General features: G+C 42.8%; 6 protein-coding genes across 10 annotated transcripts in view; 3 read left to right on the forward strand and 3 right to left on the reverse strand.

The window, feature by feature from the left end:
• Positions 1-41,101: 41,101 nt before the first annotated feature.
• Positions 41,102-49,347, reverse strand: stx6 (syntaxin 6). Of its 2 annotated transcripts, XR_012179824.1 has the most exons (9): positions 49,146-49,335; positions 47,382-47,551; positions 47,207-47,301; positions 46,961-47,020; positions 46,643-46,771; positions 46,393-46,499; positions 45,948-46,042; positions 44,908-45,755; positions 41,703-43,106 (listed from the first exon to the last, which is right to left on the reverse strand). XR_012179824.1 is itself a non-coding variant. In XM_073476137.1 (8 exons), exons 1-8 carry the CDS (start codon positions 49,178-49,180, stop codon positions 43,030-43,032), a joined length of 768 nt encoding a protein of 255 aa, XP_073332238.1. In that variant the 5' UTR covers positions 49,181-49,347; the 3' UTR covers positions 41,102-43,029. The 2 variants fall into 2 exon arrangements, 1 of the variants encoding a protein (XP_073332238.1); XM_073476137.1 differs by lacking the exon at positions 44,908-45,755 and having other exon boundaries at positions 41,102-43,106; positions 49,146-49,347.
• Positions 49,348-51,739: 2,392 nt separating this feature from the next.
• On the forward strand, positions 51,740-58,056 carry LOC141004930 (ELAV-like protein 1). Of its 2 annotated transcripts, XM_073476643.1 has the most exons (8): positions 51,740-51,899; positions 52,467-52,528; positions 52,614-52,682; positions 52,799-52,964; positions 55,940-56,043; positions 56,510-56,663; positions 56,774-56,999; positions 57,130-58,056. In XM_073476643.1, exons 2-8 carry the CDS (start codon positions 52,493-52,495, stop codon positions 57,446-57,448), a joined length of 1,074 nt encoding a protein of 357 aa, XP_073332744.1. In that variant the 5' UTR covers positions 51,740-51,899; positions 52,467-52,492; the 3' UTR covers positions 57,449-58,056. The 2 variants fall into 2 exon arrangements, with proteins under 2 accessions (XP_073332744.1, XP_073332745.1); XM_073476644.1 differs by lacking the exons at positions 51,740-51,899; positions 52,467-52,528; positions 52,614-52,682; positions 55,940-56,043 and having other exon boundaries at positions 52,875-52,964.
• A 5,038-nt stretch (positions 58,057-63,094) lies between these two features.
• On the forward strand, positions 63,095-89,675 carry wdr18 (WD repeat domain 18). The gene is made up of 10 exons (XM_073477319.1): positions 63,095-63,324; positions 65,239-65,349; positions 65,523-65,656; positions 69,606-69,747; positions 72,865-73,008; positions 74,185-74,249; positions 74,328-74,452; positions 87,206-87,369; positions 87,644-87,712; positions 89,365-89,675. Exons 1-10 carry the CDS (start codon positions 63,115-63,117, stop codon positions 89,491-89,493), a joined length of 1,293 nt encoding a protein of 430 aa, XP_073333420.1. The 5' UTR covers positions 63,095-63,114; the 3' UTR covers positions 89,494-89,675.
• A 41,502-nt stretch (positions 89,676-131,177) lies between these two features.
• On the forward strand, positions 131,178-232,113 carry grin3bb (glutamate receptor, ionotropic, N-methyl-D-aspartate 3Bb). The gene is made up of 9 exons (XM_073477288.1): positions 131,178-131,696; positions 203,961-204,610; positions 220,718-221,810; positions 223,109-223,254; positions 224,239-224,354; positions 226,076-226,227; positions 228,878-229,042; positions 231,002-231,069; positions 231,158-232,113. Exons 1-9 carry the CDS (start codon positions 131,178-131,180, stop codon positions 231,972-231,974), a joined length of 3,726 nt encoding a protein of 1,241 aa, XP_073333389.1. The 3' UTR covers positions 231,975-232,113.
• Positions 232,114-259,071: 26,958 nt separating this feature from the next.
• LOC141005131 (uncharacterized) lies at positions 259,072-267,071 on the reverse strand. The gene is made up of 11 exons (XM_073476893.1): positions 267,019-267,071; positions 266,114-266,795; positions 265,736-265,976; positions 265,317-265,396; positions 265,169-265,212; positions 264,517-264,719; positions 263,643-263,893; positions 262,354-262,476; positions 261,806-261,992; positions 261,462-261,488; positions 259,072-260,204 (listed from the first exon to the last, which is right to left on the reverse strand). Exons 2-11 carry the CDS (start codon positions 266,732-266,734, stop codon positions 259,939-259,941), a joined length of 2,043 nt encoding a protein of 680 aa, XP_073332994.1. The 5' UTR covers positions 266,735-266,795; positions 267,019-267,071; the 3' UTR covers positions 259,072-259,938.
• A 4,404-nt stretch (positions 267,072-271,475) lies between these two features.
• The window catches only part of tmem259 (transmembrane protein 259), a 36,784-nt gene continuing 22,490 nt past the window's right edge, over positions 271,476-285,769 (reverse strand). For 2 of the 3 annotated variants that reach the window (XM_073476258.1, XM_073476259.1), the window contains exons 5-12: positions 285,759-285,769; positions 285,487-285,609; positions 284,897-284,997; positions 284,533-284,590; positions 283,838-283,921; positions 280,492-280,624; positions 274,420-274,519; positions 271,476-274,156 (exon numbers count right to left, since the gene is read on the reverse strand). The exon at positions 285,759-285,769 is cut by the window's right edge and continues 100 nt beyond it. In XM_073476258.1, the coding sequence (XP_073332359.1) occupies positions 273,434-274,156; positions 274,420-274,519; positions 280,492-280,624; positions 283,838-283,921; positions 284,533-284,590; positions 284,897-284,997; positions 285,487-285,609; positions 285,759-285,769 (1,333 nt within the window). In that variant the 3' untranslated portion in view covers positions 271,476-273,433. Of the gene's footprint in view, positions 274,157-274,419; positions 274,520-280,487; positions 280,625-283,837; positions 283,922-284,532; positions 284,591-284,896; positions 284,998-285,486; positions 285,610-285,758 lie in introns of those variants that run through there. The other variant, XM_073476260.1, reaches the window with a different exon arrangement.

Below are 285,769 nucleotides of genomic sequence, written 5' to 3' on the forward strand. Positions count from 1 at the left end.
ACTTGTAGCCCTAACCCTAACCCTAGCCCCATTGTGGCAATTTACTCTGGTCCTAGACGTTTTCCTAACCCTAATCTTTGTCCCCCAAACCCCTAATTAAACAAACCCCAATTGTTCCAGTGGAAGATCCTCATAAGCAAAGTAATTCCCACTGAGGTACTGGTTTTTAATTATAGGATGAGTCACCAGGAGGACGGGTAGGAAGGGATCAGTTTAAACTAATTTAATTAATAAATAAGGGAAATATATTTAATTGGAAAAAGGGTTTAAAACAAATTGGATTTGGCACAAGGAAAAGGAAAAAGGGATAAGGGTTTATACACATAAATAATTGGAGTCAAAGGCAAATGGGTTAAAAACATAATTTATTTAAAAACACAATTGGCACAATTTATTAACAATTCATAGGGTTAAAAACAAGTTAAAAAACCTAAATCATGGTTACTTAAAAACAATTATACTTACCACCTGAAAAAGAAAAAACAAGGACAATACTTACCTGACCTGTGGAAAGAAGAAGAAAAAAGTTAAGAGGGAGAGTATAAAAGGGGAAGAAGGGAAGAGAAAGCTCAGTTTGGCTTAAGCAACAGAAGGAACAACATCTCCTCAAAGAAGCACAATTAGTCCACTTACCTGTGTGTCTGGGCCTGAAGAAGACCCAATTCGTGGTCGAAACGTAGCCCCCTGCAGGCACACAAGAGAAATGATATCAGAAACATTAAAAGCCAAAACTCAAAAAAGAGAAAATATATAAAAATAGAAAAACCAAAAAACCAAAAAGAGTTTAATATAAGTCCAACTTAGGAGTTTTATTTTTATTTTATGGGAAATATCCTCGCAAGAGCGCTTTTAGTTGTTTGTTAGTTGCACAAGAGCAAGAGGGATCAGGGGATGGGTCAATCCATGTGGATGGAGCGTGCATTTCCTGGACTCAGTTCCAGTTTTTTCCCCACACCTAACCCTAACCCTAACCCTAACCCCCTTTCCTAACCCTACCCTCCATGCTCTAACCCTTCCCTTTCCCTAACCCTAACCCTTCCCTTTCCCTAACCCTAACCACTCCCCCTTCTTATCCCTCCCCTTTTCCAAACCCTAGCCCAAACAGGGACCAATTTATGGGTATTTGGGATACAATTATAAATACTTAATTATAAATACTTAATTATTCTTAATTAAAAAATAAATGTAATACATACAGTAAATATAACATTAGGGATAGGGACAGGGTATGGGGGAGAATAAATATATGATGGTTAAAAAATTCTAATTCATGTTAGTAGTGGGCAAAAGTATAATTTATGATTAATATTGAAATTATTTAAAATTATTAAAAATTATAAATTAAATTAATATAACTCCATGGATGATTAGAGGACAATTGGGAGAACACATTAGTAGTGGTTAAAACATTTTAATTCATATATATAGTGGGCAAAAACATAAATATTAAAATTAATAATTTCATAAATATGATTCCATGGATGGGTAGGGGACATTTGGGGGAACACATAAATATAATTTATTTGAGGATAGGTTAATTAGGGAGTGGCACAGAGAGGAAAAACTAAGTGCAAAAAAAGTACATTACCGAATTGAATTAGAAACACCAAATTTTAACTGAAGCAAACAGAGCCTATATAAAGGAGGAGCACCACAGGAGAGCTCAGTTGCTCACTGGGTTATTGCACAGGACGCATCACTTGCCAGCCAGACCTACAGTTATAGTTTTTTGTGTGTCAGAGAGGCCTGAGGAAGACCGCGTCAACGGTCGAAACGTTGCCGCCCAGGACACACCTTCCTTTGTTGTTTATTTTAATTTAAAAAATCAATTTCTTATAAAACTATATTTGTGTATTTTTTTTGGTTTGTTATTTTTATAGAAAAGAAACTAATTTAGAAAAGAAACTAAAACGAGGTGCTCAGAGAGCCGGATGGCGGAGCACCGGGACGACTGGAGCCTGGTCCGGAGGGATGGGCGACGCCGGCCGGCGCGCTACCCGGATGAGGACGAAAGAGATGGGTGGACGGAGAGAGCCCCACCAGTTTCTGACTGGAGGAGGGATGAAGTCCCAGCCCCGAGATGGGGACGTGATAGATTCTCCTCCTCCGACAGGAGACAGGATTTTTCCCCCTCCCCTAACCACTTCTCTTTCCCTAACCCTAACCCTAACCCCTTCCCTAACCCTAACCACTTCCCTTTCCCCAACCCTAACCCTTTCCCCCTTCCCTAACCCTAACCACTTCCCCTTCCCTAACCCTAACCACTCCTCTTTCCCAATTCCTATAAGATGTAAGGGATTAATTAATACATTAATTCATAATATTAAAAACATAATTAATAAATACAATAAATATAATTTCTTTACTACAATTAATAATCCTACTTATTATACATAGTTTTAAAATTTTAAACACATAGGGGAATGGTTGACAAGGGAATTTATATTTGCCACAAAAATATACAACAATTTAAACAATACTTACCTTAAATAAATTATAACAATTAATATTAAATACTTACCTTTAATTAATTACAACAATTCATAAATATAAATATACTTACCTTAAAAAAAACCAATTTATAATATACTTACCTTCTTTAGACCTAAAAAACAATTCACAGTTAAGCTTAACTAAAAAATTATACAAGACAAACAGAGGGTATAAAAAGGGAAGAGCTTCAGCAGGAGCTCATTACTCACCTGAACTCCGAGCTGAGCACATGTTTTCCAGCTGTCCGAGAAAATAGAGAAAAAGTATTAGTTATTTGTGTGTCATTGGCCTGAAGAAGACCCGGAGAGGGTCGAAACGTTGGCGACACACCTTCCTTATTTGTTTAATATTAAAATAGATTTTTATTTTATTATTTTTTTTCTAAAAAACAATTATTGGACACTCACCTGATGAGTGAACTCAATGATGACTGGACCCTGGTCCAACGGGGTGGTCGACGCCGGCCGGCGCGCCAACCGTATCAGGCTGAGAGAGGAGGGTGGACGGAGAGAGCAGCCCCCGTTTCCTTTCGGAGACGGGATGATTTCCCAGTCTCCAGAGGCTGGAGACGGGATCAGTTCCCCGCCCCTAACCCTAACCCTAACCCCCCCAACCCTAACCCTAACCCTAACCCAGATTATGGATGATTCCACATTCCACATTCTCGCTAGTGAAAAGGTTAGACTTGGGGCAGCTTCCAGATTATGGATCATTCCACATTCCACATTCCCGCCAGTGGGATATGGGGCAGCTTCCAGATTATGGACAGTTGGAACTTGGAAGTGCGTTTTTTGGAAGCATTCCATATTCTCGCCTATTAGTATACAAATTGGAAGCGGGAGTTGAAATGTGGAATCTTCCACATTCTCACCTGTTGCCGGAGGTCAAGTTTTTAACTTCCTGTGTCAACAGGAAGTCAGCCTATTCAGCAGGAAAATACGAGCTAGGCAGACGCACACACGACACGCTCCTCCTCAGCGCATAGAAAGACGGTGCAGGTACGTCAACATGGGTCACCCCTACATGTGTTAGTCACCCTGTCCCCTTTGGACACTAAATATGTGGTGTAGATATTTGTTTTGCTTTGACTTTTGCCAGCGTTTGAAACGATGCTAACTAGGGGGCTAATGCTAGTGCAATAGATAGGAATTTGGAAGCAGATTGCGTGCTTCCACATTCACACCTAATCCCATTCATTTTTTCCCCCCCAGGAAGCACATCTAATCGTGACTAGTTTTGACGTGAGATGGTAAGTGGACACAGATGACCAAATTCTTTGTACTCAAGTTTGATGCAGCTTTTCATGTTTTGACACCTCTCTTCTCTTTACACTGCTCCCACCCAGTCGGACCAACAACAACCTTCCGGCCCTACAGAGGGAGCCGATGGTCCACCTGAGTACTCTGTCACCGATCCCACTCCGCTGCGCCCCACTCCGCTGCGCCCCATGAGCCCGACTCCCACTGATGAAGCCGAGCTGTCTTTGGCTTCTTCCCAGCCAATTGGAAGTGAGGCTAAGAAGGCCTTGCAGAAGTCCAACAAGGAGGTGGGGGCAGAAAAAAATCCAGCTGAGAAATAACCCCTGTACATTCCATCCTGTTGGAGCCAGTTCGTTGCCACTGTTGGATCCTGCCTTACGACACTTGATTTATTGTACAGCATGTCATGTACTTTCACTTTAGGTTCAGTGATAACAATTTGTCCCAAGTGGGGAGAAACATTTAGGCACCAAGCACAGGGAAGGCTCTGAAGGAGCCATGTTTCGCTCTTGTGTGTACCTGTATGGCTGTTTATGCTTGCCCATATTTTTTGGTTAACATAGGGATAAGGACCAAGCTCAAGGCCTGTGTTGATGACAATGGCAAATAAAAATTTTTGTAAAAGGTATGTGACTTGTCCTCTTGAATGCGGGGAAAGGGAAGGGAATTTAAATGCAGTTTCCAGAAACTCGATACTTCCAAATGATGAAGTAGGGACTTTGGAAGCCTTCCATATTCTCGCTATTTGTCCGTAATTTGGAAGGGGTTAGATTTGGGGCAGCTTCCAGATTATGGACAGCGGGAATTTGGAAGCCTTCCATATTCTCGCTATTTGTCCGTAATTTGGAAGCCTTCCATATTCTCGCTATTTGTCCATAATTTGGAAGCCTTCCATATTCTCGCTTGTTTGCATGTAATGTGGAAGCCTTCCACATTCTCGCTTGTTTGCATGTAATGTGGAAGCCTTCCACATTCTCGCTTGTTTGCATGTAATGTGGAAGCCTTCCACATTCTCGCTTGTTTGCATGTAATTTGGAAGCCTTCCACATTCTGTGGAAGGTGGAATCATCCATAATCTGGAAGCTGCCCCAAGTCTAACCTTTTCACTAGCGAGAATGTGGAATGTGGAATCATCCATAATCTGGAAGCTGACCCAAGTCTAACCTTTTCACTGGCGAGAATGTGGAATGTGGAATGTTCCATAATCTGGAAGCTGCCCCCCCTCCCAGAGCAACAACAACTGGAGCCAACACATTCATGCCTTTAACAAAAAATGTTTTTAATTTTTTTAACAGAACAGAACAGAAGAAGAACAGGCCTCTTCTTGACCCAAAACAAACAGAAATTACACATAGGTGCTGTACATGATTAACTAAAAATAAATAATATATTTTTTACATAATGTACAAAACAAAAATAATTTAACTAACAAAATAGTTTAACTAACCAAAGTAGCCATGGCAACCAAACCCTTAATTACTGTGTTCCCCAAAGAGGTCAAGTGAGCAGAACAGCTGGATGGACTCATCCTCAACTCTTGTGCTTGAGATCTGCGGTTGGAACAGGGAGGAGGGCGGAGAAGCGGGCAGAGAAGCGGGCCCAGCAGCAGCTGGCTCAGAACAGGGCGGAGAAGCGGGCCCAGCAGCAGCTGGCTCAGAACAGGGCGGAGAAGCGGGCCCAGCAGCAGCTGGCTCAGAACAGGGCGGAGAAGCGGGCCCAGCAGCAGCTGAAGAGAGCGCACCGTCCGGCACACCGTCCGGCACACCGTCCGGCGCACCGCCACTCGGAGTTCCCTCGGTGGTCCCCGGCTGAGAAGAAGCATTCTGTGGCATGTTGAGGGTAAAGCTCCATTTATCCTCATATTGTTGGGTTATGAGGGGATCCAGCCTTTCAATAGTCACCTGAATTCGTTTTCGTTTGGCAGCCGAGGGGGAGAAGAGCCTCTTCTTCCGTCGACTGTTTACCATTACCTCCTCCTCTGAAGACAGCGAGGTGGAGTCCGGCCTGTCATCATAGACAGGCTCCTCTTCATCCTCGCTGTCTTCAGAGGAGAGGGAATAGGAGGACTCTTCCTCCAGGGGCTTGGGCTTGGCTCTGGCTTTATGTCTCTCCTTTAACAGGGCTTTCATGCGAAGTTTTCTGTTCTGGTAAGCCACGTCCTTGGTCGGAAGGGAGACATAAAACTTTGCTGCTGTTGATGGGTCATGGCACATTGAGAGGGCAACCTTTCTCCTCTCCGTCTCAGACAGGTGCCTCTCGGCCTGAGTGGAGACGCTGCTGCGGATCATATTAAAACTGATCGGCCCCTGGAGCCCTGCGTCCTTCCAGGCCACGTGGAGAAAGTTTGTCGGCTTGCTGATGCTGCGCCCGAGGTACGTGTGAAAAATGTTTTTGCTGGTCTTTCCCTTGGTACAGCAGTAGCCATCATAGAGCCTCTTCAGCCAACTAAACTCTTTGGCGTTGAGCACCAGCGATGCCTGGCCGAAGGTCTTGGCAGTCTTGTGCTCATTCACCTGTGAGAAGGAAGGAAGGAAGGCAGAAAGGATCCGCTGTCAAAGACCTCCCGATTTGTATACTAATTGCCTACAATTTGGAATGCTTCCAAAATATGGACTTCCAAGTCCGGACTGTCCATAATCTGGAAGCTTCCCCAAGTCTAACCTCTCCCACTGGCGGGAATGTGGAATGTGGAATGTTCCATAATCTGGAAGCTGCCCCAAGTCTAACCTCTCCCACTGGCGGGAATGTGGAATGTTCCATAATCTGGAAGCTGCACCAAGTCTAACCTCTCCCACTGGCGGGAATGTGGAGGGATGGATCCCCCCCCCTCACACTACTCACCAGGACCTGGTATCGACTGCCATCCATCCAGACGTCCGCATTAGCCACATGCTCCTTAAGCATGCTTGTGAGCACCACCGATCTGTGGCCGCTGATTATGCAGAGATAACCCATCAGGTAGCCCATCAACATGGAATGGTCACTGTCTGTAAATTTGTCACTGGCCAAGACATCTACAAACGCTCACACACACACACACACACAAAACATCAGCAAAAAGGTAGGTTCAAAACATGTGCACTGCCGCTGAGGTCCACTTACCCAGCAGCTGCTGGATTCTTTTCTTGGCAGTGCTTAGGAAACTAAGCTCTTGCTCTGAGTCCAGCTGGGTGACTGCGGAGACAGGAGGAGGATTAGCCCCTGCCAAAAGTGGTACGGTTCTTTGGTTTTGAAAGGAATTTTGAAGGTCCCAAAAAAATGAAAACATAACTCACTAGTCTTTGTCAACTTGACCTTCTGCTGGCGAATCACCACATCCCTGTGGATCTCTGACTGGAGACTCTTAAGCTCGTACAGGACCCTGCCGATGTCCTCTCTCTTGAGCTTACTCTGCTTCAGGAAGGCGTGCTCCACGTGTCTATACAAGTTGACCACATTGATCAACATGTTTTTGACGGTGGTGGGCATATAGCCCTTATTCTTCAAGTAAGTTGGATAGCTGCGGGAAGAGGCAGGGAGGCACATGGTGAGCGGTGAAAGAGAGAGAGAGAGAGAGACAGAGAGCAGTGACACCTTGCAAAGGAGGAGGAACCCATACAAACTTACTTCCTCAGCTTGTCCATGCGGGCTAAAAAACGCAAGTCATCCCTAGTCGAACTTTCAGGCATTCCGCCCACCATGTAAGCGCAAAAGCGGACACAGTGACTGGCAACCTGCTTTGCATTGTCGACGTCTTTCCGACCCGTCCGTGACCCCAGCTTAAATGTCCTGTAGTCGTCGATGACCCGTTCTACAGTGGGAGGGGACAAAAACCAAACAAAAACAACAAATCATGTAATCATCCAAATCATGCACTTCCAATTTGTATACTAATAGGCGAGAATATGGAACGCTTCCAAAAGGTGCACTTCCAAATCCAAACTGTCCATAATCTGGAAGCTGCCCCAAGTCTAACCCCTTCCAAATTATGGACAACTGGCGAGAATATGGAATGCTTCCAAAAGGTGCACTTCCAAATCCAGACTGTCCATAATCTGGAAGCTACCCCAAGTCTAACCTTTCCCACTGGCGGGAATGTGGAATCATCCATAATCTGGAAGCTGCCCCAAGTCTAACCTCTTCCAAGTTATGGACAACTAGCGAGAAAATGGAATGCTTCCAAAAGGTGCACTTCCAAATCCAGACTGTCCATAATCTGGAAGCTACCCCAAGTCTAACCTTTCCCACTGGCGGGAATGTGGAATGTGGAATCATCCATAATCTGGAAGCTGCCCCAAGTCTAACCTCTTCCAAGTTATGGACAACTAGCGAGAAAATGGAATGCTTCCAGATTACGGACATTCATATCCGGACTGTCCATAATCTGGAAGCTGCCCCAAGTCTAACCCCACCCCACCAAAACAAACAAACAAACAAACAAACAAACAAACACACCACCTACCGCACAGAGTCCCTTTCCTGGGAAACTTGTGCAATTGCTCTCCCTTTTGGGCCGATTTGGGCGTCATCTGCAGACACTTCTGCACGGGAGTGCGATGCTGCCCCCCTGATTCCGCAGGCGACTCTTCCGCCACCGATGCCACCGCCGCCGAGGCTGCCCCTGCCCTGCATGCCATGGCGGCCGCCATGGCTGCTGCCGCTTCCTTCTTGGCCATTGCCACTTCACGTTCCAGTGCTGCCAACCGACTGAGGATTTTAGCGCACCTGCAGGGCCGCTCATTGCTGTTCTCATCAGTCTGCTGGAGTTGAAAAGTAGACCACCGCTCCTCCTCATCCCCCTCCAGCGTCTCTACCTCTCCCTCCTGCTCCTCCTCCTCCTCCACCGCCCACTCTGCTGCCACCTCCTCCAACATCGTCCACTCTGCCGGCACCGCCTCCGCCTCTTCCTCCTCCGCCTCCGCCTCCGCCTCCTCCTCCTCCTCCTCCTCCTCCGCCTCCGCCTCCGCCTCCGCCTCCTTGCCACCGTTGCTTTGGGCAGCGGGAGCAGAGTGAGCTCGCGGTGTTCTCTTTTTGGGAGTTGGGGGAGGGACCAGCTGTCCAGAAGAGTCGGGGGCATCTGGAGGCATCTCGCCATCCTTGATGAGCAGGGACAGTGCACTCAACACAGAGTTTTTGCTAATGTCTGTGGGGGTGGGACTCAAAGTCCTCGGGGACACGCAGAGATCCATTGGTCCATTGTCCTCTGGAGAACAAAACAAGAAAAGCACACGCATGATTTTGGGACACTGCCGTCACCCTGTACCCCACCCGGGAGGGAAGGCAGACAGGCCTTACCTGGCTCGCTGAGAGTCCCAAGTGTGGAGACCATGGGCAGGTAGGGACCGATGGAGCGAAGCTTGGCAAATTCCTTCGCGACAGCCACCCTCTTCGCCTGCGTCTGTAGAGGTTCTCGTTCCTGTTAAAAATGGTCAGATGTCAATTGGCTGCTCTTCACCTCGTAAGAGCTTTCACCTGTTGGCACAGGCGCCCACCCAGACCAACCATACGCATACACTTACAGCGGGAGATGAGATTTTGTGCGCGTCCAGGAGATGCTTGTCAAGGCGCACCAGCTTTTCCTTCATACAGATGGGGCAGTCCAATGGATCTGTTGTTCTGCAGCAAAGGCAAAAAGGTCATTATTCCCAAACATCCAATTTGTATGCTAATAGGCGAGAATATGGAAGGCTTCCACATTACATGCAAACAAGCGAGAATGTGGAAGGCTTCCACATTACATGCAAACAAGCGAGAATGTGGAAGGCTTCCACATTACATGCAAACAAGCGAGAATGTGGAAGGCTTCCACATTACATGCAAACAAGCGAGAATGTGGAAGGCTTCCAAATTACATGCAAACAAGCGAGAATGTGGAAGGCTTCCAAATTACATGCAAACAAGCGAGAATGTGGAAGGCTTCCACATTTCAACTCCCGCTTCCAATTTGTATACTAATAGGCGAGAATATGGAATGCTTCCAAAAAACGCACTTCCAAGTTCCAACTGTCCATAATCTGGAAGCTGCCCCATATCCCACTGGCGGGAATGTGGAAGGTGGAATCATCCATAATCTGGAAGCTGCCCCATATCCCACTGGCGGGAATGTGGAAGGTGGAATGTTCCGTAATCTGGAAGCTGCCCCAAATCTAACCCCTTCCAAATTACATGCAAACAAGCGAGAATGTGGAAGGCTTCCAAATTACATGCAAACAAGCGAGAATGTGGAAGGCTTCCACATTTCAACTCCCGCTTCCACATTACATGCAAACAAGCGAGAATATGGAAGGCTTCCAAATTACGGACAAATAGCGAAAATATGGAAGGCTTCCAAATTCCCACTGTCCATAATCTGGAAGCTGCCCCAAATCTAACCCCTTCCAAATTACGGACAAATAGCGAGAATATGGAATGCTTCCAAATTACGGACAAATAGCGAGAATATGGAATGTTTCCAAGTGACATGCCATCTTACCGTGCATTCCCATATTTCAGAAGGAGCCCAAACTCCGTACTGTTGGGAACCGTGTGAGCAGACTCAAGGTGTTGCTTAAGCCTCGTATAGCTGCGGTAGCACAGCGCGCACAGCTTTGTTGGTGGAGGCTGCATGCAAAGGATGGAAAACAATCAGACAACTAAGCAGCATGTGTCTTCTAAAACAAATTAATAGTAACGCTGGGGTATACTTACCATCTCCGTCAGAATAGAAAGAATACAGGCGACCTCGTCCCTGAAAAACAAAAGACTGTCCACAATGTGGAAGCACACACTGTCCAAAATGTGGAAGGAGACCATGCGCTTCCAAATTCCTATCTATTGCACTAGCATTAGCTCGCTAGCTAAATTGCAAAATGCTCGGAAAACAACCTTCATAACGCTACCTAACAGGCAAAAAACACAACCTGCGTCAATAGGCACACTACATAACACTACTACAAAAATACACCAATTTCTACAACACAAATGGCCACTTACCTGTCTATTCACCAAAATACGACACCAGCGAGCTCCAGACTTTCACCTGCCTCCTCAGTCCACCGTCTGCAGCAAACTTCCTGTTCACAGAGGAAGTGTCATGTGGTGGGCGGGAGACAATGGCTTAATAGAAGCAATGTGGAAGATTCCACATTCGCACCGTTCATGTTAATTCAAATTTGAATAGTAACAGGTGAGAATATGGAATCCTTCCAAAAAACGCACTTCCAAGTTCCCACTGTCCATAATCTGGAAGCTGCCCCAAATCTAACCCCTTCCAAATTACGGACAAATAGCGAGAATATGGAAGGCTTCCAAAGTCCCTACTTCATCAGTGGGATATGGGGCAGCTTCCAGATTATGGATGATTCCACATTCCACATTCTCGCTAGTGAAAAGGTTAGACTTGGGGCAGCTTCCAGATTATGGATGATTCCACCTTCCACATTCCCGCCAGTGGGATATGGGGCAGCTTCCAGATTATGGACAGTGGGAACTTGGAAGTGCGTTTTTTGGAAGCATTCCATATTCTCGCCTATTAGTATACAAATACACTGGCGGGAATGTGGAAGGTGGAATCATCCATAATCTGGAAGCTGCCCCAAGTCTAACCTTTTCACTAGCGAGAATGTGGAATGTGGAATGTGGAATCATCCATAATCTGGAAGCTGCCCCATATCCCACTGGCGGGAATGTGGAATGTGGAATGTTCCGTAATCTGGAAGCTGCCCCAAATCTAACCCCTTCCAAATCACACACAACCAGCCAAGAGCACTGTTCTTGTTTCCAAGTGAACTTTATTCCATCACAACAGGTCAACAACAGGTCAACAACCAACACAGGCCCTGACATCACATCACATCACATCACATCACATTGACATCAGGATTGTCTTAAACTGTCCAACGTGCGGCCGGTCTTGCGGCGCGTCGGGGGACTCGCGTCCTCCGCGACCTCATTGGAGGTCTCTGACTCCGGATGCCGCCGCCGAAAGTGCCGTACGGTGAGGCACAAGATGGAAGCGGCAAGCGCGAGCGCGACCAGGCCCCCCGCCGCGGCTCCTGCGATCTCTGCCGCTGACGGAGGACGCGTTAGGTTCAGATCCAGGAGGCACTCCTCCATCCCGACGCGATTCGTCGCGGTGCATATGTATGTCCCGTGGTCGCGCTCCGTGGCGTTGGGGACGGTGAGCGTGCCCGCCACTTTGTCCATCACCGCCGAGTTGGGCATCAGCTCCCAGGGCGGATGTCGTGACCAGTGGTAATTGATGGGTGCCGCACCTTCCTGGGACCCGCAACGCAGCACTTTGGTTCGGCCCCTCTCCGTGTAATCGCACCTGGGCTTCGACGGCGGCTTGAGCACTCTGAGGACCGTATAGACGCTCCTGATGCCCGGAACCTTCTTCACCTGGCAGTAGTAAATGCCCGTGTCTTTGGTAGTCAGCAGCAAAAGGTTAACGGCAGCATCTCCTTTCGCGGGGTCCTCGGCGTCAAAGTAGACTCTGCCCTTAAGAGGCTCGTAGAGGCTGTCGTAGATATGCCCGGCCGTATACAGCAGGAACTCGGCCTTTTCCAGCGGGTGGCGTATGGACTTCACGCTCCATTCGATCTCCAATTTTCCTGCGTCCTCCGGGCCGGGGGTGAAGAAGCAGGCCAACTTCACCTTCTCGCCCTCGGCCTTCTCCAAAATCTTGCCGGTGCTGGTCTTGATCTCCATTGCTCTAGCTGTCAGTGCCAGGACGACGAGTCGGACTACGAGCCTTTCCATGGCGGCATCCGACAGATGGATGACAAACGCTTCCTGGGGAGAGAAATGAAAAATGAGTGGGAATAGGTGAGAATGTGGAAGCAGGCGATCTGCTTCCAAATTCCTATCTATTGCGCTAGCATTAGCCCGCTAGTTAGCATCGTTTCGACCGCTGGCGAAAAAACAAGTCAAAACCACACAAGTAGGCGCAACCTACTACTGCTAACTACTTCGCAGGACTTTGCGGTGTTCTGGGTACCGACGTTCACTCACCTACGACTTATAGTCGCTCCGGACCGTTGACGATGCCGTCGAGGGCCGCGCTCTCTCTGAATGCAGCCGCCGTGCTTCTTCTCACAGGAAGTTCTACTGCTGACCTTTGGTAAAAGGCGGGAACTCGGAAGACTGCTTCCGGTTTGTGCACTAATAGGCGAGAATATGGAACGCTTCCAAAAGGCGCACTTCCAAGTTCCGACTGTCCATAATCTGGAAGCTGCCCCAAATCTAACCCCTTCCAAATTACGGATAGCGAGAATATGGAATGCTTCCAAAAGACGCATGTCCGACAAGTTGCGACTGTCCATAATTTGGAAGATGCAACTAGCGAGAATATGGAATGCACTGTCCATATTCTGGAAGCTGCCCTAAGTCTAACCCCCCGCACCCCCAAGCGTCCTAGCGGCTCAGGCTTCGGATATGTGACAGACCCCCTCCGGACCTCTCCGCCACCGTACCCCGCGCCTCTCTGCGCCCTTCCCCGGCCGAGCTACGGCCCCGTAAGAGGCCGGGATTTTCACACTTTGGCGCCCCCTAGCTCGGCCGGGGAGCGGCCTAGAGACTCGGTTCTGACAGGACGACGCTCCCCTTGACCCTGCCTTTCCGTAGACGCCTGGCTCGCCGCTCTCAGGTGAGATTAAATCTTTCACTTTTCTGCCCATCCCCCACCCTTTGCTGCTTGGCCTCAGAAAGGCTTTTCTGCAGTCTGCTGAGCAGCTGGGAGAGAGCTCGGGCGAACCGATGCTGAAGGCCTGAAACTACTCGGATTCCAGTCTAACACAGCATCGGCGGAAGCCACAGCGTGTTGCCGTCTGCCTTCATCGCTTGGGGTCGTTTGGGGTCGTTTGGGGTCGTTTGGGGTCGTTTGAGGTCAAAGGTCAAAATCAATGGTAAATGGTTGAAATATGGTGGCCTTCCACAATCCTATCAGTTTACATGTATTTTAGGGTTAGGGTTATCACACCTCTCCTCACATCCCTCATCTCATCTCCACCTGCACATCACACCTGTAATGAGCCCCCTGTTCTGCCTTTCTAAGGCTTCAGGGGGACACTCCTATGGCGGGCCGCCCACCCCCCTCACATCCCTCAGGTCATCTCCACCTGCACATCACACCTCTCATCTCACCTCCACCTGCACATCACACCTCTCCTCACATCCCTCATGTCATCTCCACCTGCACATCACACCTCTCTTCTCATCTCCACCTGCACATCACACCTCTCCTCACACCTCTCATCTCACCTTCACCTGCACATCACACCTCTCCTCACACCTCTCATCTCATCTCCACCTGCACATCACACCTCTCCTCACACCTCTCATCTCATCCCCACCTGCACATCACACCTCTCATCTCACCTCCACCTGCACATCACACCTCCCCTCCCATCCCTCATCTCATCTCCACCTGCACATCACACCTCTCATCTCACCTCCACCTGCACATCACACCTCTCCTCACACCTCTCATCTGACCTCCACCTGCACATCACACCTCTCCTCACATCCCTCATCTCACCTCCACCTGCACATCACACCTCTCCTCACACCTCTCATCTCACCTCCACCTGCACATCACACCTCTCCTCACACCTCTCATCTCATCTCCACCTTCACATAACACCTCTCCTCACATCCCTCATGTCATCTCCACCTGCACATCACACCTCTCCTCACATCCCTCATCTCACCTCCACCTGCACATCACACCTCTCCTCACATCCCTCATCTCACCTCCACCTGCACATCACACCTCTCATCTCATCCCCACCTGCACATCACACCTCTCATCTCACCTCCACCTGCACATCACACCTCTCATCTCATCCCCACCTGCACATCACACCTCTCATCTCACCTCCACCTGCACATCACACCTCTCCCCCGGCTCTCGGACCCCGCCGAGCGGCGCCCCCTAGCCCGCGCGCCCACCGAACAGCGCCCGCTGCAATCCCTTCCAAAACCCCATCCGCGCGCATTCACCCGCCAGTACCCGGGAATCCCTTCCAAAAACCGCCTGCCACCGCTTTCAATGCACCTCCATTCAAAGCCCTCTCATAGCCTGTCCAATGGCGCCCCCTCCGGTGCAACTTTTTCAGCACCCAGATTCTCACCTATTTGAATGTAAATCGAAAATCGCTTCCACTTTGTATTCACATTGAATGGAGGTCTCCTAACCCTAACCCTAACCCGGGGAGAGTCATCGAGATATATTCCCTTTACCTAACCCCTAACCCTAACCCTAACGGACGAAGGGTTTATAAACATAAATAATTGGAGTCAAAGGCAAATGGGTTCAAAACAATTTATTTAAAACACAATTGGAACACTTCATTGACATTCATAGGGTTAAAAACAAGTACAAAACCTAATTCATGCTCACCTAAAAACAATTATACTTACCACCTGAAAAGGAAAACAAGGTTAATACTTACCTGACATGTGGAAAGAAAAAGAAAAACAGTTAAGAGGTTATTTCCAATCCACTCAGAATGGCTTGAAACGTGCTCCTGAACAATTTCTGGAAAAACAATTTTGTTAGGGTTACACTTGGAAAAAAATCACTAAATTTCAAGAAAATTTCTATTTTTCTTATAGGTATATATAGACTCCAAATGGCCTGAAACGTGCTCCTAAGCATGTTCTGGGGAACGTTTTTTCAAAAACACTTAGGCGGATTTCACCACTTCCCATTGACTTGAATGGGAAACTTCTAACGCTCATAACTCCGGAACCGAAGGTGCTAGAAATTTGGAAACAAGATCTGTCAGATGGTTTGTGAGGGCGCTGAAGACGCCAGTCTTGGTCCCGAGTCTCTACGACCTTCCGTTCCCAATATACGGAAAATCGAAACCGGAAGTGACGTAGCTCCGAAACGGAAGCTCGTACAGACTCGGGGATGGCACCGTTGGAAAGCCCATGCCGAGTCATGGAGGGGTAGAACTTGGTTTCAAGTCTCTACGACATTCCTATCAAAAGTTATTAACAAATACATTCTTGTCAGGGGGTGACTCCGGTGGTTTTCATCCCTATAACCCTAACCCTAACCCTAACCCTAACCCCCCCCTAACCCTAACCCTAACCCCTAACCCTAACCCTTGGATACAGTGGTTTTCTTTGTGCCTTCCTATGCTAGCAAAGCTAAAAGCATAGCGACTAAAGTCTATTTTAAACCCACAGATAGACACGCTTTATTACATAAAAAGAGCTTCCACCCTAAACACACTTTCAGAGGTCTTATCAAATCACAGTTAATCCGTTTTCACCGTATTTGTACTTACCCCGATGATGTGGAGGAAGCTACCAATACCTTATTCCAGGCGCTCACTCCGAGAGGTTACTCTCACAGATTCCTGCGGGAAATCAAAGCCGTAGTTAAACATACCTTTAACAGCTTAACGGGCTTCGGGAGGAGGATGGATAGCCCCCCGCTGGTTCCTATGGTGGTGACTTTCTCTCATCATCTGCATCGTTTTACTTCCTCGGTGAAGACCAACTTTATGCATGCCCAACGTAACTGCATTCCTCTTAACAATTTGAAAACCATCACGGCGTACAGACGCAACAGGAACCTTAAAGATATATTAGTTCATACCGCACTCGACAAGAAACGCCCTGTTAACGACCCCTTTTGGCTTTCGTCTATCCCGTTTTTGTTTAATAAACCTTCAGGTAAAGGTCTGCCGATACCACGCAAAATTGCCCCGAGTGAGAAAAATGTTATATATGCCATTCAATGTCAACATTGTGGCAAAGTATATATTGGGGAGACGGGCAGGATGTTGAAACTACGCATAGCAGAGCACCTGTACCACATTAGGAATTCCTGTAAATTAAATCAGTTGTATATACATTTTATTACTCACGGCATCCACCATCTTAAATATACGGGCCTAGAAGCAAACAACCTGTGGAGCAAATTACAACGTAAACGCAAAGAGAGCATTTATATCTCTCTATTGGCTTCTATTGTACCTTTGGGTTTGAATGAGAAATACTAGAAATATCTAGAATCCATTCCTGGTTTTCTTCTTTTCTCCTGCTGCTGTAGGGTTAAGTCCACTGTGGATGACCTGCCTTGACCTTTTGGGAGACGAGCTGGGCCTCTGAGCTATTTTTGTAGTTTTTGTCTTGTGTTAAATTTTTTTTATGTTTTCTTCTATGATTTCATTTATATTTTGGCACTTATTCTTTCTTTAGAGGTGTTTTGATTGCTTTTGAAGGCACTTATTGGTTGTTGTGTGGTTTTTTTGTAATTCTTTATAAGTTTTTATTACACCTTTGAGCACTTATTCTACTTTATGTATCTTGTTAGCACTTTATTTGACCTTAAGCACTTACTTGTTTTCTTTTGTCCTCGTTTTGTCCAATCTCAGGCCTTTGGCTTGATCTCCCCAGGTCTCACACAGAGTCTCCCCCCTCCCCTTTTCTTTCCTAAGTCATACAGGATACCACAGCTGAGGGTGACCTTTTTGGTCCTTCCGGGGGTTTCTGAGGAGGAGCACGCCGCCGTATTATTTCTCAATTTTTCCTTATTTATTGCATATATTTATTAAAACATTTATTTATCTTTCTTTACTCCGTGGAGTATGATTTTTTATTGTTTGACTTCGAGCGCGGGCCTCTCCTTAACCTCTCTGCTTTATGTTCCAGACTATCCACTCCACCTGTGCTGGTTTTCCTGTTTTATCTCATTTCCTTTCCCTTCCCTTACCATAACCTTAACCTAACTTTATATAATTTCAACCATCCCTTGTCCCTTTTTATCCTATCCCTCTGACCTAACCATAACCTGAGCTGCTAATTTGTCTCACCTCAACCATTTCCTTTTTTTCCCTTTTTTCTTATCTTCTTCCCCTCTTTTACTTTATCCTAATCATAACCTCTTTTTTTACCTTGCCTAATCTTAACCATTACTTTCCCCTTTCTTTCATCCTCCAACTTTTTCTTTTTCCGACCGGTTTGGATTCTCAATGCTCCTTTAACTCAATATAAATTTTATGATGGTGTGTACATACATTCGTGTTGCTCAGACCTTTTATCTGTTAGTTGAACAATTTGCACTCTCGAGTTGTAGTCATTAGCCTCCTTGTTCTTATTAGGTTTACTTTCTTCTTTTCACACATATCTTATTATATTCCCAGAGAATTTAGTTTATTGATACTCTACTTATACAATTGACAAATGAAACAGCCTGTGCCCGGAGTTCTCTTCTTTAGATTGCTCTCCTTTTCTTCCCCTACCTAACCCTAGGCTGGAGACGGGATGAGTTTCCCGCCCCTAACCCTAACCCCCTAACCCTAACCCTAACCCTAATTATTAACCCTCTAGGCGCCAGAGTTTATTTAGGAAAATATTCTGTTTGGATTTTAAGATTTCAAAAGGCTGTAGCTTGGAAGTGGTGAGAGATAAATCCATAGTGTAAATGAGAAAAATATTCATAATGACCTAAAGTTTGTGATGGGAGTAAATTTAATCATCTAATTTGCATATTGTGACGTCACCAGGTGACTGAAAGGTGACTCAGTAAAACTGATTTTTTAACATATTTACACAGAAAAAAAAATTTATATTGTTATCTCATCCTCAAAATAAAGGAACAGGAGTTTGATTGGAGTAAATTTACTAATCTAATTTGTATATCACCAGGTAAAATTCAGTAAAACGGAATTCTGAACATATTTACACAGTAGATTTTTTTTCATTTCATTTTTTCATAGATTTCTTTCATCCTCTCATCCTCAGAGTAAATGAACAGGAATCTGATACGAGTAAATCTCCTAATCTAACTTGTAAACAGGAAAGAAAACTCGCCGTGATCAGTGTGTGTTGCTTGTGTGACAGTGTGTGACAGTGTGTGCAGCTGCAGCATCGTCTGCACACTTCTGCCACCGCTCCACGGCTCTCTCCTCTCCCACTCTGCTGTTTAGCCGCTGCCGCTTTTAATATATATCCTGTACAAATTTGCCTTGTTTTATAAATCGCCTTTTTTAACATGTTGCCTATTTTAACCTCGATCTCCTCTGAGGGCTGCAATCCGACAGCTCCCCCTCCTCGCAGAATCTCCATCCCTCTCCCCTCCCTTGTCACACTCACACATTACCCACACCAACACAGTAACACTTACTACCTCTCCAATTTCTACCTACACGACCTTTGTTTGGCTTATCCTCCACTTACACATACTACAAGAACACGTGACATCTTACAAACATACACACACACACGTGTCTTTATTTAGAAACATATACATATACATCCACAACACAACATACATTACTATAATACTAACACATTCGATATCATATATGTCTCTCCTGCCTCGTTCCTTCCTCTTTTTTTCTCTCTCTCCCCATTCACGTCTTCCCCCTCTCTCTCTAAGCAACAACTCCATTTATATGATGCCCTTAAATATCACCATGCTCCACACACTTGCTACCAAAGCCGTGGCACACAATGTAGCACATCGGCTGGCACTGTGGGTAGACCAGCTCCTGGCTGACACTTGTCACCAATCTAAAGACACAATTATGACAAGAGAAAAACAATATCAGCTGACACAAGTCTTCCCTTATTTTCCCCGCCCTTACTCCATCATTTATACCCACCACTGCTCTCTCAGGCAGCCTGGATGGTCTTTCCATCATCCTCGTTGGTGAATGACTACACCACCATGCCTGCCAAACAGGAAACCTGGGTTCTCGGCCCCTTCGGCCCCTGTCACCACACACATATACACAAACACACATTATTTAGGAGTAGACGGCACCTTGTCCTTCCCTGCTGCCCGTGCACAAAAACCTCCCCAGGAAACATAACATCATTATCCCCTCACCTAACCCTAACCCCCTAACCCTTTCTCCTCCTTTTTTTTCCACAATTTCTTTTAGATAATTGTCTATGGTTTTGTTTACTTCAGGTCCACTAATTTATTTCCCCTAACCCTAACCCTAAACCTAACCAATCTGGCCATAACCATAACCAACCCTCCTTTAATAATGCCTGTCTGCCTGCAAGTCAGTCTGTCTGTCTGTCTGTCTTACTGCCTGCCTGTCTGTCTGTGTCAGTGTGTGAATTTGTTTCTTTTTGGAGGAATAGCTAATCACAGTTTATTTGCTCATGGTCCTTCAGCTCCTCTGCCATACTAAGTTTTCAAGAAATTGCACCTGCATGTTGTGATACCATTTAACAAAGACAAAACATGCTACAGGATGTTACCAACATAATTTTTTCAAAAAGTTAACCTTTGCCATTCAATGCTGGCACAACAGAAACACCAATCGTGAAAATATCACACAAAACATCCAGAACTACCCCAGCAAGCATGCCTACAGCCGGTGGCTACGGCCTGCAGCGAATGCGGTGCCGCTACAGCCTGCGGCACTTGTGGTGCCCGACTCCACACCTCCGGAAGGGGAGGTCGCGCGGACTCGGGCCTGGCGCCGTTGGAAAGCCGCTCCTCACTTTTGGGGGGGTGCACCTGCCTCCCATCCCTCTGGCACCTTCCTGTCAAAAGATATTCACCAAAAACGGCGTGCACCCGGGTGCACTCCTGCTAAAACCTCTTATCCTACAGCTATCGGCTACGGCCTGCAGCACAGGTGAAGCGAGACCTGAGTAGACAAGCTACAGCACCTATGCTGCCTCGTCTGCCTGTCTTTGCCCCCCTGCACAGAGTGCCACACTTAGGTTTTGCCTGTGAAAGACTGCTACGTCCTGCAGCACGGGCGATGCTCCCAAACGCTAACCCTGATTCCCATTTGACCTTTGACCTTAACCGGCCTCTGATTGGCCACCTCAATTCGTATTGCCTCATTCTAACCGCTCTGTCTGTCTGCATGTCTTACTGCCTGCCTGCCTGTCTGTCTGTCTGTCTGTGTCAGTGTGTGAATTTGTTTCTTTTTGGAGAAATAGCTAATCACAGTTTATTTGCTAACCCTAACCGCGTGCACCCGGGTGCACTCCTGCTAAAACTTCTTATCCTAACCCCCTAACCCTAACCACTAACCCTAACCCTGGCCGCCCCATTGTCTCGGACTGCGGCAGCATCACCTACAATATCTCCCAATACATACACCACTTCTTAGGCCCACTCTTCTCCCTGCACCCCAGCTACTTAAAGGACACCTAGCATTTCCTAGACACTATACACCCCATTACCGTCCCGTCAAACTCACTACTATTTACAATCCATATCGACAGCCTCTATACCAACATCAACACCACCATGGGCATGCGCGCAGTCCACAATGTCTTCACCCGTCACCCCGACTCTGCCAGACCCAACACAGAAATACTCCAACTTCTCGAGATCTGCTTAACCCACAACGACTTTACCTTCGACAATCAGTGGTTTCTTCAGACGGAAGGGACCGCAATGGGCCACCGCTATGCCCCATCCTATGCCAATATTTACATGAATGAATGGGAACGTGAAGCTTTAGCTAAATGCCCACTCCAACCCTGCGTCTACTTTCGCTACCTCGATGACATCAACTGCGCATGGCCACACAGCAAACACGATTTCCTCAGATTCACACAAATCCTCAATGATCACCACCTCTCCATAAAAATCAAACACACACTCCACCCCAACTCCATGAACTTTCTCGACACCACAATCCGATTTTCGCCTGTCTCCGCCACTCATAAATCCTTTATATCCGCCGTTTATTTCAAAGCTACGGACACCCACGCATTACTACATAAAGCTAGTTACCACCCGCACCACACCTTTAAAGGAATCATCAAATCCCAGATTCTACGCTTTTATCGCATCTGTTCCCATGAATCCCACCTCCACGCAGCCATATCTATACTGTTTCAGAGTCTCCGCAAACAAAACTATTCATCCCGTTTCCTACGTCACATCAAACGCTCCACACTGTCTACACTCACCCCCGCCCGCACACCTTCCACCTCGTCCGCACCACTTCCAACCCTGCAACCGAGGCACCAGCCGGCAAACGACCCACAAGAGAATCACTCCCCCCTCTCCCCCAACCAACAACCCAAACTCACTCCGCTCATCACCACCTTCTCCCACAGACAAATCAGACTACACCGGCTACTGAAAGAAAATTTCACCCGTGCCCGCGTGACACACACTCCGCTACAAAACTATTCAATCATCTCCGCTCTACGTAAGAATCCCAGCCTCCGCAACATATTAGTCAAAGCCGCCTTCTCCACCCAACCACCGGCGCGCACCCAACATCATTCTAGACTACACCCCCAAAAATTCATTATTAACTCCCACAGCAAGCGCGGCGCACCCATAACACAGTCTCTCTACCTCATCACACCCAATATCGTTTATGCCATCACCTGTAGGTCGTGCGGACTGCTGTACGTCGGGGAAACTGGCAAACCCCTGCTGGTCAGGCTCAAACAACATCTGGCCCTGATCAGCAGGGGAAATCCTCAAACCAACCTCACACGCCATTTTCACCTTCACACAGTGGACCACCTCATCATCACAGGCCTGGAATCCGACCCCAGCTGGACCACCGGACAGCGAAAGCGAGCAGAGCACAATTGGATGTCCAAACTTGACACACTAGCACCCCACAGGCTCAATTAAATGCCCCTCCCACCCACCCTCAACTGGCTTGATCATACTTAACTTACCCACACACACACACATACACATACACACACACACACACACTCACACACACGCACACACATAAAACACACACACACACACATACATACACATACACATACACACCGCATTCTGTGTGCTTCCTCCTCCCCCCCCCCCACCCCCCTCTACCCCTCTTTTTTTTATAATAATCACAAAATATTTTTCACAACAAAAAAATCCCTTGTAATAAAAACCTAAAAACAAGAGAATAAAAAGATGTCAAATACCCGGTCTCGGAACATTTCTTCTTTTATCCTTTCTCTAAGTGTTTTGTATCTTTTATCATGTATTATCTCCTGTTAATGTTTTCTTGTTATAATCTTGTTACTACATCTCCTTGCACTTTTTCTTATTTGTTTTAATATTAATCCTTGCCATGGTTTGATGTTTTGCATGTTTACATGCAATTTGCACTTATTACCCGCACTTTACTTTCAATTATTACAATATCCCTTGTTTTTATCTTTTCCTTCTTTTATTATAATATTTCGTTTTATCATGATTCCTTGCATGGGTACATACATGTTTGCACTTATTATTTGCACTTTATTTCTATGTATATTAACTTTGTCCTATTCTACTGTCCTTTACTCTACCCATTTATGCGTTATATCCAATTACATTTATAATACGTATTTCTGATTACTTATGTGGCCCATATTTTTACGCCTTTTATCTTATCCTATTAATTTCCCCAATGCATAATTTACACATCACTCTTTGTACAATATAAGATGGAGCCCACCGCGACGAGGGGACGGTTGGATTTCCCTCAGAGGATGATCGCCCCAAGTATGCTTCCCCTTTACAAAATATTTTTACTCACCTCTTGTGTGCTTTTTGTATATATTCTGTACAGTGTTCCCTTCATTATATAAATCGTTTTTTAACATGTTGCCACTTTAACTACGATCTCCTCTGAGGGCTGCAATCTGACAACTCCCCCTCCCCACCGAGACTCCATCTCCTTCCCCTCCCTCGCCACACTCATATATTACCCACATCAACACAATAGCACTTATTATCTCTCCAATTTATGCCATACATGGCCTTTATTTGCTTTCTCTCATGCTTATACATGCTATACAAGTACACGTGACATCATATAAACATATATATATACACACGTGTCTTTATGTACAAATATGTGCATATGCATCCACAATACAATATACATTGATATAATACAAACATATTCGGCTTCATATGTCTCTCCTGTTTCTTATACTCTTCTTTCTCTCCTCCTCCACCTCTCTTCCCTCCCTTTCTAAAAGCAACGACTCTATCTGTATGATGCCCCTAAATATTACCATGCTCCACACAGCTGCAACCAACCTTGTGGCACGTAACATGCCAGTCTGCACTGTGGATGACCCAGGTTTGTGACAAGCTCCTGGCTGACACACGTAACCAATCTAAATGATAAATTATGACAGGACAAAAGCACTGTCAGCCATACACAATCTTTTCTTATTTGCCCCTCCCTTCATTCCGTACTCGGTCTCAGGTTGGACTCTTTTGAGACAGTGGTGGAGAGGAGAACGCTGAAGAAACTTTTATCCATCATGGACAATGATCAGCACCCTCTCCATCACACAGTAGACAGACAGCGGAGTACCTTCTCTCACAGGCTGCTTCAGCTCCGCTGTCGAAGGGACAGATACAGGAAATCTTTCCTGCCACATGCCATCACACTGTATAATAACAACTAAAACTCTGGTCATAACATACAGTCTCTACGCACTTTATATGTTTTTTACACTGTTCTGCACCTCATCTGTTCACGGCACCTTATACTTTATGTTGCACTACCATTAATACTGCTTGTGTATACACCAACACTGCTCATTTATACATTTTTATACATATTTTCTGTATATATACATTTTTTATATTACATTTTATATTGTTATGTTAATATGTCTAGGTTGTTCTCTTTATTTCACTGTGTTGTCATTCGTCTCTGTGTGTAATGCTGCTGCTACACCTTAATTTCCCAGCTTGGGATCAATAAAGTATATCTATTCTATTCTATTCTATTCTATTCTATTCCTCCCTTATCCTACCAGTTTATACTCACAACTGTTTTCTCAGGCAGCCCGGATGGTCCTCCCATCATCCTCGTTGACAAATGAAGTTACCACCATGCCTGCCACACAGGAAACCTGTGTTCACGTCCCCATTCAGCACCTGTCACCACACATATACACACACATTATACAGAAGTAGACGGCATCTTGTCCTTCCCTGCTGCCCGTGCACAAAAACCTCCCCAGGAAACAAACAATCATTTATCTCCTCACCTAACCCCCTAACCATAACCCTAACCCTAACAAAGATTATTATTTTTTTGCATTATTACTTTTTAGCAGTGACAAAAATGACAAAACTCCAATGTTGCATGTGAGTGGCCAAAAATGCCCATTTATAACAACAACAGAACAACAACAGCATGTGCGTGTTTGTGTGTCAGAGAGAGAGAACGTTAAACAGTGTGTTTCAGTGTGTGTGTGTATGTGTGTGTGTGTGCATGCTCAAGGGCAGCAGGATGTGCAAACCACAGCAGAGTGGTCCTTGCAGACACACTTTCCACAGTTGGAGCAAGTGGTTGCCGTTCTTCTTCCTTGGGTGCACAGTTCACACCTTCTCCTACTTTTGTTGGCGGGCTCTGGGTCACACTCTGATTCACCCTCTTGTATCCCGGTAACAATGGCAGCAGCAGCTGCTGAGCGTGGGGGACATGGCCGTGTTGCACTGATCTGAGTGTAGCGGTAGAGGGGCATCGTAGCACGAAACATGGCCCGTCCTGACTTGGCATCCCACATGCCACGTGTTGCTTCATGTCTTGAGCGGTAGACGCCAGTCAGAATCAGAATCCCAATGTAGGCTCTCATCTCCACTTCATCCACATCCCTCCAATCCTCACACCTTCGCCTCCCATGCATGTTTGTGTGGGTGCACAGCAGCTGAATTATCTCCTCTGTTATAAACAGGTCAAAGGCAGACCTCTGGTTGCTGATGCGGGCAACTGCATACAGGGTGGGCCCTGGGGTGATACCAGTGCATACTGGATTATAGTGCAGGGTCTCTTCAGGAGTGGGAAACCACATAATTTTCCTATGACGAGACATCCACTCACCCGCCAGCTCCTCTGTCTCTGCCATCAGCTGCTAGGCATCCACCGCTGTGTCTGTATCGTCCTCTTCCCTTGAGGAAGAGGAATCAGGCACTGGCTGGTACTCCTCATCCGTGGTGTTGCTGTCATCCTCTGAGGAAGGTGTCCCCTCATCTTCAGGAGAGGACGTGTCCTCATCTTGGGCAGAAGATGTCTCCTCCTCAAGCGCAGAGCATTTCTCCCCATCTTCAAACTCAAGGACAGATTTATAAACAGTGTCAGACTTTGTTTTTGTTTCCCCCGAGGGCAGAGGTCAAGATGGCCTGTGATGCTTTTTTTTTTTGGAGAGCAGCTATTTGAGTATGTAAGGGCTATTGTGTAGTTGTGTGTGGCATTCTTTTATGAAAAGATCAAAGCTACAGGTCTTTTCAACCTGTGCATCAAAGCCAAGTTTGTCTTGGAAACTCAAAGCTCAATAGCCTGTCCCAAGAGAAATTCACTGAAACTTGGAGGTACGACACACTGTAATTTATGTCACTCTATCTTGCAAATACATATTCACAGGCACAATTTTTCTCATGCAAAAACGCACATCATTACCTGACATCCTTAAGATAACACCTATGTCAAAATTGTGTCATTCATTCGCTCCACTGGAGTGAAGTAAGCAATCATACGCCCCTAGTGGAAACTAAGAATATTACCTAAAATTGCTACCTTGGCCAAAAATGGACAAATGAAATAATCTGGTAGAAAGCATTAAAAACTAAAATTTTCAAGTGTTGTGTTTAGAATGAAAGCCATTTTACCTAAATTATATGATTTAATACTGTAAATCACAAGGATTTAAAAAATGTAGTTTTCATGGGTTTCAATTGGCCAGAAGTGTCCACGATAGAGCCATGAGGTACAATTGGGGATATACAGTATAATATTGACATATTTAAAGAGCAGGTTTTGAAAATTAAAAAATCAGAAAAAAATCCAGACCCTTGGGAAATATCATTCCATATGCATTAACACAGCTAAAATGGTCAACAAAAAGGAAGTGAGGTGGACACAAATGGCCAGCATAGAGTCCAGAGGGTTAAGCTGTACTATACTTTATATAAATTTTAATTTCATGATAAATATATCTAACCTAGAAAAACTAAAAACATTATTATATAAATACACCACGATCTAAAAAACCTAAACAAAGAAGATGGGGAAGGGGGAGTGGCCTATCTGTAGGGTGGAGAGTGCACCTCTGGGACCACGTAAGTGGAGCCGAGTTCTTTTCCCCTTACCTAACCCTAACCCTAACCCTACTTTAACTAACTCATTCTACAGATTTAACACCACAGACTTCACATTCACTAAGGATCATCTTCAGACCTTGAAGATGACAAGTTATCAAAAGCTTTCGCCTCTGTTGTACCTGGTGGGCGTGGCAGTGCCGTCCATGTTGATGCTTCGCCATAAAGCAGTAAGTCCTTATAACTTCAACATACAATTTCCCATCTACACCAAATTGCTCACACATGTAGAGGGGTTCGCCCTGAATACGTCTATGCATCAATACTGTGTCATATCTATAGCGCCCACTAACGCTGGGTCATGTGAACAACAACTTTCACCAGCCGGCAAACAACAACTTTTCACCGATCTTCAAATTTGCCGGACTCATAGGTCTCAGCGATTTAACCAGGAATTCATTTTGTTGAATTTCTCGCCCCAACGGGAAGTCAGCCATCTTGGAATGCGTGCAGCCATTTTCATTTTTCCGACATACAATTTCACATCTACACCAAATTCGTCACACATGTACAGGGTTTCGCCCTGAATACGACTATGTATCAATACTGCGTCATATCCATAGCAACATCCACTGGACACAGGAAGTCACTGAAAATGTCACTGTTGTGTTTTCAGTGACACGGATACCATTTAGGTGTCTGACGGCACCACAGCCCGATGTACGTGGGTCGAGGGCCCGTTCATCACTGCTTGCAGTTTTAATTTTGCTTGGTTCTGTTTGATTCTGTTGAGTTTGTCGGTTTCATGGCTCCAGAAATGTGTTTGCTGTTTTCCTTAAGCCGAACCCTCAAAAGGTCACCTGTGCCTCCTTCACCTGCCAGCTTGTCCATCACATATTTATTCTTCTTTCATGTGATTGGATGAGAATTTGTTTGAGCCAATGAGAAACAAGAATGTGATGCGTCGTTGGCCATCTTGTTTTTCCTTCAGGTTTTATTTTGCACTATTCTGAGATTGAGCACAGACAAAAAAAAGGCACACTCAACCACACATAACACACAATACACAACTCACAACTCACACACACACACACGGTAACACACATGCATGCACACACAGTAAGACACACACACACACACACACACACAGTGTGAGTGAGTGCTGATGTAAACAGTCTGTGGTCTCGTCAGGTTAATTAGTCCTGACGAGCTGCTCAGTTTAATCCTCCTTCCTCTGTCACACAGACCAATCAGACGTGCTGATGTCATCCTCTCCCCTCCCCCACACTGTGTGTGTGTGTGTGTTCAGCCTCTTTGTGTCAACCCGGTTGCCGCGGCAGCAGCAGTTTGAGGACAGAGCTTGTATGAAGCGTCGCTGCGTTCCTCTGAGAGCCGACCACAACCTGCTGACCCCCGACACACACACACTGTGAGTATACACACAGATGCACGCACGCAAACACACACACACACACACACACACACACATATAAATGTATCAGTAAAGTATTGATCATTGTTCTCCTGACGAATAAATCTGAGCTGTTATTTTCTGGTTCTGTTTAGATCCTCGGTCACTGTTCTGGTTCATTGGTTATTTATTGTTAAATGTTTTAAACTTTTTGAAATTGAACCAAAAACAAAGTTTTTCTTGAACCACACTCAGATTAATTGTCCTGATTAGTTAGTTTGTAGTTTTAATCTGTGAACTCTTTTTGTCTCTTTAAATGTTTGTTTTTTTATCTTGTGATGTAACTTGTGATGTGATGACACCGACCAATCACAGCACAGTCGAGACACTGTGGTGTGTTTACACACAGCTTGATGAACCTGTGTTGTCTCCTACACACCTGCAACACTTTGACTTTACTATCCTGCATGACAGGTGGACGTGAAAAGTGAGGTCACAGGAACAAACTGATGATGTCACACTGCTCAGCTGTGTAAACATCAATAAGCCTCATTAAATTAAAATGGTAAACAAGTAAACAATCAGCTTAACTTCTGAACCAGATTTCAAATGTGGCTGTAAAAAAGAGCCTGCACAGTTTGACCTGCAGAGCCACGAATAAAAACAATGTTACTGACTCCATCTCAGGAATCTGATCCCAGTCTTACTGTCTGGACTCTAACTGTGCTCCATTCAAAGGTCGGGGGTCAGGCTGCATCCTGTTGTCCAAGTGAGGACAGAGGTTGCAACCTCCTTATCAGGACACCTGAGTGACTTGTCCAGCAGCAAACCAGCTCTTGGGTCAACAAGGCGATGCCTCCCTGTGGCATCTCCAACTCGTCGTCTGCGATTTGAGGATGAGACGGAGACGGAGGCAGAGTCTCGGTACCTTGAGCGACAGAGGAGACGGGCGGGGCAACGAGGGACAGGTGTCCTGGTCTCCAAACCAGACCTGAAACTGTACGTCAATGGCAGGGCGGGGGCAGTGCCACAGGAGGCGGGGCCACAGGGGGTTCAAGATGTTGTTGATGGAGAGCAGAGAGGATGGACGCTGGCAGGGGGGATGGATCAGTTTTACTCCTGTGGGACAGTCTTAGGAGATGGAGTTAAACTGAACCTCCATCTACACCCATCTGTACCTGAAGACCGGGGGCGGAGTCTGCATAGGTCGCGCCTCAACTTGAGGACTGAGCCAATCAGAGAGACGTACATTGGTTCTGTCACACCTGGTGAGACAAGCAGGGGAGGGGCCAGAGATCAGCATCTTGCTAACAAGCAGGTGAGGAGGAGGATGAATGAGGTGGAAATTAATGGAAACCAGGTGAACCTCTCTCATGCCACACCCACCGCAGACATGCCAATCAACCCCTACGCCCCCACTCAGCCCTCAGATTTAGCCACGCCCAACTCCAAAGGTCCCTCCTTCTTGTGTCCTGCATCAACGATGATGTCACAGAGCATCAGGCTCAATGGCACAAAGTCAGAAAAGAATCTGAGCCACGAGGAGCGAGAGAGACGTGCAACATCCAGGCCCTACAGGGAGCTCCAGTCTGGGGCAGAGGTGAATGAAAGGAAGTCTTGTGTGGAGGAAAAAGGTGTGGAGCTCAGGATGAAGAACACCTCCTTCTTCTCCTCCTCCACCTCAGGGACAAAAGGTGAGAACATTTACAGACCTGAGACGACAGGTGAGAACATTTACATACAACGTAACTTCATGTAGACAGAAGTACATAGAAAGTACATTGTACAGATTCAGTGTCTTCATTTGGTGCTGATCACTGTATCACATAAAACAAAGTAATCACACTACAGTCTGGTGTCGGGGTGGAAGTCAACTAGTTGAGAAGTCAGATTACTTTTGTACTTTTGCCATCATGTCTGACGGGTCACAGCCTGTAAACAGACTGATGCTGTGTGTAAGTGTAAAACACTTCTATACATCCATCTTCTTCTTTTTCACAACAACATGTGTTGTATATAAATGTTAAATCCAGACAGAGTTAAACTCAACTAACAGGAGTCACCACATTATCTCCACAGTGGCGGTTCGCCAATTCTCCACCGTTGTTTGTTCACACAGAACCAAATAGCTCCAGCATAAAGACGTATGTAATTCATATAGCAAGCCGGCGCCACGGATCCAAAAGAGGTGTGACGGTACACGTCATGATGATGACGTCTGTGTTTTTTCAACGCATTTCCCCCGGTATCCTCATGTTAATCTAAACATGTACCAGCTGACTGTTTATAATCATATGATGCTGTTATAATGTGTTGTGATGAGATCCTGACCCAGCAAACATCCTGGAAAGTGACAAAGTTACGCTTTTCACTCTAAATTTCATAATTACATAATCACCATCACTCAAAAGGACGCTGTCTAACTCTGTCAGTCGTGGGGAGGGAGGCTGTTTTCTGGGGGAAAGTTCACTGAAGTCTTGGTCGGAAGAGCTGACCATCACAGACAGGAGGACAAACAGGAGGAAAGACAGGAGGACAAACAGGATGACAGATAGGAGGACAGACAGGATGACAGACAGGAGGAGAAACAGGATGACAGGTGGGAGGACAGACAGCAGGAAAGACAGGATGACAAACAGGATGACAGATAGGAGGAAAGACATGAGGACAGACAGGATGACAGACAGGAGGACAGACAAGAGGACAGATAGGAGGACAGACAGGATGACAGATAGGAGGAGAGACAGGATGACAAACAGGTGGAAAGACAGAATGACAGACACTTCTCCACGTATAACTGCAGCATTTTTTCCTCATAAGTTGCCAAAGACATGTCCAGTTACTATGTTACTGTTGTTTGGTCCTGTAATGCTGCTGTGTGGGACATTTCTCTTTATTTTGTTGAGTGAAGGATCTGTTTAGTTATCAGACTGTGAAGACCATCAGATCGACACGTCCCGCTCCGCGCCGCCGGCTTATCCATTCACACTGGTTCTATTTCGCCTCTGATTCTACCTCTGATACTACCTCTGACACTATCTCTACCTCTGATACTACCTCTGACTCTACCTCTGATACTACCTCTGACACTACCTCTGACTCTACCTCTGATTCTACCTCTGACACTACCTCTACCTCTGATACTACCTCTGACTCTACCTCTACCTCTGATACTACCTCTGACTCTACCTCTACCTCTGACTCTACCTCTGACACTACCTCTGATACTACCTCTGACTCTACCTCTACCTCTGACTCTACCTCTGACACTACCTCTGATACTACCTCTGACTCTACCTCTGACTCTACCTCTGACACTACCTCTGATTCTACCTCTGACTCTACCTCTGACTCTACCTCTACCTCTGACTCTACCTCTGATTCTACCTCTGACTCTACCTCTGACTCTACCTCTGACACTACCTCTGACACTACCTCTGACACTACCTCTGACTCTACCTCTGACACTACCTCTGATTCTACCTCTGACTCTACCTCTGACTCTACCTCTGACTCTACCTCTGACACTACCTCTGATTCTACCTCTGACTCTACCTCTGACTCTACCTCTACCTCTGACTCTACCTCTGACACTACCTCTGACTCTACCTCTACCTCTGACTCTACCTCTGACTCTACCTCTGACTCTACCTCTACCTCTGACTCTACCTCTGACTCTACCTCTGACTCTACCTCTACCTCTGACTCTACCTCTGACACTACCTCTGATTCTACCTCTGACACTACCTCTACCTCTGATACTACCTCTGACTCTACCTCTACCTCTGACACTACCTCTGACACTACCTCTACCTCTGACTCTACCTCTGACACTACCTCTGACTCTACCTCTGACACTACCTCTGACTCTACCTCTGACTCTACCTCTGATTCTACCTCTGACACTACCTCTACCTCTGACTCTACCTCTGACACTACCTCTACCTCTGACACTACCTCTGACTCTACCTCTGACTCTACCTCTGATTCTACCTCTGACACTACCTCTGACTCTACCTCTGACACTACCTCTGACACTACCTCTGACTCTACCTCTACCTCTGACTCTACCTCTGACTCTACCTCTACCTCTGACTCTACCTCTGACTCTACCTCTGACTCTACCTCTACCTCTGACACTACCTCTGATTCTACCTCTGACACTACCTCTACCTCTGACTCTACCTCTGACACTACCTCTACCTCTGACACTACCTCTGACTCTACCTCTGACTCTACCTCTGATTCTACCTCTGACACTACCTCTGACTCTACCTCTGACACTACCTCTGACACTACCTCTGACTCTACCTCTACCTCTGACTCTACCTCTGACTCTACCTCTGACTCTACCTCTACCTCTGACTCTACCTCTGACACTACCTCTGATTCTACCTCTGACTCTGATACTACCTCTGACACTACCTCTGATACTACCTCTGACACTACCTCTGATACTACCTCTGACACTACCTCTACCTCTGACTCTACCTCTGACTCTACCTCTGATACTACCTCTGACACTACCTCTACCTCTGACTCTACCTCTGACACTACCTCTGATTCTACCTCTGACACTACCTCTGATACTACCTCTGACACTACCTCTGATAACTTCCTGTGTCAACACTTCCTGTGTTCTTCTGATGATTCATCTGAATTTTTTGATAAAAAAACAAACATCTGGAAACACTAACATCTCGTCCTCTGATTGGTTTACAGCTGAGAGCCTAGCCCCACCCACTTCAGACAGCAATGACAAGGGACAGGTCAGGCATCCAATGAGAGCAGAGCTTCACAGCAATGACGCTTCACTTCCTGAACCGTGAGTTTAACGCCACCGCTGGAAGTCCAGACCCAACCCTGACCCCAACGCATGTAGACTGATGTGTCTGAGCATCACTACGTCTGTACTAAACAGTCCAGCTCATAATTTACACCATATTACATTAATTTTATGATTAATTAATACATTAAGCAACTTACAACAAGTTCATTCAAACCACTAAGAAGCAGGTTGGAGGGGTGACGCAAGTCTGCAACATCGGCCCCACCCTCTTCAATATCTATATTCACAGACTGGCATGATTATAAGAACAATCACCAGCACCTGGTCTCAGTCTTACTGAAGAGGGTCTTCATCAGAAACTGGACCTTCTCCATCAAAAATGCCATTACAGGAAGTCTGTGATCCACCTGCAGGTGGAGTCGCACAGGAAGTTGGTGGCAGCTTTGATCTCTAACACGCTGCATCTAGGTCTCTGGACACACAACACTGATCTGATATCAGTGATCTGGTCAGCGGCTGAGACTGAAAGAAGAGTTTTACAGCTGATACACACAAACAAAGTGGATTCATGTGGATGATAACTAATGTCCTTGGGTCTTCAGTCTCAGTGTGATCTGAGAATGAGTCATGTCTGTTTCCTTCAGTTTCATGAGAAGAGATGAATCCTCTCGTCTCTCTCTGCGACGTCTCCTCTCCACCGTCAGACTGAGCAGGACTCGAACTGGCAGCCTCGACCGCCTCAGCTCACAGCCCCGCCCCTCAGCACCTGACCCCGCCTCCTCGTGTCCCAGGAAGTCCTCAGGCCTGTTGAAGAAAACTCTGTCAGTCCAGGCACTGAGTGTGGTGAGAAGATCTCCTTCTTCTTCTTCTTCTTCTTCTTCTTCTTCTCCTCCTTCTCCTCTAACCTGTATCTTTAATGTCTGGCCAGCAGGGGTCGCCCTTCTTGCAACTGAGGAAGTCGTCATCAGTTCAGACTGTTGTGTCGGAGCAGAAGAAGAACAAGGCTCGTTCTGCTGACTACAGACCAGCTGCTGATCAGTAAAACACCACTTTTTGATTTTATTGTCTGTTTCCATAGAAACTCAGATCAGCCAATCAAAATGTAACCAATCTGCCTGTCCTCCTGTCTGTCTCTCTCCTCCTGTATGTCTCTCTCTTCCTCTCTGTGTCTCTCCTTTCTTGCAACTGTCTCTCTCTTCCTGTCTGTGTCTCTCCTCCTGTCTGTCTCTCTCTTCCTCTCTGTGTCTCTCCTCCTGTCTGTCTCTCCTCCTGTCTGTCTGTCTGTCTGTCTTCCTGTCTGTGTCTCTCCTCCTGTCTCTCTCTTCCTGTCTGTCTGTGTCTCTCCTACTGTCTCTCTCTTCCTCTCTGTGTCTCTCCTCCTGTCTGTCTCTCTCTCTTCCTGTCTGTCTGGCTCTCTCCTCCTATCTGTCTGTTTCTCTTCCTGTCTGTCTGTGTCTCTTCCTGTCTGTTTGTCTCCTCCTGTCTGCGTGTCAGGTTCCTGCAGCGCTGTCTCAGTCTCGAGGATGTTGGTTCTCCCAGTTCAGTCCGTTCAGTCGGTCGAGTTCTTCAGGTTTGTTCTGACGGAACAATTCTGTTGGAAATGAGTCGACCGAAGAGCCGAAAGTTCGGCTTCATAATCAGCAGAGGGAGAGGACGACCCGACTCTGGTACTGTACACTACTGTAAATACTACAAATACTACTGCAAATACTGCAAATACTACTGTAGCAGGAGAGGGAGAGGACAACCAGACTCTGGTAATGTACACCACTGTAAATACTACAAATACTACTGCAAATACTACTGTGGCAGGAGAGGGAGAGGACGACCCGACTCTGGTACTGTACACTACTGTAAATACTACTGTTAATACTACAAATACTACTGCAAATACTGCAAATACTACTGTAGCAGGAGAGGGAGAGGACGACCCAACTCTGGTACTGTACACTACTGCAAATACTCCTGTAAATACTACAAATACTACTGCAAAAACTGCAAATACTACTGTGGCAGGAGAGGGAGAGGACGACCCGACTCTGGTACTGTACACTACTGTAAATACTACTGTAAATACTACAAATACTACTGCAAATACTGCAAATACTACTGTAGCAGAAGAGGGAGAGGACGACCCGACTCTGGTACTGTACACTACTGCAAATACTCCTGTAAATACTACAAATACTACTGCAAAAACTGCAAATACTACTGTAGCAGGAGAGGGAGAGGACGACCCAACTCTGGTACTGTACACCAGGGGTTCCCAACCTTTTTTGTGCCAAGGACCGGCAGAAGCATAAAAAAAATTCACGGACCGGTTGGCAATTTATGTCAACTTTAATAAACATTGTAGAAAAAACAATGCATTTCAAAATGCTATCATTCTTTTACAGTGCTAAATGCACAATGGTTTCATATATTAACCCACCAACAGGTGGCGACAAACGCTTATTTTATGAAAATAACAGCCTATTTCAATGGTCAGACCGCTTCAAAATTAGACATTTCGGCCACTTTGAATTGCGAAAGACATTAACGTTATTTCAATAGGCAACTCACACAGTTATTTCAGCCTATCATTTCTAAAAGTAGCTAAATGTAGAGATCAGGCTTTACAAATTTTGTCAAATCTTAGACCAAACCACACAAGAAAATACCTGACCAGACCAACAAGAACAGAACAGTTTGTACGTGATCATAAACTGGTTATTGATTGACTGTATATTGATACAGTTCCTCTTTAGCTGTACAGAAGACTTGTCAGCTGTTCTTCCTGTGGTTCCATTAACAATATGCATCCAAAACATACAGTTCAAAACCAGGATACAATAAAACTAAACAAAAAATAGGACCACTTTACAAATATTAATGGCATCAACTTACTGAGTCTGTTTGCCGGCCACAAGAACATCATACCGGGGCATGATGGGAGACAGTGAGACGCGCAGGGTATTCCTCACATTCAGTCTGCTTCTAAGTCTGGTCTTAGTGGTGGTCATGGCAGAAAAACCGGCCTCACACAGATATGATGTTGGGAACGGGAGCAGCGTCTTCAGAGCGAGCGTGCTGATCTCGTTGTATTCTCCCGATGCTTTGATCCAGAAGGATGACAGTGATGTTGAATCAAAGAGTGTTTTCAGTCCTCCGTCATTCCTGAGCTCAATCAGCTGGTCATCTCGTTTTGATGGGAGCCGGTCTCGACCATCGTCATTGTGAAATGGATCACGCATCCATCCTTTGCCATTCTTCGGGTCCTTTGAAGATGGGAAATAGCGTGGCTGTGTATCAACTCGCCAAGTCCCGCTGGCTCTTCCGAAAAGCTGGACAAGTTGCTGAACATGTCAAAAACACCCTGGTTGACACGCCGTGCCCAGGTTGCCAGTTTGGCTTTGAATCCGGCGATTTTGTCTGCCAGCCTGAATGTATCAGCCATCCTCCCCTGCATCGCCAGATTTAATTCATTCAAGGACATGAACATGTCGCTCAAATATGCTAGTTTTGAGAGCCAGCTCTGGTCACTAAAGTGCTCTGCTAAAGGTGATTGTCTGTCGTGGAGGAATTTCTGTAACTGCTCCCTTAACTCGAACACTCTGGTTAACGCTTTTCCTTTTGACAGCCACCTAACCTCTGTATGTAGAAGAAGGCGCCTGTAATCAGCATCCATGTCCTCGCACAATAATTCAAACATCCGCGAATTCAAGGCATGGGCTTTGAAGTGGTTAATAACCCGTATTGTGTCGTTCAGGACTGTGTGGAGTTCAGGGGACATTTTCTTGCTTGCCAGCATCTCGCGGTGAATCATACAGTGAGTTGCCTCGCATTCCGCCACCACTTCTTTCAGCTTGGCAGTAAACCCCGACAACCGGCCCGTCATCGCGGCTGCCCCGTCAGTAAAGACCCCAACACAAAACGACCAGTCCAGTCTGCCTGCAGCGTATTCCTTCAACACTCTGAATATTTCTGAGCTGGTGGTTGAGCTCGGAAGTGAAAGACAACAGAGTAAATCTTCATGCACATCATCCTGATGCACATATCGGACGTACACCAACATTATTGCCTTATTTTCTACATGAGTGGATTCGTCCACTTGTATTGCATACCACGGAGATGCTTTTATTCTGTCCAGCAATTGTCCCTCAATATCCCCGGCAATATCATCGATTCTCCTGGCAACAGTATTGTTGGAAAGTGGAACCTTTCCCACCATGTCAGCCGCTTTTCCCCCCAAAAGTTCGAGACAGATGTCTTTTGCAGCGGGTAGTATTAGCTCCTCTCCTATTGTGAAGGGCTTTTTAGCTTTGGTAATCTGGTGAGCAACGAGATATGAAGCCCTCGTTGCAGCTAAGTTAGCTGATGCTGTGGCTTTTAAAACTTGCTTCTGCAAATCCAACTCACGTTTTTTCCTGTCAAAAAAATCCACTGGTTTATCTTTGTGAGAAGGATGCTTTGTAGCTAAGTGCCTTTGGAGTTTGGATGGCTTCATTGCTTCGTTGGCGAGCGTTTCTCCACATAAAACACACAATGGGTTTTGCGCCTCCGAATCGCCCGTTGCAACAAATCCATATTTTATATAGGAGATGTCATACTTGCGAGTGAAGCTCTGTTTGCTTTTTTTTTTTGGTAACATTTTCCACTTGTTCATCACTATTTCTTTTACTCGAACAACCCGCGAAGAAACGGCTCATGGAGGTTTGCTGAGGTCCACTCATCTATGCGTAGGCTAATGTTGCACCCTAACCTGCATACGGCACCTGTGCGTTGCTAATTAGTCCGGGCGGGTACCAGTGTAAGGAACTTATGATCCGCCAAGCCATCGCAGGGCCGCTCATAGACACCCGCGGCCGGCCGCGGGGGGGGGCGACCGCGGCCGGCCGAAATGGCTCATAATAATAAAAAATTATTATGAGCCATTTCATGGCCCGGTAGGAACAGCTCCGGGGACCTGGGTTTGGGAACCACTGCTGTACACTACTGCAAATACTGCACATACTACTGTAAATACTACAAATACTACTGCAAACACTACTGTAAATACTACAAATACTACTGTAGCAGGAGAGGGAGAGGACGAGCTGACTCTAGTACTGCAAATACTACTATAATTACTACTGTAAATACTACAAAAACTACTGTAAATACTACAAATACTACTGGAAACACTGCAAATACTAATGTAAATACTACAAATACTACTGTAGCAGGAGAGGGAGAGGACGACCTGACTCTAGTACTGCAAATACTACTATAATTACTACTGTAAATACTACAAATACTACTGTAAATACTACAGATACTACTGTAAATACTACTGTAAATACTGTAAATAATACTGTAGCAGGAGAGGAAGAGGACAACCTGACTCTGGTTCTGTAAACTACTGCGAATACTGTATTAATACTGTGTTAACGGTGTATTAACAGTAGTATAACGTGTGTTCTGTAGGTGTATTAATACTGTGTTAACGGTGTATTAACAGTAGTATAACGTGTGTTCTGTAGGTGTATTAATACTGTGTTAACGGTGTATTAACAGTAGTATAACATGTGTTCTGTAGGTGTATTAATAATGTGTTCACGGTGTATTAACAGTAGTATAACGTGTGTTCTATGGGTGTATTAATACTGTGTTAACGGTGTATTAACAGTAGTATAACGTGTGTTCTGTAGGTGTATACGTGGAGGACATGGTAGACAGCAGCACAGAGAAGTTGTATGCCGGCCTGCTGGCGGTTGGAGATGAGATCCTGGAGGTGAACGGAGAGAAGGTGGCCTGCCTCAGTCTGGACCAGGTGACCCACCTTCTGAGCCAGGACACTTCTGCCACAGTACGAGTGCTCCGACACTGGAGGACGCCTCCACGTTGACCACAACACTGACTGACTGCGACCACAGCCACCATCATGACCACAAGTCATCCTGAGAGTAGCTTCCTGAGCTTGAACTGAAACACGTGAACAAAGCAAAACAAACCTTCTGAACCACTGTCTGCTCTGAGCTGACCACAACATGACTGAGACAACAACCTGTGAGCGGCTGGTCCAACCAGGACCTCCAGAGGACCCACCTCCACCTCCACCTGGGAGGGCAGGGGTTGGACCGAGTGGTTGGCCCAAACAGGAGTTTAAAGTTATGACTTTACTATCACCTGAAAGTCATTTCATCTGCTGCTGTTTCTTTATATCTAATCAACATGAAAACAGGACATCAAATTCTCCACCTTGTGTTGTCACAGATGTACAGGTAGATGTAGATCCATACAGGTGAGGGAGGTCCACTGCAGTTTGCACTGATGTGATCAGAAGTGATCAAAGCGAGGCGTGCAGTAAAGTGATCAGCTGTGAAATGACTCTGGTAATATTTATTAGAGCTGCAGGTGTGATGAAGTTTGTTATGAAGTCCTTGAAGTTTTTCTTCTTTTGTAAAACTGAAACATAAAGTTTGGAAAACTTCTGAACAAAACTGCAGAACAGAACATTTGTTTTAAAATGCAGAATGAGCTCTGTGCTGCCTCTAGTGGCAGAAAACATCCACTGTAGCTTCAGGGGGCAGAAATGACTTCATTACAACTGTTGGACCAAAATAATGAGAAGATGATGACCAGCAGACTTCGTGTGTTTGAACACGTCAGCAGGTTGATCTTGTGACTCTGAGCTGCCGTCAGCTTTAACAAACAAGTCACATCATAGAAACCTAACATGCTGTTTAACGCAGTTATCAGTGTTGTACTCAGTTACTTGGTGTCGCATAAACTATTAGTATTTTAGGAAACTCTGCAGTATTTCTGTATTTTCATATGTTTGTTATATTTTCAGACAAATTAAAGAAACGATGAACTGAAGCTTCATGTCGCCTGTTTAATGGCTCTGAGGTGGAGGGATGAGGCAAAATATAAATAATAAGTTTATTTATTGTGTTTGTACATCTGTCACAATATCTAATGAGTCGACACGTATCGATCTGAGTGCCTGATTCAGGAAGCAGCTTTAAAATAAAACTCTGAGTTGACTGATTTTGAGATTTTAAGCTCAAGAGTTTTCGATTTCAGAACAGCTGAGTTTGTTCAGCCCGAGTTAAACATCAGTGATGTTCTGATAATCCATTGGAGCTGAAATATGAACTTTATACTGTTACATTTTATTCAGTATAATCCACATTCATCATTTAACAGATTTGGATTCTTTACTGGATGATTCTACCACCTGTTAGGCTGCATTCGATTTTTTAATGTATTTATTCATCTGTAATCTGACTGCAACAATATACAGGTGGAAGCAACTAAAGATGAAAATGTGGATCAAATAGGTCCGATATAGTTTACTTATTGACCTGTGATTGATTCTAAAGTCACAGTCCGACCCAATAATGATGATTCTGGTGATGTACTGTTGTAAACATGAGTAAGTTAAAACTGAGTGTAAATTTTCTACAACATCTATTTTACATTTAAAAATCTTGCTCAACAGAATTTATTTCAACAGTCACTGAAATTCTGTTTAAACACAGTAAGACAATGTTTATGCAGCTTATATCAAATATTACTACATTATATCAAAAACACGTTGATCGTTGATTATTGTCTGATGACAGTAAGAGTGAATCATTAAAGATCTCCGTCTTCACACTGATGACAGGTTGATCGTACAGTTGTCATGTTAAAGGTGTTCCTCAGGTAATGAACGATTATCTAACAAGGATATTAATGTTTCTAAACCTGTAAACTTGTTCTGATATGTGCTTTGAAATTAAACACACAGCTGCTTCAGGCTCAGCAGGAGGTGACAAGTCAGTTTATTATATTAATATAATTATCACTGTTACTGGTAACTCAGTCAGTTACTTTAGCATTTTAGTTACTTTAGTAACTGACCCTGAGTTTAAGTTACCTCTTTCTGTGTAACAAAAAAATGAGTTGACTGAACAAACTCAGTTTTCACTAACCTCCTCAGTCGATGTGCACAGAAACAAAAAGTGATCAGATGTTTGAACTGCAGAATATAAACTGTAGTTACAACATTTACAATGAAAACAGTCAAATCAAAGATGCTGAATAATGAGTAAAACCCAAAACACGTCACAGTATATCACAAATTCTCAATTAATAACTTCTATAATGCTTATCAATACTAAATATGGTGGTCTGACATGAAATGGTTTTAAAGATCAGTCGGATTTTCTTTTCTGAATCTGTTTATTGAAATAAGAATTACCTGCTGACACAAAAAAACATTATGTGGACAAAAAATAGAATAAAGACAGAAAATGTTTTTCATTCATCCATCAATATGACAGTTTAATTAAACTGATCAATAAGACAGTTTAGTTAAACTGATCAATAACAGTTTATGGTCTTCATTCAGCTGTTCAGTCACTGATCTGTTCTGCTGGTCCGATTCATGATGTGTCATTAAAATGTAGAGAGGTTATCATTACTTTTATTATTATTTATTGTTAAATTAAGTATTATTAAAGCTGTGAGGAAACATTATGAACAATGTTTAAATAATTACAATTATATACTAAATGAAATACTGAAAAATCTGCAGTTTTATGTAAAAGAAGAAAAGCTTTCTGCTTAATTTGTGAAAATCAGCAGAATAAAAAAAAAACTGCTCTGTTAAGAGAAAACACTCATTAAATCTTATGAAAAATTAAATTGACATTTTCATCCAAAGAAAAATAAAAAATAATCTTTTGATGGAAAACTACTGGATGGATTTACGAGTTAGTGTTAAATCATGTCAACAGAATAAACACATTAAACAAAAGAAAGTTATCGTTAATTTATGTATTCAATTAGTGTTATTTCCATCAGTCAGAGTTCACAACACTGTGCTTTTAATTTGGTAGAATAGTAACAGGAAATATTTTAACTTGTAACACGTCATCACTTGCTGATGTGTAAATTTCACTGCCATGCGTACCATAGACATAATGGTGGGGGACGATGTGATTGGCTGCTTTGTCTTACAGCTCACCTGATTTCAACTAATTTATAGGAAAGAATAAGTTACGTCACTCGTTTACCTTCGGGTATTCGCTTCCTGCTGCTGTTTCACATTAAAAGCCTTCCAGACGTTCACTAGAGAAAGGCTTTTATTGCAAAGGAGCAGCAGGAATTGTGTCTTAATGACAGTTTAACAGTATAAGAGTCCACTGATCAATAAATTGATCAATATGGTACAGGAAAATAAAATAAAATGAACAAAATAAACTGTTGGAGGAAACTAACGACAAAAAAATAAAACATTAAACATCAGTCACTTCAATACAACAAACGCTTAGTGTAAACAGAAAGATCACAAAAACAACAGAAACTGGACATTTTAGTGTTTTACATCATTTCCTCAAACCTCAGAGTAAACACCCAGGATTAAACCTGAACTAATGCAGGATTAAACCTGAACTAAACCAGGGTTTAATGGATTAGAATAATAAAAGTGGATGGAAAAACCTGCACTTAACTGGAGCTTAAACTGTAATTAAACCAATTATAAAACAGTATTCAATGGTTTCAATGTAGAATCACACAGAAGTCAAACTGGAATTAGATTGAAGTTACTGAAAGTAAAAATGAGAAGGAGTTTATCTAGAGGTAAACTGGTGTTAAGTAAATTAGACTGAAGTTTAATGGGAGTTAAACTGGTTATTTTCAGCCCTTTAAATAAAACATGAAACATTACAATATCAAACATGTTTCCACGTCTTCGATATTTTTAACAGTCAAACACTTAAAGAACCAAAAGTGCCTTAAAGTCCCACTCATAGGGAGGAGAACGCCCAGGGGAGTCCAAGAGTCTAGAAGAGTCCAAAAGAGTCCAGTAAACTTCAGTAAGGTCTAGGAGAGTCCAGTAGAGTCCAGTAGAGTCCAGTAGAGTTCAGTAGAGTTCAGTAGAGTCCAGTAGAGTTCAGTAGAGTTCAGTAGAGTCCAGTAGAGTCCAGTAGAGTTCAGTAGAGTTCAGTAGAGTCCAGGAGAGTCCAGGAGAGTTCAGTAGAGTTCAGCAGAGTCCAGGAGAGTTCAGCAGAGTCCAGGAGAGTTCAGTAGAGTTCAGCAGACACAGCATTAAGATAAGTTCTGTGCTGATAGGAAGAGGCATCAATCAGATGATGAAGAAGAGGAGGATGACAACGAAGAGGATGGTGAGCAACACGCCGATAGCACACCACTGACGACGATCTGCAGAAACACAATTAACAACTTTCAACTAAATATAACAACCGATAACTATAACTACCACCAACTATAACTACCACCAACTATAACTACCACCAACTATAACTAGCTATAACTATCACTAACTATAACTATCTATAATGCACTAACTATAACTATCACCAACTATAACTATCAATTTCTATAACTATGACTATCACTAACTATAACTATAACTATCTATAACTACCATAAACTACAACTACCACCAACTATAAATATCACTAACTATAACTACCACCAACTATAACTACCACCAACTATAACTATCGCTATCTAAATGCGCTACCTATAACTATCACCATCTATATCGATCACTAACTATAACTATCACTATCACTAACTATAACTATAACTATCACTTTCATTAAAGACCCAAGATGGCGGCGCGCACGGATCGCGAAGCCCTGTGTTTCTCCAGATTTTGTGAATTACTGGTTATCTGCTTGTTTGTTTCTAGTCTTTTCGCTAAACACAGTTTAGCGTATATATCGTACAGCCGACAGGAACTTTTGAACATCGGTTCCTACAATTCCGACAACTTAATGGGCAAACTCCCAGAGATTGCCAAAACAGCGGGACCAGCCAGCTCCGCTCTACCGACTGGAAATAACCACAGGTGGCGTCGAGATCGTAAACAAAGACGGGGGAAGCGAGGACGGCTAAAAGCTAGGCTAAAGCTAACTCCTCATCAGCTCTCTCTACCAAACCTTTTCCTCGCCAATGTTAGGTCTCTGGCGAACAAAATGGATGATCTGCGGCTGCGGATCACCACCCACAAATGGACTATGGACTGCAACATCATGATTTTCACTGAAACCTGGCTCAACAGCGACGTACCCGACAAGGCTAGGGTTAGGGTTAAACTTGGTGCACAGACACTACCATCATCAGGAGTCACTGCTCAGCTAACCGAGAGTATCTCATGGTTAAGTGTAGACCTTTCTATCTGCCCAGAGAGTTTACATCTACCGTTGTGACTGCAGCTTATATTCCACCGGATGCTAATGCTAAGATTGCAATGAAAGAACTGCATACTGCTATTAGCAAACAACAGACTCTCCATCCCGAGGCAGCCTTTATTGTTGTGGGTGACTCCAATCACTCCAACTTGGAAGACTGTACTACCCAAATTTCACCAACATGTCTCCTGCCCCACCAGAGGAGACAAGACATTGGACCATGTCTACACAAACAAGGCTGATGCCTACAAAGCTGTCCCCCTCCCCCACCTAGGTCAATCTGACCACCTCTCACTGTTCCTTCTGCCTAAATACTCTCCACTCATCAGACGTGTTAAACCCACAGTGAGGACAGTCAAAGTTTGGCCAGAGGGAGCAGACTCTGCACTTCAGCAGCGTTTTGAAAACACTGACTGGAATATGTTTGCCACTCAGGCCACCCTCGACTCCCACACGGACATCGACCTATATGCCTCCTCCATTCTGGACTGTATCAACTCCAACATCAACAGTGTTACCGCCCTCAAACGGATCACCACATTCCCTAATCAGAAGCCATGGAGAGGTCCGACTCCTGCTGAAAGCATGTGACACCGCCTTCAGATCAGGTGATGCTCGGGCCTATAGCTCATCCAGGGATAACCTGAAGAAGGGCATCAAAAAGGCCAAGCACAGCTACAAGCTTAGGATCGAGGAACCCTTCAAGAACAACTCTGACCCCCGACGCATGTGGCAAGGCATCCAGGCCATCACAGGCTACAAACCCACCAACACCTCCTCTCCATCCAGCGACGCTTCCTTACCTGATGAGATTAACCACTTCTATGGCTGCTTTGACAGGGACAAGGAGGTGGCCATCGAGGCTGTGCTCCCTGCAGACCACCAACCCCTCACACTCTCTCCCACCGACGTGCTGCGGCACTGAGCAGGGTTAATGCACGGAAGGCTGCTGGTCCTGATGGTGTCCCAGGACGTGTCCTCAGGGCCTGCGCTGTGCAGCTGCCTGAGGTCTGGACTGCCATATTCAACCTGTCGCTAGCCCAAGCAGCTGTCCCCGCGTGCTTCAAAACCACCTCCATCATGCCGGTGCCAAAACACTCCACTGCAGCGAGCCTTAATGACTTCCGCCCTATAACTCTTACTAACTATAACTATCTGTAACACCTTGATCCCACCGGGTACGTCGCCATGATGACACGTGTGTGACGCAGTTTTGTTCTGTCCTCCAGGTGGGTTCAGGTCTCACTGGGCTGGTTCAGAAGCTGAGCGTCATGTCAGCCTGATGTTATCGACTTGCTTAGACTGTGTTTGTTTCTGTCTGAGTACATTATGTCGTTACATCCTTTCATTTAAGTGTGTTTATTGTTACTATTTGTGACTGTGTTGTGCTGTGGATCCTCAGTCTGCACAGGGTGTTTTATTTTGAACTGATGCACTATGCCGTTCCTGTGTCTGACTTCCTGTCTGGCTCGATGTGCTATGTGCAGCTTGATGTGGCTGCTGTCCGCCCCGGTCAAAAAGAGACTTGGTGTGTATTCTCCACGGAGAAGAGCGGAGAGATGCTGCTGCAAGGCGCCGTGACGCAGCCGGAGGAACCCCGAATGTCGGCTAGAACAGCTGTGATCAGCTCTGGAACACGACGCCGTTGTGCCTGGTGGGATCAGGGAGCTTCATCCAATCAGAACACAGCCTGACTCTAATATTGGCCTGTTATTATTTTAAGTAACCTGCTGTTTCTGATACCTGATCAATACAGTTAGAATAGGCAGGCAGCACTGAACATAAATCTGGTCTAACAGAAAGGTGTTGTATTTCTGTCTCTACTCCACTAAAAACAGATTACCGCTGGTCATGTGAGACACTTTGGCCAGTTTCTTCATGACGTTGTCCAGTCGGGACTGAGTGTTGTCCACCTCATGACTGAAGTCGTCCAACATCCTGCAGGAAAAACACAAAATTAATCAACAAATCACAACCTGTTTTTAGGGTTATGGTTTCTCAACAATTTCCACGCATCTGATCCATAACTGCACCATCATTTTACAGTATATTTGCATTAAATCTGCAGTATTTGTACAACACTAAGGTTTTTTTGTTACCACTGCTAGTGGGTATTTTAACTTTTTTATACACTTTTAACTTTATGGAGTTCATGTTAATCTTGTGCTGCTGCTAAAACTGCATCTGTTTTATCTGATATCTGAGTGATCGGTCCAGGACTGATGTAAATCTGCTCTAAGGACTGAACTTCTCAGTGATAACTAAAACTGAATATGGTGGATCTTTACACGGCCTGTTCGTCCAGCTCCATGCCGATCCTTTCTGACATGTTCTTCAGGACTCCGATTGTTCCCGACACGAGCTCCAGCTGTTCATCCTGCTGTTCCGCTATCAGCTGATACAAACACACACACACACACACACACACACATTATATTTAAATCCAACAATTTCATGACTTTTTTCCTTCGTATCCAAAATATTCTCATATCTCTGAGCTCTGTGATTGGCTGTTTTATTGGACGGGTGTTACTGTACCTGCTGCTGGACCTGCTGTTCCTCTATAAATTGTGAGTTGGCATTCTGCAGTTGTCGGTCCAGTCGGCTGTATTTATCAGGACCGGGCTGCCAGATCGGACCCTGAGCACTGTGCTCACCAAGCAGAGCCTGAACATCACAACACAAAAACACACTCAGACATTATGCTTCAGCAGCAGCTTTACATCCACACAGGTACCTAGGCGGCCATTACTATAACCTCCAGGACCCCCTGGGACCTCCAGGACCACCTGGGACCTCCCGGGAAATCTTATTTGTTGAATCAGAGGACGGATCACCTGAGTTCAGGTGAGTTACCTGTTTGTTCTTTCTGTCCACCGAGGCAGACGTTGGACTCGACATCTTCTCCTTCATTTCCTTCAAGACAAATAAAGTCTGCTCAGTCAGCAGCCAATCAGATCAAACCAGTCTTCAGATTCACCTCAGCCAGTCACATCATTTTCAATCAAATTGGCCAGTAGCTGAGTCATGACACTGGGGTATGGTCTCTTCACCTGAGCAGGTGACAGGTGAGTGTTACCTGCTGTTATAAATAATGCGTACCTTGACCGTCTGTCTGGTGCAGGTGATGAAGGCCTTCCTCTTCGTCAGCTCAGCTGTGTCCAGGTTGAACTTCTTTGGGTTGGATTCAACGATGCGTTCACTGACAGTTAAGGAACACGCTGATCTGTAAAAGTTTAACTCAGAGTTCAAACACGTTGTCGCTTATAAAGGATATTGATCGTCTCATCCAGGTCCTCCAGGTCCCACTCAATGGAGCGCAGGCTGTTCCTCAGCTCATTGGTCGTCCAGTCCATCTCCTCCTTGGAGGCGCCACCCCCCTCCTGCAACAGCTCGCTCCATCTGTGATGGAGACTCTGCGCTGCATTCACTGCCTTCTGGACTTCACTGTTAACAAACAGACAACATATTAACAGCTGACTCCAAGTCTGTTGTTCAGAATTATTGAAGCGAGCTGATTGAGCCTCAAACTGCTGATTTTACCAAGAATCACTTGAGACACTTTTCTAGTCAAAGTAAATGACCAGTACTTAATCAGTGCAATATACAGAACAGAGGCGATTAATCGGCGCAGGTAGGACTTTCAGTTATCGTCTGAACTTGGCTCTGATAGTTGCCGATGGCTCCACCGACCGCGGGTGATGTCACCATCTTGCATGGAGGTAACGCTGAGTCAATCATCATCATCTGAGGCCACTTCTGCTGAAAATATCTAAATCCTCTTATTCTAAAGTGAACAAACTGACAGACTTTAGTAACTGCTGTGCGTTAACGTTAGATATGCAGCAGCTACACAGACTTTAATTAATGTCACGTTTCTCAATGTAGACTAACAGACTAACGTTACATCAGAGGTGATTCTCCACTCCATGAAATACCGTCCACACATTACTCTGGTGAGGGTCACAAAATACGGGCTGATGTTAAATCTTCGTGGCCCTGTTGTAACGTTAAATGTTGCAACAGCTGATTTTACTGGAGGCTGACGAGTGTGGCACTCAAGTCATATCTAGTCTCACATAGGCAGACCGCTCTCACCTGACCCGTTTTCAGTTTATCTAGTCTCGCTTACATAACATGACACCATCACCTCGCCCACGATGGGGACAGGACACTGAAGACAGCCGGGCAGGAACAGAAACCTTTCCGTTAACTTCATACTGTTCTGTGACGCTCTCGCTTCCAAATAATCCAGCTAGAGTTTCACCAGAACTTTTCACCAAGAGGATGGGATGGACCAGGCCGGGCCCTAATGTTCACTTCAACAGTTTTAATAAAGTTAATAACAAAGATTGTTCAATTTCAACAGAGTTACATTAAAAAAAACAAAAAAAAAAAACATTTAAAATATGACTATAGATGACCATGTTGTACCAGTCCAGCTTTCAAAAATAATCTACATTTTAATTAGTTTTATCCTCCATCTTTGACAGGATGACTGACACACACACACACACACACACACACACACACACACACACACACACACACACACACACAGGCTCCGATCAATAAGACTGAATGAGTCCTTTAAGCTGCCATGTGTCTGATTAATGACTCATTTAATGATAAACAGGAGCACGTGCTGCTGAACGAAGATATGAATTTTAACAAATATAAACATGTTTATCATTCACAGATAATAAACATGTTAATAATAATAATAATAACAACAACAACAAACTGACTTTGACTCCTGTTTACAGACCTGATGCTAAGATCAAAGCAACATGCTAACATGCTAACTCAATCATTACACACTGTTAGCTAACGTTAGCACACGTTAGCACAGTGGCAGGCTCGCTGTTAGCTTAGCGGTGAGCTAGCTGCCTGTCTGTCTGCTGTTTAACCTCAAATCAAACTGGTTCTTGTCGCTGTGGCTTCATTGATTATCGATTAGCCATCAGCTCTCCGCAGGCTAACACTAGCCGGTAGCCCCTATTAGCATTGGCTTGGTTAGCACGGTTTAAACACTTCTGACCCCTTGACGACGAAGAACGGGTCTTCCATGGACATGTTGCTGGTTCCGGTTCAGTCACAGCGGCGCTCCATCACGGTAATCCTGATCAGCACCGGATCCGTTTAACGATCTGAACTTTATTCACTATAACTCGGATTAAACCGAGTTTATCTCCATCAGCCCTGCTGCCGCTTTGTTTACATGCAGCGGCGGCCTCCGCAGCGGAAACGACCCGGTGACGTCACACATTCGTCACCAAAAACAAGCAAGTAAATAAATTAAAAAATATGAAATGATGATGAAAAAACATGAAAATAAGACCAGGCGTAGTCATTTAATAATAAAAGTTAATAATTAGGTTCGAAGATGTTGATGATGAGTCAGCTGATCAGCTGATCTGTGTCTGACTTCAGGCTACTACTGATCTACAACACATCTATACATTATTTACATTATGTACATCTATACATTATGTACATTATATACATCTATACATCATGTACAGTATACACACTATATACAGTATACACACTATATACATATATACATCTATACATTATGTACATCTATACATTATATACATATATACAGTATATACAGTATACACACTATATACATCTATACATTATGTACATCTATACATTATATACATATATACAGTATATACAGTATACACACTATATACATCTATACATTATGTACATCTATACATATATACAGTATACACACTATATACATTATACACACTATATACATACATTATACACATTATATACATCTATACATCATGTACAGTATACACACTATATACAGTATACACACTATATACATATATACATCTATACATTATATACATATATACATTATACACATCCATACATTATGTACATCTATACATCTATACATTATATACATCTATACATTATACACACTATATATATCTATACATCATTTACATCTATACAGTATACACACTATATATCTACACATCTATACATTATATACATATATACTTTATATACATTATACACATTATAAACATCTACACATTATATACATCCATACATTATGTACATTATACCATCTACATTATATACATCTATACATTATATACATCTATACATTATATACATCTATACATTATATACAGCACTGTGCATATGTTTTAGGCAGGTGTGAGAAAATGCTATAAACTAAGAATGCTTCAAAAATGGAAGTGTTAAGAGTTTATTTTCATCAATTAACAAAATGCAGTGAATGAACAGAAGAGAAATCTAAATCAAATCAATATTTGGTGTGACCAGCATCAGTTCTTCTAGTTTCACTTGCACACAGTTTTTGAAGGAACTCGGCTGGTAGGTTGTTCCCAACATCTTGGAGAACTAACCACAGATCTTCTGTGGATGTAGGCTTCCTCACATCCTTCTGCCTCTTCATGTAGTCCCAGACAGACACCATGATGTTGAGTCTGCAGAAATGCAGCCCCAAACTTGCAAGAAACCTCCACCAAGCTTCAGTGTTGCCTGCAGACACTCATTATTGTACCGCTCTCCAGCCTTGGCGAACAAACTGCCTTCTGCTACAGCCAAATATTTCACGTTTTGACTCATCAGTCCAGAGCACCTGCTGCCATTGTTCTGCACCCCAGTTCTTAAGTTTTCGTGCATAGTTGAGTCTCTTGGCCTTGTTTCCATGTCGGAGGTCTGGCTTTTTGGCTGCAACTCTTCCATGAAGACCACTTCTGGCCAGACTTCTCCGGACAGTAGATGGTGTCACTGGTTTCTGCCCGTTCTGAGCTGATGGCACTGCTGGACATCTTCTGATTTCGAAGGGAAATGAGCTTGATGTGTTTTTCATCTGCTGCACCAAGTTTCCTTGGCCGACCACTGCGTCTACGATCCTCAACGCTGCCCGTTTCTTTGTGCTTCTTCAAAAGGTCTTGAACAGCACATGTTGAAACCCCAGTCTGCTCTGAATCTTTGTCTGGTAGAGACCTTGCTGATGCAGTATAACTGCCTTGTGTCTTGTTGCTGTGCTCAGTCTTGCCATGGTGTATGACCTGGGACATGAAACTGTCTTCCACAACCTCACCTTGGCAGCAGAGTTTGGCTGTTCCTCGCCCAGTGTTAAGCCTCCTACAGCTGTTTCTGTGTTAATCACTGTGTTTCAACCTACATGTTACATTGATGATCATTAGCAGCTGTTTGGTGTAACTGGTCGATCACACACTGACTATAATCCTACAAACCCCCTGACTGTCTGCAGGTGCACCTATAAGAACTGATGCTGGCGTGAAGGCAGAGGGTCGTAACACCAAGTATTGATTTGATTTAGATTTTTATTTTGTTCGTTCACTTTGCATTTTGTAAACTGATCAGAACATTTATTGATCACCTGTAGGGGAGATTCAGTTTGACACAGCAGCACAAGCAAACAAACAAACAGTAAAAGTGTAGAAATCAGATCACTTTTACAAATCATTTCTCTATTTTCAACACAGGTTTAAGTAAACACTCTGTTTGTCCAGCAGGTGGCGGTAATCAGTTGCTCTTTCATCCTGTAACGTTACAGAAGAAGACGCAGCTGCGATCTCGCGACACTTTGCGAAACAGCGTCAGTTCGCTTCCTTTGTGTGGCGCGGAGAGCAGTCGTCAGCTAAAAGCTAATCTGCTGTTTAAAAAACGATTTGTTAGCTTAGCATCAGCACAACATTCGCCCGGAGATCGATATAAGTGAGATTGCAGACTGTCACACACCTGTCCGTCACGGTTACAGGTAAGATATATGACGTCTGTTAGCCGTTAGCTCGTGGCATTGGCCTCGCACAGCGCCGTTAGCTGCTTAGCCTCTTTGTGTGAGCACGGTGCTAACATGTGGCTAACACTTACTGATGTTGTCGGTTTTTAGCTCAGTATCGATCATTTTTTAAATAATTTTATTCGAAGTGAACACAAACTGCAGCTCATAGGTCCACTTAAGTCAGCAGGTTTACACCCTGCGTCCGGCTTTGTTCCGGATCAGACGCGGTTCAGTACCGATTCAGTATCCGTGAGAAACGTTTCAGAAGCGACCCTGTAATCAGTGATCAATATCAGGGCTGGGTCACATTACTGTGACTACTAATGACACTAATATTAAAGAAATAGTTATTAAAAGAGAGCTCTGTCACCATCTTCAGATTCAGGAATCTGAATCGTATCAGAACTGAAAAACGATTGATTGGTTCATCTCTATTACTGTAATCTAATTACAAATATTTTCATTGTAATATGATTACATGTAATCTGACCCAACCCTGCGAGTAATGAGAATACGAGTAAAGTGACACCTCGTTTCTTTCAGACCAGTGAAGCACCTGAGTCGTTTCCATGGCGCTAAGACGAGGACATATCAGGTACCTGAAGGTGAGTTGATCAATAACTTCCTGACCAGATCAATAACTGAGTCATGACTACAGTACCTGTGTACAGTAATGTGTGTGTGTGACAGGTGTGTGAGGTTCAGTCGTCTCAGAGTGATGTCAGAGACAGCCAACACGTGAAAGGAGCTGCTGGAAAGGTGACGTCTGCCCTTTGATTGGCTGATCAGCCATCAAATATGTTGTGTGGGTGTGACTCCAGGTGTGCTGGTGATGTGACACAGGTGTGTGTGTGTTTGTGTTTGTGTTGACTCAGGAGTTGTACGATAACGGGTACGAGCAGATGATGGAGGACGACGATGCGCGGACGAACCTGATTGTGAACTACCTGCCACAGAGCATGAGTCAGGACGAGCTGCGGAGTCTGTTCAGCAGCGTCGGAGACGTTGAGTCCGCTAAACTCATCCGGGACAAAGTGGCAGGTAACTCACCACAATACTACTGCAGTACTGCTGTAGCACTACCACAGTACTACTGTAGTACTGCTGCTGACTGCAGAGTAATGCTCTGAGCTATGAAAACTTCATATGTATGTTTACAGGCCTCAGTACTACTGCAGTAATACTGTGCAAACACACCAATACTGTAGTACTACTAAGGCTAGTTCATACAAATACTACAGTAATACTGTAATATAGTGAGTATGACTAGAACTACTGTAAAGCTTGAGTTCTTGAACTACAGTACTAATACTGCAAGTGAACTTCATAGTCTACGTCATAGTATGCGTAGTAATCTTAGCTGCTGTAGTACTTGTAGTAGTAATATCAGTAGTTGTACTGTGTGCAGTATTTCCTGTGTTTTTTCTTTCCAGCAGCTTTTTTTTTTTCCCCTGAAGTTTTTTTTTATGTTTTCGGGTATTTTTTTATTTAACTGCGGATCATCTGATTTTGGTTTTTAATTATTTTTTGTTTTTAAAACTCTGTTTTGTTTTTAAAAAAAAGGATAATTCTGTGTTTTCTGTCTGAACTGAATATTTTTCTTTCTGCACTGTTGTAATATTTTTTATTTTTCACACCAGGTTTAATGACTCAGTGTTTAACAGGTATTTCATGGTAATTCATTAAACTCAGGTTCAGCAATATGGATATATATTCATCATACAGGAAAACTGAATGCTTATTTATTTATTTATTTATTCATTTATTTCTTATGTAAATCAAACAGAAATTATAAATTTAATTTATTTAAATTTTAAATGTGTCCTGCTGACAGTGGTCTTTTAATTACTAATACATATATACAGTATAGCTGCTTATATCTATGTATATATTGTAAGATATTAAATTAATGTAAGATAAAGTAAACGTATCGGCGAACCTGAGATGAACTGTGTTTAACTGAATTTAACAAAAATGTACAAATGGTTTAAATGTGTTCACCGTTTTTATTTTATTTTTCAGGTTTGAAAATGTCTGTAAAGTTTTAATGATTAATGTTTGAAGATTATTTGTTCTGAACAAGTCAAGAAAACTGTCGACTGAACAAATTTACTCCAAATTTTCTGCACACATTTTTTTCCTCAGAGGGAGTGCTCCTGTCAGTGTAATAGACACTGATCAGCCACAACATTAAAACCACAGATGGGTGAAGTGAATGACTTTTATCATCGTGTTGCAATGCAATGTTTGTCTGGGAAACGTTGGGTCATGTGGATGCTACTTGACATGCATCACCAACCCAAACACAGATGCTGATCATGTACACCCCCTCTCACATGTACCTACACTGGAGTGGCTGCAGGACTATGTGCCCTGACAGACGGCCATAGCTGCTCAGGAATGACCCAAGGAATGCGACAAAGGGCTCAAGATGTCAACCTGGTCTGGGTTAACAAGTCTGACCCATGGGGGCAGCACCTCGCAACCCACAGGACTCAAAGGATCCACTGGAGGTATCCTGAGGTGCCAGGCACCGCAGGATACCTCCAGATGCTGGGGGTTGCCATTGGTAAGGATGTACATGATCTGCAGTGGTGTTTGGGTGGGTGGTGTGTGTAGTTTCCACATGAATAGTGTTCTGTAGTAATGAGCCCTAAAACCCAGAAATCAGTTAGCATGTTAGCACTTCCTGTCCCCTCGTCTCAAAGTCTATGAGTCTGTTGAATGTGTTTTCAGTTAAATGTGTGAAATAAGATGTGTGGTTACCACAGGCTGAACATATAAAATCCATCTACAGAGGTTGTCGGGGACATTAAACGTCCTCACAGCGAACACGGCGACTCATCTACTCACTAGTCCGTCTTTATAGGCCCACTTTAGTTACAAACTGTTCTAACTCTGACTTTACAACTTTACATTGATCAGTTTATAGAAAACCTGGAGAGTAATTGTGCAGTAAGACGCTCAGTGGTGGAGACGTTTATGTCATGTGACCATGATGTCGTCTGTTTGTAGCCTAGCATTAGCTTTTTACTGCTACACATTTAATTTATGCTTAAAAAATCGTAAAGTGGTGTTCAATAAAATCCAATTCAATAATCTCACAGAGGGATCCAGGGTGAGGCTAACTTCAGTTAGCTACAAAAATACGTCATCGCTACACCACTCGATGCCAGGACACAATGTTTCCTAGCCTAACATTGCATTGTAACAACATTATAATGCTTTTTCCTGTCAATGGTTTTAATGTTGTGGCTGATCGACGGCAGAGATAAAGGACTACAGGATACAGCACAGTGGGTATATAGAACATCTGGACATGGGGGTGGGGGGGGTAAATTACAGCAGGGCTAAAGGACGGGGGGGTAAATGACAGCAGTGCTATAGGACGGGGGGGTAAATGACAGCAGTGCTATAGGACGGGGGGGTTAAGGAGAGCAGGACTATAGGACGGGGGGGTAAAGGAGAGCAGGACTATAGGACGGGGGGGTAAAGGAGAGCAGGCCTATAGGACGGGGGGGTAAAGGAGAGCAGGGCTATAGGACGGGGGGGTAAAGGACAGCAGGGCTATAGGACGGGGGGGTAAAGGACAGCAGGGCTACAGGACGGGGGGGTAAAGAACAGCAGGGCTACAGGACGGGGGGGGTAAAGAACAGCAGGGCTACAGGACGGGGGGGGTAAAGGACAGCAGGGCTACAGGACAACAGGATATAGCAGGTATAAGTTGTTGTTGGACTTGTTTTTCTCCAGTAAAACAAATTCATTCCTCACCTCTGATTCGTCAGTTCAATGTAACTGCAGCTTTCTGATTTGTCACTGAACACTTAATGTTGAGAGGTCTCACTCTGACACAGTATTCAGGGTTTAAGGTTTTCTGGGTTTGTTCAGAGTCTGATGTTGACACTGTATGACGAGTTTTATTGTCTGTATTCAGTCTGTGATGTAACCCACAGTGTGGCAGCTGTAACAGACAGTTTTGTTATTTTATTTTGTTGTTTTTTTTTGTGTTTCTCTAGGCCACAGTTTAGGTTACGGCTTTGTTAACTTTGTTAACCCTAGTGATGCAGAGAGGGCTATCAGTACCCTCAATGGCCTGAGGCTACAGTCTAAAACTATCAAGGTAATGTGCAACAGGTGCTCTTTGATTTTCCTGTCTCAACTGATAGATGTGTTATGTTCCCTGGACAGTAGAGGGCGCTCTCACCTGCAAACTGTCTGATGGATGAAGGTATTTTAAAACTCTGCTGTCATGTTGGTAAAATATTCTCAGCCTGTTTTTAATATCGACACATGTTGACACCAAATCTGTGTGACACTGTGCCGAGCTTTTATTTTCTTAAATTTCTGCTTTTATTTTTTGACAAAAGTGCCTATTGATCTGAGCCTGTTTGGATGCTTTTATTTTGTCATTTTGTTTATTTTTCATTTGGGACGGTTCCGGTTGTTTGTCGTTCACACATTTGAAATATTCTGGATTTTATTTACAGACTTGATGTAATTTTATTTTGTTGATTGTTGTTGTTCATTTCAATCCTTTCTGGTTGTTCTGACAACAGACTGAGACACTTCCTGTTTCCTCCCTGCAGGTGTCGTTCGCGCGGCCGAGTTCCGACATGATCAAAGATGCTAATCTATACATCAGTGGGCTGCCGCGGACGCTAAGTCAGCAGGACCTGGAGGACATGTTCAGTCGCTACGGCAACATCATCAACTCCAGAGTGCTCGTGGACCAGGCATCTGGTAACACCTTGTCATGTGACATAGTCGTGACATCACACGGTCATGTGACGAATCACAGCCCTTCAGACCTTTACACTCCCCTCTCTTCTTTAATCTTATTGACTGTCTAGGTCTGTCGCGGGGCGTGGCCTTCATCCGGTTTGATAAGCGGTCTGAGGCCGAAGACGCTGTCAAACACCTGAATGGGCACACGCCCCCGGGCAGCTCTGAGCCAATCACAGTGAAGTTTGCTGCCAACCCGAATCAGGCCCGGAACTCCCAGATGATGTCACAGATGTACCACGGCCAATCACGGCGCTTCGGAGGACCCGTCCATCACCAGGCCCAGAGGTTCAGGTACGATCATCTGTCTGTGTTGTCCAAAGGCAGAACCTCCTGTAACAGATTACTGTTTCCTGTAACCAAAGTAATCAGATTACTGAGATAATGCTCAGTAACTTTCATGATACTTCCTGTTTCCCTCCAGGTTTTCTCCAATGAGCGTTGACCACATGGGCAGTGGGGGGGGGGTCTCGGGGAACTCGTCCAGCGGTTGGTGCATCTTTATCTATAATCTGGGTCAGGACGCGGACGAGGCCATCCTGTGGCAGATGTTCGGGCCGTTCGGCGCCGTCGTCAACGTGAAGGTGATCCGAGACTTCAATACCAACAAGTGTAAAGGTTTTGGCTTCGTTACCATGACGAACTACGAGGAGGCCGCCATGGCGATCCACAGCCTGAATGGGTACCGACTGGGAGACAAAGTCCTGCAGGTCTCCTTCAAGACCAGCAAGGGACACAAGTAGAGAGCAGAGCAGGAAGGGAGCGTTGAGTCTCTAATGAGGAAACGAGACAAGTTTTTGTTGTTTTTTTGTAGCAGTCAGTCGAGCCGAACAGTTTCAGGAAAATGTTTTCGCGTTTGTGTTGATGTAAGTTTATTTTTTTCCCAGCATGCTCAGTTTCTTTCAGGCTGTATGACATCACTTGTTTACGTTGATGACATCAGCAGAGTTTGGATTGTGGTTCAGATGTTTGAAACAACAGAAACATGTGGAGTCGCTGTAGTTTGTTTGTTTTAAACATAGCGAAGCAGTTTGTTCTCCTGCAGACGTCATCAACATATATCACATGTATAATTAATAAAGCTTATGTCACAGATTTGGATTACGTAAAACAAAAGTCTGGAGTTAAACTCTCTGATGTTCAGTGACTGATAGCTTTCTCAGCCAAGCGGCAAAGAGGAGGCGGGGCTTGCAGTTTCTTTTTGAACAGAGATTTTATTTTTTTTAAACGGCTTCCTGACGTACAGAACCTTTTTGTGTACTGACCTTTTTTTCATTTGTATTTAGTTTCTGAATTGCAGCTGATTGTGATGTTGAACTGGTTGTTCAATAATAAATCTGTTTATGGAAAACTACTGTTTACTTTTGTTTCTTTCAGAGTTTACTGAGAAATATTAAGGACCGACATTAAAATGAGCAAATATAATGGATAGATTCTGACAGAAAAACAGACTGACTGACTGAAAACAATCTGGTTTAAAAAATAAATGAGAAGAAATTTTGACTAAATCACAAAAAATTCGCAAAGAAAAAACATTTAATTTAGTAGCATAAACAAGTCCAGACAGACAAATATTTTTTGATTAATTTTAATATTTTGTTAAGTTTTAAAGATGGCGGTCCATGAATCTGTGAGTTTGATTAACTGATGACATCATTCTTCACAGATCCTCGTCACTGACATTTATGTCCATTAAAAACAAGCTGCAGTGATTTTTACATGAATTATCGGCGTTCAGACTCAGTAATGATCCAACAGTATTTCCTCATCTGGGTCATGTGATCTGAGATTTATCACTTCTGCTGCAACTCAATAATGTTCCATGAAATTTCTGATTCTTCAGTCAGAAATAATTTTTAATGTCATACATTTAGTGCTGATACAAGAACCACCAGTCATCTAAAACCACAAAAAACTGGACCGGATATAACCAGTCCACTCATCCTCTCTGTCCCATTATAACCAGTCCACTCATCCTCTCTGTCCCATTATAACCAGTCCACTACGCCTCTCTGTCCCAGTATAACCAGTCCACTCATCCTCTCTGTCCCATTATAACCAGTCCACTCATCCTCTCTGTCCCATTATAACCAGTCCACTCATCCTCTCTGTCCCATTATAACCAGTCCACTCATCCTCTCTGTCCCATTATAACCAGTCCACTCATCCTCTCTGTCCCATTATAACCAGTCCACTACGCCTCTCTGTCCCATTATAACCAGTCCACTCATCCTCTCTGTCCCATTATAACCAGTCCACTACGCCTCTCTGTCCCATTATAACCAGTCCACTCATCCTCTCTGTCCCAGTATAACCAGTCCACTCATCCTCTCTGTCCCATTATAACCAGTCCACTCATCCTCTCTGTCCCAGTATAACCAGTCCACTCATCCTCTCTGTCCCATTATAACCAGTCCACTCATCCTCTCTGTCCCATTATAACCAGTCCACTACGCCTCTCTGTCCCAGTATAACCAGTCCACTCATCCTCTCTGTCCCAGTACAACCAGTCCACTCATCCTCTCTGTCCCAGTACAACCAGTCCACTATGCCTCTCTGTCCCAGTATAACCAGTCCACTACGCCTCTCTGTCCCAATATAACCAGTCCACTACGCCTCTCTGTCCCAGTATAACCAGTCCACTCATCCTCTCTGTCCCAGTACAACCAGTCCACTCATCCTCTCTGTCCCAGTACAACCAGTCCACTCGTCCTCTCTGTCCCAGTACAACCAGTCCACTATGCCTCTCTGTCCCATTATAACCAGTCCACTCGTCCTCTCTGTCCCATTATAACCAGTCCACTATGCCTCTCTGTCCCAGTATAACCAGTCCACTACGCCTCTCTGTCCCATTATAACCAGTCCACTCATCCTCTCTGTCCCAATATAACCAGTCCACTACGCCTCTCTGTCCCAATATAACCAGTCCACTACGCCTCTCTGTCCCAATATAACCAGTCCACTATGCCTCTCTGTCCCAATATAACCAGTCCACTACGCCTCTCTGTCCCAATATAACCAGTCCACTACGCCTCTCTGTCCCAATATAACCAGTCCACTACGCCTCTCTGTCCCAATATAACCAGTCCACTATGCCTCTCTGTCCCAATATAACCAGTCCACTACGCCTCTCTGTCCCAATATAACCAGTCCACTCATCCTCTCTGTCCCAATATAACCAGTCCACTACGCCTCTCTGTCCCAATATAACCAGTCCACTCATCCTCTCTGTCCCAATATAACCAGTCCACTCGTCCTCTCTGTCCCAGTATAACCAGTCCACTACGCCTCTCTGTCCCAGTACAACCAGTCCACTACGCCTCTCTGTCCCATTATAACCAGTCCACTCATCCTCTCTGTCCCCGTATAACCAGTCCACTCATCCTCTCTGTCCCATTATAACCAGTCCACTCATCCTCTCTGTCCCATTATAACCAGTCCACTACGCCTCTCTGTCCCAGTATAACCAGTCCACTACGCCTCTCTGTCCCAGTATAACCAGTCCACTCATCCTCTCTGTCCCAGTACAACCAGTCCACTATGCCTCTCTGTCCCATTATAACCAGTCCACTACGCCTCTCTGTCCCATTATAACCAGTCCACTACGCCTCTCTGTCCCATTATAACCAGTCCACTACGCCTCTCTGTCCCAATATAACCAGTCCACTATGCCTCTCTGTCCCAGTACAACCAGTCCACTATGCCTCTCTGTCCCATTATAACCAGTCCACTACGCCTCTCTGTCCCATTATAACCAGTCCACTACGCCTCTCTGTCCCAATATAACCAGTCCACTATGCCTCTCTGTCCCAGTATAACCAGTCCACTACGCCTCTCTGTCCCAGTATAACCAGTCCACTACGCCTCTCTGTCCCAGTACAACCAGTCCACTACGCCTCTCTGTCCCAGTACAACCAGTCCACTCATCCTCTCTGTCCCAGTACAACCAGTCCACTCATCCTCTCTGTCCCAGTACAACCAGTCCACTACGCCTCTCTGTCCCATTATAACCAGTCCACTACGCCTCTCTGTCCCAGTATAACCAGTCCACTCATCCTCTCTGTCCCAGTACAACCAGTCCACTCATCCTCTCTGTCCCAGTATAACCAGTCCACTCATCCTCTCTGTCCCATTATAACCAGTCCACTACGCCTCTCTGTCCCAGTATAACCAGTCCACTCATCCTCTCTGTCCCATTATAACCAGTCCACTACGCCTCTCTGTCCCAGTATAACCAGTCCACTCATCCTCTCTGTCCCATTATAACCAGTCCACTACGCCTCTCTGTCCCAGTATAACCAGTCCACTCATCCTCTCTGTCCCAGTACAACCAGTCCACTCATCCTCTCTGTCCCAGTACAACCAGTCCACTACGCCTCTCTGTCCCATTATAACCAGTCCACTACGCCTCTCTGTCCCAGTATAACCAGTCCACTACGCCTCTCTGTCCCAGTATAACCAGTCCACTCATCCTCTCTGTCCCATTATAACCAGTCCACTACGCCTCTCTGTCCCAGTATAACCAGTCCACTCATCCTCTCTGTCCCATTATAACCAGTCCACTACGCCTCTCTGTCCCAGTATAACCAGTCCACTCATCCTCTCTGTCCCAGTACAACCAGTCCACTCATCCTCTCTGTCCCAGTACAACCAGTCCACTACGCCTCTCTGTCCCATTATAACCAGTCCACTACGCCTCTCTGTCCCATTATAACCAGTCCACTCATCCTCTCTGTCCCAGTACAACCAGTCCACTCATCCTCTCTGTCCCAGTATAACCAGTCCACTCATCCTCTCTGTCCCAGTACAACCAGTCCACTCATCCTCTCTGTCCCATTATAACCAGTCCACTACGCCTCTCTGTCCCATTATAACCAGTCCACTACGCCTCTCTGTCCCAATATAACCAGTCCACTATGCCTCTCTGTCCCAGTATAACCAGTCCACTATGCCTCTCTGTCCCAGTATAACCAGTCCACTACGCCTCTCTGTCCCAGTATAACCAGTCCACTCATCCTCTCTGTCCCAGTACAACCAGTCCACTCGTCCTCTCTGTCCCAGTACAACCAGTCCACTATGCCTCTCTGTCCCATTATAACCAGTCCACTACGCCTCTCTGTCCCAGTATAACCAGTCCACTCGCCCTCTCTGTCCCAGTACAACCAGTCCACTACGCCTCTCTGTCCCATTATAACCAGTCCACTCATCCTCTCTGTCCCATTATAACCAGTCCACTACGCCTCTCTGTCCCAGTATAACCAGTCCACTCGCCCTCTCTGTCCCAGTACAACCAGTCCACTACGCCTCTCTGTCCCATTATAACCAGTCCACTCATCCTCTCTGTCCCATTATAACCAGTCCACTATGCCTCTCTGTCCCAATATAACCAGTCCACTCATCCTCTCTGTCCCATTATAACCAGTCCACTACGCCTCTCTGTCCCAGTATAACCAGTCCACTACGCCTCTCTGTCCCATTATAACCAGTCCACTCATCCTCTCTGTCCCAGTACAACCAGTCCACTCATCCTCTCTGTCCCATTATAACCAGTCCACTATGCCTCTCTGTCCCAATATAACCAGTCCACTCATCCTCTCTGTCCCATTATAACCAGTCCACTACGCCTCTCTGTCCCAGTATAACCAGTCCACTACGCCTCTCTGTCCCAGTACAACCAGTCCACTCATCCTCTCTGTCCCAGTATAACCAGTCCACTACGCCTCTCTGTCCCAATATAACCAGTCCACTACGCCTCTCTGTCCCAGTATAACCAGTCCACTCATCCTCTCTGTCCCAGTACAACCAGTCCACTCATCCTCTCTGTCCCATTATAACCAGTCCACTCATCCTCTCTGTCCCAGTATAACCAGTCCACTCATCCTCTCTGTCCCAGTACAACCAGTCCACTCATCCTCTCTGTCCCAGTACAACCAGTCCACTCATCCTCTCTGTCCCAGTATAACCAGTCCACTACGCCTCTCTGTCCCAGTACAACCAGTCCACTCATCCTCTCTGTCCCATTATAACCAGTCCACTACGCCTCTCTGTCCCATTATAACCAGTCCACTACGCCTCTCTGTCCCAGTATAACCAGTCCACTACGCCTCTCTGTCCCATTATAACCAGTCCACTCATCCTCTCTGTCCCACTATAACCAGTCCACTCATCCTCTCTGTCCCAGTATAACCAGTCCACTATGCCTCTCTGTCCCAATATAACCAGTCCACTACGCCTCTCTGTCCCAGTACAACCAGTCCACTCATCCTCTCTGTCCCAGTACAACCAGTCCTCTCTGTGTTACCAGGACCTCGCTCCTACATCTCCCATCATGCACCCAGTCCAGGAAATGACGTAGCCGTGCTGTTAGCAGCCCGCCGGCTCCCCGCGTGTGTATTGCTGTGGAGCCAACATGGCGGCTCCTCTGGAGGTGATCGTGAGCAGTGATTCCGGCTCTCAGCTGTGGAACAGCACCGTGTTCGACCTGCACAGCGGCTCCAGCCTGCTCTCCTACCGCGGAGGGAACAGCTCCGCCCGGGGACTGACCGTCCTCGGCGGCCAGTACCTGCTGTCCGCCCAGCAGGGCAAGAACTTCATCAACGTGTGGGAGATCCAGAGAAAGGTACGGGCGGGCACATCCGAAACATCTGAACACATCCGAAACATCTGAACACCTGAACACACCTGCTGCATGTCACCTCACTAACACACTCTCCACTGCGGGGACAGGTGGCCGCAAATAGTCCCGAGTCTCTCCTGAACACAGACAAAACATCACCAGACTCCTTTATGAAAGAACTGAAATTAGACTCGGCGCTCGTCTGCAGACACAGAAACTCCAGTCAAACAAAATGTCAGACTTATTTTAACTCAGCAGATTCTGATGGTGAATTCGGCCTGACTCACATCCAACAAAATTCATTTTAACTTTGTTTAAAACTGATCTAATGTCATGAATCCAGTTCGGCTCGCTGCTGATTTGGTTGATGAAAGACGAAGAACCGACATGTGGAAAGATTATATATAATTTATGTTATACTGGTATGAATGGACCAGTATAACCTGAATGGACTGGTGTACTGGTTATACTGGGTCGTTCTGTTTAGTATTAATGTAGTTCTGTGTAGTGTTAATGTAGTTCTGTGTTGTATTAATGTAGTTCTGTGTTGTATTAATGTAGTTCTGTGTTGTATTAATGTAGTTCTGTGTAGTGTTAATGTAGTTCTGTGTAGTGTTAGTGTAGTTCTGTGTTGTATTAATGTAGTTCTGTGTTGTATTAATGTAGTTCTGTGTTGTATTAATGTAGTTCTGTGTAGTGTTAATGTAGTTCTGTGTTGTATTAATGTAGTTCTGTGTAGTATTAATGTAGTTCTGTGTAGTGTTAGTGTAGTTCTGTGTAGTGTTAGTGTAGTTCTGTGTTGTATTAATGTAGTTCTGTGTAGTGTTAATGTAGTTCTGTGTTGTATTAATGTAGTTCTGTGTAGTGTTAATGTAGTTCTGTGTTGTATTAATGTAGTTCTGTGTAGTATTAATGTAGTTCTGTGTAGTGTTAGTGTAGTTCTGTGTTGTATTAATGTAGTTCTGTGTAGTGTTAATGTAGTTCTGTGTTGTATTAATGTAGCTCTGTGTTGTATTAATGTAGCTCTGTGTTGTATTAATGTAGTTCTGTGTAGTGTTAATGTAGTTCTGTGTAGTATTAATGTAGCTCTGTGTTGTATTAATGTAGCTCTGTGTAGTGTTAATGTAGTTCTGTGTAGTATTAATGTAGTTCTGTGTAGTGTTAGTGTAGTTCTGTGTTGTATTAATGTAGTTCTGTGTAGTGTTAGTGTAGTTCTGTGTTGTATTAATGTAGCTCTGTGTAGTGTTAATGTAGTTCTGTGTAGTATTAATGTAGTTCTGTGTAGTGTTAGTGTAGTTCTGTGTAGTATTAATGTAGTTCTGTGTAGTGTTAATGTAGTTCTGTGTAGTGTTAATGTAGCTCTGTGTTGTATTAATGTAGCTCTGTGTAGTGTTAGTGTAGTTCTGTGTTGTATTAATGTAGTTCTGTGTAGTATTAATGTAGTTCTGTGTAGTGTTAGTGTAGTTCTGTGTAGTATTAATGTAGTTCTGTGTAGTGTTAATGTAGTTCTGTGTAGTGTTAATGTAGCTCTGTGTAGTGTTAATGTAGCTCTGTGTTGTATTAATGTAGTTCTGTGTAGTGTTAATGTAGCTCTGTGTAGTGTTAATGTAGTTCTGTGTTGTATTAATGTAGCTCTGTGTAGTGTTAATGTAGCTCTGTGTTGTATTAATGTAGTTCTGTGTAGTGTTAATGTAGCTCTGTGTAGTGTTAATGTAGTTCTGTGTAGTGTTAATGTAGCTCTGTGTAGTGTTAATGTAGCTCTGTGTAGTATTAATGTAGCTCTGTGTTGTATTAATGTAGTTCTGTTTTCACGGCTGTGATATCACATTCAGTGGTTTTATGTCAGCAGTAGACATGACATCAAAGTTTTCTATCTGTTTGATACGTGTTATGTGTGACACCCTGTTTGTCTTCCAGGATCAGCTGCAGCAGAAGATTATGTGTCCAGGTGTGGTCACCTGTCTGACCACCTCACCTAATGGACTCTTCCTCGCTGCTGCTGTCGCTGAGGCCATTTACCTGTGGGAGGTGGGTCAGCTTCTTTTTCTTTGTTTCAAACATTTCTGAACACATAAAATCAGCTGGAGGAAATAAAAGCATTTCTGATTTGTTAAATTAATTAATAAGTGTTATTATAATATTAGTTCAGAATGAACAAACTGTGACATCATGTCTGTCTATCTCCTCTGTGATTGGTTCAGGTGTCCACAGGTAAGCTGCTGTGTGTCCTCAGTCGCCACTATCAGGATGTTACCTGTCTGAAGTTCACAGACGACAGCAGCCATTTTGTTTCTGCAGGAAAAGACAACTTGGCTCTGGTGTGGAGTCTGTCCAGGTAACACACACCTGAACACACCTGAAACAGGGGGGCCGATATAATTAATGAACTCAATGTATTGTGGTTTGTTCTACGTGACATGTATTAAACAAGTCTGTCACAGTCTTTGTGTGTACAAATTGTGTGGTATACAGTCTATACCTTTGTGTAGTATACAGTGTGTATACCATTGTGGAGTGCACAGCGTGTATACCATTGTGTAGTGCACAGCGTGTATACCATTGTGTAGTATACAGTGTGTGTATACCATTGTGTAGTATACAGTGTGTGTATACCATTGTGTAGTATACAGTGTGTGTATACCATTGTGTAATATACAGCGTGTATACCATTGTGTAGTATACTGTGTTTGTATACCATTGTGTAGTATACAGTGTGTGTATACCATTGTGTAGTATACAGCGTGTATACCATTGTGTAGTATACAGCGTGTATACCATTGTGTAGTATACAGTGTGTGTATACCATTGTGTAGTATACAGCGTGTATACCATTGTGAAGTATACAGCGTGTATACCTTTGTATAGTACACAGCGTGTATACCATTGTGTAGTGCACAGCGTGTATACCATTGTGTAGTGCACAGCGTGTATACCATTGTGTAGTGCACAGCGTGTGTATACCATTGTGTAGTATACAGTGTGTGTATGCCATTGTGTAGTATACAATGTGTGTATGCCATTGTGTAGTATACAATGTGTGTATGCCATTGTGTAGTATACAATGTGTGTATGCCATTGTGTAGTATACAATGTGTGTATGCCATTGTGTAGTATACAATGTGTGTATACCATTGTGTAGTATACAGCGTGTATACCATTGTGAAGTATACAGCGTGTATACCTTTGTATAGTACACAGCGTGTATACCATTGTGTAGTGCACAGCGTGTATACCATTGTGTAGTGCACAGCGTGTATACCATTGTGTAGTGCACAGCGTGTGTATACCATTGTGTAGTATACAGTGTGTGTATGCCATTGTGTAGTATACAATGTGTGTATGCCATTGTGTAGTATACAATGTGTGTATGCCATTGTGTAGTATACAATGTGTGTATGCCATTGTGTAGTATACAATGTGTGTATGCCATTGTGTAGTATACAATGTGTGTATACCATTGTGTAGTATACAGCGTGTATACTAGGGCTGCTCGATTATGGAAAAAATCATAATCACGATAATTGTGGTCTATATTGAAATCACGATTATTTTTGAGTTTGGAAACATGATGCATTTATTCAGCATTTCTCTCCAAAAAAAAAAAACACTTTGTAACTGACAACTTTGAAATTTCCCCTTAAAAAAAATACACAAAATGTTCAAATCGAAAATAATGTACAAATACGTATCTAATTGTTCTGCAATTTCTATAAAACATTTAATAAATAAAATAAATATACTTATACTTGAATCAAATAAGACAAATGACAGGGTGCATATCTTTAGCTAAAAAGTATCCAATGGCAGCTGTTATTTTCTTGTGCCTATCTGAATTTGACGGATAAGGAGTCGCATTATACAGTGTGTCTGAGATCGATGTCTGACTCTGCGTTGATGTTGTGGGGGTTGTGGCCTTGTCTTTTTGTTTCTTTATTAATTCGTCGTGAGTGACTTTGTTCTTTAGTTTGAGATGGTTGAATAGATTTGTTGTGTTGCCAAGTGGCGCAGATATCACCTTGTAGCAAATCTTGCACATTGTGTGGTGCTGCTCCTCGTCGGATTCTTGGAATCCGAAGTGTTCCCATACAAGAGAACTTTTTCTACCCTTTTTGTCGACCAAACAGGGCTGCCCTCCCTCTGCCATTTTCAAACCCCTCGCTCCGCGCCGCCGGCTTATCCGTCGTTCACACTGGTTCGGTTTGCCAATACTGCGCCTCTGTGCCAGTCAGCAGGGCCACATTAAATGCTTTGGGGGAGGGATTTCCAGAAAATCTCTAGGCCTACTGTACAACGAAAAATGCCAAATAAATCGTTTCAACTCGATTATATTAGTTTGGAGATCGTTTGACCCAAAAATCGAAATCACCATCAAAATTCGATTAATTGCACAGCCCTAGTGTATACCATTGTGTAGTATACAGTGTGTATACCATTGTGTAGTATACAGTGTGTGTATACCATTGTGTAGTATACAGTGTGTGTATACCATTGTGTAGTATACAGTGTGTATACCATTGTGTGGTATACAGTGTGTATACCATTGTGTGGTATACAGTGTGTAGTATACAGTGTGTGTATACCATTGTGTAGTGCACAGCGTGTATATCATTGTATAGTGCACAGCGTGTATACCATTGTGTAGTATACAGCTCATATACCGTTGCATAGTATACAGTGTGTATACCATTGTGTAGTATACAGTGTGTGTATAACATTGTGTAGTATACAGTGTGTGTATACCATTGTGTAGTGTACCCTTGTATATAGTATTGTAGAAGCAAAAACCGAAGTAAAGCTTATGTGCTGCTGATAGAAGTTGTTGTTGAAGCCTGTATGATTAATCCACAGTCTCTGACTCTGTGTCTGGTCTGCTGTTAGAATACCTGGACAGGTCTTGCAGGGTTTCAGTACTTAGGGTATATAGAATAATGTATAGATGCACTCAGCTTCATCATCAGAACTGAACCCAAAATATATCTTTTTTAAATTTTGTTCCACCTGCAGAGACCGACCTCTGGTGGTGTGAGCTGTGAAATACATCATATCAATACGTCACATCACATCCATACGTCACGTCACATCCATACGTCACGTCACATCAACACGTCACATCAATACGTAACATCAATACGTCACATCACATCAATACGTCACATCAATAAACAGTAAAACACCAGGAGACGTTTTCAGACACTGATGTGAGACTGTTGTTGGACTTTAACATCATGTTGACGTTCTCTATTTTCTTGTTATTTTAAATAAAAAGTTTCATTTTCATCATTCTGATGTCTTTCTCTCTGCAGAGTCTGATCCTGAGTCAGTTTATTATAAAGATGTAATAATAATCACTCACATGTCCACTGGGTGGAGCTCTAACACAGAGTGTGGACAGCTCAACAGACTCCATGTTGTCTGTCAGCAGGAACAATAGCTATCAGTCAATTCATTGATTAGTTGATTGGCAGACAAGTGATTTATGTTGTAGTTTGACTCATTAATCAATCAATAGTCTTTGTGATCAGTGTTGAAGAAAAAAAATCTACTGATTTCTTTCTGGACTGTGATGCTGGTTTCTGATTGGTCCATTCAGGTCTCTGTCAGGAGCTGTTCTTTTATAGATCACCTGATTGTTTCTGATCAATGTCAGACTCAGAATCAGATACTCAGCTTGAGGTGAGGAGGAGGAGGCAGCTGATCCTGCCTCACTGTGTCAAATGAAAACCTGTCATTAATCACAAGCAGCCAATAATCAATACATCTTTTGAAACGGGCCGCCAGTGATCACAGAGATAGACCTCTGTCTCTGATGTGATGTCATCGTGCAGCAGGGGATGATGGGAAACCTGAGCTGAATGTTAAAGATGCTGTCAGTAATAAAACATGTTTCATCTTCATTGCTCTGATGTCTTCCTCTCTGCACGAGCTCATCTGGAGTCGTGTGTGTTGCTTTCTGTCACTCCTTCATTATCTGCATTGATTAAAATGTGATCAGCTTCATTATGATTAATATTGATCAATGCTCAGTTACATAAATCATCTGAAGAAAGTATTTTCCTCCTTTAATAAATAATGTTTTTCATCCCAGTGCTCCCTGAGACTCTGAAGAGTTTGTCACTTCTGTCACACAAACATCATCCGGAATATAAACGACAGGAAACAGTTAACGAATATTTAACAGAAACCATCAGTCTGACTGAATCAATGACTGTGTGTGTGTGTGTGTGTGTGTGTGTGTGTGTGTGTGTGTGTGTGTGTGTGTGTTTGTGTTTGTGTTTGTGTTTCAGTGTGATCCAGCTGGATTTGAGCCACACCCCTGAACCACGTCACGTCCTGTCTCGTCACTCTCTACCAATCACAGACCTGCACTGTGGCCTAATGGGAGCTCAGGCCAGATTTGCCACCGCCTCCTTGGACCAAACTGTCAAGGTAAGATTTAGGTCAATACACCGGCACAGGTACAGTTAATAACACCTGCACAGGTACAACAGGTACAGTTAATAACACAACAGGTACAGTTAATAACGCCTGCACAGGTACAACAGGTACAGTTAATAACGCCTGCACAGGTACAACAGGTACAGTTAATAACACAACAGGTACAGTTAATAACACAACAGGTACAGTTAATAACACCTGCACAGGTACAACAGGTACAGTTAATAACGCCTGCACAGGTACAACAGGTACAGTTAATAACACAACAGGTACAGTTAATAACGCCTGCACAGGTACACAGGTATATTCTATATTTGTATTATTTAATACAAACATGAAACGGAAAGCAATGACTTACAGAGCCAGAAAAAAATGATTTACACACACACACACACACACAGCAGATACTGAGCTAAAAGTACCTTCAAAATAAAAGCTCGGCCTTTAAAATGCTCTGACTCTTCATATCTGTTCCACCAGCAGTGATGTGAATGTTTACTTTAAACAAACACACACACACACACACACACACACACACACACGTGTGTTTTGTTCAGATAAAACTGATCAATCAATAATCTGGGAGAGAAAAACTTTTATCTCATCCTCATCTCAGAATGATACGTTTTTTAAATGAAGTTTGGTTTGTTGTTTCAGCTGATCAGAGCTCAGTTTCATGGCCATTAAAAACAATCAGGTTTCTTTAAATGTGATGTTTTCTAAATGAAGTTTGGTTTGAGTGTTTCTGTCAGAGATAAAACTGCACAGATCAGATATGAAAAGCATCTTTATGTTTTTGATTGATTGATTGAAATCTTTATTTCGAACATGTACTATATTTTATACCATAAACAAACAAACCAACAAAACTGGCAATTCTAATTACATGTTTGTGTAAATAATAATAAATATATATATATTTTAGGGCTTTCAAAGTTGATGCAATAATAATGTGTTGACACAAATTCCTCTTAACGGCGTTTCCTTTATTTGATTAATGCACACGTTATGACCCTCGGCCCGCCCCGTAGTTTGGGATATCAGGCAGCGATGCAACAGAAACAAACCTCCATGAACAGGAACGAATAAAGAAAAGAGTATTTTGAATGAAGTTCACCTTCAAACCTGCCGGATGTTTCTCTCCTCAAGAACAAAGTTATTTACATTTACTGTGGATGTGAGCTGAGTCAGCACCGGTCCAGTCCAGTCTCAGATAACACAGCTGATGCAGAGAGCAGTGTGTCCATCTGTTGTTGCTTGTTGGACTTGAGTTTGTCATGTTGTGCTTTCAGCATACATTTTGAGCGTGCAGAACCTTTTGGGGTTATTCTGGAGAATATTATGGAAAGCTTCTGTTGTTTTGGATTGTTGCAATAAAAATAAACATACATTTGCATAAAGCAGATTTGTCCACTCCCATGTTGATGTGTATTTATATATTTATATATTTATATACCCACATTCCTTTCAGCAAACAAAAAATACAAAATAAATGAACAACCAGACAATAACCAGCTAGTGAATTTTAAATCCATTTACACCAAGAATTGATACAGAAACACTTCTGAGTGTTTCTGTACTTTTAGATTTAGTTTCCCTCTGAAATCATAACCTTCTTCTGCTGCTGCAGTCTGACAGCAGAGACCTCGTCTGCCAGAAAGTCTCGTGACTTTGTAATGTCATCCACTTCCTGGGCTGTTCGTGCCTCTTTGGCCCCGTCAGTATCGGTAGATGTTTTCACTGTCAGCTGTTAGCTTAGTCACAGTTTGATCCTGGTTCAGATCTGGTTTCAGTCACAGTTTCAGTCACTGACTTCCTGTCACATTAAGGGGACACGACAGCCGAACAAACTGTTTCTGAGGGTTCAAACCGTCATGGTCGACCTTGTAATTGTTTAGTTGATGGATGACCTCGTTAGGAAGCTGCTGGGTGGAGATAGACTGATGGTCGTCATGACGATCAGACAGGTAGGACAGGTGTGGAGGTTGTGTCCTCCCAAAGATAAAGTCCCATTGACGATGATTGATGGTTTCATGAAGGAAAGTGACACCGAAGACGAACACAAACATTCAGACACAAACAGAGTCACAGAGTTTCAGACCAGAGTCACCAAACTTAGTTTCAGTCTTGACCTTTGTACAGTTAAAGACTGATCGATTGATGCGGACTGAGTTCATTTGTGGCTGGAAAGTTATCCACCTCTCCTCTAACTGAGCCTGACATGAGAGCTTTGTTGCTATGGCAACACTCTGTTAGACCATCAGTCAGACGACACAATGACATGGATGGATAGATGAGTTCATTAGTGTATGTCAATATATCGATAGATTGATAAATATGGATTAGGAACACAGTTTTTTTAACCAATCAGATGGTGTTACTTTGACCTTATTGATCACCTCTGATCAGAATGACTAATCTCTTTAAACACAAAGCGTCTCTCCTTGTCGTCCTCAGATCTGGTTTGAATTTTGGTAAAATCCCCTCTGCATAAATCACAGGAGGTGGAGTCTCAGTAATGACACGTCAGCTTGCTGTGACATCATAACGGATGGTCTGGAGGTGTTGAACACGAGCCGAGGCATCGCTGCTGCTCACATCTTAAATTATCAGATTTTTAAGTGGAGTCTGGAACACAGTCTGTATTCAGCAGAGCCAGCAGCTCTATTACACTGGAAGGGTTAAAGGTCAACTGAGATGAATCACATCCTGTTATCATCACTTCACATCTCTATAAGTCTCCTCCTTCTGATAAACTTTATTTACATTAAAATTAAAAAGATAGAATTAACTGAAGGATAAAAATGCTGCAGCAGAGACGACTAAAAAAACTACAAAAGTTCAGTTAAACAAAACAGAATTGTCCTGCCGCCGACTGTAAAAATTATGCTTGTCTGAAAAGAATGTCAAAGATTTGCAGGGTTCTTAAAGGTTCTGAGCAGAACTTGGTTCTTTTTTGCAAAGTGAAAAAACTTTAATGCTTCAAACGCGACTGTTGACTGTGAGACGCAGCTGTTACGCGGGATCAGGCAGGTCATGTGACCCAGGTGTTAGTCTGAACCTGTGACCTGTTTATTTACAGACGTGTCTGTCTGTCTGTCTGTCCAGGTGTGGGAGTTGTCCTCAGGTGAGCTGCTCCTGTCTGTCCTGTTTGATGTGGAGATCATGTCTGTGACCTTTGACCCCTGCGAGTACTTCCTATTCTGTGGAGGCAGTGATGGAAATATTTTCCAGGTGTCTCTGTGCAGCCAGGTGAGTCTCACTCTACACTTTACATCCTTCATCTAAATAAACTACCATCCTACAGCCTACTAACCCAAACTATAAACCACCATCCTCCAAACTTTAAACTAAATCACTATCCTACAACCTATGGTCCTCTGTCCTATGTCATAGGTCCAACTTCCTACACAGCAGCCAGTATTGTGTGTAAACATTACTGAAGATATTGTGTGTAAACGTGTTTTAACATTATTTTGTCATATAACACTGATAAATAAATATCCTGAGTGTTTTCTGTTGGTTTGATCGTCTGTCGATGCTTCTCGCTACAAACAGTCAAACAGTGACGGTGTTTGTGTTTCAACAGTTGGAGCTCATTAATCATCCTGTCAGCTCTTTAAATGAAAACTACCGCTGATCCAGTTTGAGTTCATGTAAAGAAGAGATGTGTAATTATGTGGATGAGGATAATTCCTGGAGAGTCAGTGTTTCTTATGATTCCTCTCTTCATTCCTTCTTTGTTCATCTTTTCTTCTCTCTGAACACTGAAACACTTTCTCACAACACATTTACATTTGAAAGCCTCGCTGAGTTAATCCTCCAAACAAACCACAGAGCTTGTCCTCCACCGATACCCCCCTCCTCCCCCTCCCTCCGACTGAACTGATGATACCGTCTTCCATCTCTGAGGAGTTTAAGTCTGTGTAACCTGAACTGAAACTACTGAAGCTGCTCCAACACGAACATCAGTTCAACTGAGACAAACAGAGACATGATTCTGTCTGAGGGGACATTGATCAGCTGACTGAAACTGACATTTTGAAAGTGAGAATGTGAACAGTTAGACATGAGACATGTGGACAGTGAGACAGATGAGACGTGGACAGATGAGACATGAGGACAGTGAGACAGATGAGACATGAGGACAGTGAGACACATGAGATATGACGACGTGGATAGTGAGGTTGTCTTTAATCTTGTCATGTTGTTGAGTTTGAAAACTTGATGTGTCGATAAAGATTAACTGTTGGAAGTGTTTGTGTCGATAAAGATTATCGTTGGAAGTGTTTGCGTCGATAAAGATTAACTGTTGGAAGTGTTTGTGTCGATAAAGATTATCGTTGGAAGTGTTTGCGTCGATAAAGATTAACCGTTGGAAGTGTTTGTGTCGATAAAGATTAACTGTTGGAAGTGATTGTGTTTCAGAGTCTCAGTCGAGACAGATCCTTCCAGTCTGACAATGATGGGAACCAGGTGTTCAAAGGACACAGGTGAGATATCAACAGGTAGATGTGACATGAACGTGAACTTTGTCTGCAAGTCTGAAGTCCTTTTGACGTCTACCTCAGGAACATGGTGACATGTCTGTCTGTGTCGATGGACGGGACGCTCCTCCTCTCTGGGTCACATGACGAGACAGTTCGACTCTGGGACATCCAAAGCAAACAGAGCATCCGCTGCCTCGCTCACAAAGGTAAGCCCCACCCCCTCGTGCAGCTGACGTTGACAACAACGAGAAGTGATCGTCTTCACTCCTGAATGTCATTTCACATGATCTTACTTTGAGAAAAGAAAATTAAAGATGATCCACGTCGGATCCCATCAGAAGAGGGTTTGATCTTCAGCGGTTCAGTATTTCACCTACAGACACTTCTGGAGCTGGGGATCGAACCCCCAACCTTCTGATCCTGAGACATAGCCGACATCTTATTGTTCTATGATCAAAGCCTACATTTCTTCACAATAAAAGCTCTCACATGTTTACCGTAAGAACAGTCAGGCTCCTTCACATTAAAGGTCTTTGTAAAGACCTGGGCTCCATCACAATAAATGCACACAAAACAAGCTAATTTAATTGATTTCAGCAGTCGAGTCTTGTGGCTCTGATTGGTTACCTAAATTCCACTGTAGCCTTAGCAACCCACATGAAAGCCGGTTTGACCAATGACCCCACAAGTGGCCCTAACGACTCTGAAACTCAGAGCTCACACATGTCCTTAACGACTCTGTAAGGACACTCCCACACTCTGTAAGGACACTCCCACACTCTGTAAGGACATTCTAACACTCTGTAAGGACATTCTAACACTATGTGAGGACACTCCCACATTATGTGAGGACATTCCCACACTATGTGAGGGCACTACCACGTTATGTGAGGACACTCCCACATTATGTGAGGACACTCCCACATTATGTGAGGACATTCCCACACTATGTGAGGACACTCCCACACTCCTTAAGGACATTCTCACACTCTGCAAGGACACTCCCGCACTCTGTAAGGACATTCTCGCACTATGTGAGGACACTCCCACACTCTGTACGGACACTCCCACACTGTACGGGCACTCCCGTACTCTGTAAGGACACTCCCATACTATGTAAGGACACTCACACACTTTGTAAGGGCACTCCCACACATAGTTTAAAGCCTGCAGCTCCTCCAGTTAGTTAGAAGTGAAGAAGCCTCTTGGACGAGAGGTGAAACGTCTTCAACAAACTGAACCTAGTCCAGTTGCCTACGATACAGAACTTGGAGGTACCAGGACCTGGATGACTGAAAACCTTCATCTACATCCCACTGTTGTGTGTCATGTTCAGACTCACAAGTTTTAAAAGTTGTCAAACTCCAATCAAATAATCATTCAATCAATCATCCAATCAAATGGTCAGTCAATCATCCAGACGAATGATCGTTCCATGAAACAGAGCTGTAACGTGTCCTGTTGATCCTACCTGAACTTTCGTGATGATTATTATTGTTGTAATTAATGTGTTCATACTTTTATCAATATAATTATTTCTAAACTGATATTTGAGCCCTTTAGTTTAGGGTTAGGTTGGGTTAGGCTAGGGTAGGGTTAGGTTAGGATAGGGTTAGGTTAGGTTAGGGTTAACCTGCCCTGGTAGTTGTGCTGTGTCTGTTTTGACTGACGCTGGGATTCTTGTCATTAATCTGTTCATTATCATCTGCTGCGTCCCTGTTGAGCTGATTTAAGTCAGCTGAGATGGAACCGGGTCAGACCCGATGTCTCTCAGAGTCTCTGGAGGTGAAGGTGAATTTAACCTCTCTGGTTGAAATAATTCCTCATCTCTGCTGCTGCTGGTTTATTAATGAGGCGTCTGACCCGCCGGCCTCCATCTCTCCAGAGGAGCTTTTACTTTCCTGTCTCATTCATAATAAGTGATCGTGCTGCGTCTGACAGGAACATGAAGAAGAAACGCCCCGCCGTGATCATGACTGGCACTTTGTAATTAAGCGAATCCTCTCTGTGCTGAGGGCCTCCTCACTTCAAACGGACTGTCAGGAGACGATAATCCTTCCTCTGGCTGGACGGACGGACTTGTGGTCGTCCCCCGCCTCCGTCACGTATTCGGATTGTCTTCCTGCAGCCACAGACGCTGCTCACAAAGAGCCAGACTGTTAAAAGAAAAGCTTCATCCTCCATGACGGCAGCACTTCAAACCGATTCGTCTCAGCTGAAGATTCAGATTCAGCTGCTTCACGTCCGTCTGCATGTTGGGGGGGGGGAAACAGAAGAACCAGAGACTTTATTCATGTCTTTAATTCCTCAAAGAAATGTATAGAGTATTATAACGAGTTTGAACATCCCAACACAGAGGAATTAACTTCATTATCCACCTAAAAACAAGAACATTGAGCAGCTGCTCATGTAAATGTGCCTGAAAGCTCCAGAACAGATTCCAAATGAGCCTCGTGGTGAAAATGTTTGTCAAGATTCATCTTTGACAATAAATTCTAACCCTTAAATAAATCAGAAAACAAAAACCTTATCAAATAATTTGTAAAATTATTGGTTAATAACACAAAAAAATTGTTGTGTGTGAAATATAAATAAAATCAATCATTAATAAACAAACTGTCTATCTGAAGTGTTCTGAGTCCATGTAGCAATCTCCTTTATAGAGTCATAATACTATCACCTGTTCACTTGTGTGATGATCCAAACAGGTGATTGTTGCTTCTGTCCCAGCATGTTTAAAATCAGATTCACATTAATCATATATTTACAAAAGTCAATGAAACATTAAATATATTGTCTTTGTGGTGTTTTACGTTGATTTTAAACATTCACATGAAGTCTGATTTACTAAATGGCTCCTTACTATTCCACAGACACGTGCAGAGGAAGCAGCTGCTTATTCACAAAGTGATGGATGAGTTTAATTTAATTGATTAGAACAGAACATGATCGGTTTCCACATCTTATCAGCTTCATATTAGATTCATTTATTTTAGATTTTACTTCTCTTCAGAGGTTTAATTGTCACAGATGAAAGCTTGAAACCGTAAGCAGCATAAAACAGTAAATGATCTCTAATGAATAGAAATGTTTGTTTTTACAACCTTTCTCAACATTTAAACATTTTAGTTTCTTAGATTTTAAAGAGAATTTAACATATAACGAGATATTTTGCTTCTGATACTGGTTCAACACATTGTCTATTCATCTTTAAGACAGAAACAGACATTTCCTATTTTCCCCTGTAGTGTTTCCCTGTGGTATTACTGTCGGTGCCGCTCTCACAAACACAGCGCTAGCAACATGGCTACAGCTAGCAGCCTGGCTATTGTCCGAAGCAAAAGCTAACTGAAACTGCATAGTTTGATATTTGATGTTCAGATTGATTCATCTGTCTTTGACTGTTGCTCCTCTAATTTGTTTCAATTCATTTTTACATCTGTAATCAAAACACATTGACATTGTGTATATATATATGTGTGTGTGTGTGTATATATGTATATATATGTGTGTGTATATATATGTATATATATGTGTGTGTATATATATGTATATATATGTGTATATATAGTATATTATATGTATATATATATGTATGCAACATATACAACATATATGTATATATACAAATTTCTGATTACACATATAGTGGATGAGTTTTCTCCTGTGTAACTCGCAGCTGTGAATATAAACAGAAATAAAGTGAGAGGTCCAGTCAGAGTTCAGGATGGCGAGCAGGAAAGTGAGAAATGAGAGATGTGAATCAGTTCCACTGTGTGGTATCTGCTGCGCTGCAGAGACTAATATTTCCGTCTCCTCGAGGCTGTCGACACTCAATATGTCAAATCCCTCAGACTGTTATTAAGAAACATCCGTCTGACAGCAGGGCGACTACTGGAGGCGTGAGAGTGAGACCTCTTCACTCTACAACCAGCTCTGACATCATCTCAACCTCTCTTCATCTTCATCATACTGTGAGTGACAGAGAGAGGCTGACGGCTCCAAGAGAACCTGAACACCCTGACCTCTACAACTAGTCCTCAGACCTCTACAACTAGCCCTCAGACCTCTACAACTAGTCCTCAGACCTCTACAACGTGTTCACTGGACCTCTACAACGTGTTCACTGGACCTCCACAACTAGTCAGTTCTCTACAACCAGTCCTCGGACCACTACAACTTGTTCACTGGACCTCTACAACTAGTCCTCAGACCCCTACAACTGGTCCACTGGACCTCTACAACAAGTCAGACCTCTACAACTAGTCCTCAGTCCTCTTCAACTAGTCCTCAGTCCTCTTCAACTAGTCATCAGACCTCTGGAACTTGTTCACTGGACCTCTACAACTTGTTCACTGGACCTCTACAACTTGTTCACCAGACCTCTACAACTAGTCCTCAGTTCTGTACAACTGGTCCACTGGACCTCTACAACTGGTCCACTGGACCTCTACAACAAGTCCTCAGACCTCTACAACTAGTCCTCAGTCCTCTACAACTAGTCCTCAGACCTCTTCAACTGGTCCACTGGACCTCTACAACTAGTCCACTGGACCTCCACAACTGGTCCACTGGACCTCTACAACTTGTTCACTGGACCTCTACAACAAGTCCTCAGACCACTACAACTAGTCCTCAGACCTCTACAACTTGTTCAATGGACCTCTACAACTTGTTCACTGGACTTCTACAACTGGTCATCAGTCCTCTGCAACTAGTCCTCAGTCCTCTAATACTAGTCCTCAGACCTCCACAACTAGTCCTCAGACCTCTACAACTGGTCCACTGGACCTCTACAACAAGTCCTCAGACCTCTACAACTAGTCCTCAGTCCTCTACAACTAGTCCTCAGACCTCTACAACAAGTCCTCAGACCTCTTCAACTGGTCCACTGGACCTCTACAACTAGTCCACTGGACCTCTACAACAAGTCCTCAGTCCTCTTCAACTAGTCATCAGACCTCTACAACTAGTTCTCAGACCTCTACAACTTGTTCACTGGACCTCTACAACTAGTCCTCAGACCTCTACAACTTGTTCACTGGATCTCTACAACTTGTTCACCGGACCTCTACAACAAGTCCTCAGACCTCTACAACTAGTCCTCAATCCTCTACAACTAGTCCTCAGACCTCTTCAACTGGTACACTGGACCTCTACAACTAGTCTTCAGACCTCTACAACTGGTCCACTGGACCTCTACAACAAGTCCTCAGACCTCCACAACTGGTCCTCAGACCTCTACAACTGGTCCACTGGACCTCTACAACTTGTTCACTGGACCTCTAGAACTGGTCCTCTGGACCTCTACAACTTCTTCACTGGACCTCTACAACTTCTTCACTGGACCTCTACAACTAGTCCTCAGACCTCTACAACTGGTCCTCTGGACCTCTACAACTTGTCCTCTGGACCTCTACAACTTGTCCAGTGGGCCTCTACAACTGGTCCACTGGGCCTCTACAACTGGTCCAGTGGGCCTCTACAACTGGTCCACTGGATCTCTACAACTTGTTCACTGGACCTCTACAACTAGTCCTCAGACCTCTACAACTAGTCAACTGGACCTCTACAACTGGTCCTCTGGACCTCTACAACTTGTTCACTGGACCTCTACAACTAGTCCCTGAGAGTCCAGGTGTGTTGTCGGGTCAGTCCCTGAGAGTCCAGGTGTGTTCTCCTGGTGAGTCAGTGTGTGTCTGCAGGGTGTTTTCTCTGCAGTGTGTTGGCAGCTCTTCAGCCTCTAACACTTTGTCTGATTTATGTCTCTATGTTGGACCAGATTTGGACCATTAGTGTAATTCCAGCAGCCAGAGCCAAGCTGCTGATCAATATTTGTAATTGAGTGAGAGATAATTTGCAGGTCTATTACCACAACAAGCAAGAAATATACTTTAACATTTCAGTACAAACCTCCAACCCCATCACAGACTGTGGTTTTGTCCAGACAGGAAGCGTTTCACTGCAGAAGCATTTTATTTATGATTTACAGCAGTGAGGACATGTTGACGTGAGAAAACCTTTTAACGACGTGTTAAGAACCAACCTGGACAACCCATAAAGAAAGAGACAAACTTTTATCTTTAAAACTCTGCAGATCATCACAGGTTTCAGCTTTTTTAATTAAACACATGAATGTAGGGTTAGGGTTTAATGTTGGTTGGTTTTTATTTTCATTCAGATTCTGTTAAACTTTCATGTCTATATTAAATATAACCCGTGAATATAACATAATTGTGAACCAGTATAAATCAGTGTAATTCTTTCCAACAAGTAATGGGAAGCATCTCAAAGAGTTCTGTGATATCACTCTTGGAGGATATCTGACTGTCCTCCTTCATCACCTCCTCTGTGTCTCTCTGTGAATTATTCATGGCGCGTCGTTGTGGCGACCAGAGCAAAGTTTCATTGACCCGCTCTGATGTTAACAGAAGGGGCGTATCCTCAGCCTTCAGCCCCGTTTGTGTCTCTTCACATTTACATTTGAACATGTCAGCTTCGTCCTCAGAGACTGTTTATGAGGCAGCAGGTGGAAGCTTGCCATCCTGCTCAAGGACACTTCAGCAGAACATCTGCAGAGTCTGCGCTCACAGGAAAGTCTTCAATCTTTAACGTCTGAGTGACTAAACACAGATGTTTATCTGCTGTTTGTCCTGAAATGTCCTGAGACTTCGAGCAGGAAGTCAGTCCACAGTGTAAAGGAGCTGCGGAGGAGTCCTCACCTGTCGGAGCTGCAGAGGCAGAGGCGCTACAGAGGCACTATAGAGAGCATACTGACCAGCTGCATCCCTGTCTGGTCAGGAGCCTGCAGTGCCTCTGACTGGAAGTCCCTGCAGAGGGTGGTGAGGACAGCGGAGAAAATCATTGGGACTTCACTTCCTCCCACCCAAGACATTGCAAAAAAACACTGCCTGACCAGGGCTCATTACATCAGCAGAGACACCTCTCACCCCCACCATGGACTGTTCTCGCTCCTGGACTCTGGAAAGAGGTTCCGCAGCCTCGAAGCAGAACAGCCAGGTTCTATAACAGCTTCTTCCCACAAGCCATAAGACTGCTGAACACAAAATAAAATACCCCCATCCTCCCCCACACACCCACTCAGGACTGCTTCACAGGACTGCAATATAATAATACACATTGTGCAATATATTTTTATATTTTAGATAGTATTTATGTTTACACTTTTTATTTTATTTATTTTATGTAAATACTTGCTGTTGTCTTTATTCTGTGCTATACTGAGCCAAATGCAATGAAATTTCATTCTGATCTGCACTGTGAGGTGTACTTTTTGAATGACAAATAAAGAGTCTAAAATCTAGTCTAATGGAGTCCTCCCCGTCGGAGCTGCGGAGGAGTCCTCACCCGTCGGAGGAGTCCTCATCTGTCACGCTTTTGGCCGTGCCAAAACTCCACCTGGAGTCAAACCGAGCCACGCTGATTTGCTTTTACATCACCAGTTTTACTGAGCCGAGTTGAGCCAGGCCGAGCGCAGAGATGCCCTGCCTCCAAGCGGGCTGCGGTGACATTTCACAACTGCAGCCAACCCATAACAAGCACCCGTCTCCCCCTCAAATCGATACTGAACTCATGTCTGTGCAGGAAACCTGAGAGAAAGAGGTTTTAAAGTCAGTGTGCTCGGCTCTCAGTACTTTTATAGCTTCTAACTGAATCTCTTTAGTTTCTCTCGTCCTGTTTGTTCTTTCAAACCTCTGCTGTGTTTCACTGTTTCATCGTGTAGTTACTGCTGCTGAAAACACAAAGCTTTTAAATGACTAAATAATGGGGGGCTTTTATTGTGAAGAAGTTACAGGAAATGAAGCGTGTTTGAAACTGAATTAGTGGAGCCACTTTGTTAGCGGTGATTCTTCGATAGCACTGTGGGGATCGAGACAAGCGCATCATTATTTTAGGACTCACATTCAAGGAGGGAGCCCATTTGTGCTGGAAATGCAAAATCCCGTCTGTGCTGGGCTGCCGGCCGAGTCACACTAAGTAGAGCCAGGTCAGCATATGTAATGGAAAAGCGGCATATGAGACCCTTTGACCTTAGACCTTGTATTTAGATAAAACTGAGGAAAACCTCAGAAAAGCTGACCCTCCAGAAGGAGAATGATAACGAGTAATCAAAAAGAAGCAACTAGCTGAAAGTAAAGTTTAGATTTAAATGCCTGAACAGACTCGCACTGTCTGATTATTCCAGAGAAAAGCAATGCGATAAGAAAAGCCATCTTTTAACTCTCATTTGCAAATACAGTTACAACTGTGTAATTCAGCAGAAGCTGCTTAAAGTCTGACTTGAATCAATGACGTGAGGCTAAAACTGGTGTTATACGATTCCATTTCTTTACTCTTCCTGCCGCGTTCAGAAGCATTTGAAGACTTTTAGTGCGATCAACACAACAGACCAAACAACTAAACATTACACATTACATTACATCCACTCCTGTGAATTATGATCTCATTATCAGCCTGGAGTGAATGAATCAAGCCAAAGAAGGTGATGTTGGTGATTTCTTAATGTGCTGATCAAAACACAAAGTTGTCAAGAGTTTCTGTCAGTGATCAAACTGGTGTTCTTGTCGAGCGACCAACAGCGTTATCAGAATTCAGGCGCAGGAATTGACATTGAGTTTTTCACAGCAAGCAGGCCTCTAAATTATTAATGTGGGAATCATCCTCAGCTTTAACGGGCACATAGAGCTGCGTATCATCAGCCTGCAGTGCAAATTAAATTCCATGACTGTGTATAATTTGGCCTAGAGGCGAAATATAAAGAGAAGAGCAGAGAGGAAACACACTGTGTTCCTCCGGGTAGGTACGACTCAAACCACGTGAGAGCCGGGCCAGAGACGGGAAATTGATTTTCCAGTCGGTCTACGAGTCTAAAGTCTATCCAATAATAATAATGATCATCCAGTAAGAGAAGCTCTGAGGGTGAAACTGAATCCATCATAAGCAGAAGATCATTTTAGTTACATCAACACTCTGACTGTAAGATCCAACATAAAGGTTAAACTCCTCAGTTACAGGATTGAATGTATGCAGGTGAGGTTGAAGACACACCTGGTCAGGGCTCAGTCATGTGCTTCACGCTCTGCTTTGTCCACCTGATCGGTTTCCTTCAGTATGCAAATGTGCTGCTTCCTGTTTTAATTATCACACGTTCGCCAATAAGCGTGACGCAGCTCCTTCACTCATTACTGCAAACATCTTCTGCTCCTCGAGTGGCTTGTCATCTTAAATTGATCCTCGAGGTAATCTGAGGGAAATTAATTTGAAAAGTCCCCAGACAGGAAGTTGAAGTGACAGCATGTGGAGGCTCGTTGCTGCAGGCAGGAAACCTCGTCCAGTAAAACACCAGTCCAATCGGCTTGTATTGTTGAGGGATTTGAGTGTTTTCTGGGAGGATTGAAGGTTGTTGCTCCCCGAGCGTCAGTAAATCGACTCCCACATGTTTCCTCGCTGTGATTTGGAGCTTTTGTTGGCGTGAAATGAGTCTGGCAGAGCGTCACCTCGTCAGCTTGACTGCTGATTTCCTGATTGAAGGCAGAGCAGAGAGCCACTCTGTCTTTGTGGCTTCCTTCTGATAAGCTGTAAATCAAGAGTTGTTTCTGGTGAAAGAATGAAAATGTTTTTTTACAGAGATTGAAGTGGAGGCTGAGCAGACTAAAGCTGCTGCTGCTTTGTTTTCTTCAAACAGGTCGGTGCTTTTATTGGTCGCTACACATTTAAATTCACATCTAATCTCCTCCTGAACATCACAGCTCTGCATGTTGTTTTCATGTTTGAGAGGATTTAAAGCCCGAAGGAGCAAAAGACTCGTACAACCAGGTCGCTCAGTCTTATGGATACGAGGAATACGTTTGCCTTCAACAGCATAAACCACAGTCAGTCTGTTCTGGATCAGCTAATTAGTCACATACTGACTGATCAAAGATCAATGATTATTGATCAGTTGGTAATGAGTCTAAACAGTTTGTGTCTCAGTGGAACATCGACATTATTTCTCTTTAAGAGGTTTTAAAAGCTGAGTTCAAAGTCTTTCCATTGTGAGGTTTGTTCCTTGTGACGCTATGAGCTGGAGAAGAGTTCAGCTGAGCAGTTGCTGTCAGCGGTCATGTGACATGAACACAACATGCACCTGACAGCAGGTGGGACCATCCTACAGTCCACCTGAGCTCCGACCTTCACTGTAGACCAGTTTCCTTCACAGCAGCAAACATAAACACAATTTATCTGATGGAACGTTTGAGGTTTTATTCAGTCGCAGATTTTCACCTCAGTTTGAATCTTTTACTTTTACTGAACTTCTGTTTAAGTTGGACCTGAAAAGTCTCTGAGTCCAAACAGGGACCACACGACCAGGACCACAGCTGAGGACTGAAACAGGGACCAGGACCACAGCTGAGGACTGAAACAGGGACCAGGACCACAGCTGGGGACTGGAACAGAGACTAGGACCACAGCTGGGGACTGGAACAGAGACCAGGACCACAGCTGAGGACTGAAACAGGGACCAGGACCACAGCTGGGGACTGGAACAGAGACCAGGATCACAGCTGAGGAATGAAACGGGGAGTAGGACCACAGCTCAGGACTGAAACAGGGACCAGGATCACAGCTGAGGAATGAAACGGGGAGTAGGACTACAGCTGGGGACTGAAACAGGGACTAGGACTACAGCTGGGGACTGAAACAGGGACTAGGACTACAGCTGGGGACTGAAACAGGGACTAGGACCACAGCTGGGGACTGAAACAGGGACCAGGACCACAGCTGGGGACTGAAACAGGGACTAGGACCAGGACTAGAGACCGGAACCACAGCTGGGGACTGGAACAGAGACTGGGTCCAGAGCTGAGAACGGAGTCTGATACAGTCCTACTGACATCACAGTGATGTCAGTGATGACCACCTGACCCTGAGGGAGAAAGTTTAGAGTGTCTTTGAGCGAACATGAAGTCGGACTGAGACTCGGAGCTGCTTAAATGTTTTACTGAAGAATCAGAAGTGGAGCAGCTTTAATATTTTACAGAAGCTTCAACAGAACTTGAAGTTAATGAAGAACGTGTCCACTCTGTGATGTCGGAGCAGGCTGTCGCTCTGTGAGTCACCAGTTACACAGAGAACAGTGCTCTTTAATTTTAGATCTTCATCATGAGGTTCGGTTGGTTTCCCAGTTGTGTTTCCTGACAGGTACACCTGGGCTGGTCAGGACGTCACAGATCCAATTGTTTTCACTTCACACGGTCTGACGGGACATTAATGAAATGCTAGTGTTGCAGCTCTAAAGATATATCTTTTGAGAGTAGAAGTACTCACAGCAGCAGAAGAGGAGACTGAAATAAATGAAGAAAATGTGTTGAGTGAGTTTCTTCAGTTCGGTCTCCTGTCAGTCTTGTGATGAAAGTTTGATGGTCAGTTTTTCACTCAGCCTTCAGCTCGTCTCCTGGTGTCGCTGCTGAAACGTTCAGCTGAATACCAACTACAGCTCGTCAACTGACGGTGAATCTTCACAGATGATGTTCTCGTCAGTTTGTTGGATTCAGAAAGAGAAAAGTGTTAACGTTTCATTAGCTGGAGGTCACAGGAAGCTAACGAGAGCTGCGTCTGATGGACTAGTGTGAACATGAAGATGTTAAAATGAAAAAATAGTGTCATCGACAATTTTCTCAACAAATACTGAAAAAAAGAACAGAACTTTATTTTCCTCGATCTCCATTTCAAAGTTTAACCAAGCTGTGGTACAAAAATGAGTCGATGAAGGTTAAAGAGAGATGGTGGTCGTGTTAAAGGATCGCTGCTGCTTGGATTATGTTCAGAGACATTTGGTATTTTAGGTGTTTGATCAAATGTCTGAATTTTTTTATCTGCTGACGACAAACTGAAACATGAAGTGTTTTTTTATTTTCAGACAGAATGTGTAAAGTGTCGGCCGATAGAGGAAGTCGAGTGTGATCCAGGCGGCCGACTCGCTGTCGCACTGAAAAATGAGTCCGATCCATCTGTCCAATCAGAGCTCAGAAAGCTTCCCGATGATTTACTTTGCGTTTGTGGAAGACTGACACTAGTGGACCAATCAGAGATCAGCTTCTGGGTTCAAGAGTTGAAGCTTCCCATAAAAGAATAAAGTGAAGGACTGCAGCTCTCAGAGGAGTTCTTCTGAACCCACAGGCTGAAAACATGATTAACTTTATTATGAAACATAAACACAGACAGGAAGTGAGGTCATGATGACTGAAATATGTTGTGAGCTGCTTATTACAGTGAAGCTGTTCAGAAACATGAAGACTATTAAAATGTAAAACCAGCTTTAGTGAATAAACACGATGTTGATGAGCGGATCAAACTGACGGTTTCAGTCATCGTGATGTTTTCAATCCGTTAAATGTTCAGAATATATGTTTGATTCTAAATTATATTGGATCTGAAGAGTTCTCACTCAGGTGAACTGTAGTATTTTTAGTATTTCAGTCTCTGCTGCAGCTTCAAGGTTATTTCAGGTTACAAATTGAAGAAATTCGTCCTCACTTTGATCTGCTCTTCACTGCCTTCAGGCTCCGTCCTCATCCTCATTCAGCTGATGTCACAGGTCAGCTGACAGCTCATTGGTCCGTTTATGTGCAGAAGCATCAGAATCAACCAATCGATCTCCGTCATGGTTGTTATTCAGGTCAATCCCTCTGATCGCAGTACGGCTAAAATAAATCAATATTGAATCATTGATCCATAAAAGCTTTTCAGTTTTAGACGTCGTGTTCGACTCCGACACACTCGCATGTTTCATGACCTGAATGAATTATTGATTAGTCTTCATTGATCAGTAATGATGATTAGTTTCAGCTGTTGTCAAACTCAATGAATGTCTAGAAACTTTTTGCACAAGGCATACCGTCTCCATGGTAACAGTGGAACTGTAGTCCTCTGACCTCACTTCCTGTCTGTGTGTGCAGGTCTGGTGACGAACGCCGTCATCATGGCAGCTCCAGCTAACATGTTCCTGCCCGACAGTCGGCCTGCCGTCCCGCTGCCGCGCTTCAGCCGACACCTGCACGCCTCCGAGGGCGACGGCGGAGAGTCGGGAGAGGTGTGTGTTCGAATCGGCCTCTACACACAGGTGAGTCCGCAGGTGTAGAGTGGGTGACTCCATTGACTGTATTAGCTTTCCTCTAGCGCCACCATCAGGACAAACTGTGCATGGTTATCTTAACTACGGTTCAGACACTTCAGGATGTTGTTTGTTATGAACTCTGCTGCCTGTGGGAGGCGCTAATTATATTGAAAACCTTTTATTTTGAAAATAAACTCCTCAATCTTCACTTTTTTATTTTATTTTGCAGAGAATGCAGACCTTATTGTTTTATTTTGAAATGGTCTTCCTGTGTCTATAGGAGGAAGAGGAGACATACCTGCAGAAAGCTGATAGGCTGAACTCTTTGATGAATGCTGTGACTGACAAGGTGAGAGGGGGCGGGGCTTCAGTCTGGTCATTAGTTGTAGAGAAGTCACGCCAGCGTCCAGTGGAGCTCATGGGATAGTAGATCAGAAGTGACTGAAGAGAGACAGATGATGTATTGATCCTGTTGAACTGGGTCATGAGTCACACATGATGTTTGTCAGTTTGTTGTATTAAAGTCAAACCTCATGTAGTTTTGTGTTAAAGCGTTCTGGTTCTGGTTCAGTTCTGTGAGCTGCTAATATACAGGAGCAGCTCCACAATGTTTCAGTTAGGAGACGACGTCACTAACGACACTGTTGGCTGTGACATCTTTATAATGACGTCACAGTCTGATGTTTCATTAGTTTGATGACAAACTGACAAACATCATCTGTGTGATTCATGACACAATTCAAACAGGATCAATACATCATTTATTTATACAAGTTTCCATGGCAACCTGGATGCGAGAGGACGCTGGCGTGAATATCGCTGCTTCTCAATCCGTTGCAAAACTGCTTTTTCTGTTGAAAAAAGAAAGCCAAGTTGTCTCTACAAGCTCTGGGACTGTGCTACAAACTTTGAAGGCTGCACACCTGAACGGTTGGCTCCGTGGACTCACCTTTCTCCGCTGATCAGCTGTTGGCCCCGCCAATCGGCTGTTGGCCTGGCGGCGCTGACTTTCAAACCGGCGTGCTCAGTGCTCTGTGGGCTGTCCAGCAGTGCTCCGCTGGTCCTCCCTCCACCACGGCCTCAGGATTGTTCGCCGCCTGGCTCCTGTGTCGCCCTCCTCTGCTGCTGTGGTCTCGCCCGGCTCGCGGCGGTGTTGGATGGTCGCTGCTCCGCTGCTGCCGGCGTGATCTTTGGATGCTCAGCGCAGGAGGTCCTGGACCTCTGCTGTCGCTTCGCCCCGGGCTCCATCGCTGGGATTGAATCTCCTGGTCTCCTGCGTCGCTCCCGCTGTGTGCACAGGGCCTCCAGACTCAAGTTTATTATTGTCTATTCTTTGTTTTGTATGTTCCACTTTGTTACGCGTCCTTGGGTACCCTGAAAGGCACTATATAAATTAAATGTATTATTATTATTATTATTATCTGTCTCTCTTCATCACTACCACACAAAGCTTTGATCAGGAGGGGGCGGGGCTTCAGATCTCTATTGATCTGCTCCATATCGACAATAAGCCAGCAGCTAGCAGTAGTTAGCCAGTAGTGCTAATGTTTGTTAATCGGTTCGATACACTTTTTGTTCTTTCATTTTGGTTTAAGAACGATGATTAAGGACGCGTGCACCCGACCAGCCACATGGCTGACAGAACTTACATATAAAGAATAACATGTGAGAGATTTAATGTCAAGAATAACAACATGTGAGAGATTTAATGTCAAGAATAACAACATGTGAGAGATTTAATGTAAAGAATAACGATGTAACTACAGATGAAATATTATAAGTGACCTCACTATGCTGCTGTGGTGGAGAGACTGGGACCAGTTTAGCCAATCAGATAGTGTGTTTCTGTGATACATGTACAGTAATCTCTCTCTCTCTCTGTGTGTGTGTGTGTGTGTGTGTGTGTGTGTGTGTGTGTGTGTGTGTGTGTGTGTGTGTGTGTGTGTGTGTGTGTGTGTGTGTGTGTGTGTGTGTGTGTGTGTGTGTGTGTGTGTGTTTCAGTCGGTGTTCGGTGACGGTGAGAACACAAAGGTTCGAGTCGCTGAGCTCGAGGAAGAAGTTCAAACTCTGAAGAAAGTCAACAAAGATCTGTTCGACTTCTCCAGCCAGCTGCTCACCAAGCCCACATAGACACATGAACACTCTTACACACAGATACACACACATGAACATACACACATGAACACTTACACACAGGTACACACTGAAAAACACAGTTTTACAAAGCCACATATACAGTACACACACACACACAGGTGTCTCACACTATGATGTTTTTTGTTGTTACAAAATAAAAGTCTTTGTTTTTAGAACTTCCTGTCGTGTGTGTGTGTGTGTGTGTGTGTGTGTGTGTGGATGCTGCGTCGCTAAGGTTTGAACCTGTGACTGTCTGTTACCACAGATACCATCTGTAACTATAACATTTACATTTAGGGCATTTAGCAGACGCTTTTGTCCAAAGCGACTTATCTTAAAATAATTCTGCCATAATTTAGAACTGGAGGAAGGAGATCGGAGTCGGCTCAAAATTCAAACAAGGTTTTAATCTTGTACAAGAGGAGCATTCACAGAGCAACATGCAGGTCAGTTACAAAGTGAAGACTCAATTTCTGAGGAGGAAAGCTTGGTTTTTATCTGTCTCTGTGGGTGTGTTTTCACTCTGAAAGCTACTAATTTATGCCCTCCTGCACTTAAAGAAATAATTAACAGAGAAGGGAGTGATAACCTTCAGTGATTACTCAATACCTTACATGGGTCATAAAACAAGGTCACAGGTTCACGTTAAACATACTTTGCTGTGTAAGACTTCAATTCACATACCTCTACATGAGGTACAAAATTCCCATCACAACTATAAGATAAGAATATTTGTCTGCTGTCCTGACATTGGTCGGAGTTCGTTCCACCACTGAGGTGCCAGAACAGAGAAGAGTCAGGACTTCGCTGGGCAGTCTATAACTCATCACTAATTGACCACAACCACCACTAACATCTCATAACTACCACAGACTGTGTTAACTGCCCCACAGGCACCATCAAATGCCCCAAACTGCTCTAACACACCACACTGAACTGAAATGAACCTCACTCACTGAGTAATCACATTACTCTGATTAATAAACCAATCAGCTGGCAGAGGTCAGAGCATGAACCCAAGGCTTTTATTCTGAAGGGATCTGCTCTATAGAAGATTTCCTTCAGTGTTTGACCTCAATTAAACCCGACTGGTGGGAGGTCAAAGGTCACCCTCAGACTGGTCGTGTTGTTAGAGACATCAGAACAAACATCTTTATGATCTGAAGTTTATGAAAAAGTTTCAGATCAAATAAATCGAGTTAAAGAAGACGAAAAGTCGGAAATCTGTTTCAGCAGAAACACTTTGAACTCAACAGAACTCCATTTAAAAAACGCAGCATTTAACTTCTGGACCACTACAGGAGAATTTTTCTGACTGAAGAAAAAAAAAACTTAAATTAATGATTATTACCTAATTTATTATTAATTGACAATATGGTGCTAATCAATAACCGTTCATGTTGATGAATGTCTTAATTTTATTTACACACACTTTCAGACTAACTTTAGACGCACACCTGCGCCACCAGTTTCTTTTTCTTTTCAAAAGCATTTGAATTACAGCAGGACACCACTGTGTTCTGAAAACATGAGCCTCACACCCGAAATTTTAATAATCATTGTTGTTATTTATGCTTCTTTGTTAAATGACAGTTTATTGACTGAATGTAGGCAAAAAGCAATGTATTATTTTATCTGTTAAAGTCAAAATATGCAGTCAGAAATCAGATTTGTATTGATTATATATTAATGTTCTCAACTTATCTGGGAGATGCTGAAAGAATCAAAATCTGTTGATAAAATTCATGAATTCATGATGAAGCTAACTGCTAACCTGAGTTATACAGCGCCTATAAAAAGTATTCACCCCCTTAATTGTTTTCTCCTTTTATTGCTTTTATAAATGGAATCATAGTAAATATACCAAAAAAAACTCTTTAATCAAAGTGAAAACAGATTTCTACAAAGTAATGTCAATGAATTAAAAATATATAATGTAATATACGTGACTGCATAAGTTTTCACCCCCTTTAAGTCAGTATTTAGTAGATGCACCTTTGGCCTCGATCACAGCACTGAGTCTGTGTGGAGTCTCAATCAGGCTTCAACATCTGGACGCTGCAATTTTACTCCATTCTTCCTTGTAAAACTGCTCAAGCTCTGTCAGGTTGATGGTGGCCTCCCTCACTAGTCTCCTTCTTGCACCATCACTCAGTTTGTGAGGACGACCTCCATATTCCTTCTTTTTTTTTTAACCCTTGTGCCCTCCTCAAATTTACTACCCTCTGGACACCTTCGTGGCAAAAATGTACACGCACAGAAAAACTGCTATAAAATCATCATACATCAATATTTTTTTCTACTTTTTTTTTTTATAAATCACTTAAACAACTTCCCCCTTATTCAAAACTACCAAACATTCAATCATTTTCAGGATTTTAACCCTCTAAATGCCAGTTTAATTATTTGAATTATTTCATTTTTTGTTACAAAAAAACACAAAAAATGAACTATTTTCCATAAAATAAATAGTAGTGAGATGGGGCTTTGGTGGTGATTAGAGTCTTGGATATGTCAAAGATTAGCAGTAAAATTGATTTCATTGCATTAGTATTTTTCATGTAGTGTCAAATACTCCCTCTGGACACCTTCGTGGCCAAAAATGCCCCATTGACTGCCATTCAAACCACATGTTTTAATCTCACTGCCATTACAGTATAAAATCATGCATTATCTAATGTCAGCATTTCATTTTGAAGAAAATAGTGATATTTGACATTTTCACTGTATTCCACCAGATTCAACCATTTTCCCATTGTAGGCCGAGGCATGAAATTCTTGTATTTTTTCCAGTTATATTATGGAGCCGTGTGACTACCAGGGGGCCCCCAGAGTGATTTTTTTTGTGTGTGTGTGAAATAATTTTTAAATCAATATCTGATTTATCAGTATGAACATTTGTTGTGCAAACTGCAACAAATTTGAAAACTTCAACAACAAAAGAGAATACAACAGAACATATGACATATGAACACATTTGAAACAGAAATATCCAGGCTTTGAATATGTGATGTATGTGTGTGTGTTTGAGAGAAACAGATAAATGGATTGAGAGAGAGAGAGGGTGTGAGTGAGTGAGTGAGTGAGTGAATGAGTGTGTGTGTGTGTGTGTGTGTGTGTGTGTGTGTGTGTGTGTGTGTGTGTGTGTGTGTGTGTGTGTGTGTGTGTGTGTGTGTGTGTGTGTGTATTTCAAGCAGCAGACCAGCAGGTCATGCAGCATGTGATCTGGTGCTCTTTACACATGCACCTGTTACACTTAGTGCAGGAAGTGGAAGACCTCTTTTTTAGGCCTGTGCACAACCAGCACACACCTCTCCTTCTGGTTGAGCTGGTGGAAGCAGTGGCAATGGCGGTGTTGGTGGTTTCTGCAAGGGCAGCAACAGGGGCCTGTAACTCCGACACCATGGCAGCAGCAGCTGCTGTACGCGGGGGGTGCTTTCTCCGCACGATCTCTGAGGACACCATGGATTTTCCCAGCTCCTCTAAGAACAACCTCCGTCTGTATGTTCTTTGCCGGTTCCAGGAGGGATCCACAGCAGTGAACAGCACGAAAGCATTGAAGGCGGAGACATCGATGCAATTGAAGAAAAGGGCCTGTGGCCACCGAAGGGTCCGCCTCCTACAACTGTAGGTGCTGACCACCTACAAACGACCAAGAAAGATAAAAGAATATAAATAAATAACTGTCCTTCATTTTATATAATTCATTCTTTATATAAATGCAAGAAATAAGTCTAATGAATGATAAGCAATCATAATAAATATGTATTTATCTCAAACAAACACATGAAATCAGTGAGAATAAATAGACTAAGTCTGGAATCAATACATATAGTAATAAAAGCATACAATCACATACCTTGTCAAGGTTATCCACGCCACCCTTGCAGCAATTGTAGTCAATGATGATTTGTGGTTTCTGCTTCTTATCGTGATGTACAGCTGGCTCCCGGTGTTTGCTGCTCAGAAGGAGGACATTTCTTCCCCGCCGTGGGATGTAGCTCACTGCTGTGGTGGTGGTTGTGAATGCAAACAGAGATGAGAAGATAGCTCTCTCCTTTGTCTGCTTCAGTTTGGGGGGAAGCTCAGGCTTGTTTGCCCTGATGGTCCCTACCAGGGCCACTTTCTTCCTCAGAAGCTCCTGGGCAAGTGAGTAGGAAGTGAAAAAATTGTCACAAGTAAGTGTGACTCCCGTGAGTCCCTCAGTCATGTCCAGGATGACTCGCTTTCCCTGGCCCATCTCCGGAGCTCCACCAGCTGCTTTTCCAGTATATACCTGGCACCTCCAGGTATATGATGTGGCGACATCTGCATTGACCCAGATTTTCAGCCCATACTTTGCTGGCTTGCTGGGCATGTACTGCTGGAATTTGCAGCGGCCTCTGAAGGGTACAAGCTGCTCATCAACACAGATGTCTTCCCCTGGATTGAACAGGAGTGGGAGGCGCTGTGTCCACTTGTCCCACATATTCCGGAAAGCAGAAAGCTTGTCCTCCTTGTGTCGAGAAGGACGGGTGAGTCGGTCATCAAATCGGAGGGCGCCGCTTATTGTCTGAAATCGTTTGTGGGACATGGTGGCCCTGAAGATTGGTCTCCCACTCTTGTCATCCCACAGGCTGCGGGTAGATTCCCCTTTGGACCTGTACACACCTGCCAGGATGAGAAGCCCCATGTACGCCCGGATCTCTTGGGCATCCACATCACTCCATCCTGACACTGTACGCCTCCCATGTAGGTTCGTCATTTGTAAAATCACCTGGAGCATCTCAGGAGTGACGAACAGGTCAAAAGAGGATGCCACATCATGTATTCTTGAGATGGCATATCTTGTGGGCCCTGGCATCATGCCGGTGGGTGCCTGTATGTATCGCAGTGTCTCAGCACGAGATGGAGACCAGACTTGCCCGTTCTTCGCTGTCCACTCACTATTAGGATGGGCAAGATCCTCAGTGTCCTCTCCACTTTCAAAGGACAGGTCAGAGTCACTCACAGAAGTGGAGGACTCCAGTGCCCATTCTGTGTCAGACTCCCCCTCAGAGTTTGTGTCTTCTTCAGATTCAGAGTCCTGCAGCTCGCTGGCAGATGAAGGCTGCGTGACCATTTGTAAAGCCTCTTCTGCACTGAAATGCCTCTTCATTTTTGCTCCTTTTCTCTGCTCCAGGTCTTTCTCCTTCTCTGCTCACAAATGAAATGACCCCTCAGCCAAGCTGCATGTTCATCTTTGGCTGTGAAAGCAGCCAGGTGCATAAACACAGTGACAGTTGTTTTTATTTTTGTTTTTGAGTACAGCGGTCAAGAGGTCATGTTTTTACTCAAGCACCTCTTCAAGGAGACATGAAACACATCCATCAAAAGATGTTTTTTTTCACCCCTGAATGATCAGTGCATGCTTATAGATTCACACACACTCTCTCACACGCACACACATGCAGACACACACACGCACACACACACACACCAAGTAGAGTGCACCAGGTCACATGCTGCAGAACCTGCTGGGCTGCTGCTGGAAATGAACAACACACACACACACACACACACACACACACACACACACACACACACGACCACACACACAAACAAATCACTCTGGGGGCCCCCTGGTAGTCACACGGCTCCATAATATAACTGGAAAAATACAAGAATTTCATGCCTCGGCCTACAATTGGAAAATGGTTGAATCTGGTGGAAAACAGTAAAAATGTCAAATATCACTATTTTCTTCAAAATGAAATGCTGACATTAGATAATGCATGATTTTATACTGTAATGGCAGTGAGATTAAAACATGTGGTTTGAATGGCAGTCAATGGGGCATTTTTGGCCACGAAGGTGTCCAGAGGGAGTATTTGACACTACATGAAAAATACTAATGCAATGAAATCAATTTTGCTGCTAATCTTTGACATATCCAAGACTCTAATCACCACCAAAGCCCCATCTCACTACTATTTATTTTATGGAAAATAGTTCATTTTTTGTGTTTTTTTGTAACAAAAAATGAAATAATTCAAATAATTAAACTGGCAATTAAGGGGTTAAAATCCTGAAAATGATTGAATGTTTGGTAGTTTTGAATAAGGGGGAAGTTGTTTAAGTGATTTATAAAAAAAAAAGTAGAAAAAAATATTGATGTATGATGATTTTATAGCAGTTTTTCTGTGCGTGTACATTTTTGCCACGAAGGTGTCATAAGGGTGCAAAATGCATAAATAGAGTATAAAAGACATGTGAGAGTAAAATACATTGGATTTCAAAAATTTTACTAAAAAGAAAAGTTCTTGCAAAAATTCATGCCATAAGCTGTAACACAGCCAAAATGATCACCAAATGAAAAAAAAAAAATGAGAAAAATGTACAAAAATGCCCGAGGAGGGCACAAGGGTTAATGATGGATTTAACTGAACTCTGGGGGATGTTCAGTGACTTGGAAATGTTTTTGTATCCGTCCCCTGACTTGTACTTTTCAATCACCTTTTGACAGAGTTGCTTGGAGTGTTTTTTTTATCTTCATGGTGTAATTGTAGCCAAGAATATTGATCAACAGTGACTGGACCTTCAGACACAAGTGTCTTTATACTGTAATCACCTGAGACACATTCAGTGCACTCAGGTGATCTCAAGTTCACTAATAGTGCGACTGCTAGCACTAACTGGCTGGACCTCTGTTGAATTAAGTCAGTTTCTTTAAAGGGGCTGAATACTTATTATATATTTTTAATTAATTGACATTACTTTGTAGAAATCTGTTTTCACTTTGACATCAAAGAGTTTTTATTGTATATTTTGTGTATATTGACCATGATTCTATTTATGAAAGCAATAAAAGGTGAAAATAATTAAGGGGGTGAATACTTTTTATAGGCACTGTAGCTGGTTCACAGGCTGTTTTCAACAGCTGAAGAATTACTTAATAATAAATGGCTGTTTCGATGTCTTCAATCAGGATTTCGACCATATCACAGCACTGAGACCGCTTTTCAAGGTCCTCAATGACATTCCTTTTAAACAGACAGTGGCAAAATTTCAGTCGTAGTATTACTGGATCTCAGTGCTGCGTTTGACACGGTCGACCACAATATACTACTGGACCGACTGGAAAACTGGGTGGGACTAACCCCCTCTGGTACAGAACTAAATTGGTTTAAATCCTATCTAAATGATAGAGACTACTTTGTGTCTATTGGTAATTACTCATCTGAGCAGATGAAAATGACAAGCGGAGTACCCCAAGGCTCCATTCTGGGGCCTCTACTATTCAACATTTACATGCTCCCTCTAGCTCAGATAATGGAAAACAACATAGTTATGCAGATGACACACACATTTCCATAAAGATATCACCACTATAATCCCTTGCAAAAGCTGAGTAGATGCATTGAACAAATCAGTGATTGTATGTGTCAGAGTTTTCTTCCGTTAAACAAAGATAAGACTGAAATAATTGTTTTTGGAGCCAAGGAAGCCTTGGTGTAATCATGGACTCAGACCTGAACTTTAGCAGCCACACTAAGACAATTACAAAGTCGGCCTACTATCACCTTAAAGGAATAGTTCACTCTAAAACAAAATTCAGTCATTATCGACTCACCCACATGCTGATGAGATCTCCGGTGTAGTTTCTTATTCCTCAAAGTGCAGCTGGAGACCCGTGGGGCTACCCTCCTGCAGGAATAATCCATATAACGAACGTAAGTGGCGACCGAGAGGAACGCCGGTGTGTATCTATCGCGAGTCTCGTTCATCTTGTCCGGCGCGGCTTCCATAGTGCAATTGGCTGTGAGGGAGACTCGCGTGCCTCCAGGCAGATATAGCATAGTGACTGTGTAGGCTAGAAAAACGTACTAAATGACGTCATTTCGAGTAAACTCTGGATGTCGCCACTTCAGGACACTTGGATTGCAGCGGACGAGCAGTATGGAGGAATATTACAACGTTTTTGTGTAGTTTTATGGACCTTTTCCTCTCGGTCCCACTTACGCTCGTTATATGGATTATTCCTGCCGGAGGGTAGCCCCGCGGGTCTCCAGCTGCACTTTGAGGAATAAGAAACTACACCGGACTTCTCATCAGCATGTGGGTGAGTCGATAATGACTGAATTTTGTTTTAGAGTGAACTGTTCCTTTAAGAATATATCCAGGATAAAACGACTTATGTCTCAGCAGGATTTTGAAAAAAACTTGTCCATGCATTTATCTTCAGCGGACTCGACTAACGGTGCCTTTACAGGACTCTCTAAAAAATCCATCAGACAGCTGCAGCTGATTCAGAACGCTGCTGCTCGAGTCCTAACAAGAACCAAAAAAGTAGATCACATCACTCCAGTTCTCAGATCTTTACACTGGCTTCCTGTCTGTCAAAGAATAGATTTCAAAATCCTGCTGCTGGTTTATAAAGCACTGAATGGTTTCTGATCTGCTGCCATGTTATGAACCATCCAGACCTCTGAGGTCAGGTTCAGGTCTGCTTTCAGTCCCTAGAGTCAAAACTAAACATGGAGAAGCAGCGTTCAGTTATTATGCTCCACATATCTGGAACAAACTCCCAGAAAACTGCAGGTCTGCTCCAACTCTCACCTCTTTTAAATCAAGACTGAACACCTTTCTGTTTGCCACTGCCTTTCACTGAAACAATATCAAGGCTTTGAACTGCACTGTGACTTTTATTCTTTAGTCTGGTCCCTTTTAAAACTTTTCTATTTTAGCCTACTTTCCTATTTCTTAACTTGTTTTAATGTTTTGTTTTTTTGATGTCTTCCTACTTGTTTTTAATGTATTTAAATGTAATTGTAATGTAATTGTATGCCCTGTAAAGCACTTTGAGTTGCCTTGTGTCTGAATTGTGCTATACATATAAACTTGCCTTGCTTTGCCTACAAAGGTGGAATAATTGCTGTTGATGATTCTGGTTTGAAGGGATCCGGTTCCGGTTTGAGAAAAGTTTGCTGTGTGAGTTGTCCGCTGTGATATCGGCTTTTTGACTACTGTCTGGACTTTTTGGCTTACAATCTTGGATTCTGGACTTTGGGTAACTTTGGTTAGACCCCTGACTTGAAACATCTGGCATTTGAAATACGGACAAATTAAAAGGAACGGAGGAGAAGCAGGTCGCGTACTGGTGAGTTGGATAGCTGATAACAGCTGATCTGCCGGTGAACAGCTGATCAAGCCGTCAGCTGTCGCCGATCAAACGGCGCATAATGGGGCCGAAAAAAATCCTGACCCTGACCACGGAGGAGGTCGATGACATAAAAAAGTCACTTGACTTCCTATCGGAGGAAGTTTCTGCTGTGAGGACGCAGCAGAAAAACATCTTGAAGCTGGTTGACGAGGTGAAGGTGCTCCATTTGCAAAATGCAGAGAAGGACAAGCGGCTTGCCTACCTTGAAAATCAGGTCGCGGACCTCGAACAATACACCAGAATGAATGATATTGTCATCACTGGAATACCAATTAAACCACGGTCCTATGCGAGGGCGGTGACTGCAAGCAGCCAGGGAGAACCCGAATGTGAGCTGGATGCGAGCTCAACCGAGCAACAGGTGGCTGCATTTCTGCAGTCAAAAGGGATTGCTCTGGACTTCAACCAGGTTGAAGCTTGCCACCCGCTACCCAGAAGAAACAACAATGACAAGCCAGTTGTCATACTGAGATTTGTTAACAGGAAGCACAAAGTTGCACTCCTGAAAAAGGGCAAGATGCTCAAAGGCACAGATGTTTACATTAATGAACATCTGACGAAGACCAACGCTAACATCGCAAAGAAAGCACGTTACCTCAGGAGAATGAAAAAAATTCAGAGCACATGGACGAGAAACTGCAAAATATTCATCAAGCTTAACGGATCACCAGAAGAGGCCAATATAATAAAACAATATCTGACCTGAACTTGAATTTCAAGATGGTAGAGGCTATGACGCAGGTGGTTGACAGCCTTCTTGAATGTCTCACAATACAGATTTGTATTGAAAAGAACTGTAGTTCTAGTATTGATAATTTCAGGGAATGGATGGAAAGCATGGTAATAAAAATGGGTAACAAAAATATCTTCATTTGTGGGGATTATAATATTGATATACTAAACCCCAACAATCAGAAAAGTATTGAAGATTTTTTAAATTCAATGCATAGTTTGAGTCTCTTTCCTACAATCGCTAGACCCAGTAGAATAACGTCTCATAGTGCAACTCTGATAGATAACATATTCACCAATGTAATAGAAAACAACACAATAAGTGGGTTATTAATTAGTGATATCACCGACCACCTTCCAGTATTCACAGTATATGACGATAATTGTAGAATAGAGGAACATAAACAATATAGACAAATTAGGACAGAGGAGGCAATAGCTACTCTAAAACATGAATTAATGGCACAGGACTGGGATGCAATATATAATGAAACAGATGTAAATAATGCATACGACAAATTATTGACTAGATTTACTTCATTATATGATAAGCACTGTCCCATTAAGGGATATAATAAAACACTAGCATATAAGAGCAGTCCATGGTTGACTAAAGGTTTAAGAAATGCTTGTAAAAAGAAAAATTTACTCTACAGGAACTTCATAAAACAGAGAACAGAAGAAGCAGAAGATAAATATAAAAGATATAAGAATAAGTTAACTAATATTATAAGATTAAGCAAAAAAGAATACTATAAAAAGAAATTAGAGGATAATAGAAACAATATGAACAGGATATGGAATATACTAAACAATATTATTAGAGATGGTGCTAAACAAAACAATTTACCTAAATATTTTGTTATAAATGATATTGAAAATTATAATATGGATGAGGTGGCAAACAGTTTTAATCAGTTCTTTGTAGATGTTGGTCCTGAGCTAGCAAAAAACATCCCAAATCCAGGGCCGGATGGAGACTACATGGATAAACTAATAGAAAGGAATCCCCACTCAATGTTTCTAAAAGCAATAGAGGAAAATGAAATTATCAACATAGTAAAAAAGTGTAAAAATAAAACATCTACAGACTACAATGGCATTGATATGTCATTAATTAAACAGGTCATCGAGGGGGTATCAAAACCATTAGCACACATCGGCAATTTGTCTTTTCAAACTGGTACATTTCTAAACCAGATGAAAATTGCTAAGGTCATTCCGCTATACAAAACTGGGAGCAAGCACAACTTTACAAACTACAGACCTGTCTCAATACTGCCACAACTCTCAAAAATATTGGAAAAGCTTTTTAACAATAGAATGGATGCATTTTTGGAAAAAACACAAACTATTTTCAGAGTCAGTATGGGTTTAGGGTTAACAGATCAACATCACAGGCAATAATGGACTCAATTGAGAAAAACACAGATGCAATAGACAATAAAATACATGCAATAGGAGTATTCATCGATCTCAAAAAAGCATTTGATACAATTAATCATAACATACTATTCAATAAACTGGAAAAATATGGGATAAGGGGACTGGTATTAGACTGGGTAAAGAGTTATTTGAAAGGACGGCAACAGTTTGTAAAGTTGGGTAATCACTGCTCTGGATATTTGGACATTGCTTGCGGGGTCCCCCAGGGGTCAGTATTGGGCCCCAAATTGTTTATCCTGTATATCAATGATATGTGTAAAGTATCTAGGTGGTTAAAATTGGTCAATTTCGCGGATGACACAAATATTTTTGGTTCAGGAGAAAACATTATACAAGTGGAAACAGCTATAAACGAGGAAATGCAAAAACTAAAAATATGGTTTGACTGGAATAAATTATCATTAAATGTAAGTAAGACTAAGTTCATGTTGTTTGGCAAATGCACAGTGAACACAAAGGTGCGAATAGAATTAGATGGGGTTGAAACTGAAAGGGAAAACAAATTTCTTGGGGTTATGGTAGATGACAGGCTGAGTTGGAAACCACACATCAAACATGTACAGTCCAAAGTTTCAAGAAGCATTGCAGTCATACACAAAGCAAAACAATCACTGGATCATAATTCTCTTCGCACGCTTTACTGTTCACTGGTCTTGCCATATTTACATTACTGTGCTGAGCTTTGGGGAAATACTTACAAAACTTCATTACAGTCACTTACCATCCTGCAGAAAAGAGCAATAAGGACTATTCACAAGATCAACTACTTGGAACATACAAATCCACTTTTTATACAATCAAAACTACTGAAATTCACTGACATTGTATCTTATCAAACAGCTATCATCATGTATAAGGCAAAAAACAGACGATTACCAGAAAATATACAAAATTTATTTAGGAATCGGGAGGGAGGTTATCAATTAAGAGGGGAACATAACTTCTAAAGCTTAAATGGACGAACAACCTTGAAAAGTTTCTGTATATCTATTTCTGGTGTCAAGCTATGGAACAATCTAAGTGAGGAACTCAAGCAAAGTCCAAATATTAACCAGTTCAAGAAAATGTACAAAAACATGTTGTTTAGCGGGTACAATGGATAATGATTATTAATGATTATTGGTGATTATTATTTATTAATTGATGTGGCATGGTGATGAGAGGTAGAGAAGCCTATGTGAATGTGTGTATGTATGTATGTATGTATGTATGTATATGTATGTGTATATATGTGTATGTGTATGTGTATGTGTGTATGTATATACTGTATGTATATATATATGTGTATGTATGTGTGTATATATATATATATACATATATTATATATATATATATATATATATATATATATATATATATATATAATTTTTATCTAGACAAAGGGGTGAGAGCTAACAAGCTATGCTTCTTCTCACTCCTTTTCGAATATGTCATTTATTTATTTATTTTTCTGTGCTTTATTATTATTTTGCTTCCTCAAATTTTCATTTCTATATTATGTTGTGCAAATAATTTACTTAGTAGCAATCAGGAAGCCTTGTACTATTTGCATATTTGGAATTAAATAATAATAATAAAAAAATATATAAATAAATTCAGTAAAGATAGGGTTAGGTTTAACTCCCCTGAGTGGACAGTTTGTCATATATGAGCTACTTTGATGTTTTAATGACACAACTGATAAACATCTCTGCTAGCTGCAGCCGTACAGAAGCTAACCACTGTGTGATCATCAGCTTTAATCTGCAGAGTCTGTTTGAAGACTTGATTTAATCCATAATGATAAATCTGACATTGTGATTATTGATCCTTTGGTTGAAAACAGTTTTTATTGGTGTTAGCTGCCATCAGCAATCCCATAGTGCCTTGAGTTCAGCCTGTTGACTGATGTCAGAACAGTTTGACTGATGTCAGTTCAGCCTGTCGACCAATCAGAGGCTGTGGACGCTCGGACAATTAGGTTATGCATTTGTAATGGAAGAATAAATGTAATGAATACTGTGTAGTAACTAAATTTAAACTCTAACAGACGCAGCCTGAGCTGGCGACAGAAGTAAAAATTAAAAATATAGAAACTATAAATTAATATCTAATGAAAACTAAAGTCTTTAAAGGTTATTTTCACTCTGCTCATTCATGTTGGACTTGTTTTAATGATGCTGCTTCTCTGAATCTGAGCTGTGAGTAAATATGTTCCTTTGAATCCACTGCTGAATATGTTTTAATGTTCCTGTGACTCTGAAGCTGCTTCAGGAGAAACTTTATTTAAACATGTTCAGACTGATTAAAACAACTCTTCTTCTCTTTTTTGACTTTTACAGATGAATCTCCTTCAGTGTCGTCCCGAAAACAAAGCTGGTCATTTCTGTGTTTCAATCCTTCAACCTTTATTTATACGGCAGCTCGGGGACAAACAGCACAGATGTGAAACTGCAAACAACAGCAATCAAAGATATGACGGATCAGAACACATTAGAAATATTAAAAACTGGATTAAAGACAGAGATTAAACATGAACCTCTGACTCCATTTAAAAACTGTTCAGGTCACATGATGACTTTAGACCTGATCTTTGACTTGCAGACAAAAAGCCTCTGGTGAACGTCAGTCGGTATGTGAACTGTCATCAGAGACTGACTGACATCCAGGAGCTCGCCAACATGTCGCCCACGTCCGCTGGATATCGATTAGATTATAGATCTGATTGAGTCCTCAACCTTTGATTGACTGATCGATATGATTGGAGATGTCTTATCTCACGTTTTCAGAATAACTTTGACAATATATAGAATTTCCTTCGATTTACCTCAGTCATAATAATAATAACACGTGTCAGACAGTTTTTTATAAACGTCCTCTTTGTGGATACTGTTTACATGAAAGTGAAACAAAGTAAAAACTAGTCAGAGCTTCTTAAAGTTTCTTTGTGCTTAAATATTTGTTGCCACACAGAGTTTAAAACCTGCAGCTCCTCCAGTTAGTTAGGAGTGAAGAAGCCTCTTGGACGAGACGTGAAATGTCTTCAACAAACTGAAACAAGTCCAGCTGACTATGATACAGAACTTAGAGGTACCAGGACCTGGATGACTGAGAACCTTCATCAACATTTGTTATTATTATTATATTATTATGTTTATGTGATGTTATCAACGTGATCACACGTAGTGATGCTGTTAAAACAGAACGATGATTAGCTGAGTTATTAAATGATCACATGGACACCAAGTGTTCAGGTAGCTCACCTGGTGAACAACATGCTCCATGTGTCTTATATTTGTTTATTAATGTCTTATAGTCCATCAGTAAACTTGTTAACCTCATATAATCTTATTAAAGTTAATAAACAGCTTTTAAGAACATTTAAGTGTCTTATATTAACTAACACTAATCACAAGGAGCTGAATGTAAAATGTTGTAAATAAATAAATAAAATGTGACTAAAATAATCCTTCAACTGTAGCTCTCGATGTATCTTTATAAACCAAGTGGAAGGAGACACCTGTCACCTGACGGCAGGTTTACAGAACCACTGAAAAAATATTTTTATGTGAGAAATATGAAGAGTGAAGCCATGACGAGGATCACAGTCCACGGTCATCTCATCTCATTCATAAACTAATCAGATTGATCAGATCAGTCCCTGATTATTGATGAACAGTTTGTTTTGATCCTCCTGCAGACTCAATCTGTAAATGTCTTCGTGTCAGACAGAAACCAGGACATCCTCAGTGTGGCTGCCGGGTAATTAGGGTTGGAGGAGGAGGACGACAACGAAGGCTCAGCTGGCAGCTGCTGTCATGAAGAGCAGAAATATGAATAAAAAGAAGAAACATAAACCTGAGTGTCCTCACACAACTTCACCTTATACATTCTGTTATATAACATACAGATAATACTGTACATTAAGTTTTACATTATGAGTCCTTTATTATTATTATTATTATTAGTAGTAGTATTAGTATTAGTATTATTGTTATTATGGAGTGTAGTTTCAGTCCGTCTCTGTGACACTGCTCTCACAGCGTTGCAGATTCCTGAACAGATGATGATTCGATGTCTCTCTTTAAATGTCACTGGACAGTTTTTCTGCCCAAAGCCTGAAACCAGAGAGGAGGAGGAGGAGGAGGAGGAGACATGTTGGGTCAGTGCACATGTGCCTGCAGTCAGGTGAGGATGACTCTGAAACAGGAAGATCAGACACAGAATGGTCTGAAATGCCAGAACGTCATCAGAAGAGCTTTACCAAGCAGATTAAACAGAAACTGTCACAGTTGAGGTTTGAGATCTGACATCAGTCAAACTGTTCTGCCATCAGTCAAACTGTTCTATCATCAGTCAAACTGTTCTACATCAAACTGTTCTGACATCAGTCAAACTGTTCTGACATCAGTTAAACTGTTCTGACATCAGTCAAACTGTTCTGACATCAGTTAAACTGTTCCATCATCAGTCAAACTGTTCTATCATCAGTCAAACTGTTCTGACATCAGTCAAACTGTTCTATCATCAGTCAAACTGTTCTGACATCAGTCAAACTGTTCTGACATCAGTTAAACTGTTCTACCATCAGTCAAACTGTTCTACATCAAACTGTTCTGACATCAGTCAAACTGTTCTATCATCAGTCAAACTGTTCTACATCAAACTGTTCTGACATCAGTCAAACTGTTCTATCATCAGTCAAACTGTTCTACATCAAACTGTTCTGACATCAGTCAAACTGTTCTATCATCAGTCAAACTGTTCTGACATCAGTCAAACTGTTCTGACATCAGTCAAACTGTTCTGACATCAGTTAAACTGTTCTACCATCAGTCAAACTGTTCTACATCAAACTGTTCTGACATCAGTTAAACTGTTCTACCATCAGTCAAACTGTTCTACATCAAACTGTTCTGACATCAGTTAAACTGTTCTATCATCAGTCAAACTGTTCTACATCAAACTGTTCTGACATCAGTCAAACTGTTCTATCATCAGTCAAACTGTTCTGACATCAGTCAAACTGTTCTGACATCAGTTAAACTGTTCTACCATCAGTCAAACTGTTCTACATCAAACTGTTCTGACATCAGTCAAACTGTTCTATCATCAGTCAAACTGTTCTACATCAAACTGTTCTGACATCAGTCAAACTGTTCTATCATCAGTCAAACTGTTCTGACATCAGTCAAACTGTTCTGACATCAGTCAAACTGTTCTGACATCAGTTAAACTGTTCTACCATCAGTCAAACTGTTCTACATCAAACTGTTCTGACATCAGTTAAACTGTTCTACCATCAGTCAAACTGTTCTACATCAAACTGTTCTACATCAAACTGTTCTGACATCAGTTAAACTGTTCCATCATCAGTCAAACTGTTCTACCATCAGTCAAACTGTTCTACATCAAACTGTTCTGACATCAGTCAAACTGTTCTATCATCAGTCAAACTGTTCTACATCAAACTGTTCTGACATCAGTCAAACTGTTCTATCATCAGTCAAACTGTTCTGACATCAGTCAAACTGTTCTGACATCAGTCAAACTGTTCTGACATCAGTTAAACTGTTCTACCATCAGTCAAACTGTTCTACATCAAACTGTTCTGACATCAGTCAAACTGTTCTATCATCAGTCAAACTGTTCTATCATCAGTCAAACTGTTCTATCATCAGTCAAACTGTTCTATCATCAGTCAAACTGTTCTGACATCAGTTAAACTGTTCTACCATCAGTCAAACTATTCTACCATCAGTCAAACTGTTCTACCATCAGTCAAACTGTTCTACCATCAGTCAAACTGTTCTACCATCAGTCAAACTGTTCTGACATCAGTCAAACTGTTCTGACATCAGTCAAACTGTTCTACCATCAGTTAAACTGTTCTACCATCAGTCAAACTGTTCTGACATCAGTCAAACTGTTCTGACATCAGTCAAACTGTTCTGACATCAGTCAAACTGTTCTACCATCAGTTAAACTGTTCTACCATCAGTCAAACTGTTCTACCATCAGTCAAACTGTTCTGACATCAAACTGTTCTATCATCAATCAAACTGTTCTGACATCAGTCAAACTGTTCTGACATCAGTCAAACTGTTCTGACATCAGTCAAACTGTTCTATCATCAGTCAAACTGTTCTATCATCAGTCAAACTGTTCTATCATCAATCAAACTGTTCTGACATCAGTCAAACTGTTCTACCATCAGTCAAACTGTTCTGACATCAAACTGTTCTATCATCAATCAAACTGTTCTGACATCAGTCAGACTGTTCTACCATCAGTCAAACTGTTCTATCATCAATCAAACTGTTCTACATCAAACTGTTCTGACATCAGTCAAACTGTTCTGACATCAGTCAAACTGTTCTACCATCAGTCAAACTGTTCTATCATCAATCAAACTGTTCTACATCAAACTGTTCTGACATCAGTCAAACTGTTCTGACATCAGTCAAACTGTTCTATCATCAGTCAAACTGTTCTACATCAAACTGTTCTGACATCAGTCAAACTGTTCTATATCAAACTGTTTTGACATCAGTCAAACTGTTCCATCATCAGTCAAAGTGTTCTACATCAAACTGTTCTGACATCAGTCAAACTGTTCTACCATCAGTCAAACTGTTCTATATCAAACTGTTCTGACATCAGTCAAACTGTTCTACCATAAGTCAAAGTGTTCTACATCAAACTGTTCTGACATCAGTCAAACTGTTCTGACATCAGTCAAACTGTTCTACATCAAACTGTTCTGACATCAGTCAAACTGTTCTACCATCAGTTAAACTGTTCTACCATCAGTCAAACTGTTCTGCCATCAGTCAAACTGTTCTACCATCAGTCAAACTGTTCTGACATCAGTCAAACTGTTCTGACATCAGTCAAACTGTTCTGCCATCAGTGAGACTGTTCTGCCATCAGTCAAACTGTTCTGACATCAGTCAAACTGTTCTGACATCAGTCAAACTGTTCTGACATCAAACTGTTCTATCATCAATCAAACTGTTCTGACATCAGTCAAACTGTTCTGACATCAAACTGTTCTATCATCAATCAAACTGTTCTGACATCAGTCAAACTGTTCTACCATCAGTCAAACTGTTCTGACATCAAACTGTTCTATCATCAATCAAACTGTTCTATCATCAGTCAAACTGTTCTATCATCAGTCAAACTGTTCTGACATCAGTCAAACTGTTCTATCATCAGTCAAACTGTTCTATCATCAGTCAAACTGTTCTGACATCAGTCAAACTGTTCTACCATCAGTCAAACTGTTCTACATCAAACTGTTCTGACATCAGTCAAACTGTTCTGACATCAGTTAAACTGTTCTACCATCAGTCAAACTGTTCTACATCAAACTGTTCTGACATCAGTCAAACTGTTCTGACATCAGTTAAACTGTTCTACCATCAGTCAAACTGTTCTACCATCAGTTAAACTGTTCTACCATCAGTCAAACTGTTCTGACATCAAACTGTTCTATCATCAATCAAACTGTTCTATCATCAGTCAAACTGTTCTATCATCAGTCAAACTGTTCTGACATCAGTCAAACTGTTCTATCATCAGTCAAACTGTTCTATCATCAGTCAAACTGTTCTGACATCAGTCAAACTGTTCTACCATCAGTCAAACTGTTCTACATCAAACTGTTCTGACATCAGTCAAACTGTTCTATCATCAGTCAAACTGTTCTGACATCAGTCAAACTGTTCTACCATCAGTCAAACTGTTCTACATCAAACTGTTCTGACATCAGTCAAACTGTTCTGACATCAGTTAAACTGTTCTGCCATCAGTCAAACTGTTCTGCCATCAGTCAAACTGTTCTACATCAAACTGTTCTGACATCAGTCAAACTGTTCTGCCATCAGTCAAACTGTTCTGCCATCAGTCAGACTGTTCTGCCATCAGTCAAACTGTTCTGCCATCAGTCAAACTGTTCTGCCATCAGTCAAACTGTTCTACCATCAGTCAAACTGTTCTACATCAAACTGTTCTGACATCAGTCAAACTGTTCTGACATCAGTTAAACTGTTCTACCATCAGTCAAACTGTTCTACCATCAGTCAAACTGTTCTACCATCAGTCAAACTGTTCTACCATCAGTCAAACTGTTCTACCATCAGTCAAACTGTTCTGACATCAGTCAAACTGTTCTGACATCAGTCAAACTGTTCTACCATCAGTTAAACTGTTCTACCATCAGTCAAACTGTTCTGACATCAGTCAAACTGTTCTGACATCAGTCAAACTGTTCTGACATCAGTCAAACTGTTCTGACATCAGTCAAACTGTTCTACCATCAGTTAAACTGTTCTACCATCAGTCAAACTGTTCTACCATCAGTCAAACTGTTCTGACATCAAACTGTTCTATCATCAATCAAACTGTTCTGACATCAGTCAAACTGTTCTGACATCAGTCAAACTGTTCTGACATCAGTCAAACTGTTCTATCATCAGTCAAACTGTTCTATCATCAGTCAAACTGTTCTATCATCAATCAAACTGTTCTGACATCAGTCAAACTGTTCTACCATCAGTCAAACTGTTCTGACATCAAACTGTTCTATCATCAATCAAACTGTTCTGACATCAGTCAGACTGTTCTACCATCAGTCAAACTGTTCTATCATCAGTCAAACTGTTCTGACATCAGTCAAACTGTTCTGACATCAGTCAAACTGTTCTACCATCAGTCAAACTGTTCTATCATCAATCAAACTGTTCTACATCAAACTGTTCTGACATCAGTCAAACTGTTCTGACATCAGTCAAACTGTTCTATCATCAGTCAAACTGTTCTACATCAAACTGTTCTGACATCAGTCAAACTGTTCTGACATCAGTCAAACTGTTCTACCATCAGTCAAACTGTTCTATATCAAACTGTTTTGACATCAGTCAAACTGTTCCATCATCAGTCAAAGTGTTCTACATCAAACTGTTCTGACATCAGTCAAACTGTTCTACCATCAGTCAAACTGTTCTATATCAAACTGTTCTGACATCAGTCAAACTGTTCTACCATCAGTCAAAGTGTTCTACATCAAACTGTTCTGACATCAGTCAAACTGTTCTGACATCAGTCAAACTGTTCTACATCAAACTGTTCTGACATCAGTCAAACTGTTCTACCATCAGTTAAACTGTTCTACCATCAGTCAAACTGTTCTGCCATCAGTCAAACTGTTCTGATATCAGTCAAACTGTTCTGACATCAGTCAAACTGTTCTGCCATCAGTGAGACTGTTCTGCCATCAGTCAAACTGTTCTGACATCAGTCAAACTGTTCTGACATCAGTCAAACTGTTCTGACATCAAACTGTTCTATCATCAATCAAACTGTTCTGACATCAGTCAAACTGTTCTACCATCAGTCAAACTGTTCTGACATCAAACTGTTCTATCATCAATCAAACTGTTCTATCATCAGTCAAACTGTTCTATCATCAGTCAAACTGTTCTACATCAAACTGTTCTGACATCAGTCAAACTGTTCTATCATCAGTCAAACTGTTCTGACATCAGTCAAACTGTTCTACCATCAGTCAAACTGTTCTACATCAAACTGTTCTGACATCAGTCAAACTGTTCTGACATCAGTTAAACTGTTCTACCATCAGTCAAACTGTTCTACCATCAGTTAAACTGTTCTACCATCAGTCAAACTGTTCTGACATCAAACTGTTCTATCATCAATCAAACTGTTCTGCCATCAGTCAAACTGTTCTGCCATCAGTCAGACTGTTCTGCCATCAGTCAAACTGTTCTGCCATCAGTCAGACTGTTCTGACATCAGTCAAACTGTTCTGCCATCAGTCAAACTGTTCTACCATCAGTCAAACTGTTCTACATCAAACTGTTCTGACATCAGTCAAACTGTTCTGACATCAGTTAAACTGTTCTGCCATCAGTCAAACTGTTCTGCCATCAGTCAAACTGTTCTACCATCAGTCAAACTGTTCTACATCAAACTGTTCTGACATCAGTCAAACTGTTCTGCCATCAGTCAAACTGTTCTGCCATCAGTCAGACTGTTCTGCCATCAGTCAAACTGTTCTGCCATCAGTCAAACTGTTCTGCCATCAGTCAAACTGTTCTACCATCAGTCAAACTGTTCTACATCAAACTGTTCTGACATCAGTCAAACTGTTCTGACATCAGTTAAACTGTTCTACCATCAGTCAAACTGTTCTACCATCAGTCAAACTGTTCTGCCATCAGTCAGACTGTTCTGCCATCAGTCAAACTGTTCTGCCATCAGTCAAACTGTTCTGCCATCAGTCAAACTGTTCTACCATCAGTCAAACTGTTCTACATCAAACTGTTCTGACATCAGTCAAACTGTTCTGACATCAGTTAAACTGTTCTACCATCAGTCAAACTGTTCTACCATCAGTCAAACTGTTCTGACATCAAACTGTTCTATCATCAATCAAACTGTTCTGACATCAGTCAAACTGTTCTGCCATCAGTCAAACTGTTCTGCCATCAGTCAGACTGTTCTGCCATCAGTCAAACTGTTCTGACATCAGTCAAACTGTTCCATCATCAGTCAAAGTGTTCTACATCAAACTGTTCTATCATCAGTCAAACTGTTCTAACATCAGTCAAACTGTTCTAAAATCAGTCAAACTGTTCTGACATCAGTCAAACTGTTCTGCCATCAGTCAGACTGTTCTGACATCAGTCAAACTGTTCTGACATCAGTCAAACTATTCTGACATCAGTCAAACTGTTCTGCCATCAGTGAGACTGTTCTGCCATCAGTCAAACTGTTCTGACATCAGTCAAACTGTTCTGACATCAAACTGTTCTATCATCAATCAAACTGTTCTGACATCAGTCAAACTGTTCTGACATCAGTCAAACTGTTCTGACATCAGTCAAACTGTTCTACCATCAGTCAAACTGTTCTACATCAAACTGTTCTGACATCAGTCAAACTGTTCTACCATCAGTTAAACTGTTCTACCATCAGTCAAACTGTTCTGCCATCAGTCAAACTGTTTTGCCATCAGTCAAACTGTTCTGCCATCAGTGAGACTGTTCTGCCATCAGTCAAACTGTTCTGCCATCAGTCAAACTGTTCTAAAATCAGTCAAACTGTTCTAACATCAGTCAAACTGTTCTAAAATCAGTCAAACTGTTCTGCCATCAGTCAGACTGTTCTGACATCAGTCAAACTGTTCTGACATCAGTCAAACTATTCTGACATCAGTCAAACTGTTCTGCCATCAGTGAGACTGTTCTGCCATCAGTCAAACTGTTCTGACATCAGTCAAACTGTTCTGACATCAGTCAAACTGTTCTGACATCAAACTGTTCTATCATCAATCAAACTGTTCTGACATCAGTCAAACTGTTCTGACATCAGTCAAACTGTTCTGACATCAGTCAAACTGTTCTATCATCAGTCAAACTGTTCTATCATCAGTCAAACTGTTCTACATCAAACTGTTCTGACATCAGTCAAACTGTTCTACCATCAGTTAAACTGTTCTACCATCAGTCAAACTGTTCTGACATCAGTCAAACTGTTCTGACATCAGTCAAACTGTTCTGACATCAGTCAGACTGTTCTGACATCAAACTGTTCTACCATCAGTTAAACTGTTCTACCATCAGTCAAACTGTTCTGCCATCAAACTGTTCTATCATCAATCAAACTGTTCTGACATCAGTCAAACTGTTCTGCCATCAGTCAAACTGTTCTGCCATCAGTCAAACTGTTCTGACATCAGTCAAACTGTTCTGACATCAGTCAAACTGTTCTGCCATCAGTCAGACTGTTCTGCCATCAGTCAAACTGTTCTGCCATCAGTCAGACTGTTCTGCCATCAGTCAAACTGTTCTGACATCAGTCAAACTGTTCTGACATCAGTCAAACTGTTCTGCCATCAGTCAAACTGTTCTGACATCAGTCAAACTGTTCTAAAATCAGTCAAACTGTTCTAACATCAGTCAAACTGTTCTAAAATCAGTCAAACTGTTCTACATCAAACTGTTCTGACATCAGTCAAACTGTTCTACCATCAGTCAAACTGTTCTGACATCAGTCAAACTGTTCTACATCAAACTGTTCTGACATCAGTCAAACTGTTCTACCATCAGTCAAACTGTTCTACCATCAGTCAAACTGTTCTGACATCAGTCAAACTGTTCTATCATCAGTCAAACTGTTCTGACATCAGTCAGACTGTTCTGACATCAAACTGTTCTATCATCAGTCAAACTGTTCTATCATCAGTCAAACTGTTCTGACATCAGTCAAACTGTTCTGACATCAGTCAAACTGTTCTACCATCAGTCAAACTGTTCTACATCAAACTGTTCTGACATCAGTCAAACTGTTCTGACATCAGTCAAACTGTTCTACCATCAGTCAAACTGTTCTGACATCAGTCAAACTTCTAACATCAGTCAAACTGTTCTGACATCAGTCAAACTGTTCTGACATCAGTCAAACTGTTCTGACATCAGTCAAACTGTTCCGCCATCAGTCAAACTGTTCTGACATCAGTCAAACTGTTCTGACATCAGTCAAACTGTTCTGACATCAGTCAGACTGTTCTGACATCAAACTGTTCTGACATCAGTCAAACTGTTCTGACATCAGTCAAACTGTTCTGACATCAGTCAGACTGTTCTGACATCAAACTGTTCTGACATCAGTCAAACTGTTCTACCATCAGTTAAACTGTTCTGACATCAGTCAGACTGTTCTGACATCAGTCAAACTGTTCTGCCACCAGTCAAACCGTTCTGACATCAGTCAAACTGTTCTACCATCAGTTAAACTGTTCTGACATCAGTCAGACTGTTCTACCATCAGTCAAACTGTTCTAAAATCAGTCAGACTGTTCTGACATCAGTCAAACTGTTCTGCCATCAGTCAAACTGTTCTGACATCAGTCAAACTTCTAACATCAGTCAAACTGTTCTGACATCAGTCAAACTGTTCTATCATCAGTCAAACTGTTCTGACATCAGTCAAACTGTTCTGACATCAGTCAAACTTCTAACATCAGTCAAACTGTTCTGACATCAGTCAAACTGTTCTGACATCAGTCAAACTGTTCTGACATCAGTCAGACTGTTCTGCCATCAGTCAAACTGTTCTGACATCAGTCAAACTGTTCTGACATCAGTCAAACTGTTCTGCCATCAGTCAAACTATTCCGCCATCAGTCAAACTGTTCTGACATCAGTCAGACTGTTCTGACATCAGTCAAACTGTTCTGACATCAGTCAAACTGTTCTGACATCAGTCAGACTGTTCTGACATCAAACTGTTCTGACATCAGTCAAACTGTTCTGACATCAGTCAGACTGTTCTGACATCAAACTGTTCTGCCATCAGTCAAACTGTTCTGACATCAGTCAAACTGTTCTGACATCAGTCAAACTGTTCTGACATCAGTCAAACTTCTAACATCAGTCAAACTGTTCTGACATCAGTCAAACTTCTAACATCAGTCAAACTGTTCTACCATCAGTCAAACTTCTAACATCAGTCAAACGGTTCTGACATCAGTCAGACTGTTCTGACATCAGTCAAACTGTTCTAAAATCAGTCAGACTGTTCTGACATCAGTCAAACTGTTCTGCCACCAGTCAAACCGTTCTGACATCAGTCAAACTGTTCTGACATCAGTCAGACTGTTCTGACATCAGTCAGACTGTTCTGACATCAGTCAAACTGTTCTGACATCAGTCAAACTGTTCTACCATCAGTCAAACTGTTCTGACATCAGTCAAACTGTTCTACCATCAGTCAAACTGTTCTACATCAGAGCTTTTCTGTTTTTAATCCTCCTCATTCTTCTTTGGGTTCTGTAAACCCTCGGGCTGGGCTGCAGGGGCAGGAAGCTGTGAATTATGGGATAAAGAGTGTTTGGTTGGAGCATTAAAGCAGCAGGAGTCGTCCTCAGTCTGTGAATCACACTGTGAGTTTAAGTGTTTGAACAAGTTTAATTATTTCTGCTGTGAACATTCAGTCTGATGAACTGAAACCCTGCCTGCTTTTTCAGGCTGCCACTTTTAAATACCTGAGTAGATTGAATAAACATGTTGAGTCGTGAGTGACAATTTTAGTTACAATTCTCTGACCAATCAGGCGCCTGCAGTAACTTTTGCAGTCGGCTCAGCTTGCTGAGGTTTTGTGAAAAGCAGATCCAGTACAGTCGAGTCAGACGTCCAGGTTGTCCTGACGACTTGTTTGATTGTAAGAATGTCAGCTCTTCATGTGTCTGATTTGATTAAAGACTATGTCCCATCATACTGTCAGGACTGACAGGACTGCTGTCTGCAGCAGAACCAATAATTCTATAATAACTATAATAAATAAATTTCCTCAAACCTACAATAAATAACACACAGTAAAAGCCAAGCAGCATGTTAAAGGAAAAGTGCATGAATAGATGTGTGCGGTTGCAGCAGTGCAAAGTGCAGAGGACAGACTTTAAGTCAGGGAGTTGATAAACCTCACAGCTTCTGGGAAAAAGCTTCAGCCTCGTGGTTCTTGTTTTGAAGCTGCGCAGCGTTCTGCCTGAGGGGAGGGAACAGGTCGTGGGCCGGCTGGGTACCAGACACATAAATGTCCTCCAAGGAAGGGAGGCTTCTCCTCTCTGTGCTCTCCTCTCTGTGGTCTCCTCTCTGTTTTCTCCTCTCTATGTTCTCCTCTTTGTGTTCTCCTCTCTGTACTCTCCCCTTTGTGTTCCCCTCTGTTTTCTCCTCTCTGTGCTCTCTTCTCTGTGCTCTCCTCTTTCTGTTCTACTTTGTGTTATCCTCTCTGTGCTCTCCTCTCTGTGTTCTCCTCTCTGTTTTCTCCTCTCTGTTTTCTCCTCTCTATGTTTTCCTCTGTTCTCCTCTGTTTTCTCCTCTTTATGTTTTCCTCTCTGTTTTCTCCTCTCTGTGTTCTCCTCTCTGTGCTCTCCTGTCTGTGTTCTCCTCTCTGTGTTCTCCTCTTTTTGTTCTCATCTCTGTGCTCTGCTCTCTGTGTTCTCCTCTTTTTGTTCTCCTCTCTGTTTTCTCCTATCTGTGTTCTCCTCTCTGTGTTCTCCTCTTTTTGTTCTCTTCTCTGTTTTCTCCTATCTGTGTTCTCCTCTCTGTGCTCTCCTCTTTTTGTTCTCCTCTCTGTGCTCTCCTCTTTGTGTTCTCCTCTTTGTGTACTCCTCTTTGTGTTCTCCTCTCTATGTTCTCCTCTCTGTGTTCTCCTCTCTGTGCTCTCCTGTCTGTGTTCTCCTCTCTGTGTTCTCTTCTCTGTGCTCTCCTGTCTGTGTTCTCCTCTCTGTGCTCTCCTCTTTTTGTTCTCACGTCTGTGTTCTCTTCTCTGTGTTCTCCTCTCAGTGTTCTCCTCTTTCTGTTCTCCTTTCTGTGTTCTCCTCTCAGTGTTCTCCTCTTTCTGTTCTCCTTTCTGTGTTCTCCTCTCTGTGCTCTCCTCTCTGTGTTCTTCTCTTTTTGTTCTCCTCTCTGTGTTCTCCTCTTTTTGTTCTCATCTCTGTGCTCTCCTCTCTGTGCTCTCCTCTTTTTGTTCTCCTCTCTGTTTTCTCCTATCTGTGTTCTCCTCTCTGTGTTCTCCTCTTTTTGTTCTCCTCTTTTTGTTCTCTTCTCTGTTTTCTCCTATCTGTGTTCTCCTCTCTGTGCTCTCCTCTTTGTGTTCTCCTCTTTGTGTACTCCTCTTTGTGTTCTCTTCTCTATGTTCTCCTCTCTGTGTTTTCCTCTTTGTGTTCTCCTCTGTGGGTTCTCCTCTCTGTGCTCTCCTCTCTGTGTTCTCCTCTTGTTCTCCTCTCTGTTTTCTCCTATCTGTGTTCTCCTCTCTGTGCTCTCCTCTTTTTGTTCTCCTCTCTGTGCTCTCCTCTTTGTGCTCTCCTCTTTGTGTTCTCCTCTCTATGTTCTCCTCTCTGTGTTTTCCTCTTTGTGTTCTCCTCTCTGTGTTCTCCTCTTTGTGTTCTCTTCTCTGTGTACTCCTCTATGTTTTCTCCTCTCTGTGCTCTCCTCTCTGTGTTCTCCTCTTTTTGTTCTCCTCTCTGTTTTCTCCTCTTTGTGTTCTCCTCTCTATGTTCTCCTCTCTGTGTTCTCCTCTCTGTGCTCTCCTGTCTGTGTTCTCCTCTCTGTGTTCTCTTCTCTGTGCTCTCCTGTCTGTGTTCTCCTCTCTGTGCTCTCCTCTTTTTGTTCTCACGTCTGTGTTCTCTTCTCTGTGTTCTCCTCTCAGTGTTCTCCTCTTTCTGTTCTCCTTTCTGTGTTCTCCTCTCTGTGCTCTCCTCTCTGTGTTCTTCTCTTTTTGTTCTCCTCTCTGTGTTCTCCTCTTTTTGTTCTCATCTCTGTGCTCTCCTCTCTGTGTTCTCCTCTTTTTGTTCTCCTCTCTGTTTTCTCCTATCTGTGTTCTCCTCTCTGTGTTCTCCTCTTTTTGTTCTCCTCTTTTTGTTCTCTTCTCTGTTTTCTCCTATCTGTGTTCTCCTCTCTGTGCTCTCCTCTTTGTGTTCTCCTCTCTGTGCTCTCCTCTTTGTGTTCTCCTCTTTGTGTTCTCCTCTCTATGTTCTCCTCTCTGTGTTTTCCTCTTTGTGTTCTCCTCTCTGTGTTCTCCTCTATGTGTTCTCTTCTCTGTGTACTCCTCTATGTTTTCTCCTCTCTGTGCTCTCCTCTCTGTGTTCTCCTCTTTTTGTTCTCCTCTCTGTTTTCTCCTCTTTGTGTTCTCCTCTCTGTTTTCTCCTCTCTGTGTTCTCCTCTCTGTGCTCTCCTCTCTGTGTTCTCCTCTTTTTGTTCTCCTCTCTGTTTTCTCCTCTTTGTGTTCTCCTCTCTGTGTTCTCTTCTCTGTGCTCTCCTCTCAATGTTCTCCTCTTTCTGTTCTCCTTTCTGGGTTCTCCTCTCTGGGTTCTCCTCTCTGTGTTCTCTTTTTGTCCTCCTCTCTGTGTTCTCCTCTCTGTGTTCTCTTCTCTGTGTTCTCCTCTCAATGTTCTCCTCTTTCTGTTCTCCTTTCTGGGTTCTCCTCTCTGGGTTCTCCTCTTTGTGTTCTCCTCTCTTTGTTCTCCTCTCTGTGCTCTCCTCTTTGTGATCTCCTCTTTGTGTTCTCCTCTTTGTGTTCTCCTCTCTATGTTCTCCTCTCTGTGTTCTCCTCTTTGTGTACTCCTCTTTGTGTTCTCCTCTTTGTGTTCTCCTCTCTGTGGGTTCTCCTCTTTGTGTTCTCTTCTCTGTGTACTCCTCTTTGTTTTCTCCTCTCTGTGCTCTCCTCTTTGTGTTCCCCTCTGTTGTCTCCTCTCTGTGTTCTCCTCTGTGTTCTCCTCTCTGTGCTCTCCTCTCTGTGTTCTCCTCTCAGTGTTCTCCTCTTTATGTTCTCCTTTCTGTGTTCTCCTCTCTGGGTTCTCCTCTCTGTGTTCTCTTTCTGTCCTCCTCTCTGTGTTCTCCTCTCTGTGTTCTCTTCTCTGTGCTCTCCCGTCTGTGTTCTCTTCTCTGTGTTCTCCTCTCAATGTTCTCCTCTTTCTGTTCTCCTCTTTTTGTTCTCCTCTGTGGGTTCTCCTCTTTGTGTTCTCTTCTCTGTGTTTTCCTCTTTGTGCTCTCCTCTGTGGGTTCTCCTCTTTGTGTTCTCCTCTCTGTTTTCTCTCCTCTGTGTTCTCCTCTTTTTGTTCTCCTCTCTGTGCTCTCCTCTTTTTGTTCTCATCTCTATGCTCTCCTCTCTGTGTTCTCCTCTTTTTGTTCTCCTCTCTGTTTTCTCCTATCTGTGTTCTCCTCTCTGTGTTCTCCTCTTTTTGTTCTCCTCTTTGTGTTCTCCTCTCTGTTTTATCCTCTCTGTGTTCTCCTCTCTGTGCTCTCCTGTCTGTTTTCTCCTATCTGTGTTCTCCTCTCTGTGCTCTCCTCTTTTTGTTCTCCTCTTTGTGTACTCCTCTTTGTGTTCTCCTCTCTATGTTCTCCTCTCTGTGTTCTCCTCTCTGTGCTCTCCTGTCTGTGCTCTCCTCTCTGTGTTCTCTTCTCTGTGCTCTCCTGTCTGTGTTCTCCTCTCTGTGCTCTCCTCTTTTTGTTCTCCCGTCTGTGTTCTCTTCTCTGTGTTCTCCTCTCAGTGTTCTCCTCTTTCTGTTCTCCTTTCTGTGTTCTCCTCTCTGTGCTCTCCTCTCTGTGTTCTTCTCTTTTTGTTCTCCTCTCTGTGTTCTCCTCTTTTTGTTCTCATCTCTGTGCTCTCCTCTTTGTGTTCTCCTCTTTGTGTTCTCCTCTCTGTGGGTTCTCCTCTTTGTGTTCTCTTCTCTGTGTACTCCTCTTTGTTTTCTCCTCTCTGTGCTCTCCTCTTTGTGTTCCCCTCTGTTGTCTCCTCTCTGTGTTCTCCTCTGTGTTCTCCTCTCTGTGCTCTCCTCTCTGTGTTCTCCTCTCAGTGTTCTCCTCTTTATGTTCTCCTTTCTGTGTTCTCCTCTCTGGGTTCTCCTCTCTGTGTTCTCTTTCTGTCCTCCTCTCTGTGTTCTCCTCTCTGTGTTCTCTTCTCTGTGCTCTCCCGTCTGTGTTCTCTTCTCTGTGTTCTCCTCTCAATGTTCTCCTCTTTCTGTTCTCCTCTTTTTGTTCTCCTCTGTGGGTTCTCCTCTTTGTGTTCTCTTCTCTGTGTTTTCCTCTTTGTGCTCTCCTCTGTGGGTTCTCCTCTTTGTGTTCTCCTCTCTGTTTTCTCTCCTCTGTGTTCTCCTCTTTTTGTTCTCCTCTCTGTGCTCTCCTCTTTTTGTTCTCATCTCTATGCTCTCCTCTCTGTGTTCTCCTCTTTTTGTTCTCCTCTCTGTTTTCTCCTATCTGTGTTCTCCTCTCTGTGTTCTCCTCTTTTTGTTCTCCTCTTTGTGTTCTCCTCTCTGTTTTATCCTCTCTGTGTTCTCCTCTCTGTGCTCTCCTGTCTGTTTTCTCCTATCTGTGTTCTCCTCTCTGTGCTCTCCTCTTTTTGTTCTCCTCTTTGTGTACTCCTCTTTGTGTTCTCCTCTCTATGTTCTCCTCTCTGTGTTCTCCTCTCTGTGCTCTCCTGTCTGTGCTCTCCTCTCTGTGTTCTCTTCTCTGTGCTCTCCTGTCTGTGTTCTCCTCTCTGTGCTCTCCTCTTTTTGTTCTCCCGTCTGTGTTCTCTTCTCTGTGTTCTCCTCTCAGTGTTCTCCTCTTTCTGTTCTCCTTTCTGTGTTCTCCTCTCTGTGCTCTCCTCTCTGTGTTCTTCTCTTTTTGTTCTCCTCTCTGTGTTCTCCTCTTTTTGTTCTCATCTCTGTGCTCTCCTCTCTGTGTTCTCCTCTTTTTGTTCTCCTCTCTGTTTTCTCCTATCTGTGTTCTCCTCTCTGTGTTCTCCTCTTTTTGTTCTCCTCTTTTTGTTCTCTTCTCTGTTTTCTCCTATCTGTGTTCTCCTCTCTGTGCTCTCCTCTTTGTGTTCTCCTCTTTGTGTTCTCCTCTTTGTGTTCTCCTCTCTATGTTCTCCTCTCTGTGTTTTCCTCTTTGTGTTCTCCTCTGTGGGTTCTCCTCTCTGTGCTCTCCTCTCTGTGTTCTCCTCTTTTTGTTCTCCTCTCTGTTTTCTCCTATCTGTGTTCTCCTCTCTGTGCTCTCCTCTTTTTGTTCTCCTCTCTGTGCTCTCCTCTTTGTGTTCTCCTCTTTGTGTTCTCCTCTTTGTGTTCTCCTCTCTGTGTTCTCCTCTTTGTGTTCTCTTCTCTGTGTACTCCTCTATGTTTTCTCCTCTCTGTGCTCTCCTCTTTGTGTTCTCCTCTTTTTGTTCTCCTCTCTGTTTTCTCCTCTTTGTGTTCTCCTCTCTGTTTTCTCCTCTCTGTGTTCTCTTCTCTGTGTTCTCCTCTCTGTGTTCTCCTCTTTATGTTCTCCTCTCTGTTTTCTCCTCTTTGTGTTCTCCTCTCTGTGTTCTCTTCTCTGTGTTCTCCTCTCAATGTTCTCCTCTTTCTGTTCTCCTTTCTGGGTTCTCCTCTCTGGGTTCTCCTCTCTGTGTTCTCTTTTTGTCCTCCTCTCTGTGTTCTCTTCTCTGTGCTCTCCCGTCTGTGTTCTCTTCTCTGTGTTCTCCTCTCAATGTTCTCCTCTTTCTGTTCTCCTTTCTGGGTTCTCCTCTCTGGGTTCTCCTCTTTGTGTTCCCCTCTCTTTGTTCTCCTCTCTGTGCTCTCCTCTTTGTGATCTCCTCTTTGTGTTCTCCTCTTTGTGTTCTCCTCTCTATGTTCTCCTCTCTGTGTTCTCCTCTTTGTGTTCTCCTCTTTGTGTTCTCCTCTTTGTGTTCTCCTCTCTGTGGGTTCTCCTCTTTGTGTTCTCTTCTCTGTGTACTCCTCTTTGTTTTCTCCTCTCTGTGCTCTCCTCTTTGTGTTCCCCTCTGTTTTCTCCTCTCTGTGTTCTCCTCTGTGTTCTCCTCTCTGTGCTCTCCTCTCTGTGTTATCCTCTCAGTGTTCTCCTCTTTATGTTCTCCTTTCTGTGTTCTCCTCTCTGGGTTCTCCTCTTTGTGTTCTCCTCTCTGTGTTCTCCTCTCTGTGCTCTCCTCTTTGTGTTCTCTTCTCTGTGTACTCCTCTTTGTTTTCTCCTCTCTGTGCTCTCCTCTTTGTGTTCTCCTCTCTGTGCTCTGCTCTTTGTGTTCTCCTCTCTGTGTTCTCCTCTGTGTTCTCCTCTCTGTGCTCTCCTCTTTCTGTTCTCCTCTCTGTTTTCTCCTCTCTATGTTCTCCTCTTTGTGTTCTCCTCTCTGTTTTCTCCTCTTTGTGTTCTCCTCTCTGTGCTCTCCTTTTTGTGTTATCCTCTGTTCTCCTCTCTGTTTTCTCCTCTCTATGTTCTCCTCTTTGTGTTCTCCTCTCTGTGCTCTCCTCTTTGTGTTCTCCTCTCTGTGCTCTCCTTTTTGTGTTATCCTCTGTAGTCTCCTCTCTATGTTCTCCTCTCTGTTTTCTCCTCTTTGTGTTCTCCTCTCTGTTTTCTCTTCTCTGTGTTCTCCTCTCTGTGTTCTCCTCTCTGTGTTCTCCTCTTTATGTTCTCCTCTCTGTTTTCTCCTCTTTGTGTTCTCCTCTCTGTGTTCTCTTCTCTGTGTTCTCCTCTCAATGTTCTCCTCTTTCTGTTCTCCTTTCTGGGTTCTCCTCTCTGGGTTCTCCTCTCTGTGTTCTCTTTTTGTCCTCCTCTCTGTGTTCTCTTCTCTGTGCTCTCCCGTCTGTGTTCTCTTCTCTGTGTTCTCCTCTCAATGTTCTCCTCTTTCTGTTCTCCTTTCTGTGTTCTCCTCTCTGTTTTCGCTTCTCTGTGTTCTCCTCTCTGTGCTCTCCTCTCTGTGTTCTCCTCTTTATGTTCTCCTCTCTGTTTTCTCCTCTCTGTGTTCTCCTCTCTGTGCTCTCCTCTCTGTGTTCTCCTCTTTATGTTCTCCTCTCTGTTTTCTCCTCTCTGTGTTCTCCTCTTTGTGTACTCCTCTTTGTGTTCTCCTCTTTGTGTTCTCCTCTCTGTGGGTTCTCCTCTTTGTGTTCTCTTCTCTGTGTACTCCTCTTTGTTTTCTCCTCTCTGTGCTCTCCTCTTTGTGTTCCCCTCTGTTTTCTCCTCTCTGTGTTCTCCTCTGTGTTCTCCTCTCTGTGCTCTCCTCTCTGTGTTATCCTCTCAGTGTTCTCCTCTTTATGTTCTCCTTTCTGTGTTCTCCTCTCTGTGCTCTCCTCTCTGTGTTATCCTCTCAGTGTTCTCCTCTTTATGTTCTCCTTTCTGTGTTCTCCTCTCTGGGTTCTCCTCTCTGTGTTCTCTTTCTGTCCTCCTCTCTGTGTTCTCCTCTCTGTGTTCTCTTCTCTGTGCTCTCCCGTCTGTGTTCTCTTCTCTGTGTTCTCCTCTCAATGTTCTCCTCTTTCTGTTCTCCTTTCTGGGTTCTCCTCTCTGGGTTCTCCTCTTTGTGTTCTCCTCTCTGTGTTCTCCTCTCTGTGCTCTCCTCTTTGTGATCTCCTCATTGTGTTCTCCTCTCTATGTTCTCCTCTCTGTGTTCTCCTCTTTGTGCTCTCCTCTCTATGTTCTCCTCTCTGTGCTCTCCTCTTTGTGTTTTCCTCTCTGTTTTCTCCTCTCTATGTTCTCCTCTTTGTGTTCTCCTCTCTGTGTTCTCCTCTTTGTGTTCTCCTCTCTGTGTTCTCCTCTCTGGGTTCTCCTCTTTGTGTTCTCCTCTTTGTTTTCTCCTCTCTGTGCTCTCCTCTTTGTGTTCTCCTCTCTGTGCTCTGCTCTTTGTGCTCTCCTCTCTGTGTTCTCCTCTGTGTTCTCCTCTCTGTGCTCTCCTCTTTGTGTTCTCCTCTCTGTTTTCTCCTCTCTATGTTCTCCTCTTTGTGTTCTCCTCTCTGTTTTCTCCTCTCTATGTTCTCCTCTTTGTGTTCTCCTCTCTGTGCTCTCCTCTTTGTGTTCTCCTCTCTGTGCTCTCCTTTTTGTGTTATCCTCTGTAGTCTCCTCTCTATGTTCTCCTCTTTGTGTTCTCCTCTCTGTGCTCTCCTTTTTGTGTTATCCTCTGTTCTCCTCTGTTTTCTCCTCTTTATGTTCTCCTCTGTTCTCCTCTCTGTAGTCTCCTCTTTGTGTTCTCCTCTGTTCTCCTCTAGTCTTGTCACTTGTTCTCTGTGTTGAATGTTAATTATCTTTTTAATTCCAGTGGCTCGTCTGGAGGATTTCACTTCAGAAGCTCGTTTCCAGCCGGCTGAGCTTCAGTCTACAGACCTGCTGTCATTGTGTGTGTGTGTGTGTGTGTGTGTGTGTGTGTGTGTGTGTGTGTGTGTGTGTGTGTGTATGTGTGTGTGTGTGTGTGTGTGTGTGTGTGTGTGTGTGTGTGTGTGTGTATGTGTGTGTGTGTGTTTAGCAATGAGAGAGAGGATGAGTCACAGTCTCTGCAGGTGTCTCTCTACCTTCATGCCTGTGAACTGATGTGTCTGACAACAAATTAAATGTCTCCGCGCTTCAGTCGCCTTCAGGTCAAAACTCAGGGTCACTGACACCAACACACAGTGTTTACTGTCTCTGTGAGGACCTCCTCAGCTCTGCCCACATCTGGACACTCCATCCCAAAAGAACCAATAAAAGAACCGCTAACATTGAACGTCTTCCATGTAGAGGTTGGCCACTATCGGGGACATCGGTGAGCCCATGGCACCGTATTCGCCTGTTTACCGCTTCTTGAGTGGGCCTGCTACAGACCAGCACTCTGTCCAGCAGAACTAACTTCACCCCAGACCACATTTGTGCCTTACTGGACCTCTGTCTGATGACCACCTACTTCCAGTACAGTGAAGGTTTCTACAGACAAAAGCATGGCTGTGCCATGGGCTCACCAGTGTCCCCAGTAGTGGCCAACCTCTACATGGAAGAAGTTGAGAGCAGAGCCTTGATTACCTTCACAGGAACTGCTCCAAGCCACTGGTTCAGGTATGTGGACGACACCTGGGTCAAAGTCAGAGCAAGGGAAGTGGAAGCCTTCACAGAACATATAAAAACTGTTGACAATAACATCCAGTTCACACAGGAAGATGTCAGAGGAGACGATCTGCCCTTCCTGGACTGTGCAGGACACACTGAAGAAGACAGAAGCCTCAACATTGAGGTGGACAGAAAACCTACACAATGATCAGTACTTGCTGTTTGACTCTCATCACCCACTGGAGCAGAAGCTGGGGGTCATCAGAACCCTAAACCATCAGGCTGAGACCGTGCCCACTAAGTCAGAGGGGAAGGAGAAGGAACAGAAGCACATCAAAGGAGAACTTAAAACCTGTGGCTACCCAAACTGGACTTTTGTCAGAACCTCTAAAAGGTCCAGAGCAGACAGAGAGGAGGAGACGAGAAAACGTAACAACATCATCATTCCTCATGTCGCAGGAACATCTGAGAAACTCAGGAGGATCTTTAATAAACATCATATCCTGGTTCACTTCAAACCGACCAACACGCCGAGGCAGAGACTTGTACATCCTGAGGACAAAACACTCAGCAGGCATAAACAGAGTGATGTAGTTGATGCTGTTCAATGCAGCCAGGACTGCACAGATTTGTGCATCGAGGAGACAAAACAACCTCTCCGTGAACGAATGGCACAACACAGGAGGACCAACTCCTCAGGTCCAGACTCTGCTGTCCACTTACATCTGAAGGAGACAAATCATTCCTTTGAGGACAACAATGTAAACATGTTGTCCAGAGAAGACAGATGGTTTGAAAGAGGAGTAAAAGAATCCATCTATGTCAAACTGGACCGACCGTCTCTGAACAGAGGAGGTGGCCTAAGACATCACTGATCACCCACCTACAATGCTGTACTGAGTTCTCTCCAGACAGCTTTACGACCATTCACACCTGGGCTTACCTGGCCTTAGCAACCCACATGAAGGCCGGTCGGGTCAACAACCCACAAGTGGCCCTAAAGACTCTGAAACTCAGAGCTCACACGTGTCCTTAACAACTCTAAGAACACTCCCACTCTCCGTAAGGACACTCCCATACAGAGTTTAAAAGCCTGCAACTCCCCTCCAGTTAATTAGAACTGAAGAGGCCTCTTGGATGAGACGTGAAACATCTTCAACAAACTGAAATGAGTCCAGTTGACTACAATACAGCACCTTGATAAATACAGGTCATTGATAATTTAGCCCTGAGGTGTGTTCATTTATTCCAGGTGTTAGCACCTGTTGCTACATCAACACACACCTTTACCCTTGAAAAGATGAAGAGCGGTTCTCACTTCAGAACCAGCCAGCCAGAGTGATAACAAGAAGGTTAAAATCAAGATCAGGAGCTTTTCTCTTGATTGTGGCTGTGGCTCAGGAGGAAGAGAGGGTTGGCCAGTGAGTCACTGGTTCAGTTCCCGGGCTCTACTGCTGCACGATTGACTGACAGTTACGAGTGTAGTTTGATGTCAAACTGTTGGACCAAAACCAACAATCTTTAATATTAACAACTGACTCCCAATTAACACAGACGTCTTACCTCCCTAGCTCACATCGAGAACAATCTCTGTCCTACAGTCACCATCAGCTGAGATCAATAATAACAACTGATCAGCAATCGCGCAGCAACACAGCATCAATGACACGAAGTGAAGCCCCGTCAGCAGGTGCCATTTTAAAGCCACCTGCAAGTCAACATTCAGGGAAAACACAGATCACAGAGTGAACAGCACTACTATCAGGCAGGGAGGAAGAACTGCAGAAGAAAATCACTTCATTACTCTCAAATAACGAGTGAGGGTCAGAACAAAGACTGCATAAAGTATCATTAATGTAAAGTAATGTTAATGTAAGTAATGTCAATGTAAAGTAATATCAATGCAAAGTAATGTCAATGTAAAGTCAATGTAAAGTAATATCAATGTAAAGTAATGTAAAGTAAGTCAGTATAAGGTAATGTCAATGCAAAGTAATGCAAAGTAATGTCAATGTAAAGTCAATGTAAAGTAATGTAAAGTAATGTAAAGTAATGTCAGTGTAAAGTAATGTAAAGTAATGTCAATGTAAAGTAATGTAAAGTAATGTCAATGTAACATTACTAGTCATATCAATGTAAAGTAATATAAATGTAAAGTAATTTTAATGTAAAGTAATGTGAATGTAAAGTCATATCAATGTAAATGAATGTCAGTGTAAAGTAATATTCATGTAAATCATTTTAATGTAAAAACTGAGCTAACATTCTGAACAGAGTGAAGAAACAACGGTGCTGACGTTCTGTCAAAGACGTCTATGCTGTGTTCTACTGAAGTTAGCATGCTAACCAGCTAGCCTCCTAACAGCACTGTGTAGCTCAGAGGTGATAGTCTGACAGCCCCATAGTTTCGGCTGGAGATGTTAAAGCAGCCAGTTCACTACTGAGTCTCTTACGTTGACAAAATAAACTGACAAAATGTCAAGAAAGGACATATTTTGACACCTGTTTTCCTTCTAAACAGAAAAATAATACCATAAACCGGTTGAATTGAAGTTTCTCTCTTTGATTGAAAGAAGACGAGCTTAATTACTTCAGGAGACAGCCATCAGCTAATAGAGCTAGCTAACAGCAGCTAGTCACTACAGCTAACAGGACTTCTGAGGGCTCTAAACCCACAATTCATCCAGTCCACGAGAGGCCTCAAGAAGACTTCCTGTCGACCACCAGAGTCTGCTTCACTGATTCAATTACCTGCAGTTTATTGCAGAGAGTGGTGTAGGGATGAGGTATTTTTGTAGCTAACTGAAGTTAGCATCGCCCTCAACAAGAAGCCTATGAGATTATTGAACTGGATTTTGGATTATTACAGAAAATAATCTGTGTCAAACACAAGTTTCTGATCCTTCCAGGTTCTGTTCATCCAGATAATCTCCACAGATGAACTCCACTTTGTGATGTTTGAAGCGTAAATTAAATGTGTAGCAGTAAAAAGCTAATGCTAGGCTACAAACAGACGACATCACGGTCACATGACTTAAACTCACCACCACTAAGCGTTGTACTACACAATTACTATACAGGTTTTCTATAAACTGATCAATGTACACGTTGTAAAGTCAGAGTTAGAATAGACCTCTGTAGTCTCATTTAGACACTTGTTAGCAACCGCTAACCGTTTTTTAACACACGGAAGAGCTTTATTATTAAACTGTGGCACATTTAATGAAGGATTTTATGTTGGAGAACAAAACGTGTAAATATGTTCAGCCTGTGGTAACTGCACACCTTAATTCACACATTTAACTGAAAACACATTCAACAGGACGTGCTAACATGCTAACTGATTTCTGGGTTTAGAACTACAGACTACACCACTGTATTGTGGACATAACGTTATAGTTTTTCCAACTGATGATGGAAAAAAAGAACTTCTTCTGAATGTGTAAAACAAAAACTTTATTAAAATGTTACTTGAATCATGTTGGCCAGAAATAATATTCATCCTCATCATAAAAACAGAAAGAGTTCATCTTTAGAGGTGATCAGACATATTGATGACGTCTGTAGATCAATATATGAGATCAGCCTGACAGACAGACGCTGCCACAGACTTGATGTTATGACAATGAACACTTCAAGTTAGGACTGAAGTCTGACAGGACTCAGTCTGACAGTCCAGCAGCTGAACATCTGGATTCAGTGCTTACTATGGCAATAACACCTGTCTGTGTGTTAACCATCACAGCTTACATGAAACATCATCATCAGTGAAAGACCCAGCAGCTCACACACTCCATTATATACCCTGTGTGTGTGTGTGTGTGTGTGTGTGTGTGTGTGTGTGTGTGTGTGTGTGTGTGTGTGTGTGTGAGCTGATTTCAGGTCAGTTTGTTCTTCTCTCGTCACATCTGAGGATCAAACAGCTGGTTTTATTTTTCCAATTAGAGTTGATTTGTGGTGTTCCACTTTTTCTCAAGGAGATTTGGTTTATATGGGAGTATTTACTGTGTAAATGTGTGTGTATGTACATATATGTGTGTATGTGTGTGCGTGTGTGTTATGTAACTGTGGCTCAGCTCTCAGCTGTGATGTTCTCAGGATGACGAATCAAAACCTCACCGCGTAAAAACGAGCTGGATTCTCCCCAAAAATCCTCTGCAGCAGAAAATATCATGTCCCTATCATATACTCATGGTACTTATACTGCAGCTGTACTCCTGTGGTACTCCTATCGCACTCCTGTAGTACTCCTATCACACTCCTGTAGTACTTCTGTCACACTCCTGTAGTACTCCTGTCACACTGCTGTAGTACTTCTGTCACACTGCTGTAGTACTCCTATCACACTCCTGTAGTACTCCTGTCACACTGCTGCAGTACTTCTGTCACACTGCTGTAGTACTTCTGTCACACTGCTGTAGTACTTCTGTCACGCTGCTGTAGTACTTCTGTCGCACTCCTGTAGTACTTCTATCACACTGCTGTAGTACTTCTGTCACACTGCTGTAGTACTTCTATCACACTGATGTAGTACTTCTATCACATTGATGTAGTGCTTCTGCCACACTGCTGTAGTACTTCTATCACATTGATGTAGTACTCCTGCCACACTGCTGTAGTACTTCTGTCACATTGATGTAGTACTCCTGCCACACTGCTGTAGTACTTCTGTCACATTGATGTAGTACTTTTATCACATTGATGTAGTACTTCTATCACATTGATGTAGTACTTCTATCACATTGATGTAGTACTCCTGCCACACTGCTGTAGTACTTCTGTCACATTGATGTAGTACTTCTATCACATTGATGTAGTACTTCTATCACATTGATGTAGTACTTCTATCACATTGATGTAGTACTTCTATCACATTGATGTAGTACTCCTGCCACACTGCTGTAGTACTTCTGTGTTCTATATGTTTTATGTGTTCTGTTATTTATGTTCTATATATTCTGTGTTCTGTATGTTCTATGTGTTCTGTGTTCTATATGTACTCTGTGTTCTATATGTTCTATTTCCTCTATATGTTCTGTGTTTTATGTTTTACATGTTCTATGTGTTCCCTGTGTTTTATTTGTTCTAAATGTTCTATGTGTTCTCTGTGCTATGTGTTCTGTTTTTTGTGTTCTGTATGTTCTATATGTTCTGTTATTTATATTCTATATATTCTCTATGTGCTATGTATTCTGTGGTCTATGTGTTCTATGTGTTCTATATGTTCTGTGGTCTATATGTTCTATGTGTTCTATATGTTCTTTGTTCTATGTGTTCTGTGCTCTGTATGTTCAATGTGTTATGTGTTCTATATGTTCTATGTCTTCTATATGTTCTTTGTTCTATGTGTTCTGTGCTCTGTATGTTCAATGTGTTCTGTGTTGTATATGTTCTGTGTTGTATATGTCCTATATTTAAGGAAGACCTGTTGTTTCACAGTAAAAGTACACCAGTGATAGTAGAAATACCTCACATGAGATATGATCACAGTATAATGATCAGTCTGTCAGTCTGACTCTACTCGGTTTGACTCGGCACAGCAGGGATTCGCATTTCCACACAATGCGGGGCGGGCGTGGCCCGGCCTACTCCAGAACAGGTCCATCACAAGCGTAGTGCAGCGTGGCCAGAAATGCTGGTGGAAAAACATCATTGATGACACAACGACACTGATTATAATCACCTGCTTTTATTCTGACAGCCAGAGGATGATTCCAGAAAGTCTTTCAAAATAAAATGTCTCATTCATAAAGATTCAATATTTAAAAGACGTGACTTCAAAATAAAAACAATAAAACAAATATATAGAACATGTAAATACAAACAGTTTGTCTCCTCTCCTTCACCCCCTCCTGCGCACTCCACCAACTCTTCACCTCCTCCTCTCCTCCTCTGTGGTTCGCCTCCTCCTCTTTTATCTCCTTTAGCACCTCCTCTTCACATTGACCTTCACCTTTTCACTTCTCCTCCACCTCCTCGTTGTTACACCTCCATCTCCTCTGCACCTTCTTACTGCTGTGTCTCCTCTAACACCTCCTTTCCTCCATCTCCTCTCCTCTGCACCTCCTCTTTTCTACAAAACACCTCCTTGTACTTTCATCTCTCTTATTACTTTCAACTTCTCATCAGCTCCTCTTCATCCCCTCCTCCTCCTCCTCCTCCTCCTCTTCCATCTCCTCTACTTTTTCTCCTCAGCTCCTCCTCCTCTGTTTCCTCACTTGTACCTCCTCTCTACAGCTCCTCACCTCCTCCTCACCTTGACCTTCACTTGCTGTTCTTCTTAACTCCTCCTCTCTGTTCTTCTCCTCCTTCTTGGCACATTCTCTCCTCCTGCTCTGCCCCCTCCCTCACTTTCTCCTCCTCCCTCAGCCCCACTCCTCCTCTTCCTCTCCTCCACTTATACACCTCCTCTTCAGTTTGACCTTCATCTTTTCTTACTTCTCCCTCACCTCCTCCTCTCTACACCTCCTTAAATTTAAATGTCCTCCCTCCTCCTCCCCTCTGTGCGTTCACTTCCTTTTCACCTCTTCTTCCACTGCACCTCTCTCATGTTTTTCACCTCCTCTCTGTCTCCTCTGCACCTCCTCTTGTTGGAATGACACCTCCTCCTCCTCCTCTCCACCTCCCGTGTCTCCTTCTTCTCTGTAAAGCACCTCCTCTGTCACTTTCTCCATCGTCTGTTTTTCGTTTCCTCTCTTCCTTCTCCTTATTTCCTGCACCTCCTCACCTCCTTCGTCCCCTCTCTAACACCTCCTCTCTCACACTTTGTTTGTCTAGGTGTAGTTTCTCTCCTCCTCTCCAGTCAGGATCTCCTCTGTGCCTCCTGTTTTTTTTGGAGCCTCCTCCCCTCGTGTCTCCTCCTCCCTCCTCCTTCCCCCAGTCTCCCCCCAACAGCAGGAGGAGCAGCAGTGTGTCTCCAGAAGCAGCAGCGTGTCGGTGTTTTGGCGGAAGGAGCAGGAGGAGAACGCGGAGGAGCGGCAGAGCGATGCTGAGAGCGCGGCAGGATGTCTTCCACCTCCTCCTGGTCCCGGACCCTCCGAGTCTTGCTCCTTGTGCAGCTCCTCCTGATGCCGCCGTGTCTCCTCCACCCGCAGCCGTGCCACCTCCTGGCTCAGATCGGACACACGGTGCGCGTCGGTGCGCTCCTGCCGGCGCAGCGGGCGGCTCGCGTGCAGGTGCAGGCGGCGTTGAGCCGCGCTGCCGCCGCGATGAGCCGGGACCGGGACCGGGACCGGGACCCGGAGCAGGACCGGGACCCGGAGCTGGAGCGGGACCCGGAGCCGGAGCGGGACAACTTTCTGCCCTACAACCTGAGCCTGGAGCTGGTGTCCCGGCAGCCGGCCGCCGCCGACCCGGAGTCCCTGTTCCGGTGCGTGTGTCAGGGCGTGGTGGTGCAGGGAGTGTCCGCCGTGCTCGCCTTCCCGCAGAGCCGCGAGGAGCTGCTACAGGTGGACTTCATGGCCTCGTTCCTGGAGATCCCGTTCCTCAGCGTCTTCGAGCACGGAGAACCGCTCCGCACGCAGGTAAGAGTCCCATCACTACACATGGACTCGGGGCAGCACGTGCGCCCCCGGGGCTGACATGTGGTCCCGATCTGTCTCCAGTTTGTGTCCCGGTCTGTGGTGTTGTTTGATCCGGTTTGACCTTGACCCATTTGATCTTTGGAGGTGCTGGAGCGCGTGCACCTGCTGAGAGACAGAGCTGATGACGATTCTTTGTTTGTTTGTTTGTTTGTTTGTTTGAAGTCATGAAAACTTGATCAGAGTCTCTCTGGTGTCTGGGTTGTTTTTGGTTTCCAACAGGTTTCAGGTTTACTGGTTGTGTGAAACTCTCTGGTCTGTGGTCTCTAGTCTGTGGTCTGTGGTCTCTGGTCTCTGGTCTGTGGTCTGTGGTCTCTGGTCTGTGGCCTCTGGTCTCTGGTCTGTGGCCTCTGGTCTGTGGCCTCTGGTCTGTGGTCTCTGGTCTCTGGTCTCTGGTCTGTGGCGTCTGGTCTCTGGTCTGTGGTCTCTGGTCTGTGGCGTCTGGTCTGTGGTCTCTGGTCTGTGGTCTCTGGTCTGTGGTCTGTGGTCTCTGGTCTGTGGTCTCTGGTCTGTGGTCTGTGGTCTCTAGACTGTGGTCTGTGGCCTCTGGTCTGTGGTCTGTGGTCTCTGGTCTGTGGCGTCTGGTCTCTGGTCTGTGGCCTCTGGTCTGTGGCCTCTGGTCTGTGGTCTCTGGTCTCTGGTCTCTGGTCTGTGGCGTCTGGTCTGTGGCCTCTGGTCTCTGGTCTCTGGTCTGTGGCCTCTGGTCTGTGGTCTGTGGCCTCTGGTCTGTGGTCTGTGGTCTGTGGTCTCTAGACTGTGGTCTGTGGCCTCTGGTCTGTGGTCTCTGGTCTGTGGCCTCTGGTCTGTGGCCTCTGGTCTGTGGTCTGTGGTCTCTGGTCTGTGGCCTCTGGTCTGTGGTCTCTGGTCTGTTGTCTGTGGTCTCTGGTCTGTGGCCTCTGGTCTGTGGTCTGTGGCCTCTGGTCTGTGGCCTCTGGTCTGTTGTCTGTGGTCTCTGGTCTGTGGCCTCTGGTCTGTGGTCTCTGGTCTCTGGTCTGTGGCCTCTGGTCTGTGGTCTGTGGCCTCTGGTCTGTGGCCTCTGGTCTGTGGTCTGTGGCCTCTGGTCTGTGGTCTCTGGTCTCTGGTCTGTGGCCTCTGGTCTGTGGTCTCTGGTCTGTGGTCTGTGGTCTGTGGCCTCTGGTCTGTGGTCTCTGGTCTGTTGTCTGTGGTCTCTGGTCTGTGGCCTCTGGTCTGTGGTCTCTGGTCTCTGGTCTGTGGCCTCTGGTCTGTGGTCTGTGGTCTCTGGTCTGTGGTCTGTGGTCTCTGGAGTCTGCTTCAGTCCAGATGAGAGGAATTCTGAGGAGGGAAAAACCATCAGAGATTTAAAACTCAACAATTAGGTCAGTGTGGGCTGGAAACCTGGTATCTCCATTTCCTCAGAAACATGAAGTCTGGAGATATGAGGTTTGATGAGTTTGAAGCTGTTGGGTGTTGTGGTGTGTGTGTGTGTGTGTGTGTGTGTGTGTGTGTGTGTGTGTGTGGTTCGGTTCTTCACATGTTGAGCTGAGGAACTCAGAACATCATTTATAAAGACAGATAATAAAACTGTGTGAGAGGACGGTGATGCGTTCAGGCTCAGCTGTATTAATGAGTTCAGAGGTGTTCTTTAGGTGGACTCACTGATTTTATTGATATTACTCAAGGTTCCTCATGGAAAACCTGGAAAAGTAATTGAAATCAAGTCCTGGAAAATAAGCTTTGATGTAGAGACGTTTCCGTGTTGAGACGACAGTGAGTCTGTTTCTTGTCGCTCGTCTCGTATGAGTGATGTCATTCTGTCTTGTTTCGGCACCAACACTCAGAACAGGAAGTAGTTTGTCCTTTCAGTATAAAAGTTGCCTTCATGTCGCCTAGCTGCAGTGAACAGGATGGCTCCAGATGAGCCAATCAGAATCGATGTTGTTCAAATTTGTGTCCGACTCGCTCTGACATCATTAACACCTTTGAAAAACAATCTGACAGGGCAGACGAGTTCTGAGGCACTACAGCTGTTCTGACCCAGGGCATTATGGGAAACGGCTGGCTGTTGTCTGATCTAAGAGCTGATTGGTTCAGATGTTGACATAACAGCATGATGAACTTTAAATTTTTGTTGAATTGGAGAGATTTAGATTTAGTTGTATAACTGATCCTGACTGAGATCATTTAAACTCAGAGTTTCATGTTCATGTAGTCATGACTGATCTGGTGCTTTGTGTTTTATTGTTTTGTATCACACTTTGTGTTTTATTGTTTTGTATCACATTTTGTGTATTATTGTTTTGTATCACACTTTGTGTTTTATATTCTTCTGTCTGTGTTATCTTGTACGTATTTTTGCTGAGTTTGTGTTTATATTGTACTTGATGTCTCTGTTGAGTTTTGTGTATTTAAACCCATCGAGGGACGGGCATCGCAAATTATCTTTGGCTATAAATGCTACATACTTGTCCCTATACAAATAAACATTACATAAATAAATAACAGTCTGAATATTGGACAGATTTTTAATGAAAACCGTTGTCTCATATTTCCTTTGAATATTGATGGTATGTATGTCTTTATGTAGTTTGAGAGGAACAAGTCAGATCAGATGATTGAGCAACAGCAGCAAGCTGATATGCAGCTGATTTACAGCAGGATTTATGGGAAATGGATCCATGAGATCACCTGTATAACATTTTAATGGTCAACTCTGTCATAACGAAACAGCTGCAGACTGTGTACAAACTGATATATGAGTCTGATAACGTTTTAATAATCAGAATTCTGACAGTTCTGACAGGAATTGTGTTGCTGTTACTCCCAGAAAGTGCAGCATTTCCTGCGGAAGAGTTTCAGAGTTAAAGCCTGACTGTGTACTGATGAGATTATCTCTGCAGGGACGAGAACAATCCAGTTAAAGCTGCAACGTGATTTCACCTTCATGGAACAACACAGAATGTGATTTAGATCTGTTTAATCCTGAGACTCACACAGGTATCAGTTTGATGTGGGTCAGAACCAGGATCAGGACCAGGACCAGAACCAGGCTCAGGGTCTGAGGATTTGGCCTGAACGAGCTGAAGATGGAGGTCTTATTAGCCTGTTGGAGAGAGTTGTTTTTGTTTGCTCCTCACTTCAGCCCAGAAACAAGAAACAAGATTTTCAATATAATCAGTTTGGATTTGCCGTTATTAACGCTGGATTACATTTACAGTGTGTATCTAACCTTAACCCCTAACCCCTAACACCTATATACATCAACCATACATCAAATATACATCAAATATAAATCAAACATACATCAGACATACATCAAACATACATCACATTCATCAGATATACATCAAACATACATCAGATATACATCAAACATACATCAAATATACATCAAACATACATCAAATATACATCAAACATACATCAGATATACATCAAACATACATCAGATATACATCAGATATATATCAAACATTCATCAGATATACATCAGATATATATCAAACATTCATCAGATATACATCAAACATACATCAAACATACATCACATTCATCAGATATACATCAAACATACATCAGATATACATCAAACATACATCAGATATACATCAAACATACAGCAAACACATCAGATATACATCAGATATAAATCAAATATACATCAAATATACATCAGATATACTGTATATTGGTCTCAATTTGTCAAGACTGACTGACTATTTTTTGTGACACAGACTGACTGTATTCCTACTGACAAAGACTGACTGTAGTCCTACTGATTGACTGTAGTCCTACTGAACTAGACTGACTGTGGTCCTATTGACTGACTGTAGTCCTACTGACACAGACTGACTGTAGTCCCACAGACAGACTGACTTTAGTCCTACTGACTGACTGTAGTCCTAATGAGACAGACTGACTAGTCCCACTGACACAAACTGACTGCAGTCCTACAGACAGACTGTAGTCCCACTGACACAAACTGACTGTAGTCCTACAGACGGACTGTAGTCCTACTGACGCGAACTGACTGTAGCCCCACTGACACAAACTGACTGTAGTCCTACATACAGACTGATTGTAGCCCTACTGACACAGACAGACTGATTGTAGCCCTACTGACTCAGACTGATTGTAGCCCCAATGACACAGACTGACTGTAGTGCTACAGACAGACTGATTATAGGTCTACTGACACAGACTGACTGTTGTCCTACAGAGAGACTGACTGTAGTCCCACTGACACAGATGGACTGTAGTCCTACTGACACAGATGGACTGTAGTCTTACAGACAGACTGGATGTAGTCCTACTGACTGACTTTAGTCCTACTGACACAGACTGATTGTAGTCCTACAGACAGACTGACTATAGGCCTACTGACACAGATTGACTGTAGACCTACATACAGACTGACTGTAGACCTACATAGAGACTGACTGTAGTCCTACTGACACAGACTGAATATAGTCCTACTGACACAGACTGACTGTAGTCCTACAGACAGACTGATTATAGGCCTACTGACACAGACTGACTGTTGTCCTACAGACAGACTGACTGTAGTGCTACTGACACAGATGGACTGTAGTCGTACAGACAGACTGAATGTAGTCCTACTGACACAGACTGACTGTAGTCCTACAGACAGACTGACTATAGGCCTACTGACACAGATTGACTGTAGACCTACATACAGACTGACTGTAGACCTACAGACATACTGACTTTAGTCCTACTGACACAGACTGACTGTAGTCCTACTGATAGACTGACTATAGTCCTACTGACAAACTGACTATAGTCCTACTGACAGACTGATTGTAGCCCTACTGACACAGACAGACTGATTGTAGCCCCACAAACACAAACTGACTGTAGTCCTACAGACCAACTGATTGTAGCCCTACTGACACAGACCAACTGATTGTAGCCCTACTGACACAGACAGACTGATTGTAGCCCTACTGACACAGATGGACAGACAGACTGAATGTAGTCCTACTGACTGACTTTAGTCCTACTGATACAGATGGACTGTAGTCCTACTGACAAACTGACTATAGTCCTACAGACAGACTGACTATAGGCCTACTGACACAGATTGACTGTAGACCTACAGACAGACTGACTATAGGCCTACTGACACAGATTGACTGTAGACCTACATACAGACTGACTATAGTCCAACTGATACGGATGGACTGTAGTCCTACTGACAAACTGACTATAGTCCTACTGACAGACTGATTGTAGCCCTACTGACACAGACAGACTGATTGTAGCCCCACTGACACAAACTGACTGTAGTCCTACAGACCAACTGATTGTAGCCCTACTGACACAGACAGACTGTAGTCCTACAGACAGACTGATTGAAGCCCTACTGACACAGATGGACTGTAGCCCTACTGACAAACTGACTACAGTCCTACTGACAGACTGACTATAGTCCTACTGACAAACTGACTATAGTCCTACTGACAGACTGATTGTAGCCCTACTGACACAGACAGACTGATTGTAGCCCCACTGACACAAACTGACTGTAGTCCTGCAGACAGACTGATTGTAGCCCTACTGACACAGACAGATTGATTGTAGCCCCACTGACACAGACTGACTATGGTCCCACTGACTGACAATAATCCTACTGACACAGACTGACTGTAGACATACAGACAGACTGACTGTAGTCCTACAGACACAAACTGTAGTTCTATTGACACTAACTGGCTATAGTCCTACTGACACATAGTGACTGTTGTCCTACTTACAAAAACTGTAGTCTTACTGACACAAACTAAGTGTTGTCCTACAGACACACTTACTGTCATCGTACTGACAGACTGACTGTAGCCCCACTGACACAAACTGACTGTAGTCCTACTGACACAAACTGTAGTCCTACTGACACAGACTGACTGTAGCCCTACTGACACAAACTGACTATAGTGCTACTGACACAAACTGTAGTTCTACTGACACAAACTGACTGTAGTCCACTGACACAAACTGTAGTTCTACTGACACAAACTGACTGTAGTCCTACTGACACAAACTGTAGTCCTACTGACACAGACTGACTGTAGCCCTAATTACACAAACTGACTGTAGTCCTACTGACACAAACTGTAGTCCTACTGACACAAACTGACTGTAGTCCCACTGACACAAACTGTAATCCTACTGACACAAACTGTAGTCCTGACACATACTGACTGTTCTCCCACTGACAAAAACTGACTGTAGTTCTACTGACACATACTGACTGTTGTCTTACTGACACACACTGACTGTTGTTTGACTGACACAGACTGACTGTAACCCTAATGACACAAACTGACTGTAGTCCTACAGACACAAACTGACTGTAGTCCTACAGACACAAACTGTAGTCCTACTGACACAAACTGTAGTCCTACTGACACAGACTGACTGTAGCCCTAATGACACAAAATGACTGTAATCCTACTGACAAAAACTGTAGTACCACTGACACAAACTGTAATCCTACTGACACAAACTGTAGTCCTGACACATACTGACTGTTCTCCTACTGACAAAAACTGACTAGTTCTACTGACACATACTGACTGTTGTCTTACTGACACAAACTGACTGTTGTCCTACAGACACACTGACTGTTGTTTGACTGACACAGACTGACTGTAGCCCTAATGACACAAACTGACTGTAGTCCACTGACACAAACTGTAGTCCTACTGACACAAACTGTAGTCCTACTGACACAAACTGTAGTTCTACTGACACAAACTGACTGTAGTCCTCCAGACAGACTGACTGTAGTCCTACTGACAGAGAGCGTGTTTATTTTTTCGTCAGCATACAGCAGGGGTCTCAAATGAGCTGGGGGCCACTGCTGGTCTCGTAGACAGACCAAGGTTATTATCGTAAACGAAAACGAACGAAATGACGAAAACTAGAATTGAAAAAACATTTTCGTTAACTGAAATAAATAAAAACTATAATTAAAAGAAAAAAACGATAACTAACTGAAACTGTATTGTGTGATTACAAAACTAACTAAAACGAACTGAAATTATAGATAAAATTCCCTTCGTTTTCGTCTTTGTCAATTTCGGATTGATATGAAATCGATTTATTTCGCTCAAGCAATTTTACGTGAGCTGGCGGCGCCATACGGCACCTCACGGTCCGTCACTTCTCGTGTAGAGCCGGCCAGAGTCGGCTTCTCTTCGCCCCTCTACGGCAAAAAATGGCGTCAAAAGTTGGGCGAAAGCGACAGAGTCCTTTATGGGATTTTTTTGAATATGACAGCGAGAAAGACAAAAGCAAGTGCATTGTCGTGGAAACAGGTGATACAATCTGTGGAATACTTCTCAAGGGAAAAAACCCACGAATCTGAAAGTCCATTTGAGAAGCTTGCACAAGAAGGCTAATGGCGAGTACCTTGACAAAGTGGCCTCTCTAAGTAGCTCCCCTGAAAGTGAAGCAACATCCCGGCCAGGTAGCACCGGGAAGGAGGAGACATCGATAATGGACTGCTTTCACCGACGACCAAATAGATGCTGGTTAGTTAACAAGCAGGAACACCACAAGCGGGAAGATGCACTCGTAAATATGTTTATTGAGACTGGTATTTCTACAAGACTGTGTGGCTCGATTGCCTTCAAAAAGTTTTGCTTTTCACTCGAGCCAAAAAGCAGTATTACACACCTTTTGCACTTAAGGCTGCTATCCTGTGGACTGTTGGTTGTTCAACAGTAACTGAATACATTTTTTAAAATGGTATCTTTTGTTGAGTTTTATTATAGAATACTTACTCTGATCTTTTTGAATCCTGCACCTGACAAATAACCCAAAGTATGAAAAAACTAAAACTAATACTAAAACTAATAAAAACTAAACTAAAACTAAGCATTTAGTAAAAAACGAAAACTAACTAAAACTAGCAAACCCGCTCTAAAAACTAATTAAAACTAACTGAATTAGAGAAAAAAAAGTCAAAACTAACTAAAACTAAACTATAATGAAAAATCCAAAACTATTATAACATTGAGGCAGACCACTTCAGCATTCTGGTACTACAAGAAAGCACAATATTTCTGAAAATGTTGTGTTATCTATCATTCACAGAATAATACTAAAATGCAGACAACGTTGTGTATGGGAATGTCCTAAGCTGGTAGCTTTTTGGAAAATGGTTGTCCGCACTCAAAGTAAAATCACAGGTATTCAGGTACCCTGCGTAGCAAAACTTTGTATTTTAGGGATATACCCAGATTGCTTTTCTGTTAACTCTAAGTGTAAGACTCTGATCAACTTTGGCCTCCTGCAGGCCAGGAGGATGGTTGCTCTATCTTGGAGAGAGACTGAAGTATCCTCTACACAACCTTGGATTAGAGAGATGGCAATGTGTGTTACATTAGAAAAGCTAACCTATGTAATTAGGGGTCAAGTGCAAGAATTTGAAGAGGTGTGGGCACCCTTAATGGACTTTCTCAAGCAACAATAGATTATATTTATCTGTAAGGCTATTGAGTGTGACAATTTTAATTTTTTTAAAGAAAAATTTAATTAAAAAAAAAAAAAAATTATCTATTTTTGTTGTGTGTGTGTGTGTGCAGCGAGGTCTGCCTGCATCTCATTGTGCAACTAGTGTGGTATGTGTCGATGTGTTTTGTACGTTCTTATTTTGCATTTTGTAACAGTGCAAAACTTTTGTCCATATAAATAACTTATTTAGTTTAAACCTTGCACTGAACTTGTGGAGAAGGCTTTCACACTGTGACGAGCTGATCAGGGCCCTGCAACTTCAGGTTACGGATGTTCAGCTCCTGTGTTTTGTCCACTAGGAATGCAAGATCCATGATCAATTTTGTATCATCAGTTTGGGATCATATGTTCTGCCACCTTCCATGATTTTTTTCACCTCTGCTCTAAACTCAAAAAATCAAACCAGCCCGCGCAATCACGCTGCACAGCTGCTGAAATAGATGCTTAGCTGTGGTCCAGTCATGTACTGGACACAAACTCAGCAACTCTTCTGTCGCCTTGAATTTGTCATTAATACACCTGATGAAAATGGCTGTACACTGTCGGTCCAGTCTGTGCTTTCATCAAGTGCCACAGAGTATGCAGTAAACTTGTGCTTTGTTCTGTAACTGTTCATAAATGTCACTTGATAACTCGTTAATCCGTTCTGCTGCTGCATTTGCCGATAGAGAGATATTGTTGAAGATCTTATTTCTGGACATAGAATATCAGCGACTTGCAACATGCAGTCCTTCAAAAACGGCCCTTCGGTGAATAGCTTTAGCGATTAATTCACTCACCACATAACTTTCTTCACCTGCAGCATCAGTGTCCTCCTTTGCTTTATGGAAAAGACGTTGTTGAGACGATAGTCCGTTATGTAGCTGTGTGGCTTCCTGGTACTTCTTGTTCTTCGTGTTTAGTCGAGTACTGATGCTGGGGATTATATTTATTTAGAACAGCAAGATTTTTCTTGCATATCAGGCAGATAGCATTTCCACTGAACTCCAAGAAGAAGTTTTGTAATATCCACCTGTCTTGAAACTGTCTGTGTTCATCATGCACTTTTCTTTTTTAGTTTGAAAAGAGACATCCTTGTTGATGTGATTCAGTGTGACGCCACTGACGGATGTCACAGTGTTATCTCTGATGTCCATCAGAATAAATGTCCATAAATCCACTTAGAAATCAGAGAAGAAAGACTCAAAGAACTTGAACCTGAGAATCCTGAAGTTTTCTTCTGTATCAAAGTAATCTGTTACATCCATGGGTTCACTGCAAACTGGAGCTGCTAACAGCTCAATCAGCACATGATGAATAGAGAACATCTGACTAGATGGAAACAATAGACTCAAAGTAGAATTAGATTAATTAAAAGACAGAGTCTTATCCACAGTCAGATGTTTGTCTCTGTAACAGCTCACTGAAGTTGTGTTCTGTGTTTTGGTGTTTCAGGACCGACACAGCTGTCGACTCATTATTGTTGTTCTGTCAGGTGTAACAGCTGCAGGTACAAGGTTTCAGTCTGACAACCTCAGTGACAGGCCAGTGACCAATTTTACCTGAGAGACAGAACTCAGGGATTAAAGTTCAGAGTGCTGCTGGACGTGTTTGTTTGACACAAATCAATCTGGATTTATCACTTCAAATCAAACCGATCAGTTTATTGATCATTCATCCATCTGTTGAAGTCGTGGCTGGTGGTTTACTTCTTCATCATTAGATAAAGTGGAGACACAGCTGGCAGCAGCTGCAGATCAGCTTCTCGACCAATCAGATCAGAGATCACTGCAACCGTGACTGTAAACACGATCCGTGTGTGGACTGGTGTGATGAGAGCCAGCTACACATGAATGTACGTAAAACTGAGGAAATGATGTTGGATCCCAGATCTGACATCAAACAGGTCACTCTCTTTAAATATTTAAAGCTCCACATTGATGGAGAGCTCAGCTGGCACACACATGTGGTGTATGCAAGAATATTATGTTAAGAGTCCATCATACGTTATGGTTTTACCAGTTATTAACAGTCAGTTCAGGTTCAGGTTCAAGTTCAAGTTCAAGTTCAAGTTCAAGTTCAGTTATGTTGAATGTGACAGAACTGCACCTGCAACCTTCAAAGGACAGGATCTAAACCAGACCCTGTCCTCTGAAGAAACCGATCACATGATGAAGCAAGATTCAGAGAGGGGTGGAGGAGTGGAGCCACAGGTGGAGGCTGCAGCATGATGTTTAATCATCAGTCGTGTTTATTGAGTTTGAATGAATATGTGTTGCAGATGATTGGAGCTGAATCAGCTCACGTTCGGTCAGTTTCACAGACTGTGTTTGTTTCTGTGCTCGACTCCACTCGTCCTGCTGTTGTTTGTTGTTGTTGATTTCAGAGATTCTGTGAAGGAGCTCTAACATCTGCTCAGAGACTCAGAGAGGAGACGAGCTGCTGTTTGATGTTTACACCGCAGACTGAGAGTCAACAGCAGCGCACTTTCTGTTTCAGCTAAGCTCCATTCAAAGATTCTGTGTGTTTTCTGTGTTTCATTGCACTCTTTATCTTCTGTATGGTTCCCAACCTGAGGGTCTGGACCCCTCAACAAGTGACAGTTAAATCTGAGGGGTCTCCTGATGATTAATTAGAACCACCTTCAGTTACTCACTGACAGGACGAGATCATGTGGACCAGCTGTGGTTGTTGTACCTGCATGTGTGTGTTGATCACCTTGATCTATGTTGTGTCATAATGTGTCATTCACAGTGAAAGGGTTAGGGTTAGGGTTGTTTTTCCACTGTAAACGTCGTCTTTTAAATGATAACAAAATATGAATGAGGTTTGGTCTGAACCAGGTCTGACTTATAAAATCCTTAAAATATGAATGAAGTTTGGTTGTTGGATTTCTCTTCAGTCTGAGATTAAAACGTAAAGAAATCTGTGTGAAGTTTTGTGTGAAGTGGAGAAGAGAAGCAGCGAGTCCAACAGTGTTTCTGTGCAGTAAATGAATGTTACTGTTCAGGTTGTCCAACTCCTCACTGATCAGCAGCCTGATTGATCCACAGGCACATCTGACTTGATCAGTGATCAACAACGGGCAGCAGACAGATGATCAGACAAAATCTGTTGCACTCTGATCTTTGCAAACATCCAAAACGCAAAACTTTATTTAACATTAAAATGTCCTCAGCTAACTGACATCTTTCTGTCGCATCGACGACACGGTGACATTTCAGAGTGATGGATGGATGAGTTGAACACATCGATTTATTGATTGGAGACAAAGCTGCTGTGAGACATTCAGAACAAACAGATCCATAAGACGAAGAACCAAAACATACGGTTACAATCAAATAAATCTAACAGTGAACTGAGATTATTGTTATTATGAAGAGGAAACGTTTGACATTCTGACATCACAGTGAGAGCAGCTCGTAATCTGATCAATAACATTCCTGACAACAGACCGGTAGAGAGGACCAGGTGTACGAGTGAAATTCAGCCTGACGGTGGAATAAGTGAATCTTTTAATCCCTTTGAAGATGAGCAGCAGCAGATCAGTTCCCCATCATGCCTCATTCGTCTCTTTTTGTTTGACCTCAGCAAGTCTGAACACTTGATGGACACATGAAAACAAAAATACTTCAGAGCTCTGCAGGGACCAGTGAGCTGCAGAGTCAGTCAGTCTGTGGTCTGTCAGTCTGTGGTCAGTCAGTCTGTGGTCAGTCAGTCTGTGGTCAGTCAGTCTGTTGTCAGTCAGTCTGTGGTCAGTCAGTCTGTTGTCTGTCAGTCTGTGTTCAGTCAGTCTGTGTTCAGTCAGTCTGTGGTCTGTCAGTCTGTGGTCTGTCAGTCTGTGATCAGTCAGTCTGTTGTCTGTCAGTCTGTGATCAGTCAGTCTGTGGTCAGTCAGTCTGTTGTCTGTCAGTCTGGTCAGTCAGTCTGTGGTCAGTCAGTCTGTGGTCAGTCAGTCTGTGGTCTGTCACACTGTGATCAATCACACTGCGATCAGTTAGTCTGTGGCCTGTCAGTCTGTGGTCAGTCAGTCTGTGGTCAGTCAGTCTGTGGTCAGTCAGTCTGTGGTCTGTCAGTCTGTGGTCTGTCAGTCTGTGGTCAGTCAGTCTGTGGTCAGTCAGTCTGTTGTCAGTCAGTCTGTGGTCAGTCAGTCTGTTGTCTGTCAGTCTGGGGGTCAGTCAGTCTGGTCAGTCAGTCTGTGTTCAGTCAGTCTGTGTTCAGTCAGTCTGTGGTCTGTCAGTCTGTTGTCTGTCAGTCTGTGGTCAGTCACACTGTGATCAGTCAGTCTGTTGTCTGTCAGTCTGGTCAGTCAGTCTGTTGTCAGTCAGTCTGTGGTCAGTCAGTCTGTGTTCAGTCAGTCTGTGTTCAGTCAGTCTGTGGTCTGTCAGTCTGTTGTCTGTCAGTCTGTGATCAGTCAGTCTGTTGTCTGTCAGTCTGTGGTCACTCAGTCTGTGGTCAGTCACACTGTGATCAGTCAGTCTGTTGTCTGTCAGTCTGGTCAGTCAGTCTGTGGTCACTCAGTCTGTGATCAATCAGTCTGTGGTCTGTCACACTGTGATCAATCCGTCTGTGGTCAGTCAGTCAGTGGTCAGTCAGTCTGTGGTCAGTCAGTCTGTGGTCAGTCAGTCTGTGGTCTGTCACACTGTGATCAATCACACTGCGATCAGTTAGTCTGTGGCCTGTCAGTCTGTGGTCTGTCATGATAGAACAGCTGCTGACACACAAGACGAGGTTAGTAGACCTGAACCATAAACCTCCATCACTGAACCATAAACCTCCATCACTGAACCATAAACCTCCATCACTGAACCATAAACCTCCATCACTGAACCATAAACCTCCATCACTGAACCATAAACCTCCATCACTGAACCATAAACCTCCATCACTGAACCATAAACCTCCTTCACTGCATCATAAACCCGTAAACCTCCGTCACTGAACCACAAAACCTCTGTCACTGCCACATTACCCTCCATCACTCTGTCACTGCATCATAAACCTCCATCACTGAAAAAAAAACTTTTGGGATCTTGAGACCTCACAGACCTCTGGTCCCTGAACCAAACAAGGTGAGCTGTTTATTTTTTATGAATCATTGCTTTGATTTAAAGTCTCAATATTTCCAGGACTATGATCCCAGACATCAGTGAACCATCAAGCAGCGACAAAAGTTTGGTGAATCACACTCGGTCTTAATAATTTGTCTGGTGGCAGTTTGGTTTTATGATGTCATATTCTGATTGATCAAATGTGTTTTTTAATTGACATGTAAAGTGACAATGTGATTGTCTTTGTGTTGTTTATGAGCTTTAATATGATCAATATTTTGGGAAATATTGAATTCCACCCAATCACCAGTAAAAATGTTGGCAATGTACATTACTGCAATTCATGGATATGTTGAAACTTTATATTTTATTTAGCCCTGTGCTTATGCTCTGGTTAGGGTTAGGGGGTTCTGGTTCTCCGTCACTGCTGGAAAATGTCCTGACATCTCGTTAAATAAAATATCCAGTGGTGTCCTGCTGACAAATGTCGAAACACTGTCTTGAACCACGGCCCCTGACACCACCACCATCTTCTTTCCATTTAAACACGAGTAAATACTCATTCATTATTCATTTTAGAAAACTTTATGTTTATATTGGATGTTGACAGATTTAGAAAAGTACAGCTGACCTGAGATCAGACTGAAACAAACTTTGTGATTAACTGGAATTAAATGTTTGTACAGATAGTTTTTTTCTGTTATTAATGAGAAATGACAGGAAACTTTATCAGGACGACACAGAATCACAAAATAAAGTGTTTCTGACTGTAGAGCAATGCATGCTTGGAGTTGACCTTTGACCCTTTATCAGACCTGTGACGATGCGTTATGGCCACAGTTTTAGTGAATGTCTTAATGAACTGTCAGACTGAGTCCAGAATCTCGTTAAGACTCCCTCCTAATGAGACTTAACGAGCTGATAATTAGCTGCTGACACTTCAGTCTCTGCAGGCTGATAAACAGACTGCTGATAACATATCAGCTGATCCCAGACCAGCTGGAGACCCCTTATTACACACACACAGACCTACACACACACACACACACACACACACACAGACTGGACCACCATGTAGTGACGATGTGTTCAGGTCCTGTGGGACAAACAAGAAACACCAGCTTCCAGTAAATTCAGTTCACGTTCATTAACACGGGTTAACACACACACACACACACACACAGCCCTGAGTTGCCTTCAGGCTCTCAGACGTCAGTGAAAAAACATCTCCAGCAGATAACAGAGATCAGAAATATTTATATTCAGTCTAAAAACTAAAGTAGGTTATTTATTCTGTAACATCACACTAACTGAATAATAACAAACTCACCTGTTTTCAAGGTTGTTCTTTATCTGTTGAGAAAATCTCATACCACATTTTATAAAGAAGTAAAAACAAAAAGTCAACATGACGTGTGCTTGACGGCTCCAGATTAGATCGTTTAACTTTGATCAAATCAAAGAACAATGATTGAAAGAGGAGTCATTAACTTTGTGTTGTTCAGGTTCATCAGATGAGACTCAGACAGACACATAAAGAGCAGTTAGATCAGTGGTGCCTCGTCCATAGAGAGCGCTGTTGTGCTGCCTCACCACCACTTACATGACCAGCATAAGACCTTCATTGAAAAAGACCTAAATATATTACTTTAGTAGTACTAACCCTAACCCTAACCCTAACCCTATTTTTTCAATGAGCAATATAAATATTTTATGTAATAACTAATTGATAAATTAGAAAAATAAAATAAATTAAACATGTTCTCTGTTTCGCATCAGAATCTTTGACTCTCTTTAAAAACAGTTCAAGTTCAATACAAGAGATAAGCTTTTTTCAGCCTTGTTGTTGATCTTGTTGTTGACCTTGTTGTTGATCTTGTTGTTGATCTTGTTGTTGATTTCTTTGTTGACCTTGTTGTTGACCTTGTTGTTGATCTTGTTGTTGATCTTGTTGTTGATCTCGTTGGTGATCTCGGTGTTGACCTCGTTGTTGATCTTGTTGTTGACCTCGTTGTTGATCTTGTTGTTGACCTTGTTGTTGATCTTGTTGTTGACCTCGTTGTTGATCTTGTTGTTGACCTCGTTGTTGATCTTGTTGTTGACCTTGTTGTTGATCTTGTTGTTGATCTCGTTGTTGATCTCGTTGGTGATCTCGGTGTTGACCTCGTTGTTGATCTTGTTGTTGACCTTGTTGTTGATCTTGTTGTTGATCTTGTTGTTGATTTCATTGTTGACCTTGTTGTTGACCTTGTTGTTGACCTTGTTGTTGATCTCGTTGGTGATCTCGTTGTTGACCTTGTTGTTGATCACGTTGTTGATCACATTGTTGATCTTGTTGTTGATTACGTTGTTGACCTTGTTGTTGATCTTGTTGTTGATCTCATTGGTGACTTCGTTGTTGACCTCGTTGTTGACCTCGTTGTTGATCTCGTTGTTGACCTCGTTGTTGATCACGTTGTTGATCTCGTTGATCTTGTTAAACCTCTCTGAACATTTATTTGCAGGCTGTGAGAAAACAATCTGACTTCACTATAAAAAGGCAGAATAATAAATAACATTACGGGTTGAGTTTGTTGTAATGATGTTGATTTTGTGTATTTTCCCTAATTTCAGTGACAATATTTCACTCATATCGATGTGTTATCATTGAGCACAATGTGTGGGGAAACCAGCTGAGAGGTTATTCTTTAACCACAACACAGAGAAAAAGCTCAGTTTGTTGAGAATGAACAGTCTGCAGCTCCCGATGGAAACCTTTTTATTTCTTCACAGTTACATCAGAGTGAGGTTATTATATTTTTCCCCAGAGAGCTCTGAGTTTGTTGTTGTTGTATTTTCATGTGTTTGTCTCATGTGAAGTGTGAATCCTGCAGCAGTGTTTCCTCTCACAGACTCAGAAATAAATCCAGTGTGACTTTGAGCTGCTGGATGTTTTTCTGATGAAGTGAAAACCTTCACAAACACAAACATTTATTTCCTGTTTAGAAACTCTTTGATCAGAGGAGGATTATCCTGCTGTCACTCCCACTCTCTGACGTCTGCTTCAGTCTCTCTCTCGGCACCGACACCGACTGTTGTTGGTTTAAATGATTGGTCCTCTCTCTGACAGACAGGTGAGGATAAAGGACGTGATGAACAAGAGTGGAAACTTTCTGCTCAGTGTGTGATGAAGGTGGAGGTACTGACTGAGATAACTACAAGAAAAAATCATTCAAATAAGTTGAACACAAGCAGAGTTGGAAGGATTAACCCTGACAGATGTCAGGAGGACTGATGTGGATTCTGTCCTGGTACTGGATCAGTGGAGCAGCTGTTTATTCTTGCAGGGATCCAGGAGGGATCGTGGAAGTTTGCTGGCTCCATGTGTGGCTGGAGTCTGTGTTCAGGCAGTCCAACATGTTCTCAGAGGGTGTTGAACTTCCTGTCACAGGATCTGAAACTGCAGTCGAGGTGTTGAGAGAGTCGATGTGGTGAACTCAGGATGTTGGACCTCCAGTGACCACTGGGACAGTTGATGGCAGGATAAGGTTATGGTTCTCCACTCACACTAACCCCCAACCTTCAGGCTGGACTGAGTTGCTGTCACTGAGTCTCTCAGAGTCTGGGCCACCATGAGGGTCAGATGGAGGTAAGATCAACAGGTGGACTGATGTGGTCTCTGTTCTAGTCTTAAGCTGTGGTCCTGGTCTCTGTTCCAGTCCTCAGTTGTGCTCCTGGTCTCTGTTCCAGTCTTTAACTGTGGTCTTGGTCTCTGTTGCAGTCCTCAGCTGTGGTCCTGGTATCTGTTCCAGTCTTAAGCTGTGGTCCTGGTCTCTGTTCCAGTCTAACTGTGGTCTTGGTCTCTGTTGCAGTCCTCAGTTGTGGTCCTGCTCTCTGTTCCAGTCTAACTGTGGTCTTGGTCTCTGTTACAGTCCTCAGTTGTGGTCCTGCTCTCTGTTCCAGTCTTTAACTGTGGTCCTGGTCTCTGTTACAGTCCTCAGTTGTGCTCCTGGTCTCTGTTCCAGTCTTAAGCTGTGGTCCTGGTCTCTGTTACAGTCCTCAGTTGTGCTCCTGGTCTCTGTTCCAGTCTTTAACTGTGGTCCTGGTCTCTGTTACAGTCCTCAGTTGTGCTCCTGGTCTCTGTTCCAGTCTTTAACTGTGGTCTTGGTCTCTGTTGCAGTCCTCAGCTGTGGTCCTGGTCTCTGTTCCAGTCTTTAACTGTGGTCCTGGTCTCTGTTACAGTCCTCAGTTGTGCTCCTGGTCTCTGTTCCAGTCTTAAGCTGTGGTCCTGGTCTCTGTTCCAGTCTAAGGCTGTGGTCCTGGTCTCTGTCCCAGCTCAAGCTGTGGTCCTGCTCTCTGTTCCAGTCTTAAGCTGTGGTCCTGGTCTCTGTTGCATTCCTCAGCTGTGGTCCTGGTCTCTGTTCCAGTCTTTAACTGTGGTCTTGGTCTCTGTTGCAGTCCTCAGCTGTGGTCCTGGTCTCTGTTCCAGTCTTTAACTGTGGTCCTGGTCTCTGTTACAGTCCTCAGTTGTGCTCCTGGTCTCTGTTCCAGTCTTAAGCTGTGGTCCTGGTCTCTGTTCCAGTCTAAGGCTGTGGTCCTGGTCTCTGTCCCAGCTCAAGCTGTGGTCCTGCTCTCTGTTCCAGTCTTAAGCTGTGGTCCTGGTCTCTGTTGCAGTCTTTAACTGTGGTCTTGGTCTCTGTCCCAGCTCAAGCTGTGGTCCTGCTCTCTGTTCCAGTCTTAAGCTGTGGTCCTGGTCTCTGTTGCATTCCTCAGCTGTGGTCCTGGTCTCTGTTCCAGTCTTTAACTGTGGTCCTGTGGTCCTCCTCTGTTCAGTTGCCATGTTGGATCAGAGACCTGAGTCACGGGCTGGATTGTTCCAGTGTTTCTTGGTTTCATCGTGTTCATGACTTTCTCTAAAAACTGTGTTGTATCTTCTTGTTGTGTTTTGTGTATGTGTTTGTGTTTGACTTATTTGTTCTTTTCTAAATGTGATGTTTTTGTTGTTATAGTGATGAAGACGTTTTCGTCCTTTCTTCTTGTTTTCAGTCGTCTCTTAGTGTTGTGAACATATAAATGACAGAAGCATCACCACTGAAGAAGAAATAAAGTTTAAAATCAACCAGCAGCAGCTCTACTCTCAGCTGATTGGCTGGTTTTCAGCTGATTCAAGTCGTTTGTACATCAGATTAAATTTTCTGTCTAAAGCAGAGCAGCTGTTCTCCCAGAAGGCTTTGCTCTCACAGCAGCAGGAAGCTTCTCTGTGCCATAAATAAACATCAGAGTGAGAACTCCTCCTCTGCACACAGCTAGCTTCAAGCTAACAGACGACTCCTGCTGACTGAAGGAACATGAACAGGTGAACAGGTGAACAGGAACATGAACAGCGACTAATCGCATGATTGTATATATACATAGACGTCGGAACTCCCATCCAAAATAAAAAGATAATTAATGCATAGATCTATGCTTTTGATGTGATATGCAGCCTGCCTGACTACATATGTTGTGTCCATCCTGCAAACCTTGCAGCCCCAAACCCGCTCCATGCTGTCGGAGGTGGAGAAGCTCATTAAGCTCTGTCTGGCCCTGCCCATATCTGTTGCGGCATCCGAGCGCTCTTTCTCAGCCTTGCGCAGGCTGAAAACCTGGCTGCGCAACACCATGACGCAGGAGAGACTAACACATTTGGCCATTATGAATGCTCACAGTGACCTTATGGATGATAGCGATGTCTCGACCCTGCTTAAAATCTTCATCAGTAGGTCAACTGAGAGAAGATCCACTTTTGGAAATGCATGAAGGCCCTGAGTCAGGAGCGCAGACTCTTCTTTTTTCTTTTTGTCATTCAAGGGTAAAAATAATGCTGTTATGTTCCTTAAATGGTCTGATTTAGTTATCAAAGTTTCATTTTCTTAACAATAAAGATGCCGTGTTCATCCATTCTAGTTCTCTTATAACTGCATGCTATTATAAAATAACTTCAGATCAAGTCCTTCATCATTGATAAGTGTGCGTGCTTCCCCCGCCCCTCCCAACAAAAATCCCGCCCCCCCTCTCAGAAAATAGTTCTGACGTCCATGTATATATATATATATATATATATATATATATATATATATATATATATATATATATATATATATATACAATCATGCGATTAGTCGCAATTAGATATTAAATATCACATGATTGTACATATATACAGCTCTGGAAAAAATTAAGAGACCACTGCAAAATTATCAGTTTCTCTGATGTTACTATTTATAGGTATGTGTTTGAGTAAAATGAACAGTTTTGTTTTATTCTATCAAATACCGACAACATTTCTCCCAATTTCCAAATAAAATTAAAGCTGCAAGCAGCGATGAACGGGCCCTTGCAGTCCACGTGCATTGTGGCGTGCTGCTGTCGGTATTAAAAAATGTACGCTGAAGTCCGACGAACTCCCTGACATCTACATGAAGAACAAATAATGAGACAACTACACTGCGTGACCCTACAGACTCTTAAACAGAGGTTTGTATCCATTAGCCAGCCAGCACTGCCATCTGTTGGAGAAACCCTGAATTTACAATCAAAAGTGAATGCAGTCAAGCGGTTCTTTCGTCATTTAGTAATAAAAGCGCCACCTATTGGCCGATTTGCACCAAATTTTGCACAAACCGTCATCGGGCCATGGAACACAATTAGCAAAAGTTTTGTGGTAATGGGACCGTATTTTGGCAAGATATGCAAGACTGTCTGTTTGGAACAAAATGTACAGGAAGTTGTTATTTAATAACTTGAGTATTCTTTGGAATATCAAAATTCTTTTTTATCAGGAGGGTCTACAGATGCTGTGTGCAAAGCTTGGTGCAAATAGGTGAAATTGCCTTGGAGGAGTTAGCAAAAGTATGTTTGCGACATTTTGCGTATTTGCAAATGAAAATGTAGCGCGAAAGTGGGCGTGGCCTACATCACACAATTCAGCTGAATTCAGGGAATATGTAGATATAAGGTTTAAAAATGTGCAACATATTATGTGGGAGTTATCAGGCAAAAACTTTTTTGTCTTGATAATAGCGCCACCTGCTGGTCATTTATGGTGTGTGAGTTACAGGGGCCAGTCTATACCACCCCTATGAATTTCATTGACATAATTGTTATGGTGTGGGCACAGTGCCAAATATAAAATTAGACTGCCACCAAAGCGCCATATAGTGGCGGATCGGTAACACCTTTGTCAGCTATCCTCAGGAGGGCATTGACAATAACTGTAAAGTTTTGCGTTAATCCGACCCACCGATGTTGGGATATAAAATACTTGAATTTAAAGAGCGCCACCTAGCGGTCATCGTCCACAATTTTGCACAGAGCCTTAGGGTCTCATGTGGAAGTAGTAACCTGAGTTTCATGTCATTCGGACAGACCAATGTGGAGATATGCAACACTTCCTGTTTGGAACAAAATGTACAGGAAGTTGTTATTTAATAACTTGAGTATTCTTAAGAATATCAAGGGTCAGGAGAGTCCACAGATGCTGTGTGCAAAGTTTGGTGCAAATAGGTGAAATTGCCTGGGAGGAGTTAGCAAAAGTAGGTTTGCAACATTTTGCGAATTTGCGAAAAAATTAGGTAACCAGAAATGGGCGTGGCCTATATCACAAGATTCAACACAATTCAGGGAACACGTGGATATAAGGTTTTTGAATGTGCAACAAAGTCTGTGGGAGCTATGAGCCAAAACGCACTTTCCTTGATTATAGCGCCACCTAGTGGTGGAAGTTCACGACGGCCATAGATTTTGAAATTTTTCGCCAAGCCTAATGTGTTTGCCAAATAAAATCACGTTTTCATCCACGTTCAGGCAGTGAAAAATGCGATCCTTTTTCGACAAAGAAAAAAAACAAATAAATAAAATAATAATAATCATTCCAAAAACAATAGGGACCTTGCAGGTTTCCTGCTCGGGCCCTAAATATTTACATTTAGAGCATTTATTTACAGAAAATGACAAATAGTCAAAATAACAGAAAAGATGCAGTGTTTTCAGACCTCAAATGAAACAAAGAAAACAAGTTCAGATTCATTTATAAGCAACACAATACTAATGTTTTAACTTGGTGTTCAGAAATCAATATTTGGTGGAATAACCCTGATTGTCCATCACAGCTCTCATGTGTCTTGGCATGCTCTCCACCAGTCATTCACATTGCGGCTGGGTGACTTTATGCCACTCCTGGCACAAAAGTTCAAGCAGCTCAGCTTTGTTTGATGGCTTGTGACCATCCATCTTCCTCTTGATCACATTCCAGAGGTTTTCAATGGGGTTCGGGTCTGGAGATTGGGCTGGCCATGACAGGGTCTTGATCCGGTGGTCCTTCATCCACACCTTGATTGACTTAGCTGTGTGGCATGGAGCATTGTCCTGCTGGAAAAAACAATCCTCAGAGTTGGGGAACAGTGTCAGAGCAAAAGGAAGCAAGGTTTCTTCCAGGATAACCTTGTACGTGGCTTGATTCATGTGTCCTTCGCAAACATGAATCTGCCCGATTCCAGCCTTGCTGAAGCTGAAGCACCCCCAGATCATCACCGATCCTCCACCAGACTTCACAGTGGGTGCGAGACACTGTGGCTTGTAGGCCTCTCCAGGTCTCTGTCTAACCATTAGATGACCAGGTTTTGGGCAAAGCTGAAAATTGGACTCATGAGAGAAGATTACCTTACTCAAGTCCTCCTAGGTCTCTATGGTCTTCTGCAAACCTCAGCCTGGCTCTTCTTTGCTTCTCATTGAGCCCCTCGGAGCCTGTTTCCAAACCGTTCTCGCCGTGCTCTTCACCCCAGCTGCCATTCACCATTCTTTTTGTAGGTCACTTGATGTCATCCTACGATTGCTGAGTGACATTCGAATGAGTTGAAGGTCATCCCGCTCAGTGGAGAGTCGTCCCTCTGCTGGTCTGTAGCTTTGTTGTCCCCAATGTCTGCTGCTTGACCTTGTTCTTATGAACCGCTGTCTTAGAAATTTTAAGGATGGAAGCAACCTGACGCTCACTGTATCCCTCTGCCAGTCAGGCCAGGATTGAACCCTTCTTTTCCTCACTCAAAACTTTTCTTTTCAACTATTTTGGCATGGTCAATAGTTACTTTTTGATTCCAATTACTTTTGAGGTACTACTAGCACTGTGTTTGCCATCAGGGTCCTATTGCAAGAGGATAGTGATGACCACAGCAGTGGTTTTTATACTTTTCCTCATTAAATAAGATTTGGTTCAGGTGAGCAACTAATCAGTACCTCATTAAGTAGAATGAGGTGTGCTTGTGTTGGAATTCAACAGACACAGCCAAAACAGCTCTGACCTGTCAAGACATGGACTTTAGACCTCTGAGGGTGTCCTGTGGTGTCTGGCACCAGGGTGTTTTATAGTGGATCCTCTGGGTCCTGTATGTTGGGGGGTGGGGCCTCCATGGATCAGACCTGCTCCAGCATGTCTTACAGACCTTATTGTGTTCCTCGAGCTGTTCCTGAGCAGTGTTTGCGGTGTGTCAGGGCACATTGTCCTGCTGGGGGGCCACTGCCATCGGGTAGTGTTGTTGTGATGAGGGGGTGTACTTGGTCCACAACAGTGTTTGGATGGGTGGTGCGTGTGAAGTGAATGCCAGCACCCAAGGTTTCCCAGCAGAACATCGCATTGTGATGAGATGATCAATGTTATTCATGTTACCTGTCAGTGGTTTTAATGTTGTGGCTGATCAGTGTATATATATATGTATATATATATATATATATATATATGTATATATCTATATATATATATATATATATATGTGTGTGTGTGTGTGTATACATATTTCACAGTGAGGACGAAGAGCAGGAGGATGTTGATCTGAGGTTCAGCAGAGAACAGATTTCATTATCAAGCTTCTCAGCTGCTGCTGGACTGGAATAGAAGAAGAAGGAAAGTGTGTGTGTCTGCGTGTGTGTGTGTCTGTCTGTGTGTGTGTGTGTGTCTGTGTGTGTGTCTTTGTCTGCGTGTGTGTGTGTGTGTGTGTGTGTGTGTGTGTGTGTGTGTGTGTGTGTGTGTGATTAGAGAAGGAGGATGTGTCCCCTGTCTGATAGTGCCGTCCAATCACAGCGCAGAACAGAATAATTAACCATCTCTCATCTGTTTGTCTGTCTGTGTGTCTGTCTGTGTGTCTGTCTTTTTCTGTCTGTCCTTATGTCTCTCTCTTTCATGAAATGCCTGAGATAGTGTGTCTATAGAGAGAGGGACAGGAAGAGACTCAATAAGTTGGTCAAAAGGGCTGGCTCAGTCTTGGACTGTCCTCTGGACTCCATTGAGGAGGTGGGTGAGAGGAGGATGTTAGCCAAGCTGACATCAATTATGGACAACCCCTCTCACCCCCTACATGAGCTCCTTCAGCAACAGACTGCTTCTCCCACGGTGTAAAAAGGAACGCTACCGCAGGTCATTCATTCCAACTGCTGTCAGACTGTTCAACACCAATACCCTTAATGTAGCACCATAAGCACCTACTTACCTTGCACTACTATACCACTTCTACCTCCGCCATCTTGTGCAATTATCCTGTGCAATAATACCATTTTTTGATTTTTTTTTACATATTTATATTTTCTTTCTCTTATCTAAATCCTTTTTAGTATTTTTAAATCTACTTGTTTAATGTCCATTGTACTTATTGTATGTCTGTCTACCTGCTCTTGTACTTATTGTATGTCTGTCTACCTGCTACTGTAACAAGTGAATTTCCCCGATGTGGGATGAATAAAAGTCTAAAGTCTAAAGTCTATAGAGTGGTGTAGTGATAGTCCTAGTGGTCGTATTGTAGCTATAAGCTAGTGGTCGTATCGTAGCTATAAGCTAGTGGTCGTATTGTAGCTATAAGCTAGTGGTCGTATCGTAGCTATAAGCTAGTGGTCGTATCGTAGCTATAAGCTAGTGGTCGTATCGTAGCTATAAGCTAGTGGTCGTATCGTAGCTATAAATTGTGGAATTAAAAAGCCCAGTCCCATTTCAAAGACATTTGAGCGTATGGATTTTAATGTGTACAGCTGAGCGTTGTTTTGTCGTGGTGACCATCGCTCACACTGTGTTTGTTGATGTCAGTCAGCTCTGATATTGTTTCCTTACTGTCACTGCCTCATGTGCACTGAGGCAATCTTTTCACACCTCTTCTTATAATCTGTCAGGATAAGAGTGGTCAGGTCAGGTTTGACTCAGGTTTCACTGCACACTCTGAGAAAACTTTCAGATTGAATTTGAATTGAATTTATTCAGATGTGCTGTTTTATTGATGACTCCTAACAGATGGTATCGGACGGGTTAATAAGTTCTTATTGATCTCTTATTAATGATTCTGTGGATCATTTGAACTGACAGCTTACTAAGATGTGAGTGGACAGCTGTTTGTGTCAGAAATCCAGATGTTTCTGTGTGTTCAGTGTCTCCATGCTGCTGCTGGTTTATTTTGGGTTTCAGTATCTTCAGCGTGCAGCTGCTGACGTCTCTGAAGCATAAAGAGCTTTTCTCTCCAGCCTCACAGATCTGCAGTCAGAGCTCAGAGGTGAAGCCTTACATTATTACTGTTTCGGCACAGCAGCTCAGTTCACTCAGTCTCTTCAGTCACTGACGATATAATAACAATAATACCTCAGAGGTGACCCTCACATTAATACTCATGTTTCACAAACTGAGACAGGTTCAACTCAGGTCCACTTCATTATTTTCACTTCAGCGTTGATGATGTTGAACTGAAGTCATCTTCTCAGTTTTATAGTTTTCATTTCCTCACCGCTGTCTTCAGATGGAGGACTTCATCAAGTCTGAGAGTACAGTCTAGTACAGTCTAGTACAATATAGTGCAGTACAGTATAATATAGTACCATATAGTACAGTCTACTACAGTCTAGTACAATATAATGCAGTACAGTATAATATAGTACCATATAGTACATTCTAGTACAATGTAATGTAGTACAGTATAATATAGTACAGTCTAGTACAATATAGTGCAGTACAGTATAATATAGTACCATATAGTACAGTCTAGTATAGTCTAGTACAATATAATGCAGTACAGTATAATATAGTACCACATAGTTTGATAGTCATCAAGATGGCGCCGTGCCAGTGGCAGCCTATCGTAGCAGCTCCCGGAACTTCGTATTTTTTATTGAGTTTTTATTGTATTTTTAGCTTGTTTTTATTTCTTATTTGTACACTGCGCTGTGGATTAACACACTATCCACACAACAAGATGCTTCTTCACCGGTTTGGATATCTCCTGGTTACTTTTTTTGTACTTTGGTCTCTCCTGGTGACCGGGGAGAGACCCACAGTACCGGAGGAGCTACGGAGGAGACCGCGAGGCTGCAGAGCGGGGGTTAAACAGAGAAGGAAGAGTCAGAAGTTTAAAACCTGCATCCCTGCAGTCATTACTGGAAACGTAAGGTCCTTCGCAAATAAGTTGGATGAACTGGAAGCGCTCACCAGGACGCAGAGGGAGTACAGAGAGTCCAGTATCATGTGGGTCACGGAAACGTGGCTACACGAGCAGATACCGGACTCCAACGCCACCATCCCCGGCTTCCATGTGGTCTGAGCCAACAGAGACACCACCGCAAGTGGCAAGAAGAAAGGAGGAGTGCTTGCCATGCTCGTGAACAACAGGTGGTGTCACCCCGGGCACATCTCTGTTAAAGAGCGCTTCTGCAGCCTGGACAATGAGCTCTTTGCCATCGAACTGCGTCCATATTATTTGCCACGGGAGTTTACAAGTGTCATCGCCTAACCCATCACTGTTTACATTCCACCATCTGGGAATGCAGAAGCAGCATGTGACGTCATCCACGCGGTGACCACGCCACTTCAGACGAGACAACCCGGAGCCTTTGTCATCATCACAGGTGACTTCAACCACGTCTCTCTCTCATCCACACTCACAATGTTTCGCCAGTTTGTCAAATGTACAACTAGGAACAATAAAACTATAGATCTGCTGTATGCAAATGTTAAAGATGCATACAGCTCCACCGCCCTCCCTCCCCTGGGCAGGTCAGACCACAACCTCGTCATGCTCTCCCCATCATACAAGCCTGTGGTTCAGCAGCAACCAGTGACAGTGAGGACTGTGAGGAAATGGTCTCCCGAGGCCATGGAATCACTGCAGGGTGCCCTGGAAGCCACTGACTGGGATGCCCTGTACAAACCACACGGCGAGGACATTGATGGCCTAACTGACTGCATCTCTGAATACATTGGGTTCTGCATGGACAACACCATCCCCACTAAAGAGGTCCGCTGCTACTCCAACTACAAACCCTGGGTTACCAGCGACCTAAAGGCCCTACTCAATGAGAAAAAGAGGGCCTTTAGGTCAGGGGACTGAGCAGAGCTCTAGCGTGTTCAGAGAGAACTCAAACATAGCATCAGGGAGAGTAAGGACAACTACAGGAGAAAACTGGAATACAAACTGGAGAACAACAACACCAGGGACATGTGGAGTGGGATGAGAGAGATTACCGGCTTCCAGAGGAAAGGTGGAGGAACAGCTGAGGGAAATGAACAATGAGCAAACGAGTTCAACCTGTTTTTTAACCCCAGCTGCCCCCCTGCTGCTCCTCTGAGCAAACACTTCAGGATACAACCCCCCCACAGCCCCACACCAGCCCCACACTAACCCCTGCAATGTTCTTCGACTTCTCCAGCGCCTTCAGAACCATCCAGCCCAGGCTGCTGAAGGCCAAACTGGAGAACATGCAGGTGGATTCTCCCCTCGTCACATGGGTTGATGACTATCTGACGGGCAGACCGCAGTATGTGAGATTACAAAACTGTGGGGGGGCCTGAGCTGGCTTTACTTCCTGAGGAGGCTCAGGTCCTTTAATGTCTGCAACCGGATGCTCCAGATGTTCTATCAGTCTGTTGTTGTGAGCACCATCTTCTTTGCTGTGGTGTCCTGGGGTGCAGGCATCAAGGCGCAGGACGCAAACAGACTAAATAAACTCATCAAAAAGGCAGGGTCTGTTGTTGGCCTTAAGCCTGTCACCCTGGAGGAGGTAGCAGAGGACAGGATGCTGGCAAAACTGCTGGCAATCATGGACAATGTCTCTCACCCCCTCCACAAAACTCTGGACAAGCTTAAGAGCAGCTTCAGCAACAGACTCCTTCAACCCTGCTGCCTTAAGGAACGGCACAGGAAATCATTCCTAACTGGTGCCATCAGACTTTTCAACTTCTCACTCAAGAACACACAAATAATTTATTGCGCTTTAAATAATTATTATCCCTGTAAATGGAACTGCACCTTATTTCTCTTGCACCTTAAGTTTCACTAAGTTCCACTTAGCTCAGCATTTTATTTTATTTACCTCAGTATTTTGTCTTATTTTGTAACTGCTTAAGCATTTTATTGTATATAGTATTTTATTGTTTTTTATATTGTATATAGTACTTTATTGTTTCTATATTTGCCCTTATATTTTGATTGTATTGTACTTGAATGTACCGGCTGCTATGATAACCTAATTTCTCCTTGGGGATTAATAAAGTTATCTATCTATCTATCTAGTACAGCCGAGTACAATATAGTGCAGTACAGAATAATATAGTACCATATAGTACAGTAGAATACAGTAGAGTACAGTCTAGTACAACATAGTACAGTACAGTATAATATAATATAGTAAAGTATAATATAGTACCATATAGTACAGCATAGTACAGTCTAGTACAATATAGTGCAGTACAGTATAATATAATATAGTACAGCATAGTACAGTCTAGTACCATATAGTACAGCATAGTACAGTCTAGTACAATATAGTGCAGTACAGTATAATATAGTACCATATAGTAAAGCGTAGTACAGTCTAGTACAGTCTAGGACATTATAGTGCGGTACAGTATAATATAGTACCATAGTACTATTACAGTAGAGTACACTAGAGTACAGTCTATTGCAGCATAGTACAGTTTAGTACAGTCTAGTACAACATAGTACTGTACGGTATAATGTAATATAGTTAAGTAAAGTACAATATAGTATAATATAGTACAGTTCAGTACAATGTAATACAGTTCAGTACAATTTAATACAGTTCAGTACAGTTCAGTATAATGTAGTACAGTTCAGTACAATTTAATACAGTTCAGTACAGTTCAGTACAATGTAATACAGTTCAGTACAATTCAGTACAGTTCAGTACAATGTAGTACAGTTCAGTACAATTTAATACAGTTCAGTACAGTTCAGTACAATTTAATACAGTTCAATACAGTTAAGAACAATTTGATGAAGTTCAGTACAGTTCAGTACAATGTAATACAGTTCAGTACAATTTAATACAGTTCAGTACAATGTAATACAGTTCAGCACAGTTCAGTACAATTTAATACAGTTCAGTACAGTTCAGTACAATTTAATACAGTTCAGTACAATTTAATACAGTTCAGTACAATTTAATACAGTTCAGTACAGTTCAGTACAATTTAATACAGTTCAATACAGTTAAGAACAATTTGATGAAGTTCAGTACAGTTCAGTACAATTTTATTACAGTTTAATACAATGTATTACAGTTCAGCACAGTTCAGTACAATGTAATACAGTTCAGTACAATTCAGTACAGTTCAGTACAGTTCAGTACAATTTAATACAGTTCAGTACAATTTAATACAGTTCAGTACAATTTAATACAGTTCAGTACTGTTCAGTACAATTTAATACAGTTCAGTACAATTTAATACAGTTGAGTACAATTCAGTACAATGTAATACAGTTCAGTGCAGTTCAGTACAATGTTATACAGTTCAGTACAATGTAATACAGTTCAGTACAATTCAGTACAGTTCAGTACAGTTCAGTACAATTTAAAACAGTTCAGTACAATTTAATACAGTTCAGTACTGTTCAGTACAATTTAATACAGTTCAGTACAATTTAATACAGTTGAGTACAATTCAGTACAATGTAATACAGTTCAGTGCAGTTCAGTACAATGTTATACAGTTCAGTACAATGTAATACAGTTCAGTACAATTTAATACAGTTCAGTACAATTTAATACAGTTCAGTACAATTTAATACAGTTCAGTACTGTTCAGTACAATTTAATACAGTTCAGTACAATTTAATACAGTTCAGTACAATTTAATACAGTTCAGTACAATTTAATATTGTTCAGTACAATTAAATACAGTTTGATACAGTTCATTACAGTTCAGTACAGTTCAGTCTACAGTTTCCGAGTATTTGGGGGACTCGGGGGCTTAAGATGGATGATGACGTCTCGTCCTGACACTGTGACTGTGCAGGATCCTGTGAACTTGCAGATGTTTCCTCTTTGATCTCTTTCCTCTTCATGAACTCAGCTGATGCTGCAACAGTCACTCAGTGCTCCTCTCACCTCTCTGCTTTTATCTTTATATATATATCTGATCTCATTTTGTCAGATTTATTATATATGGAACAGTTTTATCAGAACTAACAGATAAAAGCAGTCAAACTGACTGACAAATAAAACTTCTGCAGACTGAAAATCATGTTTTTTATTTTCACCTCCTCATCCAACCAGATACTCCGAATAAGCTCAGTGTGTGTGTGTGTGTGTGTGTGTGTGTGTGTGTGTGTGTGTGTGTATTTGTGTGTTGACAGATAATGCTGTTTGTCGCGCTCTGTAACACTTGGTGAAACTGACCTGGCAGGCTGCCATATTTACCCAGTATGCATCAGTGCTGTAATAACCGTGACCTTCAGTTAATTCAATCTCCAACAACAATTACATCAGCTGACCTTTGACCTCTCCTCATAGACCACCACTGTGACATGGGGGGGGGGGGGCATCATGTTGACAGTGAAGGCATCACACGTCAGCAACAACAACAGATAAACATCCTGTTGCTGTGAACTCGATGAGAATATCTGACAGCTGAGTGTCGAATATAAACAGGTTTATTGTTGCAGCCTGGATGATCAGCTGACATTAGCTCATTAGAGGTTTATCGATATATATCAGCTGATTAATAATCAGTTTGTCCATAAGAGAGATGAGTTGAGTTAGTTTCTAGAATGTTCTGATCAAAACATGACTGTCTATTTAAAAAAAACATTTAAAAGACACTCATCAACGATGCTCATTGATGTTATTAGTTATGTTAAGAAAACACATTTTGTCAGATTGATCAGATTTGTGTTTTACCTTTAAATAGGAACTTTGCCGGGTTTTTTTGTATCACTACAGTCTTGTAGTTTATGTGAATGAACAGTGTTGACGTTCCTCCCAGAGAGCCTCCACTTTTTAACCAGCAAAATCTTCCAAATTACGTTAAAATTGTCGCCTGTTGGAACTAAAGATTGTTGTTCTCCGCCAGTACACGGACACAAAGTGTATAGTCGGATCTCTCTCTCTGATCAGTGAGGGCCGTCTCACTGATCTCTGATCAAACTGTCTGATCAACTATAACCAGATTCTGGTACCACGCTGCCTATTTCTCAAATGTTTTCACAAACATATTTTAGTGACTGTTTAGCTGCATTGTTTGTTACAGACTGGCTGCTACACTGTTTCCTGTTTCAAAGTGGACTCCGAGCCCAAACTAAGCACCGCCCCCCTTGCAGTACATCACCTATCAGCAGGAGTGTTTATGGCCTGTTGCGACGCAGTGGATTCTGGTTGTTGTAGGTTTTCTACCCCTTGAACAGAAGGGAACACCACAGCCCTATGTCTCTGTTTTCATTGGTCATGTAGCACCAAGTTCAGCTGACAGATAAATGGTCGGAGATCCTCTGGACTTCATCAACACACAGATCTGAACCTGGTGGAGGTGTATCAGTGGAGGTGGAGGTGGACCAGCATAGCGTCCAGCTGGCTGTGGGCCTGGGTGATTGGGTGGAGCAGTGATTACCTAAATGTTGGATGTAAACAGTGAACAGTGTAATGTATTCAGTGGTGGATATGATGGATGTAGGCTGGGTCAGAGCCAGCAGGCAGCAGGACTCATTGATCTGTCTGACTCTGGACTCTGCTGAGCTTTTAGTGAGATGAAGATTCAGACTGCTTTTAAAACGGAGCTACAACTCTGCAGACTGAATAAAAACTGAACCTCAGCACAGAGACAATTATATTTTATAAGATTATGACACAAATGTTCTGCTCTCAGGCCACAACAAAGAAAAGAAGGTTTATTTGTTAGAAATGAGAACAAGATGTATGAGTTCACTGTTGGTCAGTAGACCAATGTGTAAATAAAGAAATGATTGAAACAGAACCAAATTGAATAGCTCCCAGTAGAGCGCACACCTCCGCCAAGGCCCAACCGTCCCCTTTGATTCAATCAAACCTAATCCAACATCAAACTATATAGCTCTGTATCACCACCCATAACTGATTGACCATAGTTAAATCACCAGATCAAGGATCCACATCGTACTGTGCTCACTGATAAATATCAGCCACCTAAATACTCCTGAAACATTCAGTCATTCATCGCTGTTTGAACTGATACAGTGACTCCTAACGAGGAGCATGTGGGAGAAACACTGTGGAGTAATGCAGCTAATCTGGATTAAACAAGATAAACACGTTGTGGAGGGGTACAACAGAGGGGTAACATAGAGGGGTACATGTAGTTCATTTTAGCTCCTGAATGCTACAACGTACAACAGAGGGGTACAACAGAGGGGTACAACAGAGGGGTGCAATAGAGAGGTAACATAGAGGGGTACAACAGAGGGGTAAAATAGAGAGGTAACATAGAGGGGTACAACAGAGGGGTAAAATAGAGAGGTAACATAGAGGTGTAACATAGAGGGGTACATGTAGTTCATTTTAGCTCCTGAACGCTACAACGTACAACAGAGGGGAATAATGGAGAGCTGTAATGGTCTATCTACATATTTTTGCCTGTGCGTGTGCGCGTGTGTGTGTGTGTGTGCATGTGCGTTAGTGTGCGTGTGTGTGAGCTCTGGATTAAAGCGATCTGACAGTTTTGCTTGCAAATTTTAGATTTCCAACTTTTTTTATTATTACATCATCATCAAAATCATGACATCATCTTTTTAGGTATGATGGTAGGTATCATCTTGTAAGGTATTGGCCTACATTATCAGTCATCAGTACATTTTATTACATTATTCTGTTTTATTACATATTTGATCAGGTTAAGTGTAAATTTGATAGAATTGTTATTAGCTGCTACAGTTCATTTGCAAAGTAAACATGAGCACAGGACTGTCCACTGATCCAGAGACAGGTTCCTGTGTTATAATCAGACTGAAGTCTGTAATCAGAGTACTTAAAGAAATCATTTAATACTGCAGTGAATCTCATCACAACCATTTTCTCTAAAAACTCATTTAACATTTTTGGCTCAGCAGCACACACCTCCGAGCCAACCTGCTGTCTCCAAACTTCCTGTCCAATAAAAGAGCTTCGACTCTGAACTAAAACACACGAGTCCTCTGGCCACGGAGATGAACAGCCACAGAATAAATGTGAGCAATCAGCTTTTATACAAAGATAAATTAAGACAAAATCAGCCCACCGAGGTTTACAGGTATGATTTCATTTCACAGCCGACTCAGCAGTTAGTGATGAATCTGATACTGGGCGAGTCAGCATCATTAACACTGAGATAGAGAGAGAAAGACATAGAGAGAGACAGGGTTAGCATGAAGGGCTCTATTACAGGCTTCTACACTGTGGTATAGGGGGCAAAATGTACAATCTGGTTAAATCAATGTATTTGGAAAATATGTGTGCTGTTAAAATTGGAGACAAACAAACTGAATTCTTCACCCAGAGAAGAGGAGTACACCAGGGCTGCAATTTAAGTCTGACTTTATTTAACGTGGATATAAATGAACTTGCTGGTGAGCTGGATCCATGTGCTGCTCCTGGCCTCTCCCTCCTAGATAGAGAGGTGAAGTCTCTGTTTTATGCTGATGACCTTGTTCTACTGTCTCCTACTGAACAAGGACTACAGCAGCAGCTGGACATAGTAGGAAAGTACTGTCAGAACTGGGCCCTGGCAGTAAACATGAAGAAAACTAATGTCATGATCTTTCAAAAACGCCCCAGAGTCAGGAGAACAAAAAACCAATTTACTATAAATAATCGTATCATTGAACGCAGCATGAGTTATAGCTACCTTGGTATAACCATTACAGCATCAGGAGTTTCAACATGGCAGTGAACGCACTAAAAGAAACAGCTGGAAGAGCCCGACATGCAATTAAGAGAACATTTTATCATTTCCAAATTCCAGTCAAAATCTGGCTTCACATATTTGATAGTGTCATCCAGCCCACTGCGCTGTACGGTAGTGAAGTCTGGGTCCACTCAGTCATCAGAGCTGAACCCGCTGGGACAAACATCCAGCAGAGTCTTTACATGCAGAGTTCAGCAGACACATTTTACACACACACAGACACACACCAACAAATGCATGTAGAGCAGAATGAGGCAGATACCCACTGATAATTAACATCCAACAGAGAACGCTCAACTTTTAACCACCTGAAATCCAGCCAGAGACACCCTCCACTCCAAAGCCTCCAGACTCAAGAGCTGAGCCCAGAAAAGAGCCCCTATGTCAGCTGGTACTGAGGCTGACTGCCCCCTCTCAGACAGTCTGACCAGCCTCACAACAACACTGCTCTCCAAACACCAATCAGAGGAAAGCACATTATAACACAATGTAAAGAAACCTGCCTGGAACATTGGAAAGAAGAAACTAAAAGCCAAAGTGGATCAGAACGTTATCTCGCCCTAAAAAGAGATGATGAATGAGCAGAACATCTCTCTACTGTCAGAGATAGGAAGCAGAGACAGATGCTCACCAAGTACAGGCTCAGTGACCACAAACTGACCATCCAAACAGGAAGACACAAACAATCACGGCAACCAAAAGACAACACAACATGTGGTCACTGCTGGACAGGTGAGGCTGAGACAGAGATGCACTTTCTCCTACAATGTAAAGCATTCAACGAAAGCAGGAACATTTATTTTAACAAGTTCAACTCTGTAATCTCAGAGTTCAAAGAGCTGAACCACCTCTCAACATTAAAATACTCCTGGGAGAAGGAGACAGGGCAACCTGCTGCCCAATATGTGTCAACATGCACACCCTGAGGGACAGTGAGTGACCGACACACACACACGCAGGCACACGCACACACACACACTGTATATACTGTATATATAATTTTTGTAAATCAATCTTGGTGTTGTGTTGGTGTTGTTATTTGTTATGTTATGTCCGAATGTTTGGACAGATGCTTTGGCAACATTGTTGTTAAACTTTCATGCCAATAAAGCCCCTATGAATTGAATTGAATTGAATTGAATTGAATTGAATTGAATTGACAGAGGGAGAGGATTTGTCTTTTATGAAGACCTAATGAGAGAAAAAAACAGCTGTGTTTCACTAACAGCTGATTGGTTTCTTTTAGAGCGCTCTTCACTCCTAGTGGTCGGTGTCAGCCTGTCATGAGCCATGAGAAAAGACAAAAAATGATGCTCTCTGTAGTTCATTTTAGCTCCTGAACGCCAATACAATAAAGGGGTACAATAGAGGGTTAACATAGAGGGGAACAATAAAGGGATACAATAGAGTGGTAACATAGAGGGGTACAATAAAGAGGTACAATAGAGCGGTGGTACGACCAGGGCCTAGGGGAAACCCTGGCGCAACATGAAAATGAGACTCCTGTTAAAATAATTCTGCGTTAATTTAGAACTGGAGGAAGGAGATCGGAGTCAGCTCAAAGTTCAAACAAGGGTTTAATCTTGTACAAGAGGAGCATTCACAGAACAACACGCAGGTCAGTTACAAAGTGAAGAGCAAAGCTTGGTTTATATCTGTCTCTGTGGGTGTGTTTTCACTCTAACAGCTCCTCATTCATGCCCTCCTGTTTAGAAGAGAATGTTTACCTTCAGTGATTACTCACTACCTTACATAGGTCATAAAACAACATAAAACAAGTCATAAAACAAGGTCATAAAAGAGGTCACAAGTTACAGGTCACAGTTCACGTTTAACAGTCTCTCTAAATAGGGCTGTGTAAACGTCAATTCACATTCCTCTACATCACAGGTTCTCAAAGTGCGGCCCGCAGGCCAATGGCGGCCCGCAATGAATTACAGTTGTTAGTTTTAATCCAACTGTACATTGCTTTGAAAGGATGAATCTCTGTTTCGTGGTCTTTAGCGGCATCTATAGGGATATGCAGTAATTACCGGTGTGGTTTAGACCTCACTTGACCTCCCTCCCAGAGGTCCACGGTGCAATGTTTTTTTTCACCACTGGGATGCTGACGGCATCTCCCGCCTCACTCTGCCTCAGGGACGAGACCGTGGCCACAGCTGTGAAGATGGAGCCGGAGCCGGGCCCCTCGAGAAAAAAACGTTGGACGGGTCGGATAAAGTCATGTGCCTGATCTGCAAGCAAGCTAATGCAATGCTCAAGGACTTCAACATAAAACACCATTATGATACCAATCATAAAACCTATGACAAATTCACCAGCGAGGAGCGTACCAGTAAGTTTGAACAACTTAAAAGAGGCTACACTGCACAGCAGTCAGTTTTCACAAATCTGGCCAAATCCGGTGAAGCTGTAACACAGGCTAGCAACGTGGTAGCTCAAGAAATAGCCAGGCGGAGCAAGCCGTTCAGTGATGGAGAATTTGTGCGAGACTGCATTTTGAAAGTGGCCGACATTGTATGCCCGGAGCTCCGTGACATAAGTTTGTCGAATGACACAGTGACACGACGAATCGAAGATCTGGCCAACGATCTCAAAGAGCAACTGGGACAACGTGTGGAGGGCCTGGGAAAGGGAGCCAATCTCAATCCTGTCGCAGTCTCAATGCATACAATGTGAAGCTGCCGTCTATGGTCGGTGTCACAACAGATGGAGCGCTGGCAATGGTCGGGAGAAAGACAGGTGCCATGTCGCTGCTCTCTGAGAAAGTGGCCAACAACGGAGGTGAGAAACTAATCAAATACCACTGCATAATACACCAAGAAGCCCTCGCTGCTCAAACGCTTGAAATGAAACATGTCATGGACATTGTTGTGAAGACAGTTAATTTCCTGAAGTCCAGAGGTCTGAATCATCACCAATTCAAGACTTTTTTGGAGCAATCAGAGGCAGATTTTGGTGACGTCATAGACTTCACTGCCGTCAGGTGGCTGAGCAGAGGTGCCACACTGAAGCGTTTATTTAACCGGAGGAAAGAAATAAGAGAGTTCATGGAGTCAAAAGGACAAGATGTGACACAGTTAAGTGACACTAAATGGCTCTGTGACCTAGCGCTCCTTGTTGACCTGAATACTTGTCTCAGCGATCTCAATGTGAAGCTGCAGGGCCATGGGAAGCTCATTTCCTCACTATTTGACAACGTCAAAGCTTTCCAGCGAAAACTTGAACTGCTACAGGGACAGCTCAAACAGGGAGATCTAACCCATTTTCCCGCCTGCAAGGCGCTCGTAGATGACACAGACACAGATGGGCGCCACGTTTTACGTCACCTGCGTTGAGACAAGAACCATAACCTCATAAAAAAACTCAGAGAGGAATTCGACCACCGCTTCTCCGACTTCAGGGACCACGAGAAGTCATTCAACATCTTCCAAAATCCTTTTTCGTGTCCCTGAGGAAGAGCCTGCAGAAATGCAGTTTGAGCTCATCGACCTGCAGGAGAGCTCCGAGGCCAGAGCAGCATATCGTGACAAGAATCTCATCGAGTTCTACAAAGAACTTTCCCCATCCACGTACCCTGCACTTCGCCAGCATGCTATCAGAATGGTCTCTTTATTCGGAAGCACATACATTTGTGAGAAGACCTTCTCCACCATGGCCATCAACAAATCCAAGCTGAGATCCAGGCTGACAGATGGCCATCTACATGCTGTCCTTCGTATCGCAAAGACGGAGATGGAGCCAGACATCAGAGGAATCGTGGCCAACTGAAAACAGCACCACAAATCCCATGCTAATAAAAAAAGGTATGTTGACCTAGTAACAAATATTCAGTGTGACTTAATGACAAGCTTATTGATGACAGGTAATGATGATGATGACTTGTTTGCTAAGCTTCTATTTTAAAAGTCTCTCTCTCGTTCTCCCCCTCCCTGTGTGTGTGTGTGTGTGTGTGTGTGTGTGTGTGTGTCTGTCTGTCTGTCTGTCTGTCTGTCTGTCTGTCTCTGCAGGTTTTCCTGTGGTGCTTTGGTAGCTGGAATTGCTCCTGAATAAGGTCCATGCTGATAAGACAGGAAGCAAGGCCCACTGAGACTGACTGCTTGTTCTAAATAAGTTTTTACATATATTCTGAAACGTACTGCACACAGGACTGTTATATCCCAAATTTGACTGTAGAGGGCAGAAAACCCCAGGGATGTTGTGTGCATTGCAATGTTTCTCAAGTTTTGCCAGGTTTAGCCTCATTTATTAATTAAAATGTGTTTATTGCACATTACTGAATGCAGACCAATACATGTAAACTGTAGAGATGCAACCTGGTCATTAAAATGATAACAAATGGGATTTTTTTCCTGTTGTTTCCATTCTTTTTTCCTTCGGCAGCCCTCAGTCCAATGTTGGGTTCCTAAATTGGCCCTCAGCTATCAAAACTTTGAGAACCCTAACCCTAACCCTAACCCATTTATCAAGGCACAAAAGTTATAAAAATAACCATAAGTTCAAAAGCTTTTTACTACAATGTTACCCCCAAAACAAAACATAAGCGTCCTCACCAAGCTGGTCAACCCATCGTACTTGACTACGGACCTGTCCCTACCTAACTAAGCTATCCCTTGCACGTAAAAGAATAAAAAGATGGGGTCACTTTTAATATGTACAGTATTCACAAATGCTGTGCGTATTTTTCTCCTAAGTGGCTATAGTTAGCCAATTCAAAAAGCTACAACTTCATTAGATTTTCTGTAGTTCCATCATAATCAGTAGAATAAACACATAAACAGCAATCATCCCTTAAACCATTGTATCCTCATCTTTATTAAAGAGGTTACCATATAGATCATCATCTGTCAGATCAAATGAAACATATTCTTGTGCTGTATTCTCATAGTCCCCTCGGTAGTCATCGATGGTGGGGACCCTTTCATACAGCATCGTCGTTTTGGTCACAGCGGTGTCAATGAGTCTTTGTGACAGTCCTCTCAAACAGAATACAACAACATCCACAGGTGATTAGAATGGCAATCATTACGGCTACAGATAACATCATAGCTTATATAGAACCTGCCCATTTTCCAAAAATGTCCTGGAACCATCCTGTCAGAGGATCCTCAAAACCAGAATTTTCAGCTAGCTCTGCAGACAGGGAGGTTAATCCATTCAACGCCTTGGTAATGCTGCCATCAGGTGCTGTATTGTTAGGAATAAACGTACAACACATATCACCAAACATTCTACATACTCCTCCTTTTTCGGCCAACACGTGTCTTTTGCCATCCTATTCTGCCATGCCATTAAACTAGTCTTATCTAACTGTTGATGTATGCCCCCAATTGCTTCCTTAGTAAAATTCAGAAATCTCTGTTGGTTATAATACATGTAATTTATCCAATCCACATTTTTATTAACGGTTACCCACCAAGCCAGGAATGATTCAAACCCTGCAGTGACCTGATTTCTGGCTTTAAACTCGTCAGGTACACACCGAGGAACACCAATTGCATCTATGTACACTCTGTTATCAAATGATCCTGCTGGTGGATTTCTCTTTGTAATACGTAAGTTATGTGTTATCTCTTTCTCTAATGTCGTCGTGTCATATGGTAAGATGTATGTTTGCATTAGTAACTGTACCATGGCGCAGGTTCCCTTCCAATCAGTCGGTAATTTTGCTCTGAGTGTCCTACCTCCGCAGAACCACCACACATCAGCTCTGGCCATGGTGTGATCATTCACGACACCATCAGTGACATTGCTCTCGCCCTTGATTACATCAATGGTGGTTTTGCAGGTTGTCAACATCCCTACTGACACGGTACCTTTACTTCGTGTCAAGCAGGTATAATTTCCGGTGTACGGGGTAAACCAAGGCAGTTTAATCTGTGGTGACACTGGTGGGAACAAAAGTTTCAAGGTGGTGCAGTTTGTAACACTGTCTGAGTTATATAAGTCCAGCATGCAGTGAAAACCTTTCAGGTCATTCTCTGGATTAAGGGGAAAAGGCACTGTGCCTAACCACGGCCTGGCTGCTGCACAGGCTAGTCAGCTGGAAGAGGAAAACTTGCTGTTTCGGGCTGTGTGGACGATCCATTGTAGCCATACAACTAAGATGTCGTGCTCATAGGCGGCGCCAGGGTAGGGCTTGGTTAGGCTATAGCCCCATCAAGAATTGTGTTAGCCCTACCATAAAACAACCAAGACAAAAAAAAGAAAAAGAAAAAAAAAAACAAGAAAAGTGCGACAGAGTCCAACAGCGCCACCGCGGCGCGCCGTAACGGCATTCAGGCAGCTGCGATGACAACTGTCACTCATCGGGGTCCCTCCTGAGATCAGTGGGGTCCTGTCAGTCCATACGTCACGCGCGCTTTTAGTGTATGCTCGAGAGACAGTAGCTACTAGTTGATTAACTAAGTTACCTGGCTCTTGTAATTAGCGTTGGCGGCTTATATTCACTCATGTTATTAAGCTCACGTTAGTAAGCTGGTCAAAATTTATCATGGATAAATTTGTTTTTAAACGTCGTCGGACAGAACAACAGATGGCGGTGGCAGGTGTGTTGGATAAAACTACGGACACACCGGACACACCTGCAGGGGAAGATGACCACTCCGGTCCCGCGTCTTCCATGTGCATGTAGAAAAACCGGCGGATTGTGCTCATTTGAAAATCTCAGCCTGGTGAGTTTAATATTGTTTTTATTGTTTTGCTGACTTTGTTAAGCGTTTTGCGTTTTGCCTCCTTGCTGCGGTCTTGTTGCCTAATAAGCATATTTAATTTGTTGGAGATGTGTTTAGACTCTTGGCTGTTGTGTGGTAGACTATGGCTTTAGGACAACTCGAGAAAATGTGTGGTGTTGAATTGGGGGATCTGTGTGTCAAAGTTTGCCTTATGGCCCCTCTGATCTTATATTGGTCTCATCGCCTCCTATCTATGCCTTATTTTCACTCGGATCCACCTGCTGTGCTGTTAACGTAACTATTAGCGTTTCTCTCCCTCTCTCTGTGTGTTCTAGCTGTGGGAGGGTGTTGTTTTATTGAATATATATTCACATTGAAATTCTGGCATTTATTTGAGCCCCGCCACCATATGGGTTAGCCCCACCGTAGTTGAACCAGAAAAAATACTCTGGCGCCGCCACTGGTCGTGCTGGTGACATAAAAGCTATTTTGTTTTGCATTAGAAGTGCTGAGACTGCATGTGATACCGTAAGTGTCAATGGGTGAAATAACACTATGGAAGCAGAACTCTGCACACTGAGTGCAGCTGCCTGTACTGCCTGCAAACAAGGTGGCATGGCTTTCGTGATGTTATCAAGTTTAGATGAATAATATGCAATAGGTCTCTGTTTTCCTCCAAATGGTCGTGTTAGAACGTTTGTCATAAAACCATTTCTGGCGTCGCAAGTCTGCACAAACGGCTTTAAGTAATCAGGGAAAGCTAATACTGCAGAGCTCACTAGAACTTGTTTGAGTCTAACAAAGGCATCATTAGCTTCTTGAGTCCATGTTATTTTATCTTGAGCCGCCATAGGTTGGTCATATATAGCATTTTGGAGCGGTTGTGCTATTTCAGCATAATTAGCTACCCATTTTCTACAAAAATTAGTCATACCTAAGAAAGACATCATTTGTCTTTTGGTTGTAGGTTTTGGTGCTTATAAAATAGCTGTTTTCCTTTTTTGTCTAGATGTTTTCCTGACTGTGAGATATTAAAACCTAAATATTTCACAACCGTTTGCCATAATTGCAGTTTGTTTTTGCTGACCTTATGTCCTTGTTCAGCTAAGAATTTTAATAGCGCTAGAGTATCAGTTTTGCAGTCTTTTTCAGTTTTAGATGCTATTAATATGTCATCCACATACAGTAGTATCTGACTTTTACACGGAGGGTCGCATTTTGCTAAGTTTGAGGACATGGCCATAGAAAAGATGGTTGGACTTTCACAATAACCTTGAGGTATTCTTGTGTGTGTATACTTTTTTTCCTCCAAACTGGAATGCAAACCAGAATTGCGAGTCTCTATGTACTGGAACTGAGAAAAATGTGATCTATTACTGAGAAGTACTTTACCTTTGGGTCAAGATCGTTTAATAGAGTGTGTGGATCAGGAACTAAAGGAGCTCTTGGTATTATTGCTCGATTTACTGCTTGTAGATCTTGGACCATACGCCATCCTTGTGATGGTGCAGCCTTCTTTACAGGAAATAATGGTGTGTTACATGGTGAATCTGGACACTCTCTGATTATCCCTCCAGCCAATAAGTCTTTGATTATTGGCTGTATTCCTACTATTGCTTCTGGTTTTAATGGATATTTCCTTTGCTAGGGCCTAAATGAACCCTTTTTGGGTTATTTCTACTGGTTTTATACCTCATATTAGCCCTACATCTGCTGTTCCTTTAGACCATAGTTTTTCAGGAACATCTTTCAGTTCCTCTTCTTCCTTATCAGTCAGTGAGTATCATTCAGTCATTTGAGACGTTTGTCGACCACATAGCTGGACTACCTTTTTAGCTGGTGTAACCCAGTTGAGTGTCATACAGTACATTTTGAGGGAAGGTGAATATTTTACTCCCCCTTCCATGTTGAGCCATGGTTCGCCTGACTCGTCTGCACGTTGTACTATACGACCTAAGTCCGTCCACCGTGTGTCTGCGCTTACGGCACATGACACATGCGTTGTGCTAAACATGCGGAACATTCGTTGGTCAGGTTCAGGTAATTTTACTGCTGCTGCACAACTTCCCTTTTTATCCCAATATAGGTTTGTGAGGGTCAAGCGTGTGTTTGGCTCTTTGAAAAATGTGCCTTCATAGAGTGTATCTTGACCCTGATAATGATCAAAGTACATTGTGCAGTGCAACTGTTTTGGATCTTGTAATACCGTACCTGGCGGTATTTTCGCTTTCGCTTCAGCAATCAGTTTGTCTGTTACCAAACTAGGTCCGCGTGTAACCAAATCAAGACCGTACCAGTAATGCAATTCTTTACCGTGTTGGAGTGGCAGTCTACTACCGCCTTCATCTTTTCTGATTATTGTTCTGCATGCTCCTGTATCGCATAGAAAACGAGTCTTATGACTGACTATAGGTTTTTGATTCATGCTCAAAAATACTTCAGCGCTGTCTAACGAGCATACTTCTTCCTCCTCATCTTCTGTGTCTCGGTGTGTGTGTGTGTGTGTGTGTGCATGACCTGATTTATTGGCCAGTCATGCTGGTAAATCATTCTCTCGTCTGGGTCTCTTCCCCACCAGCCTCCTTGACCTCTGCCCCTTGGAGCCCTACAGTTCCGAGCCCAATGTCCAAATTTGCCACAATTATAGCAGCTCTCATCTCCTTCAATTCTCCATCCTCCCCGTCATCCTCCTCTTCCTCTCCCTCTCCAGCCTCCACGGGTGACATTGCCTCGGAAATACACATCAGCAAATGTATTAGCATAATTTTCATCATCATCATCTATGACAAATACTTCACTTGCCTTTTTTGTTCCACCTCTCTTGGCTTTCTTTTCTCTCAGTACGTTCTCTGTGTGTACTGCATGGTCGGTTGTAGTTTGTATCCGTTGTTCCCTGTCTGTATCAGTTCCAACACCTATTAGGTGTTTCTTTACAAACTGTGAGATCTCTGGCTTCATTGCACTCAGGAATACGTTTTTTTACTGCATATTGTAGGGACCGTTGTCAACATTATCCTGTTGCATACCGCTATTTGCTGCAAACACTATTTTCAGTCTCTCTAGGTAGATTAACACACCTTCATCTGTATCCTGTACACACCGTGCTATTTTGCTATAGTCTGCTCTTCCCTGATAATGAGTTATTATTCTTTGGACCAAAGCATTAACTCGGATATTACATTCAGCATTCCCATGTGGTATAGCGACATTGTTGCGGAATGGATCCCATGCTCCTTTAATCAAACACCAATCTGGCTTTACCATGCACCTAAGTATTCTTTCTGCCCCTAAGGTGTTCAGCTGGCAACTTTCACACAATCTTTCAAATTGCTCCTTAAACTCTCCTGTGTTTTCCCTAGGGTGTGGAACGCCGCATGCTGTGTCTTTCACGTCACCCTCTGTCCATGCTCTATACACTCTAATTGTTGCATCTTGCCCATCCCTAGCTCTCAGGTTAGGCATTTCTATCAGCGGATACGATTCTTCTATGTCAATATTTAAACTTACTGGCTCCTTTGGAGGGGAGAATGTAGGCATGTGAAAAGGGTTATAAAAATCATACCACTTACCCGACCTTGTTGCTTTTGGACTTCCTACGGCCCTTTCTGTCGGTGTAGGAGCGGAGAGAGTAGGTGCAGAGAGAGAGGGAGGGGGAGGAATTGGAGCTGTGGCTTCAGCAGGAGGTGGCGGTAGTTGAGGGTTGGGGTACGGCGGAGGATCGGGATGGAGACCCAGAGGCACATCGTCATCTTCCTGTTTATCTCGGTTAGAGTACAAAACAGTATAAAGTTTATTACCTCCTGAATCTTTTTCCTTTTCCTTTTTCTCTTTTTCTTCCTGTCTTTTCCCTTCTTCAACTTCTCTTTTCTCCCTTTCTTTACGTTGTCTCACTTCCTTTTCTTTCTGCTTCTGCATTCCTCTCTTTCTTGCTTCTGCCTCATTTAACCATGCCTTCGCCTGTGTGTAACCTTCTTTGTTCTGTCTCTTCTTACTTCCCTTTGACTTTGCCTCTATTTTTTCTACCAGTTCTCTGCATGCTTCTACCTGTAACTTTCCTCTAAACCCGTACTTCTTTTCCCACTTTTTTATATTTTACATTATCTGGTGCTCTTTGGCCCATTCGTTTTACATCTCCTTCATATTGAACCTTGTCAGGTTCACAACAACATTTACAACAACTATTACAATTTCCCATTTTGATCCCCCCCCCAATGTAATTTTCAATTTTATTCATATTTTTATTTTAACGTTACTTTTTATTTTACCAGTCTTTTCATTTCTTTTCCTTATGAGTCCCCGACTCTTTCCTGTGGGGTCCCTGACCCTGACGTCTTTTTGTTTACTCAGGCCTGAGAGATTAATTTAAACATTGGCCTTCCAATGACAGTATTATTAGGTTCTAGACCTAATTCTAAGAGATACCTGCTCTCCCAAGTCCCTGACTTAATTTATTTATTTTTAGAAATGGTTATTTCTTACCCTTTTAATGATTTGAGTCCCTGACTCAATGTTTGCCTGGCTGGTCCATCTCCCCTCTTTGGTTAGCCCCATCACTGTCCCACTCTCCAGGGGACCTGGCCTCGCTGGCCAAACGAGGCTTTAGGAGCCCTGCGGTGGAGGTCTTTTCAAGAGTCTCTAACTCTGCCTTGCAAGGTCTTCAGGTCCTCTGATGTGGAGAGAGAGACAGATGTTGGGGCCCCACGTTGGGCGCCAAAGTTTGTTAAAATAATTCTGCGTTAATTTAGAACTGGAGGAAGGAGATCGGAGCCAGCTCAAAGTTCAAACAAGGGTTTAATCTTGTACAAGAGGAGCATTCACAGAGCAACACGCAGGTCAGTTACAAAGTGAAGACTCAATATCAGAAGAGCAAAGCTTGGTTTATATCTGTTTCTGTGGGTGTGTTTTCACTCTAGCAGCTGCTCATTCATGCCCTCCTGTTTAGAAGAGAATGTTTACCTTCAGTGATTACTCACTACCTTACATAGGCCATAAAACAACATAAAACAAGTCATAAAACAAGGTCACAAAAGAGGTCACAAGTTACAGGTCATAGTTCACGTTTAACAGTCTCTCTACATAGGGCTGTGTAAATGTCAATTCACATTCCTCTGCATGAAGTACAAAATTCTTATCACAACTCCCCTCTTCCCATCCCTCAAGCACCACAGCATTTTTAAAGGTTTTATTTAAAAATACATTAAGCACACAAACAGACATGCTGCTAGTCTGGCTGAGAGAGGAGAGCCCAAAGGAACTGGAAGAGCCGGCCTTTAAACTCCTGGCTTCGAGGCAGGAACCAATCAGCTCCCTGGACAACCTACAATCACTCAAACACACCTGCAACCAATCACACATACACTCAGGTAACAGAGAGGGTTATTTAAGCAGAGTGACAATAGAAACATTTATACGACCTCTGGGGTCGTAACACCTCCCCCCTTAAAACTGAACATTTCTCCCACAAAGAAATGTTAAATTTCAGAGATGCAATAGGTGGTTCAGCTATCACAAGTCCATCACTCTGACGTGCTGAACCACACAGTCTACATAAAAGCGATACTTCAGTGGGTGCCACTCCCACTAACAAAATGGCTACCACCATGAGGAGGGAACAAAAAATTTAATTACTGTGGTCACACACCACAAAACAGCAACAGGTGACCAACACAACAGTGGAGTGCAACAGCCACAAAACAAAAAGGGTCACCGTGTAGTCACCCCTACACACAAATGTTGCCAGCTTACACCTAAGCTGCAACCACAAGTGACCCAACAGAAGCGAACTGCCACTACCACGACACAAAATGGACACCTTGTGGTCTCCAACCACACGTTACTGTAATGGAGACAACACAAAAGAAACAAAGTGACCAGACGAATTGGGAAGCCACACCCACCACTCAAGATCCACTGATCTGTGGAGTGTCTCCATCCCAAACACACTAACTGTAATTAAATACACTAAAGCAGTAACACCTAGATGACCACACCAAAAGTGGACTGCAACAACCACCACACAAAAAGGCGTCACTGTGCAGTCAGTACTACACACAAATGTTGCCAGCTTACACTTAAGCTGCAACCACAAGTGAACCAACAAAAGTGGAGTACAGTTACCACAAAGGTCACAAACTACTAGTTACTGCACAAAAGTATAAATTACAGTCACACATCACAATGTGACTAAAGTGACCAAAACAAAAGCAGCCATCTAACCTTTATTTAACCAGGAAAAGACTCATTAAGATTAAAAATCTCTTTTACAAGAGTGTCCTGGCCAAGACAGGCAGCAGCATAGTCATACATACACACAAACACAAGGTGGACACAAACATTAGAAACACTTAGCATCCAAAACAGCAAATATTTCAAGGTCAGCTAAAATAATAAAAGCCTCAGGCAAAACATCTACAGCTAGATGTTTCAGCCTCCAGGTCATCCAATTTCCCCTTAAAAGTGTCCAGTGAGACCAACTCATTTCGTTTCAAAGTTTTCGAAGGAAAACAAACTGCAGAGACACCCAAACTTTACCTGCCTACCAAGATGGCTAACTCACCTAGCTAGTCTTCAGTGGCTTGCCGAGCTCGAGGTGTCTTTAAATGCTGAACTCAGTGCATCACCGAAGACCAGGAATCTAGTCAACTGCGATACGCTGAAGCGTGCCCCCACTCAGGATTACCACCAAAAATAAGAAAGGCAAAATAATAAAGTGGCAAATTCTTGAACTTGCCTGGCGGCTATCTAGTCCGGGTGCTCAGTCAAAAACACAACTTAACATGCAGACCAAAGAACCTTCTTCCAGTGGACCTTTGAGTCTCCCACATGCCTTTGGATGAACTCTAGTTGAGATTTAATGAGCTTTCTTCAACAGTGGCTTTCTCTTGTCCACTCTTCCATAAAGCTTTGACTGGTGAAGAACCCGGCAACAGTTGTTGAATGCAGAGTCTCTCCCATCTCAGCTACTGAAGATATTAACTGCTTCAGAGCAGTCACAGGTGTCTTGGTGGCCTCCCTCACTAGTCTCCTTCTTGCACCATCACTCAGTTTGTGAGGACGACCTGCTCCAGGCAGATTTACACATGAGCCATATTCCTTCTTTTTCTTAATGATGGATTTAACTGAACTCTGGGGGATGTTCAGTGACTTGGAAATGTTTTTGTATCCGTCCCCTGACTTGTACTTTTCAATCACCTTTTGACAGAGTTGCTTGGAGTGTTTTTTTTATCTTCATGGTGTAATTGTAGCCATGAATATTGATTAACAGTGACTGGACCTTCTGACATAAGTGCCTTTATACTGTATACTGTACTGTAATCACCTGAGACACATTCAGTGCACTCAGGTGATCTCAAGTTCACTAATAGTGTGACTGCTAGCACCAACTGGCTGGACCTCTGTTGAATTAAGTCAGTTTCTTTAAAGGGGCTGAATACTTATTATATATTTTTAATTAATTGACATTACTTGGTAGAAATCTGTTTTCACTTTGACATCAAAGAGTTTTTTGTAAATTCTTGTCAAAAAAGCCAAATTATATTGACTGGAGTCCATTTATTAAAGTTATAAAAGGGGAAAACATCCAAGGGGGTGAGTACTTTTTATAGGCACTGTACATGTTGTATATGTGTTTGTATATTCAGTATATTTGGTGTCTTTAAATGTTTCTCAGACTCTTAGCTGGACCCACTTGATTCAGCATCCCAGAGGCAGTGATGTGGTTTGTGACAGTCCTCAGGTCAACTCTGAGTTCAGCTGGTTCCTGGTTTATAAGTTCACAGCTCTGTTTTCAAGTTAACATGTTCAAACAGGAAAAAAACATTTCTTGTGTTGAGAGGAAATTTACTGTATCAACCGTCTGATCCTGTCATTCAGTTTGTCCTGCTCCTCAGAAGATGAACTCCTAAGACTCATCAGTCCTCTAGCGCCACCAGGCTGCAGGAGGTGATAAATCATGAGCCTGATGAGTGCAGAGAGTGTTGTGATGAAGAGGAGGGCTGCCTGATTTCACTGGTTCAGGGTTCAGAGTAATGAGAGCACATTACAGCAGGCCAAACTGCTCGTTAATATTTAAAGAGAGCGAAGCAGCCGGCGGCTCCACTGTCAGCTCACATTATTACAGAAAAATCTTCAGTTAGCAGCTCAAACTGTGCTCACATTAATGATGTTTTCCACCAGGGTGGAGGAGAGACGGCTGCAGAGAAAACACAAGATTTCTCATCAGAAACACATTTCAAAACAGCACGAAGATGAACCAGAATTTAGACAAATAAATCTGATCCGAACTCCTTCAAACTCCTTCTATTTTATTATTTTAGAACCTGAACTGATGAGTTGGATCATTAAATTACTAGAGAGGATATTTTTTATCCTTGTGGTTTTAAAGGAAACAGACATGATGGAAAAACAGGACAAACTCTCATCTGACTGTAACCAGTGTTGGGAGTAACGCGTTACAAAAGTAATGCAATTACTGTAATGCATTACTTTTTGCTGTAACGCGGTAATGTAAGGCATTACAAAAAAAAAATTGGTAATATTTTACTCGGTACAAATTTCAGTAACGTGCGTTACAATGCATTTTAAAGTTGTGAGTTGTTTTTATACAAATTCGCCAACACCGCGAGATTAGCAGAGGAGAAAAAAATCTGCGCAAATGTTTACTTCCTGTTAGTGCTAGAGAACTACTGATTGAGGAGAAAATGACTGCAGGACCGTCTCACTGCTCAAGTTTAAGCTGCGCTGGGTAAAAGAGGAAACCAGAAGAGACCACACCACTTTCCTCCTTACAATGGAGTGCCGCTCCCTACCAATGGGGGAGCCTGCAGCCCTGATGCCGCTGTCGCTCCAAGTGAGGAGGACTTTTTCTCCTTTGATGAACAGGTCAATGTCTCGGCTGATGCACCCATGTCAGTGGAAACAGAGGTAACGTCTTACTTGAATTCTGCCCCTGTGATGGAAAGCCTCCATCTGTTTCCAAGAATTAAAAAAATCGCACTCCGTTACAATGCACCAACACCATCCAGCGCACCAGTAGAAAGACTTTTCAGTCTCAGGAGTCTTGTGCTCACTCCAAAACGCAACTGTCTTGGTGATGGACACTTTCAGCGCCTTCTCCTGATGCGCAGATATGTCAGTGAAGTATGTGGTGGAATAGGTTAGTTCCCCACCATAGAGCCTTAAGCAGGCTATATGTCAATTTTACCAGCCTTGTTTGGCTGCATGCTACGTCTGTTTGTATATTTGTTTGAAGTCTGACTGAAATGATTGAACTGTGTTTCCTATGAGGGCCAGTAGGCCTCAGCACTTAAATTTAATTTGAAGCACTTCAATTCATTTTTTGTCACTTTGAAATGTGGCTGGGTAACCCCATATAGCTAATAGTCTAGCTGTAAGTGATCTAAAATCAGTAATAGGCTCTAGCTCTATTGATTTCAATATGAATATGCCTAAAGTTACAGTATCTCTTATCACAATATGCATTGCGCAATGAGCCATAACTGCGGCCATTATATTGTACTGTTGTTAGCCTTAAGCCTAGCCCAGTCATTATGCCATACCACATCACCTCCTACTGGATGTGTAATGAGCTACACTGAACGCAATAAGATATATTTATAACGCCAAATCCATATTTCCAGTTATTTTGGTGAAAGAAACTTAAAAGTAATGCAATAGTAGTGTAATGCCTTACAATTCAAAGACAGTAATATTATAATGTAACGAATTACTTTGAAATGACAGTAACAAGTAATAAAGAATGCATTACGTTTTTGAAGTAACTTGCCCAACACTGACTGTAATGTTCAGTACATCAACAGGAAAAATGTTATTAACCTTTTCATGACAAATCAAAAGAAAACTGTTTGACATTTTTCATCATAAAATGAAAATTAAAGAATGTTAAACAAACTAATTAATGGTAAATAAATGAAATAATCACTGTTTTAATGATTCAACGAGCTGCACAATCACTGTAGTTCCTGGTTGGTTCAACAGTTTCCTCCAGCAGCCAATGAAATATCTTGATTTGTCTAATGTCATAAGAAGGTTCTCCCCCCTTAGTAACCACGATGATGATGTCAGAGCCACATGTCGTAACGGACACAGTGAGGCCCAAGTTCAATTCTTCAGGTACAAGTTGATACTTTTGTACTCTCTGCTGAGTATTTTTACTTGTACCTGAGTATTTGTCTACTTGAGTAGTCTTTGTCGTCTTCTTTATCTTTTATTCACACCTTCTTTCTTCTGTTTCTGAGCTTTGGTCGTTTCTGTTTCATGGATTCACTTTGTTCCTGAGGATGACCAACAAACACGCTGAGAACACGCTCACACTCTACACCTCATTCACTTACAGTACAACCAGTACTTCACTTATACTTCAACAAGTACTTCACTTACAGTACAACCAGTACTTCACTTATACTTCAACAAGTACTTCACTTACAGTACAACCAGTACTTCACTTATACTTCAACAAGTACTTCACTTACAGTACAACCAGTACTTCACTTATACTTCAACAAGTACTTCACTTACAGTACAACCAGTACTTCACTTATACTTCAACAAGTACTTCACTTACAGTACAACCAGTACTTCACTTGCAGTACAACCAGTACTTAATTTATAGTACAACCAGTACTTCACTTGTACTTCAACAAGTACGTCATTTATACTTCAATGAGTACTTCATTTACAGTACAACCAGTACTTCACTTAGAGTACAACCAGTACTTCATTGGTACTTCAACGAGTAATTCATTTATACTTCGAGTACTTCATTTATAGTACAACCAGTACTTAATTTACAGTCAGATCAGAATCAGAATCAGAGATACTTTATTGATCCCGAGGGGAAATTGCTTGTGTTACATCTGTTCCCATTCAAAAGTCTTAGAAAAATAACAACTATAAATAAGCAAGAATAATAAAAATAGAATAAAAATATAAAAATTGTACATCTATATATTGTAATAAATAATGCTACAGTTGAAATATGGGTTAGTGCACATTATTTGTTGTAATTATTGCACATTAAATACAAAAGAGAGAAACAAAGTGTCGTCCTGTTGACTCACTGACACTCAGAGAGGAGTTGAACAGTTTGATGGCCACAGGCAGGAATGATTTCCTGTGGCGCTCTGTGGTGCATCTTGGTGGGATCAGTCTAGTACTGAATGTACTCCTGTGGCTGACCACCACATCATGGAGTGGATGAGAGCCATTGTCCACCCCCACAATGTCACTGGCCTTGCAGCTCAGTCTGTTCAGTCTTTTGGCGTCCGCTACCCTCAGCCTGCTGCCCCAGCACACAACAGCATAGAGGATAGCACTGGCCACCACAGACTCATAAAACATCCTGAACATAGTCCAGCAGATGTTGAATGACCTCAATCGTCTCAGAAAATAGAGACGACTCGGTCCCTTCCTGTAGAGGGCATTAGTGTTCTTTACCCAGTCCAGTTTATTATCTATGTGGACCCCCAGATACTTATAATCCTCCACAATGTCCACACTGACCCCCTGGATGGAAACAGGGGTCAACGGCACCTTGGTCCTTCTCTGATCCACAACCAGTTCCTTGGTCTTTGTCACATTGAGCTGTAGATAGTTCCACTCACATCATGGTGAGTCGTGGTCTGCCAGTCAGATAGTCAACAATCCAGGTCACAAGGAGGGAATCCACCTGCATCGCTGTCAGCTTCTCACCCAGTAGAGCTGGACAGATGGCATTGAATGCACTGGAGAAGTCAAAAACCAGGGCTCTCACAGTGCTCGCTGGTTTGTCCAGGTGGGCGTAGACACGGTTGAGCAGGTAGATGATGGCATCCTCAATTCCAATTTTGGGCTGTAGGGGGTTCAAGAGTGGTTTGACCAAGGGCCGGAGGTACTCCAAGACGAGTCTCTCCAGGGTCTTCATGATGTGGGAGGTCAGTGCCACAGGTCTGTAGTCCTTGGAGCCAGGGGATGCAGCGTCTTCGGCACAGGGACAAGGCAGGATGTCTTCCACATCACAGGGACCCTCTGTAGACTCAGGCTCATGCTGAAGTCATGGTGAAATACTCCACATAGCTTGGGGGCACAGTTTTTGAGCACCCTGGGGCTGACACCATCAGGACCCGCAGCCTTGCCCGAGTGGAGTCTCACCAGCTGTGCTCCTAACATGGTCAGCTGTGATGCTCACTGTAGAGGTGACAGGTAGGGGAGGGGGAGGTGTAGAGTCAATGTTGATACATCATCAACCCCATGTTGGGGTAGGTGATGCAATCATCTACCTGCAGCAGGAAGCCTACTCCTCCCTGGATAGACCCAACGCAGCTGTCCGCGTCATGTTCTTCGACTTCTCCAGTGCCTTCGACACCATCCAGCCCAGGCTGCTGAAGGCCAAACTGGAGAACATGCAGGTGGATTCTCCCCTCATCACATGGGTCGATGACTATCTGACGGGCAGTCCGCAGTTTGTGCGATTACAGAACTGCATGTCTGACCGTCTGATTGGCAACATCAGCGCCCCCCAGGGAACTGTGCTGTCTCCCTTCCTCTTCACCAGCTACACTGCAGACTTTAAGTACCGCACTGAGTCGTGTCATCTGCAGAAATTCTCTGATGACACGGCCATTGTGGGGCATGTAGAGGGCAGGAGGGAGGATGAGTTCAGGGAGCTGGTCAACAGTTTTGTTAAGTGGTGTGGGGAGAACCACCTGCAGCTGAACGTGGTGAAGACGAAAGAGATGGTGGTGGACTTCAGGAGGAACAAGCCCTCGCCCTCTCCAGTCTGCATTGGTGGGAGAGATGTTTTTTGGGTTTTTTTTAAATATTTTTATTATGATTTTCATAAACATACAAAAACAAACACTACAAACAGTGGCCACAAAAGTTACACATCATACTGAAATCTTTGACATAAGATATACATAGCCCACTGCCTACTTGGAAAACTAATTGCATACAGTTAGGGTTATATGTATATGTATACAGTGGGAGGTGTCATAGCACCTATATAAACATATGCACATAGAAGCGCTCAGTCCATTACAATTGACAGTGATGCAACAACCAAGTCTTGAGAGAAATAAGTAAAAAAAAGGATGCATACTTTCAAAAATTAAAGTATTTAAAATTCTCAACAACTTTTATAAAACAAAATATCTGAGCAATAAATAAATGACAATTGATCACCAAGCAAGTAGAAATCTGACCTTATGACCAAAAGATGTCAATTTGCCAATTATCCGTGTTGCAGTCAACCATTCCCTTTAAGACAATATTTGTGAGTCTTTTACCATCATATCTAAAGAAGGGTGTCCAAGTCTTAAAGAAAACTGCCATTTTACATTTGAATCTGTATGTTAAATATTCCATAGGTATTAACGCAAATATCAGTTTATGCCATCCTATAATTATAGGAGGTGTATTATCAATCCATTTAAGCAGTATATTTTTCGGCAGCGAACGTGAGAATATTGAACAGCCTTCATTGATAAGAGCCTTTAATATGAGGGCTAGGTAAGCCAAGGAGCAGAACCTCAGGCCCAGGGTCAAGGTGGTCATCAAAAATCAAATTGAGTTTATCAGTAATTTTACCCCAGTACCCCTCTATATGCACACATGACCAAACACAGTGCCTATAACTCCCCACCTCCACATGGCACTTCAAGCAAATTTCTGACAAACTTGGGTTCATCCTATGTCTCAGCTGGGGGGTAATCTGTAACCGATGCAATAGCCTAAACTGGTTCTCTCTGGTTCTGTTACATATAGAGATCTCCTTTGCCTATTGCCAAATTTCTGCCCATGTTGTTTCGTCCATTGTGAGATTGAGATCATTATTCCACACCTGTCGCAGATAGTCTGTAGTCGTATCACTAGCAAGGTTAAGTTCAGCCAGTTTACCCCTGGCCAAGGACTGATTTCTTGCCTCCATTGAGAAGTAACTTAACAGAAATAACAAAAATGTTTTATCCCAGATTCAATTCAATAATGAGCCTATCTCTGATCCATCACTTATTCCTCATGCTTTTAATCATCATTTCTCTTCCATCTGTAGCTCCTATCACTTTGACTCTTATTGGACTGCCAGCCCCTCATATAGTACCTTCTCTGACCATTCATTTTCCTTTAAAAAAATCTTGCCCAATGATGTTTTTCTTGCTTTACGTCAACTGAGAGATAACACTAGTTCTGGTCCTGATGGCCTTGAAGTTAAATTTATCAAACTTGCCGCTCACGTCCTGATGTATCCCCTTGCTGACCTGTTTAATTTGTCTCTGTCCACCTGTTCAATCCCCTCAATCTTGAAATGTGCTAAGGTTACTCCCCTTTTCAAAGGAGGTGATCCCTCTGATGTAAACAACTATCGCCCTATTTCTATTATTTGCACAATCGCAAAAACTTTTGAAAAGCTTATTTTTAACCACCTGTCCCAGTACTTAAATTCATTCAATATTCTATCGCCTTTTCAATCAGGATTCGGACCAAATTTTTCCACTACCACAGCCTTGTTGAAATTCACAAATGATGTGTTCACTTCCTTTGATAAGGGTCAATTTACTGGTGCAATCTTCATTGATCTGTCTAAAGCCTTTGATCTGGTTGACCACTATTTGCTTTTTGATCAACTTTTTGCTATTGGTCTCGATCAAAATGCTCTTCTCTGGTTTAATGCTTATCTCCATAATCATCGTCAATGTGTTGTCTTTCAAGGACATCAGTCTGACTTTTTAATTATCGACAAGGGTGTTCCGCAAGGCTCCACATTGGGTCTGCTTCTTTTTTCTGTTTTTATTAATGATCTGCCTAGTATTTGCTCAAACTGTCATACCCACTTATATGCTGATGACACTGTTATATACACCTCTAACTCTGATATATCACAAATCCAGAACTCTTTACAGTTTGATTTCAATATGGTTCAAGACTGGTTCTGTAAGAACAAACTTGTATTGAACAAAAAGAAGTCATGCAGTATGATTTTCAGTACACGTCACCTCCGATCCCACTCAGTTGATTTTCATATTTATTTTTCTGATGGATCTCCTGTTGACAAAGTTGACACATTTAAATATCATGGACTTTGGATTGGCCCCGAACTCACCTTTAAACCGCACATTGACTACATTGTTAAAAAAGCATATGGTTGTCTCGCTTCACTTTACCGTTCAATCAACTGTCAGAATGTCAGAAAAAGGTTAATCTCACAACTGATACTACCACTTGTTGACTATGCTGATATTGTTTATCAAAATACTTCAGATACTCATCTTAAATCTCTGACTGTATTATTTAATTCCTTATGTAGATTTGTTTTGAGATGTCCTTTTAGAACACATCATTGTCTTATGTTTGATTCATTGAACTGGTTACAACCCAAATCAAGAAGGCAATCTCATTGGCTTCATTTTCTTTTCAAATGTGTTTATCTCCATTGTCCTCCATATTTAAAAGAACCTATGATTCCATACAATTCGCCATACTCACTTAGACATATGAACTTCCCTTTTTTCTTTGTTCCCAGATTCTCAAAAGAGGTTGGTAAAAGGTCATTCCAATATAAAGCTCCATTGGATTGGAATGATCGCCCTCTTTTTCTGCGTTCTATTACCTCTTTTCATTATTTCAGGATGTCACTATACTCCTATCTTAAAACAAACTGCTCATGTTTCTAATTCAATTATTTATTTTTATTCTTTATTTTTATTCTTTCTTTCTCCATTTTCTTTCTTTCTACTATGTTTTTATGTTCACATCATTGATCCTTGTTATTCAATATTTCTACTCTGTATGTTAGACTTATGTGGATAGGGGTGGTGTGTGGGAGTGGGTGAGCAAGATGTCTGTATTTGTCATATGTTATGTATGTCTATAATGTAATGTAGTGTATTGTTGTCATGTGTTCTATGTATATCTCTGTCTAGGGACCCCCTTGAAAATGAGATGCTACATCTCAAGGTGCTATCCTTTAATAAATTCAAGTAAGCATTCTATTTTCGAAGTCTGGCAGTCAAAGACATGGCTGCTTTGATCCTGAATGAAGCTACGAATTTGAAAAAATCTGAAGCAATTATTTGGTGGTAGGTCATACTTCTTCTCGATTTCTGTGAATGGGAGCATCACTCCTCTATGAAATAAATGCCCCAGAGTTAGAATCCCTCTATCTCTCCAGATGTTAAACCCACCATCTGAGCAAGCTGGGGCAAAATCAATGTTACAGTGTACAGGAGCCAAGGGAGACAGTGTATTTGCACGACCTTCCAGCTTTCTTATTGCTTGCCAGGCTTGCAGACTTGTTTTAATTATGATATTATTAACCTTAACACTCTTAATTTTCTACGTCTAGGGTAAATAACAGACTTGGTAAAGGGCTACCTGCATTAAGTGTTTCTAGATCTAGCCACACTGATTCTGGGTCATCATTAATCCAATCGGCTATGTAATGAAGCTGTGCAGCCAGCTGATAAAACCTGACATTAGGGACAGCTAAGCCGCCCTTCTCCACAGACATCTGTAGCTTAGCCATCTTTTAACCGTGGTTTCTTTTTGTTCCAAATAAATGTGCTGAAACAGCTGTTCACCCTCCTAATAATTTCATTATTAAGTAAGATAGGGACCATCTGAAAATAATAAAGAAATCTCGGCAAAATATTCATTTTGAGCAAGGCGACCCTCCCCAACATAGACAATGGTAGAGATACCAATCTATCTAAGTCGTCCTTAATGCGTTTTAGAAGAGGCTCAACATTAGCCTTGTACAGTGCGTCTAGTGACGGGGTAATTGAGATCCCCAGGTAAGTGAAACCTTGGGGTGTCCATTTAAATGGAGATGAAGTAGGGCAACGCGGGTTGCCCAGAGACATAACCTCAGATTTTTAAAAATTAATTTTGTACCCTGAGAATTCACTAAATTGGCGTATTACTTCTAAGACAACTGGTACAGATGTCTGTGGATTTGTTAAAAAAAAGCCAAATATCATCTGCTTATAAGGCTATTTTGTGATCTTTTCCACCAGCGGAGATTCCAGTAATATCTGTGCTGTTCCTTATAGCTTCCGCGAGGGGCTCTATAACTATCGCGAACAGCAGTGGGGACAACGGGCACCCTCGCCTGGTCCCCCTGCCCAGGGAAAAGTAAGAAGAGGTCTGCCCATTAATCCGAACAGCTGCGAGTGGTCTGTTATATAATAGTTTAACCCAACTGCAAAACGTGTCTCCTACCCCGAAAGTGTCAAGAACAGAAAAAAGCATCTAGACCTATCACCATGTTGGCCAGTTTTTGTTGACGTGATAGTTGAATTACATTTAACAGCCTTCTCATATTATTACAAGAGTTCCTACCAATAACAAATCCTGTCTGATCAACATTAATAATGGAGGGAAGAGCTTTCTCAAGGCGTCGTGCTAGAATTTTGGAAAGTATTTTAAAATCGAGATTTAAGAGGACAATAGGACGATACGATGGACATTCATCAGCTGGCTTCCCCTTTTTAAGTATGAGACTGATATTAGCTTCAGTGAGGGACCTAGGTAAGGATCCTTTAACGAACGCGTCATTTAGTACTCCAGAAAAGGGTCCGTAAGCTCTGACTTAAATTCTTTATAGAATTCACAGCTAAAGCCGTCAGGGCCCAGAGCCTTCCCTGACTGTAGGGTCTGCAGTGCCTCCAGAACCTCCTGTTTCATAATTGGTTTATTCAGTTCTTGTCTTTGTTCATCTGTTAATTTAGGTAGAGTGAGTTTAGACATGAATTTATCAATCAGATCCTGTACTCCTGGGGGCTCCTCGCTAGCATAGAGCTTACTATAAAAATCCCTAAACACCCTATTAATATTGTTTGTGTCAAATTTACTAATCCCATTTGTGTCTTTATTAGATGAAATTGTCTGAGAATCACTCTTTCTGTTTACTAGTCTCGTAAGGTATTTATTTGGTTTGTTGCCACACTCATATAGTCCTTGTTTAGCAAATCTAATACTTTGTTTGGCTCTATGGGTAAGAAGAGAATTCAGAGATGCTCTTGTGGCCAACATTGCCTTCATATTAACCTCAGATGGATATTTAGCATACGTCTTTTCAAGATAGGACAGTTCACCCTCTAATTTCCTTTGGGCTTCATGAGATTTGCGTTTTTTTACTCCTTGCCCCTAGCATACACTTTACAGGTTTCCCACAGTACCGAGGGAGATACATCTGGAGTTTTATTTATTGAGTAAAAGATTTTAAATTCTGACTTAAAGTATGAGATAAATTTGGGGTCGCTGAGTAGGTGTTGGTTAAACCTCCACGAGTCAGTTAAACTCTGCTTTCCATTAAACAACAATTGTAAGAATACTGGACTATGATCAGAAACAGAAATAGTTCATATTTCAAAAGACACCACAGAAGATAACAATAATTTAATACAATAAAACAATAACAATAAAAATAATAATTTATTTTTTGTCATACTGTCAAGTGTAGACAAGGATAAGGCGGAATAACTATAGACAATACACAAAGGTTAGCATTTTGTTTGTTTGTTTATTTTCTTTCTTTCTTTCTTTCTTTCCCACTGATTTCTTTCCCCCCTTCTTTTTTTTCTTTCTTTCTTTATTCATATATTTGGGAAGCATTAGGTGACAGTGACTCTTATCACGGACAGCCGAGGAGAACAGATTATGGACGATATCCCTATGGACACCTTTGTGTTTGTTCTTTGTTTGTTTTTTCTCTGTTTTTTTCTTTAATGTGTATTTGTTTGTTAGTTTTTTTGTCCTATGTGTGGCACCTTCTATGTATGTGTGGGAGTGGGTGCGAGGGAGGACGGGAGGGGAAAAGAGAGGAGGGGGGGATACGTGGGAGAATGGAAACTAAGAAGGCTGTTTTTTGTTGTATCCATATGTTTTTGACAATGAAAAGAAGAAATATATACTATCTTGTTTTACACTTGATCTTTAGGTTAGTTTAATGAATAGCACAAAATTAAGAATTATATCCTGGAATGTGAACGGAGCAAATAACCAGGTTAAACGTGGTAAAATATTAAAGCATTTAAAAAGATTCTCCCCAGATATCGTCTATCTCCAAGAAACACATATAAGAACAGAGAAACTTGGTCATCTAAAAAGAGAATGGGTAGGTGAGGTACTTGGTGCTGGACAATCTTCAAAGAGGGCTGGTGTTGCTGTTTTATTTAATAAGAAATTAAACCTCACAGTCAACAATGTGTTAAGTGACCCTTTCGGGAGATATATTCTTATTAATGTTTCTGTGGAATCAAACAACTTTACGTAAATGTATATGCACCTAATGAAGACTGCCCAGGTTTCTTCAGCGCAATTGAGAGTAAATTAGTAGATTTTTGTGACTCAACAATTATATTGGGGGGAGATCTAAATTTAACATTAAATCCACAGGTTGACAAGAGCGGGAAGATAAACCAACCAAAAAAATCTGTATTTACGTTATTCAAGTTAATGCATGCTGTTGGGCTTGTTGATATCTGGAGAACACTACACAGTGATGTAAGAGATTATACTTTTTACTCCCACAGGCATCAAACCTTCTCAAGAATTGATTTGTTCCTAATTTCTCAAGATATTGTTAAAAATGTGACACAAAGCTTAATACATCCAATAGTGATATCTGATCATAGTCCTATTCAGATTGACCTTGAATTAAAATCAGCACCAGTGTGTTTTAAACAGTGGAAGGTCAGTGATTCTCTGTTCAGAGATCCAGAAATTAAGAAACAAATAAGTGAATACATTCATACATTTATGGATATTATCAAAAACTCCATAAATGATTTGCCAATGATATGGGAAACATTAAAATGTTGCCTCAGAGGGGAGCTAATTAAGATTGGTAGCTTCAAGAAGAAGATACAGCAGCAACAGGAAAGCAAATTGTTAACAAAAATTAAGCTGTTACAAAGTTCACTGTCAAACGAATACAAGAATGAAATATGGACAGAACTGTGCAAACTAAAAATGAAATATGATGACATTATAAGAGAAAAAATTGAATATAAACTGAAGAGAGCAAAATTAAATGATTATGAAAGTGGGGAAAAGGCAGGAAAGCTGTTAGCCTCAAGACTGAAAAAACATGACAAAAAATAAAATTTCTAGTATCAGATTACTAAATGACTCGATATCCTCCGATCCAGATCAAATAAACAAAACTTTTACTGAATTTTACAAAAACCTTTATGAGTCTGAAGGTGATGATAACCCTGAGTCACTAGACACGTTTTTTAATAATGTAAAGCTTCCCTTCTTAACAGAAGAGGAAAAACACACATTAGAGCAGCCCATAACTCTATCTGAAATAAATCAGGCCATAAATTCTTCTGCTAAAAATAAATCTCCGGGGCCTGATGGTTATAATGCAGAGTTCTATCAGGAGTTCAGTGGGGATCTATCACCCCTCCTTTTGCAGATGTATCAAGCATCATATGAAAACGTCAGTTTCTCACCGTTATTTAATCATTCACATATTACATTAATCCATAAAAAAGGTAAAGATCCTCTCTTGTGCAAGAACTATCGTCCAATATCTCTAGCCAACCTGGATAATAAAATCCTGGCTAAAGTTCTTGCAGCAAGATTATTTAAGGTAATTGGAAAGCTGATACATAGTGACCAAACTGGTTTCATGAAGAAACGATACTCATCTGATAATACAAGGAAATTATTTAATATCATACAACATTCAAAAAAGCTCCCTCTGTCAGCTGCACTGTGTACTATTGATGCTGAAAAAGCGTTTGACCGCATTGAACGGTCATTGTTGTTTAGTGCTCTACAGAAATATGGGTTCGGCACCAAATTGATACAGTGGATCAAAATGCTCTACCACAATCCTACGGCTTCAGTAAGAACAATGACTTCTTTTCAAAACCATTCACTTTACATCGAAACAAGGGTTCCCAATTTCAGGTCTCCTATTTAATTTGGTTATTGAGCCATTAGCTGAGAAAATAAGATCTGAAAATAATATTAAAGGCATATATATTGGAAGTCAAACATATAAAATATCACTGTACTGTGATGACATAAGTTTGTATTTAACAGATGTAGAATCCTCTCTTTTTCATCTCACACAGATCATTACTCAGTATGGCTCTCTGTCAGGATATAAAGTTAATTGGGAGAAATGTGAATTGATGCCCTTAAATAAAACTTGTACTATCGCATGTGTACGGAATACTAAAATAAAATGGAAACAAACAGAATTAACATATCTGGGACTAAAAATTACATCAAGTATCTATCAAACAAGAGACATTAATCTCACTCAAACCTATAATAAAATAAGAGCAAATATTGATCGCTGGTCAAGCCTTCCCATATCTCTGTGGGGTCGAGTAAATATTGTAAAAATGAATATCTTCCCTACTGTCAACTACATCTTGAGCATGCTGCCCACTATCATTTAAAAAAAAAAAAAAGGGAGGGAGCCCATTTGGTAAGTTAGGTTATAAATCCTGATGGCAAGTAAAAAATAAAAAAATGAAATAAATGAATAAATGAAATAAAATGACAGAGGGGTAATAGAATAAGATTAAACAGAAATCCCTATGCTAATGAATAAGGAAAGCAGAACAATTGTTATTGCCTGGCTCAGGGCCGGTTTTTGCTATGGGCAATGTGGGCGACCGCCCAGGGCACAATCTATGTGAGGGCGCACGAGCGCCCTCAAAAAAAAAAAAAAGACAAATCAGTGGTGGAGTGGGCGCTGGGGCCTCATTGTCACGTCAACTTGCTGCTGAGAGTCACACAGGTTGTGTGTGTCAGCAGAGGTGAGGGGGAGGGGGAGGGGGATAGACTGATGATCCCAGGCCACACAACACAAACTGCTTCCAAATAAATTGTATTTCATTCCTAAAATTAATATAGACCCATGTACCTACATGTAATTAATTGGGTTATGTGAAAAATGTAAAAAAAAAAAATGTAAAAAAATCTGTGCATGCATCTACGTGAATTTGTTTACATCACGTGACTCCGGTTGTTTGACGGGCGAACGGACGGTGTTGGCGAAAGGTAATGATGTCGAGTCTTCATCTTCATCATGGATCAAAGTAAAAGACTAAAGAAGCCATCAGGTGCCCAGTTCAGAAAAAGAAGAAAAGAAGAAGAGGAGAAACGGGCAAAAGATAAAGGTATGCCGATTTCTATGAGTGACGTGGGTGACAGTAGCCTATAGGCTATTTATTAGCCTCTTGCTAATATGTTGCTACTTAGCCACAGAAGACAACTGTATTTGGTTTTTTAGTTTTGCTGAACTAGCAACTATTAGAATTGAGGCATCATGTCATGCAACTAATTTCACCCATAGGCAAACTAGGCTAGTTTGTGTTTGCAACACAACAAGTGCAAATTCACACAGACGTCCTGACTGTGGAGTGTTTAATGCTATACGCTGTATGCTAACTTAAATAACTTCTAATATACATTGACATGGCATTTTGTAAGCTACATGTAATAAAGCTTTTTGAATAATTTGTAGTGTGTTATGCTTAGTTAATAGGATGTTAACAAATGTTAATAAAATGTGCATTATGGTCATTTTAATTGGGTAACTGATGCATGTGTGATGTAAGTGTGATCTAACTTACATATTGTATCTTAATTGTAAATTCAGGGGCACTTCTGAAATATTTTGGAGCTGGAGCCCCCACTGGCCAAAATGAGGAGTCTACTTCCACAGCAGCCACAGACACGGTGCTGGAGTCTGATGAGGAGCCATATAAATGCTGTGAATAACATGTATACTAATGACAATACAATATTTTTTTTAGCTTTCTTCAGGGATTTTTCAAGCATGGTTATTAGATCCTGTGATGAAGGATTTGTGCAATTTACATTGGTGTTTATAAACTGTATTTCATTTATTTATCTTGTTTTTTTCTCTGTTCTTGTTACCTTTTGTATTTAAGATTATATATAATAAAATAATACAAATAATATATAGTTTTGCTTTTTTTTGAGGGGGGGGGGGGGGGGGGGGGGGTGTCAAGGGATGGTTCGCCCAGGGCGTAAATCTAGCCTGGCTGGCAGTGAGCAAACAGTGCATGAATAATCACTACCTGCATTCCTCTAATAACTGAAACTGATTAGAGAAGAAGTGCCAGGGTGTCCATATGGAGCTTATAGAGACGCATCATGAGTCAACTCAAAAGATCCTAAGCAAAGTGTGCTTTTAGGCGGAGCAGTCGTCCTATAGCTAGCATCTCACCCTAAATGAAGAAAATGATATTACCGGCTTCAGTTACATATTTTCTGTCCATTACAGAGAGCCAAGAAACGCAGAGGCTTGTTCCAGAGAGTGAAAAGTTTTAACAGTGTTATTCACCGTGATCCTCAGGGATGCAGGGTAGATCATGGCGTAATGAGCCCCTTCGATATTCTGCAGCTTCCTCCTCACCTGGTCGTACTCGCGGCGCCTCTTCTGTGTTGCAGCAGCGAAATCCGTGAAAAAGTGGATCCTCTCTCCCTCAAGTCGGATGTCTTTCAGTCGTCTAGCTGTATCCATCACCCGCTGGCGGTCACTGAAGTTATGAAACCTTACAATCATGGCGCAAGGAAGCCTGGACGCCTCCGGTCCCAGGAGCCTGTGTGCCCTCTCCAGCTTGACGCGTCCCCTTTTGGTGTCAAGCTGCAGGATCTGGGGTATCCATGTCTTCATGAACTTTGTTGCGTTCGTCCCCTCCAGCTTCTCCGGCAGACCTATGACCCGTAGGTTTTTGCGTCGGCCTCTGTTTTCGTAGTCTGTTTTCGACGCTCCGTTAACTCGTTAGCCGTCTTTCCCAGAGCTAACAGGCGTTTTCCAGCACCAGGATCCTCTGCTCCGCCTCACCGACGCGTTCGGTAACTTCTTTCAAACTCTGGGAAATGTTGGTTTTGATGTCATGTGCCATCTTCTCCAACTTTTCATCCATCATAAGAGCAATATTTGCCGTCATTACTTCCAGAGCTTTGTTCAAGCCCAAGTCTGCTTCCGCAATGTCTGCAACCAGATGCTCCAGATGTTTAATCAGTCTGTTGTTGCGAGCACCATCTTCTTCTCTGTGGTGTCCTGGGGTGCGGGCATTAAAGCGAAGGACGCCAACAGACTGAACAAACTCATAAAGAAGGCAGGGTCTGTTGTTGGCTCTAAGCTTGTCCCCCTGGAGGAGGTGGTGGAGGACAGGATGCTGGCAGAACTGCTGGCGATCATGGACAATGTCTCTCACCCCCTCCACAAAACTCTGGATAAGCTTAAGAGCAGCTTCAGCAACAGACTCCTTCAACCCTGCTGCCTTAAGGAACGGCACAGGAAATCATTCGACCTGGTGCCATCAGGCTCTGTGACGCTCACTCCAAAACACACAAATTATCTTAAATTATTACTACTGTAGTTAATTTATTATTACTGTATATAAAACTGCACCTCATTCTCTCGCACCTTATGTTCCACTTTACTCCTCAATACCTCAGCATTTTATTGTATTTACCTCAGTATTTTATTTTATTTCATAACTACCTCAGCATTTTATTGTATATAGTACTTTATTGTTTGTTATTGTTTCTATGCCTTGTATTTTGATTGTATTTGTACTTGAATGTACCAGCTGCTATGATAACCAAAATCCTTTGGGGATTAATAAAGTTATCTATCTATCTATCTATCTACAGTACAACTAGTACTTAATTTATAGTTCAACAAGTACTGCATTTATAGTTCAATAAGTACTTCTTTTGTAGTTCAGCAAGTACTTAATTTATAGTTCAACGAGTACTTAATTTATACTTCAATGAGTACTTCATTTATACTTCAATGAGTACTTAATTTGTTCTTCAACGAGTATTTCATTTATAGTACAACAAGTACTTCAGTTATAGTACGAGTACTTCACTTATAGTACAGCGAGTACTTAATTTGTTTTTCAACGAGTACTTCATTTGTAGTTCAGCAAGTGCTTAATTTATAGTTCAATGAGTACTTCACTTATAGTACAATGAATGCTTCATCAATACTTCAACGAGTACTTCATTTAGATTACTACGAGTACTTCATTTGTTCTTCAATGAGTTCTCTCATAGTACAACGAGTACTTCATTTTTTCTTCAACGAGTACTTGTAGTACAACGAGTGCTTCACTTATAGTACAATGAGTACTTCACTTGTAGTACAACGAGTACTTCACTTGTAGTACAACGAGTACTTAATTTTGGTACAACGAGTACTTCACTTATAGTACAATGAGTACTTCACTTATAGTACAATGAGTATTTAATTTATAGTACAACAAGTACTTCACTTATAGTACAGCGAGTACTTAATTTGTTTTTCAACGAGTACTTCATTTATAGTACTGCGAGTACTTCATTTTTTCTTCAATGAGTACTTCATTTATACTTCAACAAGTACTTCATTTATACTTCAATGAGTACTTAATTTGTTCTTCAACGAGTACTTCATTTATAGTACAACAAGTACTTCACTTATAGTATCCTTTACATAATTACATAATTTACATAACCATATCACCAGGGGACTATAATCCCGTACAAACGCTGAGTAGATGCGTTGAACAAATCAGTGATTGGATGAGTCAGAGTTTTCTTCAGTTAAACAAAGACAAGACTGAAATAATTGTTTTTGGAGCCAAGGAAGAACGACTAACAGTCTCTGCTCAGCTTCAATCTGTAATGTTGAAAACTGCAAACCGAGCCAGAAACCTCGGTGTCATCATGGACTCAGACCTGAACTTCAACAGCCGCATTAAGTCAATTACAAAGTCGGCCTACTATCATCTTAAGAATATATCCAGGATAAAAGGACTTATGTCTCGGCAGGATTTGGAAAAACTTATCCATGCACTTATCTTCAGCAGACTTGACTACTGTAACGGTGTCTTTACAGGACTCTCTAAAAAATCCATCAGCTGCAGCTGATTCAGAACGCTGCTGCTCGAGTCCTAACAAGAACCAAAAAAGTAGATCACATCACTCCAGTTCTCAGATCTTTACACTGGCTTCCTGTCAGTCAAAGAATAGACTTCAAAATCCTGCTGCTGGTTTATAAAGCACTGAATGGTTTCTGATCTGCTGCCATGTTATGAACCATCCAGACCTCTGAGGTCAGGTTCAGGTCTGCTTTCAGTCCCTAGAGTCAAAACTAAACATGGAGAAGCAGCGTTCAGTTATTATGCTCCACATATCTGGAACAAACTCCCAGAAAACTGCAGGTCTGCTCCAACTCTCACCTCTTTTAAATCAAGACTGAACACCTTTCTGTTTGCCACTGCCTTTCACTGAAACAATATCAAGGCTTTGAACTGCACTGGGACTTTTATTTTCTCTGTGACTTTTATTTTCTATTCTTGTGAATAGTAAATTTTGCTGAATTTCTGTTGATCATTGTGATAGTTGGGCAACTCGGACCAATTCAGGGCAGAGTAATACCGGGTTCTGGGTGTTTTTTCCTATTAAGCTGCTTTACCGCTGGATTGGGGGCCAACTCAGGGCCGAGTGGAACCAAGTGGAGACAAGGGGTCTCTTCAGGTTATCACCGCCGGTTGGCTGCTTTTTCAGAATTTGTAGCGTAAACAAACTGAATTCACGGTGGCGACCGGGTCTTAAGGATAAATATAAAGTGCACTGGGACGAGTGACAAGTACAACAATGGGAGGTAAATCCAGCAAAAAACAGGAAGCTGGTGTAAGAAACCTATTCTATTTTCTATTTTAGCCCACTTTCCTATTTCTTAACTTGTTTTAATGTTTTGTTTTAATGTATTTTAAATGCTTTTACTATAATTTTTATGCGCCTGTAAAGCACTTTGAGTTGCCTTGTGTCTGAATTGTGCTATACAAATAAACTTGCCTTGCCTTGCCTAATGTATAGTACAACGAGTACTTCACTTATAGTGCAGCAAGTACTTAATTTGTTTTTCAACAAGTACTTCATTTGTAGTTCAGCAAGTACTTAATTTATAGTTCAGCAAGTACTTAATTTATACTTCAATGAGTACTTCATTTATACTTCAATGAGTACTTCATTTATAGTACAGCAGGTACTTAATTTGTTCTTCAACAAGTACTTCATTTATAGTACAACAAGTACTTCACTTATAGTACAGCGAGTACTTAATTTGTCTTTCAACAAGTACTTCATTTGTAGTTCAGCAAGTACTTAATTTATAGTTCAATGAGTACTTAATTTATACTTCAATGAGTACATCATTTATACTTCAATGAGTACTTAATTTATAGTACAACGAGTACTTAATTTGTTCTTCAACGAGTACTTGTAGTACAACGAGTACTTCACTTATAGTACAATGAGTACTTCACTTATAGTACAACGAGTACTTCACTTATAGTACAGCCAGTACCTAATTTGTTTTTCAACGAGTATTTAATTTATAGTACAACGTTTACTTGATTTATACTTCAACAAGTACTTGATTTATACTTCAGCAGGTACTTAATTTATAGTACAACTAGTACTTAATATATAGTTCAACAAGTACTGCATTTATAGTTCAATGAGTACTTCATTTGTAGTTCAGCAAGCACTTAATTTATAGTTCAACAAATACTTAATTTATAGTACAACTAGTACTTCATTTATAGTTTAACGAGTACTTCATTTACAGTTCAAGTACTTCATTTATACTTCAACGAGTATTTCATTTATACTATGTGTACATCTTGAAGTCTTGTCTTTAACATAACTTTTAGGTTTTTCGTCGTCTCAGGTGTTTTGGTTCTTGTAGGTGATCGTTGGCCCAAAAGTGAAAAACAAGGCAGGCAAACGGTTTAAAGGATTTTATAGTAGTAACAAAACAAGCAGGAGGAGCCGAGGCTGGCGTGTGGCCCATAGACATATATACACAGACGCCTCACTGAGCGGGTTGGCCCGTTGCTGCAATACGTCAACGTCGCCGGCATACTGGATGTGGCAGATCTGCCCCGTGAACTAATACAAGTCAAGGGAGTGAACTTTATAAAGCACCCTTTACAAAGTGCTTTAAGTTATTGCCTCTCATTTACCCATTCACAGATAGGTACCAAAAACAACGTATGTAACGTTCTCTGATGATTATAAACGTTAACTCCTCCTCATATGTTTAGTAAACAGGTAGGCACCAAACCATCGTATGTATTTAAAAAAAAATGAGTGTTTACAGCCATAGACATATATACATATGTTCTTCACTGTGCTTCCTTGTACATACAGCTGTATAGATATAAGTATGTATGTATGTTCTTCAATTTGAGTTCAGTTTTCAGGTTCAGTCCTCAGGTTCAGTCCTCAGGTTCAGTCCTCAGGTTCAGTCTATTGATCTTTACGTCCAGCAAATCAACGAACCAATCACAGTTGGCTCCGCAACTCAAACTCAACATAAACTGAGATAGCAGCGGTGGGCGAGCAAAGTAGACAGTAAATGAAGAGAGTGAGCAGTGTTAGTGATTGGTATACATACATATCTTTAAGTCTCTGAACAGTGAATTTATGTTATATTATATATTATTATTATATTATATCATATCATATATATAATATGATATATATAATATATGATATATATGATATATAATAAACTATATATATTATATAATCATTTATTATATATCATATAGTATATATCATATATGATATATATGATATAATATATAATTAATGATGCAGAGAATGTTTTCACTTTGTTCAGTGTTCAGAGTGTTTTGTGCGGATCGGCATCATAAATCCAATCAGCGACAGGAAGTCTCTCTGACTCAGAGGCTGCCAAAAACATCAGGTCTGCTTCACCCAGTGACTTCCTACATTTCCCAGGATGCTCTAGGACGGAGCAGCCTGAGGGTGGACTGTAAAAATCTGAAACAGTCAGCTGGTTTTATTTTGACCTCAGGAAGCGATTCTGCTTCAGTCGACACAAACAAACTGTTTCAAGTCCCTCTGTTACAGCGCTCCTCCTCATCCTCCTCTTCATCCTTCTCTTCATCTTTCTCCTCATCCTCCTCTTCTTTTTGTATAAAGATATTTTTATTGAAGTCTTTTTTATATGTATAATTTCACAAACAAGACAAACAAAGGAACAGACATACACAATCAGAACCCCTCACCAACCCCCACCCTCAACCCTGGTACAGTAAAAAATAAAATAGATAAATAAACAATTGAGTTCACCTTTGGTTACATCTGAAAAGCAAAATAAAATACAATCAAGTGCTGTATGAGGTCCCGAATAATCATATGATCATAGAGGTTTAGTAGACAAAATAGTAAAGGGGAGCAAGTTATATACTGACGTACTAGTTAAGCTGATGTAATGATGGTAGTAAGGCCAAGAAAGAGCCCCATATTTTTTCATACTTCTCTGGGTTCCTCCTCACACTGAATAGGATTTTTTCCGGTGTGCTGTAGGATGTTAATTCATTTAACCATTGTCTCTGCAATGGAGGAAACTCTGATTTCCATTTCTGCAAAATACACTTTTTACCAGCTGTACCGGCAAGTAATATGAAATATTTTTTAGTAAAGCTTGCATCTAGAATTTGTATATCTCCCAGAATCCATATCCTCGGGTCAGGTGGAATCTTGACATTTGTAGTTTTTGAAGCTTTATTAATGATGTATTTCCAATAGGTTTCCAAGCTAGGTCATTTCCAGAGCATATGAAGCAAGTCCCCCTCACAGGTTCTACATCTCTGACAATTTGGAGAGGAGTTGTGGTGTATTTTGCGCAGTCTATATGGAGTATAATAAGTTCTATTAAAAATATTAAACTGTATTTGTCTGTGTTTTGTTGAGATTAGTACTGATTGAGAGATTTCAAGGATATTACAGCAGTCATTGTCGTCGTATCTTATGTTAAGATCTGATTCCCATTTCTTCTTTGTTTTAATCTTATTATATATTGTAAGGTTATTATTTATCAACCCCTTACTAGTGTTTAATGTATTCATCCTTCTCTTCGTCCTCCTCTTCATCCTCCTCTTCATCCTTCTCTTCATCCTCCTCTTCATCAGGAGGAGGAGGGGGAGGAGGAGGAGGAGGAGGGGGGGTGGAGTGGGAGGAGGAGGAGGAGGGGGGGGAGGCGGAGGAGGAGGGGGAGGAGGAGAAGGAGGGGAGGCGGAGGAGGAGGAGGGGGAGGAGGAGGAGGAGGAGGAGGGGAGGCGGAGGAGGAAGGGGAGGAGGAGGAGGAGGGGAGGCGGAGGGGGGGAGGAGGAGGAGGGGGGGAGGCGGAGGAGGAGGGGGAGGGGGAGAAGGAGGGGAGGCGGAGGAGGAGGAGGGGGAGGAGGAGGAGGAGGAGGAGGGGAGGCGGAGGAGGAAGGGGAGGAGGAGGAGGAGGGGAGGCGGAGGAGGAGGAGGAGGGGAGGAGGGGAGGGGAGGGGGAGGAGGAGGAGGAGGAGGGGAGGCGACAGTACAATCTCAGTCTCATCTCAGCGTCTGCAGCCTGTTAGCTGAGTGTCAGCAGGAGTTTGGCTGACGGCTGGTTGATGGCCAGCTGGCCGCCTTGAGGCCGGCGTTCAGAGAATCGACTCATTTACAGACAGAATGAAACGCTGGTTTCATGTCAGAGAAACTCGGCGTGACCTTCATCATGCTGCTGAATCTCACAGTTTAATCCTTCAGTCACAGAAACAACTTCACAAAGAGACGATGATGAAACTGTGATGAAAGTGAAGCACTGACATCAAATATACATTTATTCAGTCTGTTTAAAGACTTCTTCATAACTATTATGATATCAAAGAACGTGGAGCGACGTGACGGCAGGCAGCGACTGATAGAAGCTCAACGACAAGCTGAGGTGAAGTCTGGGAAAGTGTCGGGATGAGATCTGCACTGATTGATATTGATTATTAGATCAGAAATGCACAATGCAACATATAGTTTACAAAGCTGTCGCGATGAGTCAGCTCAGGATTCTTATTTCTGTTTCTGTTTGATGCTGGTAGATATTTGTGAGAGTGGTGAAGGTCAGAGACGACATCAACATCAACAGACACCAGGACTCAAACTGACAAACACAAAGTTGTAACTTGTAACAAAAAGTGTCAGAAGTAAAAACTTTATTTCAGATAAACTCCAGCTCCTCTGTGGGTTCAGCTAATTAAAATGGTTATCATAATTAAATGATGACCTCATTAACACGCTGCCCTCAAACATTCCTGCTGCTTCTATTTTTTAATCTGAACAGAAAGAAAGAAGCTGAACATGTTCACATTTTCACTGAGCTTCAGATGGTTTCAGCTTGTCTCCTGTTGATTTATTGTTTCTCTGATGATAAACTGATGACGATGTTCAGCCTGAAGCTTCTCTCACTTTAACTGTACAGAGTCGGTCTGAGGACAGAACAAACTCTCTGAATCACTTCCTGTTTATTCACATGTTTGATGTTTGAATTCAATGTGTAATTCGTCACAACCCTCCAGAACCGTCTGTTCTCATGCTGCTTGCTCATTTGAACCATTTACACAAAACATGGAAGAACCTGAGAACATCTCGGCCCGCCGATCATAAAAAATAAATAATGATTGAATAAATAAATTATGCAAAACTTTAAATGTTACGGACACCATAATCTGTGTACTGTCCCTTTGATTTAATCAGTTCTTTGATTCTGTGTTACTAATTAATGTGACACAAGGATTTCTGATTGATGTTCCACCTGTCTCCACTCTGACACGTCCCCTCTGTTCTTCTCCTGGTCCTCTCCCTGGTACTCCTGCTGGTCATCTTGCTGGTCCTCCTGCTGGTCCTCCTGCTGGTCCTCCCCCTGGTCCTCCCCCTGGTCCTCCTCCTGGTCGTCCTCCTGGTTGTCCTTCCTGGTTCTGCGTAGAACCGGTTCCACCTGCAGATGGTGATGGGGGTTCCAGAGTCCGGTCTGTCCGACCTGCTGCTGACGGTTCTGCAGCGGTCGGGTTGGAGGGAGGGTACTGCAGTCCTGTGTCGTGGCTGGGAGGAGTCTCGGGGTCTCCTGCAGTTCCTTGGAGGTCAGAGTGGGAGCGGTGCATCTTGGGACGGTGAGGGCGGGGCCACATGGCACCTGCGTGCCATCCTGAACCTAACGCAGTCAGCACATGACGACACTCAAATCCACGATTTCCTGTCCCGACACTTCTCCACACAGACCGAGCCCTCGCCGGCGTCGGTGCTGCTGTTCGGAGCTGACCCGCTGTGTGCAGCAGCGGTGCTCCGCAGCGCTCAGGACCTGGGCCTCACGTTACCCATGGTGCACTGGGTGCTTGGCCAGCCGCTCAGCCCTGATGCGCTGCATGCCATCGGGCTGCCGCTCGGCCTGCTGGCCTATGGAGAGGTGGAGAGGAAACCGCTCGACTTCTACATCAGAGACGCCCTGCAACTCGTCACCAGGGCTGTTGCCGCAGCAACCGTGGTGAGACCAGACCTGGCCCTGATCCAGAACATGGTGAACTGCTACGACAAACCCAACAAACACGAGGTGCCGTCATCAGGACAGTACCTGTCCAGGTAACAGCAGCCTGTTATTATCTTCTAGTAAACAACATTATTATTGTTGTTATTATTTTAATGTCGTCATCATGTTCGTCACTCTGTCAGTGAGTCTGGGAGAAAAGATGAAATATGTTTCAGACTGCAGAGATTTCAAACGTAAACAAACATGTTTGTGTGTTCAGAGCGTGTTGATGAGTGTTTGTGTGTCTGCAGTTGATTAAAATAGATTTTAATATTCAGCAGCAGATTAATGTTCATGATGAATCACACAAACACACACAAACACAAACACACACGCATGTATATTAATGTTTATCAAAAATCATAAATACAATCTGTGTGAATATAAACATGTTGGAGGGTTACACTTTATTCATGACGAGATTTATTACACAGCCTAAAGCTCCCTCGCTCGCTCTCTTTCTCTCTCTCTGTCTCTCTCTCTTTGTCTCTCTCTCTCTCTGTCTCTCTCTTTCTCTGTCTCTCTCTCTCTCTCTGTCTCTCTCTCTCTGTAGTATAAACGGTATATAATGTATATACAGCATATATGGATTCAACCTGCTCAGTCAGCTGAAAAGCTGATGACAATAACACTGTCATCAAACTGTCATCACACTGTCATCACACTGTCATCACACTGTCTGCCCACTGTCATCCCACTGTCATCACACTGTCTGCCCACTGTCAACACACTGTCATCACACTGTCAGCCCACTGTCATCACACTGTCAGCCCACTGTCATCACACTGTCATCACTGTCAGCCCACTGTCATCACACTGTCATCACACTGTCAGCCCACTGTCATCACACTGTCATCACACTGTCAGCCCACTGTCATCGCACTGTCATCACTGTCAGCCCACTGTCATCACACTGTCATCCCACTGTCATCACACTGTCATCCCACTGTCATCACACTGTCTGCCCACTGTCATCACACTGTCAACACACTGTCATCACACTGTCAGCACACTGTCAGCACTGTCATCACACTGTCAACACACTGTCATCACACTGTCAGCACACTGTCAGCACTGTCATCACACTGTCATCACACTGTCATCACTGTCAACACACTGTCATCACTGTCAACACACTGTCATCACACTGTCAGCCCACTGTCATCACTGTCAACACACTGTCATCACACTGTCAGCACACTGTCATCACTGTCAACACACTGTCATCACACTGTCAGCCCACTGTCAACACACTGTCATCACTGTCAGCACACTGTCAGCCCACTGTCATCACACTGTCAGCCCATTGTCAGCCCACTGTCATCACACTGTCATCACACTGTCAGCCCACTGTCATCACACTGTCATCCCACTGTCATCACACTGTCATCCCACTGTCATCACACTGTCTGCCCACTGTCATCACACTGTCAACACACTGTCATCACACTGTCAGCACACTGTCAGCACTGTCATCACACTGTCATCACACTGTCATCACTGTCAACACACTGTCATCACTGTCAACACACTGTGATCACACTGTCAGCCCACTGTCATCACTGTCAACACACTGTCATCACACTGTCATCACACTGTCATCACTGTCAACACACTGTCATCACACTGTCAGCCCACTGTCATCACACTGTCATCACTGTCAACACACTGTCAGCCCACTGTCATCACACTGTCATCACACTGTCAGCCCACTGTCAGCACACTGTCATCACACTGTCAGTCCACTGTCATCACACTGTCATCCCACTGTCATCACACTGGCTGCCCACTGTCAACACACTGTCATCACACTGTCAGCCCACTGTCAACACACTGTCTGCCCACTGTCATCACACTGTCAGCCCACTGTCAACCCACTGTCAACACACTGTCATCACACTGTCATCACACTGTCTGCCCACTGTCAACACACTGTCTGCCCACTGTCATCACACTGTCATCACACTGTCTGCCCACTGTCAGCCCACTGTCATCCCACTGTCATCACACTGTCTGCCCACTGTCAACACACTGTCATCACACTGTCAGCCCACTGTCATCACACTGTCAGCCCACTGTCAGCCCACTGTCATCACACTGTCATCACTGTCAGCCCACTGTCATCACACTGTCATCACACTGTCAGCCCACTGTCATCGCACTGTCATCACTGTCAGCCCACTGTTATCACACTGTCATCCCACTGTCATCACACTGTCATCCCACTGTCATCACACTGTCTGCCCACTGTCATCACACTGTCATCACACTGTCATCACTGTCAACACACTGTCATCACTGTCAACACACTGTCATCACACTGTCAGCCCACTGTCATCACTGTCAACACACTGTCATCACACTGTCAGCACACTGTCATCACTGTCAACACACTGTCATCACACTGTCAGCCCACTGTCAACACACTGTCATCACTGTCAGCACACTGTCAGCCCACTGTCATCACACTGTCAGCCCATTGTCAGCCCACTGTCATCACACTGTCATCACACTGTCAGCCCACTGTCATCACACTGTCATCCCACTGTCATCACACTGTCATCCCACTGTCATCACACTGTCATCCCACTGTCATCACACTGTCTGCCCACTGTCATCACACTGTCAACACACTGTCATCACACTGTCAGCACTATCATCACACTGTCATCACACTGTCATCACTGTCAACACACTGTCATCACTGTCAACACACTGTGATCACACTGTCAGCCCACTGTCATCACTGTCAACACACTGTCATCACACTGTCAGCACACTGTCATCACTGTCAACACACTGTCATCACACTGTCAGCCCACTGTCATCACTGTCAACACACTGTCAACACACTGTCAGCCCACTGTCATCACTGTCAACACACTGTCATCACACTGTCAGCCCACTGTCATCACACTGTCATCACTGTCAACACACTGTCAGCCCACTGTCATCACACTGTCATCACACTGTCAGCCCACTGTCAGCACACTGTCATCACACTGTCAGTCCACTGTCATCACACTGTCATCCCACTGTCATCACACTGTCTGCCCACTGCCAACACACTGTCATCACACTGTCAACACACTGTCAGCACACTGTCATCACACTGTCAGTCCACTGTCATCACACTGTCATCCCACTGTCATCACACTGTCTGCCCACTGCCAACACACTGTCATCACACTGTCAGCCCACTGTCAACACACTGTCTGCCCACTGTCATCACACTGTCAGCCCACTGTCAACCCACTGTCAACACACTGTCATCACACTGTCATCACACTGTCTGCCCACTGTCAACACACTGTCTGCCCACTGTCATCACACTGTCATCACACTGTCTGCCCACTGTCAGCCCACTGTCATCCCACTGTCATCACACTGTCTGCCCACTGTCAACACACTGTCATCACACTGTCAGCCCACTGTCATCACACTGTCAGCCCACTGTCAGCCCACTGTCATCACACTGTCATCACTGTCAGCCCACTGTCATCACACTGTCATCACACTGTCAGCCCACTGTCATCGCACTGTCATCACTGTCAGCCCACTGTTATCACACTGTCATCCCACTGTCATCACACTGTCAACACACTGTCATCACACTGTCAGCACACTGTCAGCACTGTCATCACACTGTCATCACACTGTCATCACTGTCAACACACTGTCATCACACTGTCAGCCCACTGTCATCACTGTCAACACACTGTCATCACACTGTCAGCACACTGTCATCACTGTCAACACACTGTCATCACACTGTCAGCCCACTGTCATCACACTGTCATCACTGTCAACACACTGTCATCACACTGTCAGCCCACTGTCATCACACTGTCATCACACTGTCAGCCCACTGTCAGCACACTGTCATCACACTGTCAGTCCACTATCATCACACTGTCATCCCACTGTCATCACACTGTCTGCCCACTGTCAACACACTGTCATCACACTGTCAGCCCACTGTCAACACACTGTCTGCCCACTGTCATCAAACTGTCAGCCCACTGTCAACACACTGTCTGCCCACTGTCATCACACTGTCATCACACTGTCTGCCCACTGTCAACACACTGTCTGCCCACTGTCATCACACTGTCATCACACTGTCTGCCCACTGTCAACACACTGTCTGCCCACTGTCATCACACTGTCATCACACTGTCAGCCCACTGTCAACACACTGTCATCACTGTCAGCACACTGTCAGCCCACTGTCATCACACTGTCAGCCCATTGTCAGCCCACTGTCATCACACTGTCATCACACTGTCAGCCCACTGTCATCACACTGTCATCACACTGTCTGCCCACTGTCAGCCCACTGTCATCACACTGTCATCACACTGTCTGCCCACTGTCAGCCCACTGTCATCACACTGTCAACACACTGTCATCACACTGTCATCACACTGTCAGCCCATTGTCATCACACTGTCATCACACTGTCAGCCCACTGTCAACACACTGTCATCACACTGTCATCACACTGTCAGCCCACTGTCATCACACTGTCATCACACTGTCATCACACTGTCAGCCCACTGTCAGCACACTGTCATCACACTGTCAGTCCACTGTCATCACACTGTCTGCCCACTGTCATCACACTGTCTGCCCACTGTCAACACACTGTCATCACACTGTCAGCCCACTGTCATCACACTGTCATCACAGTCAGCACACTGTCAACACACTGTCAGCACACTGTCATCACACTGTCAGCCCACTGTCAGCCCACTGTCAACACACTGTCAACACACTATCATCACACTGTCATCACACTGTCAGCCCACTGTCAACACACTGTCAGCCCACTGTCAACACAGTCAGCCCACTGTCATCAAACTGTCATCACACTGTCATCACAGTCAGCACACTGTCATCACACTGTCAGCCCACTGTCATCACACTGTCATCACAGTCAGCACACTGTCAACACACTGTCAGCACACTGTCAGCACACTGTCATCACACTGTCAGCCCACTGTCATCACACTGTCAACACACTGTCAACACACTGTCATCACAGTCAGCACACTGTCATCACACTGTCAGTCCACTGTCATCACACTGTCTGCCCACTGTCATCACACTGTCTGCCCACTGTCAACACACTGTCATCACACTGTCAGCCCACTGTCATCACACTGTCATCACAGTCAGCACACTGTCAACACACTGTCAGCACACTGTCATCACACTGTCAGCCCACTGTCAGCCCACTGTCAACACACTGTCAACACACTATCATCACACTGTCATCACACTGTCAGCCCACTGTCAACACACTGTCAGCCCACTGTCAACACAGTCAGCCCACTGTCATCAAACTGTCATCACACTGTCATCACAGTCAGCACACTGTCATCACACTGTCAGCCCACTGTCATCACACTGTCATCACAGTCAGCACACTGTCAACACACTGTCAGCACACTGTCAGCACACTGTCATCACACTGTCAGCCCACTGTCATCACACTGTCAACACACTGTCAACACACTGTCATCACAGTCAGCACACTGTCATCACACTGTCAGCCCACTGTCAGCCCACTGTCATCACACTGTCAACACACTGTCATCACACTGTCATCACACTGTCAGCACACTGTCATCACACTGTCAGCCCACCGTCAACACACTGTCAGCCCACTGTCATCACACTGTCATTACACTGTCATCACACTGTCATCACAGTCAGCACAGTGTCATCACACTGTCAGCCCACTGTCATCACACTGTCTGCCCACTGTCATCACACTGTCAACACACTGTCATCACACTGTCAGCACACTGTCAGCACTGTCATCACACTGTCATCACACTGTCATCACTGTCAACACACTGTCATCACTGTCAACACACTGTCATCACACTGTCAGCCCACTGTCATCACTGTCAACACACTGTCATCACACTGTCAGCACACTGTCATCACTGTCAACACACTGTCATCACACTGTCAGCACACTGCCATCACTGTCAACACACTGTCATCACACTGTCAGCCCACTGTCATCACACTGTCATCACTGTCAACACACTGTCAGCCCACTGTCAGCACACTGTCATCACACTGTCAGTCTACTGTCATCACACTGTCATCCCACTGTCATCACACTGTCTGCCCACTGTCAACACACTGTCATCACACTGTCAGCCCACTGTCAACACACTGTCTGCCCACTGTCAGCCCACTGTCAACACACTGTCTGCCCACTGTCATCACACTGTCATGACACTGTCTGCCCACTGTCTGCCCACTGTCATCACACTGTCATCACACTGTCTGCCCACTGTCAGCCCACTGTCATCACACTGTCAGCCCACTGTCATCACACTGTCAACACACTGTCATCAAACTGTCATCACACTGTCAGCCCATTGTCATCACACTGTCATCACTGTCAGCCCACTGTCATCACACTGTCATCACACTGTCAGCCCACTGTCAACACACTGTCATCACACTGTCAGCCCACTGTCATCACACTGTCAGCCCACTGTCAGCACACTGTCATCACAGTCAGCACACTGTCAACACACTGTCAGCACACTGTCAGCACACTGTCATCACACTGTCAGCCCACTGTCATCACACTGTCAACACACTGTCAACACACTGTCATCACAGTCAGCACACTGTCATCACACTGTCAGCCCACTGTCAGCCCACTGTCATCACACTGTCAACACACTGTCATCACACTGTCAGCACACTGTCATCACACTGTCAGCCCACTGTCAACACACTGTCAGCCCACTGTCATCACACTGTCATTACACTGTCATCACACTGTCATCACAGTCAGCACAGTGTCATCACACTGTCAGCCCACTGTCATCACACTGTCTGCCCACTGTCATCACACTGTCAACACACTGTCATCACACTGTCAGCACACTGTCAGCACTGTCATCACACTGTCATCACACTGTCATCACTGTCAACACACTGTCATCACTGTCAACACACTGTCATCACACTGTCAGCCCACTGTCATCAGTGTCAACACACTGTCAGCCCACTGTCATCACTGTCAACACACTGTCATCACACTGTCAGCACACTGTCATCACTGTCAACACACTGTCATCACACTGTCAGCCCACTGTCATCACTGTCAACACACTGTCATCACACTGTCAGCACACTGCCATCACTGTCAACACACTGTCATCACACTGTCAGCCCACTGTCATCACACTGTCATCACTGTCAACACACTGTCAGCCCACTGTCATCACACTGTCATCACACTGTCAGCCCACTGTCAGCACACTGTCATCACACTGTCAGTCCACTGTCATCACACTGTCATCCCACTGTCATCACACTGTCTGCCCACTGTCAACACACTGTCATCACACTGTCAGCCCACTGTCAACACACTGTCTGCCCACTGTCATCACACTGTCATGACACTGTCTGCCCACTGTCAGCCCACTGTCATCACACTGTCATCACACTGTCTGCCCACTGTCAGCCCACTGTCATCACACTGTCAGCCCACTGTCATCACACTGTCAACACACTGTCATCAAACTGTCATCACACTGTCAGCCCATTGTCATCACACTGTCATCACTGTCAGCCCACTGTCATCACACTGTCATCACACTGTCAGCCCACTGTCAACACACTGTCATCACACTGTCAGCCCACTGTCATCACACTGTCATCACACTGTCAACACACTGTCATCACACTGTCATCACACTGTCAGCACACTGTCATCACACTGTCAGCCCACTGTCAACACACTGTCAGCCCACTGTCAACACACTGTCAGCCCACTGTCATCACACTGTCATTACACTGTCATCACACTGTCATCACAGTCAGCACACTGTCATCACACTGTCATCACACTGTCAGCCCACTGTCATCACACTGTCATCACAGTCAGCACACCGTCAACACACTGTCATCACACTGTCAGCACACTGTCATCACACTGTCAGCCCACTGTCATCACACTGTCATCACACTGTCAGCACATTGTCATCACACTGTCAGCCCACTGTCATCACACTGTCATCACACTGTCAACACACTGTCATCACAGTCAGCACACTGTCATCACACTGTCAGCCCACTGTCAGCCCACTGTCATCACACTGTCAACACACTGTCAGCACACTGTCATCACACTGTCAGCCCACTGCCAACACACTGTCAGCCCACTGTCAAAACACTGTCAGCCCACTGTCATCACACTGTCATTACACTGTCAACACACTGTCATCACACTGTCATCACAGTCAGCACACTGTCATCACACTGTCAGCCCACTGTCATCACACTGTCATCACAGTCAGCACACCGTCAACACACTATCATCACACTGTCAGCACACTGTCATCACACTGTCAGCCCACTGTCATCACACTGTCATCACAGTCGGCACACTGTCATCCCACTGTCATCACACTGTCATCCCACTGTCATCACACTGTCATCCCACTGTCATCACACTGTCTGCCCACTGTCATCACACTGTCAACACACTGTCATCACACTGTCAGCACTATCATCACACTGTCATCACACTGTCATCACTGTCAACACACTGTCATCACTGTCAACACACTGTGATCACACTGTCAGCCCACTGTCATCACTGTCAACACACTGTCATCACACTGTCAGCACACTGTCATCACTGTCAACACACTGTCATCACACTGTCAGCCCACTGTCATCACTGTCAACACACTGTCAACACACTGTCAGCCCACTGTCATCACTGTCAACACACTGTCATCACACTGTCAGCCCACTGTCATCACACTGTCATCACTGTCAACACACTGTCAGCCCACTGTCATCACACTGTCATCACACTGTCAGCCCACTGTCAGCACACTGTCATCACACTGTCAGTCCACTGTCATCACACTGTCATCCCACTGTCATCACACTGTCTGCCCACTGCCAACACACTGTCATCACACTGTCAACACACTGTCAGCACACTGTCATCACACTGTCAGTCCACTGTCATCACACTGTCATCCCACTGTCATCACACTGTCTGCCCACTGCCAACACACTGTCATCACACTGTCAGCCCACTGTCAACACACTGTCTGCCCACTGTCATCACACTGTCAGCCCACTGTCAACCCACTGTCAACACACTGTCATCACACTGTCATCACACTGTCTGCCCACTGTCAACACACTGTCTGCCCACTGTCATCACACTGTCATCACACTGTCTGCCCACTGTCAGCCCACTGTCATCCCACTGTCATCACACTGTCTGCCCACTGTCAACACACTGTCATCACACTGTCAGCCCACTGTCATCACACTGTCAGCCCACTGTCAGCCCACTGTCATCACACTGTCATCACTGTCAGCCCACTGTCATCACACTGTCATCACACTGTCAGCCCACTGTCATCGCACTGTCATCACTGTCAGCCCACTGTTATCACACTGTCATCCCACTGTCATCACACTGTCAACACACTGTCATCACACTGTCAGCACACTGTCAGCACTGTCATCACACTGTCATCACACTGTCATCACTGTCAACACACTGTCATCACACTGTCAGCCCACTGTCATCACTGTCAACACACTGTCATCACACTGTCAGCACACTGTCATCACTGTCAACACACTGTCATCACACTGTCAGCCCACTGTCATCACACTGTCATCACTGTCAACACACTGTCATCACACTGTCAGCCCACTGTCATCACACTGTCATCACACTGTCAGCCCACTGTCAGCACACTGTCATCACACTGTCAGTCCACTATCATCACACTGTCATCCCACTGTCATCACACTGTCTGCCCACTGTCAACACACTGTCATCACACTGTCAGCCCACTGTCAACACACTGTCTGCCCACTGTCATCAAACTGTCAGCCCACTGTCAACACACTGTCTGCCCACTGTCATCACACTGTCATCACACTGTCTGCCCACTGTCAACACACTGTCTGCCCACTGTCATCACACTGTCATCACACTGTCTGCCCACTGTCAACACACTGTCTGCCCACTGTCATCACACTGTCATCACACTGTCAGCCCACTGTCAACACACTGTCATCACTGTCAGCACACTGTCAGCCCACTGTCATCACACTGTCAGCCCATTGTCAGCCCACTGTCATCACACTGTCATCACACTGTCAGCCCACTGTCATCACACTGTCATCACACTGTCTGCCCACTGTCAGCCCACTGTCATCACACTGTCATCACACTGTCTGCCCACTGTCAGCCCACTGTCATCACACTGTCAACACACTGTCATCACACTGTCATCACACTGTCAGCCCATTGTCATCACACTGTCATCACACTGTCAGCCCACTGTCAACACACTGTCATCACACTGTCATCACACTGTCAGCCCACTGTCATCACACTGTCATCACACTGTCATCACACTGTCAGCCCACTGTCAGCACACTGTCATCACACTGTCAGTCCACTGTCATCACACTGTCTGCCCACTGTCATCACACTGTCTGCCCACTGTCAACACACTGTCATCACACTGTCAGCCCACTGTCATCACACTGTCATCACAGTCAGCACACTGTCAACACACTGTCAGCACACTGTCATCACACTGTCAGCCCACTGTCAGCCCACTGTCAACACACTGTCAACACACTATCATCACACTGTCATCACACTGTCAGCCCACTGTCAACACACTGTCAGCCCACTGTCAACACAGTCAGCCCACTGTCATCAAACTGTCATCACACTGTCATCACAGTCAGCACACTGTCATCACACTGTCAGCCCACTGTCATCACACTGTCATCACAGTCAGCACACTGTCAACACACTGTCAGCACACTGTCAGCACACTGTCATCACACTGTCAGCCCACTGTCATCACACTGTCAACACACTGTCAACACACTGTCATCACAGTCAGCACACTGTCATCACACTGTCAGTCCACTGTCATCACACTGTCTGCCCACTGTCATCACACTGTCTGCCCACTGTCAACACACTGTCATCACACTGTCAGCCCACTGTCATCACACTGTCATCACAGTCAGCACACTGTCAACACACTGTCAGCACACTGTCATCACACTGTCAGCCCACTGTCAGCCCACTGTCAACACACTGTCAACACACTATCATCACACTGTCATCACACTGTCAGCCCACTGTCAACACACTGTCAGCCCACTGTCAACACAGTCAGCCCACTGTCATCAAACTGTCATCACACTGTCATCACAGTCAGCACACTGTCATCACACTGTCAGCCCACTGTCATCACACTGTCATCACAGTCAGCACACTGTCAACACACTGTCAGCACACTGTCAGCACACTGTCATCACACTGTCAGCCCACTGTCATCACACTGTCAACACACTGTCAACACACTGTCATCACAGTCAGCACACTGTCATCACACTGTCAGCCCACTGTCAGCCCACTGTCATCACACTGTCAACACACTGTCATCACACTGTCATCACACTGTCAGCACACTGTCATCACACTGTCAGCCCACCGTCAACACACTGTCAGCCCACTGTCATCACACTGTCATTACACTGTCATCACACTGTCATCACAGTCAGCACAGTGTCATCACACTGTCAGCCCACTGTCATCACACTGTCTGCCCACTGTCATCACACTGTCAACACACTGTCATCACACTGTCAGCACACTGTCAGCACTGTCATCACACTGTCATCACACTGTCATCACTGTCAACACACTGTCATCACTGTCAACACACTGTCATCACACTGTCAGCCCACTGTCATCACTGTCAACACACTGTCATCACACTGTCAGCACACTGTCATCACTGTCAACACACTGTCATCACACTGTCAGCACACTGCCATCACTGTCAACACACTGTCATCACACTGTCAGCCCACTGTCATCACACTGTCATCACTGTCAACACACTGTCAGCCCACTGTCAGCACACTGTCATCACACTGTCAGTCTACTGTCATCACACTGTCATCCCACTGTCATCACACTGTCTGCCCACTGTCAACACACTGTCATCACACTGTCAGCCCACTGTCAACACACTGTCTGCCCACTGTCAGCCCACTGTCAACACACTGTCTGCCCACTGTCATCACACTGTCATGACACTGTCTGCCCACTGTCTGCCCACTGTCATCACACTGTCATCACACTGTCTGCCCACTGTCAGCCCACTGTCATCACACTGTCAGCCCACTGTCATCACACTGTCAACACACTGTCATCAAACTGTCATCACACTGTCAGCCCATTGTCATCACACTGTCATCACTGTCAGCCCACTGTCATCACACTGTCATCACACTGTCAGCCCACTGTCAACACACTGTCATCACACTGTCAGCCCACTGTCATCACACTGTCAGCCCACTGTCAGCACACTGTCATCACAGTCAGCACACTGTCAACACACTGTCAGCACACTGTCAGCACACTGTCATCACACTGTCAGCCCACTGTCATCACACTGTCAACACACTGTCAACACACTGTCATCACAGTCAGCACACTGTCATCACACTGTCAGCCCACTGTCAGCCCACTGTCATCACACTGTCAACACACTGTCATCACACTGTCAGCACACTGTCATCACACTGTCAGCCCACTGTCAACACACTGTCAGCCCACTGTCATCACACTGTCATTACACTGTCATCACACTGTCATCACAGTCAGCACAGTGTCATCACACTGTCAGCCCACTGTCATCACACTGTCTGCCCACTGTCATCACACTGTCAACACACTGTCATCACACTGTCAGCACACTGTCAGCACTGTCATCACACTGTCATCACACTGTCATCACTGTCAACACACTGTCATCACTGTCAACACACTGTCATCACACTGTCAGCCCACTGTCATCAGTGTCAACACACTGTCAGCCCACTGTCATCACTGTCAACACACTGTCATCACACTGTCAGCACACTGTCATCACTGTCAACACACTGTCATCACACTGTCAGCCCACTGTCATCACTGTCAACACACTGTCATCACACTGTCAGCACACTGCCATCACTGTCAACACACTGTCATCACACTGTCAGCCCACTGTCATCACACTGTCATCACTGTCAACACACTGTCAGCCCACTGTCATCACACTGTCATCACACTGTCAGCCCACTGTCAGCACACTGTCATCACACTGTCAGTCCACTGTCATCACACTGTCATCCCACTGTCATCACACTGTCTGCCCACTGTCAACACACTGTCATCACACTGTCAGCCCACTGTCAACACACTGTCTGCCCACTGTCATCACACTGTCATGACACTGTCTGCCCACTGTCAGCCCACTGTCATCACACTGTCATCACACTGTCTGCCCACTGTCAGCCCACTGTCATCACACTGTCAGCCCACTGTCATCACACTGTCAACACACTGTCATCAAACTGTCATCACACTGTCAGCCCATTGTCATCACACTGTCATCACTGTCAGCCCACTGTCATCACACTGTCATCACACTGTCAGCCCACTGTCAACACACTGTCATCACACTGTCAGCCCACTGTCATCACACTGTCATCACACTGTCAACACACTGTCATCACACTGTCATCACACTGTCAGCACACTGTCATCACACTGTCAGCCCACTGTCAACACACTGTCAGCCCACTGTCAACACACTGTCAGCCCACTGTCATCACACTGTCATTACACTGTCATCACACTGTCATCACAGTCAGCACACTGTCATCACACTGTCATCACACTGTCAGCCCACTGTCATCACACTGTCATCACAGTCAGCACACCGTCAACACACTGTCATCACACTGTCAGCACACTGTCATCACACTGTCAGCCCACTGTCATCACACTGTCATCACACTGTCAGCACATTGTCATCACACTGTCAGCCCACTGTCATCACACTGTCATCACACTGTCAACACACTGTCATCACAGTCAGCACACTGTCATCACACTGTCAGCCCACTGTCAGCCCACTGTCATCACACTGTCAACACACTGTCAGCACACTGTCATCACACTGTCAGCCCACTGCCAACACACTGTCAGCCCACTGTCAACACACTGTCAGCCCACTGTCATCACACTGTCATTACACTGTCAACACACTGTCATCACACTGTCATCACAGTCAGCACACTGTCATCACACTGTCAGCCCACTGTCATCACACTGTCATCACAGTCAGCACACCGTCAACACACTATCATCACACTGTCAGCACACTGTCATCACACTGTCAGCCCACTGTCATCACACTGTCATCACAGTCGGCACACTGTCATCACACTGTCATCACAGTCAGCACACTGTCATCACACTGTCCTCACACTGTCAGCCCACTGTCAACACACTGTCATCACACTGTCAGCCCACTGTCATCACACTGTCAGCCCACTGTCATCACAGTGTCATCACACTGTCATCACACTGTCGTCACACTGTCATCACACTGTCATCACACTGTCAGCCCACTGTCATCACACTGTCATCACACTGTCAGCCCACTGTCAGCACACTGTCATCACACTGTCAGCCCACTGTCATCACACTGTCATCACACTGTCATCACACTGTCGTCACACTGTCATCACACTGTCGTCACACTGTCATCACACTGTCAGCCCACTGTCAGCACACTTTAACTTGTGCGTTCAGTTAACTGACAGAAAGAGATCAAACACATTCACAGTAAATGAAATTACAGTGAGAGATAAAAACCTCCGAGGACAGATTATCTGCTGCAGAAGAGGAAAAAAGAGAGAGAGTGCGAAGAGCAACATCACAGACTCTTAAACTGATGTTTGAACAGAAGAAGATTGTCGATAATCAGAAAATAAAACATCAAACTGTCTTTCAGGTTCATCCAGAAACCGTCAGGAGGTCCTGTCTACCAATCACAGCTCTGTCAACACAGTCTGACTTAATATTCAGACAGCTATTAAGTGTGATGAACTGTTCCTGTTTATGTTCTCAATGTTTCTATGTGTCAATATTTCTAGTTTAAATTCCAAATTTAACTCTGATTTTTAACCTAATTTTCAGAAAAATAAACCCTGACTGATTGGTTGATGGAGATAAACAGCAGGTGGAGCTAATTCTCCAATCTGTGTCATTAAACCATAGACGACAAAGAAGAGGACACCAGAGATGACTTTGTCATTCAAAGAGCTGCAGTCAGAGTTAAAGATTTTATTGATCTCATTCATTCATCTGATTTACATCACTGCACTGCTGTCATCTGCCCCCTCAAGTGGCTGCCAGTTTGTTTTAGTTAACGTTGCTAATGCTAGCTAGCTTTTTACTTTTCTTTCCACAAAGTGGCAACTACCAGACTGTTGATGCTGACGAAACTCAGATACTATGTGACACTAACGATGTTATACTATTGGCTGACAAACCTTGTAAGAAGTTGCAACCTGCTGTCAGAATTCTGACACAGAGATCAACAAAACAATCATTCTAAAATGATTACTTCACAATCATAATGTTTTTAAAAAAACTTTTTTTCTGCACCTTTCTATGAGCTCCTCATCATCGTTCCACACACAGCTGATGTTTTCAGTGAAACACAGGAAGTGACAAGTCATAGAGAAGTCGCATGATTCATGACATCATCAGTTATTCATCTCGGACAGGAAATAGTTTGAGTTTTGGTCTAGAACATTTGGATGTAAACAAACTTACTGTTACCAAAGCATACATACCAAAGCTTCATGTTCTTATGATCATGTTGGTTGGTTGGTTGGTTGATTGAGTCCTCTCTCTTCAGTTTTGACTAAACTCAAATGTTCACATCAGTTCAGATCTGTCAGTGAAAATCTTTAAATGTGTTGAATTGAATCATTCATTGTCACTTAATAACTTAATAACACTTAATCAATAATTAATGTCATTGATCATCATCACTAATCAATACAATCAATCAGAGAAGCCAAAGACTTGTTGTTGGTGACTTCACTGTGTGTCAGGTTGGTTCTCCAGGTTTTAGAACCTGAAACATCAGAACGACCCAGATGACAGATAACTGGCTGACATGTGTCCCCGCCCCCTGAGGCCCCGCCCCCTGCAGTAGTAAGTGTTACCTGTGTTTTATTCTGTCCTGTAGGTTCCTATCCAACACATCTTTCTCTGGTCTGACGGGTCCGGTCCGGGTCCATCAGAACCAATCTCAGGTGCTCACCTCGCAGCGGTTCCACATCTGGAGCCTGAGGCGGGACGCGCTGGGTCAGCCCACCTGGGTGACGGTGGGCAGCTGGGAGGGAGGCGAGCTGCAGGTGGAGGAGCAGGGGGTGTGGCAGGGGCCCAAAGCTCGCCACAGGACGGAGGGGACGGGCAAGAGGACCAGGGGGCGCTGGAGGGCAGGGATGCCGGTGCTGGGGAGTCGGGTGCGAGTGGTGACGCTGGTGGAACATCCCTTTGTGTTCACACGGGATGTGGACGACGAGGGCAGCTGCCCGGCTGGGCAGTACTGCCTTGATGCCGGCACCAACAGCTCGGAGACTCTGGAGAGGTTCTTCCAGGAGGTGGCGGGCGGGAACAGCAGCTTCCTGCCACCAGAGTACAATAAGTGTTGCTATGGTTACTGCATCGACCTGCTGGAGAAGCTTGCAGAGGACCTGGGCTTCGAGTTCGACCTTTACATCGTTGGGGACGGTAAGTACGGCGCATGGAAGGGTGGTCGCTGGACGGGGCTGGTGGGTGACCTCCTGAACGGGCTGGCAGACATGGCCGTCACCTCCTTCAGCATCAACTCAGCTCGCAGTCGTGTCATCGACTTCACCTCGCCCTTCTTCTCCACCAGCCTGGGCATCCTGGTGCGCAGTAAGGACACGGCAGCCCCCATTGGTGCCTTCATGTGGCCCCTGCACTGGTCCATGTGGGTGGGCATCTTCCTGGCGCTGCACATCACGGCACTCTTCCTCACGCTGTATGAGTGGAAGAGTCCGTACGGCATGACGCCTCATGGACGCAACAGGATCCGTGTGTTCTCGTACTCGTCGGCTCTGAACCTGTGCTACGCCATCCTGTTCGGACGCACCGTCTCCTCCAAGACGCCCAAGTGCTGGACGGGTCGCTTCCTGATGAACCTGTGGGCCATCTTCTGCCTGTTGGTGCTGTCCAGCTACACTGCCAACCTCGCCGCCGTCATGGTGGGCGAGAAGACCTTCGAGGAGGTGTCCGGGATCCACGACTCCAAGGTGAGAACTTTAGATCTTTGATTCCATGTGAGTCTCTGAACAACACATGCAGGTGACTGCAGGTACTGACCTCTGCTACATGGTGATGTCATCACCATGTGACATCATCAAACACCAGTCAGGTGTCAGTGTGATCACTGAATCAGCTCTTTGGATTCAATCATCAATGATCCTGACGACTAAACCGATCGATGAAGTCGATCAGGACTCTTTGATGAACGTTTATGTTAAGATATTGATGAGTGCAAATGTAACGTGTCAAACATAAAGTTTCATTGTTCAGAGAGTTGACAGGAAGAGAAGAAGAAAACTCAATGAAGATCCAATAATAGATTAATATATTTAGTTTTAATGGAAACAGAAGTCAAATGTGACTCCAGCGTGATGTTCACTCTTTCTGTGGTGAAATAACGACAGACTAAATTTGTTCTCTGGGTCACCTGCCTCGTCCTAATTACACTTTTAATTCAGCAGTTGATTGAAGCATGAAGTGAGTGTTTAAACAGCCAGGGCTGCTGGGAGATGGGGGGGGGACATCTGTGTGTGATTAGCTTTTTATAGAGCAGAAAAACACTGTGACGCCTTCTCAACGTTGTCTGAATGTTCCTTCAGCAGGTGCGTGTGTGTGCATGTGTGTGTGTGTGTGTGTGTGTGCGTGAGGCTCGTTAGCTTTAGAGATTTCATCCATCAGATTTCTGCATTAAAACAACTCGATGTTTGTTCTTCATGTTCATCATCACAAATGTTTCCAACAATGTTCGAACCAGACAAATCCACACGTCTCCTCAGACTAACGCTGCGTTTCAGTTGATCGCCTGTAACTATGACTTCAGGAGAGAGGAAGATGAAGAGGAAGAGGAAGGAAGTCGGAGAATGAGACGAAACATAACATGAAGAAAACTTTAAATCGTTACCTCGTCTGTCAACATGTGTGCATTCAAGACAATGTAACGACGCGTCACATTGAAAATAATATGTATTGAAGCAAACCAACACGATCGAGACTCACAGAAACACACTGAGCTGATGTGACATGAACATTATTATGAGCAGGAACATCACCTGTAACCCACCGACCTGCAGAACGAGACAAAACCAACCTTCACACCACCAACCACCTCTTTCTCCAGACGAGGTCACTGAATCACCTCCTGACTTCAGCCTGAGCTGTTCTCATGTTTCTGTACTCCAGTATGAAGTCAGTGAATTATCTCTTCATTAAACTCCTACTTTCATTCTTCTTCTTCTTCTCCTCCTCTTCTTCTTCTTCTTCCTCTTCTTCTTCGTTGGTGTGTCAGCTGCATCACCCGTCATGGGGTTTTCGTTTTGGGACGGTGAGGGAGAGCAGCGCCGAGGACTACATGAAGAAGAGTTTTCCAGAGATGCACGAGTACATGAGACGCTTCAACGAGCCGACTACGCCTGAAGGAGTTGCCACTCTCAAGTAAGAGAACCAACGAGAACCAATGAGAACAAGAGAGAACAGAGGAGAACCAATGAGAACTAGAGGGAACAAAAGAGAACCAATGAGAACTAGAGAGAACAGAGGAGAACTAGAGGGAACAGTGGAGAACCAATGAGAACTAGACGGAACAGTGGAGAACCAATGAGTGAGAACTAGAGGGAACAGAGGAGAACTAGAGGGAACAGTGGAGAACCAATAAGAACTAGAGGGAACAGAGGAGGACTAGAGGGAACAGTGGAGAACCAATGAGAGCTAGAGGGAACAGAGGAGAACTAGAGGGAACCATGGAGAACCAATGAGAACTAGAGGGAACAGAGGAGAACTAGAGGGAACAATGGAGAACCAATGAGAACTAGCGGGAACAGAGGAGAACTAGAGGGAACCGTGGAGAACCGATGAGAACAAGAGAGAACAGAGGAGAACCAATGAGAACTAGAGGGAACAAAAGAGAACCAATGAGAACTAGAGAGAACAGAGGAGAACTAGAGGGAACAGTGGAGAGCCAATGAGAACTAGCGGGAACAGTGGAGAACCAATGAGAACTAGTGGGAACAGAGGAGAACTAGAGGGAACCGTGGAGAACCAATGAGAACTAGAGGGAACAGTGGAGAATGTTTGCATTAGACAGAATGTTGAAACTTTGCTTCAGTTCAGTTGTCAGCTCAATGTCGTCACGTCACGGTTCTGCTGCTCCAGTTTGGTTTAGACACACGTGGTTCTTTTAGGAGAACATTATTTTTGTTTTTAAATAACTGGCTCTGTCTCCACACACACAGCTGGGGTTTGAAAATGTGCCAACATCTCGTTAAAAACATCCACTGTGACCGGACACACAAAACCAGAACAGACCAGAACCAGAGCCCGGTCTCCAGCTGAGTTGTGTGTTACCAGTTGCTGCTGTTGTGTTAGCAGCTGTTAGTTGCTGTTTGGTTGCTGTAGTAACTGTGTTGCTCTGTGTTGAAGGACAGATCCTCCTCAGCTCGACGCCTTCATCATGGACAAAGCTCTGCTGGACTACGAAGTTTCCATCGACGCCGACTGTAAACTGGCAACTGTCGGGAAACCCTTCGCCATCGAAGGTGAGACTCTGTGTGTGTGTGTGTGTGTGTGTGTGTGTGTGTGTGTGTGTGTGTGTGTTCACCTCCTCTGAGTTTTTTTAATGAAACATGTTTCATGAAGTTTCATCATCTGGACCAATCAGATGAGAGGATGGTGTCCCTGCAGACGCTCTGACAGTTTAAAGACGTTTAGTCTTCAAAACTCAACTTGACTCAACGGCTCATCACTTGATACATGTTTACACTGTGTGCAGTCTGACACAGTCACGTCAATCACTACATGCTGCAGAGTCACATGACTCTCACTGCATGCTGCAGAGTCACATGACTCTCACTACATGCTGCAGAGTCACATGTTTATACACATTAAACAAGAGGAGTTAAACACAAAGCAGGTTAGCATGTCGTGACTCACAGGCTGTTGAGTTTATCAGCATGAAATAAAACCTGGATCAGAGACGGTCGACATGAAACTTGTTGTTGAAAGATTTAATATATAAAAAGATACAAAGAGATTTATATACAAACAGTAACTGAGACTGAATCTGATGAGAACTTCGGATTCATCACACAGACAGAAAGAAGTTCACTCAGTTATATATTATTTATAGGATCCAGCTGTGCTATGGCCCAACCCAGTTTATTGTTGTTTGTTGACAGGTTATGGTATCGGCCTGTTGTTTATTGTTTATTGTTGTTTGTTGGCAGGTTATGGTATCGGCCTGTTGTTTATTGTTTATTGTTGTTTGTTGACAGGTTATGGTATCGGCCTGTTGTTTATTGTTGTTTGTTGACAGGTTATGGTATCGGCCTGTTGTTTATTGTTGTTTGTTGACAGGTTATGGTATCGGCCTGTTGTTTATTGTTTACTGTTGTTTGTTGGCAGGTTATGGTATCGGCCTGTTGTTTATTGTTGTTTGTTGACAGGTTATGGTATCGGCCTGTTGTTTATTGTTGTTTGTTGTTTGTTGACAGGTTATGGTATCGGCCTGTTGTTTATTGTTGTTTATTGTTTGTTGACAGGTTATGGTATTGGCCTGTTGTTTATTGTTGTTTGTTGACAGGTTATGGTATCGGCCTGTTGTTTATTGTTGTTTGTTGTTTGTTGACAGGTTATGGTATCGGCCTGTTGTTTATTGTTGTTTGTTGACAGGTTATGGTATCGGCCTGTTGTTTATTGTTGTTTGTTGACAGGTTATGGTATCAGCCTGTTGTTTATTGTTTACTGTTGTTTGTTGGCAGGTTATGGTATCGGCCTGTTGTTTATTGTTGTTTGTTGACAGGTTATGGTATCGGCCTGTTGTTTATTGTTGTTTGTTGTTTGTTGACAGGTTATGGTATCGGCCTGTTGTTTATTGTTGTTTATTGTTTGTTGACAGGTTATGGTATTGGCCTGTTGTTTATTGTTGTTTGTTGACAGGTTATGGTATCGGCCTGTTGTTTATTGTTGTTTGTTGTTTGTTGACAGGTTATGGTATCGGCCTGTTGCTTATTGTTGTTTATTGACAGGTTATGGTATCGGCCTGTTGTTTATTGTTTACTGTTGTTTGTTGACAGGTTATGGTATCTGCCTGTTGTTTATTGTTTATTGTTGTTTGTTGACAGGTTATGGTATCGGCCTGTTGTTTATTGTTATTTGTTGACAGGTTATGGTATCGGCCTGTTGTTTATTGCTTATTGTTGTTTGTTGACAGGTTATGGTATCGGCCTGTTGTTTATTGTTTACTGTTGTTTGTTGACAGGTTATGGTATCGGCCTGCCTCAGAACTCTCCTCTGACCTCCAACATCTCAGAGTTCATCAGCAGGTATAAGTCTGAGGGTTACATGGACCTGCTGCACGACAAGTGGTACAAAGTGGTTCCATGTGGGAACAGAGTGTTCGCCGTCACTGAGGTCAGTGTCAACATGTTTACAAACAACATGTGAACATTATTTAAAAAAAACATGTGCACACCGTTTTTGAGTTTTTAAAAAGAATAATTTGCTCACATTTGTCATTTTGACAGATTTGTTTCTTTATGGATTATTCCAGTTTTGGTTTGATTGAAAAATAAAATGTAAATAAAAATCTTTACAAACATAATTAAATTAAACCTAAATATGTTAAAGATATTGTGAGTATACATTGTGTATTTGTATTACTTTGCATATGAGTAGTAGTTTTATTAGTAGGACATTAGAGTACTGAGCTGATTTTTCAGGTGTTCAGCTGCTGCCCCCTGCAGGTCACTCTGACTCACTGACACGATTTGAACATCCACTTGTGATTGTCTTTGATAATGAAAACTTTATTGACACAACACGTTTCAAGTTTCATGATCAGGGCGTGTCATTGTTCATTTATTAAGATGACAGTAAACCTGGACACAAACAGGAGGTGCTATCAAGACATACAATCAGATGAATCAAAGAAATAAATCACGTGGACGTGATGATGAAACATCAGAGTTCAGCTGCTGTCTGAACCTGTTTTATTACATTTTTATTCTTTGTGTTTCTCTCGTGTTTTCACTTATCTAGTGCCATCATCAGGTCAACATTTAAATGTGTCCAATAATTTGGTTTATGAACAAAAACCTGCAGAACTGATGACATTCACATGGGCTGTGTTTACTGAGAATAATCTAATGTTAGCATGCTAACATGCAAAACTAAAATGGTGAACATGACACCTGCTAAACATCAGAATGTTAGCATTGTCACTGTGAGCATGTTAGCATGCTAATGTTAGCTTTTGGCTCAGAGAACAGCTGTTTGTATAGCGTCACAGAGATGAATTTTTAAATGTTTTATAAATTCAACTTATTTTCATCATCTTTTCTGCTTCATTCAATTACAACAAACAAAAATCTGTTTTGTGTTAACATCAGACAAAACATGTTTTCCTGCAATCATAAATCTATGCTTCATTTTGTTTCATTGTGGTCACTGAAATTCCTAAACATGCAGCTGGAAAACAGGAAGGAAAGCCTCGGGACATAAAGTCCTTCTCCTTCTGTGATGTTTTCATCTTTAAAACTGTTTCTTTCTCCATGAAATTTGACTGAAATGTTTTTTCGAGCTGTAGCCAAGTCATATTCCCAATTTGTAATTTGTGAAACATGTTACAGGGCATTTTACTTGACACGTGCTAAAAAAATAAGATTAGATAAGATAAGATAAGATTTACAGCCTCACCCCACACCATGTTCTCTAATGCAGACATCAAGTTTAAATATTTGACCAACAGTGTTTTACAGGAGGATGATCTGAACAGCTGTTCTATTCACACTTAAAATGTTTTTTGTCTTTTCAATGTAATTTTCAATCTATGAAATCAATCTGTGCCTTTTTTTTGCCAAGCTTCTCTCAAGTTTTACTCTTTCAAATAATCAACCATCTACAGAACTTTTCAATATGCTATTTTTCTACTTCTTCTCATCATCATTATCATTAATTATTATTATTATTGATATTGTTTAAAATGAGCCTCTTATCGTTTAACAGAAAAATACATCATACAAACAGCAACTTTTGCAGCCTTGTCAGTCTGATGGCGAGTTATCACCTTTCTGTCATCACTAACACACTGTTAATAATCAAAGAAGCTCTGAGGCTTTGTTATATGTTATAATACAAGATTTCAGCATTGAGCTACAATCAGGCAACATTCATTACATTACATACATTCAGTAGCTTCTTTGTACAGTCAAACTAACCAAAAGCTTCTTATTGATCATCATTATAAAGTTTCAGGGCCTTCCTGTAACCATGGTAACTCAGAGGGGAGGGAGAGACGCTGAATGAAGCCGTTTACACAGATACACTGCAGACAAAGTCCAGACTACAGTTGTTATTTCACACATGTAGCACACAACAGGAGTCTCTCCGAGTCAGACGGGTTCTCACGTGCTGACTAAACTCAGCTGATAACTAGCAGCGCGAGTCATGGCTAGCTAAGCAGCTAAACTTAGCGCCGCTCCGTGTTGAGATCCCGCCCTGTGTGGGTCACTGCACTGTCATTGGTCAGGCGCGCACACGCTGTTAACGACACCATTGGCTGTAGAGTGTGACAATCTGTCAATAAACATCAGCCAACAGCTCTTTGATCTGCTTTGATCTCACAAGTCGCCTCTGTGGAGTTTGAATGACGGAAATCCGTCGTAGCGACGGAGAACTTTAATCCATGTTGCTGAAGTTTTTTGGGAACCTTTTCTTCTTCCTCTGTCTCTGCTGTCACACTCTTAACTTTTCTTCTTCCTCTGTCTCTGCTGTCACACTCTTAACTTTTCTTCTTCTGTCTCTGCTGTCACACTCTTAACTTTTCTTCTTCCTCTGTCTCTGCTGTCACACTCTTAACTTTTCTTCTTCTGTCTCTGCTGTCACACTCTTAACTTTTCTTCTTCTGTCTCTGCTGTCACACTCTTAACTTTTCTTCTTCTGTCTCTGCTGTCACACTCTTAACTTTTCTTCTTCCTCTGTCTCTGCTGTCACACTCTTAACTTTTCTTCTTCCTCTGTCTCTGCTGTCACACTCTTAACTTTTCTTCTTCTGTCTCACGCAGACTCTTCAGATGGGGATCAGTCACTTCTCAGGACTCTTCTTGTTGTTGTGTATTGGCGTGGGCGGAGCTTTGCTGACTCTGGCAGGTGAGCACGGTTTCTACCAACTCGTCCTGCCACACATCCGCCGCCGACAGAACCTCAAATACTGGCTTCACACGTCACAGGTGAGAGTGTGTTTGTGTGTGTTCACAACAGATATCATTTTTTTATTAACTGCTGCGTTTGATCCAGAACTATCAGGGTTTCTTTTGAAGACTCATGTTTTAACACAGCAGTCCAACTGCTGCTCTGTGATTGCAACAAATAAGATCTATTAAAGCCAGTCTGAGGTGAACACCATACTCCATCAAGCATCGGATAATTTAACAATATCTTTCTATGAAGACATTATGACTTGTTCAGAATCAACAGTCTTCTGCTGAATTCAGACAAAAACATGACCTCATGTGTTATGAGTCATTTTTATTTTAAGATATTTTTATTGAAAAAGGGAAACTCCATAAACTGCAGGTTTACTGATAGGGTTTGTAATAAATTATGACTACCTGTGATCACCTGAACATACCTCAACAATCAGCTGCACTGAGGATTCACAGTGTGCTGTAACATTCATTCATATGTCATTAGTTATTATTGAATGTGTTTAGTAAAGTCCAGAACATTCTGATGCATCCAGTTTGGAACCAGTCAAGAGATCAGTGAGTCACTTCAACATCTGTCATGTTGATAAACAAAACATTCTCTGCTCAGTCATGAAGCATCATCGGTGTATTATAATTCACTATGACTGTCATGTAATGCACCAGTGGTTCTAAGGAGGTTCTGCAGGAGGTGCTGAAGGTTCTGAAGGAGGTACTGAAGGTTCTGTTGGAGGAGGTGGAGGTTATTCAGGAAGAGGTGTTGAAAGTTCTACAGGAGGTGTTGATGGTTCTGCAGGAGGTGTTAAAGGTTCTGCAGGATGTGTTAAAGGTTCTGCTGGAGGTGTTGAAGGTTCTGCAGGATGTGTTGAAGGTTCTGAAGGAGGTACAGAAGGTTCTATTGGAGTTGTTAAAAGTTCTGCAGGAGGTGTCGAGGTTCTGCAGAAGGTGTTAAAGGTTCTGCTGGAGGTATTGAAGGTTCTGCAAGAGGTGTTGAAGGCTCTGCAGGATGTGTTAAAGGTTCTGCTGGAGGTGGTGAAGGTTCTGCAGGAGGTGTCGAGGTTCTGCAGAAGGTGTTAAAGGTTCTGCTGGAGGTATTGAAGGTTCTGCAAGAGGTGTTGAAGGTCCCACAGGATGTGTTAAAGGTTCTGCTGGAGGCGGTGAAGGTTCTTCAGGAGGAGGTATGGAAGGTTCTGCAGGAGGTGTTTAACATTCTGCTGGAGGTATTGAAGGTTTTGCAGGAGGTGTTGAAGGTTCTGCTGGAGGTGGTGAAGGTTCTTCAGGAAGAGGTGTGGAAGGTTCTGCAGGAGGTTTTTAATGTTCTGTAAGAGGTGTAGAGGTTCTGCAGGATGTGTTTAAGTTCTGCAGGAGGTGTTGAAGGTTCTGCAGGAGGAGGTGTTGAAGGTTCTGCAGGAGGAAGTTTTGAAGGTTCTGAAGGAGGTGTTGAACGTTCGTCAGGAGGAGGTGTGGAAGGTTATGCAGGAGGTGTTGAACATTCTGCAGGAGGAGGGGTTGAAGTTTCTGCAGGAGGTGTTGAAGGTTCTGCAGGATGTGTTAAAGGTTCTCCTGGAGGTTTGAAGGTTCTGCTGGAGGTGTTGAAGGTTCTGCAGGATGTGTTGAAGGATCTGCAGGAGGTGTTGATGGTTCTGAAGGGGTGATGAAGGTTCTGAAAGAGGTGTTGTTCTGAAGGAGGTGTTGAAGGTTCTGCAGGAGGTGATGAAGGTTCTGCAGGATGTGTTGAAGGTTCTGAAGGTGGTGGTGAAGGTTCTGAAGTAGATGTTGAATGTTCTGAAAGAGTAGATGTTGAAGGTTCTGCAGGAGGTGGTGACAGTTCTTCAGGAAGAGGTGTGGAAGGTTCTGCAGGAGGTTTTTAACGTTCTGCAGGAGGAGGTGCAGAGGGAGCTGACAGCTGTTGTCTCACTGTGTTCTGTTGTCAAACTGACTGGCTGTAAAGGTGGATCCTGATCTGACTCCTGTGTTTGACAGAAAATCCATCGAGCTCTGAACATGACGTATGAAGATGTGAAGAAGCAGCGGGTGGAGAAAGAGAAAAGGTTTGTCTTCATGACATCACAGGTCACATTTTAAATAAAGGATAATGACTGTAAAACAATGTTCTCATGTTCCTCTGTTTCTGTTCAGTTGTAACCTGCAGAAGTCTCAACCTCCCTCAGGCCCCCCTGCCCCCCCCGCTCCTGGAGCCTCCGCCAAGTGGAACAACGAGACCAGTAAGGACGCCGCCGCCGCCGCCGCCGCTGTCGCTGCTGCTGCCATCGCCAAGGATGCCCGAGACTTCAAGCGAGTCCACTTCAACCTGGAGACCCTCAACACCCGCCGCCTGCTCGCTCGCATAGCGGCCTCTGACGTCAAGGGAGGCGGGGCCAAATGTGAAGGGGGCAGTCCTGCAAAGCCGCGGCTGCTGAACAGCCGACTGTGTGAGAATGGAGGACCAGCAGCTTCTTTAGCCAGCCTGGTGCTTTCTCTGCCCTCAGCATCCTCCTCTTCCTCTTCCTCCTCATCTGTCCAACCCAAAACTGCTGTCCCTCCTCCTGTGTCAGTGGCCCCTCCTCCTGTTGATGTGGGTCCGCCTCTCACTGCAGTGGCCCCGCCCCGGCCTGGCGAGCTGCAGGAGCTGCAGGAACAGATCGAACAGATGAGGGAGAAGCTGCGGACGGCTCTGGCCAGGAGGGCCGAGATCCAGACAACTCTGGCCAAACCTGTCGCCACGGTAACCAACAACACAACTCCAGTTACCATGGCAACAGCAGCAACTACGACGACAACAGTAACGACAGCAACAACAACAGCAGCGACGACGGGAGCCCCGCCCACCACCGTCACCCCGGTAACGTCCCTCCCTTCAAACATGAGGTGCGTGACGACCATGACGGACCCACCTCACAAAGTCTTGTCCAAAGTCCGTCCCCTCCAAAGCAGACTGACCAATCAGAGGAGGTGATGCTCTCTGTGCAGATCACTGTGAACACAGCGGCCATTTTAAACTGTTGATTATTAATTCTTCATTTTCATTTAGTCTCTTACTGAAACCTGGAAGAAGAGCGGATAATCAGTCATACAAGTTTTTAAATTTTGATTAAAGCACCAGAACGTCATGTCTGGGGACACTTTTTAGTGTAACACCACCAGACTTTCAGCTCCCTCCATTGTGTGGCTTAAAGTTTCCACAGCTGCAAACAGAAATAATATATTATTAAAGGCTAAACCAGTGGGTGAACTAATAGAATGTATTATGTTAAGATTTGTTCAGGTGTAAAATATAAAAAAGTACAAAATAACATTACAGGCTGTCCATTTATTTGTATCTTTATAAGACGTTAAATATTAGGAGGATATCAAGTTTATTTTGTGTATCCGCGCGGTGTAATTTTAAATTATTTTTACATTTATTTTGACTTTTTTAAATGAATTTAAAATATTTTACATTAAAAAAAAACCTAATGTATTAATATACGATAATCCAGAAATGTAAGATGTGAATTGATAAAAAAAAATGAAGGTTCTTTAAAGGTACAAAGAAAGGCATATCTGAAATGTTATTATGTAAATGGCAATAAAAACAAAACCTTTAGTATATTCTGTTCCATTAATGTGTCCAAAACTGATAAACATCTGAATACTGGTTATGAATTAAGTTTAAATTTCATAATTAGCAACTGAAAATATTTGCTGACGTCAAACTAAAATCCCTGTTATGTGAAAATGAAGGGGAAACTCGAGAGGCCCTTAAATTAGTCTTAATGAATGTACAAATGAAGGATCTCAACCACATTGATTTAGATTAAGTTAAGTGCAAATTATTTTTTAAAGGATTCTTGCGTCAGGATGACTCACAATTAGGGGTCACTTATTTCAATGAGGATCAACAGATGACCCCAAAGTAAACCCTGGGGTGCACCAGGTTCAAGCAGTTATTGGTTTGACTCTTTGATTAAATATTTTTGAAGTTGTGCTTCATTAAAGCAGCTTCTTGATCCTTTTTATGAGTTTCTGTGAGACGCTCACCTTTTAATATCAGTAATATTTAAATCTCTGATCCTCAGTTTCCTGCTCAGACTGTTTGGACTGGCCGCTGTGACACTAAATTGTGGACATGTTTGTGGACATTTGTGGTGCAGAAACAGGACTTCCTGTGAGGATTGATGCAGCAGCACGGCAGCTCTGCTCACCAACAGACATCCAAGAACCAACAGGATAAAAAACTACAGGAAGTAAACACACCACCACACAAAAGTAAACCAGGTGGAGACTCAAACTGCAGATTTACATCCAACACAAATGTTGCTGTCAATGCAATAAGTAGTTTGTTCTGTGTGTAAAGTAACAGCACCTTCATGTTTAATGGAACGTTTACAGGTAAGTTTCCTTCAAAGGATGTTCATCTTTCAACAAAGGAACAAATTCAGGTGTTTAACCCACATTTGTGATGGAACCTTTCCAGTTTCACCTCAACTGAAACATTTAAGTTTCATTTATGGTTGTTTTTTTTTATCTTCAGTATTTTTCTGTGGAGTATTTGCACAGTTTACTTGTTGGGAACATTTTCAATGGTGAATCCCTTAATTCATGATAATGATCCAACAAACCCCTTTAAAAACCCCTTTAAAAACCCTTAATGTATCAAAAGCCACAATGTAGCCACCAGAATACTAAACCACCAGTGTGTAGAGAACCCCTGAATTTAGTGTTTGTGTGTGTTTTTTCTCCATAAAAAGCCCTTAAACTGTATAGGTAATCCATTTAAGGGGTTTTTAAGGGGATGACTGATACAGAAATGAGTGGATTATCACGTATGAAGGTAGTTTTAGAGGATTATTTGCACATTTGACAAAGAAAAAGTTGGGTAAATTTTAAGGGGTGAAACCCTTAATGCACATTAACGATCTAATAAACCCCTTAACAAACCCCTTAATGTATTAAAAGCCATTAATGTAGCCACCATAATAGTAAACCACCAGCGTGAAGTGAACCCCTGAATGTAGTTTTAAGGGTTTTTTTCTCCCTCAATGTCCTAAAAATGTGCAGATAATCCATTATTAAAATCCATTATTTATCCCCACAATGTCCCAGTAAATACTCAATAATTGATTTACCTGGTAATAATAATGACGTAATCCAGGTATTTTGATGGGATTTTAAGTCATGGATGAATTAATAGATTGTAACATCTTGAGATATTTTATTTATTATCTGAACAGTTTAAAGGCTTTTTAAGTGGTGGAAAACCACTTAAAATTGGACAAATAACATGAAACCATCCCATAGTTTAAACCTTAACTGGGCCTCAGTGCTCAGTTGTTATTTTGTAAAGTTTATTTCTGCTCCTTAAAAAAATCCTTCATCCGTGTGAATAATCCATTAAACCCTCTGAATTGAACTGTATTGATAAACTGTGCAGATAATCTATTAAAATGTCTTAATATGTTACAGTGCATTCATATATTAAATGTCCCTTATGGTTTGTACCTTTGAAGACGCCTTCATCCAAACAAATAAGATTTCTGATGTCTCAATATGTCATTTTTAAACTACTTACTTTAAAAAAAAAATGTAAAAACTCTTAATTGCCATGGTGTTATTGATTATCTGTGCTTTTTAAGGGCTTTTTAAGGGTTTAACTTAATATTTTACAGTCCATTAAATGACCCCTCAAACCCCCTGAATTTAAGGTGTTTTGAGATGGATTCTGTGCAGTTTAAGGAGTTTTTACCTCCTTAAAGGAACAGTTCACTCTAAAACAAAATTCAGTCATTATCGACTCACCCACATGCTGATGAGAAGTCCGGTGTAGTTTCTTATTCCTCAAAGTGCAGCTGGAGACCCGCGGGGCTACCCTCCGCCAACAATAATCCATATAACGAGCGTAAGTGGCACCCGAGACGAAAAGGTCCATAAAACTACACAAAAACTTTGTAATATTCCTCTATACTGCTCGTCCGCTGCAATCCAAGTGTCCTGAAGTGGCGACATCCAGAGTTTACTGGAAACGACGTCATTTAGTACATTTTTCTAGCCTAAACAGTCACTATGCTGTATCTGCCTGGAGGCACGAGTCTCCCTCACAGCCGCTCGCACTACGGAAGCCGCCAGACAAGATGAACGAGACTCGCGATAGATACACACCGGTATTTACTTCCTGCTGTGAGCGACCGAGCGACACACAAACACAAGAGGGATCTGCTGCACTGGTGATTTGAAACTTTGACACTCACAGCAGGAAGTAAATACCGGTGTGTATCTGTCGCGAGTCTCGTTCATCTTGTCTGGCGGCTTCCGTAGTGCAAACGCTGTGAGGAGCCTCGTGCCTCCAGGCAGATACAGCATAGTGACTGTTTAGGCTGTAAAAATGGACTAAATGACGTCGTTTCCAGTAAACTCTGGATGTCGCCACTTCAGGACACTTGGACTGCAGCGGACGAGCAGTATGGAGGAATATTACAAAGTTTTTGTGTAGTTTTATGGACCTTTTCCTCTCAGGCACAATTGACGCTCGTTATATGGATTATTGCCACCGGAGGGTAGCCCCGCGGGTCTCCAGCTGCACTTTGAGGAATAAGAAACTACACCGGACTTCTCATCAGCATGAGGGTGAGTCGATAATGACTGAATTTTGTTCTAGAGTGAACTATTCCTTTAAGTTAAACCTCCTTAAATCGGGCCTGTAGTTTACCGTCCTGTAGAAAGAAAGGATTCAGAGCGTTGTCGCTGTGATTGGCTGTTTTAATCTTGTGATGTCAGAGAGTCAACAGGATGACCATGATGAAGGACTAAAAGCTGCAGTCTTTGAACCTTACTGTGTTTTTATTAACACTGACTGACTTCAACAACAGAAAACTTTATTTCTTTATATCTCATGGACACTGCTCTGGATGCTAACTGCCTCTAGTTGCTACAGCTAGCAGGCCTGCAGTGAGCTTCCTGCACTGAACAGTGCCCCCTGCTGTTTGCACTGAGGACAGTTTATAGCAAAAGTCACAATAACTTTAAACTTAAAGGGGCAGTCCCACATTTTATGAAATCCTCTGTATTCTCCAGAGCTTAGATGTTTCTGTGTGTCCAGGACTGTTAGCCTAGCTTAGCACAAACTGGAAGCAGAGGACACAGGACGCTTCCTGTCTTTGTGCTAAGCTAGGCTAACAGTCCCTGACAAATACTGGAGTGAAAAGAGAGAACTGTCCCTTTATGAATCTCTGTGATAAGCCAGGTGAGACCAGGTGTTCCCACAGATTCAATCCATGTCTTCCCTTCAACTGTTTGTTTCTGTGAGGCGTTCACTGACCCGTCTGTTTTAAACTGATGAGTTGTGAGGCATTCACTGACCCGTCTGTTTAAACTGATGAGCTGTGAGGCGTTCACTGACCCGTCTGTTTAAACTGATGAGCTGTGAGACGTTTACTGACCCGTCTGTTTAAACTGATGAGCTGTGAGACGTTTACTGACCCGTCTGTTTAAACTGACGAGCTGTGAGGCATTCACTGACCCGTCTGTTTAAACTGATGAGCTGTGAGGCGTTCACTGACCCGTCTGTTTAAACTGATGAGCTGTGAGGCGTTCACTGTCCCTTCTATTCTGTGTGAAAAGTGAAGCTGAGGATGTTTCTGTTCATGTTGATCTTCACATGGAAAAATTAAAAAGGAAGTCAGTGTGTTACCAAAGTGAGATTCTTGTTCTTGTTATTTCATTTTTTTGTTTTTTTTAAACACTCACTGAAAATGTTTTAATTTCACTGATGTTAAAAATGTGAAATTCAACGAGGAAAAATATTTAAACATAAGAAACAGAAAAAAAGTGAAATACATGTTTTCAGCTTCAGTCATATAATAATAATAATTATTATTATTATTATCATTATTATTTATACAGTGCTTTTCCTAATAAACATTTCAGGAGGCAATGAGGGAAATACGATTGAGTAAAATACTGAACAAGTTATACAATATGAGTCATTGATTAAAATCAAACATGATATCAGATTAAGACATTTACAATGATCATAACAATAATAAACACAGCTCAGGCATGCTGGAAACAAAATAGCGTGCTTGCATTAATAAAAAATGTCTAAATATATCAAATAGTATAAAACATATTCACAGTATCAGGACAGCTATTATTGCAGTTTTGACACACAGCCACTTCCTGTTTACACAGCTCTGTGCGTTGCCTGTAATGGTGGGTCGAGATCCAAAACTCACATTTCATTTCATGTCATGTTTGTTGTTTTCAGTTGTTTGCTGCTTTCTGGATGTTTAAATATCCCTTGGGATACATCAAGTATGTATGTATCCATCCATCCATCCATCCACCCATCCATCAATATCACTAATTATTTTCAGAGTTACACTTTGCACAGGAAGTCAGTCAGTTAATGGAACTTGGGGTTGTAGTACCACTTCAATGTTGACGATACAACACAGTAACATCAAATTCAACACAATACAAGATTACATCATATTTTCAGTAGCTGTTTGCTTTGGCATTTCTCTAATGGTTTCGATCAAAATGGTCATTTAGAAACCCAAGATGGCGGCACGTCTCTCTGTCTGTTTGTTTGTGCGTGACTGAATGATTGATATGTTTGTTTTTGGGATAATACCACAGATCGCTGTGTGAGCTTTTTTACAAATATACTACTAATCCAATTGTAGTATTTGTTGTACTGTTTAGTTTGTATTTGCCGCAAATCGGTCTAGTTTAAGTCGGGACTGATTGACAGGCAAAGTTTGACCTGGTTAACACGGACTGTGCTAGTCCTAGCAGTGCATCCTGAAAAGTCACGGCATTTTTAAAATCCCAGTCTGAAGAAGTAAATTCGTCCACCTCGCTTGTACGGGAACTTATTGGAAGCGTGGCGTACTTTTCCGCCGATTCTGGAGCATTTGGATCATGCTGGCTGGTCGGTCTTCGGAGCCTGTTCAACTACCGGAGCCGGAGTGCAGACATGTCGCTGATTAATGATGGGCCTGATCTCTTCATGATTAAGGAAAGTGCTTTCTTCCTGGTTCCTGCTGCTGGTTTTAAGATGTATTCTGTTGTTTTCAGAAGCAACGGGTCTTGATTTTAACTCTTTTATCCACAGCATTGCTTCATTCACCGGTCTTCCTGTTTACGAGTGACGACACGCATCGTCATTACTCTGCGCAGAAAAACAGGAAAGAAAACCCGTACTGGATTATTCTGTCATTGACTTGGACTCTCGTCGCTATACCTCCTTCTTGGGCTGCTTTACCTCATTTTACTTTTCTGTTCTACCCCGGCTGGTAGCAGCGATGGAGATGCAGAGGAAAAAGTGGTCTCTCGTTTCCGCTCTGTGTTTAACTCTATCAGTATACTTCACTGGGGACAGCTGCCACTGGAATAGCGACTCCGGTCCAGTGCTTACAAATACGGAGCATGCACCATATAAGGGAACGTGTGCATCTGGCTGTGCACTAAATGTCACATCATTCCCTTTGCCTTTGTTTTTTCTCTGTGACACTGTGGACTTGGTCTGTCTGTCCAGTGTCATGACTCTATATGAAAACTTCACATCTGCTTCTTGTGTTGTCCATGACTCCAATAAGGATCGGAGAAGTTGTAACAAATCATACAGGAAATCTTTTATGCAAAAATGTCTAATTACTTTATTATTGTTAATGTCAGGGAATGTGCAGCCAAACCCAGGCCCAGACATCCCTACAAGCTTTGACACACCGGCAGATTTTAAAGAAAGATCTGGTCTTGGTTTCTTACATTTGAATGTACGCAGTCTTGTTTCTAAAATGGACAAAATGAATATCTGGGCACACTCTACAGATGCTGATGTTATTGTCTTATCGGAAACATGGCTAAGCAAATCTATTTCAGATAAAGATATCATGATTAGAGGGTATAATGTATTTAGGACTGACCGCCCTAAAAGAGGTGGGGGTGTAGCAATCTACATCAAAAATAAGTTTCAAGTTAATGTTCTGCTCCCAAAATCTGTAGTTAAACAATTTGAATTTTTAGCCTTGGAGCTTGAAGTCTCTAAATCCATTCCTATAACTGTTGTTATAGGACACCTTCAGCTGATAGTTGGGCTCTGTCCTCTTTAATGCAACTACTTTCCAATATGAACTCCAAGGAATTGGTAGCTCTGGGAGATTTAAATTTGAACTGGTTGCAACCAGTTTCTGATGATTTCAGGGCTTACTGTGATTCACTTAACTTATTCCAGATTGTTGATAGTCCCGCACAGCCAAACATAAAAAATCCAGAAAAATCATCTTTAATAGATGTTATTTTAACAAATGTTCCCCACAAGTATTCCACTGCTTCCATATTTGCAAACGACATCAGTGACCACTGTGTTGTTGCAACAGTTAGAAATGTCAAAATACCAAAAACCAAACCATGTATTTTAGTCAAAAGAGATTTGAAACACTTCTCAGAACAAGGATTCTTTCATGATTTATTTTACTTTGACTGGGAGAAAATTAGTTTAATTGCAGATGTTGATCATGCTTGGGATTTCTTTCATGAGGTTTTTAACAGTATAATCAACAAGCATGCTCCACTAAGAAAGTACAGAGTGAAAAGCCGCAACAATACTTGGTTCACACCAGACTTATCAGATCTCCTGCATAAACGGAACCTAGCATGGGCAAAAGCCAGAAAATCTAAACAGAACTCTGACTGGCTGGTTTTCAGACAACTGCGCAATGCATGTACAGTTAAAATTAGAAAGGCCAAAGCCGATCATTTTCTTTCCCAAACATCAAATAATCTGAACAACCCCTCAAAATTTTGGAAAATTAGTAAATCGTTATCAGAAAATAATAATAAAGGCTTGGAGCTTCCCCCATGCATTGTGAAAAATAAAAGAAAAATTACAGACAAGGCCAAAATGCTCGATTGTTTTAATGAACATTTTATAGCCTCTGGGTTTTTATTTGAGTCCTCCTGTCCTCAGCATGACTGTTCTTCTACAGAAGAGTCTGTTGGCCAGGATCCATCAAATCAGACTTTTACTTTCAGTCCTGTTACAGTTTCTGAGGTACATAAAGCCCTCAAGCTTTTGGTCACGACTAAAGCTGCAGGCCCTGATAAACTGGACCCTTACTTTTTAAAGTTAGCAGCAAATTTTATTGCCACTCCTTTAACACACATTTTTAATCTTTGCTTGATCACAAATGTAATTCCTCGTATCTGGAAGTCAGCCTTTGTTGTTCCCCTGCTTAAAGGGGGTGACCCCACTATTTTAAATAACTACAGGCCCATCTCAAAACTGTCTGTCCTGGCAAAGGTTTTGGAATCCTTTGTTAGTGATCAACTATAGGATTTTTAAAATCGCAATAATGTTTTATCTGACTTTCAATCTGGTTTTAGAAAAATGCATAGCACAACAGCAGCTCTTAAAGTTTTAAATGATTTTATTGAATCTATGGATAACAAGCAGCATTGTGCAGCCCTCTTTATTGATCTTTCTAAGGCATTTGACACAGTGGACCACCTTGTGCTTAAGCACAGACTATCTAAAGCTGGACTGTCTCAAAAAACTGTTAGTTGGTTTGTTAATTATCTTACAGACAGGACACAGTGTGTGCAGGCGGAGGGCTGCACCTCTAGCTCTCTCATTGTGAGTAAAGGTGTACCCCAGGGGTCAGTCCTGGGGCCACTCCTATTCTTTTTGTACTTCAATGACATTGATCAAAATGTGTCAAATGTGAAATCTCACTTTTATGCTGATGATACTGTACTCTACAGTTCAGCACTCACCCCAGAAGGAGCCCTCTCCCAGTTACAACTTGCTTTTAACATGGTTCAAGAACATTTGTATGCTTTAAAACTTGTTTTAAATGCTGACAAAACTAAAGTCATGCTGTTCTCTAATATGAAACCAAAACCACAAAATCTGCCCTCAATCCTCTCTTCTCAGGGTTTGAAAATTGAGTGTGTTTCCAATTACAGATATCTTGAGATATTAATTGATGAATCCCTCTCTTTCGCAAATCATATTCAGCAGCTGGTAAAAAGATTGAAACTGAAACTGGGTTTTTATTTTAGGATCAAATCCTGCCTTTCTTTTAAATCAAAAAAGAGACTGGTTTCTGCCACTTTTATGTCTGTTCTGGACTACGGTGATGTTGTATATATGCTAGCCTCATCTCAAAGCTTACATGCTCTTGTCACTGTGTATCATGGAGCTCTGAGGTTCATCACTGGTTTTAAAGCGCTTACTCATCACTGTACACTGTATGAACGGGTTGGATGGTCCTCCTTATCAATACGTAGACTGAGACACCTGCATATTCTCACTTACAAGGCAATCTTAGGTTTACTTCCTTCTTATCTTTTGTCCTACATTAACCAAAGTAATGCTGGGACTTACAATCTTCGGTCTCAGGATTTGTTCTTGCTGTCTGTCCCAAAAGTCAGAACTGAACTGGGAAAGACAGCGTTTAGGTCTGCTGCTCCCTCTGCCTGGAACATGTTACAGAAAACTTTGAAACAAAATGAGTTGGTCTCATTGAACACTTTTAAGGGGAAATTGGATGACCTGGAGGCTGAAACATCTAGCTGTAGATGTTTTGCCTGAGGCTTTTATTTTAGCTGACCTTGAAATGTTTGCTGTTTTGGATGATAAGTGTTTTTGATGTTTGTGTCCACCTTGTGTTTGTGCGTATGTATGACTATGCTGCTGTCTGTCTTGGCCAGGACACTCTTGTAAAAGAGATTTTTAGTCTCAATGAGTCTTTTCCTGGTTAAATAAAGATTAAATTAAATTAAATTTAAAAAAGAAACGGGTCATGATGCGTTTTTAAATCCAGACGCTCAAGGCTGGGCTTTCAGATCAGTCAGTTCCTCAGCAGCTTATCAGCCAGCTGGTTGTAGTTCATCCTCCTCAGGATCTCCTCAGTGACCTGCTTGGCCCCCTCAGCGTGGTACTGCTGGACCATCAGGTCCATGGTTCTGATTCTGTCTGCTGCCTCCAGCCGACAAACGGGGATCGGGTTAGACTCCAGAGTCACATCCACTGACTCCGAGACACAAACTGGAACAGATGACACCACAACACTGGCTACACTGGATTCAAACTGGCTTCACTGGATTTAAAAAGACCACAACACTGGTAACACTGGATTTAAACTGGTTTAAATGGGTTCAAAGAGACCACAACCCTGGTTACACTGGATTCTAACTGATTTCACTGGATTCAAACTGGCTTCACTAGATTTATAAAGACCACACCACCGGTTAGATTGGATTCTTACTGGTTTCAGTGGATTCAAAGGGACCACAACACTGGTTACAATGAATTCAAACTGGTTTCACCAGATTTATAAAGACCACACCACCGGTTAGATTGGATTCTTACTGGTTTCAGTGGATTCAAAGGGACCACAACACTGGTTACATTGAATTCAAACTGGTTTCACTGGATTCAAACTGGCTTCACTGGATTTATAAAGACCACAACACTGTTTACACTGGATTCAAACTGGTTTCACTGGATTCACAGAGACCATAACACTGGATTTATATACCACAACACTGTTTACCCTGGATTCAAACTGGTTTCATTGGATTCACAGAGACCATATCACTGGTTTCACTGGATTCACGGAGACCATAACACTGGATTTATATACCACACCACTGTTTACCCTGGATTCAAAACTGTTTTCATTGGATTCACAGAGACCATAACACTGGTTACACTGGATTTTAACTGGTTTCGGTGTATTCAAAGAGACCACACCACCAGTTAGACTGGATTCTTACTGGTTTCTGTGGATTCAAAGGGACCACAACACTGGTTACATAGAATTCAAACTGGTTTCACTGGATTCAAACTGGCTTAACTGGATTTAAAAAGACAACAACACTGGTAACACTGGATTTAAACTGGTTTAAATGGGTTCAAAGAGACCACAACACTGGTTACACTGGATTCTAACTGATTTCACTGGATTCAAACTGGCTTCACTAGATTTATAAAGACCACACCACAGGTAAGATTGGATTCTTACTGGTTTCAGTGGATTCAAAGGGACCACACTACTGGTTACATTGAATTCACACTGGTTTCACTGGATTCAAACTGGCTTCACTGGATTTAAAAAGACCACAACACTGTTTACACTGTATTCAACCTGGTTTCACTGGATTCACAGAGACCATAACACTGGATTTATATACCACAACACTGTTTACCCTGGATTCAAACTGGTTTCACTGGATTCACGGAGACCATAACACTGGTTTCATTGGATTCATGGAGACCATAACACTGGATGTATATACCACAACACTGTATACCCTGGATTCAAACTGGTTTCATTGGATTCACAGAGACCATAACACTGGTAACACTGGATTCACAGAGACCACAACACTGGATTTATATACCACAACACTGTTTACCCTGGATTCAAACTGGTTTCACTGGATTCACGGAGACCATAACACTGGTTTCACTGGATTCACGGAGACCATAACACTGGATTTATATACCACACTACTGTTTACCCTGGATTCAAAACTGGTTTCATTGGATTCACAGAGACCATAACACTGGTAGCACTGGATTTTAACTGGTTTCAGTGTATTCAAAGAGACCATACCACCGGTTAGACTGGATTCTTACTGGTTTCTGTGGATTCAAAGGGACCACAACACTGGTTACATTGAATTCAAACTGGTTCAATGGATTCACAGAGACCATATTACTGGATTTATAGACCACAACACTGTTTACCCTGAATCCAAACTGGTTTCACTGGTTTCTATTAGACCACAACACTGGAATCACTGTATTCATAAAGACCACAATACTGGTTACACTGGATTAAAAATTACGACAACACTGGTTTCACTGGATTTTAAAAAAAACACAACGCTGGATTCTAACTGGTTTCACTGGATTCAAAGTGGTTTCACTGGATTCAAACTGGTTTCACTTGATTCATAGATACCATAACACTGGTAACACTAGATTCACACTAGTTTCACTGGATTCAAAGAGAGCACATCACTGGTTACACTGGATTTATACAGACCACAATGCTGGTTACACTGGATTCAAACTGGTTTCACTGGATTCAAAGAGACCAGCACTCTATTTATAGACCACAACACTGTTTACACTGGATTCACAGAGACCTCGACACTTGTAGCGCTGGATTTATAAAGACCAAAACACTGGTTACACTGGATTCAAAGTGGTTACACTGGATTCAAACTGGTTTTGCTGGATTCAAACTGGTTTCACTGGTTTCAAAGGATTCAAAGGGACCACAACACTAGTTTCATTGAATTCAAACTGGGTACACTGGATTCTAAGTGGCTTCACTGGACTTTACAACACTGGTTACACTGGACTCAAACTGGTTTTGCTGGATTCAAACTAGTTTCACTGAATTCAAACTGGCTCCACTGGACTTATAAAAACTACATCACTGGCTCCACTGGACTTATCAAGACCACATCACTGGTTACACTGGATTCACAAAGACCACAACACTGGTTGCACTGGCTTCAAACTGGTTATGTTTTGTGTTAGCATGTTGTATTAGCATGTTGACGTGTTGAATTAGTGTGTGTGACTGATGATCTACCTCTCAGCTTGACGACTTGGCGCCACACCACAGACTCTATGGAGCTAATCAGCCAGCCAATCAGACGGAGAGGAGTCACATGACTCAGCTGCAGTTTCAGAGACATGTCAGCCTCCAGAGCCTCCAGCTGCACTTGAAACGATGGCAGGAAGTTGTTGTAGTCGCTGAAGTTCACAAACTTTGAGCTCTGAAAAGAAAAAAACATGTTTAGTTTAGTTTTTCTTTAAATCCTGATTGAAAATGTGACATTTTCTGGTGTTTGCTGCTGGAACTGACACAGTAGTTCAAATGTACAGCAAGTGCTGAATGAAGTTTAAGTGTCATTTTAAGAATCGGCACTTAGTCAGCATGAAGTATAACCTCAACTGGAAAGGAGTTGAAGACAGTTGAAGTGTCGGAGCAACTGTAAGTAAAGAAGGCAGTTGAAATGTCATTTAAAGCACAAAAAAATCACCATGGAAACATTTGAAGTGATTGAAATTGATAAATAAGTGACAGAAAGGGCAGTTGTAGTGTCAGATGAACTGATGAAAGCAGTTGCCGTATCAGATGAACCAATGAAAGCAGTTGTAGTGTCAGATGAACCGATGAAAGCAGTTGCAGTGTTTAATGAACCGATGTAATCTTAAGGGCACCTGTTCAAATCCAGTACACCTGAAAGCAGGATGTTAGTTAGCAAATCAGTTTGTTTAGCTGAGACTGTTTGAGACTTTTCTTCAGATTCCTCCTTTAGTCTGATCGTCATTCTCTCTCTGGTTGTTTGTTCTTTTCAGAAGTGAAGATGGTCCAGTGGTTTAAGATGCTGCCCAGTGATGTGGAGATATGGGATCAAACCTATGCTAGCTCTTGATCTTTGTTTTGAGAAACTGGCTTCGCTAGATTTATAAAGACCACACCACCAGTTAGATTGGATTCTTACTGGTTTCAGTGGATTCAAAGGGACCACAACACTGGTTACATTGAATTCAAACTGGTTTCACTGGATTCAGGTTAATTATTATTAGTGCCAGTTAGAAGTGGCATATGGCAGTAGACCTGATAGGGTAGTGGTTTAGAGGCTGACCAAGAACAAGACAGTCATGAGTTCAAGATCAAGTGGCAGCCAAATTAGTCTTTAACCTCACTTTGCTAATAATGCGCAGAATATAGTTGATGTTTAGGATCAGTTGTTGTCAGTGCCAGTGTCAGTGTGTTCATATGGTGACCTTCTAAATATAAGGTTGCCATTTTAAATTCACGTTGGTAAGCAGTGGCACGTGCCAGTAAAAAAGTGGCATATGCCAGAAAGCAACGGCATATGCCAGTTAGTAGCGACATACCACTTGTGATGCAGTGGCAAACTGTATACCGTTCGTTAACTGTTTACCGTCTGTAAACTGATGTTTCGTGTCAGTTCCTGTCAGTGTGTGACAGAATTTGCCGTATGGCATGTGCTGCTTTTAACTGGTATATGCCCCTGTTTACCGACACATGCCTATTCTTCCACTATAATAAAGAATAAATATCTTGGTGCCATGCTGACACCTCAGCTAAACAGCAATGTAGTGATTAGAGGTCAGAGGCAACTGGCTGCCACTTAGTCTTGAACCCATGACTGTCAGGTTCCTAGCCAGCATTTTAACCACTACCCTATCAGGTCTAACAGAGTTTATCTTGGTTTTTTTTTTCACGACCTCAAGATTGAATCCAACAGAGTTCTGAGAGCGATAATGCAGCACATGTTCAATTATTCACCGAACTGACACATTTACAAATAAACAACAAAAATCACAATGTCAAGTTTATAAAATGACAGTAGTGTCAACTTCATATGTCGCTTGATCAGTAGTGGAATGCTGTTGTATGCTGCTGCTTACCAAGGTATTACGCTTCCTCAGGAGTTGTTTCCTGTTTACCAACGGGCATACCATGATCAAGCAACATATGTTGGCAAGCGACGGCACATGCCAGTAAGAAGTGGCATATGCCAGTAAGCAATGGCATATGCCAGTAAGTAGTTGTACTTGTATTTCTACTTGTAGTTGTACTTGTATTTTAGACCACTGGACCAACACAACAACATAACCATCCCTCATCATACAAACAGTTTGCCACTGGCAGGTGCCAGTTAGAAGTATCATATGCCGGTAAGCAGTGGCATACCAATGTTCATTGTCATTTGCTGTCAGTGATAGTTATGTTGTCCAGTGGTCTAAACACAGACTGCATTCAGGAAGGTTATGTGTTCAAATCCAGCCTTTTAAATATCATTTTTATCAGGTTCATTTTGAAGTTGACACTACATGTCATTTGACGAACTTGATATTGCGATTTCAGCTGTTTATGTGTAAATGTGTCAGTTTGGTGAGTATCTGAACGTGTACTGCATTATTTTTCTCAGAACGCTGTTGGATTCAATCTTCAGGTAATGAAAACACAAAACTGCCCAAATGACACTAGACCTGATAGGGTAGTGGTTTAGAGACTGACCAAGAACAAGAGAGTCATGAGTTCAAGACCAAGTGGCAGCCAAATTAGTCTACAACCTCACTTTGCTAATAATGCGCAGAATCTAGCTGACGTTTAGGATCAGTTGTTGCCAGTGTCAGTGTGTTCATATGGTGACCTTCTAAATATAAGGTTGCCATTTTAAATTCACGTTGGTAAGCAGTGGCACGTGCCAGTAAAAAAGTGGCATATGCCAGTAAGCAACGGCATATGCCAGTAAGTAGCGACATACCACTTGTGATGCAGTGGCAAACTGTATACCGTTCGTTAACTGTTTACCATCTGTAAACTGATGTTTTGTGTCAGTTCCTGTCAGTGTGTGACAGAATTTGCCGTATGGCATGTGCTGCTTTTAGCTGGTATATGCCCCTGTTTACCGACACATGCCTATTCTTCCACTATAATAAAGAATAAATATCTTGGTGCCATGCTGACACCTCAGCTAAATAGCAATGAAGTGATTAGAGGTCAGAGGCAACTGGCTGCCACTTAGTCTTGAACCCATGACTGTCAGGTTCCTAGCCAGCATTTTAACCACTACCCTATCAGGTCTAACAGAGTTTGTCTTGGGTTTTTTTTTCACGACCTCAAGATTGAATCCAACAGAGTTCTGAGAGCGATAATGCAGCACATGTTCAATTATTCACCGAACTGACACATTTACAAATAAACAACAAAAATCACAATGTCAAGTTTATAAAATGACAGTAGTGTCAACTTCATATGTCGCTTGATCAATAGTGGAATGCTGTTGTATGCTGCTGCTTACCAAGGTATTACGCTTCCTCAGGAGTTGTTTCCTGTTTACCAACGGCGTACCATGATCAAGCAACATATGTTGGCAAGCGACGGCACATGCCAGTAAGAAGTGGCATATGCCAGTAAGCAATGGCATATGCCAGTAAGTAGTTGTACTTGTATTTCTACTTGTAGTTGCACTTGTATTTTAGACCACTGGACCAACATAACAACATAACCATCCCTCATCATACAAACAGTTTGCCACTGGCAGGTGCCAGTTAGAAGTATCATATGCCGGTAAGCAGTGGCATACCAATGTTCATTGTCATTTGCTGTCAATGATAGTTATGTTGTCCAGTGGTATAAACACAGACTGCATTCAGGAAGGTTATGTGTTCAAATCCAGCCTTTTAAATATCATTTTTATCAGGTTCATTTTGAAGTTGACACTACATGTCATTTGACGAACTTGATATTGCGATTTCAGCTGTTTATGTGTAAATGTGTCAGTTTGGTGAGTATCTGAACGTGTACTGCATTATTTTTCTCAGAACGCTGTTGGATTCAATCTTCAGGTAATGAAAACACAAAACTGCCCAAGTGACACTAGACCTGATAGGGTAGTGGTTTAGAGACTGACCAAGAACAAGAGAGTCATGAGTTCAAGACCAAGTGGCAGCCAAATTAGTCTACAACCTCACTTTGCTAATAATGCGCAGAATCTAGCTGAAGTTTAGGATCAGTTGTTGCCAGTGTCAGTGTGTTCATATGGTGACCTTCTAAATATAAGGTTGCCATTTTAAATTCACGTTGGTAAGCAGTGGCACGTGCCAGTAAAAAAGTGGCATATGCCAGTAAGCAACGGCATATGCCAGTAAGTAGCGACATACCACTTGTGATGCAGTGGCAAACTGTATACCGTTCGTTAACTGTTTACCATCTGTAAACTGATGTTTTGTGTCAGTTCCTGTCAGTGTGTGACAGAATTTGCCGTATGGCATGTGCTGCTTTTAGCTGGTATATGCCCCTGTTTACCGACAAATGCCTATTCTTCCACTATAATAAAGAATAAATATCTTGGTGCCATGCTGACACCTCAGCTAAATAGCAATGAAGTGATTAGAGGTCAGAGGCAACTGGCTGCCACTTAGTCTTGAACCCATGACTGTCAGGTTCCTAGCCAGCATTTTAACCACTACCCTATCAGGTCTAACAGAGTTTGTCTTGGTTTTTTTTTTCACGACCTCAAGATTGAATCCAACAGAGTTCTGAGAGCGATAATGCAGCACATGTTCAATTATTCACCGAACTGACACATTTACAAATAAACAACAAAAATCACAATGTCAAGTTTATAAAATGACAGTAGTGTCAACTTCATATGTCGCTTGATCAATAGTGGAATGCTGTTGTATGCTGCTGCTTACCAAGGTATTACGCTTCCTCAGGAGTTGTTTCCTGTTTACCAACGGCGTACCATGATCAAGCAACATATGTTGGCAAGCGACGGCACATGCCAGTAAGAAGTGGCATATGCCAGTAAGCAATGGCATATGCCAGTAAGTAGTTGTACTTGTATTTCTACTTGTAGTTGCACTTGTATTTTAGACCACTGGACCAACATAACAACATAACCATCCCTCATCACACAAACAGTTTGCCACTGGCAGGTGCCAGTTAGAAGTATCATATGCCGGTAAGCAGTGGCATACCAATGTTCATTGTCATTTGCTGTCAGTGATAGTTATGTTGTCCAGTGGTCTAAACACAGACTGCATTCAGGAAGGTTATGTGTTCAAATCCAGCCTTTTAAATATCATTTTTATCAGGTTCATTTTGAAGTTGACACTACATGTCATTTGAAGAACTTGATATTGCGATTTCAGCTGTTTATGTGTAAATGTGTCGGTTTGGTGAGTATCTGAACGTGTACTGCATTATTTTTCTCAGAACGCTGTTGGATTCAATCTTCAGGTAATGAAAACACAAAACTGCCCAAGTGACACTAGACCTGATAGGGTAGTGGTTTAGAGACTGACCAAGAACAAGAGAGTCATGAGTTCAAGACCAAGTGGCAGCCAAATTAGTCTTTAACCTCACTTTGCTAATAATGCGCAGAATCTAGCTGATGTTTAGGATCAGTTGTTGCCAGTGTCAGTGTGTTCATATGGTGACCTTCTAAATATAAGGTTGCCATTTTAAATTCACGTTGGTAAGCAGTGGCACGTGCCAGTAAAAAAAGTGTCATATGCCAGTAAGCAACGGCATATGCCAGTTAGTAGCGACATACCACTTGTGATGCAGTGGCAAACTGTATACCATTCGTTAACTGTTTACCGTCTGTAAACTGATGTTTCGTGTCAGTTCCTGTCAGTGTGTGACAGAATTTGCCATATGGCATGTGCTGCTTTTAACTGGTATATGCCCCTGTTTACTGACACATGCCTATTCTTCCACTATAATAAAGAATAAATATCTTGGTGCCATGCTGACACCTCAGCTAAACAGCAATGTAGTGATTAGAGGTCAGAGGCAACTGGCTGCCACTTAGTCTTGAACCCATGACTGTCAGGTTCCTAGCCAGCATTTTAACCACTACCCTATCAGGTCTAACAGAGTTTATCTTGGTTTTTTTTTTCACGACCTCAAGATTGAATCCAACAGAGTTCTGAGAGCGATAATGCAGCACATGTTCAATTATTCACCGAACTGACACATTTACAAATAAACAACAAAAATCACAATGTCAAGTTTATAAAATGACAGTAGTGTCAACTTCATATGTCGCTTGATCAGTAGTGGAATGCTGTTGTATGCTGCTGCTTACCAAGGTATTACGCTTCCTCAGGAGTTGTTTCCTGTTTACCAACGGGCATACCATGATCAAGCAACATATGTTGGCAAGCGACGGCACATGCCAGTAAGAAGTGGCATATGCCAGTAAGCAATGGCATATGCCAGTAAGTAGTTGTACTTGTATTTCTACTTGTAGTTGTACTTGTATTTTAGACCACTGGACCAACACAACAACATAACCATCCCTCATCATACAAACAGTTTGCCACTGGCAGGTGCCAGTTAGAAGTATCATATGCCGGTAAGCAGTGGCATACCAATGTTCATTGTCATTTGCTGTCAGTGATAGTTATGTTGTCCAGTGGTCTAAACACAGACTGCATTCAGGAAGGTTATGTGTTCAAATCCAGCCTTTTAAATATCATTTTTATCAGGTTCATTTTGAAGTTGACACTACATGTCATTTGACGAACTTGATATTGCGATTTCAGCTGTTTATGTGTAAATGTGTCAGTTTGGTGAGTATCTGAACGTGTACTGCATTATTTTTCTCAGAACGCTGTTGGATTCAATCTTCAGGTAATGAAAACACAAAACTGCCCAAATGACACTAGACCTGATAGGGTAGTGGTTTAGAGACTGACCAAGAACAAGAGAGTCATGAGTTCAAGACCAAGTGGCAGCCAAATTAGTCTTTAACCTCACTTTGCTAATAATGCGCAGAATCTAGCTGATGTTTAGGATCAGTTGTTGCCAGTGTCAGTGTGTTCATATGGTGACCTTCTAAATATAAGGTTGCCATTTTAAATTCACATTGGTAAGCAGTGGCACGTGCCAGTAAAAAAGTGGCATATGCCAGTAAGCAACGGCATATGCCAGTAAGTAGCGACATACCACTTGTGATGCAGTGGCAAACTGTATACCGTTCGTTAACTGTTTACCATCTGTAAACTGATGTTTTGTGTCAGTTCCTGTCAGTGTGTGACAGAATTTGCCGTATGGCATGTGCTGCTTTTAGCTGGTATATGCCCCTGTTTACCGACACATGCCTATTTTTCCACTATAATAAAGAATAAATATCTTGGTGCCATGCTGACACCTCAGCTAAATAGCAATGTAGTGATTAGAGATCAGAGGCAACTGGCTGCCACTTAGTCTTGAACCCATGACTGTCAGGTTCCTAGCCAGCATTTTAACCACTACCCTATCAGGTCTAACAGAGTTTGTCTTGGTTTTTTTTTTCACGACCTCAAGATTGAATCCAACAGAGTTCTGAGAGCAATAATGCAGCACATGTTCAATTATTCACCGAACTGACACATTTACAAATAAACAACAAAAATCACAATGTCAAGTTTATAAAATGACAGTAGTGTCAACTTCATATGTCGCTTGATCAATAGTGGAATGCTGTTGTATGCTGCTGCTTACCAAGGTATTACGCTTCCTCAGGAGTTGTTTCCTGTTTACCAACGGCGTACCATGATCAAGCAACATATGTTGGCAAGCGACGGCACATGCCAGTAAGAAGTGGCATATGCCAGTAAGCAATGGCATATGCCAGTAAGTAGTTGTACTTGTATTTCTACTTGTAGTTGCACTTGTATTTTAGACCACTGGACCAACATAACAACATAACCATCCCTCATCATACAAACAGTTTGCCACTGGCAGGTGCCAGTTAGAAGTATCATATGCCGGTAAGCAGTGGCATACCAATGTTCATTGTCATTTGCTGTCAATGATAGTTATGTTGTCCAGTGGTATAAACACAGACTGCATTCAGGAAGGTTATGTGTTCAAATCCAGCCTTTTAAATATCATTTTTATCAGGTTCATTTTGAAGTTGACACTACATGTCATTTGACGAACTTGATATTGCGATTTCAGCTGTTTATGTGTAAATGTGTCAGTTTGGTGAGTATCTGAACGTGTACTGCATTATTTTTCTCAGAACGCTGTTGGATTCAATCTTCAGGTAATGAAAACACAAAACTGCCCAAGTGACACTAGACCTGATAGGGTAGTGGTTTAGAGACTGACCAAGAACAAGAGAGTCATGAGTTCAAGACCAAGTGGCAGCCAAATTAGTCTACAACCTCACTTTGCTAATAATGCGCAGAATCTAGCTGAAGTTTAGGATCAGTTGTTGCCAGTGTCAGTGTGTTCATATGGTGACCTTCTAAATATAAGGTTGCCATTTTAAATTCACGTTGGTAAGCAGTGGCACGTGCCAGTAAAAAAGTGGCATATGCCAGTAAGCAACGGCATATGCCAGTAAGTAGCGACATACCACTTGTGATGCAGTGGCAAACTGTATACCGTTCATTAACTGTTTACCATCTGTAAACTGATGTTTTGTGTCAGTTCCTGTCAGTGTGTGACAGAATTTGCCGTATGGCATGTGCTGCTTTTAGCTGGTATATGCCCCTGTTTACCGACAAATGCCTATTCTTCCACTATAATAAAGAATAAATATCTTGGTGCCATGCTGACACCTCAGCTAAATAGCAATGAAGTGATTAGAGGTCAGAGGCAACTGGCTGCCACTTAGTCTTGAACCCATGACTGTCAGGTTCCTAGCCAGCATTTTAACCACTACCCTATCAGGTCTAACAGAGTTTGTCTTGGTTTTTTTTTTCACGACCTCAAGATTGAATCCAACAGAGTTCTGAGAGCGATAATGCAGCACATGTTCAATTATTCACCGAACTGACACATTTACAAATAAACAACAAAAATCACAATGTCAAGTTTATAAAATGACAGTAGTGTCAACTTCATATGTCGCTTGATCAATAGTGGAATGCTGTTGTATGCTGCTGCTTACCAAGGTATTACGCTTCCTCAGGAGTTGTTTCCTGTTTACCAACGGCGTACCATGATCAAGCAACATATGTTGGCAAGCGACGGCACATGCCAGTAAGAAGTGGCATATGCCAGTAAGCAATGGCATATGCCAGTAAGTAGTTGTACTTGTATTTCTACTTGTAGTTGCACTTGTATTTTAGACCACTGGACCAACATAACAACATAACCATCCCTCATCACACAAACAGTTTGCCACTGGCAGGTGCCAGTTAGAAGTATCATATGCCGGTAAGCAGTGGCATACCAATGTTCATTGTCATTTGCTGTCAGTGATAGTTATGTTGTCCAGTGGTCTAAACACAGACTGCATTCAGGAAGGTTATGTGTTCAAATCCAGCCTTTTAAATATCATTTTTATCAGGTTCATTTTGAAGTTGACACTACATGTCATTTGAAGAACTTGATATTGCGATTTCAGCTGTTTATGTGTAAATGTGTCGGTTTGGTGAGTATCTGAACGTGTACTGCATTATTTTTCTCAGAACGCTGTTGGATTCAATCTTCAGGTAATGAAAACACAAAACTGCCCAAGTGACACTAGACCTGATAGGGTAGTGGTTTAGAGACTGACCAAGAACAAGAGAGTCATGAGTTCAAGACCAAGTGGCAGCCAAATTAGTCTTTAACCTCACTTTGCTAATAATGCGCAGAATCTAGCTGATGTTTAGGATCAGTTGTTGCCAGTGTCAGTGTGTTCATATGGTGACCTTCTAAATATAAGGTTGCCATTTTAAATTCACATTGGTAAGCAGTGGCACGTGCCAGTAAAAAAGTGGCATATGCCAGTAAGCAACGGCATATGCCAGTAAGTAGCGACATACCACTTGTGATGCAGTGGCAAACTGTATACCGTTCGTTAACTGTTTACCATCTGTAAACTGATGTTTTGTGTCAGTTCCTGTCAGTGTGTGACAGAATTTGCCGTATGGCATGTGCTGCTTTTAGCTGGTATATGCCCCTGTTTACCGACACATGCCTATTCTTCCACTATAATAAAGAATAAATATCTTGGTGCCATGCTGACACCTCAGCTAAATAGCAATGTAGTGATTAGAGGTCAGAGGCAACTGGCTGCCACTTAGTCTTGAACCCATGACTGTCAGGTTCCTAGCCAGCATTTTAACCACTACCCTATCAGGTCTAACAGTGTTTGTCTTGGTTTTTTTTTTCATGACCTCAAGATTGAATCCAACAGAGTTCTGAGAGCAATAATGCAGCACATGTTCAATTATTCACCGAACTGACACATTTACAAATAAACAACAAAAATCACAATGTCAAGTTTATAAAATGACAGTAGTGTCAACTTCATATGTCGCTTGATCAGTAGTGGAATGCTGTTGTATGCTGCTGCTTACCAAGGTATTACGCTTCCTCAGGAGTTGTTTCCTGTTTACCAACGGCGTACCATGATCAAGCAACATATGTTGGCAAGCGACGGCACATGCCAGTAAGAAGTGGCATATGCCAGTAAGCAATGGCATATGCCAGTAAGTAGTTGTACTTGTATTTCTACTTGTAGTTGCACTTGTATTTTAGACCACTGGACCAACATAACAACATAACCATCCCTCATCACACAAACAGTTTGCCACTGGCAGGTGCCAGTTAGAAGTATCATATGCCGGTAAGCAGTGGCATACCAATGTTCATTGTCATTTGCTGTCAGTGATAGTTATGTTGTCCAGTGGTCTAAACACAGACTGCATTCAGGAAGGTTATGTGTTCAAATCCAGCCTTTTAAATATCATTTTTATCAGGTTCATTTTGAAGTTGACACTACATGTCATTTGAAGAATTTGATATTGCGATTTCAGCTGTTTATGTGTAAATGTGTCGGTTTGGTGAGTATCTGAACGTGTACTGCATTATTTTTCTCAGAACGCTGTTGGATTCAATCTTCAGGTAATGAAAACACAAAACTGCCCAAGTGACACTAGACCTGATAGGGTAGTGGTTTAGAGACTGACCAAGAACAAGAGAGTCATGAGTTCAAGACCAAGTGGCAGCCAAATTAGTCTTTAACCTCACTTTGCTAATAATGCGCAGAATCTAGCTGATGTTTAGGATCAGTTGTTGCCAGTGTCAGTGTGTTCATATGGTGACCTTCTAAATATAAGGTTGCCATTTTAAATTCACATTGGTAAGCAGTGGCACGTGCCAGTAAAAAAGTGGCATATGCCAGTAAGCAACGGCATATGCCAGTAAGTAGCGACATACCACTTGTGATGCAGTGGCAAACTGTATACCGTTCGTTAACTGTTTACCATCTGTAAACTGATGTTTTGTGTCAGTTCCTGTCAGTGTGTGACAGAATTTGCCGTATGGCATGTGCTGCTTTTAGCTGGTATATGCCCCTGTTTACCGACAAATGCCTATTCTTCCACTATAATAAAGAATAAATATCTTGGTGCCATGCTGACACCTCAGCTAAATAGCAATGTAGTGATTAGAGGTCAGAGGCAACTGGCTGCCACTTAGTCTTGAACCCATGACTGTCAGGTTCCTAGCCAGCATTTTAACCACTACCCTATCAGGTCTAACAGAGTTTGTCTTGGTTTTTTTTTTCACGACCTCAAGATTGAATCCAACAGAGTTCTGAGAGCAATAATGCAGCACATGTTCAATTATTCACCGAACTGACACATTTACAAATAAACAACAAAAATCACAATGTCAAGTTTATAAAATGACAGTAGTGTCAACTTCATATGTCGCTTGATCAATAGTGGAATGCTGTTGTATGCTGCTGCTTACCAAGGTATTACGCTTCCTCAGGAGTTGTTTCCTGTTTACCAACGGCGTACCATGATCAAGCAACATATGTTGGCAAGCGACGGCACATGCCAGTAAGAAGTGGCATATGCCAGTAAGCAATGGCATATGCCAGTAAGTAGTTGTACTTGTATTTCTACTTGTAGTTGTACTTGTATTTTAGACCACTGGACCAACATAACAACATAACCATCCCTCATCATACAAACAGTTTGCCACTGGCAGGTGCCAGTTAGAAGTATCATATGCCGGTAAGCAGTGGCATACCAATGTTCATTGTCATTTGCTGTCAGTGATAGTTATGTTGTCCAGTGGTCTAAACACAGACTGCATTCAGGAAGGTTATGTGTTCAAATCCAGCCTTTTAAATATCATTTTTATCAGGTTCATTTTGAAGTTGACACTACATGTCATTTGACGAACTTGATATTGCGATTTCAGCTGTTTATGTGTAAATGTGTCGGTTTGGTGAGTATCTGAACGTGTACTGCATTATTTTTCTCAGAACGCTGTTGGATTCAATCTTCAGGTAATGAAAACACAAAACTGCCCAAGTGACACTAGACCTGATAGGGTAGTGGTTTAGAGACTGACCAAGAACAAGAGAGTCATGAGTTCAAGACCAAGTGGCAGCCAAATTAGTCTTTAACCTCACTTTGCTAATAATGCGCAGAATATAGCTGATGTTTAGGATCAGTTGTTGCCAGTGTCAGTGTGTTCATATGGTGACCTTCTAAATATAAGGTTGCCATTTTAAATTCACGTTGGTAAGCAGTGGCACGTGCCAGTAAAAAAGTGGCATATGCCAGTAAGCAACGGCATATGCCAGTAAGTAGCGACATACCACTTGTGATGCAGTGGCAAACTGTATACCGTTCGTTAACTGTTTACCATCTGTAAACTGATGTTTTGTGTCAGTTCCTGTCAGTGTGTGACAGAATTTGCCGTATGGCATGTGCTGCTTTTAGCTGGTATATGCCCCTGTTTACTGACACATGCCTATTCTTCCACTATAATAAAGAATAAATATCTTGGTGCCATGCTGACACCTCAGCTAAATAGCAATGTAGTGATTAGAGGTCAGAGGCAACTGGCTGCCACTTAGTCTTGAAACCATGACTGTCAGGTTTCTAGCCAGCATTTTAACCACTACCCTATCAGGTCTAACAGAGTTTGTCTTGGTTTTTTTTTTCACGACCTCAAGATTGAATCCAACAGAGTTCTGAGAGCGATAATGCAGCACATGTTCAATTATTCACCGAACTGACACATTTACAAATAAACAACAAAAATCACAATGTCAAGTTTATAAAATGACAGTAGTGTCAACTTCATATGTCGCTTGATCAATAGTGGAATGCTGTTGGTAAACAGGAAACCACTCCTGATGGAATATGTGCAATATGTTGGTAAGCAGCAGCATATCACGTGTGATGGATGGCATACCATTTAGATAAACTTCTTGTTACCAGTCTGATTTTAGACCACTGGACCAACATGACAACACAACCATCACTGACAGCAACAGACATTGAACATCACCTTACAAATGGTATGCCACTACATAGCGGCATATGCCACTTCTTACTGGCATATGCTGCTGCTTTCCAACATATGTCACTTATCAGCAGAAAACACTCATGATGGACTGGAATATGTCGCCTAACAGCAGCATACGGCTTGTGATGGGGTGGCTTACCATTTACTAGCTATTTTGGTGAAACACGAGCAGCATAATAAAGAATAAACAACTTGGTTCAGGCTGGATTTGAACTGGCTACCTCATGTTTAGATGTCCTGTGTTTAGACACCTACAGTAACATGCAAACACACTGACCCTGGCAACAACTGATACTAGACATCAGCTAAATTCTGCATATGATTAGGGAGGTAGTGCATTGAGGTGATAGAGACAGAATATGTTGATGATGTGTAATAATGAAAACAGCATGATATTTAGCTTAAACCCCGTCTCAAAAGCATTTTTATAAGGCTCCCAGTCAGCATCTGAACCACCAGACTATCAGCTCTGCTGCTCAGACTGCTGTTTTTTTTTTTTTACAACCTTAAAACTGAATGACATGTGTGTGATGCAGGCAAACAGAACAGAAGACCCTCTCCCATCCAGCCGCTGGAGGACTGGGTCAAGTTTAGGCAGATATAGCATAGTGACTGTTTAGGCTGTAAGCTAGGCTAACAGTCCCTGACAAATACTGGATTGAAAAGAGAGAACTGTCCCTTTATGAAACTCTGTGATAAGCCAGGTGAGACCAGGTGTTCCCACAGATTCAATCCATGTCTTCCCTTCAACTGTTTGTTTCTGTGAGGCGTTCACTGACCCGTCTGTTTAAACTGATGAGTTGTGAGGCGTTTACTGACCCGTCTGTTTAAACTGATGAGCTGTGAGGCGTTCACTGACCCGTCTGTTTAAACTGACGAGCTGTGAGGCGTTCACTGACCCGTCTGTTTAAACTGATGAGCTGTGAGACGTTTACTGACCCGTCTGTTTAAACTGATGAGCTGTGAGGTGTTCACTGTCCCTTCTATTCTGTGTGAAAAGTGAAGCTGAGGATGTTTCTGTTCATGTTGATCTTCACATGGAAAAATTAAAAAGGAAGTCAGTGTGTTACCAAAGTGAGATTCTTGTTCTTGTTATTTCATTTTTTGGTTTTTTTTAAACACTCACTGAAAATGTTTTAATTTCACTGATGTTAAAAATGTGAAATTCAACGAGGAAAAATATTTAAACATAAGAAACAGAAAAAAAGTGAAATACATGTTTTCAGCTTCAGTCATACAATAATAATAATAATTATTATTATTATCATTATTATTTATACAGTGCTTTTCCTAATAAACATTTCAGGAGGCAATGAGGGAAATACAATTGAGTAAAATACTGAACAAGTTATACAATATGAGTCATTGATTAAAATCAAACATGATATCAGATTAAGACATTTACAATGATTATAACAATAATAAACACAGCTCAGGCATGCTGGAAACAAAATAGCGTGCTTGCATTAATAAAAAATGTCTAAATATATAAAATAGTATAAAACATATTCACAGTATCAGGACAGCTATTATTGCAGTCTTGACACACAGCCACTTCCTGTTTACACAGCTCTGTGCGTTGCCTGTAATGGTGGGTCGAGATCCAAAACTCACATTTCTGCCCAAACAATCAGACCGAGATGTGTGATTTGTCTTTAATTATGATTTAATAAATATATTGGGCACAGAGCTGGACTCAGTGGTGACAGTGGCAGAGAAGGACTCTGGACAAACAGCCACCACCCTCTGCACAGCACCTTCACCAGGCAGAGCAGCGTGTTCAGAGGACGACTGCTGTCCCGGTCCAGCTCCACCAACAGACTGAGGACCTCTTTGGTTCTTTGGTACTCTTTGGTGCAGAGTTACACTTTGCACAGGAAGTCAGTCAGTTAATAGAACTTGGGTTTGTAGTACCACTTCCATGTTAACAATACAACACAGTAACATCAAATTCAACACAATACAAGATTACATCATATTTACAGTAGCTGTTTGCTTTGGCACTTCTCTAATGGTTTGGATCAAAATGGTCATTTAGAAACGGGTCTGACAGGGTTTTAAATCCAGACGTTCAAGGCTGGGCTTTCAGATCAGTCAGTTCCTCAGCAGCTGATCAGCCAGCTGGTTGTAGTTCATCCTCCTCAGGATCTCCTCAGTGACCTGCTTGGCCCCCTCAGCGTGGTACTGCTGGACCATCAGGTCCACGGTTCTGATTCTGTCTGCTGCCTCCAGCCGACAAACGGGGATCGGATCAGACTGCAGATTCAGGAGACGCTGGAAGGTTTTAAAATCCTCCAACTCCAGATTTTTCAGAATTCGGTGCAGCAGGAGGGTCACATCCACTGACTCTGAGACACAAACTGGAACAGATGAGACCACAACACTGGTTACACTGGATTCAAACTGGTTACACTGGATTCTATTACAATGGATTCTAACTGGGTTTACACTTGATCCATAGGGACTACCATCACATCACTGGATCTATAAAGACCACAGCACTGGCTGGTTTCACTGGATTCAACAGGATTGGATTCAATATTTACAGAGAAACCATGAAGTGGTTAAACTGGGTTTATAGAGACCACAGTTACGGAAGCCCTAAAGGGCCATGCATTCACACATTTTATTTCCTCCGTTTTCCCGTCATAACGAGTTAATTTCATTTGTTTTCTCGAGATCTCGAGTTATTATCTCGAAATAACAACTGCCGTTTTCCCGAGATAACGGGATAATTTTCTCGATGTAATTAATTCAAGATCTCGAGATAATAACTGTGATATGATAGGCCTGAGATTATGGAGACGCCCGGGACCTCGTAGCTGGTCAGCTATGTAGTTAACGACGACATCAGGCTCACTTAGATTGCGCCGCCGATATAGCTGAAGCCTTGCTAACCTCTTTTTAGATTACGCACACTAATGTGTATATTATCTGTAATAGCAAGGCATAATGCTATTTCAGCCTGTGTCAGACCTTGATTGAAAAGATGTGTGGTGCGGTGATTGATATGCTCCTGCTCCTCTGACATTCCTACACAGAATGATGTTTCCTGCAATGATTTAATATACTACACTATCGTTTTGTTTTCTCAAGATCTCGAATTAATTATATCGTTATCGCGGGAAAACAAAGTTTCGTTATCTCGAGAAAATTATCCCATTATCTCGGGAAAACGGCAGTTGATATTTCGAGATAATAACTCGAGATCTCGAGAAAACAAATTAAATTAACTCGTTATCACAGGAAAATGTATATATATATATGTATGTAATAAAATGTATGAATGCCTGGCCCTTTAGGGCTTCCCTACAGTGCTGTTACAATAAGAGTTACACTGGATATTTATTCTTTAAGATGATGTTTTGTGATGATCTCATCATAAACTGTTTTCTTATCATCACTTGATTATTATTTCAATAAATTACATCTTTATCAATTCATTGCATAATTTTGTTTTTGGTCATATTTAACCGTTAAAATCATTTAAAATTGTAAATGTAATATTTAGGCCAGTTATTATCTGATAATATTGATTAATTGATATGAAGTGAAGATAAACTTCAGAAGTAAATGAGATGAAGACGAAGATGAAGGTGTGTTTGTGTTGATTTTACCTTCAGTGTGGGGGGAGGAAGCAGCAGCTGCAGGAAAACAAACAGTGACATCAGAAAATCTTCACGTTCAATAAAGTTTCATCTTTTATCTCAAAAACAAACTGACAGAAGATAAACTTTAATCTGATTGGCTGGTAACTCAGGGGCCAGCCAGTCAGACATCTGCTCTTATGTTGTCAACGGTTACCATCATCATGCCCACTGCTTTTATGTGTTATGCAACTTATGTGTTTATGTTTTGTGTTAGCATGTTAGCATGCTGTGTTAGCATGTTGTGTCAAAGTGTTAGCATGTTGTATTAGCATGTTGACGTGTTGAATTAGTGTGTGTGACCGATGATCTACCTCTCAGCGTGACGACTTGGCGCCACACCACAGACTCTATGGGGCCAATCAGCCAGCCAATCAGACGGAGAGGAGTCACGTGACTCAGCTGCAGTTTCAGAGACATGTCAGCCTCCAGAGCCTCCAGCTGCACCTGAAACGATGGCAGGAAGTTGTTGTAGTCGCTGAAGTTCACAAACTTTGAGCTCTGAAACAAAAAAAACATGTTTAGTTTAGTTTTTCTTTAAATCCTGATTGAAAATGTGACATTTTCTGGTGTTTGCTGCTGGAACTGACACAGTAGTTCAAATGTACAGGAAGTGCTGAATGAAGTTTAAGTGTCATTTTAAGAATCGGCACTTAGTCAGCATGAAGTATAACCTCAACTGGAAAGGAGTTGAAGACAGTTGAAGTGTCGGAGCAACTGTAAGTAAAGAGGGCAGCTGAAATGTCATTTAAAGTGCAAAAAAATCACCATGGAAACATTTGAAGTGATTGAAATTGATAAATAAGTGGCAGAAAGGGCAGTTGTAGTGTCAGATGAACTGATGAAAGCAGTTGCAGTGTACCTCTGGCTGGATGAAAACGGCGGGCTGTCCACTCAGTTTGTATGTCTGATTTGGGATCAGCTCACAGTCAGGTATTGTTTCCACGTACTCTGCTCTGATTCGTTGCTTACACGTCTTTATCACCTGGAGATCAGATCAGATAAAGTCAAATAAACTGCCTATAATCAATACCAGGTACATTTTCATTTGTTCCGAAACATGACGTTGTACAAGTTTCTTTCCACATTCAAAGTCTGAGGAATTAACGTAAAGGTTCAGTTACTTTTAATAGATTGTCTGCACAGTTAAAAGGTTTCAGTTCCGTTCATTTATACCTTGAACAGGACAAACATGATTTTATGACCATGTAAATTAAGAGATCGCTTTCATGCTAATGGTCATTTTCAAAGTCACTGAGTTGTGAAGATAATTGATTTAAAAAACTTGAACAATTGATTGATGCATTATTTGACTCTGCACTTGTAGTAAAAAATACTTTTATTTACATTGAGAAGAGCTTTTAATGCTTCAAGTCAAACGTTTTTTTTAATTCCTTAAAGACTTGTTAATCAATACTGATAACTCATTAAAATATATAGTCCTATTAATCTGTCCCAAATCTAGTGAAACTGTTAAACATCTGAACATAACAATTTAATTAAAATCTCATTAGAGGCCTCTGGACGTGGGACGCCTGCTCTACCCACCGAGCTGCTCTACCCACCGAGCTGCTCTACCAACTGAGCTGCTCTACCCACCGAGCTGCTCTACCCACTGAGCTGCTCTACCCACCGAGCTGCTCTACCAACTGAGCTGCTCTACCCACTGAGCTGCTCTACCCACTGAGCTGCTCTACCCACTGAGCTGCTCTACCCACTGAGCTGCTCTACCCACCGAGCTGCTCTACCAACTGAGCTGCTCTACCCACTGAGCTGCTCTACCCACTGAGCTGCTCTACCAACCGAGCTGCTCTACCAACCGAGCTGCTCTACCAACTGAGCTGCTCTACCAACCGAGCTGCTCTACCCACCGAGCTGCTCTACCAACTGAGCTGCTCTACCAACCGAGCTGCTCTACCAACTGAGCTGCTCTACCCACTGAGCTGCTCTACCAACTGAGCTGCTCTACCAACTGAGCTGCTCTACCAACTGAGCTACCACGGCCCTGAATAGAATTTGTTGTTTGGTAGAAATTAAATGGATGAAAGAGACTTAAGGTTTTGATGGTGACTGTGGGCGGGGCTTGTGTATTTGCCATGTCTGTGGGCGGGGCTTGTGTATTTGCCATGTCTGTGGGTGGGGCTTGTGTACCTGAGTGAGGCAGACGTTCCTGGGCAGCAGCAGGACAAATAGCGAGGAATCACTGAGCCGATGGAAGAGCAGCACAAGGCCACCGATCGCACCGCGGGAGGAGTCCGGCGGTGCGATTGGAAACACCAAACCGAAACACGAGAAGCCGGAGATGTCGATGATCACATGACTGTCTGTCACCTGACCAGGTGTGATGAAGTCCACGCTGTCCCCAGTGACGTGAGCTACGGACAGGAAGTGCTGAGCACAATCTGCAAAGGAGAAGAATTTACCTTTAACAAAACTTTATTCATGCAGAGAGCGTCGACGTGATGACAGACGTTTCTGTTATTGATCATAGATCATCAGTGATCACTGCAGCAAGGAGCTCAAAGAGAGTCACAGACAGAGAGTCCTGACCCTGGTCTAAGTCCTGACCCTGGTCTAAGTCCTGACCCTGGTCTGAGTCCTGACCCTGGTCTAAGTCCTGACCCTGGTCTAAGTCCCGACCCTGGTCTAAGTCCCGACCCTGGTCTAAGTCCTGACCCTGGTCTAAGTCCCGACCCTGGTCTGAGTCCTGACCCTGGTCTAAGTCCTGATCCAGGTCTGAGTCCCGACCCTGGTCTGAGTCCTGACCCTGGTCTAAGTCCTGATCCAGGTCTGAGTCCTGACCCTGGTCTAAGTCCTGACCCTGGTCTAAGTCCCGACCCTGGTTTGAGTCCTGACCCTGGTCTAAGTCCTGATCCAGGTCTGAGTACTGATCCAGGTATGAGTCCTGACCCTCGTCCGAGTCCTGATCCAGGTCTGAGTCCTGACCCTGGTGTGTGTGTGTGTGTGTGTGTGTGTGTGTGTGTGTGTGTGTGTTGATGGTCCTCTAAATATGTGTGTTGCTCACCTAAGAGGCAGTGCGGCAGGTGGACTCGGTGGAAACTTCCTGTCAGCAGTTTGAACCTGAACAGCGGTCCGGCCGGCCTCAGACCTTTAGTGGACAGGAAGTCCAGGTCCCAGGGAACGGTCTGATAGACCACGTCACCGACGCCCTCCAGCAGCAGACCGGTCACACTGCAGTGGAAAACTCCCAGCTGCCGGCAACACAACCTACAGATACAACAGCAGTTGGACTGATCCGTTTATCAACGCAGCAGGAAGTTTGAATTCATGTGAATTCATCTGTTTACCAATAGAAATCCGTCCTGACTGAGCTGACCTCCAAGTGCACACACAGTCCAAAATGGAGGAAGCTAATGTAGCTTATTAGCTGTGTTTCACATCCAGTTATATTGACTGTAGCTAGCATGTTAGCAGTTAGACAAAATTACGACATTTAAACTGGGATGTTAGCATTAGCATCAGTCTGTTAGCATGTACGTAGCCATCATGTGCATATTTAAGAAGAAAGAGCCAACTTAGCTACAGCTGATAAAGTCTGTCGCCAACAGTTCATTAATATTGATTATTGATGGTTGTCAAACTGAGAAGGTTAGTAAAGCGTTACAGATACTGAAGGTTCAGTTCTGCTTCTGTTCTGGTTCTCTGGAGTGTGTTACCTGAACATGTTGCCGTCCTCGGAGACTTCAGGTGTAATCTTCACCTAAACAGATCAAACAGCTGATCAATCACACACCTGAACACATTGACCAATCGTCCGTCAGCATCAGTGACATCACAGTTACAGGTGTGTCTGAGGGTCATTACCACTGTTGTGTCCACGTTTGTCTCCACTCTGATGTCAGACGATGTCTGTGATGTCACTCCTTGTCCTCGCAGACAGACACCTGCAGCAGGATGACATCATCACATCACATGACCAATACAGAAACCCTACTCAAGATCAATATTTGTGATTGATTAAATTAATCCCTGTCTGTCCAGTAAGAGACAGATTAGCACAAAGAGTGGAAGCAAGGGAAACTGTTAGCCTAGCTTAGCATAAAGAGTGGAAGCAGGGGGGAACTGTTAGCCTAGCTTAGCATAAAGAGTGGAAGCAAGGGGAACTGTTGGCCTAGCTTAACATAAAGAGTGGAAGCAGGGGGGAACTGTTAGCCTAGCTTAGCATAAAGAGTGGAAGCAGGGGGGAACTGTTAGCCTAGCTTAGCACAGTTTGTGGGACGTACTGAGCGATGGGACGACTTTCAGTAGGACGTTCGTGGCGACGTTCTCCGCCTGTTTAGGTCCAAAATGTTCTTGCAGAAGTCTTGCGGTCGTCGGCCTGTCTGCGTGCTGCAGCTGGTCTCGACCAATAGGAGGGAGGCTTTCTCCAGATATGTGATCACTGACCAACCACTGGAAAGATCTGAGCTCATCTGAGACGAGACACTCCAACATCTCTGTGAGGACACACGACTCTGAGGGACGCTGGGAAATAAACAGAGGGCAGCAGAGTGACTCACTGATGACATCACACCTCAGGATGATGACACACTGAGGACATCACATCGATCTGAGACAGGTTCTGAATTTAAAAGTGACTGGATGACATGTGGACTACACACCTGGTCCATGACTGGACCATCTTCCAGCTCCAGCAGTAAGAAGGGCTCTGACTGGCTGAGGGCTTGATAAAACACCTCCTGGGCCTCGCCCCCCTTTCTGAGGACCAGGTCCACCAGAGCCCGGTTCTTGTCCTTGTGGACTGCGTAGACGTGGACAGCCGCCCTGTTGGCAGCATTTAGGATCTTGTGGTCCTGCAGGATGTCCAGGACGGCATCCAGCCGCTGCATCCTGCTGATCAGCTTCCTGCGGCGAGTCATCACAAAGCCTGGATCCAGTTTCTGAGAAACCCGAGGAGGAGGTCCCTGTGGGTTCGCTGTGTGGCGCAGGGACAGCCAATAATCTCGGCCGATCATTCTCAGCGCCGCCTCCAACACGCTGAGTGCCCCGTCGTCATGGTAACACCTCAGCAGGGTTTTGGTGGTGCTGTAGGCGTCGGCAGTGCGGAGCCAGCTCGGGGGAACAGGGGGGACGTCCTGCAGGAGGTCCTGACTCAGACTCCAGTTGAGCCTCCACAGCTCCACCTCCTGCAGCTCCTGCAGCTCCAGCAGAAGCAGCTCCTCCACCTCAGGATCACCTCTCCACGTCTCCACGCTCACACATCTCTTCAACACATTACCCATGATTCAGTCTGTCAGGTCACGGCCCTGTTCTGACTGACAGGCTGAGAGAAGAATGATCCTCCTGTAAGATGAGACGAAGGGAACAACAAAACGTTACACAGAGATCACGAGATGTTAACAGACATGAAAACAGGATGAGATGGAGACAGAACATAAATTAGTACAGGTTCTGTGGTTCTGTGGTGCCGTTTCTGCCACTATGAGCGATTTCCTAAAACAAATACACAGTTTAGCTTCTAGATACAACATGATACGATCACAGCGAGAGGTACAGGTGGACCTACCAGCAGTCACTTCTGAGGGAGGGTCCACAACAGGGACATCTGCAAAATCAAGGGATTAATTATGATTATTTGTCATAACAAGATAAAGTGACACACAAACAGTACAGAGATGTCTCAGACCTGCCAGGAAGTGAGACTACGTTCTGTGTCAGAGGGAGAGCAGAGAGACAACTTCCTGCTTTAGAGACGACGACTGAAACTTTCACTCGTTTTCTGGTTCACTTCAAACCGACCAACACGCCGAGGCAGAAACTTGTCCATCCTGAGGACAAAACACCCAGCAGGCATAAACAGGCATAAACTTCCCCATCCTGCTAACGGACAATAATCTACACACATCCCCACTTTATCTTTACATATTTATAGTATTTATACGGACATTCAATCTACCTCAGTACCAACTTGCACCTTATGTAGATACTGCTTATATTCCTTATTCTATTTATAACCTTTTATATTTTATACCTTTTTACATTTATATATATATATTTTTATTTTATTTGTTTTTATTTTAACTAGCTTACTGTTCTGTGTTGTGCTGTATATCTGTTAAATGTTGTGTTGTGTACAAATGCTCCACGTGCCTTACCTTGAATTGCCCCCCGGGGACACATTTTTGAATTGAATTGAATTGAATGTAGTTGATGCTGTTCAATGCAGCCAGCACTGCACAGATTTGTACATCGGGGAGACATAACAACCTCTCCATAAACAAATGGCACAACACAGGAGGACCAACTCCTCAGGTCAAGACTCTGCTGTCAACAATGTAAACATGTTGTCCAGAGAAGACAGATGGTTTGAAAGAGGAGTAAAAGAATCCATCTATGTCAAACTGGAACGACCGTCTCTGAACAGAGGAGGTGGCCTAAGACATCACTGATCACCCACCTACAATGCTGTACTGACCTCTCTCCAGACAGCTTAACAACCATTCACACCTGGGCTCACCTGGCCTTAGCAACCCACATGAAGGCCGGTCGGGTCAACAACCCACAAGTGGCCCTAAAGACTCTGAAACTCAGAGCTCAGTGTTGGACGTCCGTTATGTTCAACGAGTTAAAGACCTGAATTCAAAATGTTACTGCAGTAAAAGTACACAGAGAAACATCAGGTCAGTAAAAGTAGTGAAACACATCAGACGCTCTGCATCACTTTTAATAAACTCCACCTGCTGTTTGTACCAGTCTTTATCCATCAGATGAAAGTAGTGGAGTAAAAGTATTTCGGTGAAGTAAAAGTACTGTGAACCCTGCAAACAGTGTTCCCAGTGATCCCAGTGAGTGTAGTTGGTTCTTACCTTTGTCTTTCAGATCTTCTCCACCAGCTGACAGACAAATAATAAAACTGATAAACGCTAGTAACTCTCAATAATAATTTGATGGTTTTCACCTCTTTTATTTACAGCATTTCCAGCCCGTCTGCCTCTGATTGGCTGCTGTTGGTATCCTGATTTGGGTTCTGGTCAGGTGGTGACAAGCCGCAGGTCACTGGTGATTTTTAAAATGTTTTTAGAAAGTAGAACTTTCCACTGAGAAACAGGTCATCTAAAAATAGATAAACACACGACCCGATCATCAATAACTGTGATCAGTGAGGGGGACGATGGAGGACGGACAAAAGGAGACAGATAGATGGTGTCTTCAGCCTGAAGAGATAGAACCAGTTTGATAAAAGTCTGGATCAGCTCCACTGATCGTTATACTTAAAGTGATTTCTGCTCTTCAATCACTATATCTGATCAGGTTATTGATGAATAAGAAGAAATTCAGGAGGAGAAAATTCTCAAACTGAAATTTTGTTTTGTTTAGACTGACACAGAGACACTGTGACCAGAGACATCTTGCCTTTCCTTACCACCCTGATCAACTCCTCCCTCACTTCAGTATTCCAGCTCCTTTCAAGACAGCCACAGTAAAGCCACTCCTAAAGAAACCCACCCTAGACTCAGCTGACATCTGAAACTACAGACCTGTATCTCTTCTCTCATTCCTCTCTAAAACCCTGGAACATGCCATCTACAACCAACTGTCCTCCTACCTTTCACAAAATGACCTTCTTGACCCAAATCAGTCAGGCTTCAGGACTGCTCACTCCACTGAGACGGCCCTCCTCACAGTGACTGAGTCGCTCCGTGCCGCCAGAGCCTCGTCCAACTCGTCAGTCCTCATCCTCCTCGACTTATCTGCTGCGTTTGACACAGTCAACCACCAAATCCTCCTCTCCACTCTGGCTGAACTTAGCATCGCTGACTCTGCTCTAACCTGGTTCGCATCATACCTGACAGAACGCACCTTTCAGGTCACCTGGAACGGCTCCTTGTCCAAACCCTGCTTTCTGGAAACTGGTGTCCCTCAAGGCTGAGTAGTAGGACCGCTTCTGTTTTCACTCTACACTAGATCACTAGGCTCTGCAATCACATCACATGGATTCTCTTACCGATGTTATGCTGACGACACCCAACTGTTCCTCTCCTTTCCCCCGTCCTCCAACACCCATGTTGCAACGCGCATCTCAGAATGTCTGGCAGACATCTCCGCTTGGACAACTGCGCATCATCTCAAGCCATGATGTACCGCCATCGCTGAGAGCAAACAAAGGCCGCTCAGCAAAGTCTTGACTCATATCTGTTCTGGCGCCTCAGTGGTGGAACGAACTCCAGACCAATGTCAGGACAGCACCTCCTGTGTGTGTGTGTGTGTGTGTGTGTGTGTGTGTGTGTGTGTGTGTGTGTGTGTGTGTGTGTGGAGCTGAGGCTGATGTGATGAAATACTGTGGAAACTTGATGAGGGACAATGTTCAACATGACGACAGACATCTGCTCAAAGCTCTGACAGCAGCAGACGGAGGACGTCCTGCTCTGAGACACTGGCTGGACTCTGTGGACGAGACATTTGACACACATTTTGAAAAGACAACAATGTTGATTTACAGAGAAACAGGACCAATGGAGACATGTCCAGAGTAAAGACATTGACATGGTGTCTCGATGTGTCCTCTGTCTCTCTGACACGTCTCATTTGTTCTGTTAATAAAACAATATTTCAGTTTGAGTAAAGACGGTGAGGTGGAGCAGCTAGCTGTTTGAGCTGCAGGACGAGTCACATGATGTCTTCACAGGACGAGTCACGTCTTCACAGGACGAGTGACATGACGTCTTCACAGGACGAGTCACGTCTTCACAGGACGAGTCACATGATGTCTTCACAGGACGAGTGACATGACGTCTTCACAGGACGAGTGACATGACGTCTTCACAGGACGAGTCACGTCTTCACAGGACGAGTGACATGACGTCTTCACAGGACGAGTCACGTCTTCACAGGACGAGTGACATGACATCTTCACAGGACGAGTCACGTCTTCACAGGACGAGTGACATGATGTCTTCACAGGACGAGTAACATGACATCTTCACAGGACGAGTGACATGACGTCTTCACAGGACGAGTGACATGACGTCTTCACAGGACGAGTAACATGACGTCTTCACAGGACGAGTCACGTCTTCACAGGACGAGTAACATGATGTCTTCACAGGACGAGTCACATGTCTTCACATGACGACATCTTCACAGGACGAGTCACGTGACAATGTCTTCACAGGACGAGTCACATAAGGTCGTCTTCACAGGATGAGTCATCGACCAACATCATGTGATGTTTGCCAAACTCTTTTCAATGGGTCGTTCAAAAACTTCTTGTCACTGATTAAAAACTTCATGCAAAACTTCTGATAAATTGACGGACGAACTAAAATCTACTTTGAGCTGAATGTCATCATGTCAGTGATTCTGTCTGTTCTCACTCTCACCAGCGTCTTCTCACTGGATCGGGTTAAAATTTGTCCTGAACATCGAGAAACCATGAATCATTTACAACATGTACTCATTTACACAAACGCACCTGAAAGTCTTAATAATGCTTCTGGCAGTGAGCTGTGAATCACAGCTTCAGTGTGAATGACAACATTGTAAACCAGTAAAAGTCCCGGCGGTGCGTCTGTGGTTTGACCTGAACATCTGTCAGTTAAATTAGGCAGCAGAATGAAAGAAACTGGTTTAATGAACCAGGCTGAGGTATAAATAAGATCACTAATTATAAAACAAAATACACACAATTTATTGTCATTTTCAATATTAATTCAAATGTCTCAACGGGACGTCACTGAATTGGAGATAATTTATGATGCTCGTTAGCATTTTTTTAAATCGTGCAAAAAATGTAACAAAAACTAAACATTCAGTTTTTCACTAAAAAAAAAAACTGATCAAAAAATCGTCACACAATATTTTGACTTAATCTCATTTAACTTTAAGTCAAACAGACATCTGACTCTCCGTCATCAGTAATAATTAATTGGATTAATAATTCAATGTTAAGGACCTGGTTCATAATCAAAATTAACCTCCTGTTTCATTCATCTGTTTGAAGGAGAAAATAAGACAGTCACACGGTTGTTGTGCAAACAGGCTGCTGTGCACTGGTTTTACTGGTTTTACTGGACAGTTAAATACAGTTTGATGAGTTTCAGATCGACTAATGAGGCTACAGTCATCCAGCAGAGAGGCACGAAGAAGAAAACAACCAAAAATCCCCCCCAACAACCCCCCAAACCCCAGTCTGGTGCTGACATCACACTTCAGGCTCCGCCCCCTCCACAACATGAACTGAAAAACAAAACAAACAAACAGAAAACCCAAAAGGAAAAGACGAGGAGGCCTCCGTCCGTCCGTCTGATCACCTGGTGAACGGTGCGTTCAGGTGACTCATGTCAGCTGAATAAACTCACCTGGAGCAGTAATCAATACCCATTAAAGTAATCGATTACTAATCAAACACACCTGAATGATTTGGTTAATCGATCATTGTCCTGCGAAGATAAAAACATGTTTTCTAAAAAAAAAATCAAAAACACATTTCACTGAAAATGTTTGTCGCTTTTTATACGGAAATTATTGCCGAATTATTAATTATTATAAAATTATCAAAGTTATTATATCTATTATTGTTATTATTATTGATTATCAATCATTATTTATATATTTGGGGATTATTGACAACCTTTTAGTTTATTTGTTACTGATTCTGTTGTTTCACTCGATCAGTCAATCAATCGATCAGCTGGGAGGGTTTCCTGTCTCTGAGGTCGGCAGCTCCACAGAGACAACGCTGACGTTTATGAACCGACGAGGAGCACCTGAACGCACCTTCAGTCCCCTGAACGCATCACAGTGACAGGCCCCACCCTCTGTTGGAGGCGGAGTCTTAGGAGTGACACAGCTGGCATCATATTGCACAACCAATCAGCTCGCTGGGCTGCTGACAGTCTGAGGATTATTGATAAGGCATCCGTTCTGACAGGAAGTCGATCAGTCCGACCACTGCCACGCTCCAAAACTACTTCCTGTTCTCAAAGAGTCTGTTTCTTCAAAATAAAAGCAGATGGAAACAGAAAACAACAGAGTTCAGAGTTTGTGCTTCAGTCTGTCAGAACCTGATCAGGCTGATCAATAACTCATCAATTACTGATCAGAATGGTCAATAAAATTAATTTCAGTGTTCAGCTTGGGTTAAAGGATCAGTCTGTTGTTTTTACTAACGTGAGTTTGTCTGACTTCCTGTGTGTGTGTGTGTGTGTGTGTGTGTGTGTGTGTGTGTCAGAAGAAGCTCTCAGGCGGTGACACACAACGTGAGGACGATGTTAGGAGAACATTGAGTGAATGTTAAATAGAGATGAGCTTTAGGTGATTGTGATGCGTTCACTGACTGTCGTGTCTAAAGAGTTTTATTATTTCAGATTCACACATTCCTGAAAAAAACTTGTTTAATCTCCAAATAATCTGAACAAATTCATTCACATCAGTTTCATCTTGTTGCTTTGTTCCTGTGACAGCACGTTTATAATCTCTGAGTTTATAATCTCTGAGTTTATAATCTCTGAGTCTGGAAGATGTCGCGTTGACTCTGACAGACCTGCGGCCGAACAGTCGCAATCATGTTGCAGCAGTAACGCGACGCAGACGCGCCCGGTGACTCTGTGTCTGTTGTAGACTCTGATCAGAAAATCAATCCATCACATTTTTTTCCTGTTTCCTGTCACTAAATTGAACTGGACTCAGATTAACTAAATGATCCTTGACCAGCTGAACCAATCAGAGTCTCAGTTGTAATTTGAAGAAGTGACATTTTTGATTAATTCACAAACAAAAATTAAACTGTTTAAATCTTTGGACCCTCACATTCATCCTGTGACCTCCTGTGTTGTGTCGACCCTCAGGTTGGGAAACACTGAACTAAACAATCAATCAGGCATTGTTTAAAATAAAGATGTGGATGAGCCGATCACTAATCAATCACGACTGATCAGCTGACAGACTGAAGCACCTGTCGGACAGGTGATGATGTCAGACTCTCAGGACGGCCTCTGCTGCTCTGCTCTGCAGTCTGTACCTGACCTCTGTGGGAGGGGGCAGTCTGTCTGTGGGGGGGCCGCCTCCAAGAGCCCCGCCTCCAAGGGCACAGCCTCAGCCGGCTGCAGCCCTCTGATTGGAGGGCTGGATGGAGGATCACTTTCTCCTGCTGAGGGTTTAATTTCTACTGAAACAACGTTCTGATCTTTTTCACTTCCTCCTGCTTCCCCTCCTCCTCCTCCTGCTGCTGCTGCTCCTCCTCCTGCTGCTGCTTCCCCTCCTCCTCCTGCTGCTCCCATCCAGAACTCAGCCACCACACTGACCTCTGCTGCTCCTGCTGACCCCTGACCTCCGTTGACCACGGCAGAGGAGGAGGTGTTCTGATTGGAGGACAGAGCCTCAGTGATGATGGCGGCCGTCTGAGCGACCCAGTTCAGCTCCGCCCTCACCTCCCCTCCACCTCCTGCTGCTGGAGAGGAGGAAGTGGGCTGGGGGTCGGTCTGAGGCCCTGGCTGGGTGGTGTTGGCAGGTCCTGGTCCTGGTCCTGGTCCTGGTCCTGGTCCTGGTCCTGCAGCAGCAGCACTGTGGTTGTTGTTGAGATTGTCTTGCAGGGCCGTCTGGTTGGCCTGACCTGCCTGCTGGTTCTGCAGCAACATCTCCTGGATCCGGATCTGCTGCAAGATGGCAGGAAGCTCGTAGTGGTGGAAGAAGTAGATCATGGAGTGCTGAAGGAAGAAATTCAAGAAAATGTTCAAGTTTAAAAAGATAAAAGTGTTGACAGGTTAATGAACGTTGTTAGTTTTAGTTGTTGTGTTTGATCTGAATGAGGCCCGGACCTTCAAACGGTCAGCGATCCAGACCAACACGTCATTGCTTCAGACTAAAATGATCTGTTCAGTTATCTGGAATTTCAGTGCTCTTATTTTGAAATTAAAGCACATTGTCCTTCTGTGTGGGTCAGAATGAAGATGATGATGATGGTTCTGACCTGGATGAAGAGCCAGGATGTGACCAGGGCCAGGCTGCTGTACTGCCCATTGAAGCGGTAGTGATAGGCGTAGAAGGCAAAGTGGTAGAGATAGAAGAACCTGAAGAACACAAACAAACGTTCTGATCCATCAAGTGACCTCAGAGTTCAACTGTTAGTTTATATTGTGACGTTATAAAGTTAATGAGTTTATAAAGTTAATGAGTTCATATTGTGACGTTATAAAGTTAATGAGTTTATATTGTGACGTTATAAAGTTAATGAGTTTATAAAGTTAATGAGTTCATATTGTGACGTTATAAAGTTAATGAGTTTATATTGTGACGTTATAAAGTTAATGAGTTTTTATTGTGACGTTATAAAGTTAATGAGTTCATATTGTGACGTTATAAAGTTAATGAGTTTATATTGTGACGTTATAAAGTTAATGAGTTTTTATTGTGACGTTATAAAGTTAATGAGTTTATAAAGTTAATGGGTCTCATTCATGAAACGTTAGTAAATTTGTGCGTGGATTTGCACATAAAAGCCTACGCTACTAAAAACCTACTCCGGATTCATGAACACCGCGGGAAACTCAGATCTGATCGTAAACACGTGTGTATGATCGTGAATGCCAATCCATCGTAAAGTGACAGCGCGCTCCCGGTAATCAGCTATTAGCATAAATCCCCGCCCATGAATTGCCAATGACCACCATATAAGGAGGTGTAGCTGCATCCGGTCGACCTGTCAGTCATGGCGCAAACGAAGAAAGGGAGAGAAAGAAAAAAGAACTTTGCGGAAGCGGAGATAGAAATACTTTTGGGTGAAGTGGAATTAAGAAAAAAATGTATTTTCATCTGTTAGCAGTGGCGTGACAGGGACAGGCAAAGCGAAGGCCTGGAGGGAGGTGACAGATGCCGTCAATATTGTCTCTGTAGTCCAAAGAACCATGTCCGAGGTGAAGCGTAAATGGTTGGATATGAAACTGGAGGCAAAGAAACGCATAACCTCACACAAAAGAAATATATCAGCCACAGGAGGAGGAGGCTCACAGTCGCAGCTATCACCTGCAGACGAGCGCATCGCGGGGATAACTGGGGAGACCTCTCTGTCAGGATTTATACCTGGCGGAGACAGCGACATGCCTCCACTGGAGCCTATATTATTATTATCATCATTCAACATGTAGAAAGAACGTGTAATCTATTGAGTCGATTTACATAGATAATTCACAATCATGAACCTAATCTGGATCTTAAACCTGCCAATTGCCAACTACTTTAACTAAATGTGTTATATTTGTATCATATGTTTAGGCTATATCACGTGTTTCAAAGGCATCTGCGTATTGTGTACATAACAGAGCGCAATATGAATTTAAATTGTAATTTCCAATAGTGACAAGCATTATTTATGTGCATTCTTAAATGTACACACGCACTGCGCGTGGTCAGCAGCATGTGTAGATTTTGTTAGTAGCTACGAAAAGATCGGAGCTACTAAAATATTGATGAATGCGAGGTGCACGTAAATTTCCGTCTGCGAACAGTTTACACACAAATTCGTTCTGCTCACGTTTCATGAATGAGACCCAATGAGTTTATATTGTGACGTTATAAAGTTAATGACTTCATATTGTGACGTTATAAAGTTAATGAGTTTATAAAGTTAATGAGTTTATATTGTGACGTTATAAAGTTAATGAGTTTATAAAGTAAATGAGTTTATATTGTGACGTTATAAAGTTAATGAGTTCATATTGTGACGTTATAAAGTTAATGACTTCATATTGTGACGTTATAAAGTTAATGAGTTTATAAAGTTAATGAGTTTATATTGTGACGTTATAAAGTTAATGAGTTTATAAAGTAAATGAGTTTATATTGTGACGTTATAAAGTTAATGAGTTCATATTGTGACGTTATAAAGTTAATGAGTTCATATTGTGACGTTATAAAGTTAATGAGTTTATATTGTGACGTTATAAAGTTAATGAGTTTATAAAGTTAATGAGTTCATATTGTGACGTTATAAAGTTAATGAGTTCATATTGTGACGTTATAAAGTTAATGAGTTTATATTGTGACGTTATAAAGTTAATGAGTTTATAAAGTTAATGAGTTCATATTGTGACGTTATAAAGTTAATGAGTTTATATTGTGACGTTATAAAGTTAATGAGTTTATAAAGTTAATGAGTTCATATTGTGACGTTATAAAGTTAATGAGTTTATATTGTGATGTTATAAAGTTAATGAGTTTATATTGTGACGTTATAAAGTTAATGAGTTTATAAAGTTAATGAGTTTATATTGTGACGTTATAAAGTTAATGAGTTCATATTGTGACGTTATAAAGTTAATGAGTTTATATTGTGACGTTATAAAGTTAATGAGTTTATAAAGTTAATGAGTTCATATTGTGATGTTATAAAGTTAATGAGTTCATATTGTGACGTTATAAAGTTAATGAGTTCATATTGTGACGTTATAAAGTTAATGAGTTTATAAAGTTAATGAGTTCATATTGTGACGTTATAAAGTTAATGAGTTTATAAAGTTAATGAGTTCATATTGTGACGTTATAAAGTTAATGAGTTCATATTGTGACGTTATAAAGTTAATGAGTTTATAAAGTTAATGAGTTCATATTGTGACGTTATAAAGTTAATGAGTTTATAAAGTTAATGAGTTCATATTGTGACGTTATAAAGTTAATGAGTTCATATTGTGACGTTATAAAGTTAATGAGTTTATATTGTGACGTTATAAAGTTAATGAGTTTATATTGTGACGTTATAAAGTTAATGAGTTTATAAAGTTAATGAGTTCATATTGTGACGTTATAAAGTTAATGAGTTTATATTGTGACGTTATAAAGTTAATGAGTTTATATTGTGACGTTATAAAGTTAATGAGTTTATATTGTGACGTTATAAAGTTAATGAGTTTATAAAGTTAATGAGTTCATATTGTGATGTTATAAAGTTAATGAGTTCATATTGTGACGTTATAAAGTTAATGAGTTTATAAAGTTAATGAGTTCATATTGTGACGTTATAAAGTTAATGAGTTCATATTGTGACGTTATAAAGTTAATGAGTTTATATTGTGACGTTATAAAGTTAATGAGTTTATAAAGTTAATGAGTTCATATTGTGACGTTATAAAGTTAATGAGTTTATAAAGTTAATGAGTTCATATTGTGACGTTATAAAGTTAATGAGTTTATATTGTGATGTTATAAAGTTAATGAGTTCATATTGTGACGTTATAAAGTTAATGAGTTCATATTGTGACGTTATAAAGTTAATGAGTTTATATTGTGATGTTATAAAGTTAATGAGTTCATATTGTGACGTTATAAAGTTAATGAGTTTATATTGTGACGTTATAAAGTTAATGAGTTTATATTGTGACGTTATAAAGTTAATGAGTTTATAAAGTTAATGAGTTCATATTGTGACGTTATAAAGTTAATGAGTTTATAAAGTTAATGAGTTCATATTGTGACGTTATAAAGTTAATGAGTTTATATTGTGATGTTATAAAGTTAATGAGTTTATATTGTGACGTTATAAAGTTAATGAGTTTATATTGTGACGTTATAAAGTTAATGAGTTTATAAAGTTAATGAGTTCATATTGTGACGTTATAAAGTTAATGAGTTTATATTGTGACGTTATAAAGTTAATGAGTTTATAAAGATAATGAGTTCATATTGTGACGTTATAAAGTTAATGAGTTCATATTGTGACGTTATAAAGTTAATGAGTTTATATTGTGACGTTATAAAGTTAATGAGTTTATAAAGTTAATGAGTTCATATTGTGACGTTATAAAGTTAATGAGTTCATATTGTGACGTTATAAAGTTAATGAGTTTATATTGTGACGTTATAAAGTTAATGAGTTTATAAAGTTAATGAGTTCATATTGTGACGTTATAAAGTTAATGAGTTTATATTGTGACGTTATAAAGTTAATGAGTTTATAAAGTTAATGAGTTTATATTGTGACGTTATAAAGTTAATGAGTTTATAAAGTTAATGAGTTCATATTGTGACGTTATAAAGTTAATGAGTTTATATTGTGACGTTATAAAGTTAATGAGTTCATATTGTGACGTTATAAAGTTAATGAGTTTATATTGTGACGTTATAAAGTTAATGAGTTTATAAAGTTAATGAGTTTATATTGTGACGTTATAAAGTTAATGAGTTTATAAAGTTAATGAGTTCATATTGTGACGTTATAAAGTTAATGAGTTTATATTGTGACGTTATAAAGTTAATGAGTTCATATTGTGACGTTATAAAGTTAATGAGTTTATATTGTGACGTTATAAAGTTAATGAGTTTATAAAGTTAATGAGTTTATATTGTGACGTTATAAAGTTAATGAGTTTATAAAGTTAATGAGTTCATATTGTGACGTTATAAAGTTAATGAGTTTATATTGTGACTTTATAAAGTTAATGAGTTCATATTGTGACGTTATAAAGTTAATGAGTTTATATTGTGACGTTATAAAGTTAATGAGTTTATAAAGTTAATGAGTTCATATTGTGACGTTATAAAGTTAATGAGTTTATATTGTGACGTTATAAAGTTAATGAGTTTATATTGTGACGTTATAAAGTTAATGAGTTTATAAAGTTAATGAGTTCATATTGTGATATTATAAAGTTAATGAGTTCATATTGTGACGTTATAAAGTTAATGAGTTTATAAAGTTAATGAGTTCATATTGTGACGTTATAAAGTTAATGAGTTTATAAAGTTAATGAGTTCATATTGTGACGTTATAAAGTTAATGAGTTTATAAAGTTAATGAGTTCATATTGTGACGTTATAAAGTTAATGAGTTTATATTGTGATGTTATAAAGTTAATGAGTTCATATTGTGACGTTATAAAGTTAATGAGTTCATATTGTGACGTTATAAAGTTAATGAGTTTATATTGTGATGTTATAAAGTTAATGAGTTCATATTGTGACGTTATAAAGTTAATGAGTTTATATTGTGACGTTATAAAGTTAATGAGTTTATAAAGTTAATGAGTTCATATTGTGACGTTATAAAGTTAATGAGTTTATAAAGTTAATGAGTTCATATTGTGACGTTATAAAGTTAATGAGTTTATATTGTGATGTTATAAAGTTAATGAGTTTATATTGTGACGTTATAAAGTTAATGAGTTTATATTGTGACGTTATAAAGTTAATGAGTTTATAAAGTTAATGAGTTCATATTGTGACGTTATAAAGTTAATGAGTTTATATTGTGACGTTATAAAGTTAATGAGTTTATAAAGTTAATGAGTTCATATTGTGACGTTATAAAGTTAATGAGTTCATATTGTGACGTTATAAAGTTAATGAGTTTATATTGTGACGTTATAAAGTTAATGAGTTTATAAAGTTAATGAGTTCATATTGTGACGTTATAAAGTTAATGAGTTCATATTGTGACGTTATAAAGTTAATGAGTTTATATTGTGACGTTATAAAGTTAATGAGTTCATATTGTGACGTTATAAAGTTAATGAGTTTATATTGTGACGTTATAAAGTTAATGAGTTTATAAAGTTAATGAGTTTATATTGTGACGTTATAAAGTTCATGAGTTTATAAAGTTAATGAGTTCATATTGTGACGTTATAAAGTTAATGAGTTTATATTGTGACGTTATAAAGTTAATGAGTTTATATTGTGACGTTATAAAGTTAATGAGTTTATAAAGTTAATGAGTTTATATTGTGACGTTATAAAGTTAATGAGTTTATAAAGTTAATGAGTTTATATTGTGACGTTATAAAGTTAATGAGTTTATAAAGTTAATGAGTTCATATTGTGACGTTATAAAGTTAATGAGTTTATATTGTGATGTTATAAAGTTAATGAGTTCATATTGTGACGTTATAAAGTTAATGAGTTTATATTGTGACGTTATAAAGTTAATGAGTTTATAAAGTTAATGAGTTTATATTGTGACGTTATAAAGTTAATGAGTTTATAAAGTTAATGAGTTTATATTGTGACGTTATAAAGTTCATGAGTTTTTATCTCTGTTGGTCATGTGACTCACCTCAGCCAGTGGCGTTTACTTGTGTTGGTGTGGCAGCAGATGGCGTCGTACTGATCAGCCAACCAGACGATGAGGATGATGTAGAAGGCCGTCGTCGTGTCGTTGAAGAATTCTGACATGATGGCCTCCATGCCTGTTAAGCAGGAAGTGACATCAGCACAACATGTTTGGATTCAAATCTTTTAGCTGGTTAGCTTAAAAACCAGAACCAACCAGTTGCTTCAGATTTAACTGTGAGGAGAGACAACATCTAGGTCCAACAATCAAAGAGAAGACTGCACTGCCCAGACTGAGAACTGGACCGCCCAGACTCAAAACTGGTTACCCGGACTCAAAACTGGACTCAGAACTTGACCGCCTGGTCTCAGAACTGGACCGCCTGGTCTCAGAACTGGAACTGCCTCAACTTGTACTTGTCTGTCTTGACCTGGAACTTGCTGCTCGGTTAAAGTAGAAGACTTAATGTGACTTCTTGACTTGGATCTCAATCTCTGACTTGTTGGTCCCAACTGGCTCTACTTGAGACGTGTCTCTTTGGACTTAGCACTTGGACCAGCTGACTTAGGACATGGACTCTGTGGCTCAGGAAAGGGACTTTGTGGCTTGGGACCTAGCTGCGTCGACTTTCATGACTCAGGACTTGGCTTCCTCTTGTTTTGACTTGACTGTGCTGTCTGTCCGGACTCAGGACTTGGGTCTGTTCGGACTTGTCTGTCTTGACTTGGCACTCGTCTTTACCTGGGACTTAACCTGGGAGTTGAAACAATCTTCGGTCAAAGTGCAAAAGTTAAGAAGACTTTATTAATACAACTTCCTGACTTGGATCTCAGTATGTGACATGTTGGTCCTGACTTACTTAACTCAAGACTTGTCTGTTTAGACTTGGAACTTATCGGACTGTCTGACCTGGGACACGACTGTCTTGACTCTTAAGGGTGAAAACTAAGACTCTAGTCTTTGTTTTATCTTGGTTTGGGGACTTGGGACTTTTCACTTGTCTGTCTGCACTCCTGACTCACCTGTCTTGATCCAGGACCAAACAGAGAAGGTTTAAAAAGGATTCACTTGCCACCTCTCTGAATCCTGAGCCTGATTTAACTGGATTAGGTTCTGACCCACCTGATGGCCCAGGGCTAGTCAAAGTCTAAGCAGGACAAGTTGATTGGTTTACTAGGCCTCTTTTCTAAAAGACAGTTGCTGTCAGAAGACCAGCGTGGACATGGGATCCTGAACTATGTCCAGAACTACAGTAAATCTGTTCTGACATCATCAGGCCCAACACTCGACTGTGATGGAGGGCGTCATGTCATACGGCAGGGAGACCCTTCACTGGTGACTAATTATCCAGCTAACCAGACAAACAGCTGAGTATCTTATGAGATTGTTTAAAGGTGACATATTATGCTCATTTCTGCTTGTTGACATGGTTCCTTGATGTCTAAATGGAATGATAGTAACATGCTTTGGTCGAAAAAACCGAAGGATTGAGCACAGCAGGGGTGTTTACACACCAGTTTCACAGCCCTGCTCTAAGCGGCTGGTTTGAGTGCCTTTAATGCTAATGAGCTACTGCGTGCGCCGCCCACCTCTTCCTGCCGGGCGGAAGACGTGAGGACGGCATCGCGTGACCATGGCAACGAGCTATACACATTTGCGAAGCAACTTTTCTGTGTCCATGCCTGCATATAACTGATAGTAGCACAGCAGACATGTAGCAGCTAACCCCCGTCTCCGGCTCCAAAACAAAGTAGTGATTGCTTTACTGCAGGTAACGTGCAGGTCACTGTCCTTTAGCACAACATGCTAATGAATTAACGTAGCTCACCGTCCGCTAACAACCGAGACATTTCACCCTGTCTCCTCTGCGTGTTCACGGAGGAACAGCAGCTCACCGTCCGCGAACAACTGAGACGATTTCATACAATCTCCTCTGCGTGTTCACGGCCGAGCAGTGGTTCACCGGCCGGTTAGAAGCGATAAACTCTCAATATCCTAATTCATTTTCTCAATTCACTGTCATGTTTTAAAAGAGTGCTGATATGACAAATTAACGTTTGGTAATGTTTGGTAACAGTTAACATTATCGTGAATACTACGGCCAGTAAGCCCAACATCGATAACTTCACATGTAACGTTAGTTCAGCCTCATATTTACATCGACGGTTAGCGTTAGCGTTAGCTCATGTGCTAAACGGCCAAAGTAACACAAACTACACTGTTTTTTTAAATACTTACAGCTCCATCATTGACAGTGGGTAATGATCCATCTTTTAAGGGACAATCTTGTTGCCAGTTCAGCTTCCAGTCCTGACCTGGTTGCTGAAACAGTCCGGCGTGAAGTGACTGGCACAGACGTAACGCTTTTGCTCACTGAAGCTGGGATGTTTCCCTGATAAATAAAATGTAGCCGCTTCGCTCTGATATCCTTTTTGGTAGGGAGGCGATGTAGCGAAACAGGAGGATCCGTGCATCCAACGACAGAGCAGCAGTGCTCGGCTTTCGGGTTGTACATGGTAGCGGTCAGGCTGTCGCGTACAAGTGAAGCGAGAACGAGAAAATGGCGGATCCTCGTCCAGGTACCTGGCGAAGTGTGGGAGGAGATAGCCAGCGCGAGGACTGGAGTATGCAAAAGACCGGATTGTGACGTCACAATCTGGTCGAAATCCAAACGGCTCGTTTAGAGACCCAATCCCTGACTCCAGTAGTTTACGAAATATTGACTTAGTTGTCGAAAAATCATGCTTAAGGGGTGGGGAGGCACTCCGGATACGCAAATATACATACTAAAGCAAGGAAAAAGTGAGTTTTGCATAATATGTCCCCTTTAAAGTTTAGTGTCCAGTACTGAAAAAAACAATCTGAGCATTCTGATGTGATCATATGGTCGTCCTCTTCCCTGTGGACACCGTTGCTGTTTATATAATCTGCTACAAGTTTTGTTTTCAGCAGGAAACATCAACCATCATCGCTGTCGGGTCGACACAACAGACAGGCTGCTTATAAACTCCTCATCACAGTTTCCAGTGATGCTTCAGCTGCTCAGTGATTGTATAGAGCTAACGCTACACTGGCTAACATAAACTTAACTGTACCGGACTGTCTCAGTGCTCTTCTCTCTCAGTTATATTGTTCCATATTCACTACAATCTTATCATGAAAGATCATTAAATTACAATATTGTTCTGCTGCTGGTCGGTGAAAAATATATAGGTGGCCAGTACAACTCTGATCTGCTGCTCAGGTGGGGAAACATGTTCTGCTGGTCTCTGCTGGATGCTCTTGATTTAAAGTGAATCCTGAGTCAGGATCAGATCCACACTGTGTGAACACTTTGATTTGAACTTACCAACAAGAGCCAGGATGACGGTGAGCAAAGGGGCTGCTGGGAAGGCGATGGTCATGTTCATCTCCAACATCTGAAGAAGATCCACTGAGGGGGGACAAAACAAGACCAGATCAAAACACAGCTCAACATCCAGAGGCCTGAACTCTGAGGCAGGATCTGTGGTTAGTGAGGTATCTTCAGGGTTAACTCTGGTTTTCAGGACTACAATGGCTGTTCACTTCTAACGTGGTACATGGCCTCTCCTTTCTGTGAACACCCTCATGGCGAGATGTAGAAAGCCTGCGTTGAATTACTGAGTTGATAAACAGCTTCATGTGTCGGTGGTTGTTAACAGATCCTGGGGATGTTGAACTCACTTCACAGTCCAGGCCACAGGGTTAACAGTCTACATCTAAATATTAACTTCTTTGTTCAGGAGCGACGTTAGTGACTGAAACAAACTGAGTCATCAGCAGGAAGAACCACCTTCAGATGATGGTTTAAGTTTAAATTCTGTAGCAAACCAATTCACATATTTCACATTAAAAATCGTTTAACAGCCAGCTGATCACCATCAGTGACAGTCAGTTATCAAAGCTCACTAACAGCTCCGGCTAGACCAGACTGGATGTCATTAAACTGGTCTGGATGACATTAAACTGGTCTGGATGACATTAAACTGGTCTGAATGACATTAAACTGGTGAGGAAACTGACCGATGAAGACAAAGATCTGGTGGTGAGAGTATCTGAGCAGCATGGACACCGATAGAGTCTGAAAAACACAAAAGAACAGACAGTAACACTGAACACATCACCTCAAAAATCCTTCAACTGTTTACATTATTTATCTCCACCAGGTGGAGCACTACTGGACCCATCAGCTTAATATGTGATGTGGTCTGAACGCCCTCTTCAATCCAACTTCATTGACTGTTCTGTTTAAGCTGCCACTGACTCCTCACGTCTCCCTCAGCTCTTCCTTCAGGAAACAGACTCTCAGAGTCACACTAACTCACAGCGTCTGATCACTTCACCCATCACAGCTTCAGTTGTTGTAAACAACGACTGAAATACTTACAAATATGACCATGATGACGAAGGCGGCCAGGTACGAGGTTCTGGCCATCCACATGCTGACAAAGCGGTAATGTTCTCCAGACACCACGTTTCTCAAGAACCCTGCAAGGAACCACACTGTGACATCACCAACCTGCTGACGACTCACAGGTCAAAATATCAACACTGAAAATCAGAGGAACTCAGGTTCTGTAATCAGAGTACAGGGTCGGAGGAACTCAGGTTCTGTAATCAGAGTACAGGGTCGGAGGAACTCAGGTTCTGTAATCAGAGTACAGGGTCGGAGGAACTCAGGTTCTGTAATCAGAGTACAGGGTCGGAGGAACTCAGGTTCTGTAATCAGAGTACAGGGTCGGAGGAACTCAGGATCTGTAATCAGAGTACAGGGTCGGAGGAACTCAGGATCTGTAATCAGAGTACAGGGTCGGAAGAACTCAGGATCTGTAATCAGAGTACAGGGTCGGAGGAACTCAGGATCTGTAATCAGAGTACAGGGTCGGAGGAACTCAGGTTCTGTAATCAGAGTACAGGGTCGGAGGAACTCAGGTTCTGTAATCAGAGTACAGGGTCGGAGGTTGTCGAGTTCTCTACCTTTGTTCTCCTCGTTCTCAGCGAGCGCCTTCACACTGGACATCAGGATGTCGTCATAGCCCAGAAACTCATCCAGCAAGAAGCGACTGAAGCCATCGCCAAAACACTCGTCCTTCATCGGATCTGAACACACACACACACACACACACACACACACACACACACACACACACACGTTATCATGTGACTGACAGACAGGTGTTACTGTCACGTGACTGACAGACAGGTGTTACAGTCACGTGACTGACAGACAGGTGTTAATAGTGTCTCACCCAGAGTGACC

This window comes from Pagrus major, chromosome 11 (genome assembly GCF_040436345.1).
Source record: "Pagrus major chromosome 11, Pma_NU_1.0".
Classification (NCBI taxonomy): domain Eukaryota; kingdom Metazoa; phylum Chordata; class Actinopteri; order Spariformes; family Sparidae; genus Pagrus; species Pagrus major.

Excerpts from the sequence above, each read along its gene's own strand:
- LOC141005131 (XM_073476893.1), bottom strand. The coding sequence starts at position 266,734 with ATGGGTAATGTGTTGAAGAGATGTGTGAGCGTGGAGACGTGGAGAGGT. Across the intron at positions 264,720-265,168 it reads GAGGACGGCAACATGTTCAG|GTTGTGTTGCCGGCAGCTGG; the intron begins GTAACACACTCC and ends TTGTATCTGTAG. Across the intron at positions 260,205-261,461 it reads TTCCTCCCCCCACACTGAAG|TTTGTGTCTCAGAGTCAGTG; the intron begins GTAAAATCAACA and ends CATCTGTTCCAG.
- LOC141004930 (XM_073476643.1), top strand. The coding sequence starts at position 52,493 with ATGGCGCTAAGACGAGGACATATCAGGTACCTGAAG. Across the intron at positions 56,044-56,509 it reads TACAGTCTAAAACTATCAAG|GTGTCGTTCGCGCGGCCGAG; the intron begins GTAATGTGCAAC and ends TCCTCCCTGCAG. Across the intron at positions 57,000-57,129 it reads CACCAGGCCCAGAGGTTCAG|GTTTTCTCCAATGAGCGTTG; the intron begins GTACGATCATCT and ends GTTTCCCTCCAG.
- stx6 (XM_073476137.1), bottom strand. The coding sequence starts at position 49,180 with ATGTCCATGGAAGACCCGTTCTTCGTCGTCAAGGG. Across the intron at positions 46,043-46,392 it reads GAGCTGGACGAACAGGCCGT|GATGTTGGACGACTTCAGTC; the intron begins GTAAAGATCCAC and ends TTTTTCCTGCAG. Across the intron at positions 43,107-45,947 it reads AGTGTCTCACATGACCAGCG|ATCGTCGTCAGTGGTGTGCT; the intron begins GTAATCTGTTTT and ends GTGTTTCTGCAG.
- grin3bb (XM_073477288.1), top strand. The coding sequence starts at position 131,178 with ATGTCTTCCACCTCCTCCTGGTCCCGGACCCTCCGAGTCTTGCTCCTT. Across the intron at positions 223,255-224,238 it reads GAAGGAGTTGCCACTCTCAA|GACAGATCCTCCTCAGCTCG; the intron begins GTAAGAGAACCA and ends TCTGTGTTGAAG. Across the intron at positions 224,355-226,075 it reads GAAACCCTTCGCCATCGAAG|GTTATGGTATCGGCCTGCCT; the intron begins GTGAGACTCTGT and ends GTTTGTTGACAG.
- wdr18 (XM_073477319.1), top strand. The coding sequence starts at position 63,115 with ATGGCGGCTCCTCTGGAGGTGATCGTGAGCAGTGATTCCGGCTCTCAG. Across the intron at positions 65,350-65,522 it reads AGGCCATTTACCTGTGGGAG|GTGTCCACAGGTAAGCTGCT; the intron begins GTGGGTCAGCTT and ends TGATTGGTTCAG. Across the intron at positions 69,748-72,864 it reads CCTTGGACCAAACTGTCAAG|GTGTGGGAGTTGTCCTCAGG; the intron begins GTAAGATTTAGG and ends CTGTCTGTCCAG.